Genomic DNA, 288,358 nt, shown 5'->3' with positions numbered 1-288,358 from the left:
ACCACCTTCAACATTCATTACCTCCACCACCGACACATAGTGGCAACAGTGTGTGTACCATCTACAAGATGCTCTACAGCAACACACCAAGGCTCCTTTGAAAGCACCCTCCAAACCCATGACCTCTACCACCTAGAAGGACAAGGGCAGCAGATGCGTGGGAACACCGCCACCTGCACGTTCCCCTCCAAGTCACACATCATCCTGACTTAGAACTATATCGCCGTTTCTTCACTGTCGCGGGGTCAAAATCCTGGAACTCCCTTCCGAACAGCACTGTGGATGTACTTACACCCCAAGGACTGCAACGGTTCAAGAAGGCAGCTCACCAGTACCTTCTTAAAGGCAATTAGGGATGGGCAATAAATGCTGGCCAAGCCAGCGATGCCCACATCGCATGAACCAATTAAAAAAAAAAGCTGGGCTGGAGGTAGGCTGCTGATCAGTCAGTGATGACTTCGGCAGCCATCCTCTGGCTGCCTGAGGCGCATGTGCAGTGCTCTCACTAGCTTGTGACCCTGATTCCACAGTCAAGTGGAAACCCACCAGGTGAAAGTATCTGTGCTGGTGGAAGGTGCAGGAGAATCATATTGTTGTGATGGTGTTTCTTCTGACTGCGGTTCCTCCTCAGAGGTTGATTTATGTCCCCCTTCTGCTGGAATCTCCTGCAGATGCTGACCTGCATGAGAAAACACAAACATGTGTGAATTAGGCTTTGCAGCTCTCGTCATGCCAACCATGCATGATGTGAGTCTCCAGAAGTGAACTGTATGTCGATGGAAGACAATCCTCACTCTCTTGCGCAGAGACTCCAATCTCTCATCAGCTATCATCAGCTGCCCTGGGTCCCTGCTAATTCCAGTGTCTTCTCCTCAGCTGTTGAGAGAGGCCAAAGATCTGGGATGCCTCCGCCAGTCCAGGATGTCTTCCTGCTGTTATAGGCCCTCTCGTTCTGCAAGTGGAAAGAGGGAGACAGTCATACGTCACAGAGAGATCAAAAATTCGACTAATGGCAGCTTCTTGTTCCCTACTGGTGTATCCTATATAGCTCATGCTCCTGTCTGCTCTCAGGGGAGTTAATGGGAGTGAGCTGTGAACGATGGTGGCCTGTGGCCGAGATGCAGCCATGCATCTGTCAGCATGAGGTGATGTCCGCCAACGCCATTGTGGTGTCTCCCTCCCCATGTCCCACTTCCTCCTGTGTCGCCACATGCAATCCCAAAAAAGAAGAGAGGTGAGGAGCTTGGCAGAATGCAGGAGGCCATTGACTCTCTTGTGGCACTGTACCCAGTTTAGGTTGGTGACCCCAGGCTGCTGACCTCCTCAGCGATCTCCAGGCTCACTTGATCAGGCAGGAGAACCTCTTCTTGCCATCGCTGGGGAAAAGAACCTCCCGCCTTTCCCTTGCAGCCTGGAGGAGAATCTCGAGGAAGGCATCGCAAAAGCGTGGGGCCGCCCTGTCTTGCCTCTGTCATCCTACGGGGTCTGTCCCTGGAGGCTGGGGGTTCCAGGAGTCATAACTGCAAAAGCTTCATCAGAGAGCACTGCAAATGACTCCAAGGCAGCAATGCAGGCAGGACTATCAGGATTTTAAACATGGCACCAGCACCTGCTTGCCTTATTTGGCACCTCACATCCTGCCCTTGTCATGTGATTGGCCAGGCACCGCGCTTCTATTACTATTGGCCGCCTGCACACATGACTATTCTGAATGGCGCACATTTCTGAGTCCACCGCCAGGACCTGCGATGGGCTCACTAAATTCAGCCATATGAATACCACCTTAAATAGGATTGATCGAAAACTTGCTTTGGTCTTTAGTGCCCCACTGATGTGCAGCAAAGTGCTCTTTGATTCATTGCTGGCAGGGAAGCACAGGTGGGGCATGAGAAGGAAGATGGAGAAAGGGGATATGGAAATGGGCACTCTGCTCAAAAACTTACACTTCTCACATGTTGACAACCCCTCCCCCCACCCACCCCCCCCCCCCCCCCCCATCAGTGCCCCACATGCTGCCTTGTATACCAATGGCTGTGTCTGGCCCTGCACAGGTGCAGGTGGAGCAGTCTTTGGTGGGGCCTTCACTGGCTCCAAAACACAAATAATCTTGGCCAAGAGTATCTTAGCAGTCAGAGCAGGGATCTGAGCAGCGCGCCTCTACCTTTCCTGAAGCCACAGGGGTTGCACCACATAGGAATAGCAGAAGTGGCCTTCTCACTTGTGATGAATAATAAGACAAGACTTGAAGCCAAGCAATAGGTGATGTGATAGGGATGTTTTGTTGATTACAGGACTGTTGTGTTGGGGGATGGGGCTAGTGGGTGGCCAATTGTCTCCAAGGAGCAAGAGGCAGCATGGTTTTGTGAAGGGGAGGTCGTGTCTCACCAACTTGATCGAGTTTTTTGAGGAAGTGACAAAGATGATTGATGAAGGAAGGGCAGTGGATGTTGTCTACATGGACTTCAGTAAAGCCTTTGACAAGGTCCCTCATGGCAGACAAAAGGTGAAGTCACATGGGATCGGAGGTGAACTGGCAAGATGGATACAGAACTGGCTCGGTCATAGAAGACAGAGGGTAGCAGTGGAAGGGTGCTTTTCTGAATGGAGGGCTGTGACTAGTGATGCTCCGCAGGGATCAATGCTGGGACCGTTGCTGTTTGTAGTATATATAAATGATTTGGAGGAAAATGTAGCTGGTCTGATTAGTAAGTTTGCGGACGACACAAAGGTTGGTGGCGTTGCGGATAGTGATGAGGATTGTCAGAGGATACAGCAGGATATAGATCGGTTGGAGACTTGGGCGGAGAAATGGCAGATGGAGTTTAATCTAGACAAATGTGAGGTAATGCATTTTGGAAGATCTAATGCAGGTGGGAAGTATACAGTAAATGGCAGAACCCTTAGGAGTATTGACAGGCAGAGAGATCTGGGCATACAGGTCCACAGATCACTGGAAGTGGCAACGCAGGTGGATAAGGTAGTCAAGAAGGCATACGGCATGCTTGCCTTCATCGGTCGGGGCATAGAGTATAAAAATTGGCAAGTCATGCTGCAGCTGTACAGAACCTTAGTTAGGCCACACTTGGAATATTGCGTGCAATTCTGGTCGCCACACTACCAGAAGGACGTGGAGGCTTTGGAGAGGGTACAGAAGAGGTTTACCAGGATGTTGCCTGGTCTGGAGGGTATTAGCTATGAGGAGAGGTTAGATAAACTCGGATTGTTTTCACTGGAACGACGGAGGTGGAGGGGCGACATGATCGAGATTTACAAAGTTATGAGTGGCATGGACAGAGTGGATAGTCAGAAGCTTTTTCCCAGGGTGGAAGAGTCAGTTACTAGGGGACATAGGTTTAAGGTGCGAGGGCAAAGTTTAGAGGGGATGTGCGAGGCAAGTTCTTTACACAGAGGGTGGTGAGTGCCTGGAACTTGCTGCCGGGGGAGGTGGTGGAAGCAGGTACGATAGCGACGTTTAAGAGGCATCTTGACAAATACATGAATAGGATGGGAATAGAGGGATACGGACCCCAGAAGTGCAGAAGGTTTTAGTTTAGACAAGCATCAAGATCGATGCAGGCTTGGAGGGCCGAATGGCCTGTTCCTGTGCTGTACTGTTCTTTGTTCTTTGAGCCATCAGATAAGTCTGTTCTGAGGTCCGAAGAGCTCAGGGAGGTGCACGACCTGTGCAAATCCCTGTTAACATGGCTGTTAGTGAGCTATTAACATATCTGAATTGGCAACCCACTTCTCCCAAGAGCCTTTCTTGCACGGGGCTGAACATGCTGCAGTTAAATGTGGAAATCGGCACATTGGTCGCAGCTTCCCAGCACGCTGTCAATTTCAGTGCTTTTAACCACCCACCCAATCCCACACCCACTCACTGTTTGAAGTTAAAAAATCCCCAGGTTACAGTCCTTTCAGCTTCCTACATAATCTGGACAGCTCAGCTAGTGCACTTTATAGGAGCCAGTTCTACTAAAAATAAAAATTGATATGTGTTTAAAGTTTCAACTTCTTGTTTGGAAGAAGAAAGCAACCAGCTGGCCAGATCGTCACACATGTTATTACTGGGTTCCAGGCTGATCTTGCAGTGCACGTCTGCCTGTGTGAGAATGTTCTTGTGATGCTGCACCTAGTACAGGTTGTTACATTTCTCTAGTTTAGTTAGTGGTCGACCCTCCCCGTCAGATCCATCCTGCACGCCCGAAGTCTCGCCCCCTCCGCGCAATGCCCTCGCGGTGGCTGTGGTGGGGAAGAGAGGATTGCCCACCTCCTTCTGGAATGTGTCTTTGCAAAGCAGGTGTGGAAAGTGATGCAGTGGTTTTTGTCGAGGTTCATCCCAAGCAGCTCTGTAACACAGGAGTCTATGCTCTACAGGCTGTTCCCAGGGATGCACACCGAGATAAACATCAACTGCTGCTGGAGGACTATCAATTCGGTGAAAGACACCCTTTGGTCTGCCCGAAACTTGCTGGTCTTCCAGTGCAAAGTGTTGTCCACGACCGAATGTTGCAGACTGGCACATTCCAAGGTCCAGGACTACGTGCTGAGGGATGCACTAAAGCTTGGGGCAGCCACAGCAAGGCTCAATGGGGAAAGATCACTGTGTAAGGTCCCCCCACCTAGCTGAACTGAGGGGCTGGACCCAATGGAAACCCCTCAAACTGTATCTGGAAAATTTTGGTTTGCTGTAAAATGTAAAAATGTATATGGCATGACAAATGAAATGGAAGAGTTGTGAGGCAACTCATGATTGTATTGAAGGAAACTGATCACCTTTGCACTGTTTGTAATTTTTGACTTGGTGCTGTTTGAAACTGTTTGGTAATGTATTTGTTTTACAGATTTTGATGAATAAAGTATATTTTGGAAATTAAAAAAAAGATGGAAAGAAGCTGCAATTGATTTCCATTGTTACCAGGGTACAGCAGATTAACTTTACACCAGAGTACAATCAGGTTGAATTTAAAAACAAATGGTTTCTATAATGCTGGTTACACATTTCTTTATCTTAGCTTTTATTTGCCTTAGAAAGTGATCAAGACTCAACCCATAGATAGTTTGATTGAAAGACTAGTCAGCAAAAGGGGGACATTAGATGGAAAAGAGAAACAAACTAGAAAAACATGAGTGGAACAGCAAGAGTGAAGAGGGAGAGAATAATGTTTGTTGAACTTTAACATAACCACAACATTAATGTCCGACTACAATATGTGTGACTACTTTTATCTCATTTCATTACATTTTGTTAAAATAAGAGCAAAATACTGCAGATGTTGGAAATCTGAAATAAAAACAAGAAATGCTGGAAATATTTACAGCATTTCTTGTTTTTATTTCATTACATTTTGTAACTGGGATACTTTCTCCTGTAAAGGGGGGAATAGATTCAAGTGCTGAGTGAATCCAGCATTTCTTGCTTTTGTTTTGGAATAGATTCAAGGATGTGTTCACTGCAGCAACAAGACCCTGGATCAAAGCATCATTCCAGGTAAAAGGAAATAGGCATAAGGAGTCTGTGTCATTAGCTAAGTGCCCAATTAATGTCTGTTTTAATTTTCATCCAAAATTAGTTTGGGTCTACGGGCTAGGTCTCTACAAAACAGCTCTGATATTATATGGGATTGAAAACATCACTATCAAAGCACAACACAAATAAAGACCAATAAACTGTGAAGTTAGTTAAGACAGATTGTCACAGTGGCGCAGTGGTTAGTACTGCAGCCTCACAGCTCCAGGGACCTGGGTTCGATTCCGGGTACTGTCTGTGCGGAGTTTGCAAGTTCTCCCTGTGTCTGCGTGGGTTTTCTCCGGGTGCTCCGGTTTCCTCCCACAAGCCAAAAGACTTGCAGGTTGATAGGTAAATTGGCCATTATAAATTGTCACTAGTATAGGTAGGTGGTAGGGAAATATAGGGACAGGTGGGGATGTTTGGTGGGAATATGGGATTAGTGTAGGATTAGTCTAAATGGGTGGTTGATGTTCGGCACAGACTTGGTGGGCCGAAGGGCCTGTTTTAGTGCTGTATCTCTAATCTAGATTGTCTTTTGTGGGGTGGCACAGTGGCGCAGTGGTTAGCACCGCAGCCTCAGCTCCAGCGACCTGGGTTCAAATCTGGGTACTGCCTGTGTGGAGTTTGCAAGTTCTCCCTGTGTTTGTGTGGGTTTCCTCCCACAGCCAAAAGACTTGCAGGTTGATAGGGATGAATTGGCCATTATAAATTACCACTAGTATAGGTAGGTGGTAGGGAAATATAGGGACAGGTGAGGATGTGGTAGGAATATGGGATTAGTGCAGGATTAGTATAAATGGGTGGTTAATGGTCAGCACAGACTCAGTGGGCCGAAGGGCCTGTTTCAGTGCTGTATCTCTAAATCTAAAAATCTAAATCTAAAAGATTGTCTGGAAGGTTCAAATCTGAAAGCTGATCGCAATTGCCATACATGATAGCCAACAAAGCTCAGAAAAACTGCATTGAGTAAGGTCACTTCAAGCAACTGAATAACTTTTATATATTCCAGGAATTTTGATGATGTTTTGGACTCACATTTCACAATTAAATTTGTTTTATCTGTGAAAACTGACACCAGATGGTCTTGTATTACATGTAAAGTTACAGTGGGAAATTGTCACAATTTAAGCTGCAGTAGACACAATCGGCTAAATATTACCGGCTCCTCGACGCCGCAGGTTGCGGTGCAGGGGCCGGTAAAATTCTGTGAGGAGAGGCCTGCCTCGACCCGTGACGTCGAGAAGGGCCCACCGCATATCACCGGCGGTGGGGGTCTTGGTGCGGCCCACCCCCCGCTGCCTGGCGGTGGGCCCCTCATCTGCATATTTAAATGCACATTAATAATATGTAAATAAACTTACCTGCAGGCGGCGTCCGTTCCAGACGATTTTCCGGCTGCCAGTCGTGCTTCGTGTGTTTTCGGAACGCCATACGGAGTTCCGAGGCGGGAACCTGGTGGAGAGGGGGGAGCATTAAAATTTTCAGGGTGGGAGGGGTGGGGGAGCAGGTTGTGTGAATGGCGGGAAGGGAATGAAGGGCAAGAGTTAGAAGGTTGGGGCAGAAAGATCGGGTAGGGATAAAGGCAAGTGTTGGTCATTTCGGGCATTGAAATGGCCATTGATGGGCGTTGGGGAAGGGCCATCCACATCTTTATTATTAGTTAATAAAAAATTCACAATAATGTACCTTTAAAAATTAAAAGTAATCCTAAGGGCTTGAAGCCCTTTAAAAATGGTGCTGACGCCTGCGCGGTGGCACCGGATGCCATTGCCGGGGACGTGGCAGCCGCCCTCTCTACGTCATAGGGGAGGCTGATCCACCCCCTCCATTTAAATGAGCCCCCGTGTGAAATATCGCAGGGGCTCAGGGACGGCGCATCCGCATGGGATGCACGTGCCATCAGAGTGCGCCACCACGAACTGCGGTGCATTCGTAAAAGTCAGCCCAATATTTCATACATTGTATGATAAAAAAATCATAAGTGCAATTTTTGCAGTGAAGGATTTAGAAATTTCTGAAAGAGAAAGTAACCTCTGGTAGTGCAAAATTTATTTCTAAGAGTGGGGAATCTAGCGGTTATCAAATTATATAAGCTGAGCAGGTACTCAATTTTTTAACTTTAAAATTTGACGTAAGCGAAAGGGCGTATAAAATGAGTTTCTCCATCTATAAACTGTGACCATGGTACATGGTGGTGAATCTTATAAGGCAATCGGGTCAGTGCTTGTCCAGATGCTTTGGAGTTTAAGTATGTTCCCTGATCACTGTGGTTCATCCTTTATCAATAACTTAATATAAAAGCCTACATACTAGTATTACTTCTTAAATCAAATGGCTATTGTTATCAAGTTATTGTTTTATTGAGGCATTTTGCGTGCATATATAGAACCCTCAATATAGATAATCCAATTCTCACGTCAACTTTAATGACACAAATAATCACCAGAATGTGATTTTAATAGCTTGCAGAAAAACTATTTTCTTTACACATATAAGCTCAGTGTTGCTATGAAATTGTAGTAATAATCAGTAAGTATATTCATAAGGCTGGCATTGGCTCACAATACAGGATTCAGGCTATTTTGAGTGGAAAGGGGTTACTAATGCTCAAGGTCTACACTTACAAAGAATACACAGTTAAACAGTGGAGAAAAACTTAATATAGTTCTAGTTTTATCCAAAGCTTTTTGAGTTGTTTGAATTTTTCTAAAGTACAGTTTGCATGTTGAATGTCACAGACATTCCAGGGGTGTGCAGTGGCAGGTGTTCAACAGATAAAGGTGTCTAACTCAATTGTATTACATCAATCAATCGTTTGCCTATGTTGATTGAAGGTGAACAGCAGACTTGTCTGCCCGTTGGTCAACTGCCGTCCAGGTAGCATGTTCACACTGTGTCCTGGGTACTTCAATGCCATATTAAGTCTAGAATTTTCCAGCTTTATTATAAGTTCCTGGAGTTCGTTGTTAAGATTTTGTAGTTCTTGATTTTCTAAGACTGTAATATTACGTTCCCTCACAGTCATACCTCTTTCACGATTCACAGAAGCCAATTCTTCTTCAAGTTCTTTTATTCTAAAGTTGAAATTAGTTAATGTTAGAATTGAGCCTTGACATAATTATATAGATGCAGTCTTTAACATGCCGATTGTGAATCAAAAAGATAATTTATGGTGATAAATATTAGACCACATTCATTTTATGAATTATACCCCCCCCCCCTCTCCTACCCTCATGTTAAGGGCCAATTCCTGAGAAGGTAATAAGTTTCTGCCAATGTTGCTCTGCAACCAGAAAGCAGGTCTGGATGACTTGCCCTCCAATTTTCCTGTACTACTACATTTTGACAGGGGTTGAAATCCATCATTGTTGGGAATTAGCGACCAGCACTTAATGGGAATGTTAACCTGGGAATTTAGCGCTGTTGTACTTATTTTGCTGTGCACATTTCGAAAACAGCTTATGTTTTTGATGTTACCTCTGCAAATATTCCTTCCTCCTTTGTGCCACCTTTTGACTTAACTCCAGATTATCTTCTTTCAGATTTCTGTGAGCTTCTTGAGAAAGGAGCAAGATTTCTTTCAAGGTTTGTTTTTCACTAATAGATGCATGTTCTACAAAGGTAAAGTGAAATTAATGTACAACTGTTGTATCTTAGGTGGCATTACTCATAGATTAAAAAAACTGGAATAATTCAGCATGTCAATAAAAAAATTCCCCTTACCCACCAGATTTACATGAATTAAAAAAAAATTCAGGGCCCCTTAACATCACAATTATATACATTAACAAATCTGTACCTCACCTACCCCACATTATGGAATTAGAAGTGAAATAGATGAACATCAGAAACACACAGAATAAATAATAACTTAAATTTAATACATTAATAGTACAGAAAATTGCACAAACATATCCAACTACATATAAACCTATCAAATTGTATAAAATGGCATAAATATAAAAGATGTAAACATACATGATTTTCTTTTTCTATAATCTCAGTATTGTATAACTCTCCCTCTACAATTGTAATTGCACCATTTACTTATATATGTAGTTTACATTGTTTATTAGTATCATTGCTGCTCTAATTTGGCTTATTTCCTGTTTCCGCTATCCTATGGGAAAGATAACACAGTCCTTTCAATTTTACCTACAATGCCCTCTTCACATAAAATTCATTTTGATAGGTAGTTGATCATTGCTTTTACAGCTTTTCAATGTAAGAAGTAACACCCTACTTCACTTTCAAATGAACCTGACATGACCCTTTCTCAGATAGAGGTAAATCCGACCCAAACCCACCCTTGGGCACACAACCGCGCTCTCAGCCAGACCTGACCTGACCCTGCTCTAGAGAAGACCACAATCTTATTCTAACCTCAGGCAGACCCAACCTATCCTAACCCTGCACTTGGGTAGAACCTAAACAAGTCCCACCTTCAGGCAGCCCTGATCTTCTCACCCAGGGTCCATTATTGAGTCAGAATGGCTAGCCCTGAAGTACTGTATAACTTACTTGGTTCAGGCATTGGATTACTGAGCTTCACTGAGTTCCAATCTTCCATCTCCAGGCGTGTCTTCTTGGAGCTACCTTGACTCCCACCCCCAGAAAACAAACATATTAGAGGGTGTTGGGTAAATGGTATAACTTACAAAGACAGCATTTGAAAAGGAGCACAAATAGAACCAGGAAAGAAGCTCAGGCAAGTGGGGAGTGGAGCCCCTTAAATCAAAGTCTGAGGCTTGTGGAGGTCCAACTGTCTCAACATGAGTACACTGTAATCAGTTTGTACAGTATGCCATTTTATTCAGAGAAGCATCTGATGAGTGTACTTGTTTATCTCTTAGCCACCAACCTGATGAAGGCACTCACCTGAAGTATCATAACCAGTCTTTTATCTTTATATACAAAAGCAAAATACTGCGTATACTGGAAATCTGAAACAAAAACAGAAAATGCTGGAAATACTCAGCAGGTCAGACAGCATCTGTGAAAAGACAGAAACATTAAAACATTAATTCTGCTATTTTTCTCCACAGATGCTGCCTGGGCTGCTGTGTATTTCCATCATTTGGTTTTATTTCAGATTTCCAGGATTTGGGGGGGGGGGGGGGGGCGTGCTTTTCTCTTTTGTTTTAATATTTTCAAAAGCTTTCCTCTCACTCTGAGCCCAAATGGAAATAACTGCACCTCTGAGAAATGTTTTTAACACATCGAGACTGGATAGATCTACTTGCTGCAATGCAATTGAGAGAAAAATTGAAATTAGGTAGAATGTTTTACTAATATGATTGGTAAAGAATAAAAATAAAAAATTACTAATTGGAAAACAAGAAGTTTAGAAATTTAAGCAATGAGGAAGAAGAAACAAATTCAACTGTCATGACATAGACGATCACGACAAATGTTATTAAGGTTAGCAGTACTCCCATGCTGTTCCTCATGATAGGTTGGAAGATTTGCTGTTTGTTTAACAATAGGTATGTACACTCTAGGATTGATATTTTGATGGTGGGTGACTGATCTGTTGAAGTAGATCATGCATCCCTGGAAAATCCCCACCAAGGCCTCAAACATGCCTGAGGTGCCCAGTGCACTCCGAAGCATGCAGAAAGCACAAGGAGTCTGAGAGCCTTCACATTAGCTATGGCCATAGCTCATTAGTCCCCAGTCTTCTATGCTAAATAGACAGCTGCTCCATAATGTGGCTGGAATCCCTAAGCAGCACTCTAGCCAGACTTTTGGAATGTGAACTGAAAGGGAGTCCACCATTCAATTTTTTTAAGCACTCCTGCTTTTACATTCCTGGGTCCCTTTGCCCCTTCCTGGCCTTTGTATGAAACATGCCCAGTGTCCCTCCCTCCAGTGCCTGGCACACAATAGGCATCCAGTATCCCTTCATTAGCTGCTGATACCTGACATTGTGTTCCTGGTGTTTTCTGCACAGCGTGAAGAGACACACTCGGATCACCAGAAAATCATGCAAATAGATGAACTTCCTTTGTTCAGTTAGGTCTGCTCATTTGTGCACAGGTCACATTGCACTCCTCACCATATAGAATAGAGCTGTTCTTCTTTGGCAAATCAAACAGTCAAATAATATATATATATATTTCTGTGCTTGGGAGCAGATCACCTACTTGTGCTTTCAGGCAAGGAATCCTGTTAAAAATAATCAATTCTCAAGATATAGGCATCCCGAGCAAAGCCAACATTTATTGCCCACTCCTAGTTGTGCTCGAGAAGATGGTGGTGTGCTGCCTTCTTGAATATTTAGGCATAATCTAGGGAATTTTTTAAAAATGATGTGAAGTGGATGGAAGAGTTTTATATGAGAATCCTATAGATAGGAGCTTTTAACCAGCACTATAATTGAAAAGAAAGTTTTGATAAGGTGGAGAGATTAAACATGTAAATTTGTGAGTGCGTTCTGCTACTTGCTCATTCTTCATTAGTAGTTACCAACTAATTCAAGTTGCTGTTCTGTTAACATTTAATCAGTTGCATATTTCTTAGTATTTAGTTTACAATTATACATACATTCAATATAATTTATGTAAGAGTATTTAGGTGCAGATTAGCAAGAGACATAGCTTAGGACCCCAAGAGTGTGCCGGGGTACTCCTGGAGCTTAACCAGCTAAAACTGCACAACTAACAATTTGCATTTATGTAGCATCTTTAATATAAAAAAACGTCCCAAGGGACTTTACAAATAGGTGTAAAGAAACAGTTACCCAGGCAGGAAGAGATTAGGAGGGCTGACCAAAATATAGGTTTTGAGGTTTGTAAAGGTAGGAGGACAGGTGTAGAGGCAGTAAGGGTTGCTGTCCAATCATCAATGATGAACTGAAATATTACAGATCTATCTGGCTTAAGTATCAGGTTCCTCAGGCTGCTACCGGACTTGGTTCTAATCTCACATCACAAGGTATGTCATCTTAAAGGTAAACAGAGGCCACTTAACTTCTCCGTCAAGGAGAATTAACACTAGTTGGTCATTGGACATTTGACAGTTTCATCACTTGAAGGGAGGGAGGCAAGGAAGAAGAATCTTGCCTTCTTCTCACACCATTTTCTTCGCTTTAATGCCCAGCATTGCTGACTTTTTGATTGACTATACAGGACTGAACCCCTACAATTATCCTCGGACGTCATATTATTTCATAAAGTAAATTATGATTTGTTGAGGATAGAATCCTCAGCACTGATAGTTATGGTTGGGTTGCAACACACTGGATAATATCTGAAATAAAATTATACATTAATCTTCAGTTCAAAAATAGGTTTTCTGCCTGAATTTTGTTCATAAACACAAAAAAGGGCATTGTTAAAATTGAGGTGGGAGGAGTGCATTGTCTTTTCTAGTTCCACTTCTCCACAGGTCACAACATTTTTTTTACACGTTTACCCAGTTACCAATGCAGTCAGTCACATACTCTACTCTTTATCCCAGAATAAAATAAATCAACCAGGTTTCTGTAATAAACAACAAAATTATCAGTTTATTATAAAATAAATCTTAACCAGTAATGAAGCAAAGCATTAACGCACAGATTGAAATATGAAAGTTCCCTTTTTAAATTCCCCACACATAAACTCACACATACACTGAAAAAAAAGAAATTCTCTCTGCAGAGGTCTATTACAAAAAAAAAGGCAAAAAAGAATGCTTTGGCCAAATACTTGCTAACTCTTGAAGAAAAAACATATGCAAAGATGTCAGTTGTCCCTTTTTGGTCTGTCAACCCAAATACGCATAGATGGCTGTCACTGGAATATTTCTAGAGCAGTTCTTTTCCAATGTCATTGAGGATCAGTTTGGTAGGCTTTCGAGGAGAAATTAGGCATCAGGAGTTTCTAGCAGGCTTTTCAGAATAAGTACAGCATCAGTTTCTTTATTTCTTACACTTGATTCTCAGGAAGTTCTCAAAGAGATGGAAGAGGGTGAGCTGATAGTGGCTGCTGTCTTGGCTGGTTTTCTCTAACTGTCTTCAAAACAGTTCACACCCCAACACACTGTCCAAAACAAAACCAAAAACAACATTTCAAGAGTCAAGCCTCCTGACCCCTATAAATCTTGACCTGTCACTTCCCCATAAACATCTTCCCCAGGTCATCAAGGTTTCTGTTGTTTATTACTTAAGGCACATGACTTCCAGCAAGGCTGTTTTTAAACAACATCTCAGTGTCCTTTCAATGAACTGTCAACAACAAAGCAAAGTCCAGCTTCTATGAAATCTTCAGCCTTCCAATGAATCCAACTTCACCATTTAAATATAAGTCCTCAAAAACATATACTTAACAAAAAATATAGAAAGACTTTCCTAACAGTACACTTTTCTTTGTTTGTCAAGGTAGACAAAATGTTTTATTAAACAGTGATTGGTTTATAATGTAAGTTTAATAAAATGTTCTCTTTTAACTTTAAAAATATGGGTAAAACATATCCACTGACATTGGATATTTTTTAGTATATCAATGAAATTTAGAAAAAAAAACAATTGGAAATATATAAATGGTTTTACAGGGACCTAATATTTCCAAAATGGACAAAATAGTTATACCAATGATTGAAGAATGTGCTTCAATTCAGTTCATTCTTTACCTGTAGATGATGTGCAATCCTTTTCTTCAGTAGCTGTTTGAAGAGTCTGAGCAAGGTACCAATATCCCATCTCACCCAGAACACTGCAAAATGACTTGAACACGTGGCCATCAGCATTTCTAACAATCTCAAGAAGTTTGGCCACCTTCAGCTCTGCCAAGTCCTCTAACTGTATGGGTTACCAATTACCTGTGTTAGTTTGTTTGGTCTCTTTAAAAAGATTGAATTATTTTAAATTGTGCTTATTATCTGCTTCATATTCAGATATAAATAATTACTTTGCTATAGAAATCCACATACCAACTTTTAAAATTATTGGAATACAAGAAAATATGGAATGAAAAGAAAAGGCTGCTTGCCTCACCAAGCCTTTTCCTGCAACATACTATTTACAATTAGTTCTTTCATGGATTCCATGCAATCTAGTCAACAGCCTTGATGCAGCAACCAACCAGAGGTAAAAGTTACAATAAAAGGAAGATCTGTGAAATTCCTGTATCATTCCATTCCTAATGAAGTGAAACTTCAGGATACAAATCTAACATTAAAATCCCCACCATTAAACCCTGAACAGCTGTATTCTATTGTTGACATTCCATAGAGAAAGCTATCCTCTATTCCTATCTTCATAACATTCATTCGGTTTCTTAACCAGTCTTGCTAAAAGAGGTGATTGATACACTATCAACCACTTTTCCTGGGAGTCTGTTCCACAATCACTATTCCATAGAAGAAGAAATTTTTCTCTCTTGCTTGAGGTTTTGTTGATGTACTTGTCCTGTTCTCTCTCTAGTTTTACAATCACAATGTAAATGAAATGAACTGCTGAAAACTGCATCAATAATCACTTCCAAATACTTTTCTATTTTTACATTTTCTGACGAATACTCTACATTAAAAGGTATGACGGTAGACAGGCAATGGCTAACATTTAAAGAATTAACACATGGTTTACAACAAATTTACATTCATTTGAGGCACAAAAACCCAATAGGAAAGGTGATCCAACCATGGTTAACAACAGAAGTTAAAAATTGTATTTGATCAAAGAAAGAAGCTTATAAAGTTGCCAAAAAAGTAGTAAATCTGAGGATTGGGAGCATTTTAGAATTGAACAAATGAGGACCAAGAAATTGATAATGTAAGAGAACATAGAATATGAAAGTAAACTAGCGAGAAACATGAAAACAGACTGTAAAAGCTTATGTAGCTATGTAAAAAGGAAAAGATTGGCAAAGATAAATGTGGGCCCACTACAGGCAGAGACAGGAGAATTTAAAACGGGGAATAAGGAAATGGCAGAGAAACTAAACAAACACTTTGTGTCTGTCTTCACAGAGGAAGATACAAAAACCTCCCAGGAATACTACAGAACCAAGGGACTAGCGAGAATGAGGAACTGAAAGAAATTGGTATTAGTAAAAAAGCAATACTGAAGAAGGACTGAAAGTTGATAAATCCCCTGGACCTGAATATCTACATTCCAAAGTGTTGAAAGAGGTGGCTGTAGAGATACTGGATGTGTTGGTATCATCTTCTGAAATTCTATAGATTCTGGAATGGTTCCTGCAGATTGGAAGGTAGCAAATGTAACCTCACTATTTAAGAAAGGAGGGAGCGAGAAAACAAGGAACTACAGACCTGTTAGCCTGACATCAGTAGTAGCAAAATTAGAGCACATGGGATTGGGGGTAATATGTTGGCATAGATTGAGAATTGGTTAATAGACAGAAAGCAGAGAGTAGGAATAAACAGGTCATTCTCAGGTTGGCAGGCTGTGACTAGTGGAGTACCGCAAGGATCAGTGCTTGGGCCCCAGCTGTTCATAATCTATATCAATGATTTGGATGTGGAGTCCAAATGTAATATTTCCAAGTTTACTGATGACACAAAACCAAGTGGGAATGTGAGTGCTGAGGAGGATGCAAGGAGGCCTCAAGGGGATTTAGACAGGCTAAGTAAGTAAGAGGGCAAGAACAAAATAGATGGAATATCATGTGGAAAAATGTGAAGTTATCCACTTTGGTAGGAAAAACAGAAATGCTGAGTATTTCTTAAATGGTGAGAGATCGGGAAATGTTGATGTGCAAAGGGACCTGGGTGTCCTTGTTTATAAGTCACTGAAAGCTAACATGGCAGGTGCAGCAAGCTATTAAGGCAAATGGTATGTTGGCCTTTATTGCAAAAGTACAAGAGTAAAGATGGATTGGTCAGGTGGGCAGAAAAGTGGCAGATGGAATTCAACTTGGAGAAATGTGAGGTGATGCATTTGGGGAGGTCAACCAAGGCAAAGGGATACACAATTAATGAGAGAATACTGAGAGGTGTAGAGGAAGTGAGGGATCTTGGAGTGAATGTCCACAGATCCCTGAAGGTAGCAGGACAGGTCAATGAGATGGTTAAGAAGGCATATGGAATCCTTTCCTTTATTAGCTGAGGTTTAGGATACAAGAGCAGGGAGGTTATGCTGGAACTGTATTAATCATTAGTTAGGCCACAACTTGAGTACTGTGTGCAGTTCTGGTCACCTCTTAACAGAAAGGATGTAATTGCACTAGAGAGGGTACAGAGGAGATTTATGAGGATGTTGGCAGGACTGGGAAACTGCAACTATGAGGAAAGATTGGTCGAGCTGGGGTCGTTCTCCTTGGAACAGAGGAGGCTGAGGGGAGATTTGATTGAGACGTACAATATTGTGAGGGGCCTGGATAGAGTGGATGTGAAGGGCCTATTTACCTTAGCAGAGTGGTCAGTGACAAGGGGGTATAGATTTATAGGGATAGGTGGAAAGAGTAGAGGGGAGATGAGGAAAACCTTTTTCAACCAGAGGGTGGTAGGGGTCTGGAACTCACTGCCTGAAAGGGTATTAGAGGCAGAAACCCTCAACTCATTTAAAAGGTGTCAGGATATGCACCTCAAGTGCCGTAACCTGCAGGGCTATGGACCAAATGCTGGAAAGTGGGATTAGGCTGTGTGGCTCGTTTGACGGCTGGTGCAGACATGATGGGTCAAGTGGCCTCTTTCTGTGCCGTAAACCTTCTATGATTCTAAATATGTCTTTCTGCAATTGTATAGAGCCTTGGTGAAACCGCACCTGGTGTATTATGTACATTTTTGGTCTCCTTACCTAAGGAAGGATATACTTGCCATAGAGGGAGTGCAGCGAAGTTTCACCAGACTGATCCCAGGGATGGCGGGATTGTCCTATAAAGAGAGATTGAGGAGATTGGGCCTATATTCTCTAGAGTTTAGAAGAATGAACGGTGATCTCGTTGAAGCATATAAAATTCTTACAGGGCTCGACAGGGTTGATACAGGAAGGATGTTTCCCCTGGCTGGGGGGTTCTAGAACCAAGGGACACCTCAGAATAAGAGGTAGGCCATTTAGGACTGAGATGAAGAAGAATTTCTTTACTCAGAGAGTGGCAAATCTTTGGAATTCTGTACTCCACAGGGCTGTGGAGGCCCAGTCATTGAGTATATTCAAGACAGAGATCGATAGATTTCTAGATATTAAAGATATCAAGGGAAATGGGATTAGTGCGGGAAAATGGCATTGAGATAGAGGATCAGCCATGATCTAGTTGAATGGTGGAGCAGGCTCAAGGGGCTGAACGGCCTACTCTTGCTCCTATTTCTTATGTTCCTATGTTTTTACATTAAATTATCAATGTGGTTTCTAATAATACAGCATTAAATAATAAAGCAACAACTAGATTTATTGTGGTTAAAAACAATTTTATCTTCAGGCAACATTCAGCAACTCAACCTATACTTACAAACTCCATCTTGCAGACTGACTTACTTGTCCAGTATGGTTGTAACTAGCTGCGTTGAATAGAAACTTTGAGGGACCGTCCACAGACTCTCAGACCCTGAATTTCTGCTGTAATTTTGATGAGATTAATATAAATATATATATATAAAACTACTAATTATTGAGATTGCTGGAATCCTTCGAAATGTAAATGAGTGCTTTATTTGTTTATGCCATTTCTCCAGGAGTTCCATCAAGTTTCCATTGGAGAAACTCGGTGGAAATCTTAGGCATCGTACTTAAATTGAAACATAAACACTTAGGCCTCTGGATTTTTACCTTTGAGGTTCTGCTTTTAATAGGTGTTCATAATAATCTCTGGATTATTACCTAAACTTTAAGCAAATTGGCGTAGGGTAAATAAGATTAGTGAGTTAAATGCATGGCTCAAAGTTTGGTGTGGGAGAAATGAGTTCCGATTCATGGGGCACTGGCACCAGAAGTGGGGAAAGTGGGAGCTGTACCATTGGGATGGTCTTCACCTGAACCCTGCTGGGACCAGTGTTCTGGTGAGTTTTTTATTCATTCACGGGATGTGGGCGTCGCTGGCCAGGCCAGCATTTATTGCCCATCCCTAATTGCCCTTGAGAAGGTGGTGGTGAGCTGCCTTCTTGAACTGCTGCAGTCCATGTGGGGTAGGTACCCCCACAGTGCTGTTAGGAAGGGAGTTCCAGGATTTTGATCCAGCGACAGTGAAGGAACAGCGATATAGTTCCCAGTCAGGATGGTGTGTGACTTGGAGGGGAACCTGCAGGTGGTGGTGTTCCCATGCATTTGCTGCCCTTGTCCTTCTAGTTGGTAGAGGTCGCAGGTTTGGAAGGTGCTTACTAAGGAGCCTTGGTGTATTGCTGCAGTGCATCTTGTAGATGGTACACACTCCTGTCACTGTGCATCGGTGGTGGAGGGAGTGAATGTTTGTAGATGGGGTGCCAATCAAGTGGACTGCTTTGTCCTGGATGCTGTCGAGCTTCTTGAGTGTTGTTGGAGCTGCACCCATCCAGGCAAGTGGAGAGTATTCCATAACTAGGGTGGTAGGAGGGTTTTAAAGTAAATTGTGGGGGCGAGGGATCAAGTGAGAGAAGACATCTTAAACTAAAGAGGGAGGACAAGGCAAGAGAGTAGGGTAGCAATAAGGGAAATTATAATCAGAGCGTGGCAGGAAGGGACAGAATGTACAAGATTAGGGCTGAATTTTATTGGCACTCGGCGGCTCATCTGCATTCGGTGGGTGGCCCACACCCCAATCAGTGGCGGGGGCGGGTTTCGCAACGCTGGCAACGGCGTCAGCTGCCTTTGCACAGGCATGCCGCCGTTTTTAAAGGGCTGCAAGGCCTACAGTGACTGTTAAAAGTTGTCCCCGTTCCCCACCCCCCAAATGCAACAAAAAATAAAGTTTGACCCACCCACCCCTCCCCAACTACAGCAGAAAAGCCCAGATTAACCCTTTTCCATCCCAACTGCACTGTGCAGAGTTGACCCCTTTCACCCCACAACTGACCTATGTGCAGAATTCAACCCTTCCCCCTCCCCAACTACATTGAAAATGCAATGTTGACGCCTTCCCTACAACCACCCACCCCGCCACCCCCCCCCCCCGCCCCCACTCCATTTCACTACAATGCAGAGATCCCCCCTTCCTCACCTTGGTGGCGCCAGCTTTCCCTGGACAGAAAGTGAAGGTATGAGAGCGCCGGCTGTCACTCAGAAGATCACGGACAGCTGGCAAGATCGTGGTGAATGGTATGTAAATATATGCATTTTCTTTATTTAAATATGTAAAGTTTTCCTGTTGCTGAGCGGCGGGGTGGCCACCATGGAGCCTCGCCACCGCAGGGAAGATCGGGCTGGGCAATCCTGGCGTCGGGCTCCGTGGTGGGCCGTCACCTGTGCAATCTTCCAGCCCCCCCCCGCCAGGGAGCCCGATGTCAGGCCCTCAGCAAAACACTAGCCTAAGAGCGTGCAAGCAGCTAAGGCAAGACGTTGCATAAATTGTAAAAAGACAGAACTAAAGGCTCTGTATCTGAATGTGCATAGCATTCATAACAAACAAATGAATTGATAGTTCAAATAGAAATAAATATGTATGATCCGACAGCCATTACAGAGACATGGCCGCAAGATGACAAAAGCTGGGACCTGAATATTCCAGGGTACATGATATTTCAGAAGGACAGGAAACTAGGAAAAGGTGAAGGGGTAGCTCTGTTAATTTCGGATCTCATTAGTGCAATAGAGAGGTGACCTTAGTTCTAAAAATCACGATGTAGATACAGTTTGGACAGAGATAAGAAATAGTCACGGAAGGAAGTCACTTGCGGGAGTAGTTTATAGATCCCCTAATAGTAACCACACTGTAGGACGGGATATACAGGAAGAAATAATGGGAGCTTGTGAGAAAGGTACGTGATAGCCATGGGTGATTTTAATCTACATATAGATTGGATGAATCAGCTTGGCAAAGGTAGCCTGGATGATGAGTTCATAGAATATTTTCAGGACAATTTCTTAGAGCAGCACATTCTAGAGCCAACCAGAGAGCAGGCTATTCTAGATCTGGTAATGTGTATTAATAAATTACCTCATAGTAAAGGCACCCCTAGGTAGCAGTGATCACAACATGATTGAATTTCGCATTCAGTTTGAGAGTGAAAAGAGTGGATCTAAGACTAGTGTTTTAAACTTAAATAAGGATAATTATGAGGGTTTGAAATCAGAGCTGGCTAATGTGAACTGGGGAATTTGGTTAAGGGATAGGTCAGCAGAGATGCAGTGGCAGACATTTAAGGAGATATTTCATAACACTCAACAAAGATACATCACAGTGAGAAAGAAAAACTCCAAGAGAAGTATGCACCATCCATGGCTAATTATGGAAGTTAAAGATAGTATCAAATTGAAAGAAAAAGCGTACAATTCAGCGAAGAGTAGTGACAGATCAGAGAATCGGATAGAGTATAAAAAACAGCGAAGAATGACTAAAAGAATAATGAGAGAGAAATTAGAGTACAAAAGAAAGCTGGCTAGAAATATAAAAATGGATGGTAAGAGTTTCTACAGGTATTTAAAAAGGAAAATAGTAAGTAAGGTAATTGTTGGTCCTCTAGAGAGTGAGTCTGGAGAGTTAATAATGGAAAATAAGGAAATGGCGGAGGAATTGAACAGACGTTTTGCATCTGCCTTCACTATAGAGGATACAAATAGCATCCCAGAAATAACAGTGATTCAAGAGTTGAACAGGAGGGAGGAACTTAAAACAATGATCATTACTGGGGAAAGGGGACTGAGAAAATTATCAGAACTAAAAGCTGAGAATCCCCAGGTCCTGATCGACTTTATCCTAGGGTCTTAGAAGAAGTGGCTGCGGAGATAGTGGATGCATTCATTTTAATTTTTCAAAATTCCCTAGATTCTGGAAAGGCCCCATCAGATTAGAAAATAGCGAATGTAACTTCAAGAAAGGAGAAAGACAGAAAACAGGGAACTACAGGCCTGTTAGCTTAACATCTGTGATAGGGAAAATGATGGAATCTATTATTAAGGAGATTATAGCAGGTTATTTAGAACATCTCAATGCAATCAGGCAGAGTCAACATGGTTTTGTGAAAGGGAAATCATGTTTGACTAATTTATTAAAGTTCTTCGAGGAGGTAACAAGCAACGTGGATAATGGGAAACTTGTGGATGTGGTGAACTTGGATTTCCAGAAGGCATTTGACAAGGTGCCACATCAAAGATTACTAAACAACATAAGAGCCCATGGTATAGGGGGCAACATATTAGCATGGATAGAGGATTGGTTAGCTAACAGGAAACAGAGTAGGCATAAATGGGTCATTTTCGGGTTGGCAAAGTGTAACTAGTGGAGTGCCACACGGATCAGTGCTGGGGCTTCAACTATTTACAATCTATATCAATGACTTGGATGAAGGGATAGAATGTATGGTTGCTAAATTTGCTGATGACACAAATTTAAGTAGGAATGCAGAGCAGGCTCAAGGGGCCGAATGGCCTACTCCTGCTCCTAGTTCGTATGTTTGTATTACGCCCTTTTGTTCTTATTCCCCCACCAGAGGAAGTCATTTTCCCATCATAGAATCAAATCGTTTCAACATCTTAAACACCTCGATCTGAAGTGAAGAGGACATAAGGGGTCTACAAAGGGATATAGATAGGTTAGGCAAGTGGGCAAAGATTTGGCAAATGGATTATAATATGGGAAAGTGTGAACTTGTCCAATTTGGCCAGAAGAATAGAAAAGCAACATATTATTTAAATGGAGAGAGATTGCAGAACTCTGAGGTGCAGAGGGATCTGGGTATCCTAGTATGCAGGTACAGCTAGTGATTAAGAAGGCAAATGCAGTGTTGTCATTTATTGCAAAGCAAATGGAATATAAAAGTAGAGATGTTTTGCTACAGTTGTACAGAGCATTGGTGAGACACATCTAGAGTATTGTGTACAGTTTTGGCCTCCTTACTTAAGAAAGGATATAATTGCATTGAATGTTCACTCGACTGATTCCTGGGATGAGAGGGTTATCTTATGAGGAAAGGTTGGACAGCTTGGTTCTGTATTTGTTGGAGTTTAGAAAGGATGGGAGGTGATCTTATTGAAATATATAAGATCCTGAGGGGACTTGACAGGATGGATGTGGAAAAGATGTTTCCTCTTGTGGGAGAGAGTAAAACTAGGGGTCACAGTTTAAAAATAAGGGGTCTCCCATTTAGGACAGAGGAGAAATTTTTTCCCTCAGAGGTTCATGTGTCTGTGGAACTCTTCTGTGGACAGCAGTAGAGGCAGGGTCATTGAATGTTTTTAAGGCAGAGATAGACAGATTCTTGACAAACAAGGTAGTCAAAGGGTATTGGGGGTAGGCAGAAAGGTGGAGTTGTGTCCACAAACAGATCAGCCATGATCTTCTGGAATGGACAGGCTTGAGGGGCCGAATGGCCTACTCCTGCTCCTAGTTCATATGTTTGTATTACATCCTTTTGTTCTTGATTCCCCCACCAGAGTAAGTCATTTCCCCATCACAGAATCAAATCCTTTCAACATTTTAAACACCTCGATCTGATGACCCCCTCAATCTTCTATACTCAAGGGAATACAAGCCGAGTTTATGTAATCTATTCTCACAATTTAACCTCTAAATCCCGGTATCATTCTGGTGAATCTGCACTGTACAGCCTTCAAGGCCAATATACCCTCCAAGCTGCATTGCCCAAAACTGAATACAGTACTTCAGGTGGAGGTCCGACCAAGACACTACATAACTGAAGCATAACTTCCTTCCGTTCATAAACTAGCCACTTGAGGTACAAAAATCTTGGCACTTTTGGTGGAATTGCAACAGCTGGCGTCCACCACTGCTAACCTCACTGGAGGAGGGCACCTAATTGAGTGAGGGTGTTCGGTGATTGTACCACTAGGGCACATCTCGAGCATTCGCCTGCTCTAACCTCATGCTGGATCCTGTTCTGTTACCATTCAAATATTGACAAATCGAAGTAACATAGCATAGACCATAATGTGATTTCAATTAAAGACTACAAAAGTAATACTTGCTGATCATTATGATAACCATTAAGAGAGTAGAGCATTTAAAATAGCACTTGTATTTTCACAGAAAATGTAGGAAACATATAACAGACCAGTTAGGATCTTTAAAGAGATGATAAGAGAAAGGCAAGTTATTTCTTGATCAAATCTGTTCAGTTACACCCCAAACATTAACCTCTCTTATCTCTTTACTGGTTCATTTCAAGCATTTTCTGTTTGTATTTCAAACTTCCAGCACTTGCATTTTCAAAGATGCTGCATTGTGAACAAGATGAATTGTCCACATGGGTTAATGGCCATGAGATTAGATTTGTGGCAGAGATCCAGCAAAGGTCCCAGCCAACAAAAACATATATTACTGTGGACTGGACTGGTCCTAGAATGGCCAACAATTCGAGAGATGGAGGGCAGCTCAGAATCAATCTGCTGTCAGCTCCAATAATCCTTGCTGGAAAAGAATCAACCTCAGAAAATTATTACTGAACTTCAGCAAAAACATTTTCAGCTTGCTCTTTTTCGGCAGAATGATAATTATGACAAGAACAGGAGCAACACTACAGTGCAAATGAAATACAAGGCAAAAAAAAAAATCCATAGTTTAAAAATGTACTCAGAGACCAGCAGAGGTGCAAAACAATATGAGTTTGCAGTTTAATTAACAGGTTCAAAATTCAAGGGCTGCTCCCTGTACCAGTCACTTCGGCTTCCCTACAAAGTTAACCTGTACACCGTGGGCCAGTCTTTCCCACCGACGCTCCCGTACTGAAGGAAAATCAGACACCAAACCACCGCGGGTCGAGTCTGATGCAACTCAGCCGGGGAATGGGGCCGACTCAGGAACACAAGAGTGATGAAAGTCAAATTTCTAATGGAAGAAAGAGAAATCAAAGAGAATCCTACCTCAATCTGTCCTATTTGGTCAGTGGTTATGACTCCCTTCTCCTTCAAACCCCGGTATAAAGGAGGAGACACCTTAAGCTGTTTGACTAGGAAAGGGAAGTAGGATCGAATTACACTGGCATGGAGGTTACCTCTTCTACCAGGCTTTTCACCTAATTTTAAGAGATGTGAGAATGAGTATTAAAGTACTGCTAGAAAAACAAAGATTTCACCTGAATTCTGTATTACCAGCAGATTAAATGCGCAAAAGAAAACTCCCTGAGCAGCCAAGTATCAAGTGGAAATATGCACTAAGTTATTACACAAAGAATAGCCGCTTCATCCATGCCAGAACTGAGATGACAAACTGCATCTGTAACAGGGACAGGATTCGCTGCAGTAACTTACAATAAGTTAGCTGCTCTCTAAAAGTTACTTTCTTTTTTTGGTTGTTGACCGATCTGGACATCGCTTGAGATAGTCTTCGATGTGTGAATGGATAAAAGTGAGGAATCTATACTGGCATCATCTGGCAGTGCAGAGTCGCTGTACTCCAGTGCTCGGACACCTTGCTCCCGTGGAGCAATGCCAGGTCCCCGCGGCTGCCAACCCCCATCTCAGGAAACTTCATTCACACGCGTTTCACTCGAGTGAGTTGGTCTTGCTATTATTTCTCAAAATTCGCGCAGAATTCACAAGAGACGAGATAAAATGTGAGCTCAGTCTTCTGTGTTTGTTGTGTGTAGTTGCTAGGTAGCACGAGAACTAAGGTGAGAGTTGCTTAGCACAGCCATGAGCTACTCAAGCAGGGATAACTTCACAATAAATAAGGAGCGCATAGAGCAGGGTTGTCCAACCTTTTCGGGCGGAGGACCGCATTATGATTTTTGTTCGGCCTGGGGGGGTGGGGCAAGCCGGTGAGCAAATTTCGAAAGATAAAGGCATTAAAATATTTATCTTACTAATAAAAACAACAAATGTGCATTTTTGTGAAGAAGCTTTAAATGAGCAGACTAATTTATTGACTTACTTTCTGGTCACTATATTGAAAACTGATTCAGTGACATACCTGGCATTGTTTTTGCTTGCATAAGTAGTCAATCTGTGCCCACACTTTGTAGCCATGCAGAGTATTCTGGATAGATGTCCATCTTTTTGGAAAGACCTTGATCTCTTTCCCGCACCCCCCCCTCCCCCCACCCCCCCCCCCCCCCCGTGCTCTGTGTGTCTCATTCTCTCTCTCCTCTGCCCCCGCCCTCCCCCCTTTCTAGGACTAGGGGACACAGGTTGAAAGTTTTGCACAAAAGATGCAGCGGGAATATGAGGAAGCACTTTTTTACACAGCAGGGGCTAATGACCTGGAACTCACTGCCCACAAGGGTGGTAGAAACAGAGATGATTAATGACTTCAAGAGGAAGTTGGATGGCCACCTGCGAGAAATAGACCTGCAGAGCTACGGGGATCGAGCTGGGGAGTGGGACTGACTGCATAGCTCTGTGGAGAGCTGGCATGGATTCAATGGACAGAATAGCCTCCTTCTGTGCTATAGGTAAACAACTCTTTGACTCTTACTCCCCTATTTCTGTCTCTCTCTCTCTCCCCCCCTCGCTATCTGTCTCTCTGTCTCTCTCCCCCCTCTATCTGTCTCCTTCTCTCCCTCTGACTCCTTCTTCCTCCTCTCTCTGTCCTTCGCCACCCACCCTCTCTCTGTATCTCTCCCCCCCCTCATTCCACCCCCATGTCTCCAGTGTTCCTCACTTCTTGCTTAGTGTTCTTCACTCCCCATTCAGTGTTGCCTGCGCTCTCTGTCCCCCCTGTCTCTTTGGCCCCACTCTGTCTCTCTGCCCCTCTCTCTATGTCCCCCTCTCTTTCTGCCCCTATTTTCTCTGTCTCTCTCTCTCTCTCCACCCCCCCCCCCCTCTTTGTTGCAGGTTCTACCATAAGTGCCGCACGTGAAGCTGTCAGGTGACGCTGTGAGTTGTTGCTTTAAGCATTGGCACTTATTGCCAAGCTGCTGTAGCCACTGGCCATCATGGTAGGGCACACCAGTCAACAGGATGTGTTGCCATTTCCCTCTTTTGCCAGCTAGTGACTCCTAGGTGCAATATTCGACATTTTGAGCCTTCGTGTCATACTTGCAAGCATCCTTGAAGCAGAGCTTCAAGGGCCCCAGATACCTCACCATACAGAAGGTCCTTGGGCGTGAGACTATCTTCCACCCTGTACTTCCAGTACACAATGACAAAACTATCTAGCAATATATCTTTTTAGGGGCAAAGAGATGGAAGAGCGGCTTGATTTCATCTGTTAATAGTTAGATGATTATCATGAGAACGCCTTATTGTTTGGACACACAAGGATATATATATATTTCAGTGGAACCAAAAAAAGTGATTGCCAGAAGAAGGAATAATTACTGAGAGCTGAAAGCTGACCAAGCAGTTGTAATTTGAGAGCTGCTCAAAAGGTGTCTACTGTGACACATAGTGTAACAAATCACAATGTTAATGGAGCACATCGTAACCAGAGTGGGAATTGGCTGAGTGTGGGTATTTGGTCCAGAGGGGGGAAAGAGGTTCTCCTTTTTTGTCTTTTAACACTTATAGTGATTTTTGTCAGTGAGTATTTAAAACTAGGAACCAGTAACTAATAATTTATTAAATTATTAACTTAAACTAGTTAATTAGTTTAAAATATAAACCATGTTAATTAATTAAATAAAACTTTAATTAAATATATAAAACAAGGTTAGATGGAGGTGGCAATGCAGGAGGTATGCCACATCTGCAGCATGTGGGGGTTTGTGGAAACCAGTGTAGGTAGTGGTTTAGATTTGGTTACTGGTCAGGGATAGGAGGAGGTGGCCATGACTCAGGCAGTTGATGGAACAGCAGAGGCAGTGGTGGAGGAACCTCAGCCTTTGCCATTGTCCAACGGGTATGAGGCACTTGTTAGCAGTGCGGATGAGAATAAAGACTGCATGGAGGATGAGCAAGTGGACCATGGTACAGAAGGCCACTCTAGTTTTCTTTTCATTCATGGGATGTGGACATCGCTGGCTAGGCCAGCATTTATTGCCCATCCCTAACTGCCCTTGAGAAGGTGCTGATGATCCACCATCTTGAACAGCTGCAGTCCTTGGGGTGTTGGTACACTCATAGTGCTGCTAAGAAGGGAGTTCCAGAATTTTGATCCTGTAACAGTGAAGGAATGGCGATATAGTTCCAAGTCAGGATGGTGTGTGACGGAGGGGAACTTGCAGGTGGTGGTGTTCCCATGCATTTGCTGCCCTTGTCCTTCTAGGGGTAGAGATCATGGGTTAAAAAAGTGCTGTCGAAGGAGCTTTGGTGAGTTGCTGCAGTGCATCTTGTAGATGGTACACACTGCTGCCATAGTGTGGTGGTGGTGGAGGGAATGTCTGTTGAAAGTGGTGGATGGGGTGCCAATCAAGTGGGCTGCTTTGTCCTGGATGGTGTTGAGTTTCTTGAGTGTTGTTGGAGCTGCACCCATCCAGGCAAGTGGAGAGTGGGGGAATGAAAAGGAATCTGGTAATAAGGGATTGTATAGTCAGGGGATAGGTACAGTTCTCTGCAGCCTTGACCAGGAATCCTGAAAGCAGTGTTCCCTGCTTGGTGCCAGAGTTAAGGATATCTCATGGCTGGAGACGAACTTGGAGATGGAGGGGGCAATCTAGTTGCTGTGGCTCACATAGGAACCAATGGCATAGGTAGAACTAGGAACAGCATTCTGCTGAGGGACTCTGAGGAGCTAGGGTACAAATTAAAAAGGAGAACCTGAAAAGTAATATTCTCTGGATTACTACCTGAGCCACATGCAAATTGCCATAGGAACAAAAAGATTTGAGGTTTAAATGCCTGGCTGAAAGATTGGTTTGGGAGGCAACAGTTTCAATTTATGGGACACTAGCACCAGTACTGGGTAACCTTAAAGCTGTTCAGTTAGAACAGATTGCATTTAAATAGGGCTCAGACTAATGTCCTTGTGAATCGAATAACCAGACAGTATATAGGGCTTTAAACTAATAAGTGGGAGGGAGGATTCAGGTAAGGGTAAAAAAACAGAAAGTGCAGTAAATACTCCACAGGGGTCGCAGCACCGGTGGGGAGAGAAGTAGAGTTAACGTTTCAGGTCTGTGATCTATTATCAGAACTTTCAAAGGTTAGAAATGTAATATGTTTTGAGAAAGTGAAGGGGGAATGGGGGGAAAAGAACAAAAGGGAAGGTGTGTGATCGGGCAGAGGGCAGGAGAGATTAACTGACAAGGAAGTCATAGGACAAAGGCAAAGAGTTGTGGTGAAAGACAAAGCATTAGTCCAGAGAGAGTGTTAACGACAGAATAATGAACAGCCCTGTCCAAAAGCACAAACATGACAAAACCAAGTTTAAGGCACGCACATGGTTAAAGATAACAAAATAAAATAGAATAATAATAAAAAAGGCCAGTCATGCTCTGATATTGTTGAACACAATGTTCAGTCCAGAAGGCTGGCAAGTGCCTAATTGGGAAATGAGGTGCTGTTCCTCAAGCTTGCTTTGATGTTCACTGGAACACTGCAGCAGGCCAAGGACAGAAATGTGGGCATGAGAGCAAAGTGGCGAATTGAAATGGCAAGCAGCTGGAAGCTCGGGGTCATGCTTGCGGACTGAGTGGAGGTGTTCCACAAAGCGGTCACCCAATCTGTGTTTGGTCTCCCCAATGTAGAGGAGACCGCATTGTGAGCAATGAATACAGTATTCTAAATTGAAAGAAGTACAAGTAAATTGCTGTTTCACCTGGAAGGAGTGTTTGGGGCCTCGGATGGTGAGGAGAGAGGAATCATAGAATCATAGAAAGTTTACAGCACAGTAAGAGGCCACTTGGCCCATCATGTCTGCATCGGCTGAAAAATGAGCCACCCAGCCTAATCACATCTTCCAACATTTGGTCTGTAACCCTGCACTTGAAGTGCATATCCAGACTCCTTTTAAATGAGTTGAGGGTTTCTGCCTCTATTACCCTTTCAGCCAATGAGTTCCAGACTCCCATCACCCTCTGGGTGAAAATTGTTTCCTCATCTCCCCTCTAATCTTCCTACCAATCACTTTAAATCTACGGGTGGTTCTGATGAAGGCTCACTGACCTGAAACGTTAACTCTGCTTCTCTCTCCACAGATGCTGACAGATCTGCTGAGTATTTCCAACATTTCTTGTTTTTATTTCAGATTTCCAGCATCTGCAGTATTTTGCTTTTACTTTAAATCTGTGCCCCCCTAGTCACTTACCTCTCTGCCGAGGTAAATAGGCCTTTCACCTCCACTCTGTCCAGGCCCCTCACAATTTTGTACATTTCAATCAAATCTCCCCTCAGCCTCTTCTGTTCCAAGGAGAACAACCACAGCCTATCCAATCTTTCCTCATAGCTGCATTTTTCAAGACCCAGCAACATCCTCGTAAATCTCCTCTGTACCCTCTCTAGTGCAATTACATCCTTTCTGTAATGAGGTGACCAGAACTGCAAACAGTACTCAAGTTGTGGCCTAACCAATGATTAATCCAGTTCCAGTATAACCTTCTTGCTCTTTAATTTTATACCTTGGCTAATAAAGGAAAGGATTCCATAAGACTCCTTAATCACCTTATCAACCTGTCCTGCTACCTTCGGGATCTGTGGACATTCATTCCAAGGTCTCTCACTTCCTCTACACCTCTCAGTATTCTCCCATTAATCATGTATTCCTTTGCCTTGTTTGACCTCCCTAAATGCATCACCTCACATTTCTCTGGGTTGAATTCCATTTGCCACTTTTCTGCCCACCTGACCAGTCCATCAATATCTTTCTGCAGCCGACAGCTATCCTCCTCACTCGCTACCACACGGCCAATCTTTGTGTCATCTGCAAACTTCTTGATCATGCCCCCTACATTTACATCCAAATTGTTAATAAATACCACAAAAAGCAGGGGACCCAATACTGAGCCTGCGGAATGCCCCTGAAACAGCCCTCCAGTGGCAAAAACACCCGTCAACAATTACCCTTTGTTTCCTGCCACTGAGCCAATTTTGTATCCACCTTGCTACATTTCCCTGGATCCCATGGGTTTTTTTTTTAACCAGTCTGCCATGTGGGACCTTGTCAAAAGCCTTGCTAAAATCCATATAGACCACATCAACTGCACTACCCTCATCTATCTTCCTTGTTACTTCTTCAAAAAATTCCATCAAGTTGGCCAGACAAGATCTTCCCTTAACAAATCCATGCTGACTATCCTTGATTAATCTGTGCCCTTCTAAGTGACAGTTTATCCTGTCTCTCAGAATAAATTCCAATAATTTGCCCACTACTGAGGTTGACTTGTAATTATTCGGTCTATCCCTTGTTCCTTTTTTAAACAAAGGTACAATGTTAGCATTCCTCCAATCCTTTGGCACCACACCTGCATCCAGTGAGGACTGAAAAATGATGGACAGACCTTCTACTATTTCCCCTCTTGCTTCTTTTAATAGTCTGGAGTAAATTCCATTCAGCCCTGGTGATTTATCAACTTTCAAGGATGCTAATCCCATTAATACTTCCTCTCTCCCTATGTTTATCACAACCAATACTTCACAACCCTCTACAATATCTGCATTGTCCCCCTCTTTTGTCAAGACAAATGCAAAGTATTTGTTAAGAACAATACCAACATCTTCCACCCCTACACATAGGTTACCTTTTTGGTCTTTCCTTTTCCTTAGTTATCCTCTTTGGGTTCAACTTGATTTTGCTTGCCAAAATTCTTTCATGCCCTCTCTTAGCTTTCCAAATTTCCTTTTTGATTTCACCCCTCCACTTTCTTTACTGCTCTCAGCTTTCTGTAGTATTAAGTGTCAGATATAAGCTTCCCTTTCTGCCTTATCTTACCCTGTAAGCTGCTCGACCTCCAAGGGGCTCTAGATTTGGCCATCCCACACTTTTTCTCTGTGAGAACATGTTTACTCTGAACCCCTTGAATCTCCTCTTTGAATGCTTCCCACTGCTCTGACAGTGATTTACCTTCAAGTAGCTGTTTCCAGCCCACTTTTGCTAAATCGCAGGAGGTAAAAGGGCGATTGCATGGGAATGTGCCATGGGAAGGGGGTGAGGTGTTGGGGATAATGGAGGAGTGGACCAGGGTGTCACAAGGGAATGATCCCCCCGGAATGTTGACAGGGGAAGTTGTGTCGGTGGGCTTATAATGAATATTAGTGGACAGCCTATCCCCAGAAATGGAGACAGAGAATTCGAGGAAGGGAAGGGAAGTGTCGGAGATGGACCATGTAAAGGTGAGAGAATGGTCGAAATTGGAAGCAAAGTTGATGAAGTTGATGAGCTCAGGTCCCCTCTCTCAACTCTTTTTCCAGTACATTGGGCGGCACAGTGGCGCAGTGGTTAGCACCGCAGCCTCACAGCTCCAGGGACCTGGGGTCGATTCTGGGTACTGCCTGTGCGGAGTTTGCAAGTTCTCCCTGTGACCGTGTGGGTTTTCGCCGGGTGCTCCAGTTTCCTCCCACAGCCAAAGACTTGCAGGTGATAGGTAAATTGGCTGTTGTAAATTGCCCCTAGTGTAGGCAGGTGGTAGGGAATATGGGATTACTGTAGGGTTAGTATAAATGGGTGGTTGTTGGTCGGCACAGACTTGGTGGGCCGAAGGGCCTGTTTCAGTGCTGTATCTCTAAATAAATAAATTGATGACTGTGTCGTTTCCTGCTCTCACCCTGAACTGGAAAGCTTCTTTTGACTTCTCTGTCTCCATCTGTGGGGACAGGCCCACCAACTCTCATGGCTACCTTCAGTACACTTCCTCACACCCTGCTTCCTGTTAGGACTCTATTTCCTTTCTTCTCGTTTCTCCATCTCCGACACATCTGTTCGGATGACGCAACCTTCCACAACAGTGCTTCTGATATGTCTTCCTTTTTCCTCAACCAAGGATTCTTCTCCACTGAGGTTGACAGGGCCCTCGACCGTGTCCAATCCATTTCCTGCACTTCTGCCCTCACCCATTCCCCTCCCTCCCAGGACCATGACAGGGTTCCCCTTGTCCTCACTTTCCACCCCATCAGCCTCCACATCCAAAGGATCATCCTCTGCCATTTCCGCCATCTCCAGCTTGATGCCACTACCAAACACATCAATCGTTCCCTTGAGGAATTAAACCTTCACTGGAAAAGTGGGACAGCCTGGTTAACTAGAGAAGTTAAGGATAACATTAGGTTAAAAGAGGCTTACAGTGTTGCCAAAGAGAGAAGTAAGTAGTTGAGAGAATTTTAAAAACAAAATAACCAAGAAATTGCTAAAAAGATGAAAACAGAATGAGAGTAAACTAGCAAGAAATGTTAATGTTAAAAGTTGTTAGAATTTTTTGAGAAGATAACTAGCAGGGTAAATAAGGGGTAGCAGTCATAGAGTCATAGAGTTATACAGCACAGAAACAGGCCCTTCGGCCCATCATGGATGTAATGTATTTGGATTTTCAGAAGGCATTCGATAAGGTTCCACACAAGAGGTTGTTACTCAAAATTAGGGATCACGGGACTGTGGGCAAAATATTAGCATGGATTGAGGACTCATTAACAGTCAGAAAATAGAATAGGAATAAACAGGTCATTTTCAGGATGGCAGGCTGTAACTGGTCGAGTAATGCGAGGATCAGTGCTTGGGCCTGAGCTATTTACAATCTCTTTCAATGACTTGATGAGGGAAGCAAGTGAAACATATACAAGTTGGCTGACAACACAAAGCTAGGAGGGAAAGTAGGCAGTGAGGAGGATAAAAAGAGGCTGCAAAGGGTTTTGAGCTGGTTAAGTGATTGGGCAACAAGGTGGCGGATGGAGTATAATGTGGGGAAGTGTGAAATAATCCACCTTGGTAGGAAAACTGGGAAAGCAGATTTTTTGTAAAGAAGGTGAGAGACTAGTAAATGTTAGTGTCACACTCACAGAGGGAAAAGTGATGAAATATGAAATGAACTGGAGGAATTATGAAATAAATGTAAACTGTTGAACTAAGCTACAAGAAAATGGACACTTTGCTACCTGGCAACATGGAGGGAGAGGTCAGGTGATCTCCTCCTGTACTGCCAATCAACATGTTTGTCTGTTAAAGATGGGACCATTATTAATGTCTGGAATCGCCTTGAGGAGGCACATTGACATTGTTGCGACCGTGGCGGGAGGAGTGCATTGTCAATTCAGTCCCACTTCTCCACAGGTCACAACATATTATCTAAAATTTTCCCACTTACTAATACAGGAAATCATACACTAACTTTCCCAGAATAAAATACACTAATCAGGTTTCTTTACTGAACAAAATTATCAGTTTATTATAAAACAAGTCTTAACTAGTAATGAAGTAAAACATAAATTTTAAAGTCCCCTTTTTTACCTTAGCATCTCACATTCATGTAACATATGTTAACTGAAAAAATAAAAAGGGATTTTTGCATCAGAGATCTATTACAGTGAAGAAGAAAAAACACCCCGGCAGATCACTTGCCCACCATTGAAAAAATCAGCTGATGAGACTCGCTGCACCAAAACTGGCACACAGTCCAACCTTCGAGTACACACAAACAGGCCACCGAGATCTCTAGACCAGTTCTTTTCAGGCAGTGTTGAGAATTATTTTTAGTAGGCTTTCTTCAAATACAGGAAACAAGATGAACTGACACAATGGACTTCTCAGAGTCTTTTAGGGAATTGCTGGAAAGCGAGCTGGGTTATATTCTTCTGTTATTCCTTGGAATTCTCTTTCCTCTGCAGCAGACTTGACTTTATCTCGCTCCGAAGGTAAAACACACACACTGACCAACAACCAAAAAGCTTGTCAGTTTTCTGCCCATCCCAGGTGCTCTGCTACAACTGGGCTTGTCCAATCAAAGGAACGATTGTGATCTCTCTGCCCCTGTTACCAGGGTTTCTGCCTATCTCCAAACTGAGTCATGTGACAACCAGCAAGACTGTTGCCAAATTAGTTCTTTCAGTGCCCGCTTGATTAAAAACATTTATTCAATTTAATTACAAATTCCTTTAAAACATATTTTTGACAAAAAATAGAATCACTTTCATAACAACATGTAAAGCAGCCCATTCCATGCTAATGACTATCATCAGAAATTGGGCTAGCAAAGGCTTTTGCAGACAGACTGACTCTGAAGCCAAGGCCAAGACAATAGGTCTGAAATAACACCTATTTATCAAAATGGAGAAAATTCAGATGCCATTATGTAACACTGGTCCCCACATCCTGGGACAATATATGAACACCCCAGGGGAAAGTGTTTTGACTCATCTGACTAAAACCAAAACCTGATAAGCTTTACCTCAAAAGAAGTAACTGCTTTGGGAAAGAGAGACAGAAAGCCATTCGAGCCAGAGAAGCTGTGAGATTGATCCTGCGAGGCAATATGTCCTGTCAGCACTGTCTTTAAATTATTGAGACAGAGACATTGTGAGGTGACCTTGAACACTCTTCATCTGAGAAACTGAACCAAGACGTCCACCACAAATTTCAGATTGAGTTTTAACCAAAGGAGCCTGCGACACTTCATCAATTCCAAGACAAGGAACATGCAAGAAAGATTAAGAAACTCAAATTAGATAAAGACAAATAAGGACTTTGTATGATACAAAGCATAACAAGATACCTAAGGTGAATAATAAACCACCCAAGTGCCTCCCAGAAAACCCAGAGAGTTTCAAAGTGAAGTCTCTTTATAACCATCAAATTCAAATTGCAGGCTACCCTCTACTGTATCTTTTCTTGTGCGTGTGAATATGGGAGTGGGTGAGGTTGCAAACATTTTAAAATAATGTTTTAATAAATAGCTATCTTTCTTTTTAAACCTATGAGAAAATCTGTTTGTCTTTTTATTTGACCCTTAAACACTCACAGACTAAAACACTTTTTTAAAAACACTATCTGGTGAAAAGTGGAAGTGACCCATACACTTCCCATCTGCCTGTAACCGATGGTATGTAGCTGATAATGGGATCCTTGTTCACATGTCATGGAAAGTTAACATGCAGGCATAGCAAGCAATTAGGCAAATGGTATGTTAGCCTTTATTGCAATGGGGCTGTACTACGAGTAAAGAAGTCATGCTGCAATTATATAGGGCTTTTGCTGAGACTAGACCTGGAGTACTGTGTACAGTTTTGGTCTCCTTACCCTTGGAAGAATATACTTGCCTTGGAGGGGGTGCAGTGAAGGTTTGCTACATTGATTCTGGGATCAGAGGGCTGTCCTGAGGAGAAATTGAGTATAATGGACATACATTCTCTGATGTTGGGAAGAATGGGGTGCGATTTCGGCAAAATGTATAAAATTCTTGGACAGCTTGACAGGGAAGACGCTGAGTGGCTGTTTCTCTTGGCTAAAGAGTCTAGAACTAAGTCCGTCTCAGGAGAAGGGGGTGGCCATTTAGGACCGAGAAGAGAGGAAAATCTGGAGAGTTGTGAATATTTGGAATTCTCTACTCCAGAGGGCTGTGGATGATCAGTTTGAGTATATTTAGGACTGAGGATAGAGTTTTAGGCACTAAAGGAATCGAGGGATATGGAGATAGAGCAGGAAAATGGAGCTGATGTAGGCATTCAGCTATGATCTCATTGAATGGTGGAGCAGACATGAGGTTCATGTGACATAATCCTATTTATGTTCAGGACACATGGATTATTCAGAATGGATTTGAATGGTTCCAAATGTAAAGGCCTTTGTCTTTTTCAAATCATAACACCCAACTCGGACTGCAGTCAAACTGAGACTGTTGCTTTTCTACAAAGTGATTTCTGGTTTCCCAGATCTGTTGTGAATAATAATTGAACTTCCCTTATTAGACCAAGCAGATGAATACAATACATTTGTATGTATACAATCTTCACCAATCCAGGGTTTGTTTTGGTCTTACTTCCCAGAACATCTTTAATTGCAATTGCAAAATGTTACACACTGGAAGCTAGGAGAGTCAGAGACCTGGGAATGAGACCATATCCAGCCTTGCAGAGTAGCAACTGATCACAAGAACACAAGAAATAGGAGCAGGAGTAGACCATATGGGCCATTGAGTCTGCTCTGCCAATTGGTAAACAGAATGCTCAGCTATAATGTACCTGTTTGAGATGATGAAGGTGTATTGCAAAATACTGACTGCATTACTACACTCCCTCGTGCCTCTCTGACATATATACAATGAACTACTTTGAACTACTGTCACAGATGTAGGCAAACGCAACAGTTTTATTTTGTACAGTAATGTTAGTCTGTTTTGGGGATGTTAATTAAAGGAAGAATGTTGTACTTTGCATTTGTCAGAATCGCCTGGTTCTGATTGGGTAAATTCTGCATTTGAGCCACAGACCCAGGAAGCAGTAGAGGTTGATTCAAAGCATAAAATTGATGAGGAAAGATTAAGAAACTCAAATTAGAAAAAGGCAAATAAGGACTTTGTATGATACAAAGCATAACAAGATATCTCAGGTGAATAGTGTTCCGACCAGGTGAGAAGGGGTCTAGGAGTTCCCTCTCAGCCTTTGCCTGGTTTAACCGTAAGAGGGTTTAATTTTAGAAACACTGTGTTTTTAGCTCGCCCTTAGTGAATCCTTGTTCACTGCTCCAATTGTAAGGCAAAGAAAGCAGACAGGTTTCCTTAGATTTATACATGAAAGGTGGAAGTTTATTAATCTTAAACTCTAATCTGGTTAATGATCAAGAATATGCGACGTGACCACACTAGCATGCATACACAATAAATACACATGCAGATAGAGACAGAAAAAGTAGAAAAGAATAAAGGGGAAAAGTTTGAGGCAATATCAGGATTATAATTACAGTCCTTTGAGTTCTTTGGTTGCCGGTAAATCCTGCTGTCTGTTGGGGCCCAGTTCATGCTTCAACTTGTTTCAATGTCAGAGTCTTTTCTCTCTTGAGGTTTATTGTGTCTTCCATGGGTCTGGTGGCGTGGGAGAAAGCGAGAGAGAGAGACAGCCAGGAGAGAGGCTTCCTTGTTCCAGCTTCAGTTGAAAACTGCCTTCTGAATTCAAACTGTCCTGTGTCTCATTCAAAAGCTTGGATCAGCCGGTCAGTCATGTGACCACCTGGTTCAACCAGTCCTGCCTTTGTAGATTTCAAAACTCTTTGTGCGGGTGGGGTGGGGAGTGTAGGGCTGTCTCTTACTGACAAGATTTGGAACCATTGCCCAGACCAATCTCTGTTAATTGAATCAGTGAGCAATTCTTTCATCTCTCCAAGCACTGTCTCTTAGTATGCAAATGTTCTTCCAGCCAAGTGTCTGGTGATCTTCAAACATGTCATTTCTTGACTCCAGCAACAGCTTAAAATCAATGTTCATAGGCGAAATTAATATGCCTTATTCTTGGCATGTGGGGTCTGCATGACACCTCCATACCCAGTGGAATGAAACGTGATTTTTTAAAAGAGCATTTCATTAAAAAGGACTAGAGGGAAGATAAAGACAGGAAAATACACATGAATCTCTCTCATTCATTCAGAAATCCTAACAATTGTTACAGCCTGTCTTTTCTTGGTAGCAGTGCTGCTTTAAATGGCCCATTTTGGCATTCCAATAAACGTGTGTTTTTTGGGGAAGTTTTTTCAGCTTGCACATTTCGATGACTGCCTAGGGTCTCTTTGTTCTTGTTGAGGTCTGCAGGGGGAGGGTTATATTTAATTAGCCCGAGGTTGGAATTCTGCTCGGGGTTGACAGCAGGGGGCGGTTCCACTCTGAACTCTCTTTCAGTGCTTTGGTGAGTCATGCAAAGGCTTTTCATCTTAGGGGATGGTTGGTTGCCTTTTTTCTTGACTGTGGGGGAGGATTCTTTGCTAATCTCCTGCTTGCAGGTATTTGTCCAGATTCTGCTGCCCTCTCCTGCGGCACTTCAACTAGGTGAGGCATCACCTTCTTGGTTTCTCTGCCCTCTTGAGGACTTTCTTTGTCTCTGCAGGTTCCTGTAAATGCTGTTAGCAACTCTGGTGGGGTGCTTCTAGTGTCTGCATTTAGATAGGAGGATGTGGGGTCTAACCTCTCAAATAATTCAGGGGTGGCTGACTGGACAGTAGGGGTTTTCATCCAGGATTGTTCCCAGACTTTTTAACCTGCCCTCTTGGTCCCTTTTTTCCCGTTCCTTTCTAACCTGTTGCCAGCCTTGTGCCTGCCTGTCCCCTTTTGTTCTCGGCGGGGGTCCTTTACAGTTCACCAGCCCTCTGCTGGAGGGTCCTCCAAACACCAATACAGAACTTAGGGGTGCAGATTTCACTGTAGATTGGGGTTTCCCCTCAACCTGGCACATGTGGCAACTCCTACAGTACTCCACCACATCTTTGTGGAGTTTTGGCCAGTCAAACTGCTGTCCAATGCAGTCCATGGTTTTTCGTATACCGACATGTACAGCCACTGCAATCTTACGGGCCATTCTTATTATTTCTCTGCGGTACCTCTGTGGCACCACTAACTGGTGAATCACTGTCCAGTTCCTGCTCTCAGGTCTGTGAGGAGAACTCCACTTCCTCATCAGTACCTCATTCTTTAAATAGTAGCAATCAGGGACTCCCTCTGCTTCACTTTCAGATTGGGCAGCCTGTGCTAACTCTTGCAATACTGGGTCGGCTCACTGAGCCTCAGCTAGGGAAGATTCATTTAATTCATTCCCTGGGTCTCCTAACTTTCCAAAGAAAGTCTTGGACAGGCAGACTTCATGGGCAACTGCCTGTAGTGCCAATTCAGTCTCCTCTGGGGGAGATAGTTTGATCATGCCCTCATTCATTACACGTTCAGGGAAACTGCAGGGGACCGTCTCCTGCTACTGCCCCGTCTCTCTCACCTCCTGCAGTCTCTTCTTCACTACAGGGTGGGGGGGGGGGGGCTACCACCTTCATCCCCACCAGATCATTACCGAAGAGGTTGACCCCCATCCACAGGCAAAATAGGGACAATCCCTACAGTCACCGGTCCTAAAGCTAGGTCATACTCCAAGTGCACCCAGTGTAAAGGTACATGCATACACTGCCCTTCATTACCATTCACCACCATTCTGCTGTTTACTGCACTCTCTGGGGGCAAGGGCTGGCCTTTTCCCAGTAAAAGGGATCTGTGTCCCTGAGAATTACTATATGGGCTTGCTTGCCCCACTCAAGGGGTATGGAGTTGTCCTCCCTTCAGCCACAAAACCCCGATAACCTTCAGGAATCCTATTAAATTTTCCTGCATTTGCAGTGGTAGACTTCCTGGGTCTCACTCACTGCAGTTAAAGCCACAGCTTGTTCTGCTGTGCTTTGCATCAGGGCCGCTTCCTCACTGAGCAGGTGTGCCCTGATTAACCCTTCTAGCTTTCCCTTTAGTTTCCAGCACAGCTGTTAAATGCCCTGCTTTATTCCAATGGAAGCACACAGGTCTCCAGGTCTCACTCCTACTTACAACACCTTCCTTTTTGGCTGGAGGAGGGTCTCCAGTGTCTCCTGTTTTTTTTTCCCTCCCAGGACTGCTTGAGCTTCTATCACCTTCCCACCCTTTGTCCTTTTCGGATTTGTGGGGGTGATTAGGAAAGGTTTTCCCCTGGGAAACCGACTTATAAATGAGAGCAAACTCATTAGCCAGCACTGCGGCTTGCCAGGCTCTATGAACCTTCCGCTCATCTACTGGTGTCTTTATGGAGAGTGGGAGAGAGTTTTTAAATTCCTCTAGAAAAATCACTTCTGATATTTTCACAGCTAAGCTGTACTTTAAGAGCTCTCAGCCTCTGGTCAAAAGCCAGCTGCATATTTCTCTCAAACTCCAGTTAAGTTTGATCAGCTTGCTTCTTGAGGGTTCTAAATATTTGGCGATAGGCTTCGGGTGCGAACTCATATGCCCCGAGGATAGCATTTTTTGTCTGTTCGTAGTCTGATGAACTCTCATCTGGCAACATGGAATAAACCTCATGGGCTTTTCCTACCAATTTGCTCTGTCTTAGCAGAGTCCAAGACTCAGCTGGCCACTTTAACTGCTTTGCCAGTTTTTCAAAAGACACAAAAAGCCCGTCCACATCTCCCTCATTGAATTTTGGGATCAGTTGGGAGAGTTTTAACAATATTATACCCAGCCCTGAATTACGCTGCTTCATATTGGCTATCTTTCAATGGGGTTACTCTGTCGCCCCCTAGTTAACTCAAGCCGCCTTAGCTCTCTGACTTCACATTCTTTCTGGAAGGTTCTTTCTCTCTCCTCCGTCTTTGTCTTCACATTCCTTTTGGAAGACTTTTTCTTTCTCGCTCATCTCCCTTTTTCTTTCCGTCTTCTAATTCAAGTTTCCTCTGTTCCAATTGTATCTTTGCTAGCAATACCCTGTCAGAGTCTACTTCTAACCTTGTTTCTGCTTCTTCAGATTCAAGGGAAAAATGGTTGGCAACTAGCCTTAGGAGTTCAGACTTCCTAGCCTTGCCACGTACAGTGATCCCACACTGCTCAGTCATTTTTCTCAACGCCTCCATAGACAGTGCTTTTAACTTATCCCAAGTTATTTCACCCCGGCTTGGGGAGCTACTGGCTTCAGGCGCAGACATGTTAGTATTCAATCACACACAGCCACAAGAAAATCGGTATTGAAATCCTTTCTCTTTTTGTTTGGTATCAATTTGACATCCCACTTCCAATTTCTTGTTTGTCTGTGGGTAAAATCCCAGATGAGCCCCCAAATTTTCTGTTACGACCAGGTGAGAAGGGGTCTAGGGAATCCCCCTCAGCCTTTGCCTGGTTTAACCATAAAAGGGTTTGATTTTAGAAACACCATGTTTTTAGCTCACCCTTAGTGAATCCTTGTTCACTGCTCCAATTGTAAGGCAAAGAAATCAAACAGGTTTCTTTAGATTTAAACAAGAAAGGTGGAAGTTTATTAATCTTAAACTCTATCCAGTTAACGACTACGAATATGCAACGCGACCACGCTAGCATGCATACACGATAAACACACACGCAGATAGAGACAGAAAAAGTAGAAAAGAATAAAGAGGGAAACTTTGAGGCAATATCAGGATTATAATTACAGTCCTTTGAGTTCAATGTGGAGTCTTTAGTTGCTGGTAAGTCCTGCTATTCGTTGGGACCCAGTCCACGCTTCAACTTGTTTCAATGTCGGAGTCTTTTCTCTCGAGATTTACGTGTCTTCCATGGGCTTGGGGGAAGGATAGAGAGAGAGTGAGAGAGGCTTCCTTGTTCCAGCTTCAGTTGCAAACTGTTGTCTGAATTCATTTTTTCATTTCCAAAATATACTTTATTCATAAAAATCTGTAAAAATTACATTCCCAAACAGTATCAAACAGCACCAAAAATACAAACATTGCAAGGGAGATCAGTTTCCTTCAATACAATCATGAGTTGCCTCACAACCCTTCCATTTCATTTGTCATGCCATTAACATTTTAACATTTTACAGCAAATACAGTTCGAGGGGTTTCCCATGGATCCAGCTCCTCCGTTCAGCTTGGTGGGGGGACCTTACACTGTGGTCTTTCCCCATTGAGCCTTTGCTGCAGCTGCCCCAAGCTTTAGTGCGTCCCTCAGCACGTAGTCCTGGACCTTGGAATGTGCCAGTCTGCAACATTCGGTGGTGGACAACTCTTTGCGCTGGAAGACCAGCAAGTTTCGGGCAGACCAAAGGGCGTCTTTCACCGAATTGATAGTCCTCCAGCAGCAGTTGATGTTTATCTCAGTGTGCATCCCTGGGAACAGCCCGTAGAGCACAGACTCCTGTGTTACAGAGCTGCTTGGGATGAACCTCGACAAAAACCACTGCATCTCTTTCCACACCTGCTTTGCAAAGACACATTCCAGGAGGAGGTGGGCAACCGTCTCATCCCCACCACAGCCACCGCGGGGGCATTGCGCGGAGGGGGCGAGTCTTCGGGCGTGCAGGAAGGATCTGACGGGGAGGGTCCTTCTCACCACCAGCCAAGCTACATCTTGGTGCTTGTTTGAAAGTTCTGGTGATGAGGCACTCCGCCAAATGACTTTGGCGGTCTGTTCGGGGAACCATCCGACAGGATCCCCCGTCTCCTTTTCCCGTAGGGCCTTGAGGACATTCCGTGCAGACCACTGCCTGATGGACCGGTGGTCAAAGGTGTTTTCCCGCAGAAACTGCTCCACGAAGGATAGGTGGTATGGCACGGTCCAACTGCATGGAGCGTTCCGCGGCAATGTGACCAGGCCCATCCTTCGCAACACCGGGGACAGATAGAACCTCAGCACGTAGTGACACTTGGAGTTTGCGTACTGGAGGTCGACACACAGCTTGATGCAGCCGCACACGAAGGTGGTCATCAGGATGAGGGCCACGTTGGGTACATTTTTCCCGCCCTTATCCAGAGATTTGAACATCACGTCCCTCCGGACCCGGTCCATTTTAGATCCCCAGATGAAGCGGAAAATGGCTCGAGTGACTGCCACAGCGCAGGAGTGGGGTATGGGCCAGACCTACGCCACGTACAGCAACAACGTGAGCGCCTCACACCTGATGACCAGGTTCTTACCCACAATGGAGAGAGATCGCTGCCCCCACATGCCCAACTTTTGTTGTACCTTGGCTACTCGCTCCTCCCAGGTTTTGGTGCACGCCCCGGCCCTTCCGAACCATATCCCCAGCACCTTCAGGTAGTCTGACCTGACGGTGAAGGGGACAAAGAATCGGTCAGCCCAGTTCCCAAAGAACACGGCCTCGCTCTTGCCGTGGTTAACTTTGGCTCCCGAGGCCAGTTCAAACTGGTCGCAGATGTTCATCAGTCTGCGCACAGACAGCGGATCCGAACAGAAGACGGCGACGTCATCCATGTACAGGGAGGTTTTAACCTGAGTGCCTCCACTGCCTGGGATTGTCACCCCTCTTATGCTCGCATCCTTCCTAATGGACTCAGCAAAGGGTTCAATACAGCAAACAAACAAGACCGGGGAGAGAGGACAGCCCTGTCTGACTCCAGATTGGATCGGGAAACTTTCCGATTCCCACCCATTGATTGCGACTGCGCTACTGATGTTTGTGTAGAGCAGTTTGATCCAATTGCAGATTCCCTCCCCAAACCCCATTTTGGAAAGCACGTCCATCATGTAGGTGTGCGATATCCTGTCAAAAGCCTTCTCCTGGTCCAGGCTGATGAGGCAGGTGTCCACCCTCCTGTCCCGCACGTAGGCGATCGTATCCCTGAGTAGCGCAAGACTATCAGAGATCTTCCTGCCGGGTACAGTACAGGTCTGATCGGGGTGGATCACCAACTCCAGAGCAGACTTGATTCGACTGGCTATGACTTTGGACAGAATCTTGTAGTCAACATTAAGCAGTGAGATGGGCTGCCAATTTCTGATTTCTGCCCTCTCCCCCTTCCGCTTGTAAATGAGGGTGATGATGCCTTTCCTCATGGATTCTGACATGCTGCCGGCCAGGAGCATACTCTCGTATACTTCCAGCAGGTCCGGGCCGACCCAGTCCCACAGGGCCGAGTACAACTCGACCGGTAAGCCGTCGCTTCCGGGAGTTTTACGCGTCTCGAAGGACTCGACGGCCTTCGTCAGCTCGTCCAGAGTTAGCGGCTTGTCCAGTCTCTCCCTCCTGCTGTCATCCGAGACCTCTGTGATAGATGACAGGAAGGACTGGGAGGCTCTGCTGTCTGTGGGTTTCACGTCATACAGCCCAGCATAAAAGGATTTGCTGATCCTTAGTATGTCGGTCTGCGAAGACGTTACCGAGCCATCTTCTTCCTTCAGGCTGCTGATAACAGAACTCTCTCTGTGTACCTTTTGGAAGAAGTAACGCGAGCACGTCTCATCCTGCTCGATGGAGCGGATTCTGGACCGGAAGATGATCTTGGAGGCCTCCTTGGCAAAGAGCGAGGCTTGCTGGCTCTTCACCTCTTGGAGGTCCTCCTTGACCTCGACCCCCATTGACTGCAACCGGAGCAGATTTTGCATACTTTTCTGGAGTCGGGACATTTCCCTCTGTCTCTCTCTCGCCCTCTGAACACCTTTGTGGATGAAGAACCTCTTGATGTTCTCCTTAATCGCTTCCCACCAGTGAACTGGAGACTCAAAGAGGGGTTTCACAGTCCTCCAACCTTTGTAATCCCTTTGGAGTTCCTCAACGTTCTCTGGGGTCAGCAGTGTAGCATTGAGCTTCCACGTCCCTCTGCCAACCCGCTGGTCATCCTGTAAGTGACAGTCGGCCAGTAAGAGGCAGTGGTCGGAGAAGAACACCAGCTTGACGTTGGTGGATCCGACCGTGACAGCACGGGACACAAACAGGAAGTCAATCCTGGAACGGGCAGACCCGTCCGATCTTGACCTTGTGTATCTGTGCTGCGCTCCGTCTGCAGGTTTGCTGAAGACGTCGTGCAGTTTGGCATCTTTAACTGTTTCTATTAGGAATCTGGACGTAGCATCCAGTTTGCTGTTGTCACTGCCGGATCGTCCAGCCGCATCGATGATGCAGTTGAAGTCACCACCTAGGATGACCGGCCTGGACATTGCCAGCAGCAGTGGGAGCTGCTGGAAGACGGTCAGCTGCTTGCTGCGTTGTACCGGGGCGTACACGTTGATCAACCGGAGCGGAGCGTTGTTGTACATCACGTCTGCTACGAGGAGGCGACCGCCCACCACCTCCTTAACTTCGGAGATGGTGAAGTTACCTCCCCGCAGCAGAATACCCAGACCGGACGAACGGCAATCATTACCCCCCGACCAGATCGATGGCCCGTGGGACCACCATCGCGACCACTGCCTGTAGGTGCTGAGGTGTGGTATTCCACACTCCTGCAGAAACAGTAGGTCAGCTTTGACCTTGGCGAGGTAATCCAAGGTTGAAACACATCGCGTAGTAGATTTAATGCTACGCACATTAATGGAAGCAATCCTTACACCCATTTTTTAAAGTTAGTTGTTGCTTCCCGTACCATTTGTCCTTGCTAGTCCCAGTCCTTCAGGATGTTACTGCATACCCATCGTGTGCGCAAGCAGTTTCACATTGGTTGGGCTCAGAAACCCCTCTTGGTTTTTCATGCAGGGTTTGTTCCGCTGGGGTGACATCGGGGGGGTCTTGTAGGCAGCAAGGATTGGGTTGTCCTCTGCTGCTTCCCTCTGTTCCTCCTCGAAAACATCACTGCTCCCGGCTTCCCGGAGCTGAGGTGCGTTGGCCACGTCGTTAAGTGTGGCGCTTTGGGGTTGGGGCACGCCGGGCCCATCACAGCTTCCAGTGCCCGGAGGCTGGGATGCTTTATCTTCCATCTCCTTGGAGTTCTGCCGCATCTTTTGAAGGGGCCTTCGTTCCAGCATTTCCCTGTCCAGTGAAGAGGCGCTGTTGTAGTCTGTTTCAGAAGGTAGCCTCCTCTTGCCACTGGTTTGTTTGGTGGCTTGTTCCGCTTTTGGATGTTTTTTCTTTGTGGTTTTCCTCTGGACCACTTGCCACTGATCTGTTTGTCCATCTGCTGCCTCCTCCTCCACTCAAACTGTCCTGTGTCTCATTCAAAAGCCTGGATCAGCCAGTCAGTCACATGACCACCTCGTTTAACCAGTCCTGCCTTTGTAGATTTCAAAGCTCTGTGGTGGGGGTGGGGGTGGGGGTGGTGAGGGGGGAGGAAGGAGGGGGTGTTGGTGGTGGTATAGCGCTGTCTCTTACTGACAAGATCTGGAACCATTGCCCAGATCAATCTCTGTTAATTGAATCAGTGAGCCATTCTTTTGTCTCTCCAAGCACTGTCTTTTAGAATGCAAATGTTCTTCCAGCCAAGTATGATCTTCAACCAAGTCATTTCTTAACTCCAGCAACAGTTTAAAATCAATGTTCATATGGCAAAATTAATATGCCTTATTCTTGGCAGGTGGGGGTCTGCATAACAATAGCAAAACACCCAAGTGCTAATTTGCAGCACTATTTCAAGTTGAACCAGAGACACCAATATAAATTAGTAAGGGGTGAAGGAAGCTAAGGCTATTATAAAAGCACCAATGCAAAGAAAAAAAAAAATTACATGGTTTTCCAGGTAGAGTACCCAGAATATTTCATGAGGCAGTTAGATGCTGTGGAGGTGGGGGGGTGGGGGTGGGGGTGCAAATTTTGATGTAAGGATGAATTAGACAATCTGATTTTGTGGCCATCCTGCTCCACTCCTCAATCACCCCCAACACTGCTCCCAAAGCCCCTTCCCATGCAAGCACAGGAGACAACACCTACTTTTACTTCTTCCCTTCCTGCCATCCAAGGTGAAGCAGATTTAATTCTACTTCAATTTAGTGTACTGCATTCACAGTTCCCAGTGAAGTCTTCTCGCGTTGAGGAGTCAATGTACAGATTGGTGTCTGCTTTGCAGCACATCTCCATTCAGTTGACAAGCATGACTGAGCTCCTGTTTGTTCATCATTTTAATTCTTTGCCCCTGACATTCTTCCAATGAAGCTCAAGGAACAGCATCTCATCCTTCAATTGGGTACTTACAGCCTTCCAGATTCAGAGGTCAACAATTTCAGATCATAACCTTCACCCTCCCCTTTAGTATCAGGCTTAACTACATTGCTGTGGGTCTGGAGTCACAAACTAGAGCAGGTATGGATTTGCTTCCCTAAAAGCCATTAGCGAACGAGCTGCATCTTTAATGACAATCCAGTAGCTTCTTAGTCACCATTACTGACACCAGCTTTATATTCTAGGATTTGACTAACTGAATTTAAGTTCCCCATCTGATGTGGTAGGATTTGAACTCACGTCTGAGTCATTGCTCCCAGTTTCTGGATTACTAGTCCAGTAACAACCACTATGATACCATACCACTGATTATAATGATTCAGCTTTTCCTATTCACACCCCCTCGCAACACATTTTCTTTTTATTTGTCCTATCATCTTTTTGTCAGTTAATTTGTCCTACCTGCCACCTCATCACAGACATTCCCTTTTGTTCTCCCTTCTCCCCCACCCCCTTCCCTGCTAATTTAACTGAGTTCCAACAAAAGGTCATTGACTTGAAGCTGCCAGACCAGTGAAGTATTTCTAGCATTTTCTCTATTTCAAGCTGCAGCTAAGCATGGAACAAAACTATACACATCTATAAAAGCAAGATCCATTTGCACTAACATTGGTTTTGTAGATCCAGTTGACTCATTAATCCAAATAAAGACCAAAGAAAAATTTGGCAGAATGCATTCCCAACTCAGGCACTCATTCAATGGAGAATGAGACACAATGCAAGGCTTTTGATGTATAAATTACATGCATCCCCGTGGGTTGGAGGAAGTAAATTTTTGTGATATTTAAGTGATCATGGTCTATGAATTTATTTAGTTGCAGTAAAGGATCAGCTAAGTGGGCCAAAATAATTTTCATGGTAATGAAAGATTAGGGAAATGGGGTTCTGCCCACATAAGTATGAGGGAGGAAGAAAGATTGGTTTAGTAAAATAGCGCAACTGGGGAACGAGAAATGTCAGACTCAAGCTTGGGAATTTTGTTGGAGCAAAATCCCCATCATTTAATTGACAAGTAGCAAAAAGGTGAACTCAAGTTTAGGAAATGGTGCAAATTAGTCCATTATATTCTATGGAATCTGGGCAGCCATCTAGCTTCTAGAGGCATGGTTGTTAATCTTTATTTGGCTAGGGCCATCTTAATGAGATCTCCCACTTTATTAAGCACTCTCGGCATTTCACAATGAAAAAAAGTGGCTTCAGACTTGCATTTAAAAGCTGCTTTATTGATTGTAAAAGATTAGGCAAGAGATAAAAATACAAAATTATTTAAAAACAGTGCCAGTAATGGGTTCAGTGGTAGACAACATCTTGCTTTAAGGATTTTGAAGCAAATTAAGAGATTAGTGGTTTTGACAAATTGAAAATCAAGACTGATGTCAACTGCAAGATGGTGCTGATCTTCATTTGGCGGCTTCTAGCATACTTGTTTTTAACTGTCTGCATAAGAGGAAACAAAGAACATGGCAAGTCATATGCTCTGAACAATTATCTAGAAGAACCATGTTTAACATTACATTAAACTAGCCAATCTCCTTGGTCTAGGGTATCTGGAATGCAGTTGTGTTTGCTAACCTGGCTTGGCAGCTCAGGCACTCTGGAAAGTATAATTGCTGTTTGGGGAAAATGGAAGTTTATGGGTTGTCATATGCCTGTAAATTGCTAGATGTAGAGTACTTTTTACAGTAAAATTTACCATCTGATCAAGACTTATGAAAAATAATGTTGTAAACTCAGTTGTAGTTTTGCCACCTTGCCCAATGTAGTGACAATGCCCCTAGGGAAGTTATTTATTGGGGTACCTTCCTGAATTTCCCAAGTGCATAATCAAACTAGATGAAGCATGCGGAATTCCAAGAGAAAATATTCATCTTGAAAGAACCATGGCCAAAAACTACAGACCAAATTTTAAAAAATGTTTTTAAAAAAAAAAAGTTACCATGTGCTTTGTGAGGTGGTTATTGACCTGCACAACATTCTTAGCCATGTGTTGCATAACAGGAAGTAGTTCATCCTCACTATAGGCCAGGTAATACTGCAAGAGTGGAGTCTGAAAAGCAATCAGATAATACATATTTTTACTGCACAAGTTGAATCCTGGTTACGTTGGGTGCATGTGTCAGTTAGCTTCAACAATTAGTCACCTTTTAAGAAAATATACTCACCCATTCACCACGGTTAAAGAGTTTCTGAGCAAGGTGGAAGGCAGCTGCAGCAATCAGGGATGGAGGATAATGCACCATCTCATAATCCCCCATTGTCAGTTCCATCAGGTATTTGGCAAGAGCATGTTGTTCAGTACTAACCTGAACAAAAGTAGAACTTATTTGAAATTTTTTCCCCCTAAAGAAAGGGCAAATCAGCAAGAAAGATGGAGTTTAAAAATGTACATTTTCAGATGCTGGTGACTAAAAGATTAGAGGGAAAAAGGCAATGGCCATGTAATAGAAAATTAATCTCATTTATTCAATCTGCTAAATTATGGAATGGATGGCATAAGCACCAGGTTCCACATTAGATCAAAAAGAAATGATGCAGTGATCAAGTCAAAGTACCAAGAGATAAGAAGTTTGAATAGAGACCTCAATTTCACTTGTCAAACATCTGACAAGACAGGTTTGTTTCAGGAAAGAAACTAGAGAAAAAAAGTGTCACTTTTGAAATTAAGTTTGGGAATATTTTCTATTGGTTGTTTGGATATACTAATACACCATGCATCTAGAAAGCAAAGAGCCAGCAATGTTTGCCTTTATTAAAAAGAATTGAAGCTTACTTCTGCAACTTTTGATGCTCTTCTGAGAAAGTGTAGTGGAAGTGGTTTGCCCAGAGAAAAGTCAAGTTTCTTCAAAATCCACCTCTCCATTTGACGTATTTGAGCACTAGTGTAAGCTTCATCAGTGATGATGACAAAGTCCCCAATTTCTGGAGGATATATCTCTTCATATTTGGAAGCAACAAGCATTGCTGTTACACCAACAAGTTGTAGATTCTTCTTGGCTACTGGGTTATCCTAAGAGTAGTCACAGGTGTGCAGAATTTAAGCAGAGCCTCATTTACTAGTTCTGAATTTTTCAGCCATGACGACAATTGAGTAGGATTAAGACTTGCATTATCCAAGAGCCACTGGGCTATGTCACTGAAGCATTCAAGCTATTTAATTTTTGATTTGAATCTGTTAATTGCTTAAAATTTACATGATGACAGAATTGAACAGCTATAGCAGAGGAGACGTTGTATACAAAGAAAGTTATTGAATAGTCAAGAGTATGGCATTCATTTTTGGTGATCTAAACTAGTAGTGGAACAGACTAAGAGAGCCAACATTTCTTTCAAAGGTGTTTGGAAGAGCCAGTTTGCAGTATGGAATGAGGTCTTGTTCCCTTATTAAAAATTCTTACCTGAAGAAATCTGTCCAAGACAGACACAGTCAAGTACAGAGTTTCTGGAAGTAACTTGAACTTTATTTGAACCTGCACAAGCCAGTCAATTAGAATAGCACGCATGGCTCCAGTTATCATTTGTCCCATCAAATAGTTTGGTCTGACTGCCTGCTTGGTCTGGATAAATAGAAAAGAAACATGTAAAACATTGACTTCAAGCTACCACATGCCCATTTTATTTGATCTGTTGCATAGAACAGTTTATCAACACATTAAGGTCTCAAGTAGAAGACAGAATTTCAACATTTCTGGATCAAGAGGAGTCACAGCACAACTTTTACAAATTCTAAGCTGCCACAGAAGGTGGAGCAGAGAGATCTTTCAGATTGAGGGTAGACTAAGAGGTTTCCAGTTTTAGGAGGAACTAGAATGTACACTAAAATAGCTAATAAATCCAATTGGGAATTCAGGAGAAACTTTGTGCAGAATAATTTGTCATGAGTAGTTGAAGTGAAGAGCAGTTGCATTTAGAGGAAGCTAGGTAAACAAGGGAGAAACAAATAGATTATGTCACTAGATTAGATGAAGGCAGAGACTTGTGATGCATGAACACTGGCATGGACCAGTTAGGTCAAGTCACCTGTTCGTGCTGTTCATTATATCTTAGCATTTTCACAAAAAAAGCGTCACCCAATTTTCTATTCCTCGATGGATATTCCTTTGCAATAAGATGGTCCTGCACCAGATTAAAGAAATCATCTCCTGCTTGGATGACCTGGGCAAGAGCAGTTGTACGGAGGTAGGGAAGCCAAATTCCTAAATAGCAAGGAGGAGGACTGCTACATTGGTAGTGTTGCTAACTTTTAGGGCAGTGCAATTACCCAGGCAAATGAATGTTTGCCTTCAGGTTGCTGGGAAGCTACAGTTAAGCTGGACATCATACAAATTGGTGATCTTTCAGTCCACTTGATTACACCTAAAAAAAACCCTATGTTTATTTATTTAGAATACCTCCTCATTTCCTAATAGTGGCCAAATTCTACCTTCGACCACAGCTCCTGGCAATCTATACAAGCCGTTCTTTAAATAGATATCTCTAAATTTGCATGTTGTATTCCTGTGCCTTTGTCTTGCTACAGCCATGCACTGTTTTGGACTTGATCTGGCTACATGTATGCACCTCAAATTTACAAAAAGTACCTTCAGACAACAGAATAGAATATTTCAGTTCTTCACAGGGAATTGGCCTTATTGTTCTACATTGCACAAGGCTACAGAAAAGCATGAGGAATCTGAGGTTTGCTCTTCCTCCAAAATGGAGGTTCTCATGTTGCAGTAACCAGAGCCGTGCATGGCACTCAGTTCAACCTAACTAATGCATCATACACCTTCAACATGCTCAGGATCATCAAAACCAATTTAGCAAAATAAGCTCAGCATCTCTATTTATTGCTTCCTCACACCAACAGCAGATGTGCAGTGAGATACTATAGAACTTTCCCCAGGGCATGCTATTTCTCTGCTCTTGGAGTGATGTGCCGATTTTAGTTCAAGTAGAACCTTGCATTTGTCCTTCTGAACTTCAGTCAGTAGTCAAAACCCTGAGCTGCTCAGAGATCTTCACTGCCTCCTGAAGGCCAGACTTGATCACCCAGCTCCAAATCAAATCTCATCTCTTCTCCTAGAGTTTGGGAGTGAGCTACCAATTTGTCTATATTGCACAAGTCCAGAATTTTAGGGCACTTGAAGAATTGGCTGGGGCTAGGTTGTCACAGTATGAATCCTTGGGTCACACTGATCTCCATGCCATTGACTACTGTGCCTGCTTCCTATAGTCAATTAGTAACTGACCAAGAAACTACCCAGGTTGTAACAAACATCCTTTGCCCTTGGGCCACGAGGGAGACTCAGCAACACTTCATGCTAGACCTTTTGAAAAATCAATTTGATTACCTAAAAAAAAGGTAGATATAGTGAAGATCTAACCTTTCGAAAGCAGTATCAGCCATCATTTAGTAAGACAGTTACCCTCCCTATTTAGTTTATCCAGGTACTCTAGGTTTAAACTGCTTCCTGTTCAACAGCATATGACATCTTACCACTCTAGCCTGACAACAGACTGCTCTACACTACGAGAGCTATTTAGCTCTACCTTCAACGTTGAAAGGAAAACTGACCTCAAGTTCTCTTAAATATTTGTAGACATCCTTAACATATTCACTGCACAGCATTGGATTGTCATCATTTATATCAACATCTTCAATAGGTAAGATTTCATTAGAGAAGGCTTCACATAACTCTTCAGACATGCATACTGAAATATCCATTGGGGATGGTGGTACCTGGTACAATAAATACAATGAGTTAACCCAACAAATGGACAGTCTAGTCATGATAGGTGCAAGTCAAGCATCTTCTGAACTTTCTTCATTTCCAATTGTGCACCATAAGCCATCTTATTGAAAAATATGCTCAAAAACATAACAGGAAATTTTAAATTGCTTTGTGAACCACCATTTGAAATATTTACTCTTCACTGGTTATAGATAGTGCAGTATAAAGCTCATTTACATAAACAAATGCATTTTCTACTATTGTTTCTGGAGGCCAGCTCAATACTTCCAGCTTATTGTAAACTATGCAGTGAATCAAAAGTGTTTTTTTTTGGAAAGGGAGTGTTAATGAGTGCCTGCATTTCCTTCATGGAAAAATCAACAAGATTTAAATACCTTTTCATTGACCATCACATTTTACTTGTTTCATACTTGAAGAATTTAGTCTCCATTTATTAAAAGCCTTCTGTTGGAAAAGAAAACTAGAAAGTGACAAGTCTATCTTGACTTACCACATATCCTCTCCAGAACCATAAATTTCTCAAATGCAAAAACTAGTCTTTTTCCCTTTTGAAACTATTCAGTCACCTACATTAACAAAATTTCAGGAACAAAAGTGCTGTGTAAACAGTCCAAGGATTTATAGTTTCCTTCATTTTAAATCCATCTCTCAGTTCTGATATGCTATACACTGTAGAAAATTTCTCAGCTTATTAAACTAGATCACAATCTCAAGGCCTACGGGTACAGGACATTCCATTAAGAGCTATAATATTGAATTAGTTCCCATTTGTTGAATCTCAAGTTACTATTTAACTAGAGGTTCCAACAAATGCAAAAATAAATTGAACTTAAATATTCTCAGCTGAAATAGACAGGAATTTTGTTCAATATGAATTCATGTTCTGGAAACCAAAATTACCCATTAGCAAGCAAGGGCTGATGTGAAAGCATATATAGTGGTTTTACTAGTCCATAAGTCCAAACCTCAAGTTGTACTACATCTTCAGTAGAGTATTCTTTTGGTGGTAGAACTTCTGGTTGTTTGCACATCTTCACTTGTTCCATTTTTGGGACCACATTTTTTTCCATCTTTGGAGCAATCACAGTTGGTTCCTATATGAATTCAAATATATAATATGTCATTTATATCCACCCTAACCAAACAATCCAGCTCAACTATTATGGTTAACGGAAGTAGTCAACACCAGCAGCTAGTTCAAATCTTCACACTGTTGCAGGTCCTTCCAAATTTCCCAAAAACTAGAGAATTTACCACTTTGCCCATAAGTATGGATACAAGTGTTCACAAGCCCACAATATCCATGGATATTACCATTATTTACCTTTTTGGTGGCTGAATGGCACATTTATCAACTACATACATTTGAGACCCCTTGCCCACATTCTAACTCCCTCAAGGAGCTAAACAAATGCAAGTTTATTTACAAGAATGGCTCTTCATGTACTAGTACTCAACGATTCAAGATTTGATGAAGGTAAAAATAAATTTCAATATAACAGACAGTTGGAGATTTGAATGCATTTAAAATTCCATGGGAAATTGAAGTAGTGATTTCAGTACAATATACAAGTATACTAAAAGTAGGCAGGAAAGACCAAGTTCAAAATTCCATCTGCTGTAAAACTAGATACCAAAGATTAATTTGAACGAGCATTTTTCGTTTGCCAGGCTACAAATGATTTGAAAAACATTTTAAAAATCCAGAAGGAGCCATTGCACAGGGAGAGGGAAACAGACATTTAGCTCCCAGGTTATGAACTGGTATGAATTCAGCATCTATTAAAGCAGCCTCACCTTTTTCAGAACCAACTGAGTTCCACATGGTTTATTGAGGATATCCACCAAAGCAACTCTACGTTCCAAGCCAATCATTGTTAGACAATTTTTTGATTGGGCATCTGCAGTAGCAGCAACTTGGGCAACCTAGAGGGACAACACTGCACTTGTTAAGTGTTTAATTGTAGATTAGAAAACAGGAACCATTTTATGACAATTGTGAAGTTAATATGTGGACGCGCAGGAAGTAGTCAGGCGCGCGCATTTATTGTTAGTATTATCTTCTAGATTTTTTTTTTGCTTCTAAAATATACAAGGTCTAGAGAAGTATATGCAAGTCACTTAGTACCTTGTAGACCACAAGTTAATTAAACTACTATCACACCATGATTTTAAAATTAACTTACCTTCTTGACCAGGTTTTTAAAATCACCAGTCACATCACCTTTGGATGAGTCAATTTTTTGCCAGATTACACACTGAAGCACCTTGGGATGTTTTACTATGTTAAAAAAGGTGCTATATAAAGTAAATTATATTTACTAATTGGGCAATGTCCCAGACCTAATGTAGACCTTTATTCATAGTGAAGTATTCCACTTAGTCAGTACAAGTGAATAAGAGCACAAGGGGAAAAAAAGCTTCAATTTGCCCTCGTTTGTTAGTGCTAGATATGAAGTCCTGTCTGCATAATACATAGGAGTATACAAGGGTGCACAAATGAGACTACTAAAAGTCAGATCAGAGTCAAAATGATGCAAGACCTGTTTATTTTGATTAAAAAGAACATTTAAAGCCAATACACCTAGAAACAAAAGCTTTTAATATCCATTGCAGAAACAAACACCATCTTGTTTAATATCACTGTGCAGAAGAGTGGTTAGTAAATACTTTAACTCAGAATGCCACATTGTAAAATAAATCAAGGTAACTACTAGAGTAAAAAGAGGGATAGGAATAATGTTGGCTGAAAAAGCAAGGGCAGAAGTGGACGATAACATACATTTATATAATGCCTTTAAATGCAATAAGAGATCCCAAGGCAGTTCACAGGAGCATTATAAAACAAAAATATGACACCAAGCCACAACAGAGATATTAGATCAGATGATCAAAAGCTTGGTCAGAGGTAAGTTTTAAGGAGTCAAAAAAACAAACTGCTGGGAGCACACACCTAATCAACAACTGTAAAGACAAAAAAAAGGGACAAGTCAGGACATCTCAGATGTGTGTCCCATCAGAAATCAGTGAGCTGTTCACACTGGAAAGAAGTTAGGGTAACAAAGTTCAGTCTTGGAGCCTTGCTATTAAATATTGGCTCGACAAAAGTCACCAATTTTACAAAGATACACATTGGAGTCAGGTGAACAAAATAAACAGATACAGAATCTTTAGGTATGTCAATAGACAACAGGAAATATTTTACTTTTGTCTAGGTCAAGTTGATGAGAGAAGAAATGCAGCTTGTTAATTAAGGCTAAAGACATAGTGGACTTATAAAACTATCATTGGTTTTCAAGATACCAGTTTTATTCACAGAAAGAATAGATGGTTTTATTGATCAGACTGTTTAGGGTACATTGTAAAGTCACAGATGCATTAAAACAAAAATATAATCATTCTAGATAAAGTGAAGATGAGGTAACTGGTGTAAGCAAATACAAGACAGCCAACTTGTAAATAGCAAGGTCCCATAGGGGTGAGGACTTGACCAGTTAATCAGTTTTGGTTTTAAAAAAAAAAAATCAGGTAAGACCCTAGGAAACTTTCCTGTTTAAGTAGTTGGGACCAGTTATGTGTTTCATCCACACAAAAAAAAAGAGACAATATTAACATAGCACTGCACTGAAAGCATCAGCCTAGATTACGTGCTCAAGTTCTAGAGTGGGACTTAACCACTGAGCCAAGTTGATACTATTGCCAAACAATTTTTTAAAACTATATACAGTATCTAGCTTTAACAAGTGTTTGCGAGCATACATGGTTTCATTTGCTGCCTTATTCCTTCAATGAGGAATACAGGACTTGCCACCCTGCAGTATGCCCAAGATTTTGGGAAAGTTAGTTACTCCTATCTGTCCATATTCAGGAATGACCTGAATTTTTTTTTTTTTAAACATCCCATCCTATTTATATCTTTAAATAAAGTGAGTTTTTGGGGAAATATGAAAGAGTTGATCCAACTGAATTCTTATTATAGCAATAGATTCAAGCATAAAAAACCAAGTTGAACAAATATTTAAAATAATCAGTATTATCCTGTCAGAGAAGTGATCAGAGTTCTCGAATGAGCTACTAGAGAAGACAAAAACAAGTGGTTAAGAGGAACGGGCACATTTCTCTGAAAGCGGGTTGAGGATTATAGCGAGAAGGAAAGTACAGGGTTAGGAGATCTGAGAGGCAAAGGCTGTTCTGCTTTAATCTTGGGAAAGCCCCAGAGTTCCAATTCTAAAGTAACACTAAACAGATACTTACAAAATTACAACCATCATCCCAGGCAGTCACTGGAATTCTTAAAAGCTCAGAAGATACTTAGAAAAGTTATTCTTCGCGTGAACGTTGTTCCAAATTAGAAACAAATTACAAAGCAAGGCAAGTTGCGCCGGGGCCTTCTTGTAAGAAATTAAAAACTCAACCTTAATACAGGGGGAAGAAAAAAAAAAGCACAAAGTGCCACTCTATATTAGCGAGCACTATATATATATATATATATAAATAAAATTAATATGCCATACATGGGCCTGACAGTATAGATACAAAGCTAGAGGAGTCTTAATGTGCAGGGGGAGAAAAAAATCCAACACTAATGGACACCCAATTGGTGAAAACAACGCAGTCTGCTTTATTAGCAGGATCACCACAAAGCACTTTTCAGGCAATCAAATCATCAATTGCCTTTTAAAGGTAGATTGAGTAAAAGACACAAGCTATTTTAGTTGACAATTCTGAAAATGAATTCAGTCAGTAGAAGGTGCGTATATGGCAGCAAGTACAACAAACAGATAGGCAAATGATCCATTGAAATGATGGCGACGCAAACAAAATAGGTGGAGTCTGGAACTTTAGTAGGTTCAACTATTCGCTGCGCCCAGGGGTGACTTTGATAAAGTTCGATCTGCAATTGAAACTAAAACTAAACTAATTCGGAAAGGAGTTTTTCATTCTGTTGTCGTAGAACGTCGTTTTCAAATTTCAAGTGAAGCCACTGAACCGTTATAGTAACCTTACCCTTATTCGAAAAGTCATTGTTTCCACTATTTGTTAACAAACTATTAATACCCAGCAGTCAATCCAATTCGCGGCTGCTCTCCGGTTCTTTTAAACCTGTCGCCTCAAATTCTCATTGGAACCGACCAGAAGAACTAATTGAGAGTCCTTAATTGGCTGAAAACAGCCATTCTGAGCCTAAGAATCTAATACTTTCTCGCCAGCCAACTTTCATCAACGGGAGTGGTGCAAGCTGAGTAAGAATTAAGATGTAGTTTTGAAAGAGTTACAAAAAAGTAACCCCACCAATATTTAAACTACATTAAAAATGATGGTCACTGGTCTTTTTTGATGGGCATCTTTTGTCATGATATAGGTCTGGCAGAATGTGTGCGACCATTGTCACATGCGATGAGGTCTGTGTGCTGCTCTCTCCCGTGGGACACTGTAAAAAAAATGCCTTTAGTGCAGGATTTGGATTTTATTTTTGCACTTACATTGACTGGTGTGGTGAAAGCTGAATAATAATTAAGATGTAGATTTGTAGGAGCTACATTACACAACTTCATCCCATTTTTCACTTTCCCAAAAAGGCAAGTACACTCTCAAATATGGTGATGTTTTATTAGGATATCTGTGAATACGCTGTGTTCTTTACACACCAGAAGCCATATGTTTAATTCCTAGGCCAGTGCCGAAGTTAAGAACTGTTTCGATTGGAAACAGGCAAATGTATCCATGTTCAAAAGGGAAAGATGAATTTAAACATACCAACTAAGGACTCATCAGTTTTGCATCAAGATTTGGTTAAATAATAGAAACAATTATAATAACCTAATAAATAAGAGTAAATGCGGTTTCAGAAGGAAATGTTGCTGTTGAACCAATCTCCTCAACTTTTCTAAGGAAGTGACTTCCCAAGTAGACGTGAAAATGTATAATCTGATGCAAATCAATTTCTAGAAATTCTTTGGTAAGGTTCCTCATGAATGGCAGGTACTGAAACTAAAAGCAGTAGGAATTCAGGTGACACTTACATATAGGTGTCAGGCAAGCACCCCCCCCCCCCCCCCCCCCCCCGCACTTGCCAAGAATGAGGAAAATTAATTTCGCCACATGAAGATTGATTTTAAACAGTTGTTGCTGAAGAAAGAACTTGCCTTAAAAAAACAATTGGAGTCTTTTGGCTGGAGAGAGACATTAACATATCAACAGTACTTCAAAGGAGTTATTCTCCGCTCCAATTTAATCCACAATGGACTTTTGATTACCAGACATTGAAGCATTCCAGGTTAACTACTAAAATGGCCGAATACACAAACCGAAGTGGTCAGGCCAGTTTAGTCAAAAAGAAAAAGGAAACATTCATTAGGGCTAGAAGGCTGGGAACAGACGAAGCCCTTGAGGAATATAAAGAAAGTAGGAAGGAACTTAAGCAAGGAGTCAGGAGGGCTAAAAGGGGTCATGAAAAGTCATTGGTCACAGGATTAAGGAGAATTCCAAGAAGGCTTTTTATACATATATAAAGAGCAAGAGGGTAGCCCGGGAAAGAGTTGGCCCACTCAAGGGCAGAGGAGGGAATCTATGTGTGGAGCCAGAGGAAATGGGCGAGATACTAAATGAGTACTTTGCATCAGTATTCACCCAAGAGAAGAACTTGGTGGATGATGAGTCTAGGGATGGGAGTGCAGATAGCCTGGTTCATGTTGATATCAAAAAGGAGGTGGTGTTGGGCGTCTTGAAAAACATTAAGGTAGATAAGTCCCCAGGGTCTGATGGGATCTACCCCAGAATACTGAAGGAGGCAAGGGAAGAAATTGCTGGGGCCTTGACAGAAATCTTTGTATCCTCATTGGCTACAGGTGAGGTCCCAGAGGACTGGAGAGTAGCCAATGTTGTTCCTTTGTTTAAGAAGGGTAGCAAGGATAATCCAGGAAATTATAGGCCGGTCAGCCTTACCTCAGCGGTAGGGAGATTATTGGAGAGGATTCTTCGGGACAGGATTTACTCCCATTTGGAAACAAATGGACTTATTAGTGAGAGGCAGCATGGTTTTGTGAAGGGGAGGTCGTGTCTCACTAGCTTGATTGAGTTTTTTGAGGAAATGACGAAGATGATTGATGAAGGAAGGGCAGTGAATGTTGTCTACATGGACCTCAGTAAAGCCTTTGACAAGGTCCCTCATGGCAGACTGGTACAAAAGGTGAAGTCACACAGGATCAGAGGTGAGCTGGCAAGATGGATACAGAACTGGCTCGGTCATAGAAGACAGAGGGTAGCAGTGGAAGGGTGCTTTTCTGAATGGAGGGATGTGACTAGTGGTGTTCCACAGGGATCAGTGCCGGGACCTTTGCCCTTTGTAGTATATATAAATGATTTGGAGGAAAATGTAGCTGGTCTGATTAGTAAGTTTGCGGACGACACAAAGGTTGGTGGAGTTGCGGATAGTGATGAGGATTGCCAGAGGATACAGCAGGATATAGATCGGTTGGAGACTTGGGCGGAGAAATGGCAGATGGAGTTTAATCCGGACAAATGTGAGGTAATGCATTTTGGAAGGTCTAATGCAGGTGGGAGGTATACAGTAAATGGCAGAACCCTTAGGATTATTGACAGGCAGAGAGATCTGGGCGTACAGGTCCACAGGTCACTGAAAGTGGCAACGCAGGTGGATAAGGTAGTCAAGAAGGCATACGGCATGCTTGCCTTCATCGGTCGGGGCATAGAGTATAAAAATTGGCAAGTCATGTTGCAGCTGTACAGAACCTTAGTTAGGCCACACTTAGAATATTGCGTGCAATTCTGGTTGCCACACTACCAGAAGGACGTGGAGGCTTTGGAGAGGGTACAGAGGAAGTTTACCAGGATGTTGCCTGGTCTGGAGGGTATTAACTATGAGGAGAGGTTGGATAAACTCGGATTGTTTTCACTGGAACGACGGAGGTGGAGGGGCGACATGATAGAGATTTACAAAGTTATGAGTGGCATGGACAGAGTGGATAGTCAGAAGCTTTTTCCCAGGGTGGAAGAGGCAGTTACTAGGGGACATAGGTTTAAGGTGCGAGGGGCAAAGTTTAGAGGGAATGTGCGAGGCAAGTTTTTTACACAGAGGGTGGTGAGTGTCCGGAACTTGCTGCTGGGGGAGGTGGTGGAAGCAGGTACGATAGCGACGTTTAAGAGGCATCTTGACAAATACATGAATAGGATGGGAATAGAGGGATATGGACCCTGGAAGTGCAGAAGGTTTTAGTTTAGATGGGCATCAAGATCGGCACAGGCTTGGAGGGCCGAATGGCCTGTTCCTGTGCTTTACTGTTCTTTGTTCTTTGACTAACTGACTGTCGGTGTTTTTTTGAATTTGAACTCCCAACAAGGAATTTGAAATCAGAAAGCTGTTTTCTCCTGAACTGAGAACACCTCTCTCCTGTCTGCTCTCATCTCACTCTCACCAGCTTCGGAATCCATTGAAGACACATGAACCCCAAGAGAGAAAAGTCTCCTACAGTGAACAGGGTTTAAGAAGAATACTGGACCCCAATAAAAAGCAAGACTACTTATAAAAGGACTACAGTGAGCTTGAAGCACAGTAAACAAGAAACTCTTCAGAGATTGCCTCAAACCTCTCTATTTTATTTTTCTTCTGCTCTTTTTTGTCCCTATTTGTATGTGTGTATCGCATGTGCATGCTAGCGTGGGCGCGTTGTCTATCCGTAGGTGTTACCCGCATTAAAGTTTAAGTTTAAGGTTTAATAAATCTCACTTTTCTTCTTTAAACCTAAGAAAGCTTGTTTATGCTAATTTCTTTGCCTTATAATTTGGAAGTGGTGAACAAGGATTCACCAAAGGGGCAGTTCAAAACACAATGTGTTTAAAATTAAACCCTGTTACAATAAGACTGGGTGAAGACAGTAAAAGACTCCTAGACCCCTTTCTCACCTGATCGTAACATAGGAAAATAGCTGAAGGAAACAAAGCATCAGATAGTTATTCGGGAATGATATGAGGAGAGGTAGGAATGAAAGCACTGAGTGAAATGTGGCAGGGATTGATGTTGTGGTCATTACTGTTCCTAGTTTATATTCACAATTGGGATTTAGAAACCCAGTGCAACTGTTAAATTTGCACATGATGGGCTCACAACTTCTGGTCAACTGCTGTAGCTGCTTTTAAGAAAGTTCCTGTAAGCTCAAATAAGAATACATCAACATTGAGGCAAATGGATGCCAGAGCTTGATGACCCTAAACAAAGAAATAAAGACAAGTGATTGCCCTCAACAGAAGTTACTGTTGTGTTATGTTACTAGACTGGTAATCCTGCAATTCTAGGTTCAAATCCCACTGTAGCAGTTTGAAAACTTGAATTCAGTTTAAAATATATCTGGAAATAAAAACAAATTATTATCAATAAAAGTGACCATAAAGCTGTCAGTCTGATGTAAAAACGCAACTGGTACACTAATATGCTTTAAGGAAACAAGATGACCTGGCCTATATGTGGCTCCAGCTCCGTACCAACATAGTTGGTTACAAATGATCTAACAAGCCACTCAGTTAAAGTAGAAGGCCTATCACCTACAGGGCAACTGGAGATGACAATGAATGCCACCCATGCCCATATGAACTTTTAAAATGTACTGGAAAGACAATAAAGGTGTTCCGTTAAATTAAATATTGCAGTACCTCACCCAGAGCAGCTGCACTGACCGAAATCCCAGGACCCAGCACAAAAGTTTCGCTATATCATTTAAAATAAAGTGGGAGTGAAATAACTAAAAAGGAACCACTGACCTAAGGAACTTTAAAAGTGGCAGCAAAAACAGAAGAAAATTTTAAAAGAGAACTCCAAAGAGAAATCAAAAGGGACGCATTTGAGCAAATCTAAGCTGAAAGGGAAGCAAAATTTAAAAAGGAGTACCCGGGAGAGATTGAAAATAACTCAACAATTAAAAGAGAGCGCCAGAGGGAAGTAAATTGAAAAAAGGAGCACCTGAAAGAATTAAATTCAAAGAAATAAAATTCCAAGTAGCAAATGAGAGAAGTAAAATAAATAAAGTGAACACGAGAGATTAAATATAAAGAGGCAAAGAGAGAAGATTAAAAGGGGAGCAGCTGAGTGAAGTATATTGTAGATGAAGGTCACGAGATGTATTGCTGTGGGATGTTAACATATGTGTAAACAAGTTTTAATAATGGACAAAAATATATCTATTGATTGATAAAGATCAGCTTATAGCGTTAAAGAGGAAGGTACAGGAACTTACAAATACAGACAATAATGAGGTGACTATCAATCAGTAAATGATTCATTGTGAGTCAATGAAATGCCAGTTTTAACATTAAACTTTATAACGGAATCATTGAGGATTGAAGCTGGAAACTGGTAGAAGCAGGGTCAGGGTTGTAATGAAGTGGAGACATGTGGAGGGAAACCAAGGAAGGAAGGATGGAGTTGTTACAGCCAGGTGAGGAGGGGGGGTCACAGGCTCCACTCTTGTCCTTCCTCTTATTTGACCGCAACAGGGTTTATTCCTTTTTAAACAGTGGTTGTGCTTACCACCTCAGTGAGTATTTTACCTTTTCCTTTAATGTGATCGTGAAAGAACCAGTTGGAAAGGTTTTCTTGAGTTTAAACAAGAAAGAGGTGAGTTTATTATACTTACCAATCTAAACCCAATCTAAATAAAATTTAAAAAAAGTACACTACACATTCATGTACACATTTACACGAGAATCACACACACACAAATAGATTACAGAGTGAGAAGTAGATTTTGTGGTTGGATTAGAGTCCAGAATAAATAAAAATTAAATACACTGTCTGTGAGGTTGAATGATTGAATGGTTGAATGAGGTCTTCCGCCTGAAGTTGTATTTTTGAAGTCTTTGGCTGGTCAAAGTGCACTTTGTGGTTGGCCCACTTGGCTCAAGGTTTTCTTGGAGGCAGACTTGTAGGTGACTCTCTTCCCCTGGTCTCTGTCTGTAGCAATCTGTAGGCTTGGAGTGTCCACAGTCGCAGAAGATTTTCAAACTTGTGGTGTTAGCTGGAGAGAGAGAGAGGGAGGCAAACAGCCTTTCTGCTGCTGCACAGTCTGAGTTACTGCTTGTCTCTCTTTGTTCAAGGAAACTCCCAGCTTTCACAGCGATGTCACATGACTGCCTCATTGTATTCTCTGGAACCTTCTAATGAGATTCAAGGTTCAGAATTGGCTCCCCAGGCACCAGGATGCCAATATTTACACTTGGAGGTGTTTGCTCTTTCAAAGTCAATATGTCAGGATGGCCTTGAATGTCGTGCTAATGAAGCAATCTTAGGTAATTCAATCACTTAGAGCAAACCATTGTTTTGGGTCCAGGCTTATCAAACATGTGTCTCCTGTTGGAGGCCTTGGAATGTGAAAAGATGTTTCAGATGCAAATTGCGGTGGCCATCTTGGCTGCCAATTTTGTTTTAAAGTTAATTGCAGGATTTTTCCATTAAAAGTTTAATGTAAGATTCCAACCGATTAATTAAAATTTCTCATTTGGCATATTGTTTTTCTTGACAGAGTAAAGTTGTTAAAAGTAACAAGAAATATACCTAAGTGATTACAATAATAAACCTATACCAGGCACCGTCTTAGCAATGCAAAGAGGCCATAGAAGGAAAGATAGCTAAAACTGAGAAAAAATAGCTTGGACAAAGTCAGTCATTAAGTCTGATAAATTTTAGCAGTTGGAGACTTCTTGGTCAGTAAGATGGATAGTCATGGGTATCGTCAAAACAATACCTATAGAATGATGAGTTTCTGCAATCTCATTATCTGCAATATCAATCCTGCAGAACTCTGATGAAAGGTCATTGGCCTTAAACATTAATTTGGTTTCTCTCTCCACAGATGCTGCCAAACCTAATGAGAATTTCCAGCATTTTCTGTATTTATTTAAAATTCTTATCCTTGTTTTCAAATTCCTCCATGGCCTTGCTCCTCCCTCTCTCTGTAATCTCCTCCAGCCCCACAACCCTCCGAGATTTCTGCACTTCTCTAATTCTGGCCTTTTGAGCATCCCTGATTTTAATTGCTTCACCATTGGTGGCCGCGCCTTCAGCTGCCTGAGCCCTAAATTCTGGAATTCCCTCCCTACAACTCTCCGACTGTCTACCTCACTTTCCTTCTTAAAATCTACCTTTTTGACCAAGCTTTTGGTCATCTGACTTAATGTCTCCTTGTGAGGCTTGGTGTCATTGTTTTATAATGCTCCTGTGAAGCGCCTTGGGACATTTTACCTTCCGGGAGAGCAGCGGACCTGTAGGAAGAACACGGAGTGAGGACCGGATAAATAAAGCCAGAGGATTGCGACCTAGAGCACTTACCTTCCAGGAGAGCAGTGGAGAGGAGCGGACCTGCGGGAAGAACACGGAGCGAGGAGCGGATGAATAGAGCCCGAGGATCGCGGCCTAGAGCGCTTACCTTCCAGGAGAGCAGGCGGAGAGGAGCGAACCTGCGGGAAGAACACGGAGCAAGGAGTGGATAAATACAGCCCAAGGAATGCGCCCTACAACACTTAGCTTCCAGGAGAGCAGCGGAGGGAGTTCAGGCGCACCGGAGTTTGAAAACAAAGTGAACAGTGATGTCACAGGAAAGTTGCAAGGTGATTGGTTGGTCAGTAACTGCTGTTCGGGAATAACTCTAAATAGCTGGGTTAGTACACCACTGTTAGGGTGTGTGTGTAAACAGCTTAATAATAAGGAACAAGTGAGTAGTTGGGATTTGTTTTGTTTGAGCAAGGTTTATTTTAACTAGTGAACTGTATTGATTATTAGCAAAATTTATCTGTACTAGTAAGGCTTTATTAATAATTCTAAGTTATTGTGGTATTAGTAAGGTTTTCTTTAGCAGTAGCAAGGGATCAACTAACAAATAAAGGTATGGCAGGGTTGCTTCAACCTCGAGAGTGCATCTTCTGTGCAACGTGGGAGCTCCAGTATGCTTCCCATATCCTGGAGAACCATTTGTGCAGGAAGAGTCATCAATTGAAGTAGCTTGAACTCCCAGTTTTGGAACTTGAGTGGCAGCTGGCGACACTACGGTGCATTCATGAGGATGAGAGCTAAATGGATAGCACGTTTATAGATGTGGTCACCCCACAGCTTAAGTGTGTGCAGGGACAGAGGGAATGGGTGACCACCAGACAGTCAAAAAGAATCAGGCAGATAGTGCAGGAGACCCCTGAGTACATCTCACTCTCCAACAGGTATTCAGTTCTGAATACTGAGGAAAGTGATGCTTCACCTGGGGAGTGCAGCCAGAGCCAATTCCATGGCACCATGGGTGGCTCAGCTGCACAGGGGGGTACAGGGAAGACTGGCAGAGCATTAGTGATAGGTGATTCAATAGTCAGGGGATCAGACAGGCATTTCTGTGGCCACAGACATGAATCCAGGATGGTGTGTTGCCTCCCTGGTGCCAGAGTCAAGGATGTCACTGAGCGGCTGCAGAGCATCCTGAAGGGGGAGGGTGAACAGTCAGCAGTCATGGTCCACAATGGAACCAACGACATAGGTAGAAAGAGGGATGTGGTCCTGCAGTCAGAATTTAGGGAGCTAGGTAAGAAATTAGCAAGCAGGACCTCAGAAGTAGTAATCTCCAGATCACTCCCAGTGCCACACGAAAATGAGTATAGAAATAGAAGGACTTCTATTTAAGACAGATGAATGCGTGGCTGGAAAGATGGTGCAGGAGGGAGGGCTTTAGATTCCTGGGACATTGGGCAGGCTCTGGGGCAGATAGGACCCGTACAGGCTGGACAAGTTGTACCTGAACAGAACCGGGACTGTGTTTCTTGCGGGATGTTTTGCTAGTGCTGTTGGGGAGGGTTTAAACTAGTTTGGCAGGGGGATGGGGACCTGAGGGTAGACTCAGTTGGGACAAAATCAGAAATGAAAATGGAAGGCGGAAAATTAATGGATGAGTCTGGAAGACAGAGGACAGCTACTTGAATGTAAATCAGTGTCAGAGCAGTGGGAGGCATTCAAAGGAGAGATTCAAGGGGTCCAGGGTAAACATGTTTCCACAAAGAAAAAGGGTGAGGCGGCCAAATCTAGAGCCCCATGGATGTCAAGGAGCTACAGGGTAAGATAAGGCAGAAAAGGAAAGCTTATGTCTGACACTGAGAACTCAATACTACAGAAAGCCAAGAGAAGTACAGAAAGTGGAGAGGTGAAATCAGAAAGGAAATTAGGAAAGCAAAGAGCGGGCATGAAAGAATATTGGCAAGCAAAATCAAGGTGAACCCAAAGATATTTTATCAATACATTAAGAGTAAGAGAATAACTCCACACACCACTGACCACCTCCAGGCGCTTACCCATTGTCTCTCGAGATAAGGAGGCCAAAGAAAGACTAAGAGTAAGAGGATAACTAAGGAGAGAGTAGGGCCCATAAAAGACCAAAAAGGTAACCTATGTGTAGGAGCGGAAGATATTGGTATGGTTCTTAATGAATACTTTGCGCCTGTCTTCACAAAAGAGGGGGACGATGCAGATATTGTAGTTAAGGAGGAAGAGTGTGAAGTATTGGATGTGATAAACATAGGGAGAGAGGAAGTATTCATGGGATTAGCATACTTGAAAGTTGATAAATCACCAGGGCCAGATGAAATGTATCCTAGGCTGTTAAAAGAAGCAAGTGAAGAAATAGCAGAGGGTCTGACCATCATTTTTCAGTCCTCACTGGATACAGGTGTGGTGCCGGAGGATTGGAGAAATGCTAACGTTGTACCTCTGTTTAAAAAGGGAGCGAAGGATAGACCGAATAATTACAGGTAATTCAGTCTAACCTCAGTAGTGGGCAAATTATTGAAATCTTTTCTGAGAGACAGGATAAACTGTCACTTGGAAAGGCACAGATTAATCAAGGATAGTCAGCATGGATTTGTTAAGGGAAGATCTTATTTGAACAACTTGATTGAATTTTTTGAAGAAGTAACAAGAAAGATAGATGAGGGTAGTGCAGTTGATGTGGTCGACATGGATTTTAGCAAGGCTTTCGACAAGGTCCCACATGGCTGACTGGTTAAAAATATAAAATCCCATGGATCCAGGGAAATGCAGCAAGGTAGATACAAAATTGGCTCAGTGGCAGGAAACAAAGGGTAATTGTTGATTGCTGTTTTAGTGATTGGAGGGCTGTTTCCAAGGCATTCTGCAGGACTCAGTACTGGGTCCCTTGCTTTTTGTGGTGTATATTAACGATTTGGATGTAAATGTAGAGGGCATGATCAAGATGTTTGTGGACGACACAAAGATTGGCCATGTGGTAGATAGCGAGGACGCTAGCTGTAGGCTGCAGGAATATATTGATGGTCTGGTCAGATGGGCAGAAAAGTGGCAAATGGAATTCAACTTGGAGAAGTGTGAGGAGGTGATGCATTTGGGGAGGTCAAACAAGGCAAAGGAATACCTAATTAATTGGAAAATACTGAGAAGTGTAGAGAAAGTAAGGGACCTTGGAGTGAATGTCCACAAATCCCTGAAGGTAGCAGGACAGGTCGATAAGGTGGTTAAGAAGGCATATGGAATCCTTTCCTTTACTAGTCAAGGTATAGAATATAAGAGCAGGGAGGTTATACTGGTACTGTATAAATCACAACTTGAGTACTGTGTGCAGCTCTGGTCATCTCATTACAGAAAGGATGTAATTGCACTAGAGCGGGTACAGAGGAGATTTACGAGGATGTTGCTAGGACTCGAAAAATGCAGTTATGAGGAAAGATTGGACAGGCTGGGGTTGTTCTCCTTGGAACAGAGAAGGCTGAGGGGAGATCTGATTGAAATGTACAGAATTTTGAGGAGCGTGGATAATGTGGAGGTGAAGGGTCTATTCACCTTAGCAGAGAGGTCAGTGACGAGGGGGCATAGATTTAAAGTGATTAGTAGAAAACTTAGAGGGGTGATGAGGAAAAACATTTTCACCCAGAGGGTGGTGGGGGTCCGGAATCCACTGCCTGAATGGGTAGTTGAGGCTGAAACCCTCAACTCATTCAAGTGCCGTAAGCTGCAGGGCTATGGATCAAATAGGACAAGGGCAGCAAATACATGGGAGCACCACCACCTGCAAGTTCCCCTCCAAGTCACACACCCCATCCTGACTTGGAACTATATCACTGTTCCTTCACTGTCGCTGGGTCAAAATTCTGGAACTCCCTTCCTAACAGCACTGTGGGTGCACCTACCCCAAATGGACTGCAGCGGTTCAAGAATGCAGCTCATCACCACCTTCTCAAGAGCAATTAGGGATGGGCAATAAATGCTGGCCTGGCCAGCGTGGCCCACATCCCATGAATGAATTAAAAAAATTGCTGGAAGGTGGAATTAGAGTAGGTGGATCGTTTTTCAGCCAGCACAGACACGATGGGCCAAGTGGCCTCTTCCTGTGCCTTAAGCTTTTTTGACTATTTTATTATGTTAAAGGTGCTATATAAATACAGCTTGTTGTTGATTGTCCACATATAAATGATATAATAAGGAAGAACTTTATATAGCACCTTCACAATTTCAGAACTTCTAGAACTTTAACATTTAAGACTCAAAAACATACACACAGTTTGGGTGCAAACCAATCATGTGGCTTAAAAATAGTGAACTTTTGGGTGTAAATAAGGACGTAACTACAATATGCCCATGTCTCTTGAATTTTTTACATCCTTTCATCAAACCATTTGTCCAAATGATTCTTGCCGACAAACCTGACCACAAACCTGATAGTCAAACGAGATTATTCACCAATTGCATTTGTTCGAGGAGTCTCTCCTCATTGCGCCAAAAGTTTCAGGTGCAGCAAGATCTTTTCTTTAGATTGCAGTTTTATATTTGCTTTAAAATTATCCTCACGACAACCTGATATATATTATTTTATGGCAAAGTAGGTCACACTAAAAATTGAAGTTTCCCTGACTTTAGCTTCTGAAACATGCTGTGCCAAATGTGCATGAATGTTGATTAAATAAGTTGGAACTTGAGATTTTAAGACTCAAAATAAACATACTGGTGTGGATCCAGTTTCCTTGGGCCCAGATTGTTTAATGCTGATTATGCCCATTTTAAATTCAAGCATATTCTGAGATTGGAGGGTAATTGCGTGCATCATTGCAGCAGCAAAATGGATGCAGCTTCAAGTTGCATCTGAGGGAGGAAACTCCAGGTCAGAGTGTTTATTGCATGTAGAACAGTACTACTGATTGAAGACAAAGTCCATCCTTACAAAAGGGCATTTTGTATTCTTCAACTGGTACTTTGGATTTAATTACATTAACTGTCCATCCATTGTTCTGTAAAAGTTATAAAGTGATATTTCCTGCACTATTCTCTTGGGGTCAGTGGCACTGATAAGCAGATCTTGTATTGCCCACTACCTCGCTAAATTGTGTAATTGGAAGATTATAACACCCGTGTATACAGGAATACTCTAACCTTGAAAACTAGACTACGAAAAGAATTCTTGAAAGGAGTACCAATTACAATCCAGCTATTCTTTATTCTAAAAGACTTTATTCTACACGAAATATCAAATGAACAGCACAAGACGACATGTTTCCTATCACTCCTTGTACTAACAAACAAATGAATGGCTGCCACTATTCTAGATTAGATTAGATTAGAGATACAGCACTGAAACAGGCCCTTCGGCCCACCGAGTCTGTGCCGACCATCAACCACCCATTTATACTAATCCTACACAACCATATTCCTACCAAACATCCCCACCTGTCCCTATATTTCCCTACCACCTACCTATACTAGTGACAATTTTTTATAATGGCCAATTTACCTATCAACCTGCAAGTCTTTTGGCTTGTGGGAGGAAACCGGAGCACCCGGAGAAAACCCACGCAGACACAGGGAGAACTTGCAAACTCCACACAGGCAGTACCCAGAATCGAACCCGGGTCCCTGGAGCTGTGAGGCTGCAGTGCTAACCACTGTGCCACTGCGCAGAATTTATTTATAAGTCAATTAACCTTAAGCTGTCTGATCTTTTTGTTACAGGCTATACCTAATTTAGTTTTAGTTTAGTTTAGAGATACAGCACTGAAACAGGCCCTTCAGCCCACCGAGTCTGTGCTGACCATCAACCACCCATTTATACTAATCCTACACTAATCCCATACTCCTACCACATCCCCACCCGTCTCTATATTTCCCTACCACCGACCTATACTAGGGGCAATTTATAATGGCCAATTTACCTACCAACCTGCAAGTCTTGTGGGAGGAAACCGGAGCACCCGGAGAAAACCCACGCAGACACAGGTAGAACTTGCAAACTCCACACAGGCAGTACCCATAATTGAACCCGGGTCGCTGGAGCTGTGAGGCTGCGGTGCTAACCACTGCGCCGCCCTGTGGGAAGTGGGTAGTGACCTGCATAATCCTGTATTGCAGTTCATCGGACATCGATGGAGTGGAACCTCTTCTGGTTCCTGAAGATCATGGGGATCTATATAGGGGCCCAGGATGGCAATGATTTCATCAATCATTCCCTGAACTCTGTAATTCTGTAATGCAGAAAAAATGCAGGTCCTGCCATTCTGCTGTCGGGATTCCAGGAGCAGGTATTTGCTGTGCCAAGCAACAGCTGTGACCTTAATACATCTCTGCATTCTGAGCTGATGTTGCTGTTCTTTCAAGATGTAGCAAGCAGGGTAGATAAAGGGGAACCAGTAGATTTAGCGTATTTGGATTTCCAAAAGGCATTCGATAAAGTGCTACTTAAAAGGTTACTGCACAAGATAAGAGCTCATGCTGTTGGGAGTAATATATTAGCATGGATAGAGGATTGGCTAACTAATAGGAAACAGAAAGTCAAGATAAATGGGTCATTTTCAGGTTGGCAAACTGTACCTAGTGGGGTGCCACAGGGATCAGTGCTAGGGCCTCAACTATTTACCATCTATATTAATGACTTGATGAAAGGACAGAGTGTATTGTAGCCAAATTTGCTGATGATACAAAGATAGGTGGGAAAGCAAATTGTGAGGACAGAAAGAGTCTACAAAGGGATATAGATAGGTTAAGTGAGTGGGGAAAAATTTGGCAGATGGAGTATAATGTGGCAAAATATGAGGTTGTCCACTTTGATAGGAAAAATAGAACAGCAAAATATTATTTAAATGGAGAGAGACTGCAGAATGCTGCAGTACAGAGGGATCTGGGTGCCCTCATACATGAATCACAGAAAGTTAGCATGCAGCTACAGAAAGTAATTAGGAAAGCAAATGGAATGTTGGCCTTTATTGCAAGGGGGATGAAGTATAAAAGTAGGGAAGTCTTGCTACAACTGTACTGGGCAGTGGTGAGACCACACCTAGAGTACTGCGTACAGTTTTGGTCTCCCTTTTAAGGAGGGATATACTTGCATTGGAGGCAGTTCAGAGAAGGTTCACTAGGCTGATCCCTGGGATGAAGGGGTTGTCTTCTTATGAGGAAAGGTTGAGCAGGTTGGGCCAATACACATTGGCGTTTAGAAGAATGAGAGGTGATCTTATTGAAACATAGAAGATTCAGAGGGGAGTTAACTGGGTAGATGTTAAGAGGATGTTTCCCCTTGGGGAGACCCCTTATTTTGAAACTGTGCCACCTAATTCTAGATTCCCCCACTGAGTTAGATATATTTTTGATCAACAAGGGGGTCAAGGGTTATGGGTAGGGGGCAGGCAGGAAAGTGGTTTTGAGGCCAGAATCAGATCAGCCATGATCTTATTGTGTGGTGGAGCAAACTCAAGGGGCCGAATGGCCTCTCCTGCTCCTATTCCTTATGTTCTTACAAGGGTGGTCTTTAGAAGAACAAGACTACCTTCTACAGGCCTGACAAATGTCAGCCTTGTTTCAGTGGTAGCACAATCAGATGTGAGTCAGACTGTTGTGGGTTCAAGGTGCACTCTACAGACATTAGCACATAATCTAGGCTGACATTGCAGTGCAGTACTGAGAAAATACTGGACTATTGAGGATCGTGTCCTTCAAATGAGGCATTAAACTGAGGCCCCTTCTACCCTCTCAGGTGGATGCACAAGATCCACTACTTGAAGGGGAGTTCTCCCAGCTGCATGGCCAATATTTATCCCTCAGCTGACACTAAATGCAGATAATCTGGTCATTTATTTCATTGTTACTTGTGTGCAAATTAGCTGCCTCATTCCCTACATTACAACAGTCACTACACTTCGAAAGTACTTCATTGGCCGTAAAGTGCTTTTGGATGTCCTGAGGTTGTGAAATGTGCTACATACTTCAGAATTTGTCAATGTTGTAGTCCGGTTTGTCTTGGCAGAGTGATTTGAGGAGTGAGATCATCTGATGAAACTCAAAGATTATGTCCAACCAGAGTTGGCTATCCGAGTGAGATTGGTCTCCTGAAATCCAGCCAGGTCAACTTAATCATAACTTCAAGAAGGGGAAAGCTTGCTGAACTCTGATACCCGACAGGTTTTCTGTCAACTAAGATGATGTGGGCAGATTGCAGTAACAGCCATCTTCTGTTTTAGTCATCGACTGTCTGAAGATCACTGTGCATGATAATAGAAAACTGTACCAAGAAAATTACTTCCAGTTATAAGCACATTGAGGTTTGTCATTTTAAAAGATATAAATGCACAGAGTGCATTCATGCAACTCTCAAAGCTGGCTTTTTTAAGGTCTAGTTGGCTTATAATACCAGATATGGCTCCAGAAAAAGGCGATTTTGGAGGAAAACCTCACAGCACTACAAGGCTTATCTAGCTAAGTTTATGGCCTGCAATGTCTTTCTGGGAATAAAGTCCTGCAACCCCATGTGTGTGCCATCTCAGGAAGTTGCGCATCCAGATTGCTTGTGGCCAGAGATGGATGGCGCCGCCTTCTCCATAAACAGATAGCGACCTTCCAAACACCAGCTTCTTCAACACTCCTAAGATTACACACATGGAAGAGGATTGGGATCCACAGATTTGAGAAAGAATACTAAGGCTACAAAAGCACGGTCACATTCATAAGCACTTTGGGACCATGTTTGCATCTTTAGTTCCCCCTTTTACATGAGCTGATAGCAGAATTAAAATCAAGTGGCAGGACCCTCACACATATATGCAAACAAAGGTTAAGTGACACAGTTAAGATTCCAATGCCATTATTGGGTCTGCCTGTCTGACTAACACCAGTTCCTGTTCCTACCTATCAATCATGGACAGACAAGTTGAGAAGTGGCTATTTCCAGCAATACTTAAAGAAATCTTCAGCTGCGGTCAGGTAAAGCAAGATGGTGCTTTGGGAGACAATTTTCTGGCAGTGGACCTTGCATCGTAAAGCATTGAAACATTATGTAGTTGCTGCACACCTTTTGCCAGCTACTCCACAGTGCTGTTTCTTTTTGATCCCAACTTTAAATACACCTCCCCTTCACACTGCTGCAGAAGGCCATTCACAAAGGGCCACCTTAGCCAGTTTCACACTTCCAAATCGGAGAGCTGCTTATTGGGAAGCATGTTTAATGCATTATAATGAGGGTCCATCACAAAAAGCGATCAGGTCTCATGCCATCTCCTCTAGGCAGCAGCTGCACATACCAGCCTAATTAATGCCCATGCACCTAAATTGCCCCCAATAAATTCATCTCACCCATTTACTTGGTGGCACCCATTTCTATTGCAAACACATTAATGCATCTTTTCACACGACAGTTCTGTAGGTGCACTACACCTTTCTATTTAGGATACATAAAACGACCTGCACAGTAACAGATATAGTACTTAAAATAGTGTTGCCTCCAACTATATCATGCTACTGGTTCTGTAAACACCAGATTTATTGGACTATTTATTTATTGCCAATGGAAAACAGCACCAAATTGATAAGATTTTATTTCATGTTATTAAACAGTGAGCACTAAATTAATGTCAATGTAGGAACTTTAGTGCCCCCAGTGAGAGATCTCTAATAATGTTCTGGTGGGGCAGAGCTTATTTAGTTAGTTTAACATTACAGAGAAAGTTAAGAATTGTAATTGAGAAGTCTATAAAATTCAGGGGCACATGGCACAATTCAGTGTGGAAAAATGATAGAAACTAAATTCTAATCCATTTAGATGTTTGTTAGCATACTAAATTTAAAGTAATTATTCAGTCCAGTCAAGCTCCATTTGTAACCCATCCACCATCTTAAACATTTACTCCCTCCATTACCAGTGCACTGTAGCTGCAGTGTTTACTACTTACAAGATACACTGCAGTGACTCACCAAGGCTTCAATACTTCAACAGCACCTTCTAAACTCTCAATGTCTACCATCTAGAGTTCAGGGCAATTGGTGTATAGGAACACCGCCACTTGCATGTTCCTCTCCAAGTCTCACACTATGCTGACTTGGAAATACATTGCTGGCCCTTCATGGTCACTGGGTCAGAATTCTGGAACTTCCTACACCCATGGACTGCAGTGGGTTCACCAACGTCAAGGTGATTAAATATTTGCTTGCTAGTGTCACCATATCCAAATGAACAAAAAAAAACTGGACAAGATAGAGTTTTTCCTCCCATCTTCCACATAGTTAGCATGCTAGTGGTTCAGATTTATGTATTTAACATACCCAAGCCAAGAAGGGACATTCATAGTTTTAGCAGAATCATGTATCAAGTTTTGGCCTGTGAACAGGTCAGTGCAAGTGTCAAATGGCATAACTCTACCTCTTAATTCTCAATCCTTTCACAAGTGGGATTAGTGTTTTCCTATCCCCTCCATCCAGATCTCATTTTGAATCCCTTTATCAAATCGCCTGTCAGCCTTCAAGTCCCAATTTCTCTATAATTAAAGTTCCTCATCCCAAGCCATTCTCATGAATCTGCTGCACTCAGTGCTTTCATATCCATTGGAAAGTGTGGCACCCAGCACTAGATGCCACACTAGCTTCTTATACATGTTTGAGCAATCTTTGCTCATACACTCTATGCCCCTATTAATAAAAGCATAGTATACTATGCTTTATTAACCACTCAAATCTGTCCTACCACCTTCATGACATATGCACATATACCCTTAGCATCCCATCGAGTTGAACCACTTCTATTGTCTCTCCATGCTCTTCCTACCATTTCACATTTTTCCACATTGACCTCCATCTGGCACTTATCCACCAAATCATGTCCTTTTGAACACTGTCCTCACAGCCCAATGCTTCCCAGTTTCAGATCATCTGCAAAGTTTGCAATTGTGCCCTTCGATGAAATGAAAACACATTTAACTTAATGTTATTCAAGTTGGACAGTGACAATTTCACACCAACATTTTTAAAATCAGTTTTATTAGTGAACAAAATTCAGATAGTAGATAAAATGGAAACTACATTTCTTATTTACAGTAGCACATAGTGCTGACAAGCATCTCAGACAAGACTATACAAGAACATGCTGCCTTTCAAAGAAAGGTATGGTAGCTATTTCCGGGGGAGTAAGTGCTTTGAAAGGTTGACCACCACACCAGACTTTAGCTGTTGAATGTTGCTGATTTTCATTTGCTTGCTGCTTGCATACTTGTTCTTAATAGTCTGGAAAGAGACCAAAATGGTAATGTTAATAAAGCTACAATAGCAATCAAACTAAGACGGCATTGAAACAATGACTCAAAGGCTTCAAAGCTCGGTTCATTTTTAGCTAAAGAACATGGTTCAGTTAATGACTGGATTTGCATAAAGAGCTTCTCCCAGCACGGTGTTGCTATTAAAGTCTGATTGGTAGTGTCACTAATTTACTCTTAAAGCTTGAGCACTTCAGAATACCAGAAACTCCAGCCTTTTGACCCACATGGATTTTAAGTAAAGCTTTTGACAATGTCCCAGGTGATTGTCAGAGAGGGATCCAAAGTTGACTTGTGGCAAGAAGAAACGGTAATTGGTTGACAAATGTTTGTGACCAAGCCATTTCCAGTGGAAGTTTTGCAGGGCAGTGTACTAAACATTTATTGCTTGGTGGTGTAATAAGTTAGACTTAAACGCAAGGGTCTGATTAAGTTTACAGATGGTGTGGCTGATAGCAGGAAGGTATCAGTCTTGCTATCAGCTGGCAGATAGAATTTAATCTATTTATTTGAGGGAAGGCAATACCAAGAAATGGTCAGATACTGAGATGTGTGGAGGAATAGAGACCTTGGAATGCATGTCCACAGATCCCTGAAGGTAGTGAAACAGGGAAAAAAAAAAAAAGTCATAGAATAAAAACTGAGGTTTTGCTAAAACTGTACAGACTAGTTAGGCCACAGCTAGAGTACTGTGCAGAGTTCTAGTAACATTATGCAGAAGGATGTGATTGCACTTGAGGTTACAGGATAATTGAGGATGTAGCCTGGAATAGAGAATGAGCTGCAAGGAATGATCAGATAGACTGGGGTTGTTTTCCTTGAAACAGGGGAGGTTAAAGGAGAGATTTAGATGGAGGGGCCTAGGGTTTCCCTTAGAGGAAAATAAAGAGGAAACATACAATTAAAGTAATTGGCAGAAAGATTGGCTAGGGGTTGGAAAGTCAAGTTGAAAATTTTTCCACCCAAGTGTTGGTTTTGGAATTTTTCTTCCTAGGATGTGGGCATTGCTGGCAAGGCCAGTATTTGTTGCCCATCCCCAATTACCCTTGAACTTCATGGCTTGCTAGACCATTTAAAAGTCAACCACATTATTGTGCACCTGGAGTCATTTGTAGGGCAGACCAGGTGAGGATGGCAGATTTCCTTCAAGGAAATTAGTCAACCAGATGGGTTTTTACAATAAATGACAAAACTCTTGTCACCATTAGATTTTTTTTTATTTAGAGTTCAAATTTCACCCTCTGCCATGGTGGGATTTGAGCCCATGTCTACATAGCATTAGCTTGGGACTCTGGATTACTAGTCATGGCAATACCACTACACACCCCTGCCTCCCCAAAGTTCAATGCCAGTCGTGCTAATCAAAGACCAAATAAAAAAAATGCTAACAGTAGTTAGGATTAATTCAATAGTTAAATGTCAGACTAGGGCATGACAGTAAAAAAATTCCAGTCAAATTAAGTTACTAACTCTGAATTCTAAAGGTCGAGGTACCACATGCAATAACATTTTCCCTTTAAACAATACCATGCTTGAAATCCAAAATGGGGACCTTTATACTGTACAAGAGTGTAAGATAGCTGTCATTTCACAATCTAAAAGGCAAGAGGCAATATTCAGTTACACACCAATACAGGCTTACCATATGTTTCGTGAGGCCTTGATTGACTGTCACAACATTCTTGGCAATGTGCTCCATCACTGGAACAAGATCATCTTCTTTATAGGTCATATAATGCTGCAGAAGAGGTGTCTGAAAAGATTTAGGTTGAAATAGTTACTGTTTAGTGTTTGTAATGAAATCAGCTAGATAAGGCTGAGTTTGGAAGTCAGTACTCACCCATTCACCAACATTTAAGACTTTCTGAGCAAGACAAAAAGCAGCTGCAGCAATCTGGGATGGAAGATAATGAATCATCTCGTAGTCAACTATGGTGAGTTCCATTAGATATTTAGCCAGAGTGTGGTGTTCAGAGCTTACCTAGGAGAATGAACAGTGAAAGCAAGCTCAAATCTTCAAGGCAAGTGTCTTGTAAAAAGATAAATCTTTGGCACAAAGGATGGTAAATTTAAAGTGTATGGTCAGATTTCAGTTATTGAAATGAAAATCCTTGGCTATTCAAGCTGAATTTTCAATTGCTAAAAACAGAATATTTTCCAACTTGAAAACCACTAAACTTGTATACAAGAGAAAGACTATATTCCCCTTACTTGATTCAGTGCTCAGCTATTTGCTCAAGTCCAGTTTGATCAGTTACAGTACAAATTCAAACCATTAAAATTGTATACTTGTATCAAAACAAGTTGCAGTCAGAAGGCTGTGAAATTCAAACAAGGACAACCTACAAACATCTGTAGTGAAAGACTTAGTGTCCACTACCTTGGAACTCATAGCACTAGAGTCTAGTCACTGTAGTAATGTAGGAAATGCAACAGCCAGCCAATCCGAAAACAGACAAATAAACATTGGCTAGGACATTGGGAGAGCTCTTATTTTGAAGTGCTTGTGTCTATAGAATGAGGTTTGAACCCCTAACCCTCTGAACTACACTATAGTGGGGCCACCTTTCAGATGAGTAATAGGTTTGTTTGAGATCAGATGGACATGTCGAGAGATCCCTGGTGGCATGGTCAACATTAACCATAAATGGCATGATCATTTGCCACTTTTGTTTGCACTTCAGAAGTAGCAAAGTGTAAAGTGCTGGAGTACCAAGGACAGAAGGATCTCTAGAAAATGCAAGTTTCTTTTGTACAGCTTTTCATTTATATTGGAGTTGCACTTCAGTTTTTCTATAGAGAATTAATCTTGGCTGAATACAAATTGAAAGCTAGACTTACTCCTGCAATTTTTGAAGACCGCCTCAGAAAGTGCAGGGGAAGAGGCCTGCCAAGAGAAAAGTTAAGTTTCTGAAGAATCTTCCTCTCCATCTCACGTATTGCAGCTGTAGAGTATGTGTTGTCTGTAACATAGACAAAGTCACCAATTTCTGGGGGATACATTTCTTCATATTTGGATGCCACTAGCATTGCTGTCACACCAACAAGTTGTAGATTGCTCTTTGTTACTGGGTTATCCTGAAACAGACCAGTTTAAAAAAAAAAAGTTGTATTAGAATTTGTATGAAGTCTGCTGCCTGTAACCCAAGCAGCAAACAAAGTTCACCCATCACCCCCTGTGCTTGCTGACCTACATTGAAAACCAGTATGAATTGTCTGGGAGCCAAATTCCTCCATAGCCTTCCCCTTCACCCTACAACCCTCAGATCTCCACTTCAATTCTGGCATCTTAATGAAGCAATGAAAATTAGATCGCTTAGCTGCTGAGGCCCTAGGTTTTTAAAATTCCCTTCACGACGTTACTAATCAATTGGTCACTTGAACCAATTGCTCATGGTTCAAATTAACACAGCCGTGGGACATTTTACTATGTTAAATGCATGATAAAATAAAAATTTGTTAACCTGGAAAGGTTTGCTCCCTTAGCAGAATTCAGATTGAACTGGGTACTAAGCTTCCAAACACCTAGGGCATTGGACTCAAATGCTTGTATCCAATAAAAAAAAAATCTCACTGGAGGGCTAAAAGGCCAGAGTTCAACAGCTGATCAATAGTTCTTTCCCATGTCTGGGAAAGTTTGAAGCTTGGATATTTTACTCTGGTACAGTGATGCTAGTCACTCCTGCAAGCAATGAGCATATGCCATACTATCCAATAGTTTTGAATAGCTTAGTCAAAGGGTTTAGTATCTGAACAGGATGAGGTTTTTTCCCCACATGTGCTTCCCTAACTTTTGCAAAGCCTGGCAAACACTGGAAAAAATGCCAGATACAAGTTAGGATGTTTTATATTTAGTGGGTGTTGTAACAAGTGTCATCTCAATTCAATTAACTATTGAACAAAACACACTATCCCTGTTGGATCAGCTCTGGGTTTGAGGTGAGCCAGTTTCCCCTTCACTAGCACAAAGTTCTCTTCCTGAACTTAACTAGCCCATTTTTATCTCTTGTTTCTAGGTGAAAGGACATCCTGCCATGCCCTATTCATATCCTATTCATAACTTTAAACATGGACTATATTCAGCATAGCATCTTCTGGAACAATTTGAGTTTTAAATGAATCACAATGGACATTAAACGTAGACATGGGCTACAAAAGACAGCCAAAGGTCAGTTGGCCTTTGGTCAGCCAGCTTTTGAAAGGACAGATTAAGGTCAATGCCCATCCTGAAAATTAGACGACATTACTGAATTGGACAGGTTTCTCTTGGAACAGAAGTGATTCCTCCTGAGGAGGGTAAAGACATTTTTTTTTTTATTTTATTAAAACAAGGATGGGGCTAAAATCAACCTAGACCTCCCTCTTCTCTCCTCTACCCCATATTTGGAAAAGAAACAAAAGTCACATGGTAGGGCAGCACATTGGGCTCCTTTTAAATATAGACTTTGACTGCAGGAAAAGCAGAAAGCAGACAAGTCAGTACCATTGTGTCTTTAAAGAGCCTGTTTCTTAAAGTCCACTAGTACAGAAAACAAAACGAAACAAGCAACTAACTTCATGACCTGTTCAAAGTCCAGAGAATTCTGCAACAGTTTTGATATACCCACTCCCATCAAGACAATCCAAGCAAATTAAACTATTCCCTTTGCTTTAATTTGTAAAAGCAGACTCAACCATCTTATGTGCATGAGTGATGTAGTATTAAACTTTTGGGGTGAAAGTGAATAAAATAATCCTATTTAAACCCATGAAAAAAAGTTATTCAAATTGGCCATACACTGTTTAAATTTAATCAAAAGGGATTGATTACAGATAGTAAAAATGGGAAAGAACTGGGGTTTCAGTTCTCCGTGCTGTTTAACAATCCTGACTAATCTGAATTAACTCCAAGAAAAAGCCACTTTTCCTTGCCCTTAGATTATGTGGCTCAAGAAACTAGGTGCTTTTTTTTGGTCATTTTGGCTTACAGCAGAAGTGTTAAATAAAATGTTAAGCATTCTATAGATTGTGTTCACCAAGAGCTAGCTTTAAAAAAATTAGAACTAGAAATAAACAGAAACCATTTAACCCCTTGTGCCCACATCAGTCAACAAGGAGCCATCCGACTTTCCAGATCTTAGTCAGTAGCCTTTATGTTACAGCACTTCAAGTGCATATCCAAATACTAATTATGAGAGTCTGCCTCTACTACATTTTCAGGCAGTGAGTTCCAGATCTCCACCACCTCTGGATGGGCAACAATTTCTCCTTAAAACCTTAAATGTACACTTCTGGTTTCAAATCCCTCAAAGGGGAGGGAGCCTTCCTATCCACTATCTAGACCTCAACTCTACATTTTGCTGCCTCGTCTGTGCCAAAGAAAATAACCCTAGCCTATCCAATCTTAACCTCAAATCTCTTCTGTACAATCAGATCTTTCCTATAGGACAGTGACTAGAACTACATGTAGTACTCCAGCTCTGCCTAACCAATGCATGTTTACAGTTTCAGCATAAAACAGTAGCTCTTGTATTCGATGCCTTGGCTAATAAAGCCACCTTCAGGGTCTGTGGCCATGCACTCAAAGGTCCCTCTACACTTCAGTATCCTACCATTTATTGTAGTTTCTCTTGCTGGCTTACCCAAATGCATTAACTTGCCCTTCTCTAGATTGAACTCTATTTGCCACTGTTCCACCCACCTGGCTAGTAACCTGCCACTTTGCCTTGGACCCCATGTTTACTGTAGCCAGTCTGCTATGTGGGACCTTATCAAAAGCCTTGCTAAAACCAGAGACTACATCAAATGCAGTACCCTTAATTATGCATTGTAGGATGGCAAAATAAGTCAGAAGGTAGGGACAACAAACAATTTTGAACTTGAAATGTGAACTTCAAATGAAGAATGGGTCATGGAATGGAGTTTAACCAATGCAATACATTAAGGAAATGGTCAGGTAACAGGCTGGTTATAGAAAATTGAATGTTTCTATTTCTGATTAACTCTCCCCATATGCTACTTGACCTGGTGAGTATTTCCAGCATGATTTTTCATATTTGAAGCATAAAACCATGGGAATAAGAGCAAGACAATTGAATAAGATAGCATATTCTGCACTGTAAACCAAGGTGGGAGAATTGAGGCAGATGTGGGAATCAAATAGTAACTAATTTGAAATACTGCTCTTACCTGAAGGAATCGATCTATGATTGATACAGTCATGTATAAGGTTTCTTGGAGCAGCTGAAATTTTCTCTGAACTTGTACAAGCCAGTCTATTAGGATAGCACGCATATTCCCAGTTATCTCCTTTCCGTCCAAGTATTTTGGCCTCACTGACTGCTCCACCTTTCAGAAAATAAGAATTTTGGTAGTAACAGGGTATTGCTCAAAAATACAAAGTTACACTTATGGAACTACAATAGTACATTTTTTTTTTAAATGTTAAAAATCAGAAGAGGGAAAGCATGCATTTTATTGTACATGATACAAATCTTCCTCCACCACCCTCCAGAGGAGGGCATTCAGTGGGGTACAGCTCCACTTCAGACCCTGGTAACATGCCCAAATGGCTGTCATTCAGCTGACTAAACAAGAGCCACCAAGCACAGCTTTGCCCCTCAGATTTAAAAAAAAATGGCAAGAATCCAGATAGTCTCCCCATAAAGTGTTGGTGCAAAAGCCAGTTGTACTACAATGTACAAATCAAACTAATTGAACCAAACACTTTTGTATGCACTAGTTTCTTGCAGGAAGAACTCTAGTCTTTCTCCTCCTCCCTGCACCCCTGTCAAAAGAAGTTAGAATGGAAGCAGCTTTATTTCCACAGTACTAATATCTATAGCCTTTCCTCCTTCCAAGCTGGAGATTAAAACCTTTGTGCTCAAGAGTCAGTTAAAAAATGCAGAATAGTTTAAGAGTGAAGACAGTACTAGAAAGCTGGAGATTAGCATCTTCAGTCACCTGAAGATGGGGAACTAATTGGGCACAATGGCTTACAACACTGTTGTACAGAGTATCTATAATACTAGTAATGCTCTTGTAAAACATCTTTGTTTGATAAAAGATATGGGGCATGTAACCAAAAACAAGAGGCAAGAGGATAAAAGCCTGCTCAGGTCACAAAAAACCCCAACCGAACCACATCAGACTAGAGCCTGACCCCACCGCTGGAATGTTCCCTTTACCCTCCACCTCTACCTCCGGACTCCCAATCTGTAGGAAGCTGCAGCAAGAGTGTGATGTGTCATCACACTCATTGTGCAGACTCCATTTCTCTCTTGAAGTCCCAGACTCCCAGCTCAGGTAGGCTTTTCAACTTTTGACACTTACCAGCAGAGCAAAATGCAATTCTTGCTGTGTCCCCCCAACCCAGAAGAGCAACCTGACCCCAACACATGTCAGGTCCAGGTTGGACAGCAGGCCAGACAAGAGGGCACACCAACTTTATAAGACAACCAAGGATGGGAATTAACATTGATTGCCAGACCAGAAGCCAGCTTGGTACATGTTAGAATATGGGCAGGGTTTGTGATTATGCCAAGTTTAGAGGGTGGAAGATGGGAGAGACAGAGTCAGGAGAGCATTGGAATGGTCATTCAAGATGTTAAGTCACGTTAACAAAACCTGACCTCCAGTTGTCTCAAATATTTGTAGATATCTTTAACATATTCACTGCATAGCATGGGGTTGTCACCATCATCTGCATCAACATCTTTAACAGGAAGCAGCACATCAGAGAAGGCCTGGCACAAATCTTCAGGTATACAGCCTGATGTTTCCATCAGAGATGGCGACACTGGCACCTGTAACTGAACAGTTGCCATGGTAGCAGAAAATTAATGTAGGTAGTCTTTCCAGAAGTACAGAACAAAATTCCAGATTTTATACCCAATGTCAAGATTTTAAAAAGTTATCACTAATAAACCAATACAAGTTGCAATAGTCAATTGTTCATAAGGCTGGTCTTGAATTATCACCTGTTATTTATATATTGGAAGCTGTCAGCATCTTTCACTTCAGCATGGCAAATAGTATTAAAATTTGCTTAAAAATAAACATTGTATGAACTGCTTGAATTGGCTCAATTCTCAAAAGTTCAGAGACTCACCTGTATTTACCACCCTCTTAACTTCTGCCATTAATCTTGGCAATTTATTATAAAACCAGCCCTTGGCCAGCAATTACATTTAAATTTGGTGTTGGAGATAGAGTTGCAAAAAGCTTTATGAATAGATGGATAGATAGGAAAATAAGCAAGATAGTTACTCAGCCTGTACTTTGCTTTATTTCAAAAGAAATTTAAAAATTAGGCTACTGTAATCAATTTTATTTTATTCAGAGATACAGCACTGAAACAGGCCCTTCGGCCCACTGAGTCTGTGCCGATCAACAACCACCCACTTTATACTAACCCTACAGTAATCCCATATTCCCTACCACCTACCTACACTAGGGGCAATTTAAAACAGCCAATTTACCAATCACCTGCAAGTCTTTGGCTGTGGGAGGAAACCGGAGTACCTGGCAAAAACCCACATGGTCACGGAGAACTTGCAAACTCCACACAGGCAGTACCCAGAATCAAACCTGGGTCCCTGGAGCTGTGAGGCTGCAGTGCTAACCACTGTGCCACCCAATTGTGTCACATTTGAAAAAAGTGAATCTTAAAGATTTGTATGTATAAAATACAAAAGTAAACTACAGATAGCAGTTTTGTTGGTGGGGTGATGGAGGGAAAGGTTACAGTTTAGGGAAACAGCAAGCAGCCACTAATTACCTGTTGAGTTACTCTAGGAACTGAGTTTAGGTACAAGATTAGGGATTTGATTTTTTGCTCTAGTTCAGTTAGAATATGGACAAACTAGGATGAAGCTCTACTTTAACAGCAGAGGTTTTTCCTGAAGTTCAATACTAATACTTACAAGCAGCACTATATCTATAATGTTTGCCATTATATTATCTCCCATTTTACATTATGACAAGTTTATAGGCTACAGCAATATAGTTACCTTTGGTATATCTTCATAGTTCTCAGTTTGTGAAACAACTGCTTTGTTGAGCTTTTTCACTGGTTCCACTTTTGGGACCACTGTACTTTTCCCCTGCAAAGTTGTAAATTTAGGAATTATTGCATAAACTTGCCTTTCTTCCCACCCCCCAATGAGGATCTCTAGATCCCATCAAATGTTCTGATGGTGTTTATGCAGTAGTAGCTATCAATCTAGCCACAGCACAAAATTCAAGTTTTACACAAGGCTTAGAAAAAAAAAATGTAAACAGCCAAAATATCTGATTGCATGTTTAAAAGTTTGATAGGACAACAACATCTTTTTTGAATTCTAACAAGATGCAAGCAAGTCAAACGCAGTAACTTTTTTTTAGCCTGGTTTAAAAAAAAACGACAGGTTATCTAGCAATGGACAACATACCTTTTTCAAAGGGACTTTATTTCCTTGTGCCTTGTTTCCGATATCCACCAAAGCAGTTCTCGGTCTCAAGCCAAATTTTGTTCCAACTTTTGCTGGAAGTACTTTGGGTTCAACATGGTCTTTCCCAACATGAGTAGCCTGTAATTAAAATACTGCAGTTATGCTATTGACAAAATACTAAAATAAGAACCATACCAACAGTATTAGAATAGTTACAACATAGGAACTATTGGCCTGTTGTATGGCATGGCTGCTCTAACTCAGCTAGTCCTACTCCCATGTAGCCTTACAAATTTCTTAGATCATTATCCAAACCTCTTGAAAGCCACGATTGAGGCAGATTCAATCTCATGGCAGTGTAATACAGGTCCTAACCACTTACTGTTTCAAAAAAGCTCTCATGTTCCCATTGCCTCTCGAGTCACCTTAAAACAGCATCCACTGCCAACAGAAGGAATTTCTCCCCATCTACTCTGCTAAACATCATGATTGAGCACCTCTATCAAATCCTTTCAGCCTTCTCTCAAACAGCTCTAGCACCTCCAATTTATCCATGTAACTGCAGTACAAGTATTCATGTAGCCAATTTCTTCTCAATGGGTTTCAACTTGCACAAGACACCAGATTCCAGCTTGTTACAGCAGTCAGGTCAGAAGACCCAATACAAAGCACCGTCTACTGCCATCAGGGCAATAGAATGCTTTATAGGATCAAAATAAAGCAGGGAAAATATTTCATTTAATAAATGGTAGAAGTCAATACATCTTAGTAACAAGGTGAGCAATTCTTCCCCCACCCCCCACTAAGCTACAAGTGAAGAACCAGGCTGGTTACTAGAGTGATTTGCAGCACCAGATATTCAAAATGCAAGGATTGAGATAATATGCAAATCACAAACATTCCAAAGGATGGCACCGTGCAACACTCATTAATCCAATGTTATCATTTGTGAAATAACATAGGCCATAGTGGCAAAGAGGGAGAACACTGGCCAGGCAGGCTCCTTCTCATACAAAGTGATTGTGAAATTAGCCCATTAGATGGTCACACTCATTCTATGGGGGGGGGGGGGGGGGTGGGGGGGAAAGAAAGAGAAGGAGGGAAAGAGGGGGCAGCATTGCAGGGAAGAAATATTTTTTAAAAAAATTTCCAGCAAGAAGCTGTCCCTTTTAAAGGCTTACCTGGTTTAGTTTAGAGATACAGCACTGAAACAGGCCCTTCGGCCTTAGTTCAACTTTCTAAGATCCATGTTTGGAGAGTAGCAAGTGTAGAGAAATTGATATTGTACAATGTTGTGTAAACAATCCAGTTAAGTAATTGATTAGTGTCATTGCAATACACCTTCTGTAAAGAGGTAAACTCGCGTGCAAAAATCATTCACTAACTCGTATATTAAGTCAGTTTTGATTTCCCAAGGTCATGACTTCCTTTAAATACTGGGCAGGGAAAATTACACTCGGGATCTCAAGGGACAGAAAGTCCACTTACAAGAATGGTGTTGTACCAAGAGGGGAACTTCCAAAATTGGAGAATCTACTGAATAATTTTTTCTCTCAAAGGGATTTCTAGAAAAAAAAGTGCCAAAAACTCCAAACCCAAGAAGCAATTTAGAGGAAAAAAATGTCCCATATGTTAAACTCGGCGACTCTACTTGCTGATTGTAGTCAGTTTATTGCAAACTTGAGTCACACTTGTAAACTTACATTTATTTAGGGAATAAGGACTGGGAAAGGAGGAGAATATATCATGGAATCCAAGCCATCCAATGTTCTGTTCGGTGTTGGATGTAATATTTCAATTATCCTCCAACAACTGGACTTCGTAGTATTACCAACCATATCATTCAGTAGTCGAGTCCAGTTAGTTATTCACAGCTCGAAGTTATCGTCCTTCCCCCCCCCCCCCCCCTATTTGAATACAGGAGTACCCGCCCATCCGCAAAAATCACGTGCAATTGGTTCAGCACATTTATATTTAAAAAAAAGACAGGCGAGAGATTTCACCATGCATGTTAAAGAGCTTTATATAACAATTTAGAAAATTCGGTGGCTTTTAATTAACTCAGCTACAGAATAGCATTTCATTCATCACCCACCCGAAAAAAAATCCCGTGAATAGGAATTGGTGATAAACATCCATTACTAAACATCGTGGCCATCATAGTTTTCAATAGAACAGAAGAGCTTTCCCCCCCCCTCTCTCTCCCCCTTCCCCACCACAAAGAGAGCCTCGCCCCAACGTCTGAGCAGAGGAAACAGAGCCTGAGATGACGAAATATTTACAGTAAACAAGTCTTTAAGTTATATTCGGCCCGTTATGTGAAGCAAATATGTGCAGCCGTAACAGGCGTTACGGTCTAATATGAAATAAAAACAAGAAATGCTGGAATCACTCAGCAGGTCTGGCAGCATCTGTGGAAAGAGAAGCAGAGTTAACGTTTCGGGTCTTTCCACAGATGCTGCCAGACCTATGGAGTGGTTCCAGCATTTCTTGTTTTTATTCCATACTCCCAGCATCCGGTTTTATTTTACAATCTAATATGACTTTAGCCCACTTATTACATGTTCACATTTTAGTACCATAACCACGATATCATTAAAAGTTACAGATCAAGGCTTCCGCTCCGCTCGGTTTGGACAAGTTAAATAAATAAAAAGTAGTTGCGAAAGTTACGTTATACAGGAGCTTCTTTCGAGAAAAAAAAATTATCTACTCCAAGAGGCCAAACCTAAAACCAAAAGGGAGGCGTCGTGCTAGCCCTCAGGATAAGGAACTCCTTTACCAGCCGACCCCCACCGCACAACTTGAAACGATCTTGTGCACTCGTTACAATGGAATACATTTTCAAAGGAGTAACTCGAACCTTGCCCAGCCGGAGAGCCATATCCACCGCCTTAGTATTCAGCACTGCCTCCTGCTCCCTCGCTCTAGCTGTATCTGGGAAGCCAAACGCGCACCAAAGCAGTGCTTCTGAGTTCAGATTTAAAATCCCCGCCGCTCCGCGCTGATTCGCTGCCGTTCCACATTCCACCTCCTCTGATTGGAGGAGCCCACGCCTTTAGAATGCGTTGCCCGGGCGACGAATTTGTCTGACGTCACCTATTTGTATCGGTTTGGCCGGTGCATTATTGGAAATAAAGTTACAGATGCTGGGAGAGGGAGGGAGCTGTTGCTAATTCTAATTGCGGTTTCTTTGGTTCCACTGGTCATGTGAATTTTATTGTTTGTCTCTCTTTAAATTGAGGGCCATTTTTAATCATTGGTCGATTTGGATGCCACAAATATCACCGATCAGAAGAGGAGACAAGGCCGGATATAGGACTGTGCTAAACTACAACACGCCCACAAAACGGCTCTCAATGCATTTGAAATACAGTGGGGCCACATCCCAGCAAATTCACACATGTTGTACAACAGTGACCAGTGCAGTGAGCTGTAAACATAATTTTAAACAACTGAAAATCTGAATTAATCAAATTCCTGGAACTTTCCAAAAGGAAAGTTTGGCTAACATTTCGGCTCTGTACGCTTCAAAGCAATAAATCCTCAGTCCTCCCTATTTTATATTTGAGAGTGCCTCAAAAAAAAAATCTCAGATTGCAATTCAATATCTTCTTTCAGTCGGAATAAGTAACCACCTTATTAGGCGTAATTTGTTCAGGGCGTATCCGGGACAAAAAAAAAATCACCAGATTATTTTCTGAAACTGAACAAGTGATGCTGCCTCCTCTCTGTAGAAAAATAAGATTTTTTGGGGGGTATCAAAACAAGTTCCAGTTCAGTGCATGGAGAGAGGTGCTCTCCTTTGGATGATACAATAAACTAAGGCCCATGGAAAACATCTCTTGCTGCTATACAGAGGAGTTCTAGTGTCCTAGTCAACATTCTTTCCTCAACTAATAAGACTATCATTAATTGGCCATTTAGATCATCAGATTTACAGCATCTGCGTTAAGTTGCTTTTTATTTAGTTAACTTGCTGTTACCTCGATGTGCACAACTTGATTTATGTCATTGCCTGTATAAATAACAGCAAACAAAAATCATGGCTTATCAAATGCTTTGGAATGATTGGAGGATGCCAAATGTGTCATATAAATGCAAGTTTTTGCTTCCCTAAACAATTATCCCTACTCAAAATATTCTTCCCTCGATGAAGGGTTCTCACACCACAGCAGGTTATGTTAAGCATTCCATATGTCACAAGCACCAATACACATATGACCATCCTGGCAAAGGTGAGTAAGGGAGTTTGAAGATGATGATTTACAAGTCACAAACAACCAAGAGCAGGAGAGGAAGAGGAACATTATGTCCCACAATGTATCTGCCATATGGGAAGTTAATCATAGAATCATAGAAAGTTTAAGGCACAGAAAAAGGCCATTTGGCCCATTATGTTTGTGCTGGCTGAAAAATGATCCACCCATTCTAATCCCACCTTCCAGCATTTGGTCTGTAGTCTTGGCGATTATGGCACTTTAGGTGCATATCCAGATTCCTTTTGAATGAGTTGAGGGTCTCTGCCTCAAGTACCCTTTCAGGCAGTGAGTTCCAGACCCCCGTCACCCTCTGGGTGAAAAAGCTTTTCCTCATCACCCCTCTAATTTTTCTATCACTCACTTTAAATCTACGCCCCTAGTCACTGACCTTTCTGCTACAGTAAATAGCCCTTCACCTCCACTCTATCTAGGCCCCTCAAAATTTTGTACATTTCAATCAGATCTCTCCTCAGCCTTCTCTGTTCCAAGGAAAATAACCCCAGCCTGTCCAATCTTTCCTGATAGCTGCACTTTTCCAGCCCTGGCAACATCCTTGTAAATCTCTTCAGTACCCTCTCTACTGCAATTACATCCTTTCTGTAATGAGGTGATCAGAACTGCACACAGTACTCAAGTTGTGGCCTAACCAATGAGTTATACAGTCCCAGCATAACCTCCCTGCTCTTATATTCTATACCTCAGCTAATAAAGGATTCCATATGCATGCTTAACCACATTATCGACCTTTCCTGCTACCTTCAGGGATCTGTGGACATTCACTACAAGGTCCCTCACTTCCTCTTCACTTCTCAGTATTTTCCCATTAATCGTGTATTCCTTTGCCTTGTTTGCCCTCCCCAAATGCATCACCTCACACTTCTCCAAGTTGAATTCCAGTTGACACTTTTCTAACCAGGCCATCAATATCCTCCTTGCTATCTACCGCACGGCCAAACTTTGTGTCGTCTACAAACGTCTTGATCATGCCCCCTACATTTACGTCCAAATCATTAATATAGACCACAAAAAGCAGGGGACCCAGTACTGAACCCTGTGGAACGCTACTGGAAACAGTCCTCCATTCGCTAAAACACCCATCAACAATTACCCTTTGTTTCCTGCCACTGAGCCAATTTTGCATCTACCTTGCTGCATTTCCCTGGATCCCATGGGATGTTATTTTTTGAAACAGTCTGCCATGTGGGCCCTTGTCAAAAGCCCTGCTAAAATCCACGTACACCACATTACCAGCACTACCCTCATCTATCTTCCTTGTTACTTCTTCAAAAAATTCCATCAAGTTAGTCAGACAAGATCTTCCCTTAACAAATCCATGCGGACTATCCTTGATTAATGTATCTATCCTTGTAATGTAATGCGAGAGGAATAATTGACAATCTAGTGGTGCGAGACCCCTTGGGGACGAGCAACCACAATATGATAGAATTCTTCATCAAGATGGAGAGTAATGTAGTTGATTCTGAGACAAGGGTCCTGAATTTTAGTAAAGGAAACTATGAAGGTATGAGGTGCGAGTTGGCCATGACAGATTGGGAAACTTTACTTAAAGGGATGACGGTGGATAGGCAATGGCAAACATTTAAAAGAACACATGGATGAACTGCAACAATTGTTTATCCCTGTTTGGTGCAAAAGTAAAATGGGAAAGGTAGCCAAACCATGGCTTACAAGGGAAATTGAAGATAGCATTAGATCCAAGGAAGAGGCATATAAATTTGCCAGGAAAAACAACAGACCTTAGGATTGGGAGCAGTTTAGAATTTAGCAAAGGAGGACCAAGAAGGGGAAAATAGAGTACGAGAGCAAGCTTGCGGGGAACATAAAAAACTGACTGTAAAAATTTCTATAGGTATGTGAAGAGAAAAAGATTGAAGACAAATGTAGGTTCCTTACAGTCAGAAACAGGGGAATTTATTGTGGGGAATAAAGAAATGGCTGAACAACTAAATGCATACTTTGGTTCTGTCTTCACAAAGGAGGACACAAATATCATACCAGAAATGTTGGGGAGCACAGGGCTTAGTAAGAGAGAGGAACTGAAATAAATCAGTATTAGTAGAGAAATGGGGAAATTGATGGGATTGAAGGCGGATAAATCCCCAGGGCCTGATGGTCTGCATCCCAGAGTATTTAAGGAAGTGGCCCTAGAAATAGGGGTTACATTGGTGGTCATCTTCCAAGATTCTATAGACTCTGGAACAGTTCCTACAGATTGGACGGTAGCTAATGTAACCCCACTATTTAAAAAGGGAGGTAGAGAGAAAGCTGGGAATTATAGATCATTCAGCCTGATGTTGGTAGTGGGGAAAATTCTAGAGTCCATTGTCAAAGATTTTATAGCAGAGCACTTAGAGAACAGTGGTAGAATCGGGCAGAGTCAGCATGGATTTACGAAAGGGAAATCATGCTTGACAAATCTAGTAGAATTCTTCAGGATGTAACTAGTAGAGTTGATGAGGGGGAGCCAGTGGATGTGGTTTATTCGGACTTTCAGAAGGCTTTTGACAAAGTCCCACATAAGAGATTAGCATGCAAAATTATAGCGCATGGGATTGGGGGTAGTGTATTGCGATGGATAGAAAATTGGTTGGTGGACAGGAAACAAAGAGTAGGGATAGATGGGTCCTTTTCCGAATGGCAGTGTCTTTCTAAGTGACAGTTTATCCTGTCTCTCAGAATAGATTCCAATAATTTGCCCACTACTGAGGTTAGACTGACTAGCCTGTAATTATTTGGTCTCTCCTTCGCTCCCTTTTTAAACAGAGGTACAATGTTAGCAGTTCTCCAATCCTCCGGCATCACACCTGTATCCAGTGAGGACTGGAAAATGATGGTCAGACCTTCTACTATTTTCTCTCTTGCTTCTTTTAACAGCCTAGGGTACATTTCATCTGGCCCTGGTGATTTATCAACTTTCAAGGATGCTAGTCCCATTAATATTTCCTCTCTCCCTATGTTTATCACATCCAATACTTCACACTCCTCCTCCTAACTACAATAACTGCATTTTTGTGAAGACAGACGCAAAGTATTCATTAAGAACCATACCAACATCTTCCGCCCCTACACATAGGTTACCTTTTTTTTACATTAGAACATTAGAACATTACAGCGCAGTACATGCCCTTCGGCCCTCGATGTTGCGCCGACCCGTGAAACCATCTGACCTAAACTATTCCATTTTCATCCATATGTCTATCCAATGACCACTTAAATGCCCTTAAAGTTGGTGAGTCTACTACTGTTGCAGGCAGGGCGTTCCACGCCCCTACTACTCTCTGAGTAAAGAAACTACCTCTGACATCTGTCTTTTATGGGCCCTACTCTCTCCTTAGTTATTCTCTTACTCTTAATGTATTGATAAAACATCTTTGGGTTCACATTGATGTTGCTTGCCAATATTCTTTCATGCCCTCTCTTTGCTTTCCTAATTTCCTTTTTGATTTCATCCCTCCACTTTCTATACTCCTCTCGGCTTTCTGTAGTATTGAGTTCTCGGTGTTGGACATAAGCTTTCCTTTCCTACCTTATCTTACCTTGTACGCTCCTTGACTTCCATGGGGCTTTAGATTTGGCCACTTCACCCTTTTCTTTGTGGGAACATGTTTACTTTGAACCCCTTGAATCTCTCCTTTGAATGCCTCCCACTGCTCTGACACTGATTTACCTTCAAGTAGCTGTTTCCAGTCCACTTTTGCTAAATCAATCCTCGGTTTCATAAAATTGGCCTTTCCCCAATTGAGAACTCTAACTCCTGTTCTATCTCTGTCCTTTCGATAATTCTGTTAAAACTGTCTGAATTATGATTACTACCACCAAAATGCTCTCCCACTGCCACTCCTTCCACCTGCCCATCTTCATTTCCTAAAACTATGTCTAAAACTGCACCCTCTCTTGTTGGACCGTGCTAGCGAGTATAGAAACAGGAGAATAGCACAGATGAATGTGTGGCTTAAGTGTTGGTGCAGGAGGGAGGGTTTTAGATTCCTGGACCACTGGGACCGTTTCTGGGGAAGGTGGGACCTGTACAAGCGGGATGGTCTACATCTGAACCAGAGGGGGACTAACATCCTTGCTGGTGGGTTTGCTAGTGCTGTTGGGAGGAGTTTAAACTAATTTGGCAGGGGGAGGGGATGCAGACTCCGCGCAGAATAGGGACACAACTAAACACAGGAAAGCGAACAAGTCAGAGGGAATGCAGCAGAAGTAAGTTTCAACGGAGTAAGACCAGGATGGAAGGCCTCTACTTTAATGCCAGGTAAAACAGATCAGTTAAGGGCAAGGATTGACAGGTGGAATTGTGATATAGTAGCCATCACGGAGACATGGTTGAGGGAGGGGCAGGATTGGCAGCTCAATATCCCGAGATATAGAATCTTCAGGCCAGACAGAGGACGGGGTAAAAGAGGAGGGGGCATTGCAATATTATTTAAGGAGTCCGTTACTGCAGTAAGGAGAGATGATATCTTGGAGGGGGCATCAAATGAAGCTTTATGGGTAGAGTTTAACAATAAAAAAGGGACAGCCACATTGCTAGGTGTTTATTACAGACCCCCAGATAGTCAGCGGGAAATTGAGGAGCAAATATGTGCGCAGTTTGCAGAGGTGTGTAAAAATAATAGGGTAATTATATTAGGTGATTTCAACTTTCCCAACATTAATTGGGATAGTCATCGTGTTAAGGGCTTAGAAGGAGTGGAGTTCTTAAAATGGATACAGGAGAACTTTTTAGCTCAATATGTAGAGGATCCAACAAGGGAGGGTGGAGTGCTGGACCTAATTCTGGGGAATGAAGCCGGACAGGTGGTTGATGTGTTGGTGGGGGTGCATTTTGGTGATAGCGACCACAACATGGTACAATTTAAGCTTGTTATGGAGAAAGAAATAGACAAGTTGCAAAAAAAGGTTTTGGATTGGGGGAGAGCGAATTTTAGTAAAATAAGGCAGGATCTGGCCAAGGTAGACAGGAAAGAGTTACTTGACAGGAAATCTACAGAAGAGCAGTAGGGGGCATTCAAAAAGGAAATTGGGAGGGTACAGGCCCAACATGTTCCCTCTAGGGTAATAGGTAGGAGCAACAAGCCCAGAGAACCATGGATGACCAGAAACATTCAGGGTACGATGAGAAGGAAAAGAAAGGCTTTTAGCAAATACAAGGAGAGCAAATCAATGGAAGCATTAGTGGAGTACAAAGAGGGCATATGAGAAAGCTCTGGCTGGTAAAAGTAGGGAAAATCCCAAGATATTTGAAAGTATATCAATGGGAAGAGGATAACCAGGGAAAGAGTAGGACCCATTAGGGACCAAGGGGGAAATCTGTGGGTGGAGCCAGAGGACATTGGTAGGGTGTTGAACGAATACTTCACATCTGTCTTCACCCAAGAGAATGAGGATGTAGATATGGAACTTAGAGAGAGAGACTGTGAGGTTCTTGAGCAAATTGTCATAGGGAGTGACAAGGTATTGGAGGTTTTGGAAGGCTTAAAAGTGGACAAATCTCCAGGTCTGGATGATTTGTGCCCCAGGATGCTGTGGGAGGCGAGGGTGGAGATTGCATGGGCTCTGACCCAAATTTTTAATTCCTCTCTGGCCACGGGGGAGGTGCCAGAGGACTGGAGAACAGCTAATGTGGTCCCACTATTTAAGAAAGGTTGTAGAGATAAGCCAGGGATCTACAGACCAGTGAGTCTCACGTCAGTGGTAGGGAAACTATTGGAGAAAATTCTGAAGGAGAGAATCTATCTCCACTTGAATAGGCAAAATTTGATTAGGAATAGTCAGCATGGCTTTGTCAGAGGGAGGTCATGCCTAACAAATTTGATTGAATTTTTTGAGCATGTGACCAGGTGTGTAGATGAGGGTAGTGCAGTTGATGTAGTTTACATGGATTTCAGCAAAGCCTTTGACAAGGTCCCACATGGGAGACTTATCAAGAAAGCAAATGCACATGGGATACAGGGTAACTTGATAAGGTGGATTCAAAATTGGCTTAGCTGTAGGAGACAGAGCGTGATGATAGACGGCTGTTTTAGTGACTGGAAGCCAGTGTCCAGTGGCATACCACAGGGATCTATGCTGGATCCCCTATTGTTTGTCATTTATATAAACGACATAGATGACTATGTGGGGGGTAGGATCAGTAAGTTCGCGGATGACACAAAGATTGGCCGAGTGGTTAACAGTGAGGTGGAGTGTCTTAGGTTACAGGAAGTTATAGATGGGATGGTCAAATGGGCAGAAAAGTGGCAGATGAAATTTAACGCAGAAAAATGTGAGGTGATACACTTTGGAAGGAGTAATGTGACACGGAAGTATTCAATGAATGGCCTGACACTGGGAAGTTCCGAGGAGCAGTGACCATAATTCCATAAGTTTTAAGGTACTTGTGGATAAGGATAAGAGTAGTCCTCGGGTGAAGGTGCTAAATTGGGGGAAGGCTAATTATAACAATATTAGGCAGGAACTGAGGAATTTAGATTGGGGGCGGCTGTTTGAGGGTAAATCAACATCTGACATGTGGGAGTCTTTCAAACGTCAGCTGATTAGAATCCAGGACCAGCATGTTCCTGTGAGGAAGAAAGACAAGTTTGGCAAGTTTCGGGAAGCTTGGATAACACGGGATATTGTGAGCCTAGTCAAAAAGAAAAAGGAAGCATTTGTAAGGGCTGGAAGGCTAGGAACAGATAAAGCACTTGAGGAATATAAAGACAGCTCTTGTTAGAGCGCATGACGGCTCTGGAGCTGCGGATGGACTCACTTTGGAGCATCCGCGATGCTGAGGATGTCGTGGATAGCACGTTTAGCGAATTGGTCACACCGCAGATTAGGATTGCTGAGGGAGAAAGGGAATGGGTGACCAAAAGGCAGAGAAAGAGCAGGAAGGCAGCGCAGGTGTCCCCTGCAGTCATCTCCCTCCACAACAGGTATACCGTTTTGGATACTGTTGAGGGAGATGGCTCACCAGGGGAAGGCAGCAGTAGCCAGATTCATGGCACCGTGGCTGGCTCTGCTGTTCAGAAGGGCGGCAAAAAGAGTGGAAGGGCTATAGTCATCGGGGATTCGATTGTAAGGGGAGTAGATAGGCGGTTCTGTGGTCGAAAACGAGACTCCCGAAAGGTATGTTGCCTCCCAGGTGCACAGGTCAGGGATGTCTCAGATCGGCTGCAGAACATTCTGAAGGGGGAGGGTGAACAGCCAGTTGTCGTTGTGCACATAGGCACCAATGACATAGGTAAAAAACAGGATGAGGTCCTACAAGCAGAATTTAGGCAGTTAGGAGCCATTAAAAAGTAGGACCTCAGAGGTAGTAATCTCAGGATTGCTACCAGTGCCACGTGATAGTCAGAGTAGAAATGAAAGAATAGTCAGGATGAATGCGTGGCTTGAGAGATGGTGCAGGAGGGAGGGGTTCAGATTTTTGGGACATTGGGACCGGTTCTGGGGGAGGTGGGACTATTACAAATTGGACGGTCTACACCTGGGCCGGACTGGAACCAATGTCCTTGGGGGTGCTTTTGCTAACGCTGTTGGGGAGGGTTTAAACTAATGTGGCAGGGGGTTGGGAACCAAAAGAGGAGGTCAGTGGACAGTAAGGAGGTAGTAACTAAAGCCTGTAAGGAACTAGATAATGAAGTCAGCGTGACTAAGGGAAAGAGTAGGCAGGGAGCAGATGATGAAAGCAAAGGGACTGGTGGTCTGAGGTGCATTTGTTTTAATGCAAGAAGTGTAGTAGGTAAGGCAGATGACTTAGGGCTTGGATTAGTACCTGGGAGTATGATGTTATTGCTATTACTGAGACTTGGTTTAGGGAAGGGCATGATTGGCAACTAAATATCCCAGGATATCGATGCTTCAGGCGGGATAGAGAGGGAGGTAAAAGGGGTGGAGGAGTTGCATTACTGGTCAAAGAGGATATCACAGCTGTGCTGAAGGAAGGCACTATGGAGGACTCGAGCTGTGAGGCAATATGGGCAGAACTCAGAAATAGGAAGGGTGCGGAAACAATGTTGGGGCTGTACTACAGGCCTCCCAACAGCGAGCATGAGATAGAGGTACAAATATGTAAACAGATTATGGAAAGATGTAGGAGCAACAGGGTGGTGGTGATAGGGGATTTTAATTTTCCCAACATTGACTGGGATTCACTTAGTGTTAGAGGTCTAGATGGAGCAGAATTTGTAAGGAGCATCCAGGAGGGTTTTCTAGAGCAGTATGTAAATAGTCCAACTCGGGAAGGGGCCATACTGGACCTGGTGTTGGGGAATGAGCCCGGCCAGGTGGTTGAAGTTTCAGTAGGGGACTACTTTGGGAATAGTGATCACAATTCCGTAAGTTTTAGAATACTCATGGACAAAGACGAGAGTGGTCCGAAAGGAAGAGTGCTAAATTGGGGGAAGGCCAACTATACCAAAATTCGGCAGGAGCTGGGGAATGTAGATTGGGAGCAGCTGTTTGAAGGTAAATCCACATTTGATATGTGGGAGGCTTTTAAAGAGAGGTTGATTAGCGTGCAGGAGAGACATGTTCCTGTGAAAATGAGGGATAGAAATGGCAAGATTAGTGAACCATGGATGACAGGTGAAATTGTGAGACTAGCTAAGAGGAAAAAGGAAGCATACATAAGGTCTAGGCGGCTGAAGGAAGACGAAGCTTTGGAAGAATATCGGGAATGTAGGACCAATCTGAAACGAGGAATTAAGAGAGCTAAAAGGGGTCATGAAATATCTTTAGCATTCAGGGTTAAGGAAAATCCCAAAGCCTTTTATTCATATATAAGGAGCAAGAGGGTAACTAGAGAAAGGATTGGCCCACTCAAGGACAAAGGAGGAAAGTTATGCGTGGAGTCAGAGAAAATGGGTGAGATTCTAAACGAGTACTTTGCATCGGTATTCACCGAGGAGAGGGACATGACGGATGTTGAGGTTAGGGACAGATGTTTGATTACTCTTGGTCAAGTCGGCATAAGGAGGGAGGAGGTGTTGGGTATTCTAAAAGGCATTAAGGTGGACAAGTCTCCAGGTCCGGATGGGATCTATCCCAGGTTACTGAGGGAATTGAGAGAGGAAATAGCTGGGGCCTTAACAGATATCTTTGCAGCATCCTTAAACACGGGTGAGGTCCCGGAGGACTGGAGAGTTGCTAATGTTGTCCCCTTGTTTGACAAGGGTAGCAGGGATAATCCAGGTAATTATAGACCGGTGAGCCTGACGTCAGTGGTAGGGAAGCTGCTGGAGAAGATACTGAGGGATAGGATCTATTCCCATCTGGAAGAAAATGGGCTTATCAGTGACAGGCAACATGGTTTTGTGCAGGGAAGGTCATGTCTTACCAACTTAATAGAATTCTTTGAGGGAGTGACAAAGTTGATTGATGAGGGAAGGGCTGTAGATGTCATATACATGGACTTCAGTAAGGCGTTTGATAAGGTTCCCCATGGTAGGCTGATGGAGAAAGTGAAGTTGCATGGGATCCAGGGTGTACTAGCTAGATGGATAAGGAACTGGCTGGGCAACAGGAGACAGAGAGTAGCAGTGGAAGGGAGTTTCTCAAAATGGAGACGTGTGACCAGTGGTGTTCCACAGGGATCCGTGCTGGGACCACTGTTGTTTGTGATATACATAAATGATTTGGAGGAAAGTATAGGTGGTCTGATTAGCAAGTTTGCAGACGACACTAAGATTGGTGGAGTAGCAGATAGTGAAGGGGACTGTCAGAGAATACAGCAGAATATAGATAGATTGGAGAGTTGGGTAGAGAAATGGCAGATGGAGTTCAATCAGGATAAATGCGAGGTGATGCATTTTGGAAGATCCAATTCAAGAGTGAACTATACAGAAAATGGAAAAGTCCTGGGGAAAATTGATGTACAGAGAGATTTGGGTGTTCAGATCCATTGTTCCCTGAAGGTGGCAACGCAGGTAAATAGAGTGGTCAAGAAGGCATACGGCATGCTTTCCTTGATCGGACGGGGTATTAAGTGCAAGAGTTGGCAGGTCATGTTACAGTTGTATAGGACTTTGGTTCGGCCACATTTGGAATACTGCGTGCAGTTCTGGTCGCCACATTACCAAAAGGATGTAGATGCTTTGAGAGGGTGCAGAGGAAGTTCACCAGGATGTTGCCTGGTATGGAGGGCGCTAGCTATGAAGAGAGGTTGAGTAGATTAGGATTATTTTCATTAGAAAGGTGGAGGTTGAGGGGGGACCTGATTGAGGTGTACAAAATCATGAGAGGTATAGACAGGGTGGATAGCAAGAAGCTTTTTCCCAGAGTGGGGGATTCAAATACTAGGGGTCACGAGTTCAAAGTGAGAGGGGAAAAGTTTAGGGGGGATAGGCGTGGAAAGTTCTTTATGCAGAGGGTGGTGGGTGCCTGGAACGCGTTGCCAGCGGAGGTGGTATATGCGAACACGATAGCGTCTTTTAAGGTGTATCTAGACAGATACATGAATGGGCAGGAAGCAAAGAGATACAGACCCTTAGAAAATAGGCGACATGTTTCGATAGATGATCTGGATCGGCGCAGGCTTGGAGGGCCGAAGGGCCTGTTCCTGTGCTGTAATTTTCTTTGTTCTTTGTTCTTTAAGCAAGGAGTTAGGAGGGCTAAAAGGGGTCATGAAAAATCATTAGCAAACAGGGTTAAGGAAAATCCCAAGGCTTTTTATACATATATAAAGAGCAAAAGGGTAACCAGGGAAAGAGTTGGCCCACTCAAGGACAGAGATGGGAATCTATGCGTGGAGCCAGAGGAAATGGGCGAGGTGCTAAATGAGTACTTTGCATCAGTATTCACCAAGGAGAAGGACTTGGTGGATGATGAGCCTAGGGAAGGGAGTGCAGATAGTCTCAGTCATCTCATTATCAAAAAGGAGGAGGTGTTGGGTGTCTTGCAAAGCATTAAGGTAGATAAGTCCCCAGGGCCTTATGGGATCTACCCTAGAATACTGAGGGAGGCAAGGGAAGAAATTGCTGGGGCCTTGACAGAAATCTTTGCATCCTCATTGGCTACAGGTGAGGTCCCAGAGGATTGGAGAATAGCCAATGTTGTTCCTTTGTTTAAGAAGGGTGGCAAGGATAATCCAGGAAATTATAGGCCGGTGAGCCTTACTTCAGTGGTAGGGAAACTATTAGAGAGGATTATTTGGGACAGGATTTACTCCCATTTGGAAACAAATGAACTTATTAGCGAGAGACAGCATGGTTTTGTGAAGGGGAGGTCGTGTCTTACTAATTTGATTGAGTTTTTTGAGGAAGTGACGAAGATGATTGATGAAGGAACGGCAGTGGATGTTATCTATATGGACTTTAGTAAAGCATTTGACAAGGTTCCGCATGGCAGACTGGTGCAAAAGGTGAAGTCACACAGGATCAGAGGTGAGCTGGCAAGATGGATACAGAACTGGCTCGGTCACAGAAGACAGAGGGTAACACTGGATGGGTGTTTTTCTGAATGGAGGGATGTGACTAGTGGTGTTCCGCAGGGATCAGTGCTGGGACCTTTGCTGTTTGTAGTATATATAAATGATTTGGAGGGAAATGTAGCTGGTCTGATTAGTAAGTTTGCGGACGACACAAAGGTTGGTGGAGTTGCGGATAATGATGAGGATTGTCAGAGGATACAGCAGGATATAGATCGGCTGGAGACTTGGGCGGAGAAATGGCAGATGGAGTTTAATCCGGACAAATGTGAGGTAATGCATTTTGGAAGGTCTAATGCAGGTGGGAGGTATACAGTAAATGGCAGAACCCTTAGGAGTATTGACAGGCAGAGAGATCTGGGCGTACAGGTCCACAGGTCACTGAAAGTGGCAACGCAGGTGGATAAGGTAGTCAAGAAGGCATACGGCATGCTTGCCTTCATCGGTCGGGGCATAGAGTATAAAAATTGGCAAGTCATGTTGCAGCTGTACAGAACCTTAGTTAGGCCACACTTAGAATATTGCGTGCAATTCTGGTCGCCACACTACCAGAAGGACGTGGAGGCTTTGGAGAGGGTACAGAGGAAGTTTACCAGGATGTTGCCTGGTCTGGAGGGCATTAGCTATGAGGAGAGGTTGGAAAAACTCGGATTGTTTTCACTGGAACGACGGAGGTGGAGGGGCGACATGACAGAGGTTTACAAAGTTATGAGCGGCATGGACAGAGTGGATAGTCAGAAGCTTTTTCCCAGGGTGGAAGAGTCAGTTACTAGGGGACATAGGTTTAAGGTGTGAGGGGCAAAGTTTAGAGGGGATGTGTGAGGCAAGTTTTTTTACACAGAGGGTGGTGAGTGCCTGGAACTTGCTGCCAGGGGAGGTGGTGGAAGCAGATACGATAGCGACGTTTAAGAGACATCTTGACAAATATATGAATAGGAAGGGAATAGGAAGGGAATAGAGGGATATGGGCCCCGGAAGTGCAGAAGGTGTTAGTTTCGGCAGGCATCAAGATCGGCGCAGGCTTGGAGGGCCGAATGGCCTGTTCTTGTGCCGTACTGTTCTTTGCTCTAACAAAGGGACCTTGGCGTGTTTGTCCATAGACCTCTGAAGGTAGAAGGGCAGGTTAATAGGGTGGTGAAAAGGCATATGGGACATTTGCCTTTATCAATCGAGGCATAGGTTACAAAAGAAGGGAGGTCATGTTGGGGTTGTGTAGAACTTTGGTAAGGCCACATCTGGAGTACTGTGTGCAATTCTGGTCGCCACATTATCGGACGGATGTGATTGCAATGGAGGGGGTGCAGAGCCAATTCGCCAGGATGTTGCCTGGGATGGAATATTTAAGCTATGAAGAGAGTTTGGATAGGCTTGGGTTGTTTTTGCTGGAGCAGAGAAGACTGAGGGGTGACCTGATCGAGGTGTACAAGATTATGAGGGGCATGGACAGGGTGGATAGGGAGCAGCTGTTCCCCTTAGTTGAAGGGTCAGTTACGGGGGTCACAAGTTTAAGGTGCGGGGTGGGAGGGGGATTTGAGGAAGGACCTTTTTACCCAGAGGCTGGTGACGGTCTGGAATGCACTGCCTGGGAGTGTGGTAGAGGCAGGTTGCCTCACATCCTTTAAAAAGTACCTGGATGAGCACTTGGCACATCATAACATTCAAGGCTATGGACCAAGTGCTGGCAAATGGGATTAGGGAGACAGGTCAGGTGTCTTTAATGCATCGGTGCAGACTTGATGGGCCGAAGGGCCTCTTCTGCACTATATTATTCTGTGATTCTGTGGACCTGCAACATACTGAGCAAAAATGTTCTCCTGAATGCACCTCAAGAATTCTGCTCCCTCAATTCCTTTCACACTAAAGCTATCCTAGTTAATATTGGGGTAGTTAAAATCCCCTGCTATTACTGCCCTATTGTTCTTGCACTTCTCAGAGATTTGCCTGCATATCTGCTCTTCTAGCTCCCTCTGACTGTTTGGGGGTCTATAGTACACTTCCAACAGTGTGATTGCCCCTTTTTTGTTCCTTAGCTCAATCCATAAGATCCATTTGATGAACCTTCCAACATATCATCCCTCCTCACAGCTGTAATAGTTTCCCTGACCAAAAATGCCACTCACCCTCCTTTCTTATCCCCCTCCCTTCCACGTCTGAAAACCCTCTAACCAGGACCGTTGAGCTGCCATTCCTATCCCTCCTTGAGCCATGTTTCTGTAATAGCTATGATATCCTATTGGGTCTAACTTCAGATGGGAGTTAATGTAGGAGTAGAAGATATTATGTGCATCCTTTCCACTTGCCAGAGCAGCTTGCAGCAGTTTCTGTGTGTTTGCAGGTGTGCACCTCTAATTTCACTCCATTTCTCTGTGAGGGATTTATGAACATACGGAAAGCAATGGAATGACTGGAGTCTTCCAGTTGGCTGCCTCTCATTGTGGTCCCATACCCACACACCCAAGCCTCTCAAGGCATTGATGAATTGCAGGTGCTATATTGTCAAAATGTGGCTCCAGCTGTTGTAGAACAAACTCATCACCCTGCACCCATTGATCAAGCCCACAACCATCCTAACAGAGCTGCTCAATGCAGCAGCACTGTTCTTCTTCTCATTGGGAAGATTTAAACAAAGCCTTAGGTTATGAAGTAGGACAAGTTCATCTTATAGTATCACTAAGGGCTTGGATCACATTTGCAATGTAAATAGGCACTGATTAAATATTGATCGTTTTATTTTTCCTTCGTGTTGACAGTGTTTGCAGGGTAGAATAGAAAGTTGATAAGTGCTGGGAGAAACTAAAAGATGTCAATTCATCTTGAATGGAGGGAATGTTCAACATGTTCTTCGGGCTACTAGGTATGGCTTTTCATAGCAAAAATAAATTTGGTCAGTGAATTTAACAGAGTCATAGAATTCGCAGAATCACAGAATTGCTACAGTGCAGAAGGAGACCATTCAGCCCATCGTGTCTGCATTAGCTCTCTGAATGAGCAATTCACCTAGTGCCACTACTCTGCCTTTTCCCCGTAACCCTGCACATTCTTCCTTTTTATATAACAGTTTAATTCCCTTTTGAATGCTTCAATTGAATCTGCCTCCACCACACTCTCAGGCAGTGCATTCCAGACCTTAACCACTTGTTGCATGGAAAAGCTTTTCCTCATGTTGCTTTTACCAATTATTTTAAATCTGTGTCCTCTTATTCGCGATCCTTTCACAAGTGGGAACAATTTCTCCCTATCTACTCTGTCCAGACCCCTCATGATTTTGAATACCTTTATCAAATCTCCTCTCAGCCTTCTCTTCAAGAAAAACAGTCCCAACTTCTCCAATCTATCTTCATAACTGAAGTTCCTCATCCCTGGAACCATTCTCTTGAATGTTTTCTGCACCCCCTCTAATGCCTTCACAACTTTCCTAAAGTGTGGTGCCCAGAACTGGATACAATTCTCCAGTTGAAGCTGTACCAGTGTCCTTTGCAAGTTCAACATCACCTCCTTGCTCTTGTACTCTATGCCCCTATTAATAAAACCCAGGATACTGTACGCTTTATTAACCGCTCTCTCAACCTGTCCTACCACCTTCAATTCCAAATTTCATATCGTCCGCAAACTTTGAAATTGTGCCCTGTACACCAAGGTCATTAAAACATATATCAGGAAAAGCAAGGGTCCCAACACTGACCCCGGGGACCTCCACTATGAACCCTCTTCCAGCTTGAAAAACATCCATTAACTACTATTCTTTGTTTCCTGTCACTCAGTCAATTCCGTATCTATGTTGCTACTGTCCTGTTTATTCCATAAGCTATAACTTTGCTCACAAATCTGTTGTACAGTACTGTATCAAATACCTTTTGGAAGTCCATGTACACCATATCAACAGCATTGCCCTCATCAACCCTCTCTGTTACCTCTTCAAAAAACTCCAACAAATTAGTTAAACATGATTTTCCCTTCAGAAATCCATGCTGGCTTTCGTTAATTAACCCGCATTTGTCCATGTGACTATTAATTTTGTCCCGAATTACTGGGCTGGATTTTATTAGTGTGGCATGCTCTGCGGGGGCACACTGTGAGAGTGGCGGCCTTCCGATATGGAAGTGCCGCTGCACAGTCCCCGCGATATTACGTGTGGGGGCTGATCTAAATAGAGGGGGCGAGGCGGCTGCCCCCGATGACATAGAGAGGACGGCTGCTGTGGCCCCGGCAACAGCGTCACCGCGCAGGCGCCATTTTTAAAGGGTTTTAAGGCCTTAGCAGATTTTAATTTTTAATGTTAATGTAGTCCTGATTTATTTAACAACCCCCTCAATGGTCTTTTAATTGGCCCTTATTAACAAAATTTACTTTATTCCCTACCTGAACATTCCCCCCCCAACCTTCTAACATTTACCCTTAAACCCCTTCCCACCATCCCCAACGCTAATTAAAATGGTTTTCCCTGCTTCCCCACCCCTCCTGCCATGAAAATCTTCACCTTGGAACTCCATAGCGTTCCGAAGGCGCACGAGCTGCGTTCGGCAGCAGTAAGATCAGCATGGGACGGCCGCCGCTGGCAGGTAGGTCAATTTACATAACATTATTCTTTATTTATATATTTAGATGAAGGCTATACTGCCAAGTGGCAGGGGGTGGCCACACTGAGGTCCCCCCGCTGCCGGTAATATGCGGTGGCCCTTCTTGACGTCAGGGGTCGAGGCGGGCCTCTCCCCAATGAATTTTACAGGCCCCCCTGCCACAACCCACAGTGCCGAGGGGCTGGTAAAATTCAGCACATTCTTTCTAGAATTTTCCCACCAACGAAGTTAAACTGACTGGCCTGTAGTTGCTGGGCTTATCTTTATACCCTTTTTTGAACAAGGGTGTAACGTATGCAATTCTCCAGTCCCCTGTCACCACCCCCGAGTCTAAGGAAGACTGAAAAATTATGGCCAGTGCCTCTGCAATTTCCACTCTCACTTCTCTCAGTATCCTTGGATGCATCTTTTATAGTCCTGGTGTCTTATCCACTTTAAGTACAGACGGCCTATCCAATACTCCTCCTTATCAATTTTAAGCCCTTCTAGTGCCCGAAATACCTCCTCTTTCACAATTGCCTGCATTACATCTTCTTCCTTTGTAAGACAGATGCAAAGTATTCATTTCATATCTCAGCTGTGCCCTCTGCCTCCATGCGCAAATCCCCTTTTTGGTCCTGAATCGGCCCCACTCCTCTTATCACCATTTAACTATTTATATGTCTACAGAAAACTTTGAGATTTCCTTTTTGGCCAGCTCTTTTCATCCTTTGCTACTCTTATTTGCTTTTTCACTTCCCCTCTGAACCTTTTGTATTCAGCCTGGTTCTCAATGGTATTTTCTACCTGGAATCTGTTGCAAGCACACTTTTTCTTTGTTATCTTAATCTTTATCTCTTTTGTCATCCAGGGAACTCTGGATTTGTTTACCCTACCTTTCCCCTTCAAGGGAACATACGTTGACCATGCCCGAATTATCTCTTCTTTGAAGGTAGCCCATTGTTCAATTACGGTTTTATTCGTCCCTGATCCGTTCTTACCCCATTTTTAAAAAATTTGTTAATGAGATGTGGGAGACTCTGGCAAGGCCAGCATTTATTGCCCATCCCTAATTGCCCTTGAGAAGGTGGTGGTGAGCTGCCTTCTTGAACTGCTGCAGTCCATGTAGGGTAAGTACATTCACAGTGCTGTTAGGAAGGGAGTTCCAGAGTTTTGACCCAGCGACAGTGAAGGAACGGTGATACAGTTCCAAATCAGGCTGGTATGTGGCTTAGAGGGTAACTTGCAGATGGTGGTGTTCCCATGCATCTACTGCATATGTCCTTCTAGGTGGCAGAGGTTGCTGGTTTGGAAGGTGCTGTCAAAGGAGCCTTGGTGCATTGCTGCAGTGCATCTTGTAGATGGTACATACTGCTGCCACCGTGCGTCGGTAGTGAATGGCTGTGGATGGGGTGGCAATTAAGCGGGCTGCTTTGTCCTGGATGGTGTTGAGCTTCTGGAGTGTTGTTGCAGCTGCACCCACCCAGGCAAGCGAAGAGTATTCCATCACACACCTGACTTGTGCTTTATAGATGGTGGACAGACTTTGGGGAGTCAGGAGGTGCATTACTCACTGCAGGATTCCTAGTCTCTAAACTGCTCCTGTAGCCACTATATTTATATGGCTACTCCAGTTCAGTTTCTGGTCAATGTTAACTCCCAGGATGTTGATAGTGAGGGAATTCAGTGATCGTAATGCCATTGAATGTCAAGGGGAGATGGTTAGATTCTCTCTTGTTGGAGATCGTCATTGCCTGCCACTTGTGTTATGTGAAGTCGGCTTTCCCCAGTTAATTATTCTTACTCTCAATTGTTGTTTGTCCTTTTCCATAGTTAGCCTAAACCTTATGATGCAAAGATCATTGCCACCTAAATGTTTTCCGACTGACACTTGATCCACTTGGCCCACCTCATTCCCAAGAACCAGGTTTAGCAGTGCCTCCTTTCTCATGGGACTAGAAATATACTGCTGTAGAAAAGTTTCCAAACACACTATAAGAACTCTTGCCTCTCACTGCTTTTTACACTACTACTATCACAGTCTATGTTCTTCTAATTAAAGTCCCCCACTATAACGCCATGTGACGAAGATAGTGTGGAGAAGTTCGAACTGTTTTTCTTGAAGGCTGAGAGAAGATTTGATTGAGGTATTCAAAATCACAAGGTGTCTAGACAGAGTAGATAGGGAGAAACTGTTCCCATTCGTGAAAGGATCAAAACAAGAGGGCACAGATTTAAAATAATTGGTAAAAGAAGCAAAAGAGACAAGAAAAACTTTTTCACGCGAGTGGTTAAGGTCTGAGAGTGTGGTGGAGGCAGGTTCAATTGAAGCATTCAAAAGGGAATTAGACGGTTATATGAAAACGAAGAATGTGCAGGGTTACAGAAAGAAGGCAGGGTAGTGGCACTAGGTAAAATGCTCATTAGGAGAGCTGGTGCATATATGATGGGCTGAATAGCCTCCTTCTGCACTGTAGCAATTCTGTGACAGAATTCATACTCCCACCCCTGTCACTCCCGTTGCTGTTGTCCGTCAGTCAGCCAGCCCAGACCATGATGGGCAATCTGAAGCTGGGGCTTCGACGCCAGAGCTGCTTGAAATTGTTGTCCATGGCCATCTGAAGTCTCAACTGTGCTCACCTACCTGCCTCAGCTCTTCAGAAGGGATTGCTGGCTGTCTTTTGCTGCAGGCTCTCATTGCAGTCCCACCCACTGTCCTTAATTGGACAGTGAACACTGAGGCAGCCTGTTAATTGGGTGCCTCCTGCAAGATCACAATGCCATGCGGCGTCAGACACCAGCAAGGTTGGGACCTGGAAATGGCCTCCACCCACGATTATTTTCTATGGCTGGTGAATTCCGAGCATTGTAGGCCTGCTGTGCATGGGTTCTTCACTGGAGTCCAGTTATGAACGGATAACACTTCTTGTCCATTAGTTAGCCTTTGACTTGCTGTAGTGAGGCTAATTCGGCTGGTACAGAATGAAGCAATCATGACGACTGACAGCATAGTGCATAATGCTGTGTCTGTGGTCACAAACTAGCTGCAAGTTGAGGGAATGGAATTCCTTTGGCATATTTCAGGAGGAGCATGCAAAGCAATGTGTGTACAGTCAACGGAACCCTGCACCATGGGGAAGCCTGCAATCCAAACAAATCAGCATGCTCACTGCCAGCTAATTTCTGGTAAAAGGGAATGAGATGAAGCTCTCTCTCTGTGTGGAGAACTTCAGTGACCTCCCTCATGCAGCAGTGCACTGCAAACTGTGGGATATTGCCTGTATCTCCATTAACAGGCTGGAAGGAGCCAGACATATAAAAAGAACAATGGTCACCTCGAAAGGCACAGCCATTGCAATCCTTGCCCTGGTCTGAAGTTGCAATTGTGGCTGCAACATTTGGCAGATTTCAGTCATGGCCTCTTTAATGAAGACGTCTCAAGCATAATGGTCAGCACTGAATCATAGAATGGTTACAGCATAGGAGGAGGCCATGCAGCCTGTCATGTCTGTGCCCCCTCTGCAAGAGCAACTCACCATGTCCCACTCCCCTGCCTTTTCCATGGAGCCCTGCAAATTTTTTCTCTTCAGTTAATTATCCAGCTTTCTTTTGAATGCCTCGATTGAATCTGTCTCCACCACATGCTCAGGCAGTGCGTTTCAGATCCGTACCCCTCACTGTGAAGGACTTTCCTCATTTTGTTGTTGTTTCTTTTGCCAATCACCTTAAATCAATGTCCTCTGGTTCTGAATCCTTTGACCAATAGGAACAGTTTTTTCCTAACTACTCTGCCCAGACCACTCATGATTTTGAACACCTCTATTAAATCTCCTTTTCTCCAAAAACAGACACAATTTCTCCAACCTATGTAATTGAAGTTCCTCAACCCTGGAACCATTCTCACAAATCTTTTCTACACCCTTGCTAATGTCTTCACATCCTTCCAGAAGTGTGGTGCACAATACTCCAGTTAAGGCTGAACTAATGTTTTATACAGGTTTATCATAACTTCCTTGTTTTTGTACTCTGTGCCCCTATTTATAGAGCCCAGGATCCCATATGCTTTATTAACCACTTTCTCAACTTGCCTTGCAACTTTCAATGATTTGTGCACATATACTCACAGGGTATCCTTTAATTTATTTTGCCTCTCCTCTCACTTCACATTTTTCTACATTAAATTTCATCCACTCTTTCTACCAACCTATATCCCCTTGAAGTTTACCACTATCTTCCTCACAGTTCACAATACTTTCAAGTTTTATGTCATTCAAAAATTTTGAAATTGTCCCGTTCACCCAAGAAAACATAATGGTTCCTGTGATGCAGGAAAATGGATTGGACAACATTGTCTTTAAAAAACAAAGCTTCTGTTTGGTTAATACGAACATACAAATTAGGAGTAGGAGTAGGCCACTCAGCCCTTCGAGCCTGCTCTGCCATTCGAGCCTGCTCTGCCATTCAATAAATTCATGGCTAAATGGATTAATCCACATTTTCACCTACCCGATAACCTTCCACCCCCTTGCTTATGAAGAATCTATCTACCTCTGCCTTAAAAATATTTAAAGACTGCTTCCACTGCCTTTTGAGGAAGAGAATTCCAAAGACTCACGACCCTCAGAAATATAAATGGGTGATTTTTGGTTGGCACAGACTCGGTGGGCCGAAGGGCCTGTTTCAGTGCTGTATCTCTAAATAAATAAAAAGTTCTCATCCATCTTAAATAGGCGACCCCTTATTTTTAAACAGTGATCCCTAGTTCTAGATTCTCCCACAAGGGGGAACATCCTTTTCACATCCACCCTGTCAAGACCCCCCAGGATCTTATGTTTCAATCAAGTCGCCTGTTACTCTTCTAAATTCCAGTGGATACAAGCCTGTCCAATCTTTCCTCATAAGACAGCCCACCCATTCCACTAGTCTAATAAATCTTCTCTGTACTGCCTCCAACGCATTTACATTCTTCCTTAAATAAGGAGACCTGTACTGTACACAGTACTCCAGAAGTGGTCTCACCAATGCCCTGTATAGCTGAAGCATAACCTCCCTACTTTTGTATTCAATTCCCCTTGCGATAAACGATAACATTCTATTAGCTTTCCTAATTACGTGCTGTACCTGCATACTAACCTTATGCAATTCATGAACTAGGACACCCAGATTCTTCTGCAACTCAGGGCTTTGCAATCTCATCATTTAGATATGCTTTTTTATTCTTCCTGCCCAAGTTGACAATTTCACTTTCCCACATTATACTCCACTTGCCAAGTCTTTGCCCACTCACTTAACCTATCTATTATCCCTTTGTAGCTCCCTTATGTCCTCTTCACAAATCACTTTCCTATCTATCTGCGTCATCAGCAAATTTAGCAACCATACCTTCAGTCCCTTCATCCAAGTCATTTGTATAAATTGTAAAAAGTTGAGGCCCCAGCACTGATCCCTGTGGCACACTACTTGTTACAGCTTGCTAACCAGAAAATGACCCATTTATGCCTATTCTTTCCTGTTAGCTAGTCAATCTTTTATCCATGTCAGTTACCCCCTACACCACGAGCTTTTATCTTCTGCAATAACCTTTGATGTGGCACCTTATCACATGCCTTCTGGAAATCTAATATATAGCACTATTTTGCAGCTATTACTGCCCACAGTACAGAGCAGCCTGCACTAGATGGTGAAGTATTAAATAGATTCAATACCTGCTTTTAATTCATTAAAATCTACTGTAGCTCATCCTGGATCTAATGTAAACATGAATCTTATGTCTAAACTGCGTGCTGACTTCTGGTTACGAGTGGTAGAAGCCACTACTCATGCGTCTTAATTGCAAACTATTTGACAGTGGGCAGGTATAATCATGAAACCTGGTCTAATCCCGAATTGGAGTTTGCACGTGGGTATTTCCAGAAAGAACTGATAGATGGCAATTAGGAGCATGAATAATGGCCAATTTCTCCACCCCCACCCACCACCAAGGCCAATTAAAACAACCATGTTCTGGCAGCTAACTCAACAGCTGAAGATTGCGGGGGTCCGTCCTCCCCGATTGCCTGGCCCTCTTCCGTGGTTACGTTCACGCCCGGGTGTCCCTGGAGAAGGAGCATGCAGTGTCCGCCGGTATGCTTGAGGCCTTCCGCGACTGGTGGGCACCGCAGGGACTGGAGTGCAATGCCGACACCGAGAATGGCATTTTAATTTGAGTTTTTTGTTTATTTATCTGTCTTTCATGAAGTTACTTTTAAAATATGTATATAAAGGGGGCCTGAGGAATAAAGGCCCCCTCGACATAAAATATATAAAGAAAAAAAACAGCTGAGGATTGAAACTGTGACTTTCAGGATATCTTATTCACTGCTTGAAATATCACTAGATGCAACAGTTTTATGGAATTATAGATAATTGCCCTTGTTTTCTAAGAAAGGTTCCTGTACGTATACCATTTTTGTTTTTTTTCTCTTTAAAAGCATGCCTTAAATACATTTTCTGAAAGTTTGATTAATTTTTTAAAGTAAATTATTTATTACATTCAGCTCAATCGTTGCATTATCAGTGCATTAGTGCATCCATATATGACACTAATAGATTGAGATGATCCCATCACTCTTCGCAACTGACCTTAAAAGAATCATATCACTTAGTGCTGACACAATTAGACAGATCATGCTGATTATTTTGAAACCATCAAACCGTCTAAACACCATTTACTTTGGAGAAAAAGGACATGAAATAAAATATAAGATAAGCTCTATTAAAATATGACCCAATCATAACTGTGGGACAAATATATTTCTAAAGAAAACAGCAATTGGGCCATCAAGCCAGCTTCAACCAGAGCTCATATATAGTATTCCTTCATAGACTTTTCTCGCACCAATGCAAAGGGAAAAGTACCAAGCTGTGCTATTGATATTTACAATCCCCAATTTCCCCCCACAATAGACATTGATCAAGGTTTAAGGGATAATTTTCAGCACGTTTCAAACTTGTAGGATTGTCAATTCTGACCCTATTTTTCTGTTACTAATATGAGCAGGAGTACGCCATTCGGCCCTTCGAGCTTGCACCGCCATTCAATACGATCGTGGCTGATCACCCAAACTCAGTACCCTGTTCCCACTTTCTCCCCATATCCCTTGATCCCTTTAACCCTAAGAACTATATCTAACTCTTTCTAGAATATATTTAATATATTGTAGAGATGTAAAATTACATGTCATTTTAGAGTCTGCCCAAAATTAATCTGTATCAAAGAAACAATGACAATTCTGACGCTCATATGGAGGTTCAATGCCTTTTCTTGTTTCATTCCAATGCAGGTACCTACCCCTACCTTTCCTTTTGCATGAACTTGAGGGTAAATGGAGAAGAGCACGTACCACTTGTGAAAAAGAGCAAAACTAGAGGCCATCAATATAAGATAAATACCAAGAAATCAAATAGGAAATTCAGAAGAAACTTCTCTACCCAGAGAATGGTAAGAATGTGGAACTCGCTACCACAGGGAATGGGTGAGGTGAATAGTATGGATGCATTTAAGGGGAAGCAAGATAAGCATATGAGGGGCGAAGGGAATACAGGGTTATGTTAATAGTTACATAAGGAAGGAGGCTTGATTGGAGCATCAATGATAACATGGGCTAGTTGGGCCACATGGTCTGGTGCTGTGCTGTATATTCGATGTAATTGGCTAAATATTGGGAAATATCAAGCAATCCAATAATTTACTGTAACCCAATTTTACTTCGTAGTTTTTGCATTGCTGTCCCACTTGGGACCTCAAAATAGGGCAAAGTGAATAGAAGGGCGTTTAATACCTTGGTTCATAAAAAAGATGGTTCTATATTTCCGAAACACATTTAAAAGATTGCTATATTGTAGTTGCTACTGAATATGGCTTAGTGTCCTATCAAATGTTACAAAGAATGTATTAATTGGCAGTTCCCATATTAAACTTTGATAGTTCAAATAACTTGGTTTAAAGAGAACCTTTCTCCATGGTTATCTTTGTGTCATGAAGACTCCCACCTGCCAAGAATGAGGCATATTAATGTTCATCACATGAACATTAATTTTACACTGTTGCTAGAGTGAAGAAATGACTTGTTTAAAGAGATCACCAGACATTTGGCTGGAGGACATTTTCATACTAAGAGACAGTGCCTGGAAAGACAATGGGAAGTGCTCACTAATTCAATTAACAGAGATTGGTCAGGGCAATGGTGATCCACATGTTGTCGGTTTAAGAGACAGCACTACATCCCCCCACCGAGAGCTTTGAAATCCACAAACTGCAGGAACGGTTGTTCCCAAATAAGGGGTTAGTCACATGACTAACCTGCTGGTTTTGAATTGTGCTCACAGGATAGTTTGAAGACAGACTGGAGATTGCAACTGAACCCGGAACAAGAGAGCCCCTCTCCTGGCTGGTTCTCTCTCACTTTCTCACAAACCTCCGGACCCAATGAAGTTACTTAAACCTCAAGAGAGAAAAGACACCTGCATAGAAACAAGTTAAAGCGTGTACTGGGCCCCAACGAACAGTAAGACTTACCGGCAACCAAAGACTCCACACTGAACTCAAAGGACTCTAAATACACCCAGCTACTGCCTCAAACTTTTCACCTTTATGCTTTCTACTTTTTCTATCTCTATCCGCGTGTGTTTATCGCGTATGCATGCTAGCATGGCCGCGTTGCATATTCATAGTCGTTAACCAAATTACAGTTCAAGATTAATAAACTTCCACCTTTCTTGTTTAAAGCTAAGACAACCTGTCTAATTGATTTCTTTGCCATACAATTGGAAAGCGGTGAACAAGGATTCGCGGGGTGGGGGGGGGGGGGGGGGGGGTGTAGCTAAAACAGTTTTAAAAATTAAACTTTGTTACGGTTAAACCAGGAAAAGGCTGAGAGGGAACCCCTCGACCCCTTTCTCACCTGGTCGTAACACTTAGAACGAGATGAAAAGACTGGACTCTTAAATAGGAGATCCAAGTTAAAATCTGGTTTCTGCAGGGAGTGATTCTGCCAGCTTTGACTAGGTCACCTGGGAAAAGGAGTAAAATGGGAAACTTAGCCCAAGAGCCTCACTTCCTTGGTTACCAAAGTGCAACTTTAGCAGGTTCGTCAAGAAGCGATATCAGTGAACCCGACTGTCCCAACCGTCCAATGCTAGCTTAGATCGAGAGGAAAAAAAACCCAAACATTTAGAACCGTATTTACCCAGGCAGTGGAATCCTATTGACGGTAAAGAAAAGTATCCTTACTGAATTCTGTAGAATGGTTAGTTTTTTTTTACTTTTCCAAACACCTTTATGGAAGAGACGGCTCAGTATTTTCAACAGTCATTAGTTCACAGTAATAGAAAAAAAATCCACAGGATGTGCATGACATATATATATGCAAAATATAAACAAATGGAAAATGGGACAAGAATAGTTAGGTGCTTGATGGCTGGCACAGACACGATGGGCAAAAGGGCCTGTTTCTGTGCTGCATAACTCTATGACTCTATAAAACCTGTAGCACCAGTTAATTGTTGGTCCATCATTAACAAAGCCAATTCTAAACAGAACAAAAACTGAACACAATTTTAAAAATAAACACAAATCTCATTCAAATATTTGGAGTTTCTATGTGGTTCTGTGTTTTCTGAAGTAATTTAGAACACCCATGCAATCTTTCCATGACATACCATCATGCACATAAAGGAAATTATAAATCTAATACTTACAGCTGAAATGTAAACATCAGGTCAACATCCGATTAATATACATTGAGAATATACTTTATGCACAATATATTTAATGTTAAAATTGTCTATTTTATAGTTATTGACAGTTCAGGTCTTTTGTTCGAATTTCTGTTCACTAATCTACATCAGGGAAAAAAATTAAGAAAACTGTTCCAAATCAATATATAATGTGTACAATTCTGCAGTTTTTCTTAAAATAAATATTTATATAAAATTCTTGGTATGCTGAAGTGTCGTCGCTCCCTTTCTGTAGCTTCCAGGAGATGTGTTTTTGGGTTTGCTCACATGATATAAGTACCATCTTTTATATATTTTACAGCTTCCATTTGTTGCGTCATAGCGAGGATGTCCTGGAAACCTGTACTTAGGCCTGACATATGCAGGAAGTACGACTCCTTCTCCACCTGAACTGACAAGTTGTTGACACCAACATCTTTTAAAGCGGCTGTCACCTGATTGCATTACAAAAAAAAAATTATATAATCCATAAATGCAGATTAAAATATTTTTTAAAAATTCCTTGCTATTATACATTGCGTTTACTGCAATCACAAACATAAATCTCAAAACTAACATTTATATTTTAGACCAATCCTGTTACCCAAGAAACAGCAGCTTTATCGGGAGCAGAGAGTGCGAGCGAGTGAGCAGCTGGGAAGGTCAGTTTAAAGTAAACTTAATTTCCTTTTGTTTTCAGCGGAGACCAGGGGGCTGCTGGGTAAGTAAAACCCTATATATTTGGGCCGTTTCTGATAGGTCGTGGATAGCACGTTTAGCGAATTGGTCATACCGCAGATTAGGATTGCTGAGGGAGAAAGGGAATGGGTGACCAAAAGGCAGAGAAAGAGCAGGAAGGCAGCGCAGGTGTCCCCTGCGGTCATCTCCCTCCACAACAGGTATACCGTTTTGGATACTGTTGAGGGAGATGGCTCACCAGGGGAAGGCACCTGGTATGTTGCCTCCCAGGTGCACGGGTCAGGGATGTCTCAGATCGGCTGCAGAACATTCTGAAGGGGGAGGGTGAACAGCCAGTTGTCGTTGTGCACATAGGCACCAATGATATAGGTAAAAAACGGGATGAGGTCCTACAAGCAGAATTTAGGAAGTTAGGAGCCAAGTTAAAAAGTAGGACCTCAGAGGTAGTAATCTCAGGATTGCTACCAGTGCCACGTGATAGTCAGAGTAGAAATGAACGAATAGTCAGGATGAATGCGTGGCTTGAGAGATGGTGCAGGAGGGAGGGGTTCAGATTTTTGGGACATTGGGACCGGTTCTGGGGGGAGGTGGGACTATTACAAATTGGACGGTCTACACCTGGGCCGGACTGGAACCAATGTCTTTGGGGGTGCTTTTGCTAACGCTGTTGGGGAGGGTTTAAACTAATGTGGCAGGGGGATGGGAACCAAATGAGGTCAGTGGACAGTAAGGAGGTAGTAACTAAAGCCTGTAAGGAACTAGATAATGAAGTCAGCGTGACTAAGGGAAAGAGTAGGCAGGGAGCAGATGATGAAAGCAAAGGGACTGGTGGTCTGAGGTGTATTTGTTTTAATGCAAGAAGTGTAGTAGGTAAGGCAGATGAACTTAGGGCTTGGATTAGTACCTGGGAGTATGATGTTATTGCTATTACTGAGACTTGGTTTAGGGAAGGGCATGATTGGCAACTAAATATCCCAGGATACCGATGCTTCAGACGGGATAGAGAGGGAGGTAAAAGGGGTGGAGGAGTTGCATTACTGGTCAAAGAGGATATCACAGCTGTGCTGAAGGAAGGCACTATGGAGGACTCGAGCTGTGAGGCAATATGGGCAGAACTCAGAAATAGGAAGGGTGCGGTAACAATGTTGGGGCTGTACTACAGGCCTCCCAACAGCGAGCGTGAGATAGAGGTACAAATATGTAAACAGATTATGGAAAGATGTAGGAGCAACAGGGAGATTTTAATTTTCCCAACATTGACTGGGATTCACTTAGTGTTAGAGGTCTAGATGGAGCAGAATTTGTAAGGAGCATCCAGGAGGGTTTTCTAGAGCAGTATGTAAATAGTCCAACTCGGGAAGGGGCCATACTAGACCTGGTGTTGGGGAATGAGCCGGGCCAGGTGGTTGACGTTTCAGTAGGGGACTACTTTGGGAATAGTGATCACAATTCCGTAAGTTTTAGAATACTCATGGACAAAGACGAGAGTGGTCCTAAAGGAAGAGTGCTAAATTGGGGGAAGGCCAACAATACCAAAATTCGGCAGGAACTGGGGAATGTAGATTGGGAGCAGCTGTTTGAAGGTAAATCCACATTTGATATGTGGGAGGCTTTTAAAGAGAGGTTGATTAGCGTGCAGGAGAGACATGTTCCTGTGAAAATGAGGGGTAGAAATGGCTAGATTAGGGAACCATGGATGACAGGTGAAATTGTGAGACTAGCTAAGAGGAAAAAGGAAGCACACATAAAGGTCTAGGCGGCTGAAGAAAGACGAAGCTTTGAAAGAATATCAGGATTGTAGGCGCAATCTGAAACGAGGAATTAAGAGGGCTAAAAGGGGTCATGAAATATCTTTAGCAAACAGGGTTAAGGAAAATTCCAAAGCCTTTTATTCATATATAAGGAGCAAGAGGGTAACTAGAGAAAAGGATTGGCCCACTCAAAGACAAAGGAGGAAAGTTATGCGTGGAGTCAGAGAAAATGGGTGAGATTCTAAACGAGTACTTTGCATCGGTATTCACCGAGGAGAGGGACATGACGGATGTTGAGGTTAGGGACAGATGTTTGATTACTCTAGGTCAAGACAGCATAAGGAGGGAGGAAGTGTTGGGTATTCTAAAAGGCATTAAGGTGGACAAGTCCCCAGTCCGGATGGGATCTATCCCAGGTTACTGTGGGAAGCGAGAGGAAATAGTTGGGGCCTTAACAGATATCTTTGCAACATCCTTAAACACGGGTGAGGTCCCGGAGGACTGGAGAATTGCTAATGTTGTCCCCTTGTTTAAGAAGGGTAGCAGGGATAATCCAGGTAATTATAGACCGGTGAGCCTGACGTCAGTGGTAGGGAAGCTGCTGGAGAAGATACTGAGGGATAGGATCTATTCCCATCTGGAAGAAAATGGGCTTATCAGTGATAGGCAACATGGTTTTGTGCAGGGAAGGTCATGTCTTACCAACTTAATAGAATTCTTTGAGGAAGTGACAAAGTTGATTGATGAGGGAAGGGCTGTAGATGTCATATACATGGACTTCAGTAAGGCGTTTGATAAGGTTCCCCATGGTAGGCTGATGGAGAAAGTGAAGGCGCATGGGGTCCAAGGTGTACTAGCTAGATGGATAAAGAACTGGCTGGGCAACAGGAGACAGAGAGTAGCAGTGGATGGGAGTTTCTCAAAATGGAGACGTGTGACCAGTGGTGTTCCACAGGGATCCGTGCTGGGACCACTGTTGTTTGTGATATACATAAATGATTTGGAGGAAAGTATAGGTGGTCTGATTAGCAAGTTTGCAGACGACACTAAGATCGGTGGAGTAGCAGATAGTGAAGGGGACTGTCAGAGAATACAGCAGAATATAGATAGACTGGAGAGTTGGGCAGAGAAATGGCAGATGGAGTTCAATCAGGGCAAATGCGAGGTGATGCATTTTGGAAGATCCAATTCAAGAGTGAACTATACAGAAAATGGAAAAGTCCTGGGGAAAATTGATATACAGAGAGATTTGGGTGTTCAGGTCCATTGTTCCCTGAAGGTGGCAACGCAGGTCAATAGAGTGGTCAAGAAGGCATACGGCATGCTTTCCTTCATCGGACGGAGTATTGAGTACAAGAGTTGGCAGATCATGTTACAGTTGTATAGGACTTTGGTTCGGCCACATTTGGAATACTGCGTGCAGTTCTGGTCGCCACATTACCAAGAGGATGTGGATGCTTTGGAGAGGGTGCAGAGGAGGTTCACCAGGATGTTGCCTGGTATGGAGGGCGCTAGCTATGAAGAGAGGTTGAGTAGATTAGGATTATTTTCATTAGAAAGGCGGAGGTTGAGGGGGGACCTGATTGAGGTGTACAAAATCATGAGAGGTATAGATAGGGTGGATAGCAAGAAGCTTTTTCCCCAGAGTGGGGGATTCAATTACCAGGGGACACGAGTTCAAAGTGAAAGGGGAAAAGTTTAGGGGGGATATGCGTGGAAAGTTCTTTACGCAGAGGGTGGTGGGTGCATGGAACGCACTGCCAGCGGAGGTGGTAGACACGGGCACGATAGCGTCTTTTAAGATGTATCTAGACAGATACATGAATGGGCAGGAAGTAAAGAGATACAGACCCTTAGAAAATAGGCGACAGGTTTAGATAGAGGATTTGGATCGGCGTAGGCTTGGAGGGCCGAAGGGCCTGCTCCTGTGCTGTAATTTTCTTTGTTCTCAATGTTCTTTAGTCATTCCTAGGAGATAGGTGATGCTGGCAAGGTTGTGGGGTGGGGGGGGGGGGGGGGGCGGTGGTGGTGGAGAGCATAGAGAGCAGTGAGGGCGGAGAGCCAGAAGAGGAAGAACGGGGATAGAGGGGAGCACACGTGGAGGTGGGGGAGTGAGTGAGAGTAGGGGGGTGGGGGGGAAAGATAGAGGAGGAAAGAGAAGAAACAGGGGAAGGGCAGAGAGAGATAGGGGAAGGGGAGAAATGTGTTTTTCGGGATCTGCTGGAGATTGGAGGTACAGTTCCAGTGAGTTGAAGCTGCTGCAGTTGCATGGGTCCTGGAAGAAGTATTTAATATGTAGGTAGTGATACAGGGTTAATTAAGGAAAGCCAGCACAGATTTGTTAAGGAAAAATCATGTTTAACTAATTTGCTGCAGTTTTTTGAAGAGGTAACAGAGAGGGTTGGTGAGCATAATGCTGTTGATGTGGTGTACATGGAGTTCCAAATGGCATTTGATACAGTACTGCACAACAGGCTTGTGAGCAAAGTTATTGCTCACGAAATAAAAGGGACAGTAGCAACCTGGATACTAAATTGGCTGAGTGATAGGAAACAGACAGTAGTGGTTAATGGATATTTTACGGACTGGAAGGAGACTTGTAGTGGAGTTCCCCAGGGGTCAGTATTCCGACCTTGCTTTTCCTGATATCCATTAATGACCTTGACCTTGGTATTCAGGGCACAATTTCAAAATTTGCGAATGATCTGTAACTTGGAAGCATTATGAACTGTGAGGAAGATAGTGTGGAACTTCAAAAGGACAGAGGCAAGTTGATGAAATGGGCAGACAAGTGGCAGATGAGATTCAATGCAGAGAAATGTGAAGCGATTCATTTTTGGTAGGAAGATCATGGAAAGACAATGTAAAATAAAGGGTACAACTCTAAAGGGAGTGCAGGAACAGAGGGACCTGGATGTATATGTTGATAAGTCAGTGAAGGTGGCAGGACCGGTTGAGAGCGCAGTTAATAAAACATATAGTATCCTAGGCTTTATTAATAAGGGCATAGAGTACAAAGCAAAGAGGTTGTGTTAAACTTGCATAGAACATTGGTTCAGCCTCAACTGGAGTACTGCGTCAAGTTCTGGGTGTCAGATTTAAGGAAAGATATGAAGTCATTGGAGAGTGCGCAGAAAAGGTGGATGATCCAAGGATGAGGAACTTCATTTACGTAGATAGATCAGAGAAGTTGAAACTGTTTTCCTTGAAGAGAAGAGAAGGCTGAAAGGAGATATGATAGAGGTATTCAAAATCAAGAGGGGTCTGGACAGAGCGGTTTGGGAAAAACTGTTCCCAATCATGAAAGAATCAAGAACGAGTGGGCAAAGATTTACGGTAATTGGTAATAGAAGCAATGGCAACACAAGGGAAAAAAATTTTCACACAGCAAGTGGTTAAGATCTGGAATGCACTGCCATAGAGTGTGGTGGAGGCAGGTTCAATCGAGGCATTCAAAAGGGAATTGGACAGTTATATGAAAAGGAAGTATGTGCAGGGTTATGGGGAGAAGGCAAGGGAATGGCACCAAGTGAATTGCTCACTCGGAGAGCTGGTGCAGACATGATAGGTCGACTGGCCTCCTTCTGTGCTGTAACAATTGACATTCTGAGGTGATATTTGGGAAGTGGATTTTGTCTGCCAATTGTTTAAAGGGACAAGGTGAACCTGGTCATGGGGTATGCTCAACCTGGTGATGTTTGTCTTGTGCCAAGTTTAGAATGCACTCATGGTGAATTAGTCTGGGGAGAGATTCTCCTCTACTTGATTGATTGCAAAAGACTCAGAAAGCAATGACTTGACCTCATGAGAATCTGCTGTACATCTTCCCAACTCATTTAGAGTCTTTGGAATTGTACAATCACTCTTACCCTCCAAAAGTGATAAAAAGTGAGTAATTTTTAAACGATGTTTTATGCATAAAGTACTGAACATGTGGGGTGAAATACCCAAGGAGATACCGGGGCAGTTGGTGTGTTTTTGACAGTATTAATATTTGTTTTTGGGACCGACCAAATGGACTGCAGTTTTTAAATTTGTTTAATATAAAAGAGTCCTCTACTTTCGCATGCCCCTATTTATTCTAGATATTAGTGTAATTATAAGGACACAATTTCTATAGCAAGCTATCTTACTGGATAAGTCATTAGCCGAACAGGTTTGAATTTACATAACACTAGGTCATGTGAAAGAAATAGCAAACTTGAAAAATCAATATAAGCGAGTGCACTGCTTCATATTAATGCTTTCTTAAAAAGCATGACATTAGATATACAACACATAGAACTAAGCAACACTATACCTGATGTACAATTCTCTGCTCTACAACATCTGGCATGACCTGCACATGCATGGTTCCTGCTATCACACTGGCTGAGTGGCGCCAGAAATGAGGATCACGGCAAGATAGAACACCTTCAATTTTCTGGATCTGAAATAGTTTATAACATTCAGTAAACAATTTTACTTAATTATTTTACATATATTCAGAGACTTCTGTAATCTTAAAAACTTTAACACTGAAAAAAGTACAGAAACTGACAGCACAGAAGGAAACAATTCGACCCATCTTATCTGCAAAACTCTTCACTAGAACGATCTCAGAATAATCCCTGCTCTATCCACATAGTCTTGTATCTGCTTCAAATATTTAATCAACATTCTCCTTAAAAGTTGCACTGGTCTTGCCTTCAACTACTCCCAATGGCAAAAAAATTCCATGTTCCAACAACTTTCTACACATTATGCTGACTTATCTATGTACTCTTGTCCTTTATAGCATGCTTTGTGTTTTGTTAAACTCTCTACTTTTGCACCATCAAGAAATGTTAATATCACCTACTGGCATTTATATAGTTCTTTTATCGTACAAAAAGTCTCAAAGCACTGCATGATGTTGCAATAAAAAAAAATGCATACTGAACCAAAGGACTTGTTATGGGAGGTAACCTAAAGCTTGTTCAAAGAGGTGGGTTTTATGGAGGGCCTTAAAGGAGAGAGAGGCACAGGTTTAGGGAGGAAATTCCAAAGCATAGGACCAAGGTGGCTGCCAATGGCGGGACAAAGTGATGAAGAATTGTGTCATAAGACCTTTAAACAAATGTATGAGAATTTTAAACTGGAGGTGTTGGGAGCCATATCAGTAAGCATAAGGGTGATGGATATATATACAATAAGGAAGGCTATACCAAAGAGATGGCCTTCACTTGAACTGTAATGCACCAATATCCTTGAGGAAAGGCTAAATCGAAAGGTAGGAGAGGATTCAACCATGTATGCTTGCCCTTCCCAACCACTTGCTTCTTATCCTCTCCAGATTGTGCATGGAGAGAAATCTTGAGATTGCTACTCTTGAATTTTGTTGATAAATATGCCTAATTCCAAAAACTATTTCACAGAATCATACAGTGCAGAAGAGACCCTTTGGCCCATCGACTCTGCACCGATGCATTAAAGACACCTGACCTGTCTACCTAATCCCATTTGATAGCACTTGGCCCATAGCCTTGAATGTTATGATGTGTCAAGTGCTCATCCAGGTACTTTTTAAAGGATGCGAGGCAACCCGCCTCTGCCACCCTCCCAGGCAGTGCATTCTAGACCGTCACCACCCTCTGGGTAAAAAAGTTCTTCCTCAAATTCCCCTTAAACCTCCACCCCTCACCTTAAACGTGTGTCCCCTCGTAACTGACACTTCAACTAAGGGGAACAGCTGCTTCTTATCCACTCTGTCCATGCCCCTCATAATCTTGTACACCTCGATTAGGTCATCCCTCAATCTTCTCTGCTCCAGCGAAAACAACCCAAGCCTATCCAACCTCTCTTCATAGCTTAAATATTCCATCCCAGGCAACATCCTGGTGAATCGCCTCTGCACCCCCTCCATTGCCATCACATCCTTCCTATAATGGGGCGACCAGAATTGCACACAGTACTCCAGCTGTGGCCATACCAAAGTTCTATACAACCCCAACATGACCTCCCTGCTTTTGTAATCTATACCTCGATTGATAAAGGCAAGTGTCCCATATGCCTTTTTCACCACCCTATTAACCTGCCCTTCTGCCTTCAGAGATCTATGGACAAACACGCCAAGGTCCCTTTGTTTCTCGGAACTTTCCAGTGTCAGGCCATTCATTGAATACTTCCGTGTCCCATTACTCCTTCCAAAGTGTATCACCTCACACTTTTCAGGGTTAAACTCCATTTACCACTTTTCTGCCTATTTGACCATCCCGTCTATATCTTCCTGTAACCTAAGACACTCAACCTCACTGTTAACCACTCGGCCAATCTTTGTGTCATCCGCGAACTTACTGATCCTACCCCCCACATTGTCATTTCTATAAACGACATAGATGACTAACAGTAGGGGACCCAGCACAGATCCCTGTGGTACGCCACTGGACACTGGCTTCCAGTCACTAAAACAGCCGTCTGTCATCACGCTCTGTCTCCTACAGCTAAGCCAATTTTGAATCCACCTTATCAAGTTACCTTGTATCCCATGTGCATTTGCATTCTTGATAAGTCCCCCATGTGGGATCTTGTCAAAGGCTTTGCTGAAATCCATGTAAACCACATCAAACTGCACTACCCTCATCCACACACCTGGTCACATGCTCAAAAAATTCAATCAAATTTGTTAGGCATGACTTCCCTCTGACAAAGCCATGCTAACTATTCCTAATCAAATTTTGCCTCTCCAAGTGAAGATAGATTCTCTCCTTCAGAATTTTCTCCAGTAGTTTCCCCACCACTACCAGTGAGACTCACTGGTCTGTAGTTCCCTTGCTTATCTCTACAACCTTTCTTAAATAGTGGGACCACATTAGCTGTTCTCCAGTCCTCTGGCACCTCCCCCATGGCCAGAGAGGAATCAAAAATTTGGGTCAGTGCCCATGCAATCTCCACCCTCGCCTCCCACAGCATCCTGGGACACAAATCATCCTGACCTGGGGATTTGTCCACTTTTAAGCCTGCCAAAACCTCCAATACTTTGTCACTCCCTATGACAATTTGCTCAAAAACCTCACAGCCTCTCTCTCTGAGTTCCATATCTACATCCTCATTCTCTTGGGTGAAGACAGATGTGAAGTATTCGTTCAACACCCTACCAATGTCCTCTGGCTCCACCCACAGATTTCCCCCTTGGTCCCTAATGGGTCCTACTCTTTCCCTGGTTATCCTCTTCCCATTGATATACTTATAGAATATCTTGGGATTTTCCCTACTTTTACCAGCCAGAGCTTTCTCATATTCCCTCTTTGCTCTAATTGCTTTCTTAAGCTCTTTCTTAAGTTCTTACACTTTCTGTACTCCACTAATGCTTCTGTTGATTTGCACTCCTTGTATTTGCTAAAAGCCTCTCTTTTCCTTCTCATCGTACCCTGAATGCTTCTGTTCATCCATGGTTCTCTGGGCTTGTTGCTCCTATCTATTACCCTAGAGGGAACATGTTGGGCCTGTACCCTCCCAATTTCCTTTTTGAATTCCACCCCCCCTCCCCCCCTGCTCTTCTGTAGATTTCCTGACAAGTAACTCTTTCTTGTCTACCTTGGCCAGATCCTGCCTTGTTTTACTAAAATTCGCCCTCCCCCAATCCAAAACCAACTTTTTGCAACTTGTCTATTTCTTTCTCCATAACAAGCTTAAATTGTACCATTTAGTGGTCGCTATCACCAAAATGCTCCCCCGCCAACACATCAACCACCTGTCCAACTTCATTCCCCAGAATTAGGTCCAGCACTGCACCCTCTTTTGTTGGATCCTCTACATATGGAGCTAAGAAGTTCTTCTGTATACATTTTAAGAACCCCACTCCATCTAAGCCCTTAACACGATGACTATCCCAATTAATGTTGGGACGGGCGGCACAGTGGCGCAGTGGTTAGCACTGCAGCCTCACAGCTCCAGCGACCCGGGTTCAATTCTGGGTACTGTCTGTGTGGAGTTTGCAAGTTCTCCCTGTGTCTGCGTGGGTTTTCTCCGGGTGCTCCGGTTTCCTCCCACAAGCCAAAAGACTTGCAGGTTGGTAGGTAAATTGGCCATTATAAATTGCCACTAGTATAGGTAGGTGGTAGGGAAATATAGGGACAGGTGGGGATGTTTGGTAGGAATATGGGATTAGTGTAGGATTAGTATAAATGGGTGGTTGATGGTCGGCACAGACTCGGTGGGCCGAAGGGCCTGTTTCAGTGCTGTATCTCTAAACAAATAAACATAAACAAGTTGAAATCACCTAATATAATTACCCTATTATTTTTACACACCTCTGCAAATTGCACACATATTTGCTCCTCAATTTCCCGCTGACTATCTGGGGGTCTATAATAAACACCTAGCAATGTGGCTGTCCCTTTTTTACTCCTCCATGATATCATCTCTCCTTACCGCAGTAACTGACTCCTTAACTAATACTGCAATGCCCCCTCCTCTTTTGCCCCTCCTCTGTCTCGCCTGAAGATTCTCTATCCCAGGATATTGAGCTTCCAATCCTGCCCCTCTCTCAACCATATCTCCATGACGGCTACAATATCTCAATTCCACGTGTCAATCCTTGCCCTTAACTCATCCGTTTTACCTGTAATACTCCTGGCATTAAAGTAGAGGCCATCCATCCTGGTCTTACTCCCTTGAAACTTACTTCCGCTGTATTCCCTCTGACTGGTTTGCTTTCCTGTGTTTAGCTGTGTCCCTATTCTGCTAGGAGTCTGCATCCCCTCCCCCTGCCAAATTAGTTTAAACTCTACCCAATAGCACTAGCAAACCCGCCAGCAAGGATGTTAGTCCCCCTCTGGTTCAGATGTAGACCGTCCCGCTTGTACAGGTCCCACCTTCCCCAGAAATGGTCCCAGTGGTCCAGGAATCTAAAACCCTCCCTCCTGCACCAACTCCTAAGCCACGCATTCTCTGTGCTATTCTCCTATTTCTATACTCGCTAGCACGTGGCAAGATTTCAAGCGTACTTCCATATAATTGGTTTCAATGTGAACGATGACTTCTGGGTATTCTTTCCTCCTGTCCCATGTTTTCCACCTACTCCAACGTCCTTCACCTACGCTGGCACTGGGTTGAGCAAAGTTTTTAAAATTCCTCCATGGCCTCGCTCCCTTATCAGTGTAATGCCTCTAACCCACCGAGATATTTGGGCTCCTCCAATTCCAGCTTCTTGTACAACCCCAATTTTAATTGCTCCACCATTGGCAGCTGTGCTTTCAGCTGTCTGGGCCCTAAGCTCTTGAATTGTCTTCCTAAACCCCTCTGCCTTTTTTCCTCCTTTAAGACACTCATTAGGTCATCTGCCTTAATACCTCCTTATGTGACTTGGTGTAAAATTTTGTTCGATAACACTCCTGTGAAGTGCCTTGGGACGCTATATAAACACACGTTTTTGTTGGCACCAGGAAGGCATTTGGTGTTCTGTTTACGATTACAAAAAAAGGCTATTTATTCTCTTGACTATAGGATCTCCCACTATCACCACTCTCCTCGTGTTGTGATCTATCTGACTTTCAATGTTCCTCAGGGATACTCTCCTACTGAGTCCCTGTTCAGCCCGCAGTGGTCTGATACTACACAGTTATTGGACAGCTCCGATAATTCAGGGACTCCCTGCAATTTGTCTCGCTCTGCTGGTTCTACAGATGGCCAATGACTTCTCCTTCTACACAATCCATGTCCTGAATGGTGCAGCACTGCTTATTGAATGACCACGGGAAGGGGAACAGTACTGTTGAGGAGGGTGTGTATGCTAAAAAAGACATTGGATGCAAGTTTAATCTAAAAACAAAATTCTCTTACAGTTTGCCCGACAGAGAACCAATTCTGCTGTTTTGTCAGTAAGCTGCTTCATCATGTTGCTGCAGATCAGCAATGTTAACAGTCCTGGATGCTGAACCGGATCTTAATTTTAATATTCTCATCCTTGTTTCCAAATCCTTGTATGACCTCTCCCTCTAACTACTCCAACCCTACATCCCTCCGAGATCTCTGCGCTCCTCTCATTCTGGCCTCTTGCGCATTCCTGATTTTAATCATTCCAGTGCTGGCAGCCTTGGGCCTAAGCTCTGGAATTCTATCCCTAAACCTCTCTCTCTTCCTTTAAGACACTCCTCAAAACCTACCTCTTTGACCAAGCTTTTGGTCATCTGCCCTCATATTTCCTTGTTTTGCTCGGTGTCAAATTTTGTTTAACACTCCTGTGAAGTGCCTTGGGGTGTTTTTCTATGCTAACTGTGCTATATAAATGCAAGCTGTTAAGTTTCAGTGCTCTTGGCATTAATTGAGGTCTTGGTGCTGTTTCTTTCAAGCAAAGAGGTAGGATTGCAGTCTGGAATGTAGCCTAATGTACAGCAAACACAGAATCTTCACCATGGTGGTGAAGAGGATATATCTCCATATGTGGCTCAGTATCAAATTTTGTTTGTTAATGTTCCTCTGAAGTGCCTTTTGACTTTTTTCTAAACTGAAGGCGTCATATAAATGCAAGTTGTTGTTTTTGAGGCAGCAGCAGTAGTACTAAAATTGATGACCATTTAAGCCAACCTAATCTACCAACATGGCTAGCAGCTACTCGTGGCCTTCCAGTCACATGCTGGCTATCTGGAAAGTTGCAGTATAGATCATAATAACTGGAGTTTCTAACAGGTAACTGTTTAAAAAATCCCTAAGATTTCCATTATTGTACCAGTCTTCTTCAATGTTACCAAAATGCAACATTTTGTTATTTTTAAATGTTTTATGGTGTGGTGTAAATGTGTAAAAATAACCAGTATTTTAGGTCAGTTATGAAGGCAGGTTGAGGAAGCTATCTCTGGATTCTCATAGGTAAAGAGAGAGATTATGGGTCCATTGTTTAAAAAAGGCAACCATTACATTATATTTAAAAGCACTCTAGGAAATGAGAAGCAGAGAATAATTACAAGCTAAACACAAAACCTTACCAGAAGAAATAGCCTCTTTTTAAAAAAATGTCAACTAACAGAACGGACTGCTGTCTAATCTAATACTGACTTGATCAAGGCTGAATGGAACTAGATCAATTCTCAATTCAGTAGTGTGGATGAATGTGGGTTTAAAGTAGGAAGACTAAAAATAACTAAATAATGGCTAGCTTAAGTTCTGAATCAAAATTTGGATGATTGAATAGCCTCGAGGGGCTGAATATGTTTCTCACTCCTGGCTTCATACATCTATTTATAGAAATGTGAAACCACTAACAGTCCAATAGCAAGACTGCCTAAAGCTTCCGTAAAAAGAAAATCTCTACATGCAATAGATCTTCTTCTTTTGGGCCTCCTTATCTCGAGAGACAATGGATATGCGCCTGGAGGTGGTCAGTGGTTTGTGAAGCAGCGCCTGGAGTGGCTATAAAGGCCAATTCTGGAGTGACAGGCTCTTCCACAGGTGCTGCAGAGAAATTTGTTTGTCAGGGCTGTTGCACAGTTGGCTCTCCCCTTGCGCCTCTGTCTTTTTTCCTGCCAACTACTAAGTCTCTTCGACTCGCCACAATTTAGCCCTGTCTTTATGGCTGCCCGCCAGCTCTGGCGAATGCTGGCAAGACTGCCTAAAGCTTCCGTAAAAAGAAAATCTCTACATGCCATAGATCACTGTTGTAATAATGAAGTAGATATACCAAACTACACATGAAGTCATACGGTAGTAACTATTAATCACTTCTGAAAGTTACATTTCGCAAGTATGAATTTTTATGAAAAAATATAAAATTTTCTATCGTTGGATGTAAATAGATTCTGACCTTATTTAGGGCATTACTGAGATGTTTCTCATATTCTGGTGGGGTCCGTAGCAGCAACAATTGGCAAGCATCTTTCATAAGAGGGATGACACTTAGGAATATTAACACAGCAATGAAGAGAGAGCAAATAGGATCTGCAATTAGCCATCCAAATTGACGAATTAGAAGAGACGAGATGATCACTCCAACACTGCCCAGTGTGTCTGCCAGGACATGCAGAAATACTCCTGTAACAGAAAATGTAATATAAACAATGGAATGCACAGGAATGGAAAAGACCACGGAAGTTCTATTTTGACAGTCCAATGTCTGGGAAATAGATCCCACAATACCTGTCTACCCCTCTATCAACAACTTTTTGTGTTATTCAACTCTGTTTTCAATCAGCTGATACAATTACTTCCATTGCTACCCTTGGCAGACCATTCCATACGTTCATCATTGGCAGCATAAATCAACTGTGTCTTTTTCACCCTTCCCCAAGTTTATGGTTGAGCCCTTTTGTTGTAGAATATATGCCTGTTAAACAAATTGATGTTTAGATTATTCAGGTTAAAATGTAAGACTTAGACCTTTCACAGCATCAGCAGGTCCCAAAGCGCTTTTCAGCCAATGAAGAACTTTGAAGTCAAGTCAATTTGCATACAGCAAGGTCCCTTAAACAGCAATATGATAAAGACCAGATAATCTGTTTTAGTAAGGAATAAATATTGACCAAGCACCAGAGAGAACTCTCCTGCTGTTCTCTGAAATAGCAGTGGTTAACACCGCAGCCTCACAGCTCCAGCGACCCGGGTTCAATTCTGGGTACTGCCTGTGTGGAGTTTGCAAGTTCTCCCTGTGTCTGCGTGGATTTCCTCCGGGTGCTCCGGTTTCCTCCCACATGCCAAAGACTTGCAGGTTGATAGGTAAATTGGCCATTATAAATTGCCCCTAGTATAGGTAGGTGGTAGGGAAATATAGGGACAGGTGGGGATGTGGCAGGAATATGGAATTAGTGTAGGATTAGTATAAATGGGTGGTTAATGGTCGGCACAGACTCGGTGGGCCGAAGGGCCTGTTTCAGTGCCGTATCTCTAAATAAATAAATAAATAATAAAAGAGTACAATGGAATCTTTTACATTCTCCGAGAGGACAGTTGAGGCTTCGGATTAACGTTTCATCCAAATGTTATGAACCCTGGACTTCGTAACATTATGTTTTTGAAACTGTAATTTTTAAAAGTTTAAGATGGAGTCTGAGAAATAGGGTGACCTCACAACCACCCTGCTCGAGAACTAGACAGAAATCTTGGTTACCAGGACAACAGAGAACACAGATCAAAGTCGTTCTTTTGAAAAACCACGACTGCACGAGTATAACACCTGAAGAACACTGGGTTTCACCCTCACAGACTTTCGGATCGTAAACAAGGAGTCAGTGATTCGGACGATGCAAATGTACCAGGCAGCTGTTAACACCTGGAAACAAAGGAAGGCCCATGTGGCTCTGTGAAACCAGGTTCCTGATTTTGCATTTGGAAAAGGACAATAAGCTAGTGATGATTGATTCTAGATAAATTTAACATTTTTTGAAGACAGACAGAAAGAAAGGAAAGCAGCAGTTGCAGCCTCAGAGTAGGCTGTAAGAAAGGAAGACAATCAGTGATGGCAGCCCCAAGGGAAGGGTGGGGGGTGGATGGTGAACACCTGCTCGCAGAGAATACTGATAGTGAAAGGCCGCAAAGACCTGAATCGTTTTTGAAAGTTGAGATTTGTGGAGAAGTAAAAGCCCAACAGGATCACCAGGAATCGCCTTATTCATGGATTTCCAAGTCGAAAGTGTCAGAGAAGCGAGCAACGAGGACATTGATTTTGAATAGGGCTGGGAGATTCAACCCATTGCAACTGGGAGGGGTGTGGGATTTTTAACCACAAATATTTATACATTACACAGTCCTCTTTGGTAAAATATGGTGTGAGGTTTTCAAGTATTTTAATAAGTAAAGAAAATACCATTCTTTGTAAGTAGCCTATACCCCAGATTCCAAAGTACTATTTAGTCAATGGGGATTTCTTTTAGTCAAGTTGTTATAATAGAAGTCTTAAAACGTGAAATATTATCGTGTAATTCTTTGAATTGGTCTGGGGGTTCATATCTCTTATTTTAAGAGCAACTGTCTCACTGAGGCCATAACACAAAGAATGATATTTCCAACAATGCAGCACTCCCCCTATTCTGCATGGAGTGTTGGCCTAGATTTTGTGTTCAAGTCTCTGGAGTGGGACTTGAACTCACTACCTCCTGACCCAGAGATGAGACGGCTACCAACTAAGCCATGGCTGATACCTTAAAGTTCAATGCTATATTGTTCCAAATAATCAGTCACATCATCAAGCAGTATTAAAATGATGCGATCCAACATTTAAAAACTAAACTTCTAATTTCTCAACAGCTGAGTAAATTAGGCAATAGGCGGCTGAGTTTTATAGTGCTCAGGAAAGAGTCAACAGCTTAAGAGAAAAAGAGAAGGGAGAAAGAGATAAAAGTGAAAAAAAAAACTTGCAACAGAGTCACCCTCTGAACATACAAAAGCACAGCAATTACAATTAATTACATATGAACCAGTCACTGCTACGTTGGCAGAAAAAGTAAACTCGGTTTGAGGTGGTAAACACACTTTTACATTTTGGTAATTTGTGGATTTTCTCTGAAGGGTAAAACTCCCTCTCAAAGCCATTTATAGTTTTATATTTTTCTCTTTTCCAATGGGAGTGTAGTGGGAACTCCCTCCCATCACATCTAATCAGCCCTCAGCATCAGACTAACAACCTATACACTTAATAGTAAAATAAAAGCAAAATACTGCAGATGCTAGAAATCTGAAATAAAAACAAGAAATTCTGGAAATGCTCGGCAAGTCTGGCAGCATCTGTGGACATAGAATCAGAGTTAACGTTTCAGGTCAGTGACCCTTCATCAGAACTGGCAAAGGTTAGAGATGTAATAGGTTTTAAACAAATAAAGCAGGGGTAGAGCAAGAGATAACAAAAGGCAAGGTGTTGATAGGACAGGGTCACAAAGAATACCTGACCAGGTGGTCATGGAGCAACGGCAAATGCTATGTTAATGGTGTGTTGAAAGAAAGCGTTAGTGCAGCGAGGATGGTAATGGACAGAAAAATGAACAACCCTAGCCCAAACATGAAAAAACAGTGGGCAGGCACATGGTAAGAAAAATGAATGATGAAACAAAATAAAATAAAATTTAAAAAAATGAAAATAAAAAGGGGCGGGGGGGGGGGGGGGGGGGGGGAGGGGGTGCGGGAAGCCATCATGCTCTGAAATTATTGAACTCAATGTTCAGTCCAGCAGGCTGTAGTGTGCCTAATCGGTAAATGAGATACTGTTCCTCGAGCTTGCGTTTATGTTCACTGGGACACTGTAGCAAGCCCAGGACAGATATGTGGGCATGAGAGCATGGGGGAGGGGGTGGGTGTTGAAATGGCAAGCAACCAGAAGCTTGGGGTCATGCATTCGGACTGAGTGGAGGTGTTTGGCAAAGCGGTCACCCAATCTGCGTTTGGGTGACCGCTTTACGGAACACCTCCCCTCAGTCCAAAGAAACATAGAAAATAGGAGCAGGAGTAGGCCATTCGGCTCTTTGGGCCTGCTCCGCCATTCAAAAAAGATCACGGCTGATCGCCTAATTCAGTACCCTGTTCCCGCTTTCTCCTCATATCCCTTGATCCCTTTGGCATTAAGAATGCACGACCCCGAGCTTCCGGTTGCTTGCCATTTCAACACACTCCCCTGCTCTCATGCCCACCTATCTGTCCTGGGCTTGCTGCAGTGTTCCAGTGAACATCAAAGCAAGCTCGAGGAACAGCATCTCGTTTACCGATTAGGCATGCTACAGCCTGCTGGACTGAACATTGAGTTCAACCACTTCAGAGCATGACAGCACTAGCCCCACCCACACCCCCCGCCCCCCACCTTTTTATTTTCAGTTTTTTTTTCTTTTTATTTTCTTTTATTTTGTTGCATCATTCATTTTTCTAACCATGTGCCTGCTCACTGTTTTTTTACATGTTTGTGCTTTGGGCCAGGGCTGTTAATTTTTCTGTCCATTAACACCCTCGCTGCACTAACGCTTTCTCTACCAACACACCACAAACATACCATTTGCCTTTGCTCCATGACCTTCCAGTCAGTTGTTCTCGGTGACCCTGCCCTTTCAACACTGCCTTTCGTTATCTCTTCACCCACCCCCACTTAAAACCCTTCACATTTCTAACCTTTGCCAGTTCTGATGAAGGGTCACTGACCTGAAACGTTAACGTTTCTTCTTTCTCCATAGATGCTGCCAGACCTGCTGAATATTTCCAACATTTCTTGTTTTTATTATACACTTAACAGGGTCTCCAATACAGAAAAGCCCAAAGCATGTTCACAGTGGAAATAAAGGCAGTGGCAAAAATGGGCTATCTTATGCGATCATAAGAAATAGGAGCAGGAGCCTCTCGATCCTATTCTGCCATTCAATAAGATCATGGCTGATCTGATTGTGGCCTTAATTAACTCCACTTTCCTGCCTTCCCCCATAACTCTTGGTTCCCTTGTCGATCAAAAATCTGTCTAAATGAGTCTCGAATATATTCGATGACCCAGCCCCCACCGCTCTCAGGAAAAGAGAATTCCAAAGATTATCGACCCTTGAGGGAAAAAATTCCCTCCTTAATTCAGTCTTAAAGGGGAGATGCCTTATTTTTAAACTGTGCCCGCTAGTTCCAGATTCCCCCATGAGGGGAAACATCCTCTCGGTGTCTACCCTTGTCAAGCCCCCTCAGAATCTTATATGTTTCAAAAATATCACTTCTCATTCTTGTAAACTCCAATGTGTATAGGCCCAACCTGCTCCACTTCCCTCATAAGACACCTTCATCCCAGGAATTAGCCTAGTGAATCTTCTCCAAACTGCTTCCAATACAAGTACATCCCTTAAGCAAGGAGCTCAAAACTTTACACAGTACTCGAGGGGCGGTCTCACAAATGTCCTGTACATTGTAGTAAGACTTCCCTACTTTTATACTCCATCCTCCATGCAATAAAAGCCAACATCCATTTGCCTTCCTAATTACTAACTGCACCTGCATGCTAATTTTTTGTGAATCATTTACAAGGATCCCAGATCCCTCTGCAGTCTCTCTCCATTTAAAAAATATGCTGCTTCTCTATTCTTCCTGCGGAAGTGGAGAACCTCACATTTTAGAGTCAGTCACTTATGGCACAAAAGGAGGCCATTCGGCCCATTAAGTCCATGCCAATTCTTCACTGAGCTATGTGGTAAGTTCCACTCCCCAGCTCGATCCTCTTGGCCCTGCAAATCTATTTGTTTCAGGTGGTCAGCCAACTTCTTCTTGAAGTCATTGATTATTTCCACCTCCACCACCCTTGTGAGCAGCGAGTTCCAGGTCATTATGACCCGCTGCGTAAAAAAAGTGCTCCCCCTGCATCTTTTGCCCAAAACCTTCAATCTCTGTTCCCTAGTTCTTGTACTATTTGTTAATGGGAATACTTTTTCCTTGTCTAACTTATCTAAGCCGGTCATAATCTTGTACACTTCTCTTAAATCTCCCCTCAATCTCCTTTGTTTTAAGTAGTACAAACCCAGCTTTTCCAACCTAACCTTGTAACTAAAATCCTCCATCCCTGGAACCATTCTGGTAAAATCTCATCTCAAGGACCTGTGGTAACCTGAACTGGATGAAATACTCCAATTGGCATCTAACCAGAGCTTTGTAAAGGTTCAGAATAACTTCCCCGCTTTTGTACTCAATGCCTCTATTTATGAAGCCCAAGATCCCATATGCTTTACTAACTATTCTCTCAATATGTCCTGCCACCTTCAAAGAGCGATGCACATGCACTCCCAGCTCCCTCTGTTCCTCCACACTCTTTAGAAATGTGCCATTAAGTATATGTTGCCTCTCCCTATTCCTTCTGCCAAAATACATCACCTCACACTTGTCAGTATTAAATTCCATTTGCCACCTCTCTGTCCATTCTACTAGCCTATTTATGTTCTGTTGCAGGCGGTGCACATCATCCTCACTGTTTGCCGCACCTGTAAGTTTGGTGTCATTAGCAAATTTGGAGATTCTACTTTGTATTCCAAGATCCAAGTCATTTATATACAGCAAAAAAGCAGTGGTTCCAGCACTGACCCTTAGGGAACACCACTGTCTACCATCCTCTAGTCTGAAAAACAACCATTGACTACGACTTGCTGCTTTCTGTCCTTAAGCCAATTTTTTTTATCCAATTGGACAATGACTTGTCTATTCACGAGCCTCAATTTTGCCAACCTGCCTTTTATGTGGTACTTTATCAAATGCTTTCTTAAAATCCATATATACAACATCTACTGCATTCCCTTCATCAACCTTCTCTGTTACATCAAAAAATTCAATTAGATTAGTCCAGCACAATGTGCCTTTTATAAATCCATGCTGGCTATCCTTAAATAACTCACACCTTTAAGCATCAGTTGATATTTTTCCTGATTATTGTTTCTTAACCCTTACCCATCACTGATGTTGAATTAACAGTGACTCCTGACAATGCAGCGGCCCGCCAATGTCATCAGAGTGCTCCAGGCTGCGCACATGCGCATACGGTCTCCTGCTCTCACTGAGATGCTGCGCATGTGCAGCCTACATCTTGCCAGGACTAATTGGCGTATGTGCAGGAAAATGACACCACCTAGCATCGACATCATCGAGCGGCTGAATGGGGCACTTTGAGGCTGGAAATTGAACCCCACTACTTGCTCCCCCCGCTCGCCTCCCCCCACTCAGCTGCTCTCTCCTGTCCCACTGGCCGCTCCCACCACGCCCCAGGCCGCGACGCTTTATTCCCCATCTCACTCCTTCCTACCGGCTGCTTTCCCCACCCACCCCCAGTTGCTCGATCCAGACCTCGCCACTGCTCCCCCTCTACTCCCCTCTGCCAATTATTCCTCGCTTACCGCCACGCGCCCCCGCCCCAGAGCCACCCCCGCTCCCCCCCATCCCACCCGCTAGCTCCAGGCTGTGCCACTTCCTTCCGTTTGACCACTTGCTCCTAACTCATCCCGTCACCCCTCGTGGCCTGTCTTGCTTCTTCGGGTGGCGCATGGAGAACGATCGAAAGTGGGAGCGAGTGGCCAAGAGAAGGGAAGTGGCGCGGCCCGAGCTAGTGACCTGGGTGGGAGGGGGAGTGGGGTGGAAAGCGACCAGCTGGAGAACAGGGTGCGGGAAGCGAGGAGTGGGGAACAATTGGCCGAGGGGAGGGGAATCGGGGGGAGCAGTGACGAGGTCTGGAGCAAACGGCTGAGGGGGGGGGGGGCGAAAAGAACAGCGAGGCTGCAGCGAGTGGTTAAGGGAAGGCCGGGGGAGTCAGCGGTGAGAAAACGGGCACAGGAGGGTCCAATAGATGAGATTTTTTGGTGGAAGTTGTTTTTATGATAAATTGAGCAGCGCCATCTTTAATCCTGGCAGCGGCCTGAACATCGCAGAATTTCAGTGAAAGAGGCTGCATTTGCGGATATGCTAACACTGTGCCACCTAGTGGTTGCATTGTCAGCAAACGCAGCCTTAAATTAATGGCCAGTAGTTGCTAGGACTGTCCTTATACCCTTTCGTGAATAAAGGTGTCACACTCACCACTCTCCAAATCCTCTGGCACTTCCGCCGTATCCAGGGAGTGAAAGATTATGGCAAGCCCTTCTGCTATCTCCATCGCACTTCCTTTAGCAATCCACATTATACTTGAACTGCCAAATTTATGCCCACTCACGTAACCTGTCTATATCCCTTTGCTGACTCTGTTCCTCCTCACAACTTGCTTTCCTAACCATCTTTATATTCTCAGCAAATTTAGCTACAATACACTCAGTCCCTTCATCCAAGTCTGATCAGATCGCAAATAGTTGAGGCACCAGCACTGATCCCCATGGCACTCCACTAGTTACAGTTTGCCAACCTGAAAACGCCCCATTTATCTCGACTCTCAGTTATCTGTTAGTTAGCCAATCCTCTATCCACGCTAATATATTACCCTCAACACAATGAACTCTTATCTTGTGCTACATAAGAGGTTACTGCACCTTATTGAATGCCTTTTGGAAATCCAAATATACTACATCTACTGGTTCCCCTTTATTTGCCCTGCTTGTTACATCCTCAAAGAACTCTAATAAATTTCTCGAACATGATTTTCCTTTCATAAAACCATGTTGAATCTGCTTGATTGCATTATGATGTTCTAAATATCCTGCTACTACTTCCTTAATAATGGATTCTAGCATTTTCCCAATGACAGATGTTAGGCTAACTGGCCTATAGTTTCCTGCTTTCTGTCTCCCCACTTTCTGGAATAGGTTTCTTACATTTACAGTTTTCTAATCCACTGGGACCTTTCCAGAATCTATGGAATTTTGGAAGATTACAACCAATGCATCCACAATCTCTGCAGCCACTTTTTTGTCTAAGACCCTAGGATGCAGGCCTTCAGGTCTAGGGGACTTGTCAGCCTTTAGTTCCATTAGCTTTCCTAGTACCTTTTCTTTATCGATAGTTATTGTTTCAAGTTCCTCCCTCCCATTTGCCCCATGATTTTCTATTATAGGGATGCTATTTGTGTCTTCTATACATGAAAGAAGTTGAAAACAACTGAAATTGCCTTTAAAACATACAATAAAGCAGTCTATCAGATAACCTTGTGCCTTGTTTAACATAAAATACTTGCTAATGCACCTTTTTAGCAAAGAAAAGGTACGGGGAGCTGGCATGAACGCGGGGTCATGGCTGGGTGGCTCTTGGAGAAAATCACCAGCAAATCTCCATTATGCTGTAGCATCCTATGATTCATGGATCTTAATTTAACTCGAGAGCTCTTACACACCAAACAACTTCATAAAAAGAGTGTTTGGCCTTTCCTTATAAGTGCATTATATCGGTACTTTTAAAAAAAGAACATTTATGCCTCAATTACTTCTATTTTTGTGGTTATATCCAGCTGAAACTCCTTCATTGTGCTAACATTTTACCTCTCATATTGGCATTCATTCCTCCTCCTGAAGATCCATGGGAGTGACCATGGTTGTGGCTGTGACTATGGCCATGTCCTCCATGTCCATGGTCACTGTGCGAATGCCCGTGTCCGTGGCCATGCTCATGTGAAGGACAGTTACTTCGAGAACTGCCATGGGAATGGGCGTGGCTAAAGGCACAGATACCAATCAGGTTCACTATCAGACCCCCAATGGAGACTGGCTGTATAAGATTAAAAAAAGATACAATGGGATAAATACAGTTCATTGCAATATTAGAATTAATTCCTGTTTGAATCTACAATGAAAGACATCAACTTCTGGAATAAATATGCTTAACACTGAAATTGATTATATTGCTACACAATATTCATTGTGCAATATTAAATAATTTTAGAATCATCAAGAATTAAATACCACTTCTTTTGCTAAAGTAAAATTACAAAATTATTCATGCTCTTCCCAAGCTAGTTTTTCACTAAAACACTGCTAATATATACACACACCTACACCCAAGAACTGTTAAGAAACACTCACCGTTAACATTTCTGTGTCTATGTCTGGAGGATCAAATACTCTGGCCACAGACTCAATAAAAACAAAAAATGCTATAACCATTAGGAAAAGTCCGTTAATAAATCCAGACAGAATTTCAAGACGCCCATATCTGCAGAGGGAGAAGGGAAAAAGTTTAAATTTGGTTTGTTTGATCAATCAATATCAAGTGCAAGTATTGTCATTACAATACTAGAATCAAACAGTATTCAACACTGTAGCTACATCATGTCATATAATACCTCATAGCCTTTATTTTGAAATAGGAATTTGCAACCAGTTTTTCAAAAATAGCATGCTGCCCCTGATATGCACAACATGGCAACATGCTTTGCCAAAACCTTATTTCACCACACTATCAAGTAGACACTGGGTATTTATCTCACGGCTATTTGTGGAAACTTGCCACCTGTGAAATGGCTACCGCATTTATCTACCCAACAGTAACTGCACTTTAAAGTGCTCATTGTATATGAAGTGTTTGGAGATTTGAGAGATGCACTTTTAAAAAAAAAATTCATTCATGGGATGTGGGCGTCGCTGGCCAGGCCAGCATTTATTGCCCATCCCTAATTGCACTCGAGAAGGTGGTGGTGAGCTGCCTTCTTGAACCGCTGCAGTCCATGTGGGGTAGGTACACCCACAGTGCTGTTAGGAAGGGAGTTCCAGGATTTTGACCCTGCGACAGGGAAGGAACGGCGATATAGATCCAAGTCAGGATGGTGTGTGACTTGGAGGGGAACTTGCAGGTGATGGCGTTCCCATGCATTTGCTGCCCTTGTCCTTCTAGTTGGTAGAGGGGTTTGGAAGGTGCTGTCTAAGGCACCATATAAGTATGTCAAGTTGTTCAATACCAGTTTTCTTTTAATTTTGAAAACAGTACCTGCCTTATTTACACTTGTGCACATTTGTATTAAGGGGAAAGAGAAAAATCAACATTAGTAAAACTAACCCATAAGAGTAAATTCGAGTTGCCTTCCATCTGGTCATTAGGGCTGCAAAGAGACCTAAAACCAGTGCTGAGCAGTCAAATAGCATGTGGAAACCATCAGAGATAAGGCCAAGGCTGTTGGTCCACACACCGTAGAACAATTCCACAAATGTAAAGGCCTAATACAAAAAGAAAACAGCCACTAAATAAATTGGTTGTTCAGACCCAGCTTAACATTGAAGAAAATTGCTCATTCCATGCATTATAATTCGTATTTTCTTACAAATACCTTAAATATGAGGGATAAGGATACATGAAGTAAATGGTCAAAAATATTGCAAAATATGCCTAAGGAAGAATCAATGTATAACTACCAGAAGGTGATTTTATGTACACCATCACAAAGATTGCTTACTTTCATAGGAAATAGGAGCAGGAGTAGGCCATTTGGTTCCTCGAGCCTGCTTCGCTATTCAACTAGATTATGGCTGATCTTCTACCTCAACATTATTTTCCCGCACTATCCCCATAATCCCTTGATATCTTTTATATCTAGAAATCTATCTATTTCTGCTTTGAATATACTCAATGGCTGAGCCTCCACAGCCCTCTGGGGTAGAGAATTCCAAAGATTCACCACCTCCTGAATGAAGAAATTACTCATCTCTGTCCTAAATGGCGTACCTCTTATTCTGAGACTGTGTCCCCTTGTTCTAGACCCCATATTATTCTTCCTGTGCCCGTAAATCAGCTCTTTGCTGCTGAAATTCTATTTGCCTTTGTCACCTCCATTTTCAATTACTCCAGTACCTCCTGGATGATCTTCCATCTATCAACATCTGCTACCTATATCCAATGCAACACCAAGTCCCACTTGTCCATCATCCCTATCCTTGCTGAGCTACAGTGGCTCCTGGTCCCCCAACACCTCATCCTTATATTTAATTCTCTTAATGACCTCTTATCACTGCAACTTCCTCCAACCGTACACCATCCTCCCACTTCCCTACCAGAATTCTCTAGTTCTCCTATTCTGGTCCCTTCCCTCTCTTTGTTCCAATACCAATGGTTGTTCCAGTGGCAGCATAGGTTCCACACTCTGGAATTCCTTCCATAAACCCTTTTACTTTTTTCCATTGCCCTCTCCTCGTTCAACACACTTGTTTAAACCCACATCTTTAACCAAGCTAACGCTCACCGCTCCTAATCTCAGTGTTCATTTTACTTTGATTTTTGTGAAGTGCCATGGGTTTTTTTTAAAAAGTTAAACTGGTTATATAGATGCAAGTTGTTGTTGCTGCATTTGTTCACTCTTCCTAATAAATCATAAGATCTCAGTGTTATCAGAGTCAGAAAATGCCGAGAGATCGGCTGAAGGAGCCTTTATAAAAAAAAAAATTGAGCCTAGGTAGGGAATTAATTCCACTCTGCATTATAGTTAAAGAGAAGTCAAAAGTAAACTTGCATTTTTAAATTTGCTCCTGGGATGTGGACAATGCCTGAATGGCAACATTTATTTCTCATTCTTAGCTGCCCTGAAGGCATGAAGAGTCAACTTCAAATTTCCAGTTATACTGTATATAATTTCACAACTTCACAATGGAATTTTAACTCGTGTTAGTCGCTAGTCCAGTACTGTATCCAGTACACTACCGTACCTCCAATCAGTGACATCAAGCGTTATGAGCCAATTAGATGGTGCACTGGGGAGACTTTAGGGTCTTTTGATAAATGAATTAAGATGGGCTGAATGAGTTTCCTCATCCAGATTATTTGGTGATGGGACTATGTATAGGATGTTAAACAAATGAAGACCATCATTATGCATGCAATGAATGCCAATGTTACATAACAGCAAAGGAGCTTAGAATCAGAGTTACACAGCACAGAAACAGGTCCTTCGGCCATCGTGTCCGTGCCGACCTTCAAGCACCTAACTATTCTAATTCCATTTTCCAGCACTTGGCCCATAGCCTTGTATACTATGACATTTCAAGTGCTCATCTAAATACTTCATAAATGTTGAGGGTTCCTGCCTCTACCACCCCTTCAGGCAGTATGTTCCAGATTCCAACCACCCACTGGGTGAAAAAATCTTTCCTCAAATCTCCTTCCCCTTACCTTAAATCTATGCCCCCTGGTTATTGACACCTCCGCTAAGGGAAAAAGTCTCTTCCTATCTAACTTATCAATGCCCCTCATAATTTTGTACACCTCAATCATGTCCCCCCTCAGCCTTCTCTGCTCTAAGGAAAACAACCCTAGCCTGTTCCGTCTCTCTCCATAGCTGAAATGCTCCAGCCCAGGCAACATCCTGGTGAATCTCCTCTGCACCCTCTCCAGTGCAATCACATCCTTCCTATAGTGTGGTGCCCAGAACTGTACACAGTACTCCAGCTGTGGCCTAACTAGCGTTTTATAAAGCTCCATCATAACCTCCCTGCTCTTATATTCTATGCCTCGGCTAATAAAGGCAAGTATCCCATATGCCTTCCTAAACACCTTATCTACCTGTGCTGCTGCCTTCAGTGATCTATGGACAATTCACCAAGGTCCCTCTGACCTTCTGTACTTCCTAGGGTCCTACCATCCATTGTATATTCCCTTGCCATGTTAGTCCTTTCAAAATGCATCACCTCACACTTCTCAGGATTAAATTCCATTTGCCACTGCTCTGCCCATCTATATCGTCCTGTAATCTAAGGCTTTCCTCCTCACTATTTACGACACCACCAATTTTCGTGTCATCGGCGAACTTACTGATCATACCTCCTATATTCATGTCAAAATCATTAATGTATGCTACAAACAGCAAGGGTCCCAGCACGGATCCCTGTGGTACACCACTTGTCACAGGCTTCCACTCGCAAAAACAACCCTCGACCATTACCCTCTGCTTCCTGCCACTAAGCCAATTTTGGATCCAATTTGCCAAATTGCCCTGGATCCCATGGCTCTTACCTTCTTAACCAATCTCCCATGTGGGACCTACATGTAGACTACATCAACTGCTTTACCCTTATCTACACATCTAGTCGTCACCTTGAAAAATCCCCCGATCTCCCCCGACAAAGCCATGCTGACTATCCCTGATTAATCCCTGCCTCTCCAAGTGAAGATTAATCCTGTCCCTCAGAATTTTTTCCAATAGTTTCCAACCACTGATGTTAGACTCACCGGCCTGTAATTACCTGGTTTATCCCTGCTACCCTTCTTGAATAATGGTACCACATTCGCTGTCGTCCAGTCCTGTGGCACCTCTCCCATGGCCAGAAAGGATCTGAAAATTTGTGTCAGAGCCCCTGCTATCTCCTCCCTTGCCTCACATAATTGCCTGGGATACATCCATGCACATTAACCCTGATTTAGACTTTATTACTTTCTCCCTTACTTTGCCCCCACCTAGTAACTCACCTTTACCTACGCTCTAGTGTTCTCCATCTTTCCCAGTATTCTGTGCACCTTGGTGTTCCTCTCTTGTATTATCTCCTGGTTCCCACATCCCTGCCAAGTAGTTTAAACCCTCCCCAATAGCACTAGCAAATCACCCTGCAAAGAAATGAGTCCCAGCTCTATTTAGCTACAATCTGTCCGGCCTGTACACCTTCTCCAGAACTGATTCCCGTGTCTCAGAAGTCTAAAGCCCTCCCTCCTGCACCATCTTTCCAGCCATGCACTCATGAGCACTATCCTCCTATTTCTGTATTCAGTTACGTGTGGTACTGGGAGTAATCCGTAAATTAATAGTTTTGAGGTCCTGCTTGCTAATTTCTTATCTAGCTTACTAAACCCTTTCTGCAGGACCACAATCTTCTTCCTACCTATGTCATTGGTACCAATGTGGACCACGACTGCTGGCTGTTCATCCTTCCCCCTCAGGGTGCTCTGCAGCTGTTGAGTGACATTCTTGACCCTGGCATCAGGGAGGCAGCGCACCATCCTGGATTCACGTCTGTGGCCCTGTTCCCCTGACTATCAAATCTCCTACCATTATCACTCTTCCAGTATTCTTTGTGCACCCCTGTGCAGCTGAGCCAGCTGTGGTACCATTGCCTTGGCTCTGCCTGCACTCCCCAGCTTAAAATAACAAAATCAATTTCTAAAGCACAGTTCTGTAACCCAAGCAAGATTCAGGCTCATGTATTAATATGTTAGTCAAAACTCCATAATGACATCTCTGTTCAAAGAAATGCTCTGTTATTTCAAGTGTGAGAAAGAAAACCACGTAAACATGAAAGACTCACTAGGTTAAGGCAAAGGAAGTAGAAGATCTGTCTAGAGTCATACTCTTCCAGGATTTGTTTCAAAGATTCTTTGATAAACCTGGGCAGTGACTGGGAAGTATGCTGCAGGGCATCGCCCATGAAGTTATACAGTGGGGTACCTTCAGGTGAGTAACCAACTAGCGTACCCTTTTGGCCTTTCTTGGAAGGTGAGGATAAGATACTGGCAGCTGGAGAGAGAAAAACACAAGTGAGTTAAACAAAATCCTTTTGTATTCAATCTTTATGAAGATTTGCATACGTGTCCTTTTCTTTCAATTTCTCCAAGACCCGAAATTTCATATTTCTGTGATTAACATTGATAAAAGGTGTGAAATAATGAAAGTCTCAAAGCTCTTCAAATACAGTTAACTACTTATGTGACTACAAAATTTCCATAAACAATATTGAGACGGCCAGTTAATCCATTTTTTGGTGATGTTGTTTGAGGGAGGAATATTCGCCAGGATTTCTGCATCTCACTACAGCTATACTTGATTTTGGGTGCTGATGGGTACAATGTGCAAAGAAAAACAACCTGTTCTTCAGAAGTAACATGCCTGAATCTCACTACAGAATTTTTCCCCTAATGAAAAGCTTTTTTGTGCAGTTACACAAATGGTTGTGCTCAGATGAAAAATGAACAGATATTAGTAAACTTACTATGAAACGAATGCTTTTGTGCAAATATTTCTCAAAACTATATAAAAATACTGATCTAATCCCTTTGAAAATTGTAAAAATATTGGGAAATTGCTTACAAATTGGGGATCTTTTTCATTGAATTGGGAAAGTCAAAGGAGTTCTAATAACATTGTTCCAAATTAAGAAGCATTTTAAAAGGATAAACTGTAAATAATTGTCTCCACCAGTTGTAATTCTTTGGGTAACCAGGAAGGGCTATTTGGGGGGGGGGGGGGGGGGGGGGGTGGGGGAGGCAGGAAAGATGAAGCCACAATCAGATCAGCCAAGATCTTATTGAATGGCTGAGCAGGCTCGAGGGGCTGAATGGCCTACTCCTGTACCTATTTCCTATGTTCTTCTGACACTTGCTAACCATAACTACAAGATGATAAAGGAATAAGTTAGAGGAAATGTATTCACACACGAGCTCCAACATGTGAAATGCTTTATCATACATGGTTATTAAGGTAGCGGGTATACCATAATTCAAAAGGGAATTGGCTAAGTGTCGAAAAAGAAAATGTAAAAGGACAGAAGAGGAAGGAAATGGAATTAGAATGAATACCTAAAACCTAGCAATGGCACAACCCCCACAATAAGCTCAAGTCTTGTTCTGTTGTGTGCTGATTTTGCAATATCTGAAAACAAGAATACCCACCTAGAATGAAGAAAATGGCACTAACCACCACTCCGCCTGACAATACATGCTCAGTACTGTGCTGCAGGGACTGTTTGTTGATTACACGTAACTGATCAGTTATTGGATGTGTCCAGAAATTAGCAAGAAGTAAGGCTCCAAAAAAGACAGAAACTGAACCATATTGTGCACACTTTGAAGCTTCCATCTTGGCTGAACATATAGATTCTACATAGAAGTCCAATATTAGCACAGAGAAGATGACGGTCCCAAATGGCACGATAAGGGAAGACCAGGATTCTATTTTACTCTATAACACAAAAATAAAATATCTTACTATAATAGAGTAACTTTATAGTCAGAATTCACTGTAAATTTGAACGCTGCAATGCTTTACAAGACTCTGAATATGAAGAATCACTTCCACAGCAAAAATAGCTAGTTTAATTAACAAATTACTGCCTTCATATTCTCAAAAATGTGTATTACTGCAACTCTAAGAACACTGCAGACATTACTTTAGCTCCTAGGCTTTTATAGCCAGTGAACAGCCAAAATATACATACAATTTGAATGGCATTTCTCAATAGGATTGATGGGTACAGGATGAAAATGAAAATTCTTTTTATTTAAGCCAAGGCAGCTTATTGCGCTTAATTGTTAATAGCAAACAAATCCTTTTACATAACAAAATGGTAAATGCATTTGCAGTGGTAAATACACTAAATGTATTACCTCTGTAGTTGCAGTTAATATGACTACCCATGGAAACAATAAGGCGGATGAAATTAGAGTAGATAATGTATGCAGGCGTTTGGCTCCACCGACATCCACGGATAGCTTTCTGGAGGCTGTGTGAAAACCAACTTTGAAACACAACGACACCACCAATAATAAAACCCCACCCTAAAAGAGACAAAATAAAAGTTAATGAGATTGTGAACTTCCATCAACATTGTTTTTTCAAAAATGAAATGCAGGATGCAAATTAAAATCCCACAAATTGAATTTGGACTAGTTTTTATGTTTCTGTTTCAAATGAAACAAATGGCCACGGCCCCACCTTTAAGAGTGTCAGTTTTGCCATCTATTTAGGTCTAGCATTTTGTGCATCAGTTTCTGGTTGAAATGGTGTAGTGGCAACCTGGTCAGTCCTGAATTTTACAAATGTCATTCTTAACTGGCTCCTAGGGAGAGAGTAAAGGCAACTAATGTGTGGGAAACCATTTCAGATTCATTCAATGCTTCTCCTGAATGGGACAGCCAAGACAGGTAGTCCCTCACACATGAAAATCAATGGCACACATCTGCATCCTACCATTCTATAAACTTGATTAAAACTACTTTACTCCACCAGGCTTATTCTTATGCTGGAAAACTAGTCATATGTACAGCTGGAGAGATATTGTTGAATTCATTAAATGTACTGGGACATTTGCTACAATCAACATCACGCGTGGCCAATTATATTCTAACTGGTATGGCAAAATGGTCTCCCTACTAATCCCTACAGATAACTCTGAATATGCCACATAACACAATGGAAATAGCAAAACGATATGTATTTTTTAAAATCTAAGTTTTAGTTTCTGGGAAAATAAATCAGTGGTTCATTTTGAAATGTCCAGTGTCAAATTTGAACACAAACTAAAAATATGTAAATGTTTGAAATGTTTCAGAATTGACTGTAGTAGGATGACAGCCCATTAATCCGAATGAAGTGCCAGCTGATGCCATCCTTGCGACTATAAGGAAATTACCTTGTGGTCTGCCACCCCAAGAAGAGAGATGACTGTGTATAGTGCATGGGTTAAAGCACTGTCATGATGTCCCTCAGCTACAAGATAGAATTAGGTTAAGGAACTAAGCATAATACAGATTTTAAATACTGTCTAAATAACTCAACCACATTTCATTATCCTACAGCAAGATGCTGTCCAATTAATAAAAAAATCCACACATACATTTTACACACACACTCAACACAGCAGCTATTTTAACAAAGGATACGATGTTCAGCCATCTTGGCCATCAAGTCATCATTGTCAAACAACAACAAACATATGACAGCAATAATGAAGAATGCAGCTCCTCTTGTCTGTTGATGGGGTGGGGGGGGGGGGGGTGCAGTTTACATATTTGGATTAATAAAGCACAAATTCCCCAGTTTAACTTTACTAGAAGCAGTAGTTTAACCCAACTGCTTTCAAACTTTTCTAGCTGGAGGACCCCTTACAAATACTGACCCACTCTTAGGGATCTTTTGCCCTAAAACAGTGACAAAACAGTGTCAACAGCAGAATGGAAAAGAGTGCTGTAATGGAGAAAACATTAATATAAAACAACTCAAATAATTTTCTAGCAAATTGATAATACAGAAAAATACAGGAATCACATCAGGTTATGTAATCCCAGGACCTTTCACAGGGCCCCAAGGATCCAGGAACCTTAGGATGATAACATATAATTAAACGACTGTTTTCAGTAATGCTCCACGAATGGCTGAGAAATCTTATCCAGTGAGTTGCAAAGTCACACAGACCTGGTAGATCCCCAGGTTCGATCCCTGTTCTGTGCAAAGTCAGCTGGTCTCAACCAAAGTGATAAAGTTGATAATGGGGCAAAACCATTGACCAGAGTTTTTTTTTTATTCGTTCATGGGATGTGGGCGTTGCTAGTTAGTCTGGCATTTAACGACTATCCCTAATTGCTCTTGAACTGAGTGGCTTGCTAGGCCATTTCAGAGGACAGGTAAGAGTCAACCACATTGCTGTGGGTCTGGAGTCACATGTAGGCCAGACCAGTGAAGGATACCAGATTTCCTTCCCTAAAGGACATTAGTGAACCAGATGGGTTTTTACAACAATCAACAATGGTTTCATGGTCATCATTAGACTAGCTTTTTAATTCCAGATTTATTAATTGAATTCAAATTTCACCATCTGCCGTGGTGGGATTCGAACCCATGATCCCAGAGCATTAGCCTGGGCCTCTACATTGCTAGTCCAGTGACATTTTTGCACTTGACTAGTATGCAGTAACCTAAAATTGCACAAATATGGACTTAAGGCGAGGAAAGGATCAAGCATGACTGCGTTGCCTTTTTGTGTTGAACAGTTTAAGTACTCTTAACTGTTCAGGCTCACACATGAAAAATAGCAATGTGGACAAAGTATTGGAGGATATCTGCATCTTCAGCAGAATGAGGAGGAAGAAAAAATCTCAATTTAGAAAAAAATTAAAAAGATATCTACGCCTTACATAGTTCAGATAACTTTTAAATTGAGATGATCTATGACTTTTCAACTAACAAATTGAGGGAGATATTTTATAACTCTCAACAAAGATGCACTCTATCGAGAAAGAAAGACTTTATGAGAAGGATGCACCATCCGTGGCTAACTAAGGAAAGGTGGTATCAAATTGAAAGAAAAGGCGTACAATGCTGCAAAGATTAGTGGTAGGCCAGAAGATTGGGAATATTTTAGAAACCAGCAGAGGATAACAAAAAAGGGAAAAATTAGAGTAGGAGAGTAAACTAACAAAAAATATAAAAACAGACAGAAAGAGAATAGCTAAATTAAACATTGGTCCCTTAGAGGATGAGACTTGGGAATTAATAATGGCAAACAAGGAAATGGCAGAGACTTTGAATAAGTATTTCACAGTAGAAGACATAAAAAGCATCCCAAGTATAGCAGAAAATCAAGAGACAAAAGGGAGGGAGGAACTTAAAATAATCACTATCACTAAAGAAAAAGTACTAGGAAATCTAATGGAACTAGAGACTGATGGATCTGATGGCCTGCATCCTAGGTTCTTAAAAGAAGTGACTGCAGAGAGAGTAGATGCATTGGTCATAATCATCCAAAATTCCAAGATGCTGGAAAGGTCCCAGTGGATTGGAAAACTGCAAATGTAACACCTCCATTCAAGAAAGGCGGTGGTGGGGGGGTGCGGGGAGAAGGGGTGGTGGTGATGGGGAATAGAAAGCAGGAAGCTATAAGCAAGTGAGCCTAACATCAGTCATTGGGAAAAGGCTACAATCCATTATTAAGGAAGTAGGAGCAGAATATTCAGAAAATCATAATGCAATCGGGCACAGTCAACATGGTTTTCTGAAAGGGAAATAGTGTTTGACAAATTGATTAGAGTTCTTTGAGAATGTAATGAGGACGGATAAAGGGAAACCAGTAGATGTAGTATATTTGGATTTCCAAAAGGCATTCGATAAGGTGGCACATAAAAGGTTACTACACAAGATAAATGTTCATGGTAATATAAAAGCAAAGTACTGCAGATGCTAGAAATCTGAATAAAAACAGAAACTGCTGGAAATACTCAGCAGGTCAAGCAGCATCAAATCCAGACACACTACATCTACCCCTTTATCCGTCCCTAATAAATTTGTCAAACACTATTTCCCTTTCATAAAACCATGTTGACTCTGCCTGACCGGCTGCGTATTTCCAGCACTTTCGGTTTTTATTTAAGAGTTCATGGTGTTGACGGTAATATATTGGAATGGATAAAGGATTGGTTAACTAACAGGAAACAGAGTCGGGATAAACGGAGCATTTTCAGGTTGGCAAACTGTAACCAGTGGAGTACCACAGGGATCGGTGCTGGGGCCTCAAGTATTTACGATCTATATTAATGACAGGGATGAATGGACTGACTGTATTCTAGCCAAATTTGCTTATAATACAAAAATAGGTAGAAAAGAAAGTTGTGAGGATAAGTGCCTGCAAAGAGATATAGATAAGTTAAATCGGTGGGCAAAAATTTGGCAGATGGAGTATAATGTGGGAAAATGAGAAGTTGTCCACTTTTGCAGGAAGAATAGAAAAGCAGAATATTATTTAAATGGAGAGAGACTGCAGAATGCTACAGAACAGAGGGATCTGGCTGCCCTTGTACATGATTCACAAAAAGTCAGGTTCAGCAAGTAATTGGGAAGGCAAATGGAATGCTGGCATTCATTGCAAGGGAGAATGGAGTATAAAAGTAGGGAAGGCTTGCTACAACTGTACAGGGCATTGGTTAGACCACACCTGGAGTACTACGTACAGTTTTGGTCTCCTTACTTAAGGAGGGATATACTTGCATTAGCAGTTCAGAGAAGATTCACTCGGCTGATGCTTGGGATGAAGGGATGGTCTTATGAGGAAAGGTTGAACCTATACTCATTGGAGTTTAGAAGAATCAGAGGTGATCTTACTGAAACAAAGATTCTGAGGGTAGATGCTGAAAGGAGGTTTCCCCTCATGGAAGTGGGGGGGGGGGGGGGAGGGGGTGTGGATTAAGAAACAAGGGGGATAGTTTCAAAATAAGGGGTCTCCTTTTTAAAATGGAGATAAAGAGGAATTTCTTCTCGGAGGATTATTAACTTTGGAATCATCTTCCCCAGAGAGCAGTGGAGGTTGGGTCATTGAATGTATTCAAGGCTGAGTTAGACAGATTTTTGATCTAAAAGGGAGTCAAGGGTTATGGGGGGCAGACAAGTCAGCCATGAACTTATTAAATGGAAGAACTAGAAGGGGTGAATGGCCTAATCCTGCTCCTATTCCTTAATTTCTTATGAAGCCTCTCAATAAAGTACAGGACAATTACCGAACAGAAAATGCACTGACATCATAAACTATGCTTCCAAAGCACGAATGCTTTAGGTTATATGAATTCTTCAATTGGAGGCTATCTTGAAATTTGAGGAATGATGCACGATAGCAGCTAATTTAATGTATGTCTTTCAAAGAAAATAAATTGTAGTGTCACAGAACCCATCAGTTTGAATTTTGCACGACAGCAACCTGTCAAGGTATGTTCAAGCATATTCAATGAAATAAACAGATTTTTGATCTCTCAGGGAATCAAAGGGATATGGGGAGCAGGAAAGAGGAATGAAGGCTGAAGATCAGCCATCATTGCATTGAATAGGAAAGCAGGCTTGAGGGGCCGAATGATGTACTCCTGCTCCCATGTCTTATGTTCAGCAGTATATCCCAAACCTGGGACTTCGCTAGAAGGCCAAGGGCGGCAGCTGAATGGGAATAACATCACTTCCAAGCTTCCCTCCAAGCCATACACCATCCTGACTTTCCATCCTCCAAATCTCTGTTGCCCATATGTTATCCTGCACCAGATTCTAGTCATTCATCATTACTACCACTGTTGAGCTACAGGATCCAACTTAAAAAAAAAAATCTTTGTATTTAAAGCCTTGCATGGCCTTGCCCATTCCCATCTCTATAACCTCTGACAGGTCCCAGATTTTTCTGTTCCTCTAACCTCAGCCTATTGTGTAATCTTCCCCACCCCTCAACACCAACATTTTTTTTTATTCGTTCGGAGGATGTGGGGGCGGGGGTGTTGGGGGGTTGCTGGCTAAGCCAGCATTTATTGCCCATCCCTAATTGCCCTTGAGAAGGTGGTGATGAGCTACCTTCTTGAACTGTTGCAGTCCTTGGGTGTAGGTACACCAATAGTGCTGTTAGGAAGGGAGTTTCAGGATTTTGACCCAGCGACAGTGAAGGAATGGTGATATAGTTCCAAGTCAGGATGGTGTGTGGCTTGGAGGGGAACCTGCAGGTGGGGTGTTCCCATGCATCTGCTGCCCTTGTCCTTCAAGGTGGTAGAGGTCACGGGTTTGGAAGGTACTGTCTATGGTGCCTTGGTGAGTTGTTGCAGTGCATCTTGTAGATGGTATACACTGCTGCCACTGTGAGTTGGTGGTGAAGGCAGTGAATGGGGTACCAATCAAGTTGGCTGCTTTATCCTGGATAGTGCCAAGCTTCTTGTATGTTGTTGGAGTTGCACCCATCCAGGCAAGTGCAGACTATTCAATCACACTCCTAACTTGTGGACAGGCATTGGGGAGTCAGGAGGTGAGTTACTTGCTGCAGAATTCCCAGTCTCTGACCTGCTCTTGCAGCCACAGCATTTATGTGGCTGGTCTAGTTCAGTTTCTGGTCAATGGTGACCCCCAGAATGTTGATAGTGGGGGATTCAGCGATGGTAATGCCATTCAATATCAAGGGGAGATGGTTAGATTCTCTCTTGTTTGAGATGGTCATTGCCTGGCACTTGCGTGGTGCGAATGTTACTTGCCACTACTCAGCCCAAATCTGGATGTTGTCCAGGTCTTGCTGCATATGGACATGGGGCTGCTTCAGTATCTGAGGGGTTGCGAATGGTACTGAACATCGTGCAGTCATCCACGAACATCTCCACTTCTGACTTCAGGATGGAGAGGTCATTGATGAAGCAGCTGAAGATGGTTGGGCTTAGGACACTACCCTGAGGAACTCCTGCAGTGACGTCCTGGGACTGAGATGCTTGACCTCCAACAACCACAGCCATCTTTCTTTGTGCCAGGTATGACTAACCAGTGGAGAGTTTTCTCCCCGATTCCCATTGACTCGTTTTACTAGGGCTCCTTGATGCCATACTTGGTCAAATGCTGCCTTGATGGCAGGGGCAGTCACACTGACCTCACCTCTGGAGCTCAGCTCTTTTGTCCAGGTTTGGACCAAGGCTGTAATGAGGTCAGGAGCTGAGTGCCCTGATGGAACCCAAACTGAGCATCAGTGAGCAGATTATTGCTGATCAAGAGCCGCTTGACAGCACTGTTGAGGACCCTTTTCATCTCTTTGCTGATGATTGGGAGTAGACTGATTGAGCGGTAATTGGCCAGGTTGGATTTGTCCTGCTTTTTGTGCACAGGACAATTTCCACATTGCCAGGTAGATGCCAGTGCTTTAGCTGTACTGGAACAGCATGGCTAGGGGCACGGTTAGTTCTGGAGCACCAGTCTTTAGTACCATTGCCAGAAATGTTGTCAGGGCACAGTCTTGGCAGTATCCAATGCCTTTAGCCGTTGCTTGATATCACGTGGAGTGAATCAGATTGACTGAAGACTGGCATCGGTGATGCTGGGGACCTCGGGAGGAAACCGAGATGGATCATCCACTTGGCACTTCTGGCTGAAGATGGATGCAAATACTTCAGCTTTGTCTTTTCCACTGATGTGCTGGGCTCCCCCTTTGTTGAGGATGGGCATGTTTGTAGAGCCCCCTTCTCCTCCTGTTGGTTGTTTAAATGACACCACCATTGACGACTGGATATGGAAGGACTGCAGAGATTAGATCTGATCCGTTGGTTGTGGGATAGCTTAGCCCTGTCCATTACATGCTGCTCCGCTGTTTAGCGGGCAAGTAGTCCTGTGTTGTAGCTTCACCAGGCCGACACCTCATTTTGAGGTATACCTGGTTCTGCTCTTGGCATGCCCTCCTGCACTCTTCATTGAACCAGGGTTGGTTCTCCCAGCTTGATGGTAACAGTAGGGTGGGGGATATGCCAGGCCATGTGGTTACAGATTGTGGTTGAGTACAATTCTGCTGTTGTTGATGGCCCGCAGCGCCTCATGGATGCCCAGTTTTGAGTTGCTGGCTCTGTTCGAAATCTATCTCATTTAGCACGGTGGTAGCGCCACACAACACAATGGTGGGTACCCTCAGTGTGAAGATGGCGCTTCGTCTCCACAAGGACTGTGCGGTGGTCACTCCTACCAATACTGTCATGGACAGATGCATCTGCAACAGGTACAAAGAACAGTACAGCACAGGAACAGGCCATTCGGCCCTCCAAGCCTGCGCCGATCTTGATGCCTGCCTAAACCAACACCGTCTGCACTTCCGGGGCCCATATCCCTCTATTCCCTTCCTATTCATATATTTGTCAAGATGTCTCTTAAACGTCGCTATCGTATCTGCGTCCACCACCTCCCCTGGCAGCATGTTCCAGGCACTCTCCACCCTCTGTGTAAAAAACTTGCCTTGCACATCCCCTCTAAACTTTGCCCCTCGCACCTTAAACCTATGTCCCCTAGTAACTGACTCTTCCACCCTGGGAAAAAGCTTCTGACTATCCACTCTGTCCATGCCGCTCATAACTTTGTAAACCTCTGTCATGTCGCCCCTCCACCACCGTCGTTCCAGTGAAAACAATCCGAGTTTTTCCAACCTCTCCTCATAGCTAATGCCCTCCAGACCAGGCAACATCCTGGTAAACCTCCTCTGTACCCTCTCCAAAGCCTCCACGTCCTTCTGGTAGTGTGGCGACCAGAATTGCACGAAATATTCTAAGCGTGGCCTAACTAAGGTTCTGTGTAGCTGCAACATGACTTGCCAATGTTTATACTCTATGCCCCGACCGATGAAGGCAAGCATGCCGTATGCCTTCTTGACTACCTTATCCACCTGCGTTGCCACTTTGTGACCTGTGGACCTGTACGCCCAGATCTCTCTGCCTGTCAACACTCCTAAGGGTTCTGCCATTTACTGTATACCTCCCACCTGCATTAGACCTTCCAAAATGTATTACCTCACATTTGTCCGGATTAAACTCCATCTGCCATTTCTCCGCCCAAGTCTCCAACCGATCTATATCCTGCTGTATCCTCTGACAATCCTCATCATTATCCGCAACTCCACCAACCTTTGTGTCGTCCGCAAACTTACTAATCAGACCAGCTACATTTTCCTCCAAATCATTTATATATACTACAAACAGCAAAGGTCCCAGCACTGATCCCTGCGGAACACCACTAGTCACATCCCTCCATTCAGAAAAACACCCATCCACTGATGCCATGCGGGACCTTGTCAAAGGCTTTACTAAAGTCCATATAGATAACATCCACTGCCCTTCCTTCATCAATCATCTTCGTCACTTCCTCAAAAAACTCAATCAAATTAGTAAGACACGACCTCCCCTTCACAAAACCATGCTGTCTCTCGCTAATAAGTTCGTTTGTTTCCAAATGGGAGTAAATCCCGTCCCAAATAATCCTCTCTAATAGTTTCCCTACCACTGACGTAAGGCTCACCAGCCTATAATTTCCTGGATTATCCTTGCCACCCTTCTTAAACAAAGGCACAACATTGGCTATTCTCCAGTCCTCTGGGACCTCACCTGTAGCCAATGAGGATGCAAAGATTTCTGTCAAGGCCCCAGCAATTTCTGCCCTTGCCTCCCTCAGTATTCTAGGGTAGATCCCATCAGGCCCTGGGGACTTATCTACCTTAATGCTTTGCAAGACACTCAACACCTCCTCCTTTTTGATAATGAGATGACGGAGACTATCTGCACTCCCTTCCCTAGGCTCATCATCCACCAAGTCCTTCTCCTTGGTGAATACTGATGCAAAATACTCATTTAGCACCTCGCCCATTTCCTCTGGCTCCACACATAGATTCCCTTCTCTGTCCTTGAGTGGGCCAACGCTTTCCCTGGTTACCCTCTGGCTCTTTATATACGTATAAAAAGCCTTGGGATTTTCCTTAATCCTACTTGCCAATGACTTTTCATGACCCCTTTTAGCCCTCCTAATTCCATGCTTAAGTTCCTTCCTACTGTCTTTATATTCCTCAAGTGCTTCATCTGTTCCTAGCCTTCCAGCCCTTACAAATGCTTCCTTTTTCTTTTTGACTCGGCTCACAATATCCCGTGTTATCCAAGCTTCCCGAAACTTGCCAAACTTGTCTTTCTTCCTCACAGGAACATGCTGGTCCTGGATTCTAATCAGCTGATGTTTGAAAGACTCCCACTTGTCAGATGTCGATTTACCCTCAAACAGCCGCCCCCAATCTAAATTCTTCAGTTCCTGCCTAATATTGTTATAATTAGCCTTCCCCCAATTTAGCACCTTCACCCAAGGACTACTCTTATCCTTATCCACAAGTACCTTAAAACTTATGGAATTATGGTCACTGCTCCCCCACTGAAACTTCGACCACCTGGCTGGGCTCATTCCCCAATACCAGGTCTAGAATGGCCCCATCCCTAGTTGGACTATCTACATACTGTTTCAAGAAGTCCTCCTGGATGCTCCTCACAAAATCTGCCCCATCCAAGCCCCTAGCACTAAGTGAGTCCCAGTCAATATTGGGGAAGTTAAAATCACCCACCACCACAACCCTGTTACCTTTACATCTTTCCAAAATCTTTCTACATATTTGCTCCTCTACCTCCCGCTGGCTGTTGGGAGGCCTGTAGTAAACCCCCAACATCGTGACTGCACCCTTCCTATTCCTGAGCTCCACCCATATTGCCTCGCTGCATGACCCCTGAGGTATCCTCCCGCAGTACAGCTGTGATATTCTCCTTAACCAGTAATGCAACTCCCCCACCCCTTTTACATCCCCCTCTATCCCGCCTGAAGCTTCTAAAGCCTGGAACATTTAGCTGTCAATCCTGCCCTTCCCTCAACCAAGTCTCTGTAATAGCAACAACATATTTCCAAGTACTAATCCAAGCTCTATGTTCATCTGCCTTACCTGTTATACTTCTCGCATTGAAACAAATGCACTTCAGACCACCAGTCCCGCTGTGCTCAGCAACATCTCCCTGCCTGCTCTTCCTCTTAGTCCTACTGGCCTTATTTACTATGTCCTCCTCATTTATTTCAGTAGCTGTCCTACTGCTCTGGTTCCCACCCCTCTGCCACACTCGTTTAAACCCTCCCGAGTGATGCTAGCAAACTTTGCAGCCAGGATATTAGTGCCCTTCCAGTTTAGATGCAACCCGTCCTTCTTGTACAGATCCCATCTGTCCCTTAAGAGAGCCCAATGGTCCAGATATCGGAAACCCTCCCTTCTCTACCAGCTGCTCAGCCACGCGTTTAGCTGCACTATCTTCCCATTTCTAGCCTCACTGGCACGTGGCACAGGGAGTAATCCAGAGATTACAACCCTAGAGGTCCTGTTTTTTTTTTAAACTTACTACCTAACTCCCTAAACTCCCCCTGCAGGACCTCATCACTCTTCCTGCCTATGTCATTGGTACCGATGTGTACCAATTGGTGAGGATGAGGTCCAGTAGGTTTTTCCCTCTTGTTGGTTCCTTCACCACCTGCCGCAGACCCAGTCTGGCAGCTATATCTTTTAGGACTCGGCCAGCTTAGTCAGTAGTGGTGCTACCGAGCCACTCTTGGTGACGGACATTGAAGTCCCCCACCCAGAGTACATTTTGCGTACTTGCTACCCTCAGGTGTTTCTTCCATGCTTGGTCATGACTTCTGTCACTGAAGCCCCATTCTTTGGAATTCCTTCCCTAAATCCCTTCCTCCCGCTCCCTCTCACTTTAAGGCCCTCCCTAAAATCATGTCTTTGACCAAGCTTTTGGCCATCCTTCCAAATATCTCTTCTTTTTGATTAACACCTCTGAAATGCCTTGGGACATTTTCTATATAAAACACAAGTTGTTGCTGAATTATAATGCATTAAACACCCAGTTAATTTATGTTATTTGTTCAGCTGCCAGCATGCTCACCTCTTGGTCAGAAGATAATGAGGAGTGAATGTATAATAGAACCCAGTGCAGGATTGGAAGTGCGCTGCAGCCAAAAGTTTAATCCTTTGAATGAGATGTTAAAATATGATCCCTATGGCACTATTCCAAAAAAGGGTTCTCCTCCCTCGACTACTAAAGCAATGAAGAACCAAATGTATCTTGCTGCAGAAATAACGCACAATACCTAACTGTTAAACATGCAATTGATGATTCACACAGTTTTTAATTGGCTCCATCCAATAAGGAAGCTCGAGCAGGAGGTTTAGAGGGAATTTGAGCAAAGACAGTCACCCAGAGGGTGGATGGAATCTGGAACACACTGCCTGAAGAGGTGGTAGAGGCAAGAACCCTCACAACATTTAAGAAGTATTTAGATGAGTACTTGAAACGCCATAGCATACAAGGCTACGAGCCAAGTGCTGGAAAATGGGATTAAAATAGATAGGTGCTTGGCTTGATGGCCGGCACAGACACAATGGGCCGAAGGGCCTGTTTCTGTGCTGTATAACTCATACTGAAATATCCAAATGGAATGAAGAAAATGAAACATATACATATTAGCATTATAAAAGTATAGGACAGAGTAAAGGCAATAATACAACTGCAATGTTTGAATGAAGCATTGCTTATCCTTTGTTCGCACACTATAGGAGCCATCTGATTATGCTACATGTGTTTGTAATGAAAATTATTCATGTTGAATGAATAGATGGGATGCTAATTAAAGTATAAACCATAGCATCACAATCAATTTGAGGTCTCATATTATAGCATTATACACTATAGTATTATGATCATTGGTGGATAGACAATGATCTAATTAAGATGCAACTACTGAACTTGTCCAACACTAGCCAATAAGATTTCAAGGATTTAATAATTTAGGAATCTCTCATAATCCAATTTTACTTATCCATTATTCTATATTTAGTCCAGGTTGCTAAACAGTTATGAATGATAACTGCTCAAAGAAGGTCAATTCATTGAAATCATGTATATATACTTCTTGGTGGCACAGTGGTTAGCACCGCAGCCTCACAGCTCCGGCGTCCCGGGTTCAGTTCTTGGGCGGCACAGTGGCTAGCACCGCAGCCTCACAGCTCCAGCGACCCGGGTTCGGTTCTGGGTACTGCCTGTGTGGAGTTTGCAAGTTCTCCCTGTGACTGCGTGGGTTTCCGCCAGGTGCTCCGGTTTCCTCCCACAGCCAAAGACTTGCAGGTTGGTAGGTAAATTGGACATTGTAAATTGCCCCTAGTGTAGGTAGGTGGTAGGGAATATGGGATTAATGTAGGGTTGGTATAAATGGGTGGTTGTTGGTCGGCACAGACTCGGTGGGCCGAAGGGCCTGTTTCAGTGCTGTATCTCTCTATGACTCTACTTGAACTGAAATAAATTAGTTCACAGTTTTCATACAGATATACCGTGCAGAATTCATTCTTACCAATAACAGATGTGGCAATTATTTTTTTCACAGGCCTAACTTAGCGTGATCACTGACCATTTATTGAGTTAAATGATGTAAACGTTTGCATGCGTCAATAAACATGTAATTCAGAAAACAGGTTTTATTGACACCCATCACTGGACGATTAGAATTGTTTCAAAATGGCAGCTAAATTAATTTAAGTAATTTTTCTTGTCATTTGACTAAAACATATTTTTCAGACCCAATTATTTGTTCCCAGCAGTAAAATAGTCAAATATACCAAAAATAACAGTTCTCCACTTTTTTTTGTCTTAAATGTAATTAATTTTATAAAGTAAGTAGTTCAAATACCCATGCCTCATGAACGAATAATAAAAAAAACACACACTACAAATACTTTTGCTCAGTTAAAATAAACTCCAGGGCCGAAAGATCTATTTTCTAGTATATTTTCTGTTTATGAAAAGATAATTTTAACAAACTGAAAAAAAATCACTAAGTATTACCATCATTATAAGTAACATTCTATACTTATCTTATCAAATTTATCTAAAAAGTTACAGCATTTATACCCTAAACTTACAAGGACAATATTCTCTATGTATTAGTTAGTGATGCACAGTACCTTTGCTGGGCCTCCATCAGAGCTGGTAAACAGCACACCAAGCAGTGAAACAACAACAATGTCACTATGTTCAAATAGAAGTATTGTTCTGTCAAGAGAAAATAAAAAAGGGTGCACATTTTTGATATTCTAAATCTTTCATTAAGATCAGAACACAGCAGTAGAACATCACACCAATACCTGTTATACCAGTCAGTCTGACCTCGGTGGTGAGTAAATTGCTAGAATCAATTCTGAGGGACAGGATAAACTGACACTTAAAAAGGCAGGGATTAAACAGGGATAGTCAGCATGGATTTGTTAGGGGAAGGTCATGTCTTACTAACTGAATTGAGTTTTTTGAGGAAGCAACAAGGAGAATTGATGAGGGGAGTGTAGTGGATGTGGTCTACATGAATTTTAGTAAGGCATTTGACAAGACCCACATGGATTAGATTAGATTAGAGATACAGCACTGAAACAGGCCCTTCGGCCCACCGAGTCTGTGCCGAACAACCACCCATTTATACCAATCCTACACGAATCCCATATTCCTACCAAACATCCCCACCTGTCCCTATATTTCCCTACCACCTACCTATACTAGTGACAATTTATAATGGCCAATTTACCTATCAACCTGCAAGTCTTTTGGCTTGTGGGAGGAAACCGGAGCACCCGGAGAAAACCTACGCAGACACAGGGAGAACTTGCAAACTCCACACAGGCAGTACCCGGAATCGAACCCGGGTCCCTGGAGCTGTGAGGCTGCGGTGCTAACCACTGCGCCACTGTGCCGCCCACACAGTGGGCAGGCTGGTCAGTAAAATGAAAGCCCATGGGATACAGGGTTGTGGCAGGTTGGATCCAAAATTGGCTCAGTGACGGGAAACAAAAGGATAGTAGTCAACGAATGTTTTTGCGAATGGAAAGCTGTTTCCAGTGGCGTCCACAGGGCTCAGTGTTGGGTTCCTTGCTGTTTGTGGTATACAATAATGATGTGGACTTAAATGTGGGAGGCATGATTGGGAAATTTGCTGATGACACAAAAATTGGCTGTGTAGTTGATAGTGAAGAGGAAAGCCGTAGACTCCAGAATGATATCAATGGTTTGGTTGAGTGGGCGGAAAAGTGGCAAATGGAATTCAATCCAGAGAATCATAGAAAGTTTAAGGCACAGAAAGAGACCACTTGGCCCATCGTGTCTGTACCAGCCGAAAAACAATCCACCTATTCTAATCTCACCTTCCAGCATCTGGTCCGTAGCCCTGCAGTTTACAGCACTTTAGGTGCATATCCAGATTCCTTTTGAATGAGTTGAGGGTTTCTGCCTCAACTATCCTTTCAGGTAGTGAGTTCCAGACCCCCACCAACCTCTGGGTGAAAAACATTTTCCTTATCTCCCCTCTAATCTTTCTACTAATCACTTTAAATCTATGCTCCCTAGTCACTGATATCTCTGCTAAGGTAAATAGGCCCGTCACCTCCACTCTATCCAAGCCCCTCAAAATTTTGTACATTTCAATCAGATCTCCCCTCAGCCTGCTCTGTTCCAAGCAGGACAATCCCAGCCTAGAGTTATAGAGTTATACAGCACGGAAACAGGCCCTTCGGCCCATCTATTCTAATCCCATTTTCCAGCACTTGTCCCATAGCGTTTCAAGTGCTCATCTATTTACTTCTTAAATGTTGTGAGGGTTCCTGCCTCTAGCACCCCTTCAGGCCATGTGTTCCAGATTCTGGGGGAAAAATGTTTTCCTCAGGTCTCCTCTAAACCTCCTGCCCCTTACCTTAAATCTATGCCCCCTAGTTATGGCAACCTCCGCTAAAGGAAAAAGTTTCTTCCTATCTATCCTATCAATGCCCCATATAATTTTGTATACCTCAATCAGGTCCCCCCTCAGCCTTCTCTGCTCTAAGGAAACCAACCCTTGCCTATCCAGTCTCTCTTCAAAGCTGAAATGTCTCAGCCCTTCCTATAGTGTGGTAACCAGAACTGTACACTATATCCCAGCTGTGGCCAAACTAGTGTTTTATACAGCTCCATCATAACCTCGCTGCTCTTATATTCTAAGCCTCGGCTAATAAAGGCAAGTATCCCATATGCCTTCCTAACCACCTTATCTACCTGTGCTGCTGCCTTCAGTGATCTATGGACAAGTACACCAAGGTCCCTCTGACCCTCTGTATGTGCTAGAGTCCTACCATCCATTGTATATTCCCTTGTCTTGTTAGTCCTCCCAAAATGCAAGACCTCACACTTCTCAGGATTAAATTCCATTTGTCACTGCTTTGCCCATCTTACCAGCCCATCTATATCATCCTGTAATCTAAGGCTTTCCTCCTCACTATTTATGATACCAACAATTTTCGTGGCATCTGCGAACTTACTGATCATACCTCCTACATTCAAGTCTAAATCATTAATGTACACTAAAAGCCTATCCAATCTTTCCTCATAGCTGCATTTTTCCAGCCCTGGCAACATCCTTGTAAATCGCTTCAGTACCCTCTCTAGTGCAATTACATCCTTTCTGAAATGAGGTGATCAGAACTGCACACAGTACTCAAGTTGTGGCCTAACCAATGATTTATACAATTCCAGCATAACCTCCCTGCTCTTGCATTCTACACCTTGGCTAATAAAGGAAAGGATTCCATATGTCTTCTTAACTACCTTATTGACCTGTCCTGCTACCTTCAGGGATCTGTGGACATTCACTTCAAGGTCCCTTACTTCCTCTACACTTCTCAGTATTTTTCCATTAATCGTGAATTCCTTCGCCTTGTTTGACCTCCCCAAATGCATCACCTCACACTTCTCCAAGTTGAATTCCATTTGCCACTTTTCTGCCCATCTGACCAGAACATCAATATCTTCTTGCAGCCGACTGCTATCCTCCTCACTATCTACCACACGGCCAATCTTTGTGTCGTCCGCAAACGTCTTGATCATGGCCCCTACATTTACATCCAAATCGTTAATATACATCACAAAAAGCAGACGATCCAGTACTGAGTCCTGCAGAACGCCATGGAAACAGCCCTCCAATTGCTAAAACAGCCATCAACAATTCCTGCCACTGAGCCAATTTTGTGTCTACCTTGCTGCATTTCCCTGGATCCCATGGGATTTTATATTTTTAACCAGTCAGCCATGTGGGACCTTGTCAAAAGCCTTGCTAAAATCCATGTCGACCACATCAACTGCACTACCCTCATCTATCTTTCTTGTTACTTCTTCAAAAAACTCCATCAAGTTGTTCAAATAAGATCTTCCCTTAACAAATTCATGCTGACTATCCTTGATTAATCTGTGCCTTTCTAAGTGACAGTTTATCCTGTCTCTCAGAAAAGATTTCAATAATTTGCCCACTACTGAGGTTAGACTGAATTGCCTGTAATTATTCGGTCTATCCTTCGCTCCCTTTTTAAACAGAGGTACAATGTTAGCATTTCTCCAATCCTCCGGCACCACACCTGTATCCAGTGAGGACTGAAAAATGATGGTCAGACCCTCTGCTATTTCTTCTCTTGTTTCTTTTAACAGCCTAGGATACATTTCATCTGGCCCTGGTGATTTATCAACTTTCAAGTATGCTAATCCCATTAATACTTCCTCTCTCCCCATGTTTATCACATCCAATACTTCACGCTCTTCCTCCTTAACTACGATATCTGCATCGTCCCCCTCTTTTGTGAAGACAGACGCAAAGTATTCATTAAGAACCATACCAATATCTTCTGCTCCTACACATAGGTTACCTGTTTGGTCTTTTATGGGCCCTACTCTCTCTTTAGTTATCCTCTTACTCTTAATGTATTGATAAAACATCTTTGGGTTCACCTTGACTTTACTTGCCAATATTCTTTCATGCCCTCTCTTAGCTTTCCTAATTTCCTTTTTGATTTCACCTCTCCACTTTCAATATTCCTCTCGGCTTTCTGAAGTATTGAATGTGAGGTAATGCACTTGGGGAGGGCAAATAAAGCGAGGGAATAGACAATAAATGGGAGGATATTGACAGGGGTAGAAGAAGTGCGAGACCTTGGAGTGTATGTCCATAGGACCCTGAAGGTGGCAGGACACGTAGCTAGACTGGTAAAGGCGGCATATGGAATGCTTTCCTTTATTGGCCAAGGTATAAAAAACAAAGCAAGGATGTAATGCTGGAACTGTATAAAATGCTGGTTAGGCCACAGCTGGAGTATTGCGTACAGTTCTGGTCACCACATTACAGGAAGGACATAATTGCTCTGGAGAGAGTACGAAGGAGATTTACAAGATTGTTGCCAGGGCTTGAAAGTTGCAGCTATGAGGAAAGATTGGATTGGCGAGGATTGTTTTCCTTAGAACAGAGGAGGCTGAGGGGTGACTTAATTGAGGTGTACAAAATTATGAGGGGCCTTGATACAGTCGACAGGAGGACCAGTTTCCCCTAGCGGAGAGGTCAATTACCAGGGGGCACAGACTTAAGGTGATCGGTAGAAAGATTAGAGGGGACATGAGGAAAAACTTTTTCATCCCAAAGAGTGGTGGGTGTCTGGAATTCACTGCCAGGAATGCTGGTGGTGGCAGACACCCTCAACTCATTTAAAAGGTACCTGGCCACGCACTTGAAGTGCTGTAAGCTGCAAGGCTATGGACTAGGTGCTGGAAGGTGGGACTAGATTGGGCAACTAGTTTTTTCGGTTGGCATGGACATGATGGGCTGAATGGCCTCCTTCTGTGTCATTTTTCTATGGTTCTACACAACACAGAGCAGTGGAACAGATTCACGTTCATATAATTTTCCAAAAAGATAAAGCTTGTGATTTCAACTGGATTATCATAGGAAAGCAGCAAAAGAATGCAAGAGCACTTCCTCAAAGTTTAGAAATGCAAGTCAACCCACGTCAAACTAAAAACAGCACTTGCATATTCCCTTGTGTCCTGGTAAACAAGACACATTTGCAAAAACCTGCCAGCAAGTCAGCCTCCTAGGGCAGGGATAGATGCATGGCATAAGAAGACCTAGAGTCAGGGGCTGGGGAGAAGTAACTTGGAAAAATAAAATGTATCAAAAGTCACAAAACTAGGAGAAATTCTAATTTAACAACTTTGCTGTATTCTTATAGAACTACAGTATTTCAAAACAGCAGACAATGGCTGCAGTTTCCCAATTTTGCACTACAAGTTCACAATTTTCCTCTTCATTAAAATGAATGGGAAGGAAATCATACATTGGCAACTGGAGAAGTGGAAAACTCAGGCTTTAATTCTAATGTCTAAGAATATGAATTAAGACCTTGAGTTAATAGGTCACAATTGTATTCAATTGCTAAAAGCAGCATTGAAATCTACCTTTCAGAAGCTATACAACAGAATGTGCTGTGTTTCAAAAGATGGGTGCTTCATCTAAAAATGCAGCTAATAACTGATACAATTAGCTGGTTAAGCTCAGCGGATTCAAGTGACAGTGCATAAATTCAAACCTATGGTTTTCTAACCCGAAATGAGCCAAATGCACTTACTTGTATCATGCATTATTCACAGAGTCATTAGAGAAGTAATTCAAACTTCTACATTACCATCCTTAACTATGACAACTTTTAAATTGAATTTTAAATTTAAATAATTGTATATGAAATGCAAAATCTGCCACTACAGGTTCTCTCATTTAAATTTCTTTGTCTTCCATTTTGTTGCTCCCAGGCTTCCCTTAACCTTGTTCTGAACAGTCCACCAAAGACAACCAACAATATACCCAATGATGACTCTCAATTCACACAGAAAAAATCTGTCCTGCATACACTGCTTCTCTCAATTATGTGGCGGAGACCAGGACATAACCAGCATTATTTTTTTAAAAAATTTATTCATTCATGGGATTTGTGCGTCACTGGCAAGGCCAGCATTTACTGTCCTTCCCCAATTGCCCTTGAGAAGGTTATGGTGAGCCGCCTTCTTAAAACACGGCACTCCATGTGATGTAGGTACACCAACCAGTGCTATTAGGGAGAGGGTTCCAGGATTTTGACTCAACAACAGTGAAGGAATGGCAATACAAATCCAAATCAGGATGCTGAGAGACTTGGATGGGAACTTGCAGGTGGTGTTCCCACATGCCTGCTGCCCTTGAACTTCTGGGCGGTAGACGTCGTGGGTCTGGAATTACATCCTTTTGAAAAATTTTTAATGCACTTATCTCACCATCCAATGTAATGTCCACCTGTTCCACCTCCCTGGTAAATACTGAAGTGAAATAATTAACATTTCTGCCATCTCTCTTATTGTTATTTGTGGTATTATCCTGTCTATCCCTTAATGGCCCTAGTCCCATCCCAGCCTTCCCTTTTTATTGATGGGCTTGTAAAATATTACATTATTTTGTTTTATGTTCCTTGATAATTTAATTTGATAGTTCCTCTTAGCCTTTTAAAAAAAATTTTTCTCTCCAAATCTCTTTGCATTCTCTCTCATCGTGCACTCTTCTTCTGTCTATGTATTTAATGTATGCCCCTTTCCTTACCCTCAATTGTCCCCTCGTGTCTTTATTCATCCATGGAGTCTCATTAGTGTTTAGTTCTTTCTTTCCTTTTAGTGCAATATATTTTTCCTTCACTCTGTTGAACACTGTTTTAAATGTTTCCCATTGTTGTTTACATCCTTGTTTGCCAATATTGTTGCCCATTTTATTTCCCCAAGTTCTATTCTCAGCCCCTCAAAAATCAGCTTTTCACCAATCTATTAACCTGGTTTTCACCACACTTATATCCTTCTCTATCATCTTAAAGTGTATTATATTGTGGTCACTATCAACTAGATGTTCCCCTACTTTCACTTCTCTTACCTGCTTTGGTTTACTAGATCCAATAGCAAATCTTTTCTTATTGGACTTTTTACATATTGGGCTAGAAAGAAGTCCTGTAGGAACGCCACTCCCTTCTCCCCTTTACCTATCTCTTCTGTCCAATTAATATCAGAGCAGTCGAAATTCACCATGATTATTATTCTATGTTTTTTTACTCAGTTTCCTAATTTGTCTACATATTTCTTCTTCCACCTCTCTCCCACTATTAGGTGGTCTGTAGGCTACACTTATTCATGTGATTTATCTTTTATCTCTATTCATACAGATTCTATTTTTTCCTTGCTGACAGCTGCATCCCTTTTTTCTACTACCATTGTTATCTCAAATAAGTATAGCTATTCCACCTCCCCTTTTTCCATTTTTATTTTTTCTAAGTAGGTTATACCCTGCAATGTTTAATTCCCAGTCCTGACTTTTCTGTAGCCATGTCTGGTTCCTCCCAATGCACGATTGCCTCCAGCTTCTGTTTTATTACAGACACTGTGTGCGTTGCTGTTACAGACAGTTTAACTCATTTTTAGCAGGATTTCCTCTCACTTTATATTTAACCATCTTTTTGAACTTCTGTTCTATAACTATTTACTCCTTTGCCATCAATGCCCTGGAAGGTGTTGAAGGAACCTTGGAAATTTGCTGCAGTACATCTTGTAGATGGTACACACTGTGGCCATGGTGCTCTGGTGGTGGAGGAAGTGAATGTTGAAGGTAGTGTATGGGGTGCCAATCAAGCAGGCTGCTTCGTCCTGGATGGTGTTGAACTTATTAAGTGTTGTTTGAGCTGCAGGAGTATTCCATCACCCTAATCACAATTACAGTATGACAAAACTATATTTTCAGTAAATAATTAAAAAAAATTTACCTCAAGGGTCCGCAAAGCGTGAGTCCAAAGAACCACAACAACAAAATAATGCAACCACCAACTGCATGTTTACCAATCTTGACCCACTGCAAAAAATAAAAATATACATTTCAGAAACATATAGGTGGCTCTTGTGCATTTTCATTTAGCTCGGTCCACATGAAAATAAATTTTACTTCTAACGGATTAATTACTATATAACTCAATGCAATTGATAATATTTCTTCAATGGAGAGCAGGCAGTATGTCTACTGCATCAACTCTGACAAAGTCATGACAAGTTAATTTAACAACCAGAACTTGGCAGGCCAGCAGTTTTAAAGGTCAAAATATGGGGCTTGCCTCAGGTTGAAGGTATTTGAAATCTTCCAGACCAGTGGAATTTTGTTAAAGCTAAAAAAAAATATGATGCTTGCCTCAGGTGGAAAATATTTTTGACACCTTTAGACCAATGATGTTACCAAAGTTAAATCAGAACGTAGGATTTATTTGACAATTTCCAGCTCTCGAAAGCCAAAAAGACACTGCCTTTGCACAGGGAAGCTTCAAAAATGTTAAAAGTTTTGAGATACTGGATATTCTTATAGTACAACTTCACTGTTATTATTTCACAGGGCTTTCCATATACATACATAGTTTGAAAAAGGGCACAGAGGGATCACCAAAATTTAAAAATAGCAAATTAGAGATATTGCAAACAGTGTGGAAGATTTCAACAAAATGCATTATAGTGTGTGGCCATATATGTGGCAATACAATTCTTACAGATAAATGTAAAAAAAGCAAATAAACTTGTGCTGATATAACACCTATCATATTCTTAGAATGAACCAATGGATGACATTTAAAAATGTAGTTACTGTTTTAATATTCGGAAATAAAGTTGCCGATTTGCACAAAGCAAGTCCCATAAAGAATAAAGGGATAAATGAACAGAGAATCTGTTTTAAAAACAAGAAATGTTGGAAATACTCAGCAGGTCTGGCAGCATCTGTAGAGAGAGAGAAGCAGAGTTAACATTTCAGGTCAGTAACCCTTCTTCAGAGAACCTGTTTTTACTGGTGTGGCGTGTGCGATAAATACTGACCTTCACACTGGCAGAATATCCTACTCTTCTTTGAATAGTGCCATGTGATCTTTTAAATTCACCTGAACAGGTTAAGGGAGCCTCGGTTTAAAGTCTTATATGAAGGATGGCACCTCCAAAAATGCAGCACCAAATTGTCACCTGGATGATGTGCTCAACTATCTGCTTCAAACAGTGGCCTTCTGACTCAGAAGCATTGACAGCTTTACATTTTAGAAAAATATAAAGAGGATGGAAATAGACGCTAAACCACGACATTTTGTCCTTGTGGACTCGATAGGTGCTTACTGTGGAACTCTGTGGGCCATATTTAAATTCCTACATTTCCATTAACTTGCATAAATCACAAGTTTCTCTAATTAAAAGACGTTCTGATATAAAATGTATCCGCTAATGAGGGAACAGTCCCTAAAAACAGTCCTTTACAAGCCACTAGGCCCACAAAATTGTAACATGACAAACCTGCAAGTAAGAAATATAAATGCAAATAGGACTGAGTTGCCTGGACTTTGAGGGTAAAAATGCCAGGACCAAGATTGTCATAACTGGGACTACAATTTAGAGAACACATAAATCCTACAGGAAAGATGGCTAATAGGCTGGAAAAAAATGACAGAGTAATATCTGATATTTAGAGTTGTTATTGCAAATTTTAAGTGTAATAAGGCTGATGTAGTATTCATAATTGTACACAATGTCACAATACTTTGTCTGGAATGGGAAAAGAAACAAAAAAAAAAGAGATTCTTAGCTCTGCATCAGATATTCTAACAGGACTTACTTGCAATGTGGCATAACATTTAAAGATTTTTTTCCTCAATTCTATTAGGTCAGTTGTTAAAAAAATATTTCTTTGAACTTTGTATTCACTTCAGTATGCGGTCTTGAATAGACTGGTCAGTCTACTGGGGCATTTGGGATTAATCAGACCCATGTGGCTAATGAACAACTCAATACATAAATTAATCAAACCTGATTACACAATTTATTTTGGTTAAGGCTTCAGAATTAAGTAATTGGGAAATGCTGCAACTTAAGTCAAAGAAAACCACATGCACCTGCCAGACCAGTTCTACATATATACATATCAAAGCTGAATAAAAGAAAATTCCTGCTCTCGTCTGCACAGTGATATCTGATCTTTACATCAACAGAACCATGGGAAAAGAGTAGATGGTTTAATATCTTATTTGACTTCCTCCTGGTTCAGAGGCAACAGTGCTACCAACTAAATCAAACTGATACTCATAACTCCTATATTGTAACACTATTATGAAGTAAAATTAATTAAGGTGGTCACCACCGAATTAGTTGTGTGACCCTTCTTGATAGTTTAGTATCCGACAACCTGCAGTCCAGTCTCCCTCATATTCCTGCATTCCTGGAAAAATATCTCCTGACTGCAGTAGTGTCGCTTGCAACTATATATAGACAGTAACAAGTGTTTTTTGCTTGGTGCAGAAGTAATTCCTGACAGAGCTAATTTTCAGGTTGGGTGCTGGAACGATTAAGTTTTGTGTCATCTGCAAATTTTGAAATTGTGCTCTGTACATCCATGTCTAAGTCATTAACATATCAAGAAACTAGTGGTCCTAGTACTAACCCCAGGGAAACACTACTTCCTCCAGTCCAAAAAAAAACATTTACCATTACTCTGTTTCCTGTCACTCAGCCAACTTCGTATCCATGCCACCATTGTCCCTTTTACTCCATGGGTCTCAATTTGGCTGACTAGCCTATTTTGTGGTACTTTATCAAATGCCTTTTGGAAGTCCGTAGCGGCTTTCCTTAATTAATCCACCCTTGTCCATGCGGCTGTTAATTTTGTTCCGGATTATAGTTTCTATAAGCTTTCCCACCACTGAGGCTAAGCTGACAGTAAGAGCATAACAAGTATATAAAAAGGAAGAGAGTAGCTAAAGTAAACGTTGGTCCCTTAGTTTACTCTCATTCTAATTTCTCCCTCTTTAAGTCATCCTTTGCTGATTTCTAAAATTTTCCCAATCTTCTGGCTTACCACTAATCTTCAAAGCAACATACGTCTTTTCTTTCAATTTGACACCATCCTTAATATCCTTAGTTAGCCACGGATGGTGCATCGTTCTAGTACAGCCTTTCTGTCTCAAAGATATATATCATTATGAAATATTTCCTTAAATGCCTGCCACTGCTTATCTACCATGTTACCTTTAAACCTATTTTCCCAGTCCACTGGAGCCACCCCTATATCCAAGGAGGATTGGAAGACCATGGCCAATACCTTGGCAATTTCCACCTTTACTTCCCTCGGTTGCATCGCTTCCTGTCCTTCCAACCTTTCTAATATCTACTTTATCAATATTTAGCGCATATAGTATCTCACCTACCTCTTCCTTCACTATGACTTTAGCAGAATCATCTTCCATGAAGACAGATGCAAAATACTCATTTAGCACTTCAGTCATGCCCTCTGCCTCCATGCATTGATCCCCTTTTAGTCCTTAATCGGCACTACCCATCCTCTATCCTATTACTATTTATATGCCTATAACGTTGGCATCCTTCCATCTACGAAAGATGGACACGCAGCAAACAATCCATTTATATGGTGTCTTCTCTTGGTGCATCTTTGCTGATGGATGTGAAGGCCAATCTTTGAGAAGCAGGTTCTGCCACGAGTGCCGCATGCGAAGCTGCCAAGTGACAGTGAAAGTTGCTTTTTTTTTTTAAGTGTTGGTACCTGCTGCCAAACTGCTGTAGCCACTGATCGTTGAGGTAGTGTACGCCAGTCCACAGGATGTGTCGCCAGTTCCTTCATTTGGCAGCTAGTTACTCCCAGGTACAATAGCTGATGTTTAGGGCCTTCATGCCACATGTGCAAGCATTCTTGAAGCGGAGCTTTGTGCACCCCACTGGTCGTCTGGCTCGGCTACCTTACCATACAGAAGATCCTTGTGTATGCGAACGTGTCTGATCCACCGAAGCCACCTCTGTTCGATTAGTGCCAAAACACATTGGAGCTCTGCCTTTGAGAAGACCGCTGTACTTGCGATTTTGTTCTGCCAGGATATACGAATAATGTGCAGCAGACAGCGAAGATGGAAATTACTGAACTTCTTTTCCTGATAGCTGTAAGTCCCCCATGTTTCACAGCCATACAGCAAAGTGCTGAGAAGACAGGCCTTATAAACCATCAGGTTGGCGTTATCCCATGCACGTTTTACGTGTCAGTCATAGGTGGTAGTTGCTTTCCCTATGCGTGTATCGAGCTCTGCATCAAGGGACAGACAAAGCAGAATTTGCTAACCGTTTCCACTAACCACTAAATGCCTATAGTAGACTTTTGGATTCCCCTTTATGTTAGTTGCCAGTCTCTTCTCTGCATCTCTTATTTCCATTTTCAGGGCCCCTCTGAACTTTCTAGTCAGCCTGGCACTCAGTTGTATTATCAACTTGACATCTGTCATACACCCCCTGTTCCTGCTTCATCTTACTCTCTATAAGTATAAACAAGCTGGTGGAATGAGCAGACATGTGGCAATGAAATTTAATGCAGAGAAGTGCAAAATGATACATTTTAGTAAAAAGAACAAGGAGAGGCAATATAAATTAAAAGGTACAATTCGAACAAGGATGCAGGAGAGAGAAACCGAGGTGTGGATATTCTCAAATTGTTGAAGGTGGGAGGACAGGTTGAGAAAGTGGTTAAAAAGGCATATGGGATCCTGGGCTTTATAAATAGAGGGCGGAGATGGAGAAGTGAAAACATTTGGAGGGCTACACAGATAGGGCAGGAGAGTGGGGCTAGCTGCATTGCTCTTGCACATGGATATGACAGCCCCAATAGCCTCCTTCTGTGTGCTATAACCATTCTGGGTAATACAATCTGCACTGGAGTACGCTGCTGGAAATAAAGCACAAAGGTTAAATGCAAAAACCAGCTAAAGAACCAATTTATTGAAGATTTCCAAAAACAAAGTCTCCCAGAATACTTTCCATTGCACATGAAAGGACAAGTATATAGCATGCATCAAAAGACTTGCCTAGTTCTCTGCCCTAGCATTCAAGTGTCGAATGGCATCAACTCAAAAATTTCTTTTTTCTTTTATGCACATCCTTGTAACATGATATACTTAGAACTGAGATTTGTGTTGGGACGAAAAGGCTTTGATTCTGTAGCTCAATTATATTCAATTTTACCTTGCTGAAAATTCAATCTAGAGATAGGAAATATTCAGATTTATAAATTATAGGTAGCACTGACAAGCGTTAGAATTTGCAACATTGCTTCAGAGCTTAATTAAACAAAGACTGCACTGTAAAAAGAAATTTAAAGAGGAAATAATCTTAATCAGATCTGTATACTACATAAATGAGCTGTTAAAATGACATGGTCTGGTACTCCACTGGAACATAAACAAAAAAAAAATGGCTTTATGGCCATATGGCAGGCAGCCATAAAGACGGGGCTAAAGTGTGGCGAGTCGGAGAGACTGAGCAGTTGGCAGGAAAAAAGACAGAGGCGCAAGGGGAGAGCCAACTGTGTAACAGCCCCGACAAACAAATTTTTCTGCAGCACCTGTGGAAGAGCCTGTCACTCTAGAATTGGCCTTTATAGCCACTCCAGGCGCTGCTCCACACACCACTGACCACCTCCAGGCGCTTACCCATTGTCTCTCAAGATAAGGAGGCCAAAGATACTACATAAATGAGCTGTTAAAATGACATGGTCTGGTACTCCACTGGAACATAAACAAAAAAAAAATCACCATAAATATGTTATAAGATATTACACAAGCAAGACTAGTTGGAATGGCCATCTTTACTACTAAATATAAACCCACACTACTTCAAAGTAAAACAATCACCTTCCTTGTTACCAAAGGCAGTAATGGAATTATCTCACATGTGTAAAGTCCCATGGGACTTCAGGGCTCATGATACCCAAAACAAATTAGAAGCAAGTGTGTGCCAGCTTTTTGGGGGATAACTCTTCATAGAGAATAGGTTAAAATTTCTTCAACAGCTTTTCTGGGCTTAAAATTACAAGGTTTGTCATCAGTCATTGGATAATGCCATCTAAATACCTTATCTTTTACTGCTGTATGCGGCAACAGTTATACCATTCTAGGAGTAGACGTTAAACTGGAACTCACTGCCTAAGAGGGTGGTGGAGGCAGAGACAATCGATGATTTCAAAAGGAAATTGGATGGACACTTGGAGGAAATAAACTTGCAGGCTACGGGAATTTAGCAGGGGAAATGGGACTGATTGGATCGCTCTACAGAGAGCTGGCATTGAATCAATGGGCTGAATGTCCTCATTCTTACCATAAATGATTCTATAAACTGAGGCCCCATTTGCCCTCTCAGGTGGACATAAAAGATCTCATGGCATTATTTCAAAGAAAAGCAGGGGTGCTCTCCCTAGTGTCCTGGCTAATATTTATCCCTCAATCAAGATCACTAATAAAGATTAACTAGTCATTATCACATTGCTGTTTGTAGGACCTTGCTGTGCACAAATTTACTGCCAAGTTTCCTACGTTACAACAGCCACTACACTTCAAAAGTACCTACATGGCTGTAAAGCACTAAGGGACATCCTGAGGTCATGAAAGGTGCCATATACATGCAAGTCTTTTTCTCTTCTTTCTTTCAGTTGCAACCAAAACCAGTCTGTATGTATGTACTGGTGCTGAAGGAAACACAACTTTAGACATTACTAAATAATTTGGAAATTCAGTATACTGCATGGGCAGGCTTAATGGGTGTGATAGTGTGACATTGTGTAAAGACAACAGAAAACACTGCAACCTAGATTTGGGAACATTGGATTGTGGAATTATTTGAAATGTTCTGACTCCTATTAAAATCAGACACTACAATCCTTGTGTCAACTGTTCGTTATTTCCTCACTAATACATCTGCATCAGTCACTTTTCTTCAATGATGCTCTCTGTGCATAAGGTATGAGAAAAGGAAAAATAAAATTACAAGCTGCTTATCCAAAACACGCCAAATTTAAATATTTAAATAAAAGCAAAATACTGCGGATGCTTGAAATCTGAAATAAAAACAAGAAGTGCTGGAACCACTCAGCAGGTCTGGCAGCATCTGTGGAAAGAGAAGCAGGGTTAATGTTTCAGGTCAGTGACCCTTCTTCGGAACTAGCAAATATTAGAAATGTCAAAGGTTATAAGCAAGTGAGGTGGGGGTGGGGCAAGAGATAACAAAGGAGAAGGTGTAGATTGGACAAGGCCACATAGCTGACCAAAAGGTCATGGAGCAAAGGCAAACAATATGTTAATGGTGTGTTGAAAGACAAAGCATTAGTACAGATAGGGTGTTAACGGACTGAAGATTGAACAGCAGCAAGTACAAACATGAAAAAAAAGTGGGTAAGCAAACTGAACAAACTAAGATGAAATGAAATAAACAAACAAAAAATTGTAAAAAATGTAAAAAAAAAAAGAAAAAATAACTAAAAATAAAAGTAAAATGGGGGGCCCGTCATGCTCTGAAATGATTGAACTCAATGTTCAGTCCGGCAGGCTGTAAAGTGCCTAATTGGTAAATGAGATGCTGTTCCTCGAGCTTGCGTTGATGTTCACTGGAGCACTGCAGCAATCCCAGGACAGAGATGTGAGCATGAGAGCAGGGGGAGTGTTGAAATGGCAAGCAACCGGAAGCTCAGGGTCCTGTGTGCGGTCTGAGCGGAGGTGTGCTGCAAAGCGGTCACCCAGTCTGCGTTTGGTCTCCCCAATGTAGATGAAACCACATTGTGAGCAGCGAATACAGTATACTACATTGAAAGAAGTACAAGTAAATCGCTGCTTCACCTGAAAGGAATGTTTGGGGCTTGGGATAGTGAGGAGAGAGGAGGTAAATGGGCAGGTATTACACATCCTGCGATTGCAGGGGAAGGTGCCATGGGACGGGGACGAGGTGGTGGGGGTAATGGAGGAGTGGACCAGGGTGTCGCGGAGGGAACGATCCCTTCGGAATGCTGACAGGGGAAGGAAGGGGAAGATGCGTTTGGTAGTGGCATCACGCTGGAGGTGGCGGAAATGGCGGAGGATGATCCTTTGGATATGGAGGCTGATGGGGTGGAAAGTGAGGACAAGGGGAACCCTGTCACGGTTCTGGGAGGGAGCGGAAGGGGTGAGGGTAGAGGTGCGTGAAATGGGCCGGACACGGTTGAGGGCCCTGTCAACCACAGTGAGGGGGAATCCTCAGTTGAGGAAAAAGGTCATATCAGAAGCACCGTCATGGAAGGTAGCATCATCAGAGCAGATGCGTCGGAGACGGAGAAACTGGGTGAATAGAATGGAGTCCTTACAGGAGGTAGGGTGTGAAGAAGTGTAGTCGAGGTAGCTGTGGGAGTCGGTGGGCTTATAATGGATATTAGTAGACAACCTATCCCCAGAGATGGAGACAGAGAAGTCGAGGAAGGGAAGGGAAGTGTCAGAGATGGACCATGTAAAGGTGAGAGAAGGGTGGAAATTGGAAGCAAAGTTGATAAAGTTTTCCAGTTCGGGGCGGGAGCAGGAAACAGCACCGATACAGTCATCAATGTACCGGAAAAAGAGTTGGGGGAGGGGGCCTGAGTAGGACTGGAACAAAGAATGCTCGACATATCCCAAAAAAAGACAGGCATAACTAGGACCCATGCGGGTACCCATAGCAACACCTTTTACTTGAAGAAATTTAAATATTTAATTTGCATCCTTTTACCCACATGCTTGTGATAAGGACTGGACTGTTGATGGGAACAGGAGGATTCTTTATATAATATGCACCATAGCCTCATTCTTTGTTTAATATCACATTCAGCAATATGCTACAGTACAGAAAGGCACTTTGGTTATATCTAATTTGCTGATCTTCATTTATTAACAGTACTTTTCAAAAACTTTACTCCCAATTTTGTATTGCATTGCGATTTCTCGCAGCTATCCTTCCGTCTCCTTTGAATGAGATTAATGCCAAACTGAAGGTTATATTGTGCTGTTAACTTGTATTCGCTAGTAAATGAACTGAGCAGAACAGGCTCGAGGGGCTAAATGACCTACTCTGGTTCCTATTTTAAATAACTATTTAAAATTATGAGCAATAGATATTCATTCCCTTAGTGGACTACATTTAAAGCTATGGCCCACCCACAATGCAAGGACAGGGTCCTAATTCACAATGCCAAATTCTATATTGACAGCACTGATAACTGAATGTAATTCACTTGGCCAATTGCTAGATATAAATCCAGATGTGGCTAGGTAAAGTTATGGTTAATGACAGCTGCAATTATCTTCTTGAAACACAATTGAACTCACCAGCCGTCTCGATATCTGCTTGCCAGAAGAAAATGGTTTTTGAAATAAAACCAAGAATATCGCAGATCTGACAATAGAGAAAATAGAATGAGCGCTTAAGGATATCTAGTTTTCTAACTTGGATCAATAAATAGATAAAAAGAACAGGAGATGGATGTGGGCTTCACCATTTTTCACTATCAGCTGAAAGCGTTAGTGGATACAAAGGGAATTCATTCAAGGGGAAAAGTTTTTTTTTGAAAAAATTGACAACTACCTTTTCCTCTTAAATTAATTCCCTCATATCCTATCTACAGCACTGATTAATGAATCCATGGCTCTGTTTTAGCTATATGGAATGTGCTCTCCAGATCTGCACCTCCTTCCCATAGAAGACCTGGCAAACCTGCCCCTCAGGTAACCCGGGGGCAAATATGAAGAATGTAACCCCAACCTCAAAAGAGCGCCAACAGTTTGATTAGAATACACTAATCAATCCTGGCCCTGTCAGAGTGACTTTGCCAACTAATGTAAAATGAGGAGCTTCAATTGTAGGATTGAGAATGATGAACTCATTTCACATAGGACCCTTACAGTCAGCAGACAGAAGATACTTTCATCCCAGCACGCCAATTTGGAGAGGTAAAAAGCTGACATTTATCCCAGTGTGCCACCCAATTGTTTTCTAATTAGGCCAGGCAAAATTTACTCGGTTTTGGCCACGAACAGATTTTAGTAAAAGCTGTAACACAATGGCAGTTAACACAGAAACATCATCTCCTTTAAGGGCCAAGCAAACCCTCTTATTCTGCCCCACTGCTCTCAGACACTAAAATATACACTCTTGAAAAGCAGGTTAAAATGCAAATCATTTACAATAGAAAATCTGCTTTGGCAGCTATAATACAAAAATCACATATTACCAGAGAAATGACAAATATTCAATTTCTTCATGAAAGTGAAGTTTTTTGTTACAAATACCATTTTTCATATTAATAAAATGAGGGAATAATTCCTGCATATTTCAATGCATATGAAATTGGATTGTGTTTTTGAGGGAAAGGTATAATAATGACTAGAACAGGCATGTAATTCCACCTGGCACATCTAGTGACAAAATAGGAGGAAGGTGGAACTGAATAGGTTGGTGGGATTTTACCTTATTTCCTTAAAACTTTTAAATAGAACTTCAGGAAGGATGACAGGATATTGAATTGCTTTTAAAAAGAAATGCAAGTTTTACAAAGTTATTATAAAATCAAGGAAGATTTAGAAATACCACATGATCCATTTTCCCCACTAAATTCCACATTCTTGCGCAAGATGCCCAGATATCAGAATGAGTTAAAATTAAGATAATTGTACTTTCACCTTTCCTTCCTCTTTACTACCATATGAAAGATGATTGCGATAACATAACAGAAAATCTTAGACAGAAGTAATTCTCTTTTCTAGAAAAGATGAGCCTTTATGAATTTCTATAATACTGCGATTATCAAGAGATTAATACATTTTAAGTAACTGCAAAGCTGCAGAATTGCATAATATATTCAACCAGTTGTCAGGTCTTACATTAATAACCTGCAGCATCGATAGGGTGATTTTGAATAATTTTTATTAAAAACTTACCCCAGCTGGATTATGAAGACAAATTGGACAATATGGACAACTTTAAGGAGGTCATATGATTCAAATATTCCAACAGGTTTAAGGAACTTAGCCAAGCACAGCAGTGTAATGTACCGAGTTAACCTGCAGTAAAAAAATGTCAAAATCTATCAGTATTTATTACATACCCTTGAATTAGAAAAGACAAACGGCAAATCACAGTAATGCTCATAATGGTTAATGATTAAAGCCATGCTTTAATGCTGTATCCCTCTCCAATATTGTGAAGAAAAGCTTTTATGCTTCCATGTGGCATCCTCCCTTCTTGATAACTCAGTAGAACTACAGAAGCAGCAGTGGCAGCGAGAACGAGAACAGGCGAGAAGAGCCGGTATATAAAAGAGTCAAGGCCCGAGACCAGAAGCAGCAACGGCGGCGAGAGGAGCCGGGAAATAAAAGAGCCGAAGCCCGAGACCAGAAGCTGCAGCAACAGCGCACTGTTTAGTGGAACAGTAGACCTGCTTGACCAACAAAATTGAAGTGTGATGTCACAGGAGAGCTGGTAAGTGATTGGTGGGTATTTCTTCTGTGCCTCTTTTTTGTTTTGGCTAAGTGATTTAAATCAGGCGACGTCATTACAGGTTAAGAGTACACTTAAATAATTCATTTTTTAATAATACTGAGATCCAAATTAACTAATTAAATAGAATAGAGATAGCTGGGCAGGCAATGTGTTGCAGCTGTAGTATGTGGGAGCTGGTGGATGCCGGTGCAATCCATGGTGACCATATTTGCAGCAAATGTTGGCTGCTCGAGGACCTGCGGCTCAGAGTTGATGAGCTGGAGCTGCGGACACCGCGACACATCAGGGAGGGGGAGAGTTACCTGGACATTGTGTTTCAGGAGACAGTCACACCCCTTAGATTAATTATATCAAGTTTGGACTGTGGTCAGGGACAGGAGGGTGTGACTGCAAGTGAGGCAGGTATGGGGATCCAAAAATTTAGCTTTGGAGGACCCTCAGCCAGTGCCCTTATCCAATAGGTATGAGGTTCTTGCTCCCAGTGTGGATGAGGGCACAGACTGCAGGGAGGATGAGCGAACTGAACACACACCGTGGTTCGGAGTGCTATTCAAGTGGGGGAGAAAAGAGAATGTAGTAGTAATAGGGAACAGCAGGCAGTGACTAGTGGGTTACTGCAGGGATCAGTGCTAGGACCCCAGCTATTCACAATATATATTAATGATATAGATGAGGGAATTAAATGTAATATATCCAGGTTTGCAGACGACACAAAGCTGAGTGGGAGTGTGAGCTGTGAGGAGGATGCAGAGAAGCTTCAGTATGATTTGGACAGGTTGAGTGAGTGGGCAAATACATGGCAGATGCAGTATAATGTGAATAAATGTGAGGTTATCCACTTTGAATGCAAAAACAAGGCGGCAAATGATCTGAAAGGCGATAGATTGGGAAAGGGGGAGGTGTAGCGAGGCCTGGGTGTCCTTGTGCACCAGTCGCTGAAAGTAAGCATGCAGGTACAGCAGGCAGTTAAGAAGGCAAATGATATGTTGGCCTTCAGAGTGAGAGGATTTGGGTACAGCAGCAGGGATGTCTTGCTGCAATTATACAGGGCCTTGGTGAGACTGCATCTGGAGTATTGTGTGAAGTTTTGGTCTTCTTATCTGAGGAAAGATGTTCTTGCTATGGAGGGAGTGCAGCGAAGGTTCACCACTGATTCCTGGGATGGCAGGACTGACGTATGGAGAGAGATTGGGTCGATTAGGCTTGTATTCACTAGAGTTTAGAAGAATGAGGGGGGATCTCATAGAAACCGATAAAATTCCAACAGGACTCGACATACAAGATGCAGGAAGGATGTTCCCGATGGCGGGGGAATCCAGGACCAGGGGTCACAGTCTAAGGATAAGGGGTAAGCCATTTAGGATTGAGATGAGGAGATATTTCTTCACCCATAGAGTAGTGAACCTGGGGAATTCTCTACCACGGAAAGCAGTTGAGGCCAAAGCATTAAATATATTCAAGAAAGAATTAGATATAGTTCTTAGGGCTAAAGGGATTAAAGGATATGGGGAAAAAGCAGGAACAGGGCACTGAGTTTGGTTGATCAGCCATGATCGTATTGAATGGCGGAGCAGGTTCGACGGGGCGAACAGCCTACTCCTGCTCCTATTTTTCTATGTTTCTTATCAAGAATGGCGAAATGGGTTTGGCCTTTACTAATTGGAGTTTAGAAGAATGAGAGGTGATCTTATTGAAACATGTAAGATTCTAAGGGGGCTTGACAGGATAGATGTTGAGAATATGTTTCCACTGGTGGAGGAATCTCAAACTAGGGGACATAGTTACAGAATAAGGGGGCACATATTTAACACTGAGATGTGAAGGACTTTCTTTTCTCAGAGGGTGGTGAATCTATGGAATTCTCTACCTCAGAGAGTTGTGGAGGCTGGGTCACTAAATGTATCTGAGGAGGAGGTATATAGATTTTTGAAATCTCAGGGAGTTGAGGGTTATGTGGAGCAGGCCTGAAAGAAGAGTTGAGGCCTGGGACAGATCAGCCATGACCTTATTGAATGGCGGGACAGGCTTGAGCGGCTGAATGCTCCTATTTCTTATGTTCTTAACTAGGAAGGTTGGATAGGGAACCGTGGTGCAAACCCATAACCAAATGTTTGTCAAAAGCCCAGAGTTGAAAAGCATTCTGCCCACACTGTCTTTGTGAGGCAGATACCAATATGAAACATTTAGCACCAAACAGCCAACTCTAGTCAGATTGGTAAAGTTATCATATTTGAATAGAACTGTTTAAATTTGAAGCAAATTTGTTTTACTTTCCCAGCAACTGAACAACAGAAATAGAACATGCAGAGTTATGGACCTGTATTCTCTAAAGTTTAGAAGAATGACAGGTGATTTCATTGAAGCATATCAAATTCTTACAGGGCTCAACATGGTTGATGCAAGAAAGATGCTTCCCCTGGCTGGTGGGTCTGGAACCAGAGGACACTGGTTCAGAATAAGAGGTAGGCCATTTAGGTCTGAGATGAGAAAGAATTTCTTCACTCAGCGGGTGGTGAATCTTTGGAATTCTCTACCCCAGAGGGCTGTGGAGGGTCAGTCATTGAGTATATTCAGGATGGAGATCGATAAATTTCTAGATATTACAAGTAACAAAGGATATGGGGATAGTGCGGGAAAATGGCGTTGAGGTAGATCAGCCATGATCTGCTTGAATGGCGGAGCAGACTCGAATGGCCTATTCCTGCTCCTATTTCCTATGTTCCCACACAGACATTTTTTTTTTTAAAAGAACCTATAAAGAATATGAATTCAAGCATTCAAATATCAAGGGTATTAAAATAGGTAAGAAAATTGCAAATCTGGAAGTCATATTTTCCAAAACACTCTAGATTTGAGAATTTTACCTTTAGATTCAAAAATCTGTTTAAGAAGGGAATGAGCAAAAAAGCTAGTAACTACAGACCAGTCAACTTATCAACTCTGGGGAAGTTACTGGAATCTATCATCAGGACAGAATGACTGAACACTTGGACAAGAATGAGCTGATCAAAGAGAGTCTATGTGGATTTGTGTAGCGTTAGGTCATTTCTGATCTATTTGAATTTTTTTGAGGTGGTCATGGCATGGTGGACAGGGAGTGTCTATAGATTTGTCCATTTGATCTTCCAAAAGATATTTAATAAAGGTTCCGTGAAAGAGATTAGCAAAAATAAAAGAGCACAGAATTGGATGCAACTGTCTGACATGGGCTGGTAATTAGTTAGGAGGTAGAAGGGATAATGGGAATGCTCTCTGATTGGCAGGATGTGACGAGCAGCATTCCCTAAAGATTTGCACTAAGGTTTCAGCTTTTCACTATATCTGGAATGAAGGACTACAGTTGTACATCCAATATAATAAAAGCAAAATACAGCAGATGCTGGAAATCTGAAATAAAAACAAGAAATGCTGGAAATACTCAGCAGGCCTGGCAGCATCTGTTCAGAGAGAAGCAGAGTTAACGTTTCAGAACTGACAAATATTACAAATGTAAAAGGTTTTAAGCAAGTGAAGCGGGGGGGGGGGGGGGGGGGGGGGGCGCAAGAGATAACAAAGGAGGTGCTGATAGGATAGGGTCACAGAGAATAACTGACCAGAAGGTCATGGAACAAAGGCAAATGGTATGTTAATGGTGTGCTGAAAGACAAAGCATTAGTACAGAGAGGGTGCAAAGCACAGAACACGCCAAGCACAAACATAAAAAAACACATTAAAAAAAAACAAAAGTGGGTAAGCACAGTGGAAACAAACTAAACAAACTGAAAACCCTAAAATAAAATAACCAAATAAAAACGAAAAAAAAAAAATAACCAAGCATAAAAAGGGGGACCCGTCATGCTCTGAAATTATTGAACTCAATGTTCATAGAAACATAGAAAATAGGAGTAGGCCATTCGGCCCTTTGAGCCTGCTCTGCTATTCATTATGATCATGGCTGATCATCCAACTCAGTAACCTGTTCCCGCTTTCGCCTCATACTCTTTGATCCCTTTAGACCCAAGAGCTATATCTAACTCCTTCTTGAAAACATACAATGTTTTGGCCTCAATTGCTTTATGTGGTAGTGAATTCCACAGGCTCACCACTCTCTGGGTCAAGAAATTTCTCCTCATCTCAGAGCTGAAAGGTTTACCCTGTATCCTTAGACTATGACCCCTGGTTCTGGACTCCCCCATCGGGAACATCCTTCCTGCATCTACCCTGTCAAGTCCTGTTAGAATTTTATAGGTTTCTACGAGACCCCCCCCCCATTCTTCTGAACTCCAGCAAATATAATCCTAACCGACTCAATCGCTCCTCATACGTCAGTCCCGCTATCCCAGGAATCAGTCTGGTAAACCTTTGCTGCACTCCCTCGATAACAGGAACATCCTTCCTCAGATAAGGAGACCAAAACTGCACACAATATTCCAGGTGTGGCTTCCCCAAGGCCCTGTATAATTGTAGCAAGACATCCCTGCTCCTGCACTCTAATCCTCTCGTGATGAAGGCCAACATACCATTTGCCTTTTTTACTGCCTGTTGCACCTGCATGCTTACCTTCAGCAACTGGTGTACGAGAACACCCAGGTCTCGCTGCATATTCCCCTCTCTCAGTTTATAGCCGTTCAGATAATAATCTGCCTTCCTGTTTTTGCTACCAAAGTGGATAACCTCACATTTATCCACATTATACTGCATCTGCCATGCATTTGCCCACTCACTCAACTTGTCCAAATCACCCTGAAGCCTCTCTGCATTCTCCTCACACCTCACTCTCCCACCCAGTTTTGTGTCATCTGCAAATTTGGAGATATTACATTTAGTTCCCTCATCTAAATCATTAATGTATATTGTGACTAGCTGGGGTCCTAGCACAGATCCATGCAGTACCCCACTAGTCACTGCCTGCCATTCGGAAAAAGACCCATTTATCCCTACTCTTTGTTTCCTGTCCACCAACCAATTTTCTATCCGTTGCAATACACTACCCCCAATCCCATGCACTTTAATTTTGCATGCTATTCTCTTATGTGGGACTTTGTCGAAAGCCTTCTGAAAGTCCAAATAAACCACATCCACTGGCTCCCCCTCATCAACTCTACTAGTTACATCCTCGAAGAATTCTAGTAGATTTGTCAAACATGATTTCCCTTTCATAGAACCACGCTGACTCTGCCCGATTCTACCACTGCTCTCTAAGTGCACTGCTATAAAATCTTTGATAATGGACTCTAGAATTTTCTCCACTACCCACATCCGGCTGACTGGTCTATAATTCCCTGCTTTCTCTCTACCTCCCCTTTTAAATAGTGGGGTTACATTAGCTACCCTCCAATATGTAAGAACTGTCCCAGAGTCTAAAGAACCTTGGAAGATGATCACCAATGCATCCACTATTTCTCGGGCCACTTCCTTGTTCAGTCCGGCAGGCTGTTCTGTGCCTAATCGTTAAATGAGATGCTGCTCCTCGAGCTCGCGTTGATGTTCGTTGGAACACTGCAGCAATCCCAGGACAAAGATGTGAGCATGAGAGCAGGGGGGTGTGTTGAAATGGCCAGCAACCGGAAGCTTGGGGTCATGCTTACGGACTGAGCAGCGGTGTTCCGCAAAGCGGTCACCCAATCTGCGTTTGGTCTCCCCAATGTAGAGGAGACCACACTGTGAGCAGTGTTTTCATCAGAGTTATACATCCAAGTTTGTAGATGACAGTTAAAAAGCACAAGAAGCTGCATAGATGGGAGCAGGATCATACATAGATTAAACGAATGGGCAAAAGTGCAACACTCAAGAAGCTCGAGAGGACATAGCGGCCCACTTGATCGCCCACCCATCCAGCAACTTAAACATTCACTAACTCCACCACCAATGCACAGTGGCAGCAGTCTGTACCATCTACAAGATGCACTGCAGCAACTCACCAAGGCTCCTTCGACAGCACCTTCCAAACCCACGACCTCTACCTCTATTTGGAGGAAAATGTAGCTGGTCTGATTAGTAAGTTTGTGGACGACACAAAGGTTGGTGGAGTTGCGGATAGTGTTGAGGATTGTCAGAGCATACAGCAGGATATAGATCGGTTGGAGACTTGGGTGGAGAAATGGCAGATGGAGTTTAATCCGGACAAATGTGAGGTAATGCATTTTGGAAGGTCTAATGCAGGTGGGAAGTGTGCAGTAAATGGCAGAACCCTTAGGAGTATTGACAGGCAGAGAGATCTGGGTGTACAGGTCCACAGGTCACTGAAAGTGGCAACGCAGGTGGATAAGGTAGTCAAGAAGGCATACGGCACGCTTGCCTTCATCGGTCGGGGCATAGAGTATAAAAATTGGCAAGTCATGCTGCAGCTGTTAGGCCACACTTAGAATATTGCGTGCAATTCTGGTCGCCACACTACCAGAAGGACGTGGAGGCTTTGGAGAGGGTACAGAAGAGGTTTACCAGGATGTTGCCTGGTCTAGAGGGCATTAGCTATGAGGAGAAGTTGGATAAACTCGGATTGTTTTCACTAGAACGACGGAGGTGGAGGGGCGACATGATAGAGGTTTACAAAGTTATGAGCGGCATGGACAGAGTGGATAGTCGGAAGCTTTTTCCCAGGCTGGAAGAGTCAGTTACATGAGGACATAGGTTTAAGGTGAGAGGGGCAAAGTTTAGAGGGGATGTGCGAGGCAAGTTCTTTACACAGAGGGTGGTGAGTGCCTGGAACTTGCTGCCGGGGGAGGTGGTGGAAGCAGATACAACAGTGACGTTTAAGAGGCATCTTGACAAATACATGAATAGGATGGGAATAGAGGGATACGGACCCCGGAAGTGCAGAAGGTTTTAGTTTAGGCAGGCATCAAGATCGGCGCAGGCTTGGAGGGCCGAATGGCCTGTTCCTATGCTGTACTGTTCTTTGTTCACCTAGAAGGACAAGGGCAGCAGATGCATGGGGACACCACCACCAGCTGCAAGTTCCCCTCCGAGCCACACACCATCCTGACTTGGAACTATATCGCCATTCTTCACTGCGGCTGGGTCAAAAACCTGGAACTCCCTTCCTAACTGCACTGTGGGTGTACCTACACCAGGTGGACTGCAGCGGTTCAAGAAGGTGGCTCACCACCACCTTCTCAAGGGCAATTAGGGATGGGTCATCCCGTGAAAGAATAAAAAAAAATACATAGTTCAATGTGGAAAAGTGCAAGGTCATCCACTTTGGATCCGAGAGAAACAAATAATAAAGGAGGTGTGGAGGAGCAAAGGGATTTGAGTGTCAATACAAGCAAACCACAAACAGATATGCACAGGTACAAAAGCTAATCAAAAAGGCTAATAGAATATTGTCCTTTATCTCAAGTGGGTTATCAAAGGGAGGAAGTGATGCTTCAGTTGTATACAGCCTTGCTCAGACCCCACCTGGAGTACTGCATTCAGTTTTGGGAACTGTACCTTGAAGAATATTGGCCTTAGAAGGTATAGAATGCAGATTCCATTATTAAGGAAGTAGTAGCAGGACATTTAGAAAATCATACTATAATCAAGTAGAGTCAGCATGGTTTTATAAAATGGAAATCGTGTTTGACAAATTTTAGAGTCCTTTGAGGATGTAACAAGCAGGATGGATAAAGGGGAACCAGTAGATGTATGTGGTTTGCCAAAAGACATTCCATAAGGGGCCACATAATGGGTTACTGCACAATATAACAGCTCATGGTGTTGGGGCTATATATTAGCATGGATGGAGGATTGACTAACTAAGAAAAGCCAGAGTCTGGATAAATGGGTCATTTTCAGGTTGGCAATCTGTAACTAATGGGGTGCCACAGGGATCAGTGTTGGGGTCTCAATTATTTACGACCTATATGAAGGAACAGAGTGCATTGCAGCCAAATTTGCTGACAATACAAAGATAGGGAGGAAAACAAGTTGTAAGGAGGACAAAGAGTCTGCAAGGGGATATAGAGAGATTAAGTGAGTGTAGTGTGGGTAAACAGGAGGTTGTCCACATTGGTGGGAAGACTAGAAAATCTGATTTAAATGGGCAGAGACTGCAGAATGCTGCAGTACAGAGGGATCTGGGTTCCTTGTTCAGGAATCACAAAAAGGTAGCATGCAGATACAGCAAGTAATTAGGAAGGCAAATGGAACGTTGGCCTTTACTGCAAAGGGGGATGAAGTATAAAAGTAGAAAAATCTTGTTACAACTGTACAGGGCATTGCTAAGAATGCACCGACAGTACTGTGTACAGTTGCGGTCTCCTTACGTAAGGAGGGTTATACTTGCATTGGAAGCAGTTCAGAGGCTGATGAAGGAGTTGTCTTATGAGGACAGGTTGAGCCTATACTCGGAGTTTAGAAGAATGAGAATGATCTTATTGAAACATGCAAGATTCTGAGGGGGCTTGACAGGGTTTTAGATGTTTCAGTAAGAACAGAGAGGATGGTAAAAGAGGGGGGGGGTGTGGCATTGTTAATCAAGGAGAGTATTACAGCGGCAGAAAGGACATTTGAGGACTCGTCTACTGAGGTAGTATGGGCCGAGGTTAGAAACAGGAGAGGAGAGGTCACCCTGTTGGGAGTTTTCTATAGACCTCCGAATAGTTCCAGAGATGTAGAGGAAAGGATAGCGAAGATGATTCTCGACAGGGGCGAGAGTAACAGGGTAGTTGTTATGGGGGACTTTAACTTTCCAAATATTGACTGGAAATACTATAGTTCGAGTACTTTAGATGGGTCAGTTTTTGTCCAGTGTGTGCAGGAGGGTTTTCTGACACAGTATGTAGACAGGCCAACCAGGGGCGATGCCACATTGGGTTCGGTACTGGGTAATGAACCCGGCCAGGTGTTAGATTTAGATGTAGGTGAGCACTTTGGTGATAGTGATCACAATTCGGTTAGGTTTACCTTAGCGATGGGCAGGGACAGGTATATACCGCAGGGCAAGAATTATAGCTGGGGGAAAGGAAATTATGATGCGATTAGGCAAGATTTAGGATGCGTAGGATGGGGAAGGAAACTGCAGGGGATGGGCACAATCGAAATGTGGAGCTTATTCAAGGAGCAGCTACTGCGTGTCCTTGATAAGTATGTACTTGTCAGGCAGGGAGGAAGTTGTCGAGCGAGGGAGCCGTGGTTTACTAAAGAAGTTGAAGCGCTTGTCAAGAGGAAGAAGGAGGCTTATGTTAGGATGAGACGTGAAGGCTCAGTTAGGGCGCTTGAGAGTTACAAGCTAGCCAGGAAGGATCTAAAGGGAGAGCTAAGAAGAGCAAGGAGAGGACACGAGAAGTCATTGGCGGATAGGATCAAGGAAAACCCTAAGGTTTTCTATAGGTATATCAGGAATAAAAGAATGACTAGAGTTAGATTAGGGCCAATCAAGGATAGTAGTGGGAAGTTGTGTGTGGAATCAGAGGAGATAGGGGAAGCGTTAAATGAATATTTTTCGTCAGTATTTACAGTAGAGAAAGAAAATATTGTCGAGGAGAATACTGAGATTCAGACTACGAGGCTAGATGGGATTGAGGTTCACAAGGAGGAGGTGTTAGGAATTTTGGAAAGTGTGAAAATAGATAAGTCCCCTGGGCCAGATGGGATTTATCCTTGGATTCTCTGGGAAGCCAGGGAGGAGATTGCAGAGCCTTTGTCCTTGATCTTTATGTTGTCATTGTCGACAGGAATAGTGCCGGAAGACTGGAGGATAGCAAATTTTGTCCCCTTGTTCAAGAAGGGGAGTAGAGACAGCCCTGGTAATTATAGACCTGTGAGCCTTACTTCGGTTGTGGGTAAAATGTTGGAAAAGGTTACAAGAGATAGGATTTATAATCATCTTGAAAAGAATAAGTTCATTAGCGATAGTCAGCATGGTTTTGTGAAGGGTAGGTCGTGCCTCACAAACCTTATTGAGTTTTTCGAGAAGGTGACCAAACAGGTGGATGAGGGTAAAGCAGTGGATGTGGTGTATCTGGATTTCAGTAAGGCGTTTGATAAGGTTCCCCACGGTAGGCTATTGCAGAAAATACAGAAGTATGGGGTTGAAGGTGATTTAGAGCTTTGGATCAGAAATTGGCTAGCTGAAAGAAGACAGAGGGTGGTGGTTGATGGCAAATGTTCATCCTGGAGTTTAGTTACTAGTGGTGTACTGCAAGGATCTGTTTTGGGGCCACTGCTGTTTGTCATTTTTATAAATGACCTGGAAGAGGGTGTAGAAGGGTGGGTTAGTAAATTTGCGGATGACACGAAGGTCGGTGGAGTTGTGGATAGTGCCGAAGGATGTTGTAGGGTACAGAGGGACATAGATAGGCTGCAGAGCTGGGCTGAGAGATGGCAAATGGAGTTTAATGCAGAAAAGTGTGAGGTGATTCACTTTGGAAGGAGTAACAGGAATGCAGAGTACTGGGCTAATGGGAAGATTCTTGGTAGTGTAGATGAACAGAGAGATCTTGGTGTCCAGGTACATAAATCCCTGAAAGTTGCTACCCAGGTTAATAGGGCTGTTAAGAAGGCATATGGTGTGTTAGCTTTTATTAGTAGGGGGATCGAGTTTCGGAGCCACGAGGTCATGCTGCAGATGTACAAAACTCTGGTGAGACCGCACCTGGAGTATTGCGTGCAGTTCTGGTCACCGCATTATCGGAAGGATGTGGAAGCTTTGGAAAGGGTGCAGAGGAGATTTACTAGGATGTTGCCTGGTATGGAGGGAAGGTCTTACGAGGAAAGGCTGAGGGACTTGAGGTTGTTTTCGTTGGAGAGGAGGAGGAGGAGAGGTGACTTAATAGAGACATATAAGGTAATCAGAGGGTTAGATAGGGTGGATAGTGAGAGTCTTTTTCCTCGGATGGTGATGGCAAACACGAGGGGACATAGCTTTAAGTTGAAGGGTGATAGATATAGGACAGATGTTAGAGGTAGTTTCTTTCCCCAGAGAGTAGTAGGGGCGTGGAACGCCCTGCCTGCAACAGTAGTAGACTCGCCAACTTTAAGGGCATTTAAGTGGTCATTGGATAGACATATGGATGAAAATGGAATAGTGTAGGTCAGATGGTTTCACAGGTCGGCGCAATATCGATGTTCTAAAGGGTAGATGGAGAGGGGATGTTTCACGTTGTGGGAGAATCTGGAACTAGGGAGCAGAGTTTAAAAATAAGGGTCTCCCATTTAAAAGGAATTTCTTACGAGTCATTGATCTGTGGAATTCTCTTCTCCTGAGAGCTGGGTCATTGAAAATACTCAAGGCTGAGTTAAGACAGATTTTTGATCTACAAAGGGGTTAAGAGTTATGGAGTTCAGCCCACAATCAGATCAGCCATGATTTTATTGAACGGCAGAGCAGGCACAATGGGCTTAACAGCCTACTTCTGCTCTAATTTTTTTATGATTTTATGTATGTAATGTGATGTGATGCTCAAGTCATCCCCTTTGTGAGAGACAGGCTGGATGGGCCAGTTGGACATGCTTCATGTTCTGATCTCCCCACCCGCCCCCTGCCTTCCCCTTAACCCAGTAGATACTGAAGCCCTTGTAGTCCATGTGACAGTCCGGTTGAGATCTATTAATCAGCACAGAACAGAGGTTGGACTTGGAACTTTTGCAATCGTTACTTGAGCAGTGTTTCCTAATTTCATGAGTTCAAATGCATTTTACAACCTGTACCATCAAAAGTTTATGGCACATGAAGCAGCCATTTGGCCCATCTTGCCTGTGCCAGCTAAGAAAGAGCTATTCAGCTGAATCCCACTTTCCAACTCTTGGTCTATGGACTTGTAGGTAACAGCAGTTCAAGCGCATATCAAAGTATTTTCTAAAATGCAATGAGCGTTTCTGCCTCACACCTTTTCAGGCAATTAGTTCCAGATTACCACCACCCTCTGGATGAAAAAAAATCTCAACTCCTCTCGAATCCTTTCATCAATTATTTTAAATCTATGCCCCCTGGTAATTGACCTCTCTGCTAAGGGGAATAAGCCCTACCTACCCACATTATCTAGACCCCTCATAATTTTATGCAGTTAGATTATTGACTGTCCCCGCACACCTTGACCTGAATAAATAAAAGCAAAATACTGCAGATGCTGGAAATCTGAAATAAAAACAAGAAATGCTGGAAATACTCAGCAGGTCTGGCAGCATCTGTGGAGAGAGAAGCAGAGTTAGCATTTCAGGTCAGTGACCCTTCATCAGAACTGGCAGGGCCAGAAATGTAATAGGTTTTAAGTAAAGCGGGGATGGGGCAAGAGACAACAAAAGAGGTGTTGATAGGAAAAGGTCACAGAAAATAACTGACCAGAAGGTCATGGAGCAAAGGCAAATGGTATGTTAATGGGTGGTGAAAGACAAAGCGTTAGTACAGAGAGGGAGTTAATGGACAGAAAACTGAACAGCCTGGCTCCAAGCACAAACATGAAAAAGTGGGTAGGCACAGTAGAAACAAACTAAAATAAAATAAAGACATAAAAAAGAAAAAATAACTCAAAAATAAAAGTAAAAAGCAGGGGCCCCGTCATGTTCTGAAATTATTGAGCTCAATGTCCAGTCCGGCAGGCTGTAGCGTGCCTAATCAGTAAATGAGATGCTGTTTCTCAAGCTTGCGTTGAATTTCACTGGATCATGCAGCAGGCCCAGGACAGATATGTGGACATAAGAGCAAGGGGAGTGTTGAAATGGCAAGCAACCGGAAGCTCAGGGTCATGCTTTCGGACTGAACAAAGAACAAACAACAGTACAGCACAGGAACAGGCCATTCGGCCCTCCAAGCCTGCACCAATCTTGATGCCTGCCTAAACTAAAACCTTCTGCACTTCCAGGGACCGTATCCCTCTATTCCCATCCTGTTCATGTATTTGTCAAAATGCCTCTTAAACGTCACTGTTGTATCTGCTTCCACCACCTCCCCTGGCAGCAAGTTCCAGGCACTCACCACCCTCTGTGTAAAGAACTTGCCTCGCACATCCCCTCTAAGCTTTGCCCCTCTCACCTTAAACCTATGTCCTCTAGTATCTGACTCTTCCACCCTGGGAAAAAGCTTCTGACTATCCACTCTGTCCATGCCGCTCATAACTTTGTAAACCTCTATGATGTCACCCCTCCACTCTGTCGTTCCAGTGAAAACAATCCGGTTTATCCAACCGCTCCTCATAGCTAATGCCCTCTAGACCAGGCAACATCCTGGTAAACCTCTTCTGTACCCTCTCCAAAGCCTCCACGTCCTTCTGGTAGTGTGGCGACCAGAATTGCACGCAATATTCTAAGTGTGGCCTAACTAAAGTTCTGTACAGCTGCAGCATGACTTGCCAATATTTATACTCTATGCCACTGCCCTTCCTTCATCAATCATCTTGGTCACTTCCTCAAAAAACTCAATAAAATTAGTGAGACACAACCTCCCCTTCACAAAACCATGCTGCCTCTCGCTAATAAGTTCATTTGTTTCCAAATGGGAGTAAATTTTGTCCTGAATAATCCTCTCTGATAATTTCCCTACCACTAACGTAAAGCTCACCGGCCTATAATTTCCTGGATTATCCTTGCTACCCTTCTTAAACAAAGGAACAACATTGGCTATTCTCCAGTCCTCTGGGACCTCACCTGCAGCCAATGAGGATGCAAAGATTTGAGCGGAGGTGTTCCGCAAAGCGTTCAACCAATCTGTGTTTGGTCTCCCCAATGTAGAGACCACATTGTGAGCAGCGAATACAGTATACTAAATTGAAAGAAATACAATAAATCGCTGCTTCCCCTGATAGGAGTATTTGGGGCCTTGGATAGTGAGGAGAGAGGAGGTAAATGTGCAGGCATTACACCTCCTGTGATTGCAAGGGGACAAGGTGGTGGCGGTAATGGACAAGTGGGCCAGCGTGTTGTGGAGGGAACGATCCCTTCGGAATGCTGACAGGGGAGGGGAAGATGCATTTGGTAGTGGCATCACACTGGATGTGGCAGAAATGGCGGAAGATGATCCTTTGGATACGGGGAGGCTGATAGGGCGGAAAGTGAGGACAAGGGGAACCCTGTCGGGGTTTTGGGAGGAAGGGGAAAGGGTGATGGTAGAGGTGTGGGAAATGGACACGGTTAAGGGTCCTGTCAACCGGAGTGGCGGGGGGTGGAATCCTTAGTTGAGGAAAAAGGAAGACATATCAGAGGCGCTGTCATGGAAGGTTGCATCATCAGAGCTGATGCGCCGGAGGCAGAGAAACTGGAAGAATGGAATGGAGTCCTTACAGGAGCCAGTGTGAAGAAGTGTAGTCAAGATAGCGGTGGGAGTCGGTGGGCTTTTACCTGGAGCTGGGCACATCCACGGGGCCCAGCCTGGCGCTGGAAATGATATTGCTGCTGTATTTCTCCTCCATTCTCGGGACAAACCCACTTTCCGTAGTTTCTGCTGCTGTTGCCTCCTCACCACATGGTCTCCGCGATGTCACTAGCTGCCCTACCGAGTCGCCATCACAGTCACAGGGTCCTAAATATCACAGGCCCGAAGCCTGCGGCTGGAGTGTTTGAGCGAGCTTGCTGTTGGCTGACCGCTGCTCCGTGTCGCCTGGAGGATTCCTCCACAATCCCGGCACCGGGACGGCAGCCACGTCACGGAAAGGCACCGATAGGCCGCGCTTCAGCCTCACGGAGAAGGAGCAGCGGATTCCGCACCAACCGAACCTGAATCAACAGGATCACCTAGCAACGGACCCGAGTATACTACCGACCGACACCTGTCCACTCTCCGAAATCAACCGCCTGCCGGCCGGGACCTCCCGACCTCCCAACAGTCCGCCCCCTGCCGGCCGGCACCGACTGACCTCTCAACACTCCGCCCTCTGCTGGCCCTGACCTTCCGATCTCTCAACACTCCGCCCCCTGCCGGCCGGCACCGACTGACCTCCCAACACTCCGCCCCCTGCCGGCCGGCACCGACTGACCTCTCAACACTCCGCCCTCTGCTGGCCCTGACCTTCCGATCTCTCAACACTCCGCCCCCTGCCGGTCGGCACCGACTGACCTCCCAACAGTCCGCCCCCTGCCGGCCGGCACCGACTGACCTCCCAACACTCCGCCCCCTGCCGGCCGGCACCGACTGACCTCTCAACACTCCGCCCTCTGCTGGCCCTGACCTTCCGATCTCTCAACACTCCGCCCCCTGCCGGTCGGCACCGACTGACCTCCCAACAGTCCGCCCCCTGCCGGCCGGCACCGACTGACCTCCCAACACTCCGCCCCCTGCCGGCCGGCACCGACTGACCTCTCAACACTCCGCCCTCTGCTGGCCCTGACCTTCCGATCTCACAACACTCCGCCCTCTGCTGGCCCTGACCTTCCGATCTCACAACATTCCGCCCTCTGCCGTCTGGGAACCTCCGAACTCTCAACACTCCGCCCCCTGCCGGCCGGCACCGACTGACCTCCCAACAGTCCGCCCCCTGCCGGCCGGCACCGACTGACCTCCCAACACTCCGCCCCCTGCCGGCCGGCACCGACTGACCTCTCAACACTCCGCCCCCTGCCGGCCGGGAGCTCCCGACTTCTCCGGGCTGCGCTTTTTGAAAGGAAATCATTTGCCTCTGTGCACAAAGCTGCCTTCGTAACTGGCTGTAGCCGGTAAATCCTTCCTTTCTGAACCCTAGTATATAGGGCAGTGAGATTAGGTTTGGATTGCTTTAACAAAGCGTCAGCACTGACATAAAAGCTAAAGTGAAGTGCTGTGGTTGATGGAAATTTGATATAAAAAAAAGAAAATGCTACAAAAAAAGAAAATGCTACAAATACTCAGCAGGTCTGGTAGCATCTGTGGAGAGAGAAAAATCGAGTTAAGGTTATGGGCCTATGACCTTTGGTCAGAGCAGGAAGGGCCTCCTTCTAAAGGCCTGCTAGGGTCTGCAAATGAGACCCGACCCTAGCCCGACAGAACCCCATCCGAGCCCGAGCCCAAGCCCGAGCCGGCCCGAGTCCTTCCATTTTTTCCTGCTCCCGACCCAACCATCAGTTAACTTACCTTCCATTTTTCACTTTGTGCCTTACCTGCACAAGCTTAAAATAACTGTAACAAAACCACCTTTAAAGTCCAAAAAGTAAATTAACATTAGAGTCACTTACCTGAGGTGGTGATAGAGCGTGTCTGATCCGGCCCGACTCGACTCGACCCAAGCCCGAATGCCAGACCTGGAAGTGCGACCCGACCCGAACCCGACACATGCCGTCAGGGGCCCCCTTGGGTTCGGGTCGGGTAGCAGGCCTTTACCTCCTTCTATCTCTTAACTCCTTTTCTGATCACTACGAGTTATTGGCAACTCTGTCCCTTTGCTCCCAAGGCTGCAGGGAACTCATTCACTCCCCTGTATCGCCTTTTAATGGACCACTCCCTCATAGTAAGGGTGTATGAATTGCAGCTTCATTCACCCATATTGCCCTCCAATAGGCATCTGATTCACCTTTGTACCTAGAGTGGCCATTTGTCCAGTTTTGTACTGGGCAGTCTGGATTCCACCAGTGTAACCTAACGTCAACTTGGTCACTTGGCTTTCGTGACAAGAGGCAATTGTCTTCCACAGCTCCCTACTCTCCACGTCCTTACACCAACTTATTTACCTTTTAAATAAAAAGCAAGAAACTGCAGATGCTAGAAATCTGAAACAAAAGCAGGTCAATCGACATCTGTGGAGAGAACATACAAGTTTGATATTTCAACTGTGAAAGATATTACAACCACAAGTTGCATTTACATAGTACCTCACAGGAGCAATTATCAAAAAAAATTGACTCTGAGCCATGTAAGGAGATATTATGGCAAGTTTGGTCAAAGAGGTAGGTTTTAAGAACCATCTTGAAGGAAGAGAGAGTTAGAGATGTGGAAAGGTTTAGGAAGTGAAATTCAGTGCTTAGGGCCCTGGCAGTTGAAGCCACAACTGCCAATGGTGAAGCGAAGATAATTGGGTATGTGCCAAGAGGCCAGGATTAGAGAAACGCAGAGATCTCGTTGGATTGTAGGGGGCCAGAAGAGTTTACAGAGATAGGAAGGGGGCGAGGCCATGAAGGAATTTGAAAACAAGGATGAGAATTTTAAAATTGAGGCGCTGTGGAACCAGGAGCCAATGTAAATCAGCAGACACAGGGTCGCTGGGTGAAAAGGACTTTGTGTGAGTTAGGAATCAGGCAGCACAGTTTTGGTTGAGCTCAAGTTTATGGAAGGTGCATGGTGGGAGACCAGGCAGTGGAATAGTTGAGTCTAGAGGTAACAAAGGCACTGGTGAGAGTTTCAGCAGCTATTGAGCTGAGGGAACGGGGAGATAGGTAAAGTTACGAAGGTGGAAAGAAGTGGTCTCAGTGATGGAGAGGAGATGGGGTCAGAAACTCAGCTCAAGATCAAATAGCACAGATAGGATGGCAAGTCTGTGAGCTATCTGATTCAGTCTCAGACTGTAGCTTGGATGAGGGATGGAGCCGATGGCTAGGGAATGGCTTTGGTGGCGGGGGCCGAAGACAATGACTTTGGTCTCCCCAAAATTTTTGGTTATTCAATATTGGATGTCAGACAAGCAGTGTGACAAATCAGAGGCAGTGGAGGAGTCAAGAGAGGTGGTAGCGAGGCAGCACCTAATGATGTCATCGAGGGGCAGCATGTAAATGAGTAGCATTTAGAAAGGAACAGAAAAAAGGGAACGGTGAAAAAATACACACATGGGAAAAATAAATGGAATGACCCATAAAGTACTTAAGTGGAAAACACAAGATGGCTAATTGGCAGAAATGATATTAACAGAAGGCAATAAGAGGCGTAGTGAGAGATAATGGAAGAGTAGTTAACTCTTAACAGCCCTCTGAAGTGGCCTAGCAAGCCACTCAGTCAAGGCAATTGTGGATAGCAATATATGCCAGCCTTGCCAGCAACACCTACATCCTGAGAATGTAATTTTTTTAATGAAAGAATTCAAGGAAATTAAAGATATTAAGAAACAGAGAGAATTTGTGACTGACAAGACAGACAGAAACAACAACAGGGAGAATTGGCTTTTGCTTGTTCCCCGACAGAATAATTGCATACTCAGACTGTTTGCATGCGACATACTCTCCTGTGTTCCCTAAGTTCCCAATCCAAGTTTGGGAGGGAGGAAGTACTTTTGGTACAAGCTTCCTATCTAAACATTTTTTCCATGAAATTGCACCTGCATGTTAGGAGAAATCCTCATCCTCATGTTAATTCCTGGCAATCCAATATTTTGATTGACAAAAGTTGCTCGAGAGGTCTCAACCCATCATTTTCATACTGATGTTGAATTGCAAAATGCCTTATAGTGTTGGACCAACATTCTAGAACAGAAAACATGCTGTTCTAATGATTCTATGGAGCTGCTTTCTGTAGGAATTCAGATGATTCGCTAGCTCCCCTTTTACATGTTCGCACAAAATCAAAATTATTTCCTAACTCTCCACAAGGCAACAAGGAAAGAGCTAAAAATATTAAAATAATATACTTTGATTTGATAGCTGGCTGATGTTAGAATATCAATGTTAGTGATTTTACCAGCATAATGTTCTTTTGATTTAGCATTTAGTTCCAACTCTCAATTACCTATGAAATTGCTATGAACTTCTAACAGGGAACATTTTGAACATGAACATATTATGATAGAATAGTAATGCAATTTATAAGGTGAGGCTTATGAACTTCAGCAAAGTCCTGGGATTGGATTATTGCTTTAAATAAATTGCCAGATATTTATCATATCAGCTTATTCTCACCACTCATTTTTGGTTACCCTTGCATGGAGCACCATTATCCTGCTACAACGATGCACTGGTGACCTACACTCAAACTTCTGCTAATGATATTCTGTAATTGTTGCTGAATGATGCATTATGGCAGATGGGAGTGACCTTGATGACTGGGTTTTTCTCATTCCCTGTGGGGAAATGCTGTAGTCTCACTTAGCAGCTCCCTTCATTCATCCAGCCAAGATTCAGAAGATGAATGGATGAAGGGGAGAACTTGCAGGCATCAACCCACCTCTTACTATTTCATGAAAAGTTATTGGAATGTCAACATAATAACGTTTCAATGCAATGAACAAGTGAATATTATTTAAATAAAAGCAAAATACTGCAGGTGCTGGAAATCTGAAATAAAAACAAGAAATGCTGGAAATACTCAGCAGACGTGGGAGCATCTATGGACAGAGAAGCAGAGTTAACATTTCAGTTCAGTGAACTGGCAAAGGCTAGAAATGTAATAGGTTTTAGTTTAGTTTAGTTTAGAGATACAGCACTGAAACAGGCCCTTCGGCCTACCGAGTCTGTGCTGACCATCAACCACCCATTCATACTAATCCTACACTAATTCCATATTCCTACCACATCCCCACCTGTCTATATTTCCCTACCACCTACTTATACTAGGGGCAATTTATAATGGCCAATTTACCTATCAACCTGCAAGTCTTTGGCATGTGGGAGGAAACTGGAGCACCCGGAGGAAACCCACGCAGACACAGGGAGAACTTGCAAACTCCACACAGGCAGTACCCAGAATTGAACCCGGGTCGCTGGAGCTGTGAGGCTGCGGTGCTAACCACTGCGCCACACCTACCCACTATTTTTTTCATATTTGTGCTTGGGGGCAGGCTGTTCAGTTTTCTGTCAATTAACACCCTCTCTGTACTAATGCTTTGTCTTTCACCACACCATTAACATACTGTTTGCCTTTGCTCCATGACCTTCTGGTCAGTTATTCTCTGTGACTTTGTCCTATCAGCACCTTCTCTTATGTTATATCTTGCCCCACCCCTGCTTTACTTGCTTAAAACCTATTACATTTCTAGCCTCTGCCAGTTCTGATGAAGGGTCACTGACCTGAAACGTTAACTCTGCTTCTCTCTCCTCAGATGCTGCCAGACCTGCTGAGTATTTCAGCATTTCTTGTGAGTATTATTTAAGTTAATTATAACAACAATTTGCTCTTCTATCATTCTCCTCACATACAGGAAGTGCTTTACAGTGAGGGCAAGGGAGTGGACACTGTGCAAAGGTGAAAATGGAGAAATGACCTAATATCCACTATTGCATATGCTAGTTCTAATAGCAGATTTTATGCAATGTTGCTTATGGTAAGCTGGATGATGCACTGCGTTAGCAGAAAGACAGGGAACACTGAGAACAGAATGTATTCTATACAGCAACCATTTCTGGCACCACACCTTAGGAAGGATATATTGGCATTGGAGGGAGTGCTGCTTGAATTTACCAGAATGATACCTGGAGTCCAAGGGTTAAGCTACGAGGAGTGATTAAACAAACGAGGGTTGTATTTCCTGGAATTTAGAAGCTTAAGGGGTAATTTGATCTAAGTTTTCAAGATATTAAGGGGAACAGATAGGGTAGATATTGAGAACCTATTTCCGCAACTTGAGGAGTTTAGGACTCGGGGGCATAGTCCAATAATTAGAGCCAGACTTTTCAGGGATGAAATTAGGAAACACTTCTTCACAAAAAGGATGGTAGGAGTTTGGAACTCTCTTCTGCAAATGGCATTTGATGCTATATCAATTATTAATTTTGAAACTGAGATTTGATAGATTTTTGTTAGCAAATGCAGGTATATGGAGTTAGGTGGCAGATCAGCGATAATCTCAATCAATGGTGGAGCAGGCTCGTGTGGCTAAATGGCCTACTCCTGTTTCTCTGTTCCTAGTTGGAGCTGTCCTTTGTTACGGTGTCCTTTGGAGACCACGACATCTAATTATTATTAGTGAATATGGCTTGATGCAAATCAGAGTTTAATTGTGAATGTTCAACACTAAGTCAGAAAAAAAACAGCATGCAGTGACTGCCTTCCTCTTTCTTTTTTATAGACTCTTGGCATTTTGATGCATCATGTCTGAAGTGTGATATGAATGCTATTAAAATTTTTCTACAGATAAATTAGTATGGCGTGTCTTTCTTCAGTAATTCTCTTAGTGGAGATGCCTTCTTTGAGAAGCTCAATATGTATGCAGCGTATTTTTTAAGAATTGATTAGTGTCTGCATGGTTCCAGGTCACATGCTTGTAGTGCTAACATTTACATTCAGTGAATCAAGGTGAGAAGTATTAGTGCTTGTGGATAGAACCTGTTGCATTATCTCTTTCTGGATTAATACAAACAAAGCTGAAGGACAGGCATAAAGGTTAAATGCAGAACTTTAATGGAGACTTGTTGCTCCAGCTTACATGAGCTAACTGACTGTGTAAGAGAACTGAATCACATGATATTGCATCACTTCCTGTGATGACATACATATTCGCATAAACATATATTTAAATGATTTTATTGAACATACTAACAAATACTTTATCACAACATTCCTCTTCCCTTAAATAACAACCCCATCATTTATAACATAGTATAACATTAATATGTATATGAATAAGCAACCATTGAGATAAGAAATTCAACAACTGTAACACAATTTACATAAAATATTCAACTGTAACAAGAACATTTGGACCACTCCTCTTCAAGGTATTGTCTATGCTTGGAACTATACTGGTCATCGGCTGACATGACCAGACCTTGTGACAACAACATGGGGGTGTGTTCTCGAACTGTCCGTCCTCTCCTCCTGAAGATTCATTTTCGAGGATTGTCCTCAAGTTGTTGGTGTGTTGCCTGTTGTCTCTTTGTCTGCAAAATGTACGTGGGTACATGTGGGCGATGCTGGTTGGTCACCTTGTGCATGGCTAGCAGAGAGTCCTCTGAGGTGAGGTTGATTCCTTCGCAGAACTGCACCATTTGGTGTTGTCACCTCATATGAACGTGGTTCTTTGCAAACCTTGGAAACGTCTGCTGGGATCCAATTCTGTTCTTGCGGGTGTAGGACCCTCACCTTCTGGCCAACGTACAGTGGTGATAATTCTGCAACTGCATGCACATCATGTGCATCTTTCATCTTATCTTGTTTCCGACGTAACTGGTCTGTTATCAAGGATGACTTGGTGAGATGATAAATGGTAATGTTGTTCTCACCGGTTGACCGAACAGAATCTCAGCAGATGATGGCAATCCGGAGTCTAATGGCGTTGCGCGAAGATGCAATATCACAACTTGAATATCTTGCCCAGTTGCTGAACACTGTTTGATCAGCAATTTGACTGTCCTGACCATTCTAACAAGGATATCTGGGTGATGTTGTAACAGGGTTGATGGACCATCGTTCACACATATCCTGGACGGTTTTCCGGTGTATTGTGGACCATTGGCAGATTACGACTTCGACCGGGGCAACAAAAAGACTAAAGATGGCAGTAACAGTGTTGGCAGTTGCATCTCGAAGCTTCAGCACAATAGAATATTTGGAGTGATAGTCAGTCACTAGCAGATAGTCTTCTCTGCCCACAGGGCACAAATCTTTTGCTATCTTGATCCATGGTGATGATAGTATGTCATGTGGTTTGAGAGGCTTTCTGTTGACTAGCTTGTTGTTCCTGACATGCATCACAAGATCTCACCATCAGGTCAATGTCTTAGCTGATGCCGGGCCAGAACACTAACTCACGAGCAAGTCGTCTCATTTTCTCTACTCCCATGTGTCCTTGATGGAGCTTTCCAAGAATGTCAGACTCAACTGTTACAGGAATCAGTGCTTGGCATCTTTTGACTAGTACTCCATTGGATATACCAATTTTGTCTCAATATGGCCAGTACGTTCTCAGTTCTATAGGGATCTCCTGAATGGTCTCGGGCCAACCCTCTACAGCAATCTGCTACAGAGCTCAGAGTATGGGGTCTTGAGAAGTCTCCCTCTGCAGTCCCTCTCTCTTGTTTTGACCGAAGCACATGAGATCTACGTTATCGACATCCTCCAAGCTTGCACAGACTTTGTTCCTGGAAGTCGAGTGATATGTCTCACGCCTTTCCAGGCTTGGGAAGTCTACTTAGAGTGTCTGATAGGACCATCTAATTACTGGGTTTGTATCTGACATCACAGTTGTAGCCCTGAATCTTGATGAGTAACCTCTGGAGTTGAGATGGTGCACTCATTGAGCGGTTTTCTCCAGAGGCTTATGATCTGTCTCCACCACGAACTCTTTCCCGAATAAGTATGTGTGGAACCTGGTGGTTCTGAAGACAAGACTGATAGTTTCTCGTATTATATTGGAGTAATTTGTTTGTGCTGGCGACAGACATTTTGAACCAAATGTGACAGGCTTGAAGAAGATATGCGCTGAGACCTTTCTGCGATTTGTCCACTTCTAATGTTGTTGCCTTCCAAGGGTCATAATATTGAAAACATGATGCACAAACAGTGCTTGTTTCAATGGATTGAATGCATGTTGGTGATCATCCTGCCATAGGAATGGTGTGTCTTTCTTCAGCAATTCTTTTAGTGGAGATGCCTTCTCCGAGAAGGTCGGTATGTGTGCAGCAAGGAAGTTGAATAGACCTAGACATCCTTGGAGGTTGCCCTTGTCCTGCAGTGTTGGCATTGACTGGATGTCTTCAATCTTCCCAGGATCTGGGCGGATACCTGAGCTTGAATGAATGGCTCCGAAAAGATTTATGTGATCTGCCTTAACGGAGCACCTTTTGCTGTTGAAAACCAAACTTTTGTGTCTGGCGGTCTCCATTAACAAGTGGAGGTTTCTGTCATGCTCTTCTTCCTACTACGGCGATGTCGCTCGCACACACAGCCGGGACTCATTTCGTTCTGTGGTCCATATGCTGATGAAATATATCCTGGCTGACCGACAGAGGAACTAAATGGAGGGAATAGTACCTGCCAAAAGGAGATTTGAACACTGTGAGCTCTTGCGACTCTCTTGATAAGTGTACAGACCAATATCGGTTTTTTGCTTTTAATTTGGAAAAATGTTTTGCTCCAGCAAACGTTGGGTCTAACTCTTCCAGTGTTGGTATCTTATGAGGACATCTCTTTCAGGCTTTGTTAAGCCTCTCTAGGTCTAAACATAGCCTAATTGAACCATCCTTCTTGATTTGTGGTAATGATGGAACTGTACTAGTCTGTGTGATGTTGCACTCGTTGAATGATGCCTTGTTTTTCCATTCCACCTAGTTCCATCTTCAATTTTTCTGAAATATGCACACTGCATTTTCAAGGCGGGTCGATTGATGGTGTTGCACCTTCTTTAAGGTGTAGGTCTGTGTCTCCATGAAAATTCCCAACCATATCAAACCGGTCCTGGTACAATCTCTGGAGGTCTTGTACCGATCCAATGGGTGTGCACCTGTTTTAACTGCTGTGGTCTTCTGACTGGGTCAGCTTATGGATGGTGACCATGTTAAGTTTGTTGTATGCCAATAGCCGTGTTACTGCTGGTCCTGAGACATCCACTATGTAAAATATCTAAGTAGACCATGTTGACTCTTTATACCTGCATTCCAGGTTTAAGGAACCTAGACACTTTATTGTCCAGATATTGTATGCCGTATGGTTCACGCATGAGAGTTGGACCACAGACCTCCATGCCTTGTGGTACATGTCCTTGAGAATGTGAAAAAGTAGAGCGTTGGCACTTTCACCAGTGTCAATCTTCACTCTCAGTTGATGCTGTCCAACCTTATTGGGGCAGATGATCTGGAATGTTGCAAAAGCTTCCATTTTATTAATGGAATGGTCCTGTTCCGCTAAGGTGGAAATAGCTGTTCACCTGTAGAGTCTTCATCCATTTTGGATTCCCCCATTTTGTGGATGGGCTGGGTCTGTGCTTTTGGCGATGCCCAGAGGTGTCTCACCTATCTTCACCTCTGGGTGACGTACTTCTGCAGTTAGAAGCGGCACAGTGGCACAGTGGTTAGCACCGCAGCCTCACAGCTCCAGCGACCCGGATTCAATTCTGGGTACTGCCTGTGCGGAGTTTGCAAGTTCTCCCTGTGTCTGCGTGGGTTTCCGCCGGGTGCTCCAGTTTCCTCCCACAGCCAAAGACTTGCAGGTTGATAGGTAAATTGGCCATTGTAAATTGCCCCTAGTGTAGGTAGGTGGTAGGAGAATGGTGGGGATGTGGTAGAGAATATGGGGTTAATGTAGGATTAGTATAAATGGTGGTTGTTGGTTGGCACTGACTCGGTGGGCCGAAGGGCCTGTTTCAGTGCTGTATCTCTAAATAAAGTGCTGCCCGCTCTGGCTTCTCCCCGCGTTCCTGCTGCTGGACCTTCTGCAATGTTTGGCCTCTTGCCGTCTGGGCCTGCACGCCTGTGTATGCTTGGTATCCATACGATTGGTGGGAGCTCCCGTAGTTACTGCACGCCTTGTTCTGCTTGGGTGCTTTGGATATTGTACCAACAGGCATTTCGGACCCTAAGGCTTGCAAACACTGTCTCCCTGTGATAATTGCCTGGTATCTGCATCCATCCTGTAGTATGCTTTCCACTCCATGTCCCTTCGGCTTTTCCAAGAGGTCTTTCTGGAACGCCTCAGTAGGAGAGGAGGCGATGACCAACTCCATAATTCATTCCGAGAGTTCAGTATCACAGAAGACGCATTCTTTTCCTTTCCCCCTGCATCGGTTAACAAAATCATTCAAGCTTCCAGCAGCTTTCTGTCTATACCTCATGTGTTGACCCTTGTACTATGGTGTCAACCGACGTGGCAGACAAAGGGACACATACACAAGATATTTCATACGAAACACTTTTATTGATACATAAATCACTTGTTAAGCTACTCGTTATTTTACTTGTTAAACTACTTGTTACTTGTTACAATAAAACACAAGACTCACGGTTTGGACCTAAATACTACCTGTTGTGAGGCGAGGTGATCAGTCTCCCTCCTGATGGGTTCTCTTCACTGAGTCCCAGGCCCAGGGCTCTCTTCTGCGATGGTTGTTCCTGCAGGTCTTTGCTCCTGATGTTTCCAATGTTCCTTCTTTAATCCAGGTTCTGCTGGCGCTGAATCATGATACGCATGCACACCTGGCCCAAGTTCCATTGTCTCGAAGCCTCATCATCTGTTTGACTAGGTCTCAGTTAAACAAGATTCCTCTCTCTGCCCTTTGTTCCTTGTTTGGCGACCTTTTGTCAGCAGTTTTATGTTAAGCAATTCTTAGCACATACCGCTTAGTCAGCAGACTGATTCCTTAAACTGCAACCACAGCTGTTTTCTCCTCTTCATAGTTCTGGTGCTCGGGCAAGATTGGCTTCTTTACCCATCATGCTTTGTAGATGTTTAGCTGTTAGCCATACGGCTACACACGAGTACTCTGAAATTGTCTTTAATCTTAAGCTGATCTTTTAATGTTGCCAAGAACTTGGATGGATCCTTCTGGTCAGCATCAGGTAAACCAGAGTTATTGATTCTGCACAGACCTTCATTTCCTATGGTGATCCTAATTTTTATCGCCTGCTTCTCTGCATCCACAACCTCATGATCAAGGAACATATAAACATATGAATTAGGAGCAGGAGTTGTCCACTTGGCCCCTCGAGCCTGCTCCACCTTTCAATAAGTTCATGGCTGAACTTATTTCTCCACATTACCACCTACCCCCGATAACCTTTCACCCCCTTGCTTATCAAGCATCTATCTACCTCTGCCTTAAACATATTCAAAGACTGTGCTTCCAGTGCCTTTTGAGGGAAGAGAATTCCAAAGACTCACGACCCTCTGAGAGAAAAAATTTCTCCTCATCTCTGTCTTAAATGGGCAACCCCTTATTTTTAAACAGTGACCCCTGGCTCTAGGTTCTCCCACAAGGGGAAACATCATTTCCACATCCACCCTGTCAAGACCCCTCAGGATCTTACATGTTTCAATCATAAAGGATGCATAGTTCAATCCACTGCTTAAACAGTTTGAACTCACCTGGGACACCAGATGCTTTCCAGTCCATCTCGGAAATCTGTCTGCCATTGCCTAAGCCTTCTACTCTTTTCTGCCCCTGAGGAGCAAACCTTGCTTTAAAAGTTGTAGCAAGCTGCGATGTCTGCAGAGCTAAGCAGTAGCCATGCACTGAGCTGCAGCACGGGCTTGTGAGCTTGTAGGCAGGAAGGGTCCTGGCTTCGGGGTCAGCTAGTGACACATAAGTGTGGCAACAGCGGGATGCAATCTGCGTTGAAACACGATGCTGCACTAATCTCTGCAGTTGCAAGAACCGTTAATTTTTGTCTTGCTTGATCAGGACAAAACCGTGAGTGTGCCCAAATTGTCTTCAATCTGTACTCACACAGTTCCTCTCCTGATGTGAGAGCTGTGATCTGGACGCAGCACTTCAGATAGGGCTTCTGACTTGAATTGTCATTTTCAGCTGCTGTTCAATGCTGTTGACTCACTATCACTGCCACCATATTGTATTATCTCTTTCTAGATTAATACAAACAAAGATGAAGGGCAGGCATAGAGGTTGAACATAGAGCTTTTATGGAGACTTCTTGTTGCTTCAGCTTACACATGCTAACTAACTATGCAAGAGAACTGAATCACATGATATTGCATCACTTTGTGTGATGACATACATATTAGCATAAACATATATTTAAATGATTATATTTAACATACTAACAAATATACTCACAACAAAACCCTCTTCTACTTTTGCCAGCCAATGTCTTATCAGACACTCATGGATCATAGAGTCATACAGTCATACAGCACAGAAACAGGCCCTTCAGCCCAAAGCGCCTGCGCCGACCATCAAGCACCCATCCAATCTTATTCCATTTTCCTGCACTTGGCCCATAGCCTTGTATGCTATGACATTTCAAGCGCCCTTCTAAATACTTCTTAAATGTTGTGAGGGTTCCTGCTTCTACCACCCCTTCAGGCAGTGTGTTCCAGATTCCAACCACCCTCTGGGTGAAAATATTTTTCCTCAACTCCCCTCTAAACCTGAATTCTGTGTAGACATCTAGCGAGCTATTCAGCTGTGTGATCCATCCCACCTTTCTCTCACTACCTCTCCACCTCGCCCTCTGCCTCTCCCCCTCACTCGCTGTGTCTTTCCCTCTTTCAACACCACTTTGTCCTTTTCTCCCTTCCTGTCATAAGAACATAAGAAATAGGAACAGGAGTAGGCCATTCGACCCCTCGTGCCTGCTCTGCTATTATCTGATGAACCTTTGTTGCATAACCTCTAAGACAAGTATATCCTTCCTTCAGTACTGAGACCAGGACTGTACACAGTACTCCAGGTGTGGGATCACCAAACCCTGTACCATTGCAGCAAGACTTTCTCACTCTTGTAAATGGAATACATAGTCCAGACACATAATTGAGCTCCCTCTGTTGTTACCCAAAACTATGCCTTAATTTTGGATTCAAACCTAAATCTCTGGAGGTCAAAGGATGGTGCACTGTCTCACAGTGCCACACAGTCCTCCACTTAGTTCAATTATTTCAAATGATAGAGAACTAGAAATTTAAAATAGCTGCAAGACAAATTATTAAAATTTGATTGTTGATACTTATGATGTCCATAATTGTTATATATGTCCTTAATACATGGAAATAGGATTTTCAAGAGTGGACATAGTCTTCTTGGGAGCAACAAAAGCTGATTCACATGCAAGTGTGTGGATGGTGCAACTGGCCTTGGAAGTCTTGCAAAATGGACAATAGTGAATCAGTAGCCACTTTTACACCCCGTCTGATTTCTCTATCTGAAGGAGAAGGAAATTGGGTCAGAAATTGGACAGTGATTCGCTATCATGTGCTTTGCACTACTGCCCAAGACATATTTCACCCCAGGAGGTATAACAAGACCCCTCAAAACTCATATACATTAAAATAAAATGAATAGTTGTAAAATCAAAGATTATTTTGATATTTTTACCACCACTTTACAGCAAACAAAATGCTTGATGGTAAGCTATTGGGCGTAGAATATTTTCTCATTTGTAGGCAAATCCTACACAACTCACTTGTTCTGAATGTGGGGCTTGTGAGCTTTTTGAGCTCTTGCGATAGGTTTGACATTCAGCAGCTTGTGGTTTGGGACTCCAGATGTGACTGAAGCAAGCTATAAATGTTTTTTTTAAAATAAGTCTTCAACAATCGATGTGCTTACCATGTAGGCAGAGTTGCTGTGAAGGTGGCAGTGTCACCCACTATTCCCTCATGTCATTCCCAAAACAAAACTGCCCTTCACAACATGTAAGTTCATTCAGTGGGCAGTTTAATATAAAACGTATACTGTCGTATTTATCTTTCCGCCCACAGGCCAAAAAGTGCTGTTATTGGCTAGTATTGTATTTACCTGCAGTGAAACCACCAAAAATAAACACACAACTGAGGAAAATTGTGCCCCCGGTGTCCTTGCTTTCGATATAAAATAGATTAATCTTTGAACAGACATTACAGAAACAGCTCAGCAGTTTTTACATTTCTTGTAAAATAAAATTCTAAAATTGAAGCCTATGAGGATAAAAATGGATTGTCCTGAAACTGTGACACCTGTGGATTCATAGAGAGATACAGCACTGAAACAGGCCCTTCAGCCCACCAAGCCTGTGCCGACCATCAAGCTATACTAATCCTATATTAGTCCCATATTCCCTACCACATTAATCCCATATTCCCTATCATTTTCCTACCACCTACCTACACTAGGGGCAATTTACAATGGCCAATTTACCTATCAACCTGCAAGTCTTTGGCAGTGGGAGGAAACCGGAGCACCCGGTGGAAACCCACGCGGTCACAGGGAGAACTTGCAAACTCCGCACAGGAAGTACCCAGAATTAAACCCAGGTCGCTGGAGCTGTGAGGCTGCGGTGCTAACCACTGCGCCACGGTGCTGCCCATAATGCATTGATATAAATTTTATAGAAAGTTGTCTTTGAGAATAGGGCAGGGACAGGCATATACAGCAGGGCAAGAATTATAGCTGGGGGAAAGGAAATTATGATGCGATTAGGCAAGATTTAGGATGCGTAGGATGGGGAAGGAAACTGCAGGGGATGGGCACAATCGAAATGTGGAGCTTATTCAAGGAGCAGTGACTGCGTGTCCTTGATAAGTATGTACCTGTCAGGCAGGGAGGAAGTTGTCGAGCGAGGGAGCCGTGGTTTACTAAAGAAGTTGAAGAGCTTGTCAAGAGGAAGAAGAAGGCTTATGTTAGGATGAGACATGAAGGCTCAGTTAGGGCGCTTGAGAGTTACAAGCTAGCCAGGAAGGATCTAAAGGGAGAGATAAGAAGAGCAAGGAGAGGACACGAGAAGTCATTGGCAGATAGGATCAAAGAAAACCCTAAGGCTTTCTATAGGTATATCAGAAATAAAAGAATGACTAGAGATAGGTTAGGGCCAATCAAGGATAGTAGTGGGAAGTTGTGTGTGGAATCGGAGGAGATAGGGGAAGTGTTAAATGAATATTTTTCGTCAGTATTTACAGTGGAGAAAGAAAATGTTGTCGAGGAGAATACTGAGATACAGACTACTAGGCTAGATGGGATTGAGGTTCACAAGGAGGAGGTGTTAGCAATTTTGGAAAGTGTGAAAATAGATAAGTCCCCTGGGCCAGATGGGATTTATCCTAGGATTCTCTGGGAAGCCAGGGAGGAGATTGCAGAGCCTTTGTCCTTGATTTTTATGTCGTCATTGTCGACAGGAATAGTGCCGGAAGACTGGAGGATAGCAAATGTTGTCCCCTTGTTCAAGAAGGGGAGTAGAGACAGCCCTGGTAATTATAGACCTGTGAGCCTTACTTCGGTTGTGGGTAAAATGTTGGAAAAGGTTATAAGAGATAGGATTTATAATCATCTTGAAAAGAATAAGTTCATTAGAGATAGTCAGCACGGTTTTGTGAAGGGTAGGTCGTGCCTCGTAAACCTTATTGAGTTTTTTGACAAGGTGACCAAACAGGTGGATGAGGGTAAAGCCGTGGATGTGGTCTATATGGATTTCAGTAAGGCGTTTGATAAAGTTCCCCACGGTATAGGCGACATGTTTAGATAGAGGATCTGGATCGGCGCAGGCTTGGAGGGCCGAAGGGCCTGTTCCTGTGCTGTAATTTTCTTTGTTCTTTGTTCTTTGTTCTTTGGTAGGCTATTGCAGAAAATACAGAAGTATGGGATTGAAGGTGAATTAGTGCTTTGGATCAGAAATTGGCTAGCTGAAAGAAGACAGAGGGTGGTGGTTGATGGTAAATGTTCATCCTGGAGTATAGTTTCTAGTGGTGTACCGCAAGGATCTGTTTTGGGGCCACTGCTGTTTGTCATTTTTATAAATGACCTGGATGAGGGTGTAGAAGGGTGGGTTAGTAAATTTGCGGATGACACGAAGGTCGGTGGAGTTGTGGATAGTGCCGAAGGATGTTGTAGGTTACAGAGGGACATAGATAGGCTGCAGAGCTGGGCTGAGAGATGGCAAATGGAGTTTAATGCGGAAAAGTGTGAGGTGATTCACTTCGGAAGGAGTAACAGGATTGCAGAATACTGGGCTAATGGGAAGATTCTTGGTAGTGTAGATGAGCAGAGAGATCTTGGTGTCCAGGTACATAAATCCCTGAAAGTTGCCACCCAGGTTAATAGAGCTGTTAAGAAGGCATATGGTGTGTTAGCTTTTATTAGTAGGGGGATCGAGTTTAGGAGCCACGAGGTCATGCTGCAGCTGTACAAAACTCTGGTGAGACCGCACCTGGAGTATTGCGTGCAGTTCTGGTCACCGCATTATAGGAAGGATGTGGAAGCTTTGGAAAAGGTGCAGAGGAGATTTACTAGGATGTTGCCTGGTATGGAGGGAAGGTCTTACGAGGAAAGGCTGAGGGACTTGAGGTTGTTTTCGTTAGAGAGAAGGAGGAGAAGAGGTGACTTAATAGAGACATATAAGATAATCAGAGGGCTGGACAGGGTGGATAGTGAGAGCCTTTTTCCTCGGATGGTGATGGCAAACACGAGGGGACATAGCTTTAAGTTGAGGGGTGATAGATATAGGACAGATGTCAGAGGTAGTTTCTTTACACAGAGAGTAGTAGGGGCGTGGAACGCCCTGCCTGCAACAGTAGTAGACTCGCCAACTTTAAGGGCATTTAAGTGGTCATTGGATAGACATATGGATGAAAATGGAATAGTGTAGGTCAGATGGTTTCACAGGTCGGCGCAACATCGAGGGCTGAAGGGCCTGTACTGCGCTGTAATGTTCTATGTTCTATGTTCTAATAAATGGATGTTTTGCCAGTTTGATCAATAGATACTTCAATCAAGGGATTGAAATAACTGAATGAGGCAAAGCATAAACACAATAATATCTAAAAGCTATGCCAATTCTGCAGCGGTCTGTTCCTGTTTTGTCTTGTGGGCTGCCAGGAGATATATTTCAACAATGTGGGATTTAACCTCCTTTGTCCTACATCCCATAATTCTATGGCAGGTTTTTCTTTCATGTGCTAGAGACTTTTTTATTTGAAAAATGCAGTTGTAGGCCAAAGCCTACAGTGCAGAATATCACTAATAACAATTTGTATTTATATCACATCCAGAATGTAGAAAAACATTTTAAGGTGCTTCACAAAAGCGGAATCAGATAAAAATGGATTGCGAATCAAAGGAGGAGATACAGGGAGGGGTTGGTGAAGGAGATGATTTGGTGGCTTTTAAGGAAGGTTTAAAGTAAGAGATGGAGGGGGTTAGGGAGGAAATTCCAGAGCTTGAGCCCTAGACAGCTGAAAGCACGGCCGTCAATGGTGGGCACAAGAAGGTAGAGTCAGATGAATAGGGAGTTTGAAGAGAGTTTTGGTATGTTTGGAGGAAGTTACACAGATAGAAAGGGGAGAGGCCATTAAGGGATTTAAACATGAGGATGAGAATTTTAAATTGAAAGTGTGAGGGACTGGAGGGTGGCAACACTTTTAAGAACTTTGGAGAGAAAAGGGAGATCATAGAAACATAGAAAATAGGAGTAGGAGTAGGCCATTCGGCCCTTCAAGCCTGCTCCACCATTCATTATGATCATGGCTGATCATCCGACTCAGTAACCTGTTCCCGCTTTCACCCCATATCCTTTTATCCCTTTAAACCCGAGAGCTATATCTAACTCCTTTTTGAAAACATACAACATTTTGGCCTCAACTGCTTTCTGTGGTAGTGAATTCCACAGGTTCACCACTCTCTGGGTGAAGAAATTTCTCCTCATCTCAGTCCTGAAAGGTTTACCCCGTATCCTTAGACTATGACCCCTGGTTCTGGACTCCCCCACCATTGGGAACATCCTTCCTGCCTCTATGCTGTCAAGTCCTGTTAGAATTTTATAGGTTTCTATGAGATCCCCCCTCACGCTTCTGAATCCAGCAAATATAATCCTAACCAACTCAATCTCTCCTCATACGTCAGTCCCGCCATCCCAGGAATCAGTCCGGTAAACCTTCGCTGCACTCCCTCTAGAGCAAGGACATCCTTCCCCAGATAAGGAGACCAAAACTGCACACAATATTCCAGCTGTGGCCTCACCAAGGCCCTGTATAATTGCAGCAAGACATCCCTGCTCCTGTACTTGAATCCTCTCGCTATGAAGGCTAACATACCATTTGCCTTTTTTACCGCCTGTTGCACCTGCATGCTTACCTTCAGCGACTGGTATACGAGAACACCCAGGTCTCGTTGCATATTCCCCTCTCTCAGTTTATAGCCATTCAGATAATAATCTGCCTTCCTGTTTTTGCTACCAAAGTGGATAACTTCATATTTACACACGTTATACTGCATCTGCCATGCATTAGCCCACTCACTCAACTTGTCCAAATCACCTCTCTGCATCCTCTCTGCCTCTCTGCATCCTCCTCACAACTCACCCTCCCACCCAGTTTTGTGTCATCTGCAAATTTGGAGATATTACATTTAGTTCCCTCATCTAAATCATTCATCAGAGATTGGGTGGTAGTTTGCAAGGGCAGGAGAACTTCCTTTTGAAGAGAGGATGAGAACATCATGTTTGGAAGGGAGGGTAACAATACCTGAGGAGAGGGAACTGTTTACAATATCAGTTAACATAGGAGCCAGAAAGAGTGGTTGGGTCGTCAGTGTTTTAGTAGAAATCGAGTCAAGAGAACAAGAGATGAGTTCCATGAAGAAAATTAAACTACAAACAGATGTAGGTTCAGTGTTAAGGAAGGGTGAGTCTTATTAAACAAGGGGGAGAGAGGAAGAAACAAAAGCAGATGAACGGATGGTCTGAATCTCAGTGACAAAGAAGTCTATGAGCTCCTCTACAGTTGTGGTTGGAGATGAGATTGAACAGGGCATGGGAAAAGGGTTAAATGAGATTGCTGCTAGTGGTGAAAAGAAACCCAGGACCATCTTTAACCTCCAGGTTAATTCTGCAGTAATGGGTGGTTTTGTATGACGAGCGTAGTGCCCAATGTGGTCCAGATAGATCTGGTGATGGATGATTGCACTTCGGTTTGCGCTCCTTGACCTTGAGGGACCAAAGCTGGGGGCCATACCAAGGGGATTGACAGGGATGGGAGAGAGTGAAAGTTTTATCTGGGAAAAGGTTGTGGTCAAGTAGATCAAGGCTTCAGACGTATCATGGAAAATGAAGGGCCAAAGTAGAGACAGAGGTTGCAGTTTACAATTTATAGAGGACTTAGATCAGTCATGCAGTTGGGCAGGCAAATGTCAAATTGAATTCAGTAGTGACAAATGAAAAATATTAGAACAAAGAATGAGCAAGGTTGGGCTTAGAAATAGTACAGGAGACTTTGAAAAGCATCTGAGCCACTTTCTACATCAAGGCAATGTGGAAAGACAAATAAAATGTTGAAATACATAGCCTGATCTTACTTGGGGTGCTTTGTGAAATTCTGGCCACTCCTGGGGTAAAATTGCTCTTGGCCAGTAGTGCAAAATGGGCACTGGCCAATCAGTAGCCAATTGTACATTCAACTCTATTCTTTTTCCCATTGAAGTCCTTGGAATCGCTGATGCAGGTGCTAGGCTGAGTGAGTTTGGCTAGTCAGTTTTTTTCCATCCCAGCACTCCATCATACAGAACCATTACTATTTACAGATTTAGATGCTAGCCAAGAGTCACAGTGAACCTGTCTGCCAGGAATTCAAATTAGGTCTTCGACCCTTCCGTCTGCTTTCGAATCATGTGCCTCGAGACCGAGCCATATGTTTTTGCACATAGATGTAACTATTTGCAGAATATACTGAGTGTAGCATAGTTATCTTAATAATAAAGTAGTCTTCCTAGGGCCTAATTTCAATCTATAAGGGTACACTTATATTAAAGGTTTGAAATGAGTAGTGTTTACAGAGATATAGGGCTGGCAGACACAAGTCATACTGTGGAATCTGCATCAGTTTCTAGTCAGTGCTCATGTGTCATTCATAAGGTAAATTACCTTAACTGGAGTAGGGGAATGGGACAAATTGGATAGCTCTTTCAAAGACCTGGCACAGGCTGAATGGCCTCCTTTTGTGCTGTATATTTGGAGTATAAAATTGGGAGGGGTGTAAATCGGACGTTCAACCTGAACCTGCCCTGTTCTAACCTGGCAGGTTAGTTTAAAATTGGGGTTTAAGTCATTCTTGCCTGTCTCATTCCTCTAAAGTTCACATTGCACTATGATACCCCCCGAAAGGCCCTTTGAGCCTCTGCAGTCATGAAGGCATCAGTCTGACCATGCATGGCAACAAGCTGAAATTTCATTACTTCAGTCTGAGCTTCCATTGCAGCACAGGCAGAAGCCCACAGAGACATTGGCCATAAGACAGTGCATTGTGGTCAGGTCTGCAAGTGTTCTCATGGAGTTGGCCACCATTTCCACGCTGGAAAGGATATGCTCCTAGCTCCACACAAGGTCCTGTTCCAGGTTGGAGCTGAACTCCTCCATGCTCCTTGACAGTGACATCAGGCTTTCTGGCAGGGCTGTCATTGCACCAAGCATTTCATTGTGCATGTTCATCGGCCTTTTTCTGTACGCCGCCCCATCAAATCCCTCACCAGAGTGCTCTTCAGCAGAACTTGTGTGACCTCACCCTCTGGGAAGCTGCCACCTGCACTATTCTTTCTTCCTGCCCCAGCTGCAGGTCACTTGTGCCTTATGACTCACCATGTGCAGATCTCACCTCTATGCTACCTTCTAAAGCTCACACAGTGCCAATATTTGAGCTGGTGGCTGGGAGTGTGAGATTGAGTGATGGCATTGCTTCACCATTAGAGTCCTGCCCCTCTTGGACTTCACGCTCCTGCTATAGTCCTTGAGCATGTGGCAGTCCTTGGGTGTCTGAAAAAGTGGAAGGCACAAGCGTAGGGTTAGGGTGAGTGAAGTGGGGACAAGAAGTGCATGCTTACATCATCTGCAGCTTGTATATCAGATTGTGGGATGAACGGAAGTGGGATATGAGAAGGTGGATTAAGTAGAGACATACTGTCATCTTCTATTATTCAGCCCTGCCGTTTGCGACCACGCCAATGATTTCCAGCACTGTCTCCTCTGTGGGGGTGAGGACATGCAGCTGTGCCTGTCCCCCACTGGTTAGGTGTTGCTTTTCCAGTTATGTGCCACATTGTCCTGCAAGAGAGAGGGCACTATGTCCGTGAGTGTGGTGCTACGTATTTAGGTAATGTAGCTGTCATAGTTGAATAGCTGGCAGTGTGTGTAAGCTGAGAGATGTGGGTGTGAGGCTTGCAGCATTACTAAGTGTGTGAGGGTGAGGTGAGGCTATGAATTTGAGGACTGAGTCGTGCTTGATGGAAATTGTTAGGCGCGTGAAATGGGAGTGGTGAATTGAGCAATGTGTGTGGCTAGTGGTTCATTTTTAAGGACATGGCATTTGATGATGCATTCACTCACCTTGACCAATAGCATGCATGTTTTGTGCTGGGCTGCATGCTACTATCATTATAATGAGCAGGCAGCACAAAATTTGCGTGCTGCCTGCAACGCAACGAACAGGCACAGGTTAATCATGCTGCGCGATCCCTGCACCCGTTTTCTAACTTTATCCAATTTTTCACCCTATGTGTTTTACTTTTTTTTTACCCATAGAAAGAATAACACCTTCTATGGGAAAGCTAAGAGTTATATTTTCCTCTCTGTGGTAATTTCTTTGGAAAAAAAGGTTGATGTGAGTAAACAGCTGAGCACGACTGGGAGAAAGTGGTAATGGACGTTTCGTCTGATTCTATGGCTCTTCTGTCTTACCCCATCTCAAAATATATGAAGCAAGTTGGTAGAATAGAATTGTACTTATAAAGCCTTGTTAAAGGCCAAGGAAGAAAAATTCATGCCAAATTGCGTGGCAGAATGTAAAAATAAAAAGTGAGAACTGCATCAATGTGGTTAATGAAAAGCAAAATTTCACCAGAACGCTAACTAGGCTCAGTGAAAATGCAAATTCTCACCCCCACAATATAGGCTATTGCTTATTATCTCCCAATGCAGCAAGGTCTTGAGGACAGAGAGAGGTCCATAGAAATGTCATCACTCACTAAACAAATTATCCACAGGATCTTTCTTAACAGAAGAAGCCCTGAGATATTCTGTGTCTACAAATGTAGACTATTTTTCCATCAATGTGGACCTTTGCATTTCTATTTATATTGCAGCACAGCCTCTGAAGGCAAAGCTCAAAGATAAAAAGTTACTGTTTTGTCCAAGTATTGGTAATTCTGTGTGCAGGCACTCAAACAGGGAGCATGTTCTAAAAATCTGTATTTGCAGATGCAAATCTGCAGATATGTATCTGGTTCTATGTAAGGATCAAAAGATATTTCTTGATCAAAAAAAATTGTGGTAAAGAAAATTACCATTAGCTCATAACAAATAGTTTTTTTTTGGCAATTATAATCTGTTCAGTTGTAGCTATTTACAAGGTATTTTTTATGAGAGCTGATTTTGAGGTACTGCTCCAATGTCACATTTTTAAATCTAGGCCATAGGTCAAAGTATCAAGAAACAAGAGATGTGAAATATAATCAATAATACTATTAGTATGATGAAATTTGAAAAGATAGTAAACAAATAATTTATCCTGTTTATTAATATCTGTTCCACTGCAAAATATGTAGAAATACCAATGCTTTTTAATATATCACAACAGTAATCAATTTAGAATTAATTGATTCCATTTTGTTATCTTGAAGTGGTGGAGCATTTTAGTACAACATAGTTGACTGCAAAATCATGTATCACACTTTTCATTATTACCTGAAGTTGGCAACTGCACTTGAAAGGAATTTCAATTTCCATTTGTCCTTTTATAATAATAACGAATGATCCAATGTAGTGATAACTGGTATTATCATTGCTGTAAGAATTGAAGGAGAGATATAACTGACACAGGTCAAAGAGTAGTTTTCTTGCCCTTTCTTTGTTTACAGTTTAGCAATGCTCTGAGCAGGGAAATCAACAAAGATCTACAGTGAAGCCATGCACGGGGAAGCAGCCCGACGTCTCGAGTGTTTCACTGTTTGGTTTCTGCTCAGAAGGCTTCTATTGTTAATCCTGTGATTTGTCTGTCAGTTCAACATGCTCAGCTCAGTTGTTTGATTTGTGTCAGTTCTTAACCAGGCTGTTAGCTCATGTGCTACACAATGATTGGAAGTTTTCTCTTGGGGAAAGGGCTGGGGAGGAAAAATCTCAGAATTTTGCTGAGCTTACTTAAATTAAGCTGTAAATGCATTGAAGCTTCCTGCTCCTTGTGTTATCACTGTGTTAAAGTCAAGGCACATTGCATCATCTTCTATTCTAATTTGTTGCTTACCAGGAACTCAAAAATATGGAACTCTTTACCTCACTCAATCTTTTCTTCCTACTACAATCTTTAGCCTATCAAAACCCAAGTTGTTATCACCTAAAATCGACTTCCTTATTTACCCCATCTTCTATCTTACTTTTTCCAAAGCTGGCAGTGCCCTTCAGAATGGGCCTTGGTCCTTTGCCTAAATGGTTAATAAAAAAGAACTGCATCTCCTACTGGCTGCTTACTATGGCATATATTATAAGCTTATTTCAAAGATTGGAAGTCTGCATGCCTTTTATGTGGAGATACTGGCAACATTTGAATCCAAAAGCAAAATGCTGCGGATGCTGGAAATCAAACAGAAAATGCTGGAAATGCTCAGCAGGTCTGGCAGTATCTGTGACGATAGAAACAGATCTAATGTTCTGATCAAAGGTGGATTAAGGCAGGGAGTAGCTGAGACACACAGACATGTGGCTGGAATTTTTCATTGGGCAGGAAGCCCCGCCCACTAGCCAAAAAGTCGAGGGCGAGCTTGCCCCCGCCGGGCCTGCGGAGCCAGGCCGGGATTTTTTGCTCTCCTGGCCCTTAATTGGTCTCGGGTGGAACATCCACCTCCTTGAGGCAACAAGTCCCGCCTAATGGAGCTGCCAGCCAATCAGCGGGCCGGCATCCCTTAGTCCCAGCAGCACCACCGGGAGTGATGGCCACTGCTGGGACTATACCCAGCCATTGCAAGCAAGGTGAAGGACAGCCCAGAAAACAAGTAAGTCTTTAGGGCCCCGCTGGGGACAATCGGTCAGGCTCCGGCGAGGCAAGGGGGTTCAGTTAGGTGGGGGCAGGGGGAGTGTTGTGCGTTGAGGGTGGTTGGGACTTTGGAGGTGGTCCTCCATGGGCCACAGGGTGCTCGATCAGGAGGCCCCCCCCCAGCCCGCAAGAAGGCGGGGCTCTTGATGCTTTTGCCATCAGGTCGCCAAGGGTAAAATACCTGCAGTGGTGGGAGGAGGTCCTGAAGTGCCAGTTAATTGGCCACTTAAGGGTCTTGATTGGCTTGGGACAGGCGGGCCGTTCCCCGCCGCTGGCGCCCCGCGTATAATTGCAGCGAGGGCGGGAAGGGGTTGGGAACAGCCCCCCGATTCCCACTCAATATTATGCACCCCCCCCACCACCACCAGCCCACTTGTTTGGCGGGCCGTAAAATTCCGATCAAAAAATCTGCGAGTGACCCCTCAAGTTAGATTTTAAGCTGGGCAGTAACTAATGGTAATTCATCAGCCACTTACCATTGACTAAAAATCTACCTCCTGGTCTAAGGTGAGTTAATTATTTCTGCAACTTTTTATCCTACAAGTTCCTGGTTCAGGGAGGGGAAAATTGAATGGAGTTTATACTTCTGATTGATGTCCAAGTCCGCATATTGAATCTTATCCTGCACAAAGATCATAAGATAATTATGGATAAAGAAAATCATGGGGTCATCTTAGGTCATCCATTCAGAAAGATGTTAACATTGCCCATTTTAGCCCTCATTGGTTCTTAAATAATTCAATGCTTTTTACCTCATGAATCTATCTAGAAGTCCATTCCCTCTATTGATCATTACATAGAACTTTTTTTAAATTCATTCTTGGGATGTGGATATTGCTGGCTAGGCCAGCATTTCTTGCCCATCCCTAATTGCCCTTAAGAAGGTTGTGGTGAAATGCCTTCTTGAACTGCTGCAGTCCATCTGGTCTGGGTACACCCACAGTGCTGTTAGGGAGGGAGTTCCAGGAATTTTATCCAGCAACAGTGGTCTGCTTTTGTAGCTACAGTATTTATATGATGGGCCAATGGTAATCCACAGGATGTTGATGGTGGGGGATTTAGCGATGGTAATGCCGTTGAATGTCAAGGGAAGATGCTTAGATTCTACTTGTATGGAGATGTTCATTCTCTAGCACTGATGTGGCATGAATGTTAGTTGCCACTTATCAGCCCAAGCCTGAATGTTGTCCAGGGCTTGCTGCATGCGGGTATGGACTGCTTCAGTATCTAAGGAGTTGTAACTGGTACTGAACACTGTGCAATCCTCAGCGAATATCCCAACTACTAACCTAAAAAGAGTGAGGAAATTAAGGATATTAGTATCAACTGATAAAAAATATTGGAGAAACTTGAGGGACTAAAATCTGACAAGTCCCCGGGACCAGATGGCCTACATCGTAGGGTTCTAAAAGAGATAGCTGCAGAGATAATGGAGGCGCAGCTATGATTTTCCAGAATTCCTTAGATTCAGGAGTGGACCTGTCAGATTGGAAGTTGGCAAATGTTACACCGCTTTTCAAAAAAGGAGGTAGAGAGAAAACAGGGAACTACAGGCCAGTTAGCCTAACAGCAGTCATTGGGAAGATGCTGGAAACTATTATTAAGGAAGTCTTAACATTGCACTTGGAAAAGCTTAGTATGATTAGAACAAGTCAGCATGGTTTTACTAAAGGGAGACCCTGCTTGACAAATTTATTAGAGTTTTTTGAGGATGTAACTAGTAGGGTAGATAAAGTAGATTTAGTATACTTGGATTTTCTAAAAGCATTCAATAAGGTGCCACATAAAAGATAAATAGGCAAGATAAGGGCTCATGGTATTGGGGGTCAGTGCTGGGGCCTCAGCTATTTACACTCTATATTAATGACTTGGATGAAGAGACAGAGAGTAATGTATCTAAGTTTTCTGATGATGCAAAGCTCGGTGGAAAGGTAAGTTGCAGGGAGCACATAGAGAGGCTGCAAAGAGTTATAGACAGGTTAGGTGAGTGAGCAACAAGATGGCAAATCGAGTGTAATTAGAATTAGAATTAGAATTAGAATATTACAGCGCAGTACAGACCCTTCGGCCCTCGATGTTGCGCCGACCTGTGAAACAATCTGACCTACACTATTCCATTTTCATCCATATGTCTATCCAATGACCACTTAAATGCCCTTAAAGTTGGCGAGTCTACTACTGCTGCAGGCAGGGCGTTCCACGTAGGGAAGTGTGAAGTTGTTCAATTTGGTTGTAAAAATGGAAAAGCAGAATATTTTTTAAAAGATGTGAAACTGGTATGTATTGATGTTCAGAGAGACTTGGAGGTACTCGTACAAGGAATGCACAAAGTTAACATGCAGGTGCAGCAGGCTATTAGGAAAGCAAATGGCATGTTGGCCTTTATTGCAAGGGGATTAGAGTACAGGAATAAAGAAGTCTTACTAAAATTGTACAGGGCTTTGGTGAGACCACACCTGGAATACTGTGTGCAATTTTGATCTCCACATTTAAGAAAGGATATACTTGCATTCGAGGCAGTGCAGCAAAGATTTAGTAAATTGGTCCCTGGGATGAGGGGGTTGTCCTATGATGTGAAGCTGAGTAAATTGGGCCTATATTCTCTGGAGTTTAGAAGAATGAGAGGCGATCTAATTGAGACATACTAGATTCTGAAAGGGCTTGATAGGGTAGAAGTTCAGAAATTGTTTCGACTATTCGGGGAATCTAGAATGCAGGGACACAGTCTCAGGATAAGGGGCTGATCATTCAGGACTGAGATGAGGAGAAATTACTTCACTCAAAGGGTTGCGAATCTTTGGAATTCTCTACCCCAGAGGGTTGTGGATGCTCCATCACTGAATACATTTAAGGCTGGGATAGACAGATTTTTGGTTTTGCAGGGAATCAAGGGATATGGAGAGTGGACAGGAAGGTGGAATTGAAGCCCAAGATCAGCCATGATCATATTTGAACTCCTGCAGCGATGTCCTGGGACTGAGATGATTGGCTTCCAACAACCACAACCTCTTCCTTTGTGACTCTAACCAGTAGAAAGATTTCCCTCTAATACCCGTTGACTCCAGTTTTACTAGGGCTCCCTTGATGCCCCACTCAGTCAAATGCTGTCTTGATGTCAAGGGCATCTCAAGGTGAGTCTCAGCTCACCTCACCTCTGGAATTCAGCTCTTTTGTCCATGTTTGGATCAAGGCTGTAATGAGGTCTGGAGCTGAGTGGCCCTGGCAGAACCCAAATTGAGCATCAGAAATAGGTTGTGTTGAGTAAGCACCACTTAATAGCACTGTCAATGACACCTTCCATCACTTTGTTGTTGATTGAGGGTGGACTGATGAGGCGGTAATTGGCTGGATTAGATTTGTCTTGCCTTTTGTGAACAGGACAAACCTGGGCAATTTTCCACATTGTCAGGTAGATGCCAGTGTTGTAAATGTCCTGGAACAGCTTGGATAAAGGCGCGACTAGTTCTGCAGCACAAGTCTTCAGCTGGATGTTGTCTGGGCCCGTAGCCTTTGCTGTGTCCAGTGCCATCAGCCATTTCTGGATGTCACATGGAGTGAATGATATTGACTGACGACTGGCATCTGTGTGCTGGGGACCTCGGGAAGAGGCTGGGATGGATCATCCACTCAGTTGAAGATGGTTGCAAATGCTTCATCCTTTTCTTTTGCACTGATGTGCTGGGCTCCCCCATCATTGAGGATGGGAATGTTTTTGGAGCCTCCTCCATCTAGTTATTTATCTGTCCACTATCATTCACGACTGGATGTGGCAGGATTGCAGAGCTTTAATCTGATCCATTGGTTGTGGGATCACTTAGCTCTGTTGTTGTTGAGCTTCTGCTGTTTAGCATGCAAGTAGTCCTGTGCTGTAGCTTTACCAGGTTGGCACCTCATTTTTATGTTTGCCTGGTGCTGCTCCTGGCATGCTCTCTTGTACTCTTCATTGAACTAGGGTTGGTCCCCCAGCTTGATGGTAATGGTAGGGTGAGGGATATGCTGGGCCATGAGGTTACAGATTGTGATTCAATACAGTTCTGCTGCTGGCACGTGGATGCCCAGTTTTGAGCTACTAGATCTGTTCTGAATCTATCCCATTTAGCATGGTGGTAACATAGGTGTCCTCAGTGTTGAAGATGGGACTTTGTCTGCACAAGGACTGTGTGGTGATCACTCCTATCAATACTGTCATGGACAATTACATTTGTGACAGGTAGATTGGTGAAATCGTTTTTTCCCTCTTGTTGGTTCTCTCCCTACCTGCCACAGACCCAGCCTGACAGCTATGTCCTTTATGACTTGGCCAGCTCTGTCAGTGGTGGTGCTACTGAGCGACTCTTGGTGATGGACTTTGAAGTCCCCCACCCAGAGTGCATTCTGTGCCCTTGCTACAGTCAGTGCTTCTTCCAAGGGATGTTCAACATGGAGGAGCACTGATTCATCAGCTGAAGTGGGAGGCAGTAGGTGGTAATCAGCAGGGGGTTTCCTTGTTCATGTTGGACCTAATGCCATGAGACATAATGGGGTCAGAAGTCAATGTTGAGGACTCCAGGTTAACTCCCTCCTGACTGCATACCACTGTGCCACCACCTCTGGTGGAACATACCTAGGGACGGTGAAGGAGGAGTCTGGAACATTGGCTGTAAGGTATGATACAATGAGTATGATTATGTTAGGCTGTTGCTTGACTAGCCTGTGGGAACTCTCTCCCAATTTTGGCACAAGTCTCCAGATATGAGTGAGGAGGACTTTGCAGAGTTGACTGGGCAATGTTTGCATTTGTTGTTTCCGGTGCCTAGATTAAAGCCAGGTGGTCTGTCCTGTTTTATACTTATTGAACTTTTCTAGAGAAGTTTGATACAACTGAGTGGCTTGCTAGGCCATTTCAGAGGGCAGTTAAGAGTCAACCACATTGCTGTGGATCTGGAGTCACGTGTAGGCCACACTGGGTAAGGATGGTAGATTTGCTCACCTGAAGGACATTAGTGAACCAGATGGGCTTTTATAGAGACTAATTTTTTTATTCCAGATTTATTAGTTAATTGAATTTAATTCACCCGTGTGGGGGAGGGGGTGGTTTGAACTCATGTCTTTGGAGCATTAGTGAACGCCTCTGGATTACTAGTCCAGTAACATTACCACTATGCTACCATCCCCAGATTACATTTGGCCAATTGGCTCAACCAGTCCATGCTGGTGTTCATGCTCCACTCAAGTTTTCTCCCATCCTTTATCATCTAGCTCTATCAGCATAACCCTTTATTTCCTTCTCCCTCGTTTGCTTATCTAGCTTCCCCTTAAATGCATTTATACTATTCACCTCAACCACTCCCTGTGGTGCAAGTTCCACATTCTCACCAGTTTCTGCTGAATTCCCTATTTGATTTTTGGTGACAATCTTATATTGCTGGCCTCAAGTTTTGCTCTTCCCCACGAGTGGAAACACTCTCTGTCTACTCTGTCAAACCTTTCATAATTTTAAAGACCTCTATTCAGGGTCACACCTCAGTCTTGTCTTTTCAAGAAATTAGATCCAGCCTGTTTATCCTTTCTTGATAGCTACAACTTCACAGTTCTGGTATCATCCTTGTAAATCATTTTTGCGTCCTTTCCAGTGCCTGCATATCTTTTCATAATGTAATATGCTGACCAGAACTGCACACAGTACTTCAAGGTGCTATACCAGTTTAACATAAATTCTCTACTTTTCAATTGCTTCCCTCTAGAAATAAACCTCAGTGCTCGGTTTGCTTTTGTTCTGGTCTTACTGACCTGTGTAACAACTTTTAGTGATTTATGTACTTATACTCCTCGATCCTTTTGCTCCTCTACTATATTTAGATTCTTATTTTCAAAGTAATATGAGACTTGCTTATTTTTCTTGTCAAAATGTAATACCTCACACTTTTCTGTGTTGCAATTCATTTGCCAATTCTATGCCCTTTCCGCGAGTTTATTAATGTCCTCTTTTAATTAGTTTGCAGTCCTCCTCAGTGTTGATTATCCCTTCCAATTTGATGTTGTCTGCAAATGTAGAAATTGTGTTTTTGATTCCAAAGTTTAAATCATTAATATAAATTGTAAACAACAGTGGTATCAGCACTGATCCCTGTGGGAACCCATATCCTAGCTTCTGCCACTCTGAATAGCTACCCTTTACCCCTATTCTCTGCTCCCTGTCTTTAAGTCAGTTTAGGGCTGAATTTTGTGTGGATCTTGGGGACTGGAATGGAGGTGGGGGTGGGGGCATAAAATCGGGACGTGAGATGTCGGACAGGAAGTCTGATGTCGTGGCATCCCATCCCGATTTTGTCCATGGCAACAAACATGGAGGCTGGAGATCAGACATTGACGTGGCATGCAGGCAACTAAGGTACCAAAAAGGCCTATTGACAGTGAATATATTCATAGTTTTAAATTTTATTAACAGCGCACAGGATTCATGGGGCTTCAGAATTTTGCCTGGTTGAAGGAGGTGACAATGAGGCGGGAGCTCATTGCTGGCTGCAAGGGTAGGCCATTGGGAGAGGCAGCATCGACTGCCAAGGAGGGTGGAGAAGGGAGAGCATTGGGAATTGTCTGAGGAGTGGGGGCAAATGTGCCAGCACTGCAGGGGTGTCATTCCAAGGGAGGCAAAGGGCAAGTGCCACTTCATCAGGAGAAAAGGAGGCGGGGTGGGGGGGGGGGTTGCTCTGGTAGTGTCGGACTTGTACTTAGGGAAAGGCCACATATTACGGGCCTCATTTATCCAGGCTTCGGGGACCCCATTGAAGTGGAGGTGCAGCAGAGTAGGAGGTGGTCCAGGCACTTGCAGCAGCACCCTAACAATCTGTGAGGCCACAGGAGGGTCAACAGTGGCCGCCAGATGGTGGAGAAGGATGCAGAGGGGATAGACAGGTGATTCCTGCAGGGAGAAGGAGGTACCTTCCAGAGACGGTCTACTGGCTGAGGTTAAACTACCCATAGATGTCTGAGAAGCAGTGGCAACGAAGACTCTGCCTCTACAGAGAGATCGTCACTGACCTTTGCGCTATGATGCAGGATGAGCTGTGCCCCAGGAAACTGGTGGAAATCTAATGCCAGTGGTGCTGAAGGTCACTGTGGCACCGAGCTTTTATGTCTCAGGGTCATTCCAGGGATCTCACAGTCAGTAGCCATCGGTGCATCAGGAAGGTCACCAATGCCCTTTTCAGGAGGGCCGACAACTATGTGCATTTCCACATGGCTCCCAACTTTCAAGCTGAGAGGGTCAAAGGGCTTGAGGCCATTGCTGGATTTCCCCAGGTGCAAGGTGTCATCGAATGCACGCATGTGGCCATCAAGGCTCCTGAACACCAGCCAGTGGCCTTCATCAACAGGAAGGGCTATCACTCCCTCAATGTATAATTGGTCTGTGACCACTGTGATCCTGCAGGTCTGTGCACACCTCCTGGGAAGTTGCCATGAAGCCTACACTTTGAGGCAGTCCCTGGTGCTAGAACTTTTCTGGCCTCCTGCATGCCTTCAGGGATGAATCCCTGGAGACGAGGGCTGCCCATTGAGGACATGGTTATTGCCACCTATGAGGAACCCACACACAGATGCAGAGGAAAGGTACAACACTTGCCATGGGACAACACCTACGACCATACAGCAGGCCATTGGTCGCCTAAATCAGTCCGGTGGATCCGTTCAGTATGCCCCGGTGAGGGTCTCATGTATTGTCATGGTCTGTGGTGCACTGGACAACCTGGCCCTACAAAGGGGGGAGGCATTGAACTATGAGGAATGGGAGGAGCATGACGTCTCCTTGGAGGACGAAGTTGCGGAGGAGGAAGCCGGCCAAGCATTGCCAAATGAAGGACTCCAGGGACAACAGGAAAGACACCATGAGATACGTGCAAGGGAGGTGCACGATGTTCTTATACATTTGTGCTTCCTTTGATCCTTGCTGCCAGTTGTACGTTGACCATTAAAGACATACATTTATACAGCCCTGTTGTCACCTTCTTTCCTTCAGGGATCAAATGCTCACTGATCAGTTGTGCAGCACCGAGCTGGCAAGGCTCCAGACAGAACCCCCTCACAGCATGATGCCTGGCCTCAAGCGTCTTCACAGAGGCTGGGTTGATACAAAGCGCCAAAGGCCTTCTGGAAAAAATTCTTTAATGACCATGACAGCAAACACTACCCTTTCCATCTACAATACACAATCACCCACCAAAACCACATGCATCTAGGTGCTCTTCTTCATTCCTATGCATGCACTGCTCCCCTTCTGTTGTCAGCTGAAGTGGAGGCTGGCTGCTGACCTTGTTGCCCCTTGGCTAGGGATGACCTTGGCGGCCATCCTCTGGTTGCCCGAGGCCTGGTGGGCCCCGGCAACCAGAAGCAGTAGCATCCTCTGTCGTCAGGGATGTCGGAGGCCCTGGCATCACTGGTAGAGGGGCAGAGGTACTGCTGCCTACACCAGGAGCTCCCTGAGAGGAGCCCCCAGCAGCGGTCAGCTGCCGCTCCTCCTCCCTGGAAAGGCAAACTTGTGCCTCCCTGCTGACCTGAGAAGGTGGAGGACCTGATGGTGAGTCCAGGTCCCCCATTCCTTTATGCCTTGCCACTACTGCCTGGATCCCATGGTCAAGACGGGGGCTATGCAGTTCTGCACGAATATCCTGCAGACACTGAGTGCTCTGCTGGATGTGGATCTCCAGGAGAGCTGCTAATCTCTTGATGGAGGATGCCACAGGCACCAGTCAGGGACAGTGCAGCAATCAAGACCTGGATGGATTACTCCATCATCCGTGCTTGGGCACGCATTGCCTCTGGCAGCTCTGCCAGATGTTGCCTGACCTCTTGCTGCAGCTACAGTTGCAGTACTTCCCATAATGCTGGTGACACCAGAGGCAGGTCATGAGCCTGGGGCTCAACATGGGCCTGGCCTCCCATAGTCCTCCAACGGTCAGAGGCCTGGACTGTTACAGCCTCCGTCAACTGCTTGGGCGTCTGTGCTGCTTTCGCCAGGTGTTGTGTCCGAATCTAACCACAAGCGCATTCCCACTGTCATGAGAGTATCTGCATTGGTGGAGGGTGCAGGGGAATAAGTTGACACTGGACCCTCTGAGATTTGTTCCTCCCCCTCAAAAGTGGCAGGCTCTCCCACAGTCTCTTCGACTAGGTTTCACGTGATCTGCCTGAGAGACCAGAGACATTGAAGGATCAACGGCCTCCCCCCTGACATAGCAAACACGCTTTGTTGGAGATCCCTGAAGGCATTTTTTTTTCCAAAATATACTTTATTCATAAAAATCTGTAAAAAATACATTACAAAACTGTTCAAAACAGCACCAGGTCGACAACACAAAGAGTGCAAAGGAGATCAGTTTCCTTCAGTACAGGAGTGAGTTGCCTCACAACCCTTCCATTTCATTGTACATGCCATGTACAGTTTGCAGCAAACCCATATTTTCTGGATACAGCCTGAGGGGTTTTCCATGGGTCAGCCCCTCAGTTCACCTTGGTGGGGGGACCTTACACAGTGGTCTTTCCCCATTGAGCCTTTGCTGCGGCTGCCCCAAGCTTTAGTGCGTCCCTCAGCACGTAGTCCTGGACTTTGGAATGTGCCAGCCTGCAACACTCGGTCATGGATAACTCTGCGCTGGAAGACCAGCAGGTTTCAGGCAGACCAAAGAGCGTCTTTCACTGAGTTGATAGTCCTCCAGCAGCAGTTGATGTTTATTTCGGTGTGTGTCCCTGGGAACAGCCCGTAGAGCACAGACTCATGTGTTACAGAGCTGTTTGGGATGAACCCCAACAAAAACCACTGCATCTCTTTCCACACCTGCTTTGCAGAGACACATTTCAGAAGGAGGTGGGCAACCATCTCTTCCCCACCACAGCCACCTCGAGGGCATTGTGCAGAGGGGGTGAGACTCAGGGCGTGCAGGAAGGATCTGACGGGGAGGGCCCTTCTCACCACCAGTCAAGCTACATCTTGGTGCTTGTTTGAAAGTTCTGGTGATGAGGAATTCTGCCAAATGACTTTGATGGTCTGCTCAGGGAACCATCCGACAGGATCCACCGTCTCATTTTCCCATAGGGCCTTGAGGACATTCCGTGCAGACCACTGCCTGATGGATTGGTGGTCAAAGGTGTTTTTCCGCAGAAACTTTTCCATGAAGGATAGGTGGTACGGCACATTCCAAATGGATGGAGCATTCTGCGGCAATGTGACAGGCCCATCCTTTGCAACACCAGGGACAGATAGAACCTCAGCACGTGGTGACACCTGGTGTTTGCGTACTGGAGGTCTACACACAGCTTGATGCAGCCGCACATGAAGGTAGTCATCAGGATGAGGGCGACGTTGGGTACATTTTTCCCGCCCTTATCCAGAGGTTTGAACATCGTGTCCCTCTGGACCGATCCATTTTGGATCCCCAGATGAAGCGGAAAATGGCTCGGGTGACCGCCACGGCGCAGGAGTGGGGTAGGGGCCAGACCTGCGCCACGTACAGCAACAATGTGAGCGCCTCGCATCAGGTTCTTACCCACAATGGAGAGAGATCGCTGCTCCCACATGCTCAGTTTATGGTGTACCCTGGCTACTCGCTCCTTCCAGGTTTCGGCGCACGCCCCGGCCTATCCGAACCATATCCCCAGCACCTTCAGGTAGTCTGACCTGACGGTGAAGGGGACAAAGAATCGGTCGGCCCAGTTACCAGACAACATGGCCTTGCTCTTGCCGTGGCTAATTTTGGCTCCTGAGGCCAGTTCGAACTGGTTGCAGATGCTCATCAGTCTGCGCACAGACAGCGGATCTGAGCGGAAGACGACGACGTCCTCTAAGTACAGGGGGATTTTAATCTGAGTGCCACCACTGCCTGGGATTGTCACTCCACTTAAGCCCGCATCCTTCCTAATAGACTGAGCAAAGGGTTCAATACAGCAAAGAAACAAGACAGGGGAGAGAGGACAGCCCTGTTTTACTCCAGATTGGATCGGGAAACTTTCTGAATCCTACCCATTGATTGAGACTGCGCTACTGATGTTTGTGTAGAGCAGTTTGATCCAATTGCAGATTCCCTCCCTAAACCCCATTTTGGAAAGCACGTCCATCATGTAGGTGTGTGATATCCTGTCAAAAGCCTTCTCCTGGTCCAAACTGATGAGGCTGGTGTCCACCCTCCTGTTCCGTATATAGGCGATCGTATCCCTGAGTAGCGCGAGACTATCAGAGATCTTCCTGCTGGGTACAGTGCAGGTCTGGTCAGGGTGAATCACCAATTCCAGAGCAGACTTGACTCGAGTGGCTATGAGTTTGGACAGAATTTTGTAGTCAACATTGAGCAAAGAGATGAGCCACCAATTTCTGATTTTTGCCCTCTCCCCCGTCCGCTTGTAGATGAGGGTGATGATGCCTTTCTTCATGGATTCTGACATGCTACCGGCCAGGAGCATACTCTCGTATACTTCCAGCAGGTCTGGGCCGATCCAGTCCCACAGGGCCGAGTACAACTCAGCTGGTAAGCCATCGCTTCCGTGAGTTTTACCCATCTCGAAGGATTTGACGGCCTTTGTCAGCTCGTCCAGAGTTAGCGGCTTGTCCAGTCTCTCCCTCGTGCTGTCATCTAAGACCTCTGTGATAGATGACAGGAAGGACTGGGAGTCTCTGCTGTCTGTAGGCATCACGTCGTACAGCCCAGCATAAAAGGATTTGCTGATCCTTAGTATGTCGGACTGCGAAGACATTACCGAGCCATCCTCTGCCTTCGGGCTGCTGATAACAGAGCTCTCTCTGTGTACCTTTTGGAAGAAGTAACGTCAGCACGTCTCATCCTGCTCAATGGAGCGGGCTCTGGATGGGAAGATGATCTTGGAGGCCTCTGTGACAAAGAGCGAGGCCTGCTGGCTCCTCACCTCATGGAGGTCCTCCTTGACCTCGACCCCCATCGACTGCAGCCAGAGCAGATTTTGCATTCTTTTCTGGAGTCGGGACATTTTCCTCTGTCTCTCTCTCGTCCTCTGAACACCTTTGAAGATAAAGAACCTCTTGATGTTCTCCTTGATCGCCTCCCACAGTGAACTGGAGACGCAAAGATGGGATTCACGGTTCTCCAACCTTTGTAATCCCTTTTGAGTTCCTCAACGTTCTCTGGGGTTAGCAGTGTAGCATTGAGCTTCCATGTCCCCCTGCCAACCTGTTTGTCATCTGTAAGTGACAGTCGGCCAGTAAGAGGCAATGGTCGGAGAAGAACACCGGCTTGACGTCGGTGGATCTGACCGTGAAAGCACGGGACACAAACAGGAAGTCAATCCTGGAACGGGCAGACCCATCCCACCTTGACCAGGTGTATCTACGCTCTGTCTGCAGGTTTGCTGAAGACGTCGTGCAGTTTGGCATCTTTTACTGTTTCCATTAGGAATCTGGACGTAGCGTCCAGTTTGCTGTCGTCACTTCCGGATTGTCCAGCTGCATCGATGATGCAGTTGAAGTCACCGCCTAGGATGACCGGCCTGGATGTTGCCAGCAGCAATGGGAGCTGCTGGAAGACGGTCAGCCGCTCGCTGCATTGAACTGGGGTGTACACATTGATCAACCGGAGCGGAGCGTTGTTGTACATTACGTCTACTACAAGGAGGCGACCGCCCACCACCTCCATAACCTTGGAGATGGTGAAGTTACCTCCCCGCAGCAGAATACCCAGACCGGAGGAACAGGAATCATTACCCCCTGACCAGATCGATGGCCTGTGGGACCACCATCATGACCATTGCCTGTAGGTGCTGAGGTGTGGTATTCCACACTCCTGCAGAAACAGTAGGTCAGCTTTGATCTTGGCGAGGTAATCCAAGGTTGAAACACATCGCGTAGTAGATTTAATGCTACGTACATTAATCGAAGCAATCCTTATACCCATTTTTAAATTAGTTGTTGCTTCCCATACCATTTGTCCTTGCTAGTCCCAGTCCCTCGGTATGTTCCTGCATATCCATAGTGTACACAAGCTGTTTCACGTTCGTTGGGCTCAGAAACCCCTCCTGGTTTCTGATGCAGGGTTTGTTCTGCTGGGGTGACATCGGGGGTGTCTTGTAGGCAGCAAGAATGGGGCTGTCCTCTGCTGTTGGTATCTTTCCCCTCTGTTCCTCCTCGAAAACATCACTGCTCCCGGCTTCCCGGAGATGGAGTGCACCAGACGTGTTGTTGCTCTCGGTGTCCCGGAGCTGAGGTACGCTGGGCATGTCACTAGGTTCGGCGCTTCGGCTTTGGGGCGCGCTGGGTCCATCACAGCCTCCGGTGCCCGGGGGCTGGGGGGCTTTATCTTCCAGCTCCTTTGAGTTCTGCTGCTTCTTTTGCAGGTGCCGTCATTCCAGCACTTCCTCATCCAGTGAGGAGGAGCTGCTCTTGTCTGTTTCAGAAGGTAGCCTCCTCTTGCCACTGGTTTGGGTGGTGGCCTGTTCCGCTTTTGGATGTTTTTTCTTTGTGGTTCTCCTTTGTACCACTTGCCACTGACCTGTTTATCCATCTGCTGCCTTTTCCTCCATTGATTCTGTCTGTGGAGGAGGGGTTTCCGGGCACAGCGTAGGTGTTGGGTCGCTGGTTTCAGCTGCCTCCCCTTTCTTCTCCTTCTCAGGTAGACTTTCCTTGCTGCGGAGAGGGTTGCTTGTCTCCTTTCCAGCACTAGACACATTCGCTGTTTCTTCTCCCAGCCTTTCCTTGGACCTTGCTGCCTGACTATAACTGAGGCAGCGTTTGGGGCAGGTTTTGTAGAGGTGGTCTGCCTCACCGCACAGGTTGCAGCACTTACTCTGCTTACAGTCCTTGGTCTGATGGCCTTCCTTCTTGCAGTTCTTGCAGACGACTGTGCTGCAGTTAGCTGCCATGTGACCAGATTTGCCACAGGTGTGACAAACTCTGGGCTGCCCTGCATAATAGACCAAGATGCCTCGACTTCCCCTGATAGCGAAGCTGGAGGGAGAATGGATGATGGCTCCATTGGCATCGACCTTCAAGGTCACCTTGACCTGCCGCTTGCTGGTCCAAATCCCAAAAGGGTCCCTGACATAAGTGCTGCTGCCAGCCACCTCGACATACCTGGCGAGAAAGGTGAGTACATCCACCACCGGAACATGGGGGTTGTAGAGGTGAATTTTCACCACCTGGTCACGTTGTGACAGCAGCGTGAAGAGTGGCTCCACTGTGAGGATCGACAGCGGTGCCTGATTTCCCTTCTCCTTGAACACCTTCAGGAACTTGATGCATCCCGCCACGCTCTTGAACGTCACGGTGAAATATCCACTGCTGGGGATGTCCTGCAGGCAGAAGATGTCCGTAGCTTGGAATCTACAGCAATCGATAAGGATTTTCTTTATGAAGAAGGTACAGTCAACCGGTACATCTCCTTCCTTGTCCTTCACCACCATCCGAACGGTGTTATGCACTCCCTGGCCTGAAGCTACAGAATTGGTTACAGCCATTTTACTCAAAGCATACCTGGGACAGGATCAAAGGCCACTGCCGGGTAAGTATTAAACTGATAAGAACAGAGACTACACTTGATCTTAGCCAAAAGGTCAAGAAGCGATGAAGGCATGGATGCCTGATGAGCAGCACGGCTCCAACCCTGCAGAGGCACCCTTGTGGCTCACTGTCTTGGGAAGGTGCTCCATCTGCAACACTTCTTCCTAACTGCGGCCCAGCCAACTACATGGTCTCCTCTTCCAACGAGGTCAGGGCATGGAGAATCGGCAGCCCACCACCGGTCTCGGCCCACTCTCTGTTATTGTATGCAATCTTCTCCTGCCGACACAAGGATGAATGCTATTGGTCTCTCCGTAAGAACAATCCTAAGACATAAGTTGCTGTTTGTCCAATGGTTACAGATGGGGGCACACCGATTCCTCCAACATCCGGCCTCTTTCCAGGCAGGTAACTTTGTATGCATGTCTGGCAGCCCTCTAAAAATGGTGCCAGCACCTTCCATGACTCCACCTCTGCCCCCGCCACCAATTAGCCCCTGCACCTCATTGCCCTTCATCGGCGACTGCCGCTGGATTGCATGAGGCCGGCCGCTCCGGGCCCCAACATAAGGCACAGCCGCTTCTGGTCCCGACAGCGGGACTGGCATCTTCAAAACAAAATCCGGTCCTTAATGTGGATAAGGAATTTTTGCTATCAATCCTGATTTTACCTTTTACTAGTCTGAACCATTGGTCCCCTGTCCTACTCTGCAATTGAGCTTTAACTATATTTCTGGGTTTACCTTTTCCATGTTGAAAGTTCCTATACATTTTATAAGATCACCTCTCAGGTGCCTTCCTTTCAAGACAGGAAAGCCTAGGTTTCTCCAGTCTTTCAACATAACTCTGCCCTCTAGGGCCCAGTTCACTCATCTACCATTCTTGTCCTTGCATTGGTATCAACTTCAACATCCTCGTTCACATCTCCAAATCTCTTCACAGTTTAGTTCCTTCCTCCCTCCATTTGTAATTACCTCCAGCTTTTCGTTCATACTCTCAACCTCTACTCTATTACCCCATCCCTTCGCTTCACTATCGGTGGCAGAGCCTTCAACAATTTTATGCCCCCGCTCTGGAATCTACTTCTTAAACCTCTTTGCCTTTCTGCACATTAAAAAGCCTTCTTAAACCACAATTTTAACCTAATGATGGGATTGGGCAAATTTGGGTCGGATGTCTGTTTGACGCCCCGCTGGATTTTGATCTTCATTGACTTCAACAAAGAGTAAGAGTGGACTCGAACCTGACCTCCTTCCCGCTGGGTGGGTTAGGTTAAAATTGGGGCCTCACAATCTATTTAATATTTGTATATAATTTAGATATGTATTTGCATTTGTGTAATATTTACAATACCAATGAGTCACACAACTATAAATTTACGTCAGGGCTGTGGATTTCCTTGCTGTCAGTTACAAAAGGGAGTTACACACAAATGTCTTTAGAAATTTAATGACCATCATTTCACCAAACCCCCCCTCCCCTTAACTTCTTAATTTCTTTCCTATTCTGACTATCAGCTGTGTAGCCTTTTAGCATATTATGTTACATTAATGGCTATAAAAGTGTAAGTTTTTGTAGGTTTGGCAATTGGACAGCCTGTTGACACTCGTGGCTCCTACATTAAAAAGAAATCACCATTTGGAGAGTGACTCGTATTCATGGAACTAGGTCTTCAGGAAAAGAGTGGAGAGGAGAATCACTGCTGGGGCCAAAATGAAAAAGGAACAGACTTATGAAAAATAATAACATTTTCAACATTTCTGAATTGATGAGTTGATTAAGATACAAGACTTTAACTTGAGCTTGATGAGAAGTATATAATTTTTTATTTTAATTTATTATAATTTATCTACCCAATTTTTTACTGCTGTGATGAACTGTAACAGTTCTAGCCCAATGACTCATATTCCAGGACTATAAATAATCATTAGCAGTGCTAAAACATAGGACTCAAGATTTATTTAATATTTCTATTTAAGTCAGTGTATGTATTTGCATTTCTGAAATATTTACAATGCCAATGAGTCACGCAAATAGAAATGTAAATCAGGGCTCTCAATTTCCTTGAAGTCAGTTACATCGTTATTGCACTGGAAAGATACACTCTTCACCAGCAGAGGGAGTTACATGTAAATGTCTTCAGCAATTTAATTAGCATATAAATTGATGTAAGTACTGGCTTGATTCACAACTAGAATGAGTGTTAGAGCTGAACCCCCAGCAAAATTGAGTGCAATATTGGTGTAAATATTTCATTGCACTCTGTAGACCCAGTGAGGCATAACTGAAGTCATTTGGGAACGGGGAAGATTCTCCGATGACTGGAATCATGCCTAGCACAAAATGAGATGATTGTGATTATTGAAGGCCAATTATCTCAGTCCCAGGACATAAGTGCATGAGTTCCTCAGCACAGGTCAGTGACCCTTCATCAGAGCTGACGTGAAATGTTAACTCTGCTTCTCCCTCCACAGATGTTGCCAGACCTGCTGAGTATTTCCAGCATTTCTTGTTTTTATTTCATCAATGAGCTTCCCTTGATCATAAGGTCAGAAGTGGGGCTGTTTGCAAATGATTTCACATCTCCAACAAGAAGGAGTGTAGCCATCTCCACTTACCATTCAATGGAATTACCATCAACATCAATATCCTGGGGTTACCAGTTGACCAGGAACTCAACTAGAACAGCCATATAAATATTGTGACGACGAGAGCAGGCCTGGGTGTTCTTTTGGGAGTGGCTTACTTCTTGACTCCCTAAAGCCTTTCAATCGCCTATAAGGAAGAGGTCAGGAGTTTGATGGAGTACTTTTCACTTGCCTGGATGGTGCAGCTGCAACAACACTCAAGGAGCTTAACACCCCAAACAAAGTAGTTAGCTTGATTGACACCCCCATCCACCAGCTTAAATATCTTCTTCCACCACCACTGGCGTACTGTAGCTGCAGTGTGTGTTATCTAGAAGATGTATTGCAATAATTAGCCAAGGCTTCTTCACCGACCCCTCCCAAACATGTGACCTCCACCACCTGGCAAGACAAGGGCAGCAAATGCTTGGGAACACTATCACCATCCTGGAATTCCCTACCTAATAATATTGCATATGAACTTTCACCACTGACTGCAGTGGTTCAAAAAGATAGCCTACCATCAACTTCTCAAGAGAAGCTAATGATGGGCAATAAATGCTGGCCTCCCAAGCAACGTTGCTATCCCAAGAATAACAAAAGAACTTCAGTTTCCACAACCTTGGAGTGCTTTCAAAGCCTTTAACCTTGTCAGCAGACGTAGTCTCTTCAGACTACTAGCAAAGATCGGATGTACACCAAAGCTACTAAGTATCATCACCTCATTCCATGACAATATGAAAGGCACAATTCAGCATAGCGGCGCCTCATCAGACCCCTTTCCTATCCTTAGTGGCGTGAAACAGGGGTGTGTTCTCGCACCTACACTGTTTGGGATCTTCTTCTCCCTGCTGCTCTCACATCTTCTTTTCTTTTCTTTTGGGCCTCCTTATCTCGAGAGACAATGGATACGCGCCTGGAGGTGGTCAGTGGTTTGTATGGAGTGACCTCTCCATGGCGCATGCCTGGGCAAATTTATGGAGGTTGAGAGTTGCCCAGTCGTCAAAACCCCCCTCTCGGCCTTTCTGGTGGGGTCCAAAGGAGTGCAGGACACGACGTTTGGCACCAGTATGGCTGCAGGAACTGCCGGAAACATGCCAAAGGTGACACATGACCGCCTACGGGGTTCCGCTCCGGATTTTCTGTTAGGGTTTACTCCCTTAGCCTTGGTCTCTCCCGAGACGCCCACAAGGCAGTGGGGTTGTTGGGGCCCCTACACAGGTGTAGGATGGTGCCGGTGGGAGGAGGGGATGCAAGGGGGAGGGGTAGAGGGAGGGGTAGAGGGAGGGGGTGGGGGGGGGTTCAAGCTTTCAGAAGAAGGAAGTTTTCTCCACACAAAATCAGATGGCAGGTTGTTCAACCTTGCCCGTCTAAGAGCGAAGACCAAAGTATGGAAGGTCCTCATCAGGGAACTCCTCTTTGCTGATGATGCCGCATTAACATCCCACACAGAAGAGTGTCTGCAGAGACTCATCGACAGGATTGCGGCTGCCTGCAACGAATTTGGCCTAACCATCAGCCTCAAGAAAATGAATATCATGGGTCAGAAATGCTCCATCCATCAATAATGGCGACCAGACTCTGGAAGTGGTTCAAGGGTTCACCCACCTAGGCTCAACTATCACCAGTAACCTGTCTCTTGATGCAGAAATCAACAAGTACATGGGAAAGGCATCCGCTGCTATGTCCAGACTGGCCAAGAGGGTGTGGGAAAATGGCGCACTGACATGGAACACAAAAGTCTGAGTGTATCAAGCCTGTGTCCTCAGTAACTTGCTCAATGGCAGCGAGGCCTGGACAACGTATGTCAGCCAAGAGTGACTTCTCAATTCATTCCATCTTAGCTGCCTCTGGAGAATCCTTGGCATCAGGTGGCAGGACCGTATCTCCAACGCAGAAGTCCTCGAGGCGGCCAACATCCCCAGCATATACACCCTATTGAGCCAGCAGCGCTTGAGATGGCTTGGCCATGTGAGCCGCATGGAAGATGGCAGGATCCCCAAGGACACATTGTACAGCGAGCTCGTCACTGGTATCAGACTCACCGGCCGTCCGTGTCTCCACTTTAAAGACATCTGCAAATGCGACATGAAGTCCTGTGACATTGACCACAAGTCGTGGGAGTCAGTTGCCAGTGATCGCCAGAGCTGACGGACAGCCATAAAGGCGGGGCTAAAGAGTGGCGAGTCGAAGAGACTTAGCAGTTGGCAGGAAAAAAGACAGAAGCGCAAGGAGAAAGCCAACTGCAAAACAGCCCTGACAACCAATTTTATCTGCAGCGCCTGTGGAAGAGTCTGTCACTCTAGAACTGGCCTTTATAGCCACTCCAGCTCCACAAACCACTGACCACCTCCAGGCGCTGACCCACTCTCGAGACTAGGAGGCCAAAGAAGAAGAAGAAGGAGGAGTACTTTCTCTCTCAGTTCTGCTCAAATATTCTCTACAATATCTATAATCCACGTCTTTATTCTACATTGGCAGTAGGTTGGCCATTCAGGCAGTACTGACACCCACTGAGCAAGCAGGCAGCAGAAGTAGGAGAGAAACTGAATTTCTCAGAGGAGGACCTCGATGTTCCTTTAGACAAGGTGGAGAAGAGAACAAAGAACAAAGAACAAAGATAATTACAGCACAGGAACAGGCCCTTCGGCCCTCCAAGCCTGCGCCGATCCAGATCCTCTCTCTAAACATGTCGCCTATTTTCTAAGGTTCTGTATCTCTTTTCTTCCTGCCCATTCATGTATCTGTCTAGATACATCTTAAAAGACTCCATCGTGCCCGCGTCTACCACCTCCGCTGGCAACGCGTTCCAGGTGCCCACCACCCTCTGCGTAAAGAACTTTCCACGCATATCCCCCCTAAACATTTCCCCTTTCACTTTGAACTCGTGTCCTCTAGTAATTGAAACCCCCACTCTGGGAAAAAGCCTCTTGCTGTCCACCCTGTCTATACCTCTCATGATTTTGTACACCTCAATCAGGTCCCCCCTCAACCTCTGTCTTTCTAATGAAAATAATCCTAATCTACTCAACCTCTCTTCATAGCTAGCGCCCTCCATACCAGGCAACATCCTGGTGAACCTCCTCTGCACCCTCTCCAAAGCATCCACATCCTTTTGATAATGTGGCGACCAGAACTGTACGCAGTATTCCAAATGTGGCCGAACCAAAGTCCTATACAACTGTAACATGACCTGCCAACTCTTGTACTCAATGCCCCATCCGATGAAGGAAAGCATGCCGTATGCCTTCTTGACCACTCTATTTACCTGCGTTGCCACCTTCAGGGAACAGTGGACCTGAACACCCAAATCTCTCTGGACATCAATTTTCCCCAGGAGTTTTCCATTTACTGTATAGTTCACTCTTGAATTGGATCTTCCAAAATGCATCACCTCGCATTTGCCCTGATTGAACTCCATCTGCCATTTCTCTGCCCAACTCTCTAATCTATCTATATTCTGCTGTATTCTCTGACAGTCCCCTTCACTATCTGCTACTCCACCAATCTTAGTGTCGTCTGCAAACTTGCTAATCAGTCCACCTATACTTTCCTCCAAATCATTAATGTATATCACAAACAAGAGGAGGCACAGTCTCTTGGGAAAACGCTCCTTCAAGCTTGGTAGAGCAGTCAGTTGTACCACCTGCAGAGAGGTAGAACTAGCACTCTCGGTCAACTCTCTCACTCCCAGGAGAGAAGAACAGTGCAAGAAAAATTCAATAAACCCACCAAATCTGGCAAGGCAAGGCACTCAGTGGTTTTCATTTTGTCCATACTTTTTTCCATCTTAAAGCAATACCTACAATATTAATTCTCCACACTGCACTCTGCTTAAAGGCATCTATAGTTACACATTTCCCCATAAACGAATAAAAAAACCAGCCTCACATATCCCCCCCAAAATATTTTCTTTGACTCAATGTGTCCTGACAGTTACCTGGCTAATGTTACTCAGATGTCCTGTGGCAGGCTGGAAGGATGTGGAACCATAAAGTTTGAGGTTACTGTCACATTAATTGCCATGGACAGAGCAGTTGTGACAGTGCAGTGAGTTTGCAAATCTCTGTGATTAAAAATTGGCAGAGATGCCCAATGCCATCCCTGGAGAGGTGCAGCTGTTGGGTGCACAGTTCATAGGACTGGTGCAGTCTGTACACATGCTTTAGGAAGGTTAATGCCTGGTGGGCTGCTGTCCTCAGCCATTATTGCCTGATTCTCATGGCCTGAACATATTGCTGTTGGAGCTCCTCCTCCATTATGATGGTATGCCCACTGAGAAAGGTATTATTGTCTGAAGTAGATCTGAGTGTGTTTTTGGGAGTGGGGAAGTTGGGGGTGCCAAAAAAAATCTTTCAGGAAAGAAAAGCACTATGGTCAAATGGTGTAGATGTCAGTGATCAAAATTCTGAGCAAATGGGTTATTTGATTCTTCGGAAGCCTGCAATCAGTAAGTGAAGTCGGTTTCCCTCGTCAGCTCACCAACTCTTCACTTACAGTGGTCATACGTGACTGTGGCAGCTGTTACACTGGATCTTTTGGGATGTAACTCCCACTGAGTGCTGGAGTTGTCTAATCCCAGCAAGATTCCGTATACTTGAACAGGTCAGCTATGCAAATAAACCCGGGGAGCTTTAATGGGTGTAAGGTTTGCACTGTTAATAAGATCAAGAAAGCTTGCGTTCAGCGCAACATTGGTGTAAATGCATCCCAAAGTGCTAAAACACAAATTTCCTCATTGTTTTTAAGGTAAAATGGCTTAAGTACTGAAGATAGTGAGGAAATTTAGGACCTCGGTTGCCTATGGTCCTACACAAGGGCACAAAACGAAGAGTATCATAGCTGTGAAGAATAATGCAGGAAAAGCGGTCAGAGGGAAGCATGTAAACAGTCAAAGATCAAAAGAACAGCAATGGAGTAACAGGAAAGTGAGAAAAGGATATGTATCAGCCTTGTCACATTCAGCATGATGCAGCAAAACCAAGTCAGGAAATGAAACACTCCACTGGTGGTAACACAAAGCCTCAGCTCTGCTCGTGCTTCTTCTTTTGTTCCTGGTATTACTGCCGCTACATCACCTTTGTTCTGCTGTTTCCGCCAGATTCCTACAGAAGTTGATATTCAAAGTGAAAATAGCTCCAAACCAATATTACTGCCCCGGTGCCAGATATCCATTTTCTTTCTAGCGGCTTTTCTCTTGCTAAATGTCAAAATAATTTCAGTGTTTGACTGCCAACAAAATCTGGAAATGTGAAGCAGATTTTTTAAAACAGAACTTGGTATCTCACTGTGGCACAGAGGGCTGTGACTACTTCATTGGTGAGTATATTCAAGACAAAGATCAATAGATTTCTGGTTAGGAAGGAAATCAAGGGATCTGGGGATAGGGTGGGAAGGTGGAGTTGAGGGAAAAGTTCAGCCATGAACTCACTGAGTGGCGGAGCAGGCTCGAAGAGCCAAATGGCCTACTTCTCCTATTTCTTATGCTCTTATATTCAAACTAAAAGTGTTAATGTAAAGTAAGACGAGTTATTTACATGGTTAGTCACTCTGACATATGACACCCTAGTCAGTTATATAAATGTAGTGTGCAATTATATCTGCAAAGCTGTACTTGCTTACATTGACAAAGAACAAACATTAGTGCTCATAAATCATTGTGAAGTTTTATCCTTATATTTGGCGGAGTGGTCGGGTGACTGCAGGAATTAGCAGCATAAATACACAGAGACATTGTAAAGAACAAGAATATCACCCTCAATGACATAAGTGCCTGCAACACAATTAGAAAGTTGGAATCAAGTGCTTGAAGATGACTAAGCTGCGATGAATCTGTAATGTCATTTTTGCATTACATCACCTCCTGAGAACTGTACTACTGTGTAATTGTGTGAAGATTCCTCATTTACATCGAAGATGCCTTATATTAATTGTTTTATTATTAGATATTCTAACGCTTAAAGTTAAAGATTTTGCAGATAATTATTGTTTTGTTTGAAGTTAAATGTTTCTAGGTGGTCATCACTGTGGGGCACAATCTGTTTATTCCATTATTCACAAAATCATAGGCAATTTTCAGGCACATGCAGTATTTGAATATCAAATTCAGCTTTACAGCTATAGAAGCAGAAAGTAAAAGGGATTGTGGCATGTTGTGATTAAATTAGGGTAATAAAGCGAGTTCTTGTTGTTCACCAACTCAGCAAGAAGCATTAATTTACCAATAAGTGAATTGAAATGACCAGTCCATTGCCTCCTGAGACTTTTTTTATTCATTCCTGGGATGTGGGCGTTGCTGGCCAAGCCAGCATTTATTGCCCATCCCTAATTGCCCTTGAGAAGGTGGTGGTGAGCTGCCTTCTTGAACTGCTGCAGTCCATGTGAGGTAGGTACACCCACAGTGCTGTTAGGAAGGGGATTCCAGGATTTTGACCCAGCGACAGTGAAGGAATGGCGATATAGTTCCAAATCAGGCTGGTGTGTGACTTGGAGGGTAACTTGCAGGTGGTGCTGTTCCCATGCATCTGATACCCTTGTCCTTCTAATTGGTAGAGGTCGTGGGTTTGGAAGGCGCTGTCTAAGGAGCCTTGGTGTATTGCTGCAGTGCATCTTGTAGATGGTACACACTGCTGCCACAGTGCGTCGGTGGTGGAGGGAGTGAATGTTTGTGGATGGTGTGCCAATCAAGCGGGCTGCTTTGTCCTGGATGGTGTCGAGCCTCTTGAGTGTTGTTGGAGCTACATCCATCTAGGCAAATGGAGAGTATTCCATCACACTCCTGACTTGTGCCTTGTAGATAGTGGACAGGCTTTGGGGAGTTACTCGCCGCAGGATTCCTAGCCTCTGACCTGTTCTTGTAGGTATTTATATGGCTACTCCAATTCAGTTTCTGGTCAATGGTAGCCCCTAGGATGTTGATAGTGGGGGATTCAGTGATGGTAATGCCATTGAATGTCAAGGGGAGATGGTTAGATTCTCTCTTGTTGGAGATGGTCATTGCCTGGCACTTGTGTGGCACGAATGTTACTTGCCACTTATCAGCACAAGCCTGGATATTGTCCAGGTCTTGCTGCATTTCTACACGGACTGCTTCAGTATCTGAGGAGTTGCGAATGGTGCTGAACATTGTGCAATCGCCAGTGAACATCTCCACTTCTGACCTTATGATTGAAGGAAGGTCATTGATGAAGCAGCTGAATATGGTTGGGCCTAGGACACTATCCTGAGGAACTCCTGCAGTGATGTCCTGGAGCTGAGATGATTGACCTCCAACAACCACAACCATCTTCCTTTGCGCTAGGTACGACTTCAACCAGCGGAGAGTTTTCCTCCTGATTCCCATTGACCTCAGTTTTGCTAGGGCTCCTTGATGCCATACTCGGTCAAATGCTGCCTTGATGTCAAGGGCAGTCACTCTCAAATCTTGAGTTCAGTTCTTTTGTCCATGTTTGAACAAAAGCAATAATGAGGTCAGGAGCTGAATGGCCCTGGCGGAACCCAAAATGAGTGTCACTGAGCATCTTACTGCTAAGCAAGTACTGCTTGATGGCAGTGTGGATGACACCTTCCATCACTTTACTTGATTGAGAGTAGACTGATGGGGCGGTAATTGGCCAGGTTGGACTTATCCTGCTTTTTGTGTACAGGACATACCTGGGCAATTTTCCACATTGCTGGGTAGATGCCAGTGTTGTAGCTGTGTGGAACAGCTTGGCCAGGGGCGCAGCAATTTCTGGAGCACAGGTCTTAAGCCAATCTTTCTCTCAATTCATCAATTGGAGAACCGAGAATTTCTTGCTGTCTGGGAAAGCGGGTGGGTTGAAAGGGACATCTCTATTCTCACTGTGCCACTGTTGGGAAAAGTTAATTTCTCAGTGACTGTTCTTGACAGTTCCATTTTGAGATAACTGCATTGCAGAGAATACATCTGTTATCTCTTAGCATTGTTAAAGCTTTTTGTCAAATATATCAATATTTCTCCATAATGGTCCCCATGTTGCAACTTTATGCTGCTGTGATAGTCTCCTTTAATTTACAGGACGGTGTGAACTGATTTTGCCATGACTACTGATAGTTCTATCCTACGATCAGTTGTCTCTGACATTGTGGGGTGACATCTATTTCGGTCTTTCCTGTCACTCTTCTCCCTCAAAAACAGAGCATTCTACCATCACAGAGAATTCCATTTAGTAGCATGTCCAAACATTTTAAAAGCTTTCTCACTGAGGTAACTGGAGTTTTAATGTTATCCAAACCTGAGATTCAAAAATCTTGGGTGTCCAGTGGTCTATAGCTCCAACAATGAAATTGAGATAGTTTTAAAATAGATAGATTTAGAGAAAAAAAGTTACTTACTTCCTCCTTCCAAATTTTTTCATGTTTTATTTTCTCCTTTTGAAATTTTGCTGGATTACACACCAAATCATGGCTAATGGACCAGGCAGATTTCCTAAGGCTTTGGAAATGCTACTCTAGAAGCACCAGCTATGAGGTGTCCAACAATAGTTCAGATGATTCTCTTACCAGTTTTCCATTTAAAATCTTGCTTGACCCATTCCAGAAAGCAGGCCTAAGATCTGGAATTTGTTGTATGGGGCTGATGTCATGCAGTGAGATAGATAAAAGACCATTTTGCTAAAACATGCTAATTTGATTTGTCAACAAAGTATTAAATAAAGTAATTTATTGTCTTAGCATTGAGCCATCTTTTCATTTGTTCAATGGCGAGGAAGCATCCTTTACTGTGAGTATATTCAGCCTGCAAAACTCCTGTTGTTTCCTTTTATCTTTGCATGCTTATGCCCAAAGCCAATTTACACTCTCGCTCAGCTTCAACTCTTTAAATTTCCCTGGCTTGAAGGGCTGGAGAAGGCTTGATGCATTTAGACAAATCAGGGAAAAAACCTTTTACACTAATCAGGAATCAGTCTTCATGAATCCAACTGGTTTTGGAAGTTTAAGGAGCCGAGGTGGAAGCTTTCAAGCTTTCTCATAAACGAGGCATAGACTCCAATGACCTTTCAGACAGTTGAGATGCGTTGGGAAGCTGACATTATATTGCCAGAACAAAAGGATTGGGACTTGCTCACAGTTTGCTGATAACATAATACATTTTGGTTATCCTCCATGGCCTGATAAGTAGCATCAGAAAAGCTCCAGATGATCTGGAGGAATGGAGATGTCAGAAGTGAATTCTGCTGAGCTCCAGAAACTCACAGCGTGCATTCTCCAAAGCAAGCTTAAGGGTGAGGATTGAGCTGCTAATAAAACCAATCAATGTTACAGACAGCAGGTCATTCTGGGCATAACTTTTTAGAGGAATATAGTGTGGACACAACACATTGATGATATCACTGCAAGGGCATTCCCAGGCTAGGCCAATTGTGAGTCCTCTGTCGGAAGAAGTACAGACATCAGCTCCAGAACTTTTCCTCAAACTGTACAATAATTAAATTGACCAATCATGGACTATGGTCTGCAGCCTGGTGCACTAGAAGGCAGCATATTGCCTCCCATGCTTTATCTACTCAACTGATCTGAACAACATTTGTGGACTCTAAACAACAGAAGGACTTCTGAGGCTCCATTCGAGGCACCTGCAGAAGATAAGGACTAATCTATCATTGTCACTACTGATAGAGGGAGGACAGAACCCATCCTGGCACATTTGCAACAATGCACTGTCTGTGGGCCTACTGTGGGTAGAAAACCTTAAAAATCTTGAATTTGTTGGGGGTAAACCAAGCTAATGGCACTGAAATCCACACCCTGGTCAGAATAGTCTGTTAGAAATTCTAAAGTGTCTGATATACAAAGGATACAAAAAGGGCAATAAACCCTGGACCATCTTTAGCAAGCTTTCAGTAGATCTCGCATGGATATCCACATTTTACAAACTCCCTATCCAGGAAGTTTAAAAAAATGTTTCCTATTTGGAAGTCCAGTCCATTTGCCCATTCCATGTACTTTTGTGCAGGCCTTTATGCTTCATCCCACTTAGTGTGATGGGAGCCACTATAACGTTGGGTCCCCTTCCACGGCCAGGATCACGAACCCTTGGCTTAGGGAATCCTCACATATGGACCGTACAAGTCAATATGGGAATTCCCACTGATGGTGGAGATATAACTGCTCTCCCCCATTTCTGTGAGAGATTGTTTCCATTAGGAGATTGATAAAACCACCATGGACCTTTGAGGCCTCTAATTTTTCTGGCAACTTTCTGAATTTCAGTCAAGGGCCATTAACTGCCACATGCATAGCAGAGGCATTTGTCAGATGGTGAAGAACTGTCTTACTTAGAAATCTGTGCGTGCGTGCTTCAATGTCATTGTCAGCACACGGTGTGCAGAACCACCTTTCACACGACACATTCATTTGTATTTGCCAAAATTTGAGTCACAGTGTTGGATTATGGCCAGTGAATTTGAATGAGATTTTGTTGCCAGAATCAAGTTCTGACCTCTCTGCCAGTTTATACCTTTATGCACATAGCCTCTCTTTAATTAATATAAAAAGAATTTAAGGGAAATGTGGTTAAACACAGAACAATTCCTTCATTCATCCTTTGAGTAATACACTTACTTGGACTCTTTCAATCATACTCGGTTACAATATAACATTTTTGAAAATTAATGTTGGTGGTAGGATTTAAAGGCCTGCTTGGGTCTGCAAATGAAACCCGACCTGAGCCTGACCAAACCACATCTGACCCAAGCCCGACCTGGCTCGAGTCCTCTGATTTTGTCCCGCACCCGACCCAACCTGACCCGACCACCAGAATGAAGTTGATTATATTAAAGAGGTTGTGCTCTACCTTGGATGGAATCGCTCACTGCAGACTAGTACGGAGTCCGAATGCACGTTTCCCACCTTGACGTTCTGGCTGTCATTGTGTCCGACCTGGCCCGACCCGACCCAAGCCTGACATATGTCATTGGGCCCGGTCTGGTTCGAGTCAGGTAGCCATGCTCTAGTAGGATTCCACAGGAGGGATATGGTAATTGCCATGGTAACGCACTGGCTCAGTTAGGCATATTTAGCCGTGCCTCGCCATCAAGAAGATTGCCAGTGGTCACTGATGTATTGAATCAGTATTTTTGAAGGTACTTCTTTCCCATAAAGTGTTCCACTGCAGGCTCAACACTGGCTAACTATGTGCTTACTCAGAGGAGTCCCATCCATCCAAATATAAATGTAGTTCTCTCAGAGGATTCTCTGCCCACCAGATTTTGTTGTCATCTCAGAACTCTTCATGTGCCCCTCCATTAGGCTGCTGCCTCAGGACTCTAGGCTAATTGGATAGCTGTGTCAACTCCCACCCACCCCCTTGTGCTGCCTCACATCTCAATGCTCCAATGTATTATTTCCTCAGACTTTCACAATCTCTATACTGCTACCGCAACTCGATACCCATCCAGTGGTGGAAAGACCAACCAACTATCCATATTCAGAATGCAGACTCTGAATTTTAAGGGACTTAGACCTCTCCAGCTTCTCTCCATCTTTCTTTCAGTTTTTGTTTAGTTTAGAGATACAGCACTGAAACAGGCCCTTCGGCCCACAGAGTCTGTGCCGACCATCAACCACCCATTTATACTAATCCTACACTAATTCCATATTCCTACCACATCCCCACCTGTCCCAATATTTCCCTACCACCTACCTATACTAGGGGCAATTGCTAATCGCCAATTTACCTATCAACCTGCAAGTCTTTGGCATGTGGGAGGAAACCGGAGCACCCGGAGGAAACCCACGCAGACACAGGGAGAACTTGCAAACTCCACACAGACAGTGCCCAGAATTGGGAACCCGGGTCGCTGGAGCTGTGAGGCTGCGGTGCTAACCACTGCGCCACTGTGCCGCCCAATTGTCTAGCAAAGCTTTGCACAGGAGAAGTTTGCACCGTGTCAACTTCTTGACTGAGCACAAAATGGCTTCCTGCCAATCACTTTGTGTGGTAGCCAGATTTCTTGGGCTAACAAACTAGATGACTATCTAGTGTCCGGAGCTAGCTGTAGGTGTGACCATCAACCATAAACAGAGTTGCTGATTGAATCAGTACTGTGCCTATATACCAGAAAAACTCAGGCAGATCAATATCTATAATTCAAATGGGATAGCTGAACAAATGTACACCATTGACAACTGGAGTGAAATCCACAGATACAAAACAGCAGTAAAACAATGACGACTTGTATTTATCTAGCACCTTTAACATAATAAAACATCCCAAGGCACTTCACAGGAGCGTTATAAAGCAAAGTTTGACACCAAGCTACATAAGGAGATATCAGGGCAGATGACCAAAAGCTTGGTCAAAGAGGTAGGTTTTAAGGAACTTCTTAAAGGAGGAAAGAGAGCTAGAGAGGCAGAGAGGTTTAAGGAGGGAATTCCAGAGTTCAGGGCCTTGGCAGCTGAAGACATAGCTGCCAATGATGGAGCAATTAGTATCGGGGATTCTCAAGAGGCAGAGGAGTGCATAACAGACAAAAACAGGTGGAACGGAAACAAAACTGTTGATTAGGCTGTGGATAAATGACAGTAAAGTTTTCAAAATGGAGAACAATGAACAAATTCTCCTCAAATAACACAATAGCACCCGCAACAATATGGACATCTTTGGGGTGTTAAGGTAAGTTGAAGTTCTGGAGCAGGGTATGAATCAAGAATCCTTCTGACTTTTGAGGTGAGAGTGACAGCCGCTGATACCGGAGAGCAGAGATAATGCTGTAGAGCTAATCACTATTTTAGTATGGTATAGGCACAAATCCTAAATAAGGACACAAGACCTGGAATTTTCTACTTTTAAGTTTTTTGGTGATAAATCAGCAGTAAACATGTTGCCAATGCCCGAGCATGTGGAATTTTCTATTCTCACTATAGTGGGGATTCCACTGGAAACAAGTTAAACCATTCAATCAAGTAAGAGTAATAGTGTAAATTAATCAGTTTGATGAGCAAGAATTGAGCCTCTTGATCCCTAAAAAGAAGACCAATAGTATTTGTGTCGGCAATAAGTAGTGGAAATGTAGGCTACCAGGAAATGCTGCTTTTTGTGAGATTGAGGTAGACCTCATTATTCATGATGTGTTAACATGGCTTTAAGCCATGTTTAGCACAAAATATAATCCCCTTATCCCTATAGGGTAAGAGCTCTCTGAGCATTAGATAACAAAATGAGTAAATCCTGTCTTAAAGAACCAAATTACATCAGTCAGGATTCACCCATCTGAAGAAATTTGATTAGAGAGTAAATAGCTTTGAACTGGCAGTTCAGTGGGGCAGCAGAAAGGAATTCTAAGTACTTTACCAAGAAGCAGATTAGGGTTGAAATCCATGATTTCCAAATGATGCTTGAATGTGATCTTATGTGAAATGGGGATGTGAAACATTCTGCAAGTTCATCTACTTCTGAACGGCAGTTGCAGTCTGACCAAAGGTAAGCCCAGTTCTGATGAAAGGTCACAGACCTGAAACGTTAACTCTGCTTCTCTCTCCACAGATGCTGCCTGAACTGCTGAGTATTTCCAGCACTTTCTGTTTTTATTTCAGATTTCCAGCACCCTTTTGGACAAAGGTAAGCCCTGGTGTGTTAGAAGTGTAAGCCAATTTATTTTTGCATTGTTACTAACTATGCATTTTGATTTTTCTAAAAATGAAAAGGAAGGTCTACTCTAATGTGGGAAATATGGTTATTGAAAGACCAAAAAACAAGTAGAGACTATCTGTAGAAATGGGACCCCTTTTATAGGCATATTTGGGTCCAGCCATTTTCTCAGTACTCCCGGTGGATGCCTAAAACAGGCATTAGGCCCCTTACATATGTAAATGATCCATCAACCCACTCCCCTTGATCGCAGCAGCACAGGAGTCACCTTTACACATGGAGACACCATTCTTAACTCATCAAGTTAAGGGGATTAGTACTGGAGAATGGAACAGGTTCCATGGGTGGCACAGTGGTTAGCACTGCAGCCTCACAGCTCCAGCGACCCCAGTTCAGTTCTGGACACTGCCTGTGTGGAGTTTGCAAGTTCTCCCTGTGACTGCATGGCTTTCCGCCGGGTGCTCTGGTTTTCTCCCACAGCCAAAGACTTGCAGGTTGAAAGATAAATTGGCCATTGTAAATTGCCCCTAGTGTAGGTAGGTGGTGGGAGAATTGAGGGAAGGTGGGGACGTGGTAGGGAATATGGGATTAATGTAAGATTTAGTATAAAATGGGTGGTTGATGGTTGGCACAGACTCAGTGGGCCAAAGGGCCTGATTCAGTGCTGTATCTCTCTATGACTCTATGTGGGCACCCAGTGTACATACAACACAGTTAAATGCAGAGTTGAGCTCCTTCCATTTTCCGCCCACAATGGGAAAGGATTGCATCCATTCACCATGTTTATAAATAACAAGGTCCCCATCATCACAGATGCCAGTCTTCAGTCGATGCAATTTGCTCCAAGTAACAGCAAGAGTTGGCTGAACGCACTAGACACAGCAAAGGCTATGGGCCCCAACAACATCTGAGCACTGAAGACCCGTGCTCCAGAACTAGCCCCATCCCAGCCAAGCTATTCCAGTGCAGCTACAACATTGGGATCTACCCCACAATGTAGACCAGGGGTTGCCAACACATGATTGTGAGCTACTGGTAGCTCGCATCAGCCTTTGACTAGCTTAATTCCATAATGCTCCTGATCGTTCACGTCAGCCTGCCAGCATTAATCCGCACACGTGCATCCTCAAGTCACCATGCACGGTGATGTCACCATGTATGACGTCACAATGGGAAGAGCGAGTGGTGGGGGTTGGCTAGAAGCAAATGCCAAGGAAGCAGCAAGCAGGGGGCTGAGCAGGGAGCGAGCGACAAATCAGTGGCGAGCAGTGGGCCCGGCAATGAATGTGGGGAAGCAAGCGGGGGTCCGAGCACTGAAGTAGCAGCAAGCGAGAGGGCTGGGCAGTAAGCGGGGGGGGGGGATATGGCGAGGGTGCATTTGAGTGGAGAACAACCAGCGCCAAACGACGAGGGGGGTGAGTGAGCAGCAAATCAGGGCGGAGGGAGGGGGTTAAGAGCGGCGACTGGTGAGGGGGAGGTGGCGAGCAGGCTGAAATGGGTGGTGAAGAGAAGTGGCTATAGGGGGAAGGGCCTTTTGTGGCAAATTGAGCAGCGCCATCTTTATTACTGGTCGTGAACATTTCAGTCATTTGCGCATGCACGTGTAGTGCGCCACCTATTGGTGGCGTTGTCAGCAAATGCATTCTTTTCCTTTATCAGGTAGCTCTCACTCAGGAAAAGGTTGGCAACCTTGATGTAGACGATTGCCCATGTATGTCTTGTCATAAAAAGTAGAACAAATACAACCTGGCTTATTATCACCCTATCAGCCTACTCCCAATCATCAGCAAAGTGATGTAAGGAGTCGTCAACAGTGCCATCAAGTGGCACTTACCAATAATTTGTTCAGTGATACACAGTTTTTGTTTCGCCTGGGGCTCCAGACCTTATTACAGCCTTAGTCCAACATGGACGCAAGAGCTGAATTGTTGAGGTCAGAGTGACTGTCCTTGACATCAAGCCAGCTTTGACTGAGTGTGGCACCCTACTGAAACTGAAGTCAAGGAGAATCAACTGGAGAACTCATACTGACACAAGGGAAGATGGTTGTGGATGTTGGAGGCCAATATTCTCAGACCCAGGATATTGCTGCAAGAGTTTCTCAGGACAACGTCTTCGGCCCAACTCTCTGTTTCATCAATGACTGTCTCCCCATCGTAAGGTCTGAAGAGGGGATATTTGTTGAGTATGGCACCGTGTTCAGTTCCATTTGTAATTCCTCAGACAATGAAGCAGTCCATTCTTTTATGCAGCAAGATCTGAACAACATTAAGATGTAGTTTGATACGTGGCAAATAACATTTGCACTGCACGAGTGCCAGGCAATGGTCATCTTCAAGAAGAAATAGCCCAACCACCTCTCCTTGACATTTAATGACATTACCGTTTCGGAGTTCTCCACCATCAATATCCTGGGGGTAACCATAAATGTCATGGCTACTAGAGCAAGCCAGAGTCTGGTTATTCTGCAGCAAGTAGCTTACCTCCTGACCCCCAAAGTCCTCTCCACTACCTACAAGGCACTAGTCAGCAGTGTGATGGAGTACTCTTCACTTGGATAGGTGCAGCTGCAACAACACTCAAGAAGCTTGGGACTCTCCAGGACAATGAAGCCTACTTGATCGGCACCTCATCCACTAGCCTAAACATCACCCCATCCACCACTGTCCCACCATGGCTGCAGTGTGTGCTGTCGACAAGATGTATTGCAGCAACTCACCAAAATGTCTTCAATATTACTTCCTAAACCTCTAACCTCCACCACGAAGGACAAGGGCAGCATGGGATTACCGTCACCTCCAACTTTCCCTCCAAGTCAAACACCATTTTGACTTGGACATTATATATCACTGTTCTTCATCGCATAGACTGCTGCAACTCAAAAAGAAGGCCCACCACCACCTTCTTCTCAGGGCAACTAAGGATGGACAATAAATTACGACCTTGTCAGCAATGTTCACATCCCAAGAATGGATAAAAAAGTGTTTTACGATTTTACTGCATGCAGTGGAGTCAATATGATTTCTCCTCCAGTGAGCCTCCACTCCAGTCTTAGAAGAGGACTTCTTGTTGCACCAGTGTAACATTCTGCATTTCCTACATCAAACAACCTGTGGTCTTTCTGAGTGAGATTACTAATTTAATGCCAAATTTTGTGTTATGCATGCTGACTGGGAACTCTCTTGGCTTATGTAGCAGACAGAGAGGATATTCATCTTTCAGTCTGGGTTAGATTTGAACTCTGGTCCCAGAGGTGAATAGCTGGCAATTGGCCTTCTAATGTGCTATCCAATCCTGAAGACTTCGATCAATTCATAAAAACATTCACAAATATTCTTCTGCCTAAATGACAACCCCAAAAAATAAACTTGGAGGGAAAAAAATTGATTAAAAATCCCACTCCTCCTCTGTGATCTAAACAGTATCCCACTGTGACCAGATCCAGTTCTGTCTCGCTTATTAGGTTAAAATCCACGGAAAGATCTTTGGTTCTGGTACACCAGACCACATAACATGCCACCACACATGAGAATACATGATTCAATTTATTTACTTCAAGAAAATAAAATTGGCAAAATTTTAGTGGAAAATGACTGGAACAGATGTGCCATAAATAGAGCATAGACAGATTAGGATGCGGAAAATACCTAAGTCATGAATGACCTAAAAAACGCACTGATAAAATATTTTCATACCTCAATCACGAAGCCCATCTCTATACATATTTGGAATTTTGTTGTATTCTTGCCAAGAGTAATATGTTCATCAAGAAGAGTGTTAATGGCGAGATTTGCAGATGACTTTGTAGCAGAAAGTTCACAGCCGAGGCATAGAATATAAGGGCAGGGAGGTTATGATGGAGCTGTATAAAACACTAGTTAGGCCATTGCTGGAGTACTGTGTTCAGTTCTGTTCACCACACTATAGGAAGGATGTGATTGCACTGGAGAGGGTGCAGAGGAGATTCACCAGGATGTTAATGTTTCAGGTCAGTGACCTTTCATCAGAACTTGTTCATATGAAGGGTCTCTGATCTGAAACATTAACTCCGCTTCTCTCTCCACAGATGCTGCCAGACCTGCTGAGCATTTCTTGTTTTTATTTCAGATTTCCAGCATCTGCAGTATTTTGCTTTTATTTCACCAGGATGGTGCCTGGGCTGGAGCATGTCAGCTATGAAGAGAGACTGGATAGGTTAGCGTAGTTTTCCTTAGAGCAGAGAAGGGGGACCTGATTGAGGTATACAAAATTAAGAGGGCATAGATAGGGTAGATAGGAAGAAACTTTTCCCCTTAATAGAGGTGTCAATAACCAGGGGCATAGATTTAAGGTCAGGGGCAGGAGGTTTAGAGGGAATTTGAGGAAAAATTTTTCACCCGGAGGGTGTTTGGAATCTGGAACACACTGTCTAGAGGCAGGAACCACCACAAAATTTAAGAGGTATTTAGATGAGCACTTGAAACACCATAGCATACATAGCTATGGGCCAGGTGCTGGAAAATGGGATTAGAATAGCTAGATGCTTGATGGCTGGCACAGACACGATGGGCCAAATGGCCTGTTTCTGTGCTGTATAACTCTATGTCTCTACAACATGACAGCGCTCACATCCTATCAGATCTCCACCCCAGTGAAGGGAAACCAAGCTACATACTTCTCTTTCATTACAAACATAAGGGGGGAGAATAGGAGAGCGATAGTGATAGGAGATTCAATGGTTAGAGGAACAGACAGGAGATTCTCTGGTCGCGAACGAGACTCCCGGATGGTATGTTGCCTCCCGGGTGCCAGGGTCAGGGATGTCTCGGATCGAGTCTACAGGATTCTTAAGGGGGAGGGGAAGCAGCCAGAAGTCGTGGTACACATCGGTACCAATGACATAGCTAGGAAAAGGGATGAGGACCTGAAAAGCGAATATAGGGAGTTAGGTTGGAAGCTAAAAGGCAGGACGAGCAGAGTAGTAATCTCAGGATTGATACCGGTGCCACGTGCTAGTGAGGCTAGAAACAGAGAGCGAGTGCAACTGAACACGTGGCTACAGAGCTGGTGTAGGAGGGAATGTTTCAGTTATGTGGATCATTGGGATACCTTCTGGGGAAGGTGGGACCTGTACAAGAAGGACAGGTTGCATCTGAACTGGAGGGGCACCAATATCCTGGGCGGGAGGTTTGCTAGACCTCTTCGGGAGGGTTTAAACTAGTTTGGCAGGGGGATGGGAACCGGAGCTACGGATCAGTGGATGGGGTAGCTGTTGAACAGGCAGATACAGAGTGCAGAGAGTCTGTGAGGAAGGTTAGACAGTTGACAGGGCAAAGTTGCAGCCAGTATGATGGGTTGAAGTGTGTTTATTTTAAGGCAAGAAGTGTCAGGAATAAGGGTGATGAACTTAGAGCATGGATCAGTACTTGGAGCTACGATGTTGTGGCCATTACGGAGATTTGGATATCACAGGGGCAGGAATGGATGTTGGATGTTCCGGGGTTTAGATGTTTCAAAAGGAATAGGGAGGGAGGTAAAAGAGGTGGGGGAGTGGCATTGCTAATCAGGGATAGTATCACAGCTGCAGAAAGGGAGGTCGTCGAGGAGGGTTTGTCTACTGAGTCATTATGGGTGGAAGTTAGAAACAGGAAAGGAGCAGTCACTTTATTAGGAGTTTTCTATAGACCCCCCAATAGCAACAGAGACATGGAGGAACAGATTGGGAGGCAGATTTTGGAAAGGTGCAGAAGTAACAGGGTTGTTGTCATGGGTGACTTCAACTTCCCTAATATTGATTGGAACCTCCTTAGTGCAAATAGTTTGGATGGAGCAGTTTTTGTCAGGTGTCCAGGAAGGTTTCCTGACTCAATATGTAGATAGGCCGACGAGAGGGGAGGCTATGTTGGATTTGGTGCTTGGCAACGAACCAGGCCAGGTTGCAGATCTCTCGGTGGGAGAGCATTTCGGTGATAGTGATCACAACTCCCTGACCTTTACTATAGTCATGGAGAGGGATAGGAGCAGACGGGATGGGAAAATATTTAATTGGGGGAGAGGGAATTACAATGCTATTAGGCAGGAACTGGGGAGCATAAATTGGGAACAGATGTTCTCAGGGAAATGCACGACAGAAATGTGGAGGTTGTTTAGGGAGCACTTGCTGCGACTGCTGGATAGGTTTGTCCCGATGAGGCAAGGAAGGGATGGTAGGGTGAAGGAACCTTGGATGACAAGAGATGTGGAACAGCTAGTCAAGAGGAAGAAGGAAGCTTACTTAAGGTTGAGGAAGCAAGGATCAGACAGGGCTCTAGAGGGTTACATGGTAGCCAGGAAGGAACTGAAGAATGGACTTCGGAGAGCTAGAAGGGGATATGAAAAAGTCTTGGTGGGTAGGATTAAGGAAAATCCGAAGGCGTTCTATACTTATGTGAGGAACAAGAGGATGGCCAGAGTGAGGGTAGGGCCGATCAGGGATAGTGGAGGGAACCTGTGCCTGGAGTCGGAGGAGGTAGGGGAGGTCCTAAATGAATACTTTGCTTCAGTATTCACTAGTGAGAGGGACCTGGTCGTTTGTGAGGACAGCGTGAAACAGGCTGATATGCTCGAACAGGTTGATGTTAAGAGGGAGGATGTGCTGGAAATTTTGAAAGACATGAGGACAGATAAGTCCCCGGGGCCAGACGGGATATACCCAAGGATATTACGGGAAGCGAGGGAAGAGATTGCCGCCCCTTTGGCGATGATCTTTGCGTCCTCACTGTCCACTGGAGTAGTACCAGATGATTGGAGGGTGGCAAATGTTATTCCCTTGTTCAAGAAAGGGAATAGGAATAACCCTGGGAATTATAGACCAGTCAGTCTTACGTCTGTAGTGGGCAAATTTTTGGAGAGAATTCTGAGAGACAGGATTTATGATTATTTGGAAAAGCATAGTTTGATTAGAGACAGTCAGCATGGCTTTGTGAGGGGCAGGTCATGCCTCACAAGCCTTATTGAATTCTTTGAAGATGTGACAAAACACGTTGATGAAGGAAGAGCAGTGTATATGGATTTTAGCAAGGCGTTTGATAAGGTTCCCCATGGTAGGCTCATTCAGAAAGTAAGGAGGCATGGGATACAGGGAAAGTTGGTTGGCTGGATACAGAATTGGCTGGCCCATAGAAGACAGAGGGTGGTAGTAGATGGAAAGTATTCAGCCTGGAGCTCGGTGACCAGTGATGTTCCACAGGGATCTGTTCTGGGACCTCTGCTCTTTGTGATTTTTATAAATGACTTGGATGAGGAAGTGGAAGGCTGGGTTAGCAAGTTTGCCGATGACACGAAGGTTGCTGGAGTTGTGGATAGTGTGGAAGGCTGTTGTAGGTTGCAAAGGTACATTGACAGGATGCAGTGCTGGGCTGAGAAGTGGCAGATGGAGTTCAACCTGGAAAAGTGTGAAGTGATTCATTTTGGAAGGTCAAATTTGAATGCGGAATACATGCTTAAAGACAGGATTCTTGGTAGTGTGGAGGAGCAGAGGGATCTTGGGGTCAATGTCCATAGATCGTTCAAAGTTGCCACCCAAGTTGATAGGGTTGTTCAGAAAGCGTATGGTGTGTTGGCTTTCATTAACAGGGGGATTGAGTTTAAGAGCCGCGAGGTTATGCTGCAGCTCTATAAAGCCCTGGTTCGACCACACTTGGAATATTGTGTTCAGTTCTGGTCGCCTCATTATAGGAAGGATGTGGAAGCTTTAGAGAGGGTGCAGAGGAGATTTACCAGGATGCTGCCTGGACTGGAGGGCATGTCTTACGAAGAAAGGTTGAGGGAGATAGGGCTTTTCTCATTGGAGCGAAGAAGGATGAGAGGTGACTTGATAGAGGTGTACAAGAGGCATAGACAGAGTGGATAGCCAGAGACTTTTTCCCAGGGCAGAAAGGGCTATCACCAGGGGGCATAATTTTAAGGTGATTGGAGGCAGGTTTCGGGGAGATGTCAGAGGTAGGTTCTTTACACAGAGAGTGGTGGGTGCGTGGAATGCGCTGCCAGCGGTGGTAGTAGAAGCAGATACATTAGGGACATTTAAGCGACTCTTGGATAGGTACATGGATGATAGTGGTATGAAGGGTATGTAGGTAGTTTGATCCTAGAGTAGGTTAAAGGTTCGGCACAACATCGTGGGCCGAAGGGCCTGTGCTGTGCTGTACTGTTCTATGTTCTATGTTCTATGCTTTCTGTTCTTTTTGCACCAAAGCACTAGGCAACTGACTGGGTCCCAGGTCTGCTCCTAGCCATCGACCATAAGTAATGATTTATATTCTCCTTTCCCTGTAGAGAGTTACCTTTTTTTTATTCATTCAGGGGATGTGGGTGTCGCTGGCCATGTCAGCATTTATTGTTCATCCCTAATTGCCCTTGAGAAGGTGGTGGTGAGCTGCCTTCTTGAACTGCTGCAGTTCTTGGGGTGTAGGTACACCAACAGTGCTGTTAGGGAGTTCCAGAATTTTGACCCAGCGACAGTGAAGAAACGGCGATATACATCCAAGTCAGGATGGTGTGCGGCTTGAAGGGGAACTTGCAGGTGGTGGTGTTCCCATGCATCTGCTGCCCTTCTCCTTCTAGGTGGTAGAGGTCACAGGTTTGGAAGGTGCTGTCAAAGCAGCCTTGGTGAGTTGCTGCAGTGCATCTTGTAGATGGTACACACTGCTGTCACTGTGCATCGGTGGTGGAGGGAATGAATATTGAAGGTGGTGGATGGCGTGCCAATCAAGTGGGCTGCTTTGTCCTGGATGGTGTTGAGATTCTTGAGTGTTGTTGGAGCTGCACTCATCCAAGCACATGGAGAGTATTCATGAGTGTCAGTTTGGTTCAGCGGCTGTACTCTTGCCTCTGAGTCAAGGAGTTGTGGGAACAAGCCCATTCGAGGAATTGAGCATGTAATCCTGGATAAAATATATCTCTCAACAAACACCATCAAAAAACAGATTAACCATTCATTTATCTTACGACCGTTCATTGGACCTTGCTGTGTGCATATTTGCCTTCATAATGAACAGTAACTACACATTAAAAAGTAATTATTTGGCTGTAGAGTACTTTAGCACAACCTGAGGAGGAGATGGTGATGTAGTGGTAATGTTACTGAACTGGTAATCCAGAGGCCCAGACTAATACCCTGGGGACATAGGTTCAAATCCCACCAGGGCAGCTGGTGGAATTCTAATTTAATTAATAAAAATCTGGAATTAAAAGCTTGTCCCAGTAATGGTGCCATGAAACTATCATCAATTGTCATCAGCACCCATTTGATTCACTAATATCCTTTCGGGAAGGAAATTTGCGTTCCTTACCTGGTCTGGCCTACATGTGACTCCAGACCCAAAGCAATGTGGTTGACTCTTAACTGCCCTCCGAAATGGCCTAGAAAGCCAATCAGTTGTCAAGGGCAATTAGGGATGGGCAACAAATGCTGGCTTTGCCAGCGACGCACATGTTCCATGAAAGGATATAAAAATATATTTTTAAAAATGCAAGTTCTTTGTTTTCTCTGCCGAGTATCTCTTTGCAGCAAGGCTGAAATTGAGAATGCAACTGAATGTGTAAATTAAGCCTATCATCCTCTTCTGTCTGATGCTATGAATTGTTGCTCCAGTGTGTTGCACCACAAAAAACACCATGGTATTTGGGCTGTCCCAACTGTGTGAAGCCCCACAGTGGTGCCCTGCTGTAGTGTGAAATGAGACATATTTTTAGGATGAGGCAAACTGCAAGGAAAGATACATAAAAGAGCTATTTGTTGTCAATGATCTTAAGAATGGCAAGAATGATCTATTATGATGCACTCTCATCCCTTAACTTGATATTCACTTGATGTTTTCCATTATTTCTGTATGGGCTAACTTATACAAGTATTGAAACACTCCTTGGGACACCCTGCAAATATTGTATTGACACATTCTCAGGGATCCCTACAAATACACCCTGCAAATATAAACATTCTCCTGAGGATCCCTGAAAATACTGACATATTCCTAGGGATCATGGAAAACACTGCTACACTTCTAGATCCCTGAAAATAATGACACACTCCTCGGGACTGTGGTCTTAACTTCAAAAGATAATACCGGCTATCCAAAGAAGAACAATCTTAGTACTGCAGAAAACATTATTTATTGAATGCAGCAACTGAAATATTGGTTGAATCATATCTCCCAAGGGTTAGGGTCGGGTCAGAGGTTAAAATTCAATAAAATTTGAAACAGGAACCTAACCCACCTTGAACCTTCCCAGTTTTGATTTTAAGAGGTGGGACGAGGGATAAGTGACCAATTCGCTCACAGAAGGTCATTTAAATATTATAATGAGGCTGCGTGCCTTAATTTTTAAACAGTCATTCTATTTTTAACCCATGTCAGCTGGGTTTCCCAGGCCTTGGGAAACCTGGCAGGTGAAAGGAGGCAAGGAGGGCTGAATCCATGAGGTAAGTTCCTTTACAGCACTGCTTATGGTCCAGCAGGAGTGTTCTCCAGGCCCAACAGACTACTCAATAAAACCCCACTCCCCATGATCTGACAGCTCCCTTGACTACCGTTGGACAACCGCCTGTGATCCGTCCGTTCCTCTCCGACCACTATTGGACACCCTCCTTTGATCTGTCTGCTACTCCCCCGACCACCAATGGACCTTCCCTGAGCTACCATCTGCTCATGCCCCACCATTGAATGCTCCTCCAACACCACTGGACCTTCTCCCCATGATTGGAGCACCCTGCGATTGGGATTCCCCCCCACTCCACAATCTCTCCCATCCCCCCCACTAGTCCTACCTGCTCTCCTTGGCTGTGGCCTAGTGCTGCAGGCTTCGCTGCCCAATAGGCCTCTAGTCTGTCAATCAAACTGCCTGTGGGTGCAAAACTGACAGAAAAAAATATAATGGAACCCTTCAATTAAAAACTGCAGTATATTTGGGGAGGCCATTCTTCAGCATTTCCCTACCTCAAAACAGTTCCCTCCACACCCCTCCATGGAATGTGCCTCTGGGCTAAATTCCAGGTCACTGTCCAAGTAAGTCAACAAATACAAAATTATGGAATACAGAATTTTCAGCCCCGCATGAATAGAAATGAAATGACCTCATGGACCCCTTGGATTCCTACAGAATTCCATTTTCAAAAGTTATAGCATAGAGAAATACAAAATAAGTTAAGAATTACAAGCTATTCTTACGAGTAGCTTGTCTAAATTAGGATAAATTGAATATTCCTTCTCTGGACTCTGTTATTCCAAATCAACCAGTAGGGGCCACAGACTAAAGTTTAAATACTGAATCACATTACAATAAACATTGCCCAACAATCACTAATTGTCTGGTATACTCAGAATACCATAGTCAAATAATGCAAGATATCCAGCTGGGAGCAGCCATGATGTTGTGATATACAAAATTACCACAGCTTTTGGAAGCAGTACACTGAAATGGACAGATTGCTACTCTTGCTGCCCTGGTTATTGACACCAATCCAGAACCTCCATACTGAGGAGTCTACCACTGGAATACTGAAGTAGTTCTTCCAATTTCAGAACAGATTATGTGGGTTCCTACCCTGCTGCCCGTAAAAAGTATTAAAGATGACTTTCTTCTGATGTGTTTTGCAAAACTTTGCCATTAAAAGAGTGGTGAACCTATGCAGTTGAACAGTTGGGAAGCAAACTTGAATCCTTGGCTGTAAAGGAGGAGAAAGCCGAGGAGGTGGAAGAAGAAGTGACCCCAGCTAATGTAGGGCTAGACACAATGATACATCAGGGACTTATCGACCAAACTTTTTAGTTAGAAGCACTTGTTCACACAACAGCAATTTTATGAGGGTCTCTATATTATTCTCACCCATACTAAAATATTGGGTCAAATTGGCACTGTTTTCATTACCAATCCTACAGACTTACTTCCAATACCAACAACCATGTGGTCCTTCTCTCCAACAAGTTATTACAAAACATTTCAAGGAAAGTATAAGCAATTTGTTTCTTCACTCCAGATGCATGTCCCAGCAGCAATGTTTGCTTTCCTAGTGTTTGTCCTTAACAAAAGAACAGGCGGTGTATTCAGTTACTTCCCAATCATCTGTTCATTCTAAGCATCATCTCATTGAGAAAAGTGAGTGTGGTGACTTGCTGCTGCTCCTCAGTGGGGACCCTCCGATTTGTCTGACCCTCTCTTTCTCCTTTTGCTGTGTATTGTTGTCATCTCCACTTGCTGCTCCTTGCTGTCACTCAGCACTTCACTTCCTGACTCCCCCCTCCCCTGCCTAATTTTATCTGGGCTGGCACTTGCAGGGTCTGAAGTGCTTGACAAGTTTTGATGTGATGGCGCTGAGTGCTGCTCCTCCCTGGTGCCAGCCGCCTTATCTTGGGAAAACCTACACAAAGCAAAAAGGAACATGCATTGGCATAGAGTAAGCACACAAAGCTGTGCCTTGCAATATAAGGGCATTTGTAGCAGTTGTTAGCGACTGATTGAGTGTTAGCTAGTAGCAAGAAGATCCCTTATGTTTTGGGTTGAACATAGAATTTGTCATGCTAGACCCCCACTTGCCGAGAATGAAGCATATTAATTTTGCCATATGGACATTAAATTTCAAATTGTTGCTGGAGTGAAGAAAAGACTTGTTAAAAAAATCACCAGACCTTTGGCTGCAAAAATATTTTTGCATATCAACAGCCAGTGCTTGGAAGGACAAATGAGCTATTCCCTGCTTCAATTTAACCCACAATGGACTTGGAGCACCAGATATTGTGTGTAAGAAGAGACATTCCAGGGTCAGCTAAGACCAGAGAATCCACAAACAGATGTGGTCAGACCAGCTCATCACATGACAACCTGCTTGGCAACCTGGGTTTTTCTGAATTGTACAAACAGTTTGAACTCAGAGTGTCTGTTAGCTCCTGGACTGAAAAGACCTCTTCTGGATGCTCCCATCTCTTTCTCACAGAACTCCAAATCCACTGAAGACACATGAACCCCAAGAGAGAAAAGTCTCCTACAGCGAACAAGGTTTAAGAAGAATACTAGGCCCCAACGAAAAGAAAGATGTACCTATAATCAAGGACTCTACAGTAAGCTTGAATATCGTAACAAAAACCCTCTTCAGAGATTTTCTCAAACATTTCCACTTTATTTCTTCTGCTCTGTTCTGTCTCTAGCTGCATGTGTGTATTGCGTATGCATGCTGGCATGGGCGCGTCGTGTATCCGTAGATGTTAACCGAATTAGAGTTTGAAGTTTAATAAATTTCAACCTTTCTTCTTTAAACCTAAGAAAACCTGTTGTGCTGGTTTCCTTGCCTTATAATTGGAAAGCAGTGAACAAGGATTCACTAAGGGGGAGCTAAAAACACGGAGTGTTTAAAATTAAACCCTGTTACGGTAAGATCAGGTGAAGGGTAAGAGGGAACCCTAGACATCTTTCTCACCTGGTCATAACAAATTACATAGAATATACAGCACTGAAACTGGCCCTTCAGCCCAAACAGTCCATGCTGGTGTTTATGCTCCACTTGAGCCTTTATTACCCATGTCTACTCTCTCTGTTACCTCTTCAAAGAATTCAATGAAGTTGGTCAAGCAAGATTTTTCCATTTGAAATATATGTTGATTATCCATTATTATACTTTTGGTTTCTAGTGGGGGAGATGGTGGCGTAGCAGTAATAGCAGTCAAATAGTAATCCAGACGTCCATGCTAATGCTCTGGGGATATGGGTTCAAATCCCACCATGGAAGCTGGTGGAATTTAAATTCAATTAATTAATTTTAAAAATCTGGAATTGAAAGCTACTCTCAGTAATGGTGCCATGAAACTATTGATCATCATAAAAACCCATCAGGTTCATTGATGTCCTTTACAGAAGGAAATCTGCTGTCCCTACCTGGTCTGGTGAAACATGTGACTCCAGACCCACAGCAATGTGGTTGATTCTTAAACTTAATCGTTGTATCTGAATGCACGAAGCATTCGGAATAAAATAAATGAGTTAACAGCGCAAATAGAGACAAATGGGTATGATTTAGTGGCGATTACTGAGACGTGGTAGCAGGGAAACGAGGTTTGGAAATTGAATATCCAAGGGTACTCAGTATTTCAGAAGGATAGGCAGGAAGGAAAAGGAGGTGGTGTAGCTTTGTTAGTGAAGGAAGAGATCAGTGCTGTAGTGAGAAACGATATAGGCACTGGAGATCAAGGCGTAGAATCAGTCTGGGTAGAAATAAGAAATAGCAAGGGAAAGAAGTCACTGGTGGAAGTAATCTATAGGTCCCCAAACAGTAGTTCCGCGGTGGGGCACAGTATAAACCAGGAAATACTGGGGGCTTGTAAGAAAGGTACGGCAATAATCATGGGTGATTTTAATATGCATATAGACTGGATTAGTCAAATTGGCAAGGGGAGCCTCGAGGTTAGAGATTGTTTTTTGGAGCAATATGTTGTGGAACCAACCAGGGAGCAAGCTATTCTAGATTTAGTGTTGTATAATGAGGTGGGATTAATTAATGATCTCATTGTTAAGGATCCTCGAGGGAAAAGTGATCATAGCATGCTAGAATTTCAAATTCAGTTTGAGGGCGATAAGTTGGAGTCCCACACGAGCGTTCTGGAGTTAAACAAAGGAAATTACATAAGCATGAGGACAAATTTGGCCCTAGTGGACTGGGCAGGAAGACTACAAGGTAGGACAGTTGACGAGCAGTGGCTGATGTTTAAGGAGATATTCAATTTATCCCAACTAAAATATATTCCTGAGAGGAAGAAAGATTCTAGGAGGGGGAGAAAACATCCATGGCTAAGCAAGGAAGTTAAGGATAACATAAAGACAAAAACTAAGACATACCATATTGCAAAGGCCAGTGGCAGGCTAGAAGATTGGGAAACTTTTAAAGATCAACAAAGGGTTACTAAAAAAGTAATAATAAGAGCAAAGGTAAATTATGAAAGAAAACTAGCGCAAAATATAAAAACGGATAGCAAAAGCTTCTATAAGTATATAAAAGGGAAGAGAGCAGCTAAAGTGAATGTTGGTCCATTGGAGGATGAGACTGGGGAGTTAATAGTGGGGAACACTGAAATGGCAGAGACACTAAATCAGTATTTTGCTTCAGTTTTCACGGTGGAGGACACTAGTAACATCCCAATAGTACCAGGTAATGCAGAGATTATAGAAAGGGAGGAACTTAGAACAACCATCATCACTAGGGAAAAAGTACTGAACAAACTATTGGGGTTGAAGGCAAACAAGTCCCCAGGGCCTGATGGCCTACATCCTAGGGTCTTAAAGGAAGTGGCAGTGGAGATAGTGGATCCATTGGTTATAATATTCCAAAATTCTCTGGATACGGGAAAGGTTCCAGTGGATTGGAAAAAAGCTAATGTAATCCCCTTATTCAAACAGGGAGGGAGGCAGAAAGTAGGAAACTATAGACCAGTTAGTTTAACATCTGTCGTTGGGAAATTGTTAGAATCCATTATTAAGGAAGTAATAACAGGACATTTAGAAAGTCAAAACGCAATCCATCAGAGTCAGCATGGTTTTACGAAGGGTAAATCGTGTTTGACTAATTTGCTAGAGTTCTTCGAAGCTGTAACAAGCAAAGTGGATAATGGGGATCCCGTAGATGGACTTCCAGAAGGCATTTGGTAAGGTGCCGCACAAAAGGTTAATACACAATTATTAATTATCTTTTGTACCTGTCCATTAAGTTTTGTAATTTCTGTACATGGACCCCTAAATCTCTCTGCTCCTCCAGTTCCTAGTTTGAAAAACTGCCACCAGTTTGAAAATACTCTGATCTAGGTATAAAGTGGATGACCTCATATTTTCCCACACTGACCTCCATCTGCCACAGATTTGCCCAGTCACTTAATCTATTAATGTCCCTTTGCAACTTTCTGCTCCCATCTACACTATTTAGTGTGCCACCCAACTTAGTGTCATCAGCAATTAAAACTTCAAAACTTCCAGCATTAGGAAGCACTTGAACATGACATTTTAGAACAAGTGCTGAGTGTTTGCACCCGTCTATCAACCTCACTTTGTCCCAAAGCAGGCTGGCAGTTTATTCAGCAAACTTGGCTAAGTGGCTCTCCATTCCTTTATCTAAGTCATTGATAAATTTAGTGAAAAGCTAAGATCCCAGTATAGATCCCTGGCCCTGGGGGAACACCACTAGACACATCCTGCCAATGTGAGTATATAGCCATTATACCTAATCTCTTGTCTCCTAACCCCTAACCAATCTGCAACCCCCTGTCCATGCCAATAGATTGCAGCCAATTCCATGCACTTTTATTTTTGCTAACAGTCTTATGTATCCATCACTGAGGCTATGTAAGGGAAAAAAAAGTCTGAAAAAAAGCATCCTTGAAGCTCAGAACTGCTGTGGAAATTCGCTACTCGCTGTGGCTCACAGAACCTAATGACCAAAGTGCCTGCGAGTGGTGGCTGGTGGCTTTACGACAGAAATGAGGAATTTTATGATTTTTAACCCATCACCCTCTCATTTCCCAGCTTGGGTTAAAATTGGGGCCACATACTTTTTGTGCTTTCCAGGGGAAACATTAGCATCAATATTAACTCCCCCTATGATGGGTGGGGGAGGATCAGAGGTTAATGACCTAAAAATGGGAAGCACATCCCTAACATGCTGCATTGGATATTGTGACATCCAGATATCCCACTGTGGAGAAACAGACCATTAACATATTTAAATTGGGTTCCCACAATGTAATTGGAAGCTCTTTTTAAAAATTGAATGCTCCTGTACGAAAAACTAGCAGTGAAAGGGAGGCGGAAGCTGCTGGCCAGATAAGTTGCTTTCTCAGTTGAGTTCTCCCTAGCCCATCAAGGAAGCCTTCAGCCTCTTCCAACACTGATCGCAGCCTCTCTTTCCCCTGACATGATGTCCAACCTTCTCTCATCCTGATTGCCAAGGACCGTCCTCCTGCTGTTGGCTTTCCCTCCTGGCCATTGGCCAGGCTGTCTATTTGACTGGTTGCCAGGCAGGAAAGGATCAAAAAACCGATAATGAGGTTCTGCCATTAAGTTCAACAGGACCTCTGCATTCCTGCCCTTGCCAGGTTCGTCGGCAGCTTTTGGTTTCATTTGCTCCCTCCCCGTAAATATCAGGGCCATTAAGTTTATTTCTATCACATTTAAATGTTACCTATACTTTGGATTTGGGGTATGAGAACAAAATAAATTTTTAGGTTGCAGATGCAAACCAAAATCTGACATTACATGCAGGGATGATGGGTTCAGCTTTTAAGCGTTAAGGAAAGTACAAACATACAAGTTGAAACTCTAACAAAGCACACAAAGTAGGTGGTGTGGGTTGCTTCCATTGTTGTCTAGACTTATGGAAAAAATAAACAAGACCATTGATTTCAATCAGTTGTTAAAATGGGAACCTCATAGATAAAGGTGAAGTTTTTGGAAAGAAACGAATGTATACAGAAAAGGTGAACTGCACACAGACAAATAGGAAACTAAACAGTTGCCTCAAAAAATGAAAAGCGCACTAATTAGGAAACTATATTAAATTAGCATTAGCAGCCCACTGGAGATAATTAGTAAGCTGGAAATAGGTGACTGGCTGGGCTCTAATGATCGTTGTGTAATGAGATCCGAGGAAAGGTCAAATAAATCAATCGAAAATAAATATTTGAGTTTACTTAGCATCCTATTACATTAGAATGTCTTAAAATGCTTCACAGGGCGGAATTAATTTTTTGGAGTGTTGGTGTTAAACTTAGCAACTCTGCTGTGTCAGCAACGTACTGTAAACAGCCATAAAATGAGTGATCAGTTAATCTGTTCTTTCAATGGTGTTGATTGAGAAGGAATGTTTTTGATGATACTGGGAAGATTCCTTTGGCTCGCTTTAAGTCCCAGGCAGGAATGTGGCCTATCGAGCAGTCAGCCCGTCTGGGAATGGCAGTGGTTTTAATAGCTTGGCCTCATTAGCATGCTGCTGCCAGTCAAAATGGCTGGAAAGTTGGGTGACAGGAAGCTGCTGCCGGAGACCAGAGAGAATGGTCCCCAGCACTAAAGTGTCTTCAGAAATGGATGTTCGACAAAGATCACAGTGGGGCAGTGGCGGGAGATCCTGGGTTTTTATTATTTTATTAACATAAATGATTGTACATTACTGGGCCTCTTCTGACCCTGGATTCACTATTATCAACAACAACTTGCATTTATATAGCACCTTTCATGTAATAAAATGTCCCAAGGCACCTTACAGAAGCATTATAAAACAAAGTATGACACTGAGCCACAAAAGGATATATTAGGTCAGATGAACAAAAACTTGGTCAAAAAGGTAGGTTTTAAGGAGTGTCTTAAAGGAGGAAAGTGAGTTGGAGAGGTGGAGAGGTGTAGGGAGGGTATTCCAGAGGTTGGGGCCTAGGCAACTGAAGGCACAGCCACCAATGGTGGAGCAATTAAAATCAGGGATGCACAAGAGGCCAGAATTAGAGGAGTGCAGAGATCTTGGAGGGTAGTGGGGCTGGAGGAGATTACAGTGATAGGGAGTGGCAAAGCCATGGAGGGATTTGAAAACAAGTCATGAATGAGGGTTTCAGCAGCAAATGAGCTAAGACAGGAGTGAAGTCGGGCAATGTTACAGAGGTGGAAACAGGCAGATATAGTGATTATGTAGTAAAACATCCCAAGGCATTTCACTTGAGTATTAACTGACAAACTTTATCACTGAGCTACATAAGGAAATATTAGGACAGGTGGGGTAAAAGGAAGGTTTTTAGGAGAGTCTTAAAGGAGGAGAGAGATTGTTAGAGAGGCAGAGATGGTTAGAGAGGGAATTCTCCTACAGGTTTTGCCTGAGGCTGATAGTGCAGTCGGGGCCTGATGATATTATCAGAGTCCGACCTGCATATTTTGGGCAGGTCCTTGCCACCTACAATTTAAAATTGCAGTCAGTCAGATCAGGGCACGAAGTGAGTGGATAAGTCCATCGTTCCATTTTAACTGACCTCATTTCCATTGAAATTAATTGACACCAGTTTCAGAAAAGGGTTCTTATTCGGGAAGCCAAACCCTTATTAACACATTTAAATGATGCCTACGTTTGTTTCAAGCAGTCACCAGGGATGCTGGGAAATATGCAACAGGCATAGCAATTTCTACTCCTGTGATTCTCTAGACAAGTTTTACGAGACTTGCACAATCAACCTATTTGCACAAAGAACAGTTTGTTAGGTACAGTGCTTTGTCAAACGCTAGACTTCTGCTGTGCTCTAGACTAATAAAAAGAAACCGCCATTATTTTGAAAGCATGATTCTAATCAGTAATTTACCTCTCTCTATTTTCACCTTACCCGGTCAGATGTTTTATAGGAGAACACTGAACATTATGTCATTAATAACACAATGCTAACCTATGTTTCACTTGTAATACACAGGGTTCTCCAATGATGTTTTGCATTGGGAAGTATTTCATTTTGTCAGACTCTCTCCTGAGAACAATCACAATAAGATCCCTTTAGATAAAGTTTCAAAATGCACTAAGAATGCCTGAGTTAAAACCAGAAACAGCTGAAGTACATCCTGTGCTTTTCCCTTTATCTCCTTTAAGAATGTAGAATAATGCAACCTGCCAATCAGTTTTATTTTCAGTTTGTGGTTTTCAGTCTGTTTTGTATTGCAGTGCCAGAACAGTAGGTGATGTATGATTGGCAAGTCTTAGGTGATATGTAGAATCTAAGATTTCAGTTGTGTTTCCCCACATAGATCTTTGGTTAGATCTTTACTGCTTGGCCGTTAAGCATTGCCCAGGATGGAGTGCAGTCAGGAAACTTGAGGGAGGGTCCTGTTCATGTTACCAAACTCACCTGTTTTCCATACTATTGATTTAAATGGAGGGAAAGTCAGGCGTGTTATGCTACTGGCTAGATTTCTGCTCTGTGTTGTGCTGAGGCGATGCTTAATGCCTGAGTAGTAAACATGAAGATCTACCATCGCACTCCCCCCACCCCCCCTACACCCGACCCCGGCCCCAACCCCACCTGATAAAATGATTGATTCCATGCAGGAGGTTTGATGTTGACTGCCATGTGTGTTTGCAGCTGTGGTTCCCTACCTGGTGCCCTGACGCCATCTAAACAATTTAAAGCAGGTTGGGAAATGAAACTTTGAGCTGATCTGGGCAGCTTCAGAGTAGCTCACAGCACCTAGCGATGGAGCAACATTTCTAAAGGACTGTGAGCAATTGAGCTGTCCCCTCTCGAGGTGGGGGAATGGTATTAACCCAAATGAGAACTGACTTGGAAATAGAAAGTCTAACATGACACATTTTGGTTAAAAAAAAATCATCAGTAGTTATACTCTTAAGTCGAAGTAGGCTAGGTGCTGTGGTAGAGCAGAGGGCCTTGTGGATACAGATTCACAGGATATTGAAGGCAGCACCTCGAGCTGATAAGACCGTAATAAAAGCTAATAGAATGCTAGATCTTATCATATGAGCCATAGCCAAGAGTTAATGATCAGTCTATGCCAAACCTTAATTAGACTTCAGTTCGAGTACTGGTTGCAGTATTGGGCTTCACACCATAGGAAGGATACTAAGGCTTTAGAGAGGGTACAAATGTTTACAGTTGTTGAGTGGTCAAGAATGAGGGGCCTTAGATACCGATCAAATGTAAGATATTTGGAACAGAAGGCTGGAAAAACTTCTTCACATAGATAGCTGTGAGGCAGTGGAATTCACTTCCAGGTTAGTGCTTGAGGCAAAGACAATGGGGGGAATTTTATGGGGCCTGCAAGAGTGGCTTTCGTGGCAGGCAGGGTGACTTAATTAGGCGGGAGGTGATATTTCGATTTCCCGAAGGTGGTTTCAATTTTAGAGATTAAGTCAGTGGCGTGTTTCTGGCGGGTCAAGCCTCACGCCATCATGTTTTCAACTTTTCATACATTTGCATACCATGAATACTCATTACCCTATAATTATTTGAAATTAAGTCCTACCTGCCAGATTAGGTCCGCGGTGCATGGGAATCTTGTATCACCCTGTTCACGTTCGTTTAAAGATGGCATGCACCAGTCAGCTTTGTGCCGTTGTGACTGAGGTCAATGGTTTTCTTTCTGGAACTCTTTGGCACAATGGAAGGCCAACATTGGAATGGATGTTTGGTGTTCGACTTGACACCAGTAAGGGTAATTCTTTTGGGTGGGGTGTGGGGGTTAGAGAGGGTGGGGTCTCAGGTATCTGGAGGTGCGGAGGAGGGAATGGTTGCACGTTCAGGGTGTGGAGTCAGTGGTGGTGGTGGTGGTGGTGTTGGGGGGTGCTGGATGAGGGGCTGTGCTTGGAGCAGATAATGTATGTGACATGCATGATGGACCTTAAGGGACGGGTGACTACTGACAACATTGGGACCTGTGGGGCGAACTCAGGGTGCTGGCTGATGGAGGGAACAGTCACAGTTGCAGGGGGCAGTGGGATTCGGTAGGGGGGGGCAGGTCCAGAGTCATGGTTGGGTATTGGAAGAAATCATAAGGCAGGGTATGGGATTGGGTGACTATATTAATGTGGATAACTGGAGGATTTAGGGTGAGAGTGGGCGGGTGACGGGTGTAATCACAGTGGGGAGAGATGGCATGTAAACGTCAATAATGATGCAGTCCAGGGTAATTGGGGGAGGTTCAAGGGTCACCGAGGGATGTTCAAAGCAATGTTGGGTGGATCAAGGGTGATGGGTGAAGGCTGGGAGGTGGCAGGAGGAGGGTGGAAGGTGGAGGAACCTGCCTCAAATCTGATGTGCACCATTTTTCCAAATGAGACGATAAATCACGTGGGCGTGCAAGGTTTGCAGATCGAAGTGAGAGGAGGCAAAGTTGGGTGGGTGGAGTTGTGGCTGTGCACAATGGGAGGTGCATGCAGCCTATCTGCTCATGAGTTCAATAGTTCAGCATTGTGGGTAGACCAGGTTGAAGTTTAATTCTTGTCTCATTCAAACAGTTACAAAGTTGCAATGACATGGGTCTCATATACCCAGTATTCTTGCTACCTCGGGCACAAGAGCAGAGGATGTGACTGAGGAGGGCTCTTGTCTCTCAGCAGCTGATGCTGCAATGCCAGCAACAGGCAGCACAAGAGGGGGAGGCTGCTCAGAATGATGCCCTCCAAGGAAGGCATCATAGAAGACGGACACTGGCATGTGAGGGCATCCTCCGGTCAAGGACAAATTGCCTTGAGATGTCGGAGAGGCAATGCCAGAGATAAAATTTATATTGAATGCATTTTAAACAGAGATGCTGTGTGTGGGAATAAGCAAGAAAAAATATACTTCTGATTATACACTGGGTTTAGCCAGCTTTATTAATTTTAGAAATTGCTTTAAACTTAGAAGGTGACAGGATGTTAACTTTCATTGAGGTTATCCTGCTTGGCTGCCGTAACTTCAGTGGAAGAGCCATGGAAAAACAGAGTAAGTGGAGCGTATAACACTTTTAGAGGATCTCTGTGGCTATTCAGTGGAGCAGTGGGATAACCCAGGCAGAAATTCTCCCCAATGTCATTTGCCATTACAATTGAGCTCATTTTTCAAGTAAACGTCTCTAATTATCCCATGTGATTATCACATGTGGTATGTTGACAATCTAAAAATGTGAAGATTCCAATTGTTAACAACTGTCAGACACATAGATAAAAAGAAAGCAACGTATAGAGTAGCTTTCTTCATTTAATTTGTCAATCTGCTTCTACCTCTGCCCCTCTTTCTCTCTGTTATAAGAAAATGTAAACATTTTAATTACTATCAGCCAAACAGCTTCCAAAATTTAACTTGTTTGTGAAACTTCGTCACAGTACTGGTAGACTGCAAACCCCTAGCCTGGTAGCTCCCAGGTCCCAGAGCTACCCCCAGTGATGATAAATCCTTGGTAGTGCAACTTGACATAAAACCCCTGTTCTTACAAAACCGCTGACTCACTGTGTGCAGCACTATGGGAGATCTGTTAGGTATCATTAAAAAAATCAAGGAGGGTCCTTTTTGTAAAATTGTAATATTTATTTTTGAGATGTGGCCAGGTGAAGGGAAGATTGATAGTATTCAAATGGTTTTGAACACATTAGGTGGCTTGGCAAAGGAATGGCAGTTGGAAATGAATGTACATGAAGTAGACATTGGGGGAATGTTAACTGGGGGAGTGAATGTCAACCCTATTTGACATTTTGCAGGAGAAGTCTTTGCCTCATGGTGACTTTGCACAAAGATCTAGTTTGGGCTCCGACATTTTACTAGACAATGGGGGTCACTTTGACTTCAGAAGATAGTGTAATACACTCAATGTCAGCTTGGCCTCCCATTAAAAACTTCAGCCTGAACCCCAATTAAACTAGATGCTGTGTAATCATTTGCCAATGATTGTAAAAAGGCATGTTTGCAATAGGTAATATAAAAACAGTTGACAAAATGATGTGACAGATAGTACAGAAGTAAATGACATTGAACAACTATAAAGGTCTTGAAACACTGATGTTATTTTGGTGTATGAGCCATATGACAACTCAGAAACTAGCTTTTTGTGCTTTAGCTGGAGTGAGGCTTGTGTAATATTTGAGTAGTTGAGTAGCACTTACACTTTATAAGAACTGAATTTCATCTTCTCCTTCTCCCACCTCATCCATAACTGTGAGGCAGTGAGTGAGGTATTTGAGAAGGCAAGCACTGAGGTTGGAGCCCACAATAAGCTACATAGAACATAGAACATTACAGCGCAGTACAGGCCCTTCAGCCCTCGATGTTGCGCCGACCTGTGAAACCATCTGACCTACACTATTCCATTTTCATCCATATGTCTATCCAATGACCACTTAAATGCCCTTAAAGTTGGCGAGTCTACTACTGTTGCAGGCAGGGCGTTCCACGCCCCTACTACTCTCTGTGTAAAGAAACTACCTCTGACATCTGTCCTATATCTATCACCCCTCAACTTAAAGCTATGTCCCCTCGTGTTTGCCATCACCATCCGAGGAAAAAGGCTCTCACTATCCACCCTGTCCAACCCTCTGATTATCTTATATGTCTCTATTAAGTCACCTCTTCTCCTCCTTCTCTCTAACGAAAACAACCTCAAGTCCCTCAGCCTTTCCTCGTAAGATCTTCCCTCCATACCAGGCAACATCCTAGTAAATCTCCTCTGCACCTTTTCCAAAGCTTCCACATCCTTCCTATAATGCGGTGACCAGAACTGCACGCAATACTCCAGGTGCGGCCGCACCAGAGTTCTGTACAGCTGCAGCATGACCTCGTGGCTCCTAAACTCGATCCCCCTACTAATAAAAGCTAACACACCATATGCCTTCTTAACAGCTCTATTAACCTGGGTGGCAACTTTCAGGGATTTATGTACCTGGACACCAAGATCTCTCTGCTCATCTACACTACCAAGAATCTTCCCATTAGCCCAGTATTCTGCAATCCTGTTACTCCTTCTGAAGTGAATCACCTCACACCTTTCCGCATTAAACTCCATTTGCCATCTCTCAGCCCAGCTCTGCAGCCTATCTATGTCCCTCTGTACCCTACAACATCCTTCGGCACTATCCACAACTCCACCGACCTTCGTGTCATCCGCAAATTTACTAACCCACCCTTCTACACCCTCATCCAGGTCATTTATAAAAATGACAAACAGCAGTGGCCCCAAAACAGATCCTTGCGGTACACCACTAGAAACTAAACTCCAGGATGAACATTTACCATCAACCACCACCCTCTGTCTTCTTTCAGCTAGCCAATTTCTGATCCAAAGCACTAATTCACCTTCAATCCCATACTTCTGTATTTTCTGCAATAGCCTACCGTGGGGAACCTTATCAAACGCCTTACTGAAATCCATATAGACCACATCCACGGCTTTACCCTCATCCACCTGTTTGGTCACCTTGTCAAAAAACTCAGTAAGGTTTGTGAGGCACGACCTACCCTTCACAAAACCGTGCTGACTATCTCTAATGAACTTATTCTTTTCAAGATGATTATAAATCCTATCTCTTATAACCTTTTCCAACATTTTACCCACAACCGAAGTAAGGCTCACAGGTCTATAATTACCAGGGCTGTCTCTACTCCCCTTCTTGAACAAGGGGACAACATTTGCTATCCTCCAGTCTTCCGGCACTATTCCTGTCGACAATGACGACATAAAAATCAAGGACAAAGGCTCTGCAATCTCCTCCCTGGCTTCCCAGAGAATCCTAGAATAAATCCCATCTGGCCCAGGGGACTTACCTATTTTCACACTTTCCAAAATTGCTAACACCTCCTCCTTGTGAACCTCAATCCCATCTAGCCTAGTAGTCTGTATCTCAGTATTCTCCTCGACAACATTTTCTTTCTCCACTGTAAATACTGCCGAAAAATATTTATTTAACGCTTCCCCTATCTCCTCCGATTCCACACACAACTTCCCACTACTATCCTTGATTGGCCCTAATCTAACTCTAGTCATTCTTTTATTCCTGATATACCTATAGAAAGCCTTAGGGTTTTCTTTGATCCTATCCGCCAATGACTTCTCGTGTCCTCTCCTTGCTCTTCTTATCTCTCCCTTTAGATCCTTCCTGGCTAGCTTGTAACTCTCAAGCGCCCTAACTGAGCCTTCACGTCTCATCCTAACATAAGCCTTCTTCTTCCTCTTGACAAGCTCTTCAACTTCTTTAGTAAACCACGGCTCCCTCGCTCGACAACTTCCTCCCTGCCTGACAGGTACATACTTATCAAGGACACGCAGTAGCTGCTCCTTGAATAAGCTCCACATTTCGATTGTGCCCATCCCCTGCAGTTTCCTTCCCCATCCTACGCATCCTAAATCTTGCCTAATCGCATCATAATTTCCTTTCCCCCAGCTATAATTCTTGCCCTGCTGTATATGCCTGTCCCTGCCCATCGCTAAGGTAAACCTAACCTTACATCTCCTGAATAACGTCGTTAATTAGAAGAGAACTGCAAATGCTCTGCTCTCCTTGTACCTCTTTCTCCTCTCAGCAAGTACCATGATATGCCTTCATTGTCTAATCATTTGCATAAGTTATAAAGATTGCCTTTTTCACCCTTAAAGGCTTACGTATTTGTGTCGGGGAGGTTAAAAGTTCAGGGATCAGCAATTCCTTTTACCTAGGTGTCCATTCACCTTATCCAATTGGAGCCCGACTGATCCAGGATCCTGTGCAATTGTATGATCCTCCTGGCTTCACTAACAAAATTTTTGCCTTACCTTAGAGGTACCTCTTCTGCCCTGACAGGTTTTACTGGGTGGGACACCTGTATTAGGTGCCCTATTCAGTAAATGGTTAAAATGTTATTTGGCTCTAATGACACCATCGGATCCTAATTTGCAATTGTTAATGAGGCTTCTGCCAGAGGCAGGCAGTTCAGTGCCTAAACAAAGTGACTCCTGATAAAGCAGCGGCCCGCTGACGTCATCAGAGTGCTCCAGGCTGCGCACGTGCACAAATGGTTTCCTGCTCTCAGTGAGATGCTGCACATGTGCAGCCTCGTCTTGTCAAGACTAATTGGTGCATGCGTGGGAAAACGTCATCGTGTAACGCCAACATCATAGAGCGGCTGAATGAGGCACTTTGAGGCTGGAGCTCGATTCCCAATGCTCCCTCCCCCTGCCCGCTTCCCCCCACTCAGCTAGTCTCTCCTGTCCCACTGGCTGCTCTCCCCCCTCGGCTGCAGGTGCTTTCGCCCCCTCCTCCCCACTGGCTGCTTCCCTCCCTCAGCCACTCACTCCAGACCTCGCCACTGCTCCCCCCCACTCCCCTCGGCTGATTGTTCCCCGCTCCTCGCTTCTCCCCACCACCCCGCTCTCCAGCTGCTCGCTCTCCACTTCCCCCCTCAATTCCACCCACAAGCTCTAAACTGCGCCGCTTCTCTCCTCTCGGCCACTTGCTCCTACGTCACAGACAGTGACGTTTCAGTGGAAGAGGCTGCATTTGTGCATGTGCTAGTACTGCGCCACCTAGTGGTCGTGTTGTCAGCAATTGCAGCCATGCCTAAAACAAGGGTCCAGTTGAAATGGTGGAATTGAGCAGGAATGGAGCAGTAAATGTTTGCACAGCTATTTTAACTGATGCCCCTTTCTGCTAAGCAGTGTTGGTTAAAATGCCCCTCCTTTAATTCCAGAAATATTAAATATGCATATAGTGATTAGGAGTTAAAGAAAGACGTTGCATTTGTATATCACCCTTTATGACTTCACTAAGTCCCAAAGCACTTTACCAGTAGTTCATTGGCAAAGGCAGGAAATAATTTTTTTAGATGTAAGTTTTGTCCCTTTATTCAAAGGGGGTTCGTTTGCTTTATTAGACCACACTAATTGTGAAGAAAGGTGTAAATATGTTGTATGTAATGATGCAGTTGCTTACTTTTGTCCACACTCCGAACATTTGATACTGGGCATAAACAGGTGAGCCACTGTTAAACATTTTTTTCCTTGTTAACTGCTTGTTAAATAGCAATTAACTGGAAATGTGCACATTTACTCATGCCTTAACTTGATTTGTGCATTGTGTTAATTTATCGCAATTGGAAGCACCACAGAAGCACCAGAAGAACCCAACAGTGTTCAAGGCATTAGAAGAGCAAGAGATATCATCAGGGAGGATAGCAGAAATACTGCAGGAAGATATTGATGGTCTGGTCAGGTGGGCCGAAAAGTGGCAAATGGAATTTAACCCGGAGAAGTATGAGGTGATGCATTTGGGGAGGTCAAACAAGGCAAAGGAATACACAATAAATGGGAGAATACTGAGAGGTGTACAGGAAGTGAAGGTAGCAGGACAGGTCAATAAGGTGGTTAAAAAGGCCTAAGGAATCCTTTATTAGCCAAGGCATAGAATATAAGAGTAGGGAGGTTATGCTGGAACTATATTTAACATTAGTTAGGTTCTGGTCACCTCATTACAGAAAGGATATAATTGCACTAGAGAGGGTACAGAGGAGATTTATGAGGATGTTGCCAGGACTGGAAAAATTGCATCTATGAGGAAAGATTCGATAGGCTGGCGTTGTTCTCCTTGGAAAGGATTAAGCAGAGGAGAAATTTGATTGAGATGTACAAAATTGTAAGGGGCCTGGATAGAGTGGATGGGAAGGGCCTATTTACCTTAGCAGAGAGGTCAGTGAATAGGGGGCACAGATTTAAAGTGATTGGTAGAAGGATTAGAGGGGAGATGAGGAAAAATGTTTTCACCCAGAGGGTGGTGGGGGTCTGGAACTCACTGCCTGAAAGGGTGGTAGAGGCAGGAAATCTGAACTCATTTAAAAGGTCTCTGGATATACATCTGAAGTGCTGTAACCTGCAGGGCTATGGACCAAATGCTGGAAGGTGGGATTAGGCTGGATGGCTATTTTTTCAGCTGGTGCAGACATGATGGGCCAAGTGGCCTCTTTCTGTGCCATAAACTTTCTATGATTCTATGGGCTAAAAAGAAATCTGATAAAAAAGGTGAACCGATAATATAAAACAATATAGTTAATGCTTTTTATAACGAAATAAAGACTTAAAGAGGGTAGAATCACTCAAGGATGATGGAGGTATGGTAGACATATTGCATAAATATTTTGCATCAATTTTATCAACAAAGTGACTCCTGACAATGCAACGGCCCGCTGACGTCATCAGAGCGCTCCAAGCTGCGCACATGAAAAAATGATCTTCTGCTCTCAGTGGGACGGCACAGTGGCGCAGTGGTTAGCACCGCAGCCTCACAGCTCCAGCGACCCGGGTTCGGTTCTGGGTACTGCCTGTGTGGAGTTTGCAAGTTCTCCCTGTGACTGTGTGGGTTTCCACTGGGTGCTCCGGTTTCTTCCTACAGCCAAAGACTTGCAGGTTGATAGGTAAATTGCCCATTGTAAATTGCCCCGAGTATAGGTAGGTGGTAGGAAAATGGTGGGGATGTGGTTGGGAACATGGGATTAATGTAGGATTAGTATAAATGGGTGGTTGTTGGTTGGCACAGACTGGGTGGGCCGAAGGGCCTGTTTCAGTGCTCTATCTCTCTATGAGATGCTGCGCATGTGCAGCCTATCTCTTGCTAGGACTAATTGGCGCATGTGTGCGAAAACCTCATTGCGTAATGCGAACATCAGAGAGTGGCTGAATGGGTCACTTTGAGGCTGGAGCTTGCTCCCCCCACCCGCTTCCCCCCACTCAGCTACTCTCTCTCGCCCCACTGGCTGCTCCCCCCCCACCCCCCCTCAGCTCCAGGCCTTGACGTTATCTCCCCCTCCTCCCCACCTGCCACTTCCCCCCCTCAGCTGCTCACTCCAGACCTCACCACTGCTTTCCCCGACTCCCCTCGGCCAAGTGTCCCCCGCTCTCCGGTCACTCGCTCCCCGCTTTCCCTCCCACCCCACAGCTGCTAACGCTAGGCTGCGCTGCCTCCCTGCACTCGGCCACTCGCTCCTACATCGCAGACAGTGACATTTCAGTGGAAGAGGCTGCATTCGCACAGATGATAGTACTGCGCCACCTAATGGTTGCATTGTTAACAAATGCAGCCTTTTATCAAAAGCTGGTGGAACTGAGAATGGAGCTGTGCTAGAGGAGGATCTAGCTCAATTGATGGAGCAAACTGGAAAATAAATTTATTCTGATAAAATAAGAAGACCTCAGCTGGATAGGTTACTGGAGCCTGATGGCTGGCACCAATGGTGGTTGAAAGAAGTCAGACAGCATATATGTGATACTCTGGCCACAATATTTCAATCAAATTGTGTTGTGGACTGGAGAGTAGCTGACGTCATGAGTTTGTTCAAGAAAGGATAGAAGGATAAAATAGATTGACTATAGACTGGGTAGTCTAATCTCAGTGACAAATCCTTTGAATCCATGTTTTGAGGTGAAATTAGTAAGCATTTAGCAACAATATAGGTTAATGAAGGACAGCCAACATAGATTTGTGAAACACCTTATTTTACATTAAAGGCACTATATGAATACAAGTTGTTCCTGTCATTAAAGACAAATGAATAAATTTAGTATAGTTTATTGTAGGGGAGATGAAAAAGGGAATGCAGTAGATTTTACGTATGTAGATTTTCAGAAGGCTTTCAATAAGGTATCTCACAAAAAGTGTTCTAACCTAGATGCCAGTGCTGGTCCACCTTTGTTTTCAATATATATTTTTTGAAATTTGCTGATAACACAAATGTATGAGGTTTGGCAAACAGGGAGGATGATTTTAAAAAACAGGCACGGGGATCACAATGCACGATTGACTCGCAACTATCGATTGCAATGGACACTTCACGCCAACTTTGTGCTGTCTTCTCATTTAAATCTCTGCATCCAGACAGCACCAACTGTGATGCTCATTGGCTGGACCACATCATGAGTGGTTAGGATCACTTAAAGCTACCCTGCACTGCTTAAAGCTAGCCTGCACCTCTTAAAAGGGAGGCACATTGTGGCTGGAGGAAATATTGGGAGTGGTGGTTGAACAGAATCTAATCCCAGAATAAGGAATGGCAGAATCTGGGAGAGAATGTTCCAGATTCCAACCACCCCTGGGTGAAAATCTTTTTCCTCAAATCCCCTCTAAATCTCCTGCCCCTTACCTTAAATCGATGCCCCCTGGTTATTGACACCTCCGCAAAGGGAAAAAGTTTCTTCCTAACTGCCCTATCTATGCCCCTCATAATTTTGTATACCTCAATCAGGTCCCCCCTCAGCCTTCTCTGCTCTAAGGAAAACAACCTTAGCCTATCCAGTCTCTCTTCATAGCTGAAATGCTCTGGCCCAGGCAACATCCTGGTGAATCTCTTCTGCACCCTCTCCAGTGCAATCACATCCTTCCTATAGTGTGGTGACCAGAACTGTACACAGTACTCCATCTGTGGCCTAACTAGCGTTTTATACAGCTCCATCATAACCTCCCTTCTCTTATAGTCCATGCCTTGGCCAATAAAGGCAAGTATCCAATATGCTTTCCTAACCACCTTATCTACCTGTGCTGCTGCCTTCAGTGATCTATGGGCAAGTACACCAAGGTCCCGTTGAGCCTCCTAGGGTCCTACCATCCATTGTATATTCCCTTGCCTTGTTAGTCCTCCCAAAATGCATCACCTCACACTTCTCAGGATTAAATTCCGTTTGCTACTAACTAAATGTTAGGGAACTAAATGTAATATCTCCAAATTTGCAAATGACACAAAACTGGATGGGAGGGTGAGTTGTGAGGAGAATGCAGAGAGGCTTCAGGGTGATTTGGACAAGTTGAGTGAGTGGGCAAATGCATGGCAGATGCAGTATCATGTGGATAATTGTGAGGTTATCCACTTTGGTAGCAAAAACAGGAAGGCAGATTATTATCTGAACAGCTATAAACTGAGAGAGGGGAATATGCAGCGAGACCTGGGTGTTCTCATACACCTGAAGGTAAGCATGCAGGTGCAACAGGCAGTAAAAAAGGCAAATGGTATGTTGGCCTTCATAGTGAGAGGATTCGAGTACAGGAGCAGGGATGTCTTGCTGCAATTATACAGGGCCATGATGAGGCCACATCTGGAATATTGTGCGCAGTTTTGGTCTCCTTATCTGAGGAAGGATGTTCTTGTTATCGAGGGAGTGCAGCGAAGGTTTACCGGACTGATTCCTGGGATGGCGGGACTGACGTATGAGGAGAGATTGAGTTGGTTAGGATTATATTTGCTGGATTCAGAAGCATGAGGGGGGATCTCATCGAAACCTATAAAATTCTAACAGGACTTGACAGGGTAGATGCAGGAAAGAGGTTCCCGATGGTGGGGGAGTCCAGAACCAGGGCTCATAGTCTAAGGATACGGGGTAAACCTTTCAGGACTGAGACTAAGAGAAGTTTCTTCACCCAGAGAGTGGTGAACCTGTGGAATTCGCTATCACGGAAAGCAGTTGAGGCCAAAACATTGTATGTTTTCAAGAAGGAGTTAGATATAGCTCTTGGGGCGAAAGGGATCAAAGGATTTGGGGGGAAAGCGGGAACAGGTTACTGAGTTGGATGATCAGCCATGAATGGCAGAGCAGGCTTGAAGGGCCGAATGGCCTACTCCTGCTCCTATTTTCTATGTTTCTATATTTCTAATTCCCCCTCCCTGGTCTCTACACCTACAACGTCCTTCTCCACAGTGAACACAGATGAAAAGCAATCATTTAAAACCTCACCTATGTCCTCCGGCTCCACACACAGATTGCCACTTTGTCCTGCTCTGCATAGCCTCTGTTCATTCTCAAGTCATGCTTTCCAAGGGGAATGCCTACTAGTGTACCCATGTTTGGGAGAAACTGGTTTGTCCTTCAGCACACTGTAGACTTTTGCAATTTTAAGAAAGCACCAAATATTTGTAGAATCATAGCAACAGTCAGAAGAAATCAACCAGCAACCCACCTGTAAGTAGTTGATGATCCTTTTAAAAAGTGCTGGTGGAGGAGGAGGGGGGCGGTGCCCCTTCTGCTGCTGAACATGTGTCCAGCAGTGAGTGCGAGATTGAGATGAAAGGTCATCGACCTGAAACATTACCTCTGTTTCTCTCTCCACAGATGCTGCCAGACCTGCTGAGTATTTCCAACATTTTCTGTTTATATTAGTTAAATTGGAGGTGAGAGCATGACAACCGTGCAAAGCAAAGCCACTCACACATGCGCTTGGTGAAAGAAAAAGGCTGGTCAACACCATGGCTGCAGGCCACCCTGCCGGTGATATGTGGATCCCCATTCCAAGCATCAACCGGCTTCCTCTCCATTCCCTGGAAGTGTCCTTCATTTCCCAGCACCAGGAAATGGGAGCTCTGGTTAAGGCCTGAAGTTGCTAAAGTCATGAGTAAGGACAGATGGCTGCCAAATGCCTAGTAGGAAGAAAATTCGGTGTCACATGGTCGAGTGTCATGCTATCCGATGTCATGTAATCAGACCTCCAGGAATACGATCAACTATAGTTGCCAACCCTACCAGTCACAGATCTACCATTCACGGGCCAAGCAAGCCCGTGAAACACTTACAAGCGTTGTCCTGGAGTACTGCAGGCCTGCCCGGCTCAGCTATCGGATTAATGGGTCTGCCACAGAGAATGGGTTTACAATTTCACTACACCTAATTCATCTTGCTCAAGTTTGTTTTTAATTAAACATATAATATGGGCTTGTTCAACGAGACTGTATGCTAAGTGATGTTTCAGGTGCATGTATAGTAATTTGTAAAGTGGTTGTTATTTGATGCCTACGGGCATGCTAATGTTTGAAACCATTGAGGGTTTTTGTCATCACAAGAAGAACAGGAATGCACTCATCTATTTTTTCCTCCTTTGTCAAGACGTTTGTGTGTCTGTTGGTGATAATGATTCTGAAGAAATGTCCAGATAGATCGCAGCAAACAACTACACGCATACCATCCTTGTATCTATCAACCTTCTGGCCAGCCTGCTGATTTTATGGGCATGCATTCTCTGATTATGTTTTCAAAATGCTGCAGACATAACTTTCCACCATTGAGGAGATTTGCGAGCGCACTGCTAACCCATTAATGCATTCATTAGAGTCACAGTTAAGTGAGAAATGGCTGCTCACAGACAAATGTCTAACAGCTCCACAATGGCATTGCTCATGAAGTGAATGATTTCTTATTTCTTTGCTTTCATTATGACTGAAATGGCTTAATTACTGGGATGTTTGTGTGCACTAATCTTTCTCATTATCTTGTGCACTGAAAATTCTGATGCATTTTATCATGCTGCTGGAAACAGCGATTGCATTTTCCCTTTATTTATTTATCAGAATAGATTCACCAAATACTTACATAAAAAATTCAGCACAGAAGGGAACTATTTGACCCATTGTGCCAGTGCTAGCTCCACATCAAAGGCATCTACTCTAACCTCACTTGCCTGTTACTTTAATACCTGACTCATGAGAGCATGATCTTTTCTTTTCCTCTGATCTTCTCCCTCATTAGTCTCCTTGGTCCTTTTTATCTACCGCCACCTCACCCCCTCAACTCCACCCCCAACTTGATTTTCTTTTCTTGAATCTCCTTCTGGGCTTAGCACCAGGAAGGCAGTTTTGGGCAAATAATAACATCATGAAGGGTCTAGAGAGAAGATAATGAGAACATGCTTCCAAAGGCTGAAGGGTCAATAACCAGAAGGCACAGATATAAAGTGATTGGTGAAAGAACCAGAGGCGACATGAGGAAAAACATTTTTATGCAACAAATGGTTAGGATTTGGATTGCACTGCCGAATAGGGTGGTGGGTACAGATCAATCGTAGCCTTCAAAAGAGAATTGGATAAATACTTGAAGGAGACGAAAATGCAGGGACATGGGAAAAGGCAGGGGAGTGGGACTAACTGGATTGCTCTTCAAAAGAGAAGACTCGATGGGGGTGAATGGCCTTCTTCTGTGCTATACTATTCTCTGATTCCATAACTTGCATTTTAATGGCACTTTTAATACAGTAAAAAGTCCCACGGTGCTTAAACCCACTCTTACACCACTGCCAATGCTTCTCTGTGCTAGCTATCTAATTTCCCCTTTCTCCCTACATGAAGAGACCTTTGAACTTTGCTTGGTGCCTTCACTGTTGTACAGGTAAGATCTGAAACTTAAGTACAGCAGTGGGATTGAAACTGCCTCTTACTATTCTGTGGTACCATAACCTACCGCACCACCTCTTCATTTTCTAATGATCTAATGTGTAATGATCTTTACCTTTGGCAGCGCAAAGTTGTGCCAGAACATGAGGTGATAGGTTTAATGGGGAGCACCGTATTTCTGGGATTTTTAAACCAAAGAAGTATGGAAAGTGCCAACATTTAATGTCAATCATTTTTAATACTCCATTGCCTGTGATTAATTCACACTTGTGCAAGTTGAATCAGTGGATTTTTTTTATAGTGTACTTTCTGAATTTATTGCCAACACTAAGTATGATCTTTGGTGGTGCATTGTTAGGGTGCAGCCAGAATTACTCTAATAGGAGCAGGTGCCTCAGAGCAGGCGAGTTATAGATTTTTCATACCATAAAGCAACCCACAGCAATCTTATTGAGGTGATCCATATGTTTAACAATCCATAGTTCTGACATAGTCTGCTGAAAAGGTTCTATTTCTTAAAGACTTGTCCAGGCTTATAAGGTAAATGCCTTCATCAAGGTTCGAATCTTGCCATACAGAGCAGTCACAACACTTGAAAGCAAATTCATTGTGAGAAGTACTTTGAGATATTTGACATACATGTTCTGATATTGGTATTGCTGGTTTTGTGTGATTTGTCACTCTGAGTGCCAGTCACGATTATATGTTGAAGTATCTGGAATGGGAACGAACCCACAACATTCTCTATCAGAGACAGAAGTGCTACCGCAGAGCCAAGGCTGACACCTTAGCAACTTGGGCAATAGTTGTGAATAGTTGACCACCTATTGTTCTTTAGCAAGGATGTTTTCATTGTCAGTGTGCTCTTTGTGACATGCTTTTATTAAATCTTACAAAAAGGTCTTTATGTCTGATATATGAACCATTGTGGAGATTGGGATTATATTGATGTCCATTTCTGGTGCCCAATCCCAGTGGTGCTGATGAATGAATTCTCACCTGAACAGAAACTTATTTTCACAAACACATCATTCATACTAGCTCTTCATATAATTTGCAAGCTTAGCTCAATGTATTTTGGGATAAAATTCAAATAAAATTGAAACTTGCAGAACCATGATCGTCATTGTTCAACATGTTCAGTACAATGTGTAATATGTACATATGGCAGCCTGAATGAACGCCTATCAATATGGAGCATTGAGCCTTAACAGTAATTTAGCAAGTTTACTTATATTTCCTCCCTCAGTCAATTTTCTTTTCAGATTCAGAGGGTGGGTATAGTTCCACAGGTGCAACCCTCCAGCACCTCACCCAAATAAGTATCCTACGTTTATGAGTCCAAGAAGGTGAATATTGTAAGCTATTCAATGATAAGGGCATCACACTGACAGAATCCACACACAATGCACTAAATAGGATGATGACCAGGTCTGGGATTTTTCTCCCCCGGTTGAGGAACACAGCTCAATTGTAGAGCCCCAATTGCTGTTCTGGTTGACATCAGTTAACTTAGCACATGCTGATGTTCAACTGAGCCCAGCCTGCTCCGTACAGGTCAGTGCCATACTGTGAAAGCATGCACCCACTGAATAAATCGGAGGAAGCCAATTACTCTTTTTTTTAATACTCAAAGAGAGAATGAGTCATGGAGCTAAAAAGATAACTTGTGAAAACTATTTTAAATAAATTGGAGGGCAATCAACTTCAGCTATCAGCCAACTATGGAGAGGCTAGGAGACAACTCATATTATTTTGATCCTTTAAGTTAATAGGTCCAGATTCTATTGTCCAGGACCTACAGTTGTTAAGAGCTGCAAGATTCTGAAAAACGTCACTGCCATAATGTTACGTGTCGCCCTGACAACGGTCTCCAAGGGCATCATTTTCATCCTGAATATTGAAAAGCATGGTAATAGCAGAAGCTCCAAACTTAGCAGTTTTCACTCCCACACACTGATGAGGCCCAAAGCTCACAGATAACCTTAGCTGACACATCTTGCCATTGTCTTTTTCATACAGTTGTTGTTATGTTCTTCTGTTTTTAAAAATCAAGAGGCCCCTTGAACAGGTCAATGAACGAAAAGAGCAAAAAACAAATAAATGGAGAGGTTGATTGTCAACTGATCTCTGGTGTGGGTTATTACAGTGAATTATTTTTGGATTTGATATTAATGTAGTTATCATTCTCATTTGAAACCAAATGTAGGACCATTTTCAGTAAATTAAAGGCATGACCTGGGCAAATTATCCACAGGCCAAATAACAAGCAATCAAGTTCCTTGGATTTAGCAGTGGTGGGTATCCACAAGCATTTCAATTTTTCACAAAATGTGAAAGAAAGAGAAACATGAAGTATAAACTATAAAATCTAAATTTACACATTATGCTGTACGCTTGACACATAATGTTACAATTAGAAAAAATACATATTCGTAGATGTTTATTACATGCACAGTATAGAAAGCCAGGCAAGAATTATGTGATTTCTAACTATCTTTAAATCTGTGGCTGGAATTTTGTCCTAAGAACGAAGGTCACGGCGGCGGCCGCAGAAGTGGGTGCCGTTCCGTTTTGCCGTTAAGCGGCTGGCTGCACGTGATCTTACAGCAAGTGGCCAATCAAGGAATGCAAGGTGTGGTGGCTGTCAAATGCTGGCGGGAAAGCATCCTGCCATCCTGATACTGCTGCCTTGTGCCATGCTGCAACTGTTGCCTTGTGCCATCCTGATACTGCTGCCTTCTGCCATGCTGCAACTGCTGCCTTGTGCCATCCTGATACTGCTGCCTTGTGCCATCCTGATACTGCTGCCTTGTGCCATGCTGCAACTGCTGTCTTGTGCCATCCTGATACTGCTGCCTTGTGCCATCCTGCAACTGCTGCCTTGTGCCATCCTGCAACTGCTGTCTTGTGCCATCCTGATACTGCTGCCTTGTGCCATCCTGCAACTGCTGCCTTGTGCTATCCTGAAACTGCTGCCTTGTGCTATCCTGTTACTGCTGCCTTGTGCTATCCTGAAACTGCTGCCTTGTGCTATCCTGTTACTGCTGCCTTGTGCTATCCTGAAACTGCTGCCTTGTGCCATCCTGATACTGCTGCCTTGTGCTATCCTGAAACTGCTGCCTTGTGCCATCCTGCAACTGCTGCCTTGTGCTATCCTGAAACTGCTGCCTTGTGCCATCCTGAAACTGCTGCCTTGTGCTATCCTGAAACTGCTGCCTTGTGCCATCCTGATACTGCTGCCTTGTGCCATCCTGATACTGCTGCCTTGTGCCATGCTGCAACTGCTGTCTTGTGCCATCCTGATACTGCTGCCTTGTGCCATCCTGCAACTGCTGCCATGTGCCATCCTGCAACTGCTGTCTTGTGCCATCCTGATACTGCTGCCTTGTGCCATCCTGCAACTGCTGCCTTGTGCTATCCTGAAACTGCTGCCTTGTGCTATCCTGTTACTGCTGCCTTGTGCTATCCTGAAACTGCTGCCTTGTGCTATCCTGAAACTGCTGCCTTGTGCTATCCTGTTACTGCTGCCTTGTGCTATCCTGAAACTGCTGCCTTGTGCCATCCTGATACTGCTGCCTTGTGCTATCCTGAAACTGCTGCCTTGTGCCATCCTGCAACTGCTGCCTTGTGCCATCCTGTTACTGCTGCATTCCGCCATCCAGCAACTGCTGCCTTGTGCTATCCTGAAACTGCTGCCTTGTGCCATCCTGAAACTGCTGCCTTGTGCCATCCTGATACTGCTGCCTTGTGCCATCCTGATGCTGCTGCCTTGTGCTATCCTGTTACTGCTGCATTCCGCCATCCAGCAACTGCTGCCTTGTGCCATCCTGATACTGCTGCCTTGTGCGATCCTGCAACTGCTGCCTTGTGCCATCCTGAAACTGCTGCCTTGTGCCATCCTGCAACTGCTGCCTTGTGCCTTCCTGAAACTGCTGCCTTGTGCTATCCTGTTACTGCTGCCTTGTGCTATCCTGAAACTGCTGCCTTGTGCCATCCTGCAACTGCTGCCTTGTGCTATCCTGAAACTGCTGCCTTGTGCCATCC

At 43.5% G+C, this 288,358-nt stretch overlaps 4 protein-coding genes and 1 pseudogene across 9 annotated transcripts; all 5 read right to left on the bottom strand.

Moving 5' to 3' along the window:
* Positions 1-7,891: 7,891 nt before the first annotated feature.
* LOC137368657 (uncharacterized) lies at positions 7,892-25,105 on the bottom strand. Of its 2 annotated transcripts, none has more exons than XM_068028798.1 (6): positions 24,789-25,105; positions 24,402-24,553; positions 14,126-14,294; positions 10,034-10,108; positions 8,990-9,125; positions 7,892-8,586 (listed from the first exon to the last, which is right to left on the bottom strand). In XM_068028798.1, exons 1-6 carry the CDS (start codon positions 24,847-24,849, stop codon positions 8,316-8,318), a joined length of 864 nt encoding a protein of 287 aa, XP_067884899.1. In that variant the 5' UTR covers positions 24,850-25,105; the 3' UTR covers positions 7,892-8,315. The 2 variants fall into 2 exon arrangements, with proteins under 2 accessions (XP_067884899.1, XP_067884900.1); XM_068028799.1 differs by lacking the exon at positions 24,789-25,105 and adding an exon at positions 17,905-18,011 and having other exon boundaries at positions 24,402-24,486.
* A 23,018-nt stretch (positions 25,106-48,123) lies between these two features.
* LOC137368656 (G2/mitotic-specific cyclin-B1-like) lies at positions 48,124-57,706 on the bottom strand. 4 transcript variants are annotated; one of them, XM_068028793.1, is made up of 9 exons: positions 57,632-57,706; positions 54,422-54,550; positions 53,590-53,718; positions 52,447-52,611; positions 50,288-50,446; positions 49,663-49,899; positions 49,055-49,195; positions 48,829-48,939; positions 48,124-48,329 (listed from the first exon to the last, which is right to left on the bottom strand). In XM_068028793.1, exons 1-9 carry the CDS (start codon positions 57,647-57,649, stop codon positions 48,225-48,227), a joined length of 1,194 nt encoding a protein of 397 aa, XP_067884894.1. In that variant the 5' UTR covers positions 57,650-57,706; the 3' UTR covers positions 48,124-48,224. The 4 variants fall into 4 exon arrangements, with proteins under 4 accessions (XP_067884894.1, XP_067884895.1, XP_067884898.1 ...); XM_068028794.1 differs by lacking the exon at positions 57,632-57,706 and adding an exon at positions 56,879-57,373; XM_068028797.1 differs by lacking the exon at positions 49,663-49,899.
* Positions 57,707-75,900: 18,194 nt separating this feature from the next.
* LOC137368995 (G2/mitotic-specific cyclin-B1-like) lies at positions 75,901-88,577 on the bottom strand. 2 transcript variants are annotated; one of them, XM_068029445.1, is made up of 9 exons: positions 88,463-88,575; positions 85,600-85,737; positions 85,180-85,272; positions 83,800-83,979; positions 82,358-82,516; positions 79,031-79,267; positions 78,030-78,170; positions 77,832-77,942; positions 75,901-76,160 (listed from the first exon to the last, which is right to left on the bottom strand). In XM_068029445.1, the coding sequence occupies exons 1-9, from the start codon at positions 88,481-88,483 to the stop codon at positions 76,050-76,052; spliced, it is 1,191 nt and encodes a 396-aa protein (XP_067885546.1). In that variant the 5' UTR covers positions 88,484-88,575; the 3' UTR covers positions 75,901-76,049. The 2 variants fall into 2 exon arrangements, with proteins under 2 accessions (XP_067885546.1, XP_067885547.1); XM_068029446.1 differs by lacking the exon at positions 83,800-83,979 and having other exon boundaries at positions 88,463-88,577.
* Positions 88,578-112,145: 23,568 nt separating this feature from the next.
* On the bottom strand, positions 112,146-194,406 carry slc30a5 (solute carrier family 30 member 5). The gene is made up of 16 exons (XM_068029444.1): positions 193,859-194,406; positions 179,062-179,184; positions 177,454-177,520; positions 168,055-168,140; positions 160,363-160,450; positions 147,971-148,058; positions 147,721-147,797; positions 146,696-146,866; positions 145,982-146,270; positions 144,622-144,830; positions 140,399-140,556; positions 139,429-139,558; positions 138,889-139,114; positions 129,819-130,045; positions 122,361-122,489; positions 112,146-116,065 (listed from the first exon to the last, which is right to left on the bottom strand). Exons 1-16 carry the CDS (start codon positions 193,927-193,929, stop codon positions 115,895-115,897), a joined length of 2,310 nt encoding a protein of 769 aa, XP_067885545.1. The 5' UTR covers positions 193,930-194,406; the 3' UTR covers positions 112,146-115,894.
* Positions 194,407-233,419: 39,013 nt separating this feature from the next.
* LOC137369490 (U2 spliceosomal RNA) lies at positions 233,420-233,543 on the bottom strand (annotated as a pseudogene).
* Between the last annotated feature and the right edge of the window lie 54,815 nt (positions 233,544-288,358).

The sequence above is a fragment of the Heterodontus francisci genome, chromosome 4 (assembly GCF_036365525.1).
Source record: "Heterodontus francisci isolate sHetFra1 chromosome 4, sHetFra1.hap1, whole genome shotgun sequence".
Lineage (NCBI taxonomy): Eukaryota > Metazoa > Chordata > Chondrichthyes > Heterodontiformes > Heterodontidae > Heterodontus > Heterodontus francisci.
The sequence above is the reverse complement of the archived record's forward strand: the minus strand, read 5'-3'. Positions and strand labels throughout refer to the sequence as shown.

Coding starts and splice junctions, on each gene's coding strand:
- LOC137368656 (XM_068028793.1), bottom strand. Junction 52,612..53,589: donor AAGATGTAGTACAACTTGAG/GTTTGGACTTAT, acceptor TTATTGTACCAG/GTACCACCATCCCCAATGGA. Junction 49,900..50,287: donor TCTTGGACAGATTTCTTCAG/GTAAGAATTTTT, acceptor GACTACTCTTAG/GATAACCCAGTAGCCAAGAA.
- LOC137368995 (XM_068029445.1), bottom strand. CDS start 88,483: ATGGCTCTCCGGCTGGGCAAG. Junction 85,273..85,599: donor ATAAAGTCCCTTTGAAAAAG/GTATGTTGTCCA, acceptor ACAACTTTGCAG/GGGAAAAGTACAGTGGTCCC. Junction 83,980..85,179: donor ACTATGAAGATATACCAAAG/GTAACTATATTG, acceptor GCAACTGTTCAG/TTACAGGTGCCAGTGTCGCC.
- slc30a5 (XM_068029444.1), bottom strand. CDS start 193,929: ATGGAGGAGAAATACAGCAGCAATATCATTTCCAGCGCCAGGCTGGGC. Junction 168,141..177,453: donor AGCAGATATCGAGACGGCTG/GTGAGTTCAATT, acceptor TATTTTTTGCAG/TGGGTCAAGATTGGTAAACA. Junction 148,059..160,362: donor CTGATGGAGGCCCAGCAAAG/GTACTGTGCATC, acceptor CCCCATCAACAG/ACAAGAGGAGCTGCATTCTT.
- LOC137368657 (XM_068028798.1), bottom strand. CDS start 24,849: ATGTCCAGATCGGTCAACAACCAAAAAAAGAAAGTAACTTTTAGAGAG. Junction 14,295..24,401: donor ACCAAATAGGACAGATTGAG/GTAGGATTCTCT, acceptor TAACCCATACAG/TTAGAGGACTTGGCAGAGCT. Junction 8,587..8,989: donor AGGAAGGAATATTTGCAGAG/GTAACATCAAAA, acceptor TTTCAACTTTAG/AATAAAAGAACTTGAAGAAG.